General features: G+C 43.2%; 10 protein-coding genes, 3 long non-coding RNA genes, 1 pseudogene and 4 gene segments (V, D, J or C); 5 read left to right on the top strand and 13 right to left on the bottom strand.

The window, feature by feature from the left end:
* LOC135515067 (bridge-like lipid transfer protein family member 3B) overlaps positions 1 to 43,611 on the bottom strand; it is a 50,244-nt gene extending 6,633 nt beyond the window's left edge. Inside the window, exons 1-18 of one of the 5 annotated variants that reach the window (XM_064938887.1) lie at positions 43,556 to 43,611; positions 31,776 to 31,938; positions 29,164 to 29,202; positions 26,438 to 26,529; positions 26,058 to 26,247; positions 25,832 to 25,972; positions 22,732 to 22,899; positions 17,063 to 17,249; positions 16,274 to 16,357; positions 13,658 to 13,819; positions 12,822 to 12,931; positions 12,600 to 12,741; positions 10,107 to 10,303; positions 9,061 to 9,816; positions 7,805 to 8,463; positions 5,529 to 5,609; positions 4,928 to 5,082; positions 3,773 to 3,945 (exon numbers count right to left, since the gene is read on the bottom strand). In XM_064938887.1, the coding sequence (XP_064794959.1) occupies positions 3,773 to 3,945; positions 4,928 to 5,082; positions 5,529 to 5,609; positions 7,805 to 8,463; positions 9,061 to 9,816; positions 10,107 to 10,303; positions 12,600 to 12,741; positions 12,822 to 12,931; positions 13,658 to 13,819; positions 16,274 to 16,357; positions 17,063 to 17,249; positions 22,732 to 22,899; positions 25,832 to 25,972; positions 26,058 to 26,247; positions 26,438 to 26,529; positions 29,164 to 29,202; positions 31,776 to 31,938; positions 43,556 to 43,596 (3,540 nt within the window). In that variant the 5' untranslated portion in view covers positions 43,597 to 43,611. Of the gene's footprint in view, positions 1 to 3,772; positions 3,946 to 4,927; positions 5,083 to 5,528; positions 5,610 to 7,804; positions 8,464 to 9,060; positions 9,817 to 10,106; positions 10,304 to 12,599; positions 12,742 to 12,821; positions 12,932 to 13,657; positions 13,820 to 16,273; positions 16,358 to 17,062; positions 17,250 to 22,731; positions 22,900 to 25,671; positions 25,736 to 25,831; positions 25,973 to 26,057; positions 26,248 to 26,437; positions 26,530 to 29,163; positions 29,203 to 31,775; positions 31,939 to 43,068; positions 43,498 to 43,555 lie in introns of those variants that run through there. The other 4 variants (XM_064938886.1, XM_064938888.1, XM_064938889.1 and 1 more) reach the window with 4 other exon arrangements.
* On the top strand, positions 7,127 to 38,023 carry LOC135515070 (uncharacterized). Its single transcript, XR_010451761.1, has 3 exons — positions 7,127 to 7,344; positions 30,585 to 30,752; positions 37,860 to 38,023. It is a non-coding gene; the product is annotated as an uncharacterized LOC135515070 (long non-coding RNA).
* A 1,924-nt stretch (positions 43,612 to 45,535) lies between the features above and the next one.
* LOC135515068 (cytoskeleton-associated protein 4-like) lies at positions 45,536 to 49,527 on the top strand. The gene is made up of 2 exons (XM_064938891.1): positions 45,536 to 46,291; positions 48,013 to 49,527. The coding sequence occupies exons 1-2, from the start codon at positions 45,989 to 45,991 to the stop codon at positions 49,225 to 49,227; spliced, it is 1,518 nt and encodes a 505-aa protein (XP_064794963.1). The 5' UTR covers positions 45,536 to 45,988; the 3' UTR covers positions 49,228 to 49,527.
* Positions 49,528 to 50,570: 1,043 nt separating this feature from the next.
* Positions 50,571 to 56,832, bottom strand: LOC135515069 (inhibitor of nuclear factor kappa-B kinase-interacting protein-like). Of its 2 annotated transcripts, XM_064938892.1 has the most exons (4): positions 56,266 to 56,832; positions 55,978 to 56,095; positions 53,664 to 53,885; positions 50,571 to 53,248 (listed from the first exon to the last, which is right to left on the bottom strand). In XM_064938892.1, exons 1-4 carry the CDS (start codon positions 56,484 to 56,486, stop codon positions 52,628 to 52,630), a joined length of 1,182 nt encoding a protein of 393 aa, XP_064794964.1. In that variant the 5' UTR covers positions 56,487 to 56,832; the 3' UTR covers positions 50,571 to 52,627. The 2 variants fall into 2 exon arrangements, with proteins under 2 accessions (XP_064794964.1, XP_064794965.1); XM_064938893.1 differs by lacking the exons at positions 50,571 to 53,248; positions 53,664 to 53,885 and adding an exon at positions 54,198 to 55,558 and having other exon boundaries at positions 56,266 to 56,831.
* Positions 56,833 to 59,873: 3,041 nt separating this feature from the next.
* On the bottom strand, positions 59,874 to 81,235 carry LOC135515066 (ADP-ribosylation factor GTPase-activating protein 3-like). Its single transcript, XM_064938884.1, has 16 exons — positions 81,056 to 81,235; positions 80,037 to 80,155; positions 79,779 to 79,851; positions 79,354 to 79,485; positions 79,096 to 79,176; positions 78,871 to 78,988; positions 78,718 to 78,774; positions 78,524 to 78,570; positions 78,168 to 78,319; positions 77,911 to 78,042; positions 77,138 to 77,275; positions 69,373 to 69,537; positions 69,056 to 69,179; positions 66,992 to 67,079; positions 62,483 to 62,607; positions 59,874 to 62,097 (listed from the first exon to the last, which is right to left on the bottom strand). The coding sequence occupies exons 1-16, from the start codon at positions 81,122 to 81,124 to the stop codon at positions 62,080 to 62,082; spliced, it is 1,638 nt and encodes a 545-aa protein (XP_064794956.1). The 5' UTR covers positions 81,125 to 81,235; the 3' UTR covers positions 59,874 to 62,079.
* A 155-nt stretch (positions 81,236 to 81,390) lies between these two features.
* Positions 81,391 to 128,581, bottom strand: LOC135515065 (protein kinase C and casein kinase substrate in neurons protein 2-like). 5 transcript variants are annotated; one of them, XM_064938880.1, is made up of 12 exons: positions 128,561 to 128,581; positions 111,098 to 111,188; positions 110,797 to 110,953; positions 110,396 to 110,631; positions 97,291 to 97,446; positions 96,074 to 96,249; positions 95,612 to 95,732; positions 92,482 to 92,526; positions 90,055 to 90,179; positions 85,734 to 85,892; positions 84,145 to 84,335; positions 81,391 to 83,839 (listed from the first exon to the last, which is right to left on the bottom strand). In XM_064938880.1, exons 2-12 carry the CDS (start codon positions 111,152 to 111,154, stop codon positions 83,727 to 83,729), a joined length of 1,536 nt encoding a protein of 511 aa, XP_064794952.1. In that variant the 5' UTR covers positions 111,155 to 111,188; positions 128,561 to 128,581; the 3' UTR covers positions 81,391 to 83,726. The 5 variants fall into 5 exon arrangements, with proteins under 5 accessions (XP_064794952.1, XP_064794951.1, XP_064794954.1 ...); XM_064938879.1 differs by lacking the exon at positions 128,561 to 128,581 and adding an exon at positions 128,469 to 128,554; XM_064938882.1 differs by lacking the exons at positions 85,734 to 85,892; positions 128,561 to 128,581 and adding an exon at positions 128,469 to 128,554.
* A 281-nt stretch (positions 128,582 to 128,862) lies between these two features.
* LOC135515062 (polyglutamylase complex subunit TTLL1) lies at positions 128,863 to 139,882 on the bottom strand. Of its 3 annotated transcripts, XM_064938877.1 has the most exons (10): positions 139,394 to 139,882; positions 138,971 to 139,098; positions 138,314 to 138,522; positions 137,887 to 138,067; positions 135,705 to 135,842; positions 134,798 to 134,906; positions 134,506 to 134,649; positions 134,244 to 134,330; positions 132,228 to 132,391; positions 128,863 to 130,659 (listed from the first exon to the last, which is right to left on the bottom strand). In XM_064938877.1, exons 2-10 carry the CDS (start codon positions 139,081 to 139,083, stop codon positions 130,527 to 130,529), a joined length of 1,278 nt encoding a protein of 425 aa, XP_064794949.1. In that variant the 5' UTR covers positions 139,084 to 139,098; positions 139,394 to 139,882; the 3' UTR covers positions 128,863 to 130,526. The 3 variants fall into 3 exon arrangements, 2 of the variants coding, with proteins under 2 accessions (XP_064794949.1, XP_064794948.1); XM_064938876.1 differs by lacking the exon at positions 139,394 to 139,882 and having other exon boundaries at positions 138,971 to 139,387; XR_010451759.1 differs by lacking the exon at positions 139,394 to 139,882 and having other exon boundaries at positions 130,570 to 130,659; positions 131,172 to 132,391; positions 138,971 to 139,387.
* Positions 139,851 to 145,367, top strand: LOC135515064 (uncharacterized). The gene is made up of 7 exons (XR_010451760.1): positions 139,851 to 139,927; positions 140,021 to 140,049; positions 140,710 to 140,744; positions 143,981 to 144,083; positions 144,431 to 144,589; positions 144,724 to 144,829; positions 144,951 to 145,367. It is a non-coding gene; the product is annotated as an uncharacterized LOC135515064 (long non-coding RNA).
* A 44-nt stretch (positions 145,368 to 145,411) lies between these two features.
* LOC135515063 (malonyl-CoA-acyl carrier protein transacylase, mitochondrial-like) lies at positions 145,412 to 147,803 on the bottom strand (annotated as a pseudogene).
* A 1,207-nt stretch (positions 147,804 to 149,010) lies between these two features.
* On the bottom strand, positions 149,011 to 167,024 carry LOC135515060 (differentially expressed in FDCP 6-like). Of its 3 annotated transcripts, none has more exons than XM_064938874.1 (13): positions 166,942 to 167,024; positions 166,482 to 166,665; positions 164,810 to 164,950; positions 163,797 to 163,985; positions 162,887 to 163,117; positions 162,581 to 162,727; positions 152,175 to 152,283; positions 151,722 to 151,933; positions 151,500 to 151,607; positions 151,188 to 151,354; positions 150,743 to 150,944; positions 150,349 to 150,439; positions 149,011 to 150,194 (listed from the first exon to the last, which is right to left on the bottom strand). In XM_064938874.1, the coding sequence occupies exons 1-13, from the start codon at positions 167,004 to 167,006 to the stop codon at positions 149,995 to 149,997; spliced, it is 2,046 nt and encodes a 681-aa protein (XP_064794946.1). In that variant the 5' UTR covers positions 167,007 to 167,024; the 3' UTR covers positions 149,011 to 149,994. The 3 variants fall into 3 exon arrangements, with proteins under 3 accessions (XP_064794946.1, XP_064794945.1, XP_064794947.1); XM_064938873.1 differs by having other exon boundaries at positions 166,855 to 166,978; XM_064938875.1 differs by lacking the exon at positions 149,011 to 150,194 and having other exon boundaries at positions 150,354 to 150,439; positions 150,698 to 150,944; positions 166,855 to 166,980.
* Positions 165,785 to 168,839, top strand: LOC135515061 (uncharacterized). The gene is made up of 2 exons (XR_010451758.1): positions 165,785 to 165,961; positions 167,948 to 168,839. It is a non-coding gene; the product is annotated as an uncharacterized LOC135515061 (long non-coding RNA).
* A 7,844-nt stretch (positions 168,840 to 176,683) lies between these two features.
* On the bottom strand, positions 176,684 to 179,257 carry LOC135514572 (angiopoietin-4-like). The gene is made up of 7 exons (XM_064938004.1): positions 179,212 to 179,257; positions 178,717 to 178,796; positions 178,595 to 178,622; positions 178,380 to 178,471; positions 178,062 to 178,179; positions 177,648 to 177,836; positions 176,684 to 177,435 (listed from the first exon to the last, which is right to left on the bottom strand). Exons 2-7 carry the CDS (start codon positions 178,780 to 178,782, stop codon positions 177,113 to 177,115), a joined length of 816 nt encoding a protein of 271 aa, XP_064794076.1. The 5' UTR covers positions 178,783 to 178,796; positions 179,212 to 179,257; the 3' UTR covers positions 176,684 to 177,112.
* A 4,346-nt stretch (positions 179,258 to 183,603) lies between these two features.
* LOC135515059 (angiopoietin-4-like) lies at positions 183,604 to 189,547 on the bottom strand. The gene is made up of 7 exons (XM_064938872.1): positions 189,368 to 189,547; positions 188,660 to 188,738; positions 188,538 to 188,565; positions 188,358 to 188,449; positions 188,030 to 188,147; positions 187,642 to 187,830; positions 183,604 to 185,782 (listed from the first exon to the last, which is right to left on the bottom strand). The coding sequence occupies exons 2-7, from the start codon at positions 188,723 to 188,725 to the stop codon at positions 185,484 to 185,486; spliced, it is 792 nt and encodes a 263-aa protein (XP_064794944.1). The 5' UTR covers positions 188,726 to 188,738; positions 189,368 to 189,547; the 3' UTR covers positions 183,604 to 185,483.
* A 14,690-nt stretch (positions 189,548 to 204,237) lies between these two features.
* On the bottom strand, positions 204,238 to 205,314 carry LOC135515131 (tetraspanin-7-like). The gene has a single exon (XM_064938943.1). It carries the CDS (start codon positions 205,312 to 205,314, stop codon positions 204,238 to 204,240), a length of 1,077 nt encoding a protein of 358 aa, XP_064795015.1.
* A 25,067-nt stretch (positions 205,315 to 230,381) lies between these two features.
* Positions 230,382 to 231,966, bottom strand: LOC135515058 (Ig kappa-b4 chain C region-like). The segment is given in 2 exon segments: positions 230,382 to 230,970; positions 231,863 to 231,966. Coding segments are annotated over 2 exon segments (402 nt in total).
* Positions 231,967 to 262,261: 30,295 nt separating this feature from the next.
* On the bottom strand, positions 262,262 to 264,405 carry LOC135515130 (Ig kappa-b4 chain C region-like). The segment is given in 3 exon segments: positions 262,262 to 262,839; positions 263,878 to 263,994; positions 264,390 to 264,405. Coding segments are annotated over 3 exon segments (450 nt in total).
* A 10,246-nt stretch (positions 264,406 to 274,651) lies between these two features.
* Positions 274,652 to 275,957, bottom strand: LOC135515129 (Ig kappa-b4 chain C region-like; the record flags this gene model as incomplete). The annotated part of the segment is given in 2 exon segments: positions 274,652 to 275,231; positions 275,834 to 275,957. Coding segments are annotated over 2 exon segments (441 nt in total), but the record flags the coding sequence as incomplete, so codon positions are not given.
* Positions 275,958 to 277,153: 1,196 nt separating this feature from the next.
* On the top strand, positions 277,154 to 281,041 carry LOC135515057 (immunoglobulin kappa variable 3-15-like). The segment is given in 3 exon segments: positions 277,154 to 277,240; positions 277,362 to 277,481; positions 280,093 to 281,041. Coding segments are annotated over 3 exon segments (585 nt in total).
* The last annotated feature ends 7,317 nt before the right edge of the window (positions 281,042 to 288,358 follow it).

Below are 288,358 nucleotides of genomic sequence, written 5' to 3'. Positions count from 1 at the left end.
CAGAGAGAGAGAGAGAAACACAGAGAGAGAGAGACACAGAGAGACAGAGACACAGAGAGAGAGAGAGAGAGACACAGAGAGAGAGAGAGAGACACAGAGAGAGACAGAGAGACAGAGAGAGAGAGAGAGAGAGAGAGAGAGAGAGAGAGAGAGAGAGAGAGAGAGAGAGAGAGAGAGAGAGAGAGAGAGAGAGAGAGAGAGAGAGAGAGAGAGAGAGAGAGAGAGAGAGAGAGAGAGAGAGAGAGAGAGAGAGAGAGAGAGAGAGAGAGAGAGAGAGAGAGAGAGAGAGGCATTAAGTTGGATAGGAGAGTCAGCTAAAATGAATACAAATGTAAATTAATTTAATCAATTCAGAAAGTGGGGTAAAATTACAGTTCGGGAAATGAAAAAATGCTCAAGTACACTCATGCATGTGTGTGTGTACAGTGCATATGTATGTACAGTGCATTCAGAAAGTATTCAGACCCCTTGATTTTTTCCACATTAAGTTACACTACAGCCTTGTTCTAAAATTGATTAAATAAAACAATCTACACACAATACCTCATAATGACAAAGAGAAAAGGTTTTTAGAAATGTTTGCAAATGTATTAAACATAAAAAACATAAATACTTTATTTACATACAGTATTCATGCCTTTTGCTATGAGACTCGAAATTGAGTTCAGGTGCATCCTGTTTCCATTTATCATCCTTGATGTTTCTACAACTTGATTGGAGTAAATTCAATTGATTGAACATGATTTTGAAAGGCACACACCTGTCTATATATGGTACCACAGTTGACAGTGCATGTCAGAGCAAAAACCAAGCCATGAGATCGAAGGGATTGTTCGTAGAGCGCCGAGACAGGATTGTGTCGAGGCACAGATCTGGGGAAGGCTACCAAAACAGTTCTACAGCATTGAAGGTCCCCAAGAACACAGTGGCCTCCATCATTCTTAAATAGAAGTTTGGAACAAAAAAAAGGGGGAAGAAGGGCCTTGGTCAGGGAGGTGGCAAAGAACCCAGAGTTCCTCTGTGGAGATGGAAGAACCTTCCAGAAGGACAACCATCTCTGCAGCACTCCACCAATCAAGCCTTTTTGGTTGAGCGGCCAGACGGAAGCCACTCTTCAGTAAAATGCATATGACAGCCCGTTGGGAGTTTGCCAAAAGGCTCCTAAAGACTCTCAGACCATGAGAAACAAGCTTCTCTGGTCTGATGAAACCAAGATTTAACTATTTGACCTGACTGCCAAACGTCACATCTGGAGGAAATCTGGCACCATCCCTACGGTGAAGCATGTTTGTGGCAGCATCATGCTGTGTGGATGTTTTTCAGCGGCATGGACTGGGAGACTAGTCAAGATCGAGGCAAAGATGAACAGAGCAAAGTACAAGGAGATCCTTGATGAAAACCTGCTCCAGAGCGCTCAGGACCTCAGACTGGGGCGAAGGTTCACCTTCCAACAGGACAATGACCTTAAGCACACAGCCAAGAAAACACAGGAGTGGCTTCGGAACAAGTCTCAATGTCCTCGAATGGCCCTGCCAGAGCCCGGACTTGAATCAGATCGAACATCTCTGGAGTAGAGGTCGACCGATTATGATTTTTCAACGCTGATACAGATTATTGGACCAAAAAAAGCCGATACCGATTAAATTGGCCGAGTTTTATTTATTTATTTGTAATAATGACAATTACAACAATACTGAATTAACACTTACTTTAACTTAATATAATACATCAAAATCAATTTAGCCTCAGGTAAATAATGAAACATGTTCAATTTGGTTTAAATAATAAGTGTTGGAGAAGAAAGAAAAAGTGCAATGTGCACCATGTAAGAAAGCTAACGTTTAAGTTCCTTGCTCAGAACATGAGAAAGCTGGTGGTTCCTTTTTTTTCTTCTTCAATATTCCCAGGTAAGAAGCTTTAGGTTTTAGTTATTATTGGAATTATAGGACTATTTCGCTCTATACCATTTGTATTTCATATACCTTTGACTATTGGATGTTCTTATAGGCATTTTAGTATTGCCAGTGTAACAGTATAGCTTCCACCCCTCTCCTCGCCGCTACCTGGCCTTGAACCAGGAACACATCGACAACAGCCACCCTCGAAGCAGCGTTACCCACATGCAGAGCAAGGGGAACAACTAGAGCGAGTGACGTTTGAAACGCTATTAGCGCGCACCCCGCTAACTAGCTAGCTATTTCACATCGGTTACACCAGCCTAATCTTGGGAGTTGATAGGCTTGAAGTCATAAACAGCACAATGCTTGAAGCATTGTTAAGAGCTGCTGGCAAAACGCACGAAAGTGCTGTTTGAATGAATGCTTAAAAGCCTGCTGGTGCCTACATCGCTCAGTCAGACTGCTCTATCAAATCATAGGCTTAATTATAACATAATAACACACAGAAATACGAGCCTTAGGTCATTAATATGGTCAAATCCGGAAACTACAATTTCGAAAACAAAACGTTTATTCTTTCAGTGAAATACGGAACCGTCCCGTATTTTATCCAACGGGTGGCATCCCTAGGTCTAAATATTGCTGTTACATTGTACAACCTTCAATGTTATGTCATAATTACGCAAAATTCTGGGAAATTAGTTCGCAATGAGCCAGGCGGCCCAAACTGTTGCATATACCCTGACTCTGCGTGCAATGAACGCAAGAGAAATGACACAATTTCACCTGGTTAACATTGCCTGCTAACCTTTCTTTTAGCTAAATATGCAGGTTTAAAAATATATACTTCTAGGTATTGATTATAAGAAAGGCATTGATGTTTATGTTAGGTACATGTTTGAGCAACAACAGTCCTTTTTCGCGAATGCTCACTGCATCGATTATATGCATCGCAGGACACGCTAGATAAACTAGTAATATCATCAACCATGTGTAGTTAACTTGTGATTATGATTGATTGATTGTTTTTTTATCAGATAAGTTTAATGCTAGCTAGCAACTTACCTTGGTTTCTTACTGCATTCACGTAACAGGCAGGCTCCTCGTGAGGCAGGTGGTTAAACGTTGGACTAGTTAACTAACTGAGGTTGCAAGATTGAATCCCTGAGCTGACAAGTTATAAATATGTCATTCTGCCCCTGAACAAGACAGTAAACCCACCGTTCCTAGGCCGTCATTGAAAATAAGAATGTGTTCTTAACTGACTTGCCTCGTTAAATAAAAGTGTAAAGAAAAATAAATAAATAATAATAATATGCAAAAATCGGCATCCAAAAATACTGATTTCCGATTTTTATGAAAGCTTGGAATCGGCCCTAATTAATCGGCCATTCCGATTAATAGGTTGACCTCTACTCCGGAGACCTGGAAATAGCTGTGCAGTGACACTCCGTGTTCAACCTGACAGAGCTTGAGAGGATCTGCAGAGAATGGCAGAAACTCCACAAAGACAGGTGTGACAAGCTTGTAGCGTCATACCCAAGAAGACTCGAGGCTGTAATCGCGGCCAAAAGGTGCTTCAACTGGGTAAAGGGTCTGAATACTTATGTAAATGTGATATCAGTTTATTTTTAATACATTTGCAAAAATGTCAAACTTTTGGCTTTGTCATTATGGGGTATTGTGTGTAGATTGATGAGGGAAAAATCTATTTGATCAATTTTAGAATAAGGCTGGAACGTAACAAATTGTGAAAAAAGTCAAGGGGTCGGGATACTTCCCGAATGCACTGTATAGTGTGCGTACAGCAGTGTGTGTGTTCATGGATCCATGCCTGCATGTGAGCATACATTTCCTGTGCATGTGTGTATTACCATGTCTTTGGTAGGTTCGTCGATGCTCTGGGAGGTGGCACTGACAGTATCTGGTGAACCAGCACCGTCCTGCTCCCCTGTGCCCATGGCCGCTACTGCTGCTGCCTCCTTGGCAATTTCTGTGGCACTCTGCTCCCTCACCACATCCTTAAAGCCTGAGATGGACACGTCGTCTGTGGACACAGAATGAATTAAAACTGGTGGTCTGCTACCAATACACTGATAAATACCAGACAAAAACCTAAAAATTTTTTTTTTTTTTTTAATAAAATACAAATATCAGCAAGAACATTAACAGCCCTTTTTCAGGACCCTGTCTTTCAAAGATAATTCGTAAAAATCCAAATAACGTCACAGATCTTCATTGTAAAGGGTTTAAACACTGTTTCCCATGCTTGTTCAATGAACCATAAACAATTAATGAACATGAACATACTTAATGAACATAATCAATCACCCACGTGGGTATATGTGCCTAAAAACCAATGAGTAGATAGGAGAGGCTGGACTTGCAGCGAATCAAGCGTGTAAAATAGAGCCAAGTTATATTCCTGGTACGCAGACGCCCGTTGACACGTGCGAGCAGTGGATGAAACGACTTAACAACATGTATGTACATTTATTTTGCAACGCAGCTGGTTTGTTCAACATATTAGGGGCCAAGATTAATTTCTTCAGCATTCTGAGGTTGAAGAGGCTATGTTGTGCCATCTTCCCCACACTGTCAGTGTGCAGGAACCATTTCACATTCTCAGTGAGGAACTAGAAGCTGTTGACTATCCACTGCCTGTCGATGTGGAAGTCCACAATCAGCTCCTTCGTTTTGTTGACGTTGAAGGAGAGGTTATTTTCCTGGCACCACTCCACCAGGGCCCTCACCTCCTCCCTGTAGGCTGCCTCGTTGTTGTTCGTAAAATCAGGCCTACCACTGTTGTGTCATCAGCAAACCTGATGACTGAGTTGGAGACACGTGTGACCACGCAGTCATGGGTGAACAGGGAGTACAGGAGGCGGCTGACCACGCACCTGAGGGGCCCCTGTGTTGAGGGTCAGAGTGGTGGAGGTGATGTTGCCTTCCTTCACCACCTGGGGTCAGCCCGTCAGGAAGTCTAGGACCCTGGGCCCTGTGTGTGTGTGTGTGTGTGTGGCTCCTACCCCTCTCCAGCAGGCTGTATGTGTCTGTGTCTCCGTCCTCCATCAGGTAGCTGTCTATGGAGAGGTTGTCCAAGGACTGCAGAGACGGAGTCTTCTTCATGTTCTTATAGGACACTGAGAAACTGGACTGGGAACGCTCCCTCATCAGACGCCCACTGGAACACAAACAAACAAGACTGAGTGTGAGTGGGGGAGAAGGGTGAGGGGAAAGAAAAACAGGAGTATTGTGGACCTCAAGGCTTGGATTTGAATAGCCCTTCACCCCGTTTCCCAAAAGCATTTTAAGGCTGAGTTCATCATCAGAACCATTGAGCTGGTCTTAACAATGAGCTTAGCCTTAAGATGCTTTTGGGAAACCGGGCTCAGGTCTAGACCGTTGACCGAGCCAAGGCTATCTGCTACTAGTCACCAGATAAAGGCTACACACACTATTCACCGGGTACACACACCAACTTGCAGCGTGTAAATGTATACAGACCCACAGATATACACCCAACCACAGACAATTCTACATGCACACGTACAGATACAACACACACCACACCGTGAACAGATATTTAAAGGAATGCGGACACACACATAGACCCATAGCGTGTCTTACATGTTGGAAATAGAATAAAGGGAGGTGGACCGGGTGTTTGAGGAGCTGAGCCGGTCAGAAACCACTGACAGACTGCCTTTCCTTTGTAGAGAGAGAACACACACACACACACACACACACACACACACCCCCGCATGGGTCAGAGCAGAGGACACACTGAGCTAGAGTAGAGTAGCAGAGTGAGAAAAACACACACGCTCACACAAAAAGACAGATGCACACCTTGTATGGGAGCTGATTGGACAAGGCAGAAACACACACAAATGAACAAACACCTCTTAAGTGACAACATTGATATTGTGACGTATAGGGCAGGTACAGTGCGGTCACGGTATTTACACAGGCATGATGTAGAACCACCTACTGATGTGATGGGACTGACCAAGTAACAGTAAAGTAACATTAAATGATGGTTTACTAAGCTTACTCATGAATAAGTGAGTAACTGTAATGACATCTGCAGGAAGTATTTTTGTGACTGAGTATTGCAGTAATCGGAGTGACTGTTGATTTAAAGCTTGTCATAAGTCCTCTGAATGAGTGTTATTGGCCTGTCGATTGGCCTGCATTTCCCACTGCTGATCTGGGGACCGGGACATGCACCAAGTCACAGTAAAGATGTTCTCATTGTTTGCTTTGGAGTGAATCATCACTGTGAATGTTTTACAGACTGACCGTCTGAATCGCTGAACAATCTGTTATGGAAGTAACAGAATCAGTGTTCCTCTGGAGAAATGGGTAGCAGTAGAGGGGAAAGGTCAGGGGGATTCCCTCCCCCACGGTTTTGCCCCCCCCCCCCCAGAGAATTTTGATGCAGAAGGACTGAGAAGCTCACTTCTGGTAACTTTTTAAAAGGACATTCTATCAAAAATGTATGAACATAAAATTACGTTGACACCAACCAAAATATAATATCTACCTCCAAAAATGAGCCAAATAACATATTGGTAAAATGATTTGATTAAATTCTAACAGTGGACCATGCTTACAGCCTATGCATGGTTCATATGATCAGGTATGCTATTAGCAATAAGCATGATCACCTTTATCCCAACTGATGCAGCATAGTGGCTATAAATAAATAGGCTACACCATGCTTCAGCCTCTCTGCATTTACCCTGTTGGGCTAATCATTAGTAGAGTCCTGCATCGGGTCAGATAGGCATGGGTGAGACAAAAAATTAAAAAATCAGCAGGACGGTGGAATAAAAATAAAACTTTTCAACATCTGGGTCGGCTCGTGGTTCAGAAAAATTACATTGCGGGTCGGGAAATATTTTAAAATCAAGTTATTAATACACTTTCAAACCCCAGGCGCTTGTTGTGTTGTGAATTCCATTCTGTGAACGGCGAGACAAACATAAGGCTACCAGCCAAGCACACATTGAGAGTGTGTGGAGCCAAGAACTGTACGTTCTTCGTGAGGTGCTAAAATTGTCCACGTGCAGCGCTTATATTCCCTCTCCCCACCAGAGAAGTTTTATTTATTTAACTAGGCAAGTCAGTTAAGAACAAATTCTTATTTACAATGACGCCTACCCCGGTCAAACCCGGACGACGATGGGCCAATTGTGCGCCTTCCTATGGGACTCCTAATCACAGCCGGTTGTGATACAGCACATTACAAAGCGTGTTTTTCCTGGGTAGCCTCGGTTATGTGAAAATGGCTAACGTAGGCCTAACCGGAGAAATAAAAACTAAGGTTATGATAAAGGAATAGGTTACATCGCCGTGGAAATGTGCTGCGAGAGTGAAATCTCCAGTTTAGAAGACCAACACGGTAGACGAATACACAGCTGGCACAGAGTGCAAGCAGGTAGGCCAATTTTCGATCATTCATTTAATTCTAAGTTACTTATTCCATTCATTCAGCGTTCCTTCATTAGACCATAAGCAAGCCATATACAGAGTAAACCGGTGTGGCTGGTAAAAGTGTGAGCAGCCTATAAATGCAGCAGATTTTTGATTCTGGGAATTCCCTCCCTGTGACACTCGTAACTTGAACGCTCCTCGAGAGGAATATTTATCTGGCATAGAACACACAACAAGCCGATTATGTAAAAAAAAAAAAAATGTGGACTGTTCCAGCATCTTCAAAGTGCACCTCAGTATACATTTTTTAAAAGTCCCATATTTTTTTGCAGTGGCAGCAATTATTTTGCCGTGGCACCACAGCTAAATGACTGCAGTGGAAACACTTAGCTGGAAAAGGACTGTTACGGTAAGGACAGTCTAAATAACCAGACTGTATTATGATAATGACGGAAGGGAAATACCTGGACATAGACTCAGGCAATCTGGCCCCAGGGTTCTTCTCGTTCCAGTCTTTGGTGGAGAGGGGGTCTGAGAGAGTGGGGTCTGCCCCGGAGGACTCACCCTGCTGGGCTGTACAATCAACTCCGGTCCCCGGCTCCTCTCCCCCAGTCCGGGCCTCCAGGATAGCCTCTCCCAACTCCTCTGAACTCGATCTCCCTGTCCTTTCTTCAAAAGACGCCTTCAGGTTGGGGGCAGAGGCGGGGATGAGAGGGGCGGGGCCTTGCGTTATCCCACCCTCTACCCCACACATAAGCTGGTCCACTGTACAGCTTCCCTTCGTCCCAGCCCCCTCTACGTGGGTTCCTCTATCTCCCCCCTCCCCTCCGTCACTCCCAGTCTCCAAGGTGCATCTACTCTCCGAGGGGGACAACTCCGAACCTAGGGGGGAACCAGGACCCTCGGGCTGGGGGACCGGCTTCAAGAGGAGAGCTATCTCCGCACTTTTGAGCAGAATCCCCACACAGGCACTGAAGGGCTGGTGGTCTGGAGGGGGGTCCGATGTGGTCTTTGCCTTGTCTCGTTTGAAGCCCATCCCCTCCAGGTCCTGTTGCAGGGTGTGCTGCAAGGCTTTGATGCTGCGCTGGAGCCGCATCAGGAACATGTACTGCCTGTGGCTCACCTGGACACACACATTATACTCATAACTACACACACTTCAGCATTCTCAAATAAACACAGTGTAACGCATGTTGGTTCACATTATACACACACGTCATACATTAATACAGAGTGTACAAAACATTAGGAACACTTCCCTAATATTGAGTTGCACCACCATCCTTTTGCCCTCAGAACAGCCTCAATTCATCGAGGCATGGACCCTACAGGGTGTGGAAAGCGTTCCACAGGGATGCAGGCCCATGTTGACTACAATGCTTCCCGCAGTTGTGTCAAATTGGCTGGATGTCCTTTTGGTGGTGGACCATTCTTGACACACAGGAAACTGTTGTGTGAAACACCCAACAGCATTGCAGTTCTTGACACACAAACCAGTGCACCTGGCACCTACTGCCAAAACCCGTTCAAAGGCACTTAAATATTTTGTCTTGCTTATTCACCCTCTGAATGGCGCACACACACACATATAAGTGTCATTAATCAGGGATCATAGACTGACCAGGTGAAAGCTATGTTATGAAAAGAGAATGCTCCTAATGTTTTGTACACTTAGTGTATACACACACACACACACCAAAAGATATGAACCACCACTCACCTGTGCGCTCAAATGCTTCTGTACATGCACTAACATGTGCATGTCTGCCTCCTTACTGGAAGACGAGGATGGTGGGGGGATGTTGTTCAGGGACAGTGGCTTGTGAATCCCGTTGCTAGGTGGCAGTGAGGCCTCTGTTGCCGTGGCGTCCGTAACAGTACTATAGTACTCCTTCAAAAGCTTCTTCCTCTGCAGACGTCCAACGGTATCCACAGGCTCGCTCTTGGCCAGGCCTGCAGCAAGGGGCGTTCTCTGCCCTCTCAAAGCCCCGCCCATTAGCCACTCCTGGTGCTGGGCGTGTCTGACCGGCTGGCACGCCCACAGAGTGAGGGGGAAGGCGTCAACGAAGGGCTGGGGCCGCCCCTTCCCGCCGCGCGTCCCCTCGTAGTCCACCCAGAACTGGGCAAAGTGAACCGCCCACAAGTCTGTGGCAGCTGGCGTTTTGAGGGCATCCACGCCCAACGAGGGCGACACCAACCCTTTATACACATTGTGCAACATAGTGTCCTGCTCATGCGCGTGGCGCTGGAAAACGGGGTGGATCACCGGGAAGGAGGTGGAGGAGCGAGGGAAGGAGGAAAAGGAGGTGGAGAAGAACTGTTGTTCTTGAAAGGAGAGGAGGAGGGCTTCCAGGTGGGAGCGGGAGCAGTTGGGGTGGTGGCGGGTGTTGGTGGCCACCATCTCCGAGCATTGGACAGAGACGGAGCGGGGGAGGTCCTGGGGATAGGAGGGGTCCCTGTCCGTGGGCACTACCAACTGTGGTGGGGGAGAGAGGAAGAGAAACACATTATTAGAAAATATACAGGTCATCAATGTGTACAAGATGACTAATGGGAGTATTTTCCAATCTGTTGAAATGTAAAGACTATGCTCCTACAGAAATGGAGTGTGTTGACCTTTTCAAGGGCTTTTTTCACAGCTATGGTAGCGTTTGCATTTCTCAAATGACTGAATCAAAGTGTCCAAGTACTGAATGAGTGTGTGATTTGAACAGCGACATAACATCATGACAGAGCCTGTGGTTGTGTATCCTTTCTGCCCTCTACCTTCAGCATTAGTCCGTCCACCCTGATGTCGATGTGCTCGTCAGGCTTCTGTTCCTCGTCGTTGAGCTTGTAGAGCTCCATGAACTGTTCCAGGCTCTGCCTCAGGTCCAGCGTAAACAGGTTGCACCACACCAGGCTCCTGGGGTCCAGCACCAGCTGCAGCGCATTCAGCTGCACATACAGGTTGGGGCAAGGGACTGCAGGAGGTGGGGAAGAGAAGATATAATAATCAATGCAAGGGACTGCAGGAGGTGGGGAAGAGAAGATATAATAATCAATGCAAGGGACTACAGGAGGTGGGGAAGAGAAGATGATATAATAATCAATGCAAGGGACTGCAGGAGGTGGGGAAGAGAAGATATAATAATCAATGCAAGGGACTACAGGAGGTGGGGAAGAGAAGATGATATAATAATCAATGCAAGGGACTACAGGAGGTGGGGAAGAGAAGATGATATAATAATCAATGCAAGGGACTACAGGAGGTGGGGAAGAGAAGATGATATAATAATCAATGCAAGGGACTACAGGAGGTGGGGAAGAGAAGATGATATAATAATCAATGCAAGGGACTGCAGGAGGTGGGGAAGAGAAGATGATATAATAATCAATGCAAGGGACTGCAGGAGGTGGGGAAGAGAAGATGATATAATAATCAATGCAAGGGACTACAGGAGGTGGGGAAGAGAAGATGATCTGAATGAATGACATTCTTATTAAATACTTTTTTCTTTACATAGTTGAATGTGCTGACATTCAAAATCACACAAAAATGATCCATTGAAATCAAATTTATCAACCCATGGAGGTCTGGATTTGGAGTCACACTCAAAATTAAAGTGGAAAACCAACTACAGGCTGATCCAACTTTGATGTAATGTCCTTAAAACAAGTCAAAATGAGGCTCAGTAGTGTGTGTGGCCTCCACGTGCCTGTATGACCTCCCTACAACGCCAGGGCATGCTCCTGATGAGGTGGCGGATGGTCTCCTGAGGGATCTCCTCCCAGACCTGGACTAAAGCATCCGCCAACTCCTGGACAGTCTGTGGTGCAACGTGGCGTTGGCGGATGGAGCGAGACATGATGTCCCAGATGTGCTCAATTGGATTCAGGTCTGGGGAACGGGCGGGCCAGTCCATAGCATCAATGCCTTCCTCTTGCAGGAACTGCTGACACACTCCAGCCACATGAGGTCTAGCATTGTCTTGCATTAGGAGGAACCCAGGGCCAACCACACCAGCATATGGTCTCACAAGGGGTCTGAGGATCTCATCTCGGTACCTAATAGCAGTCAGGCTACCTCTGGCGAGCACATGGAGGCTGTGCGGCCCCCCAAAGAAATGCCACCCCACACCATGACTGACCCACTGCTAAACCGGTCATGCTGGAGGATGTTGCAGGCAGCAGAACGTTCTCCACGGCGTCTCCAGACTCTGTCACGTCTGTCACATGTGCTCAGTGTGAACCTGCTTTCATCTGTGAAGATCACAGGGCACCAGTGGCGAATTTGCCAATCTGTGTTCTCCGGCAAATGCCAAACGTCCTGCAAGGTGTTGGGCTGTAAGCACAACCCCCACCTGTGGACGTTGGGCCCTCATACCACCCTCATGGAGTCTGTTTCTGACCGTTTGAGCAGACACATGCACATTTGTGGCCTGCTGGAGGTAATTTTGCAGGACTCTGGCAGTGCTCCTCCTTGCACAAAGGCGGAGGTAGCGGTCCTGCTGCTGGGTTGTTGCCCTCCTACGGCCTCCTCCACGTCTCCTGATGTACTGGCCTGTCTCCTGGTAGTGCCTCCATGCTCTGGACACTACGCTGACAGACACAGCAAACCTTCTTGCCACAGCTTGCATTGATGTGCCATCCTGGATGAGCTGCACTACCTGAGCCACTTGTGTGGGTTGTAGACTCCGTCTCATGCTACCACTAGAGTGAAAGCACCGCCAGCATTCAAAAGTGACCAAAACATCAGCCAGGAAGCATAGGAACTGAGAAGTGGTCTGTGGTCCCCACCTGCAGAACCACTCCTTTATTGGGGGTGTCTTGCTAATTGCCTAGAATTTCCACTTGTTGTCTATTCCATTTGCACATCATCATGTGCAATTTATTGTCAATCAGTGTTGCTTCCTAAGTGGACAGTTTGATTTCACAGAAGTGCGATTGACTTGGAGTTACATTGTGTTGTTTAAGTGTTCCCTTTATTTTTTTGAGCAGTGTATAATAATCAATGCAAGGGACTGCAGGAGGTGGGAAAGAGAAGAGAGGATGGAAACTAGAAATGAGTGGAGGGGGAAGAGAAGAGAGGTAACGCACTAATGCATTCACCTTTCCCTCAGCACTAACACACCCGATTCACATAGACATCAAGTCAAGACTTCAAACAGTTCAATCAGATGAGTAGGCGCTAGGCTGTAGTAAAACCTGTATACCCTGTAGGATGAGGGTCTAGGAACCAAAAACTAGGAACTGAATGAGAGTAGGAACCAATCTTACTGGGGTAGTCTTTTCCGTCAGGGAAGTAGTATTCGGTGAACTCGACGTGGATGGCAGGCATCTCAGGAGGGAGGTACAGGGACTTCTTATTACAGGAGATCATGGCCTTAGGGCTGGAGCGACGCTGGTCTGCTGTGGACACCTGATACACACACACGGGATGAGGTCAGTATGAGAAGTGGGTGGATCAGATAAGCACGTCAACTGTGTGCGTGTGCTGACCTGGTAGATGCTGAAGTCAGCTATCCTGAGGACAATGGAGCTGGACAGGAGCTGCGCTCTGGGGGTCTGGGGAGAACTGAGGATACTGGTAGAACTAGTACTGATCTTACCTAGAAAGGAGAGGTGAAGAGAGGGGGAGGGGGAAAGGATGGTAGGGAGAATAAGGAGACAGAGTGGGGAGAGAAACAGGGAAAAGAAAAAGAGACCCAGTCAGACCACCTGCCACACTCTGACGTCGTCTCAAAAGGTGTGTATCACCGCACACCGGGTGCGCACACCATCGGTTCGGGGGGTACCTGGCTCTAGGCATGAGAAGCAGCACTGTGCCCGCCCCCGTGCCCTCGCCCTCTCCCTCGCTCGTACCATGGCTCGTGCCCGCACCCACCCTGGGGGTAGGTCGTCTGGCCCCCTAACCACCACTATTTTTCCTCTTCCTGTCTCGTCCTGCCCTACGGGACCATACACACTGTCCCTAACGCTGGAGACACTGGAGGGATACCTGGACACTGGAGAGGGGAGGGGACAGAACTCAGAGTGACTAGGCAGTGTGATGCTAGGGAAACCAACACTTCACTTAATTCCAATCTAAAAATGACCCACTAGATGACACCAAGTGTATTCTAGTTCAGTTGAATGTCAACTGTCTAACCATCCTCACTCTTCATGGGCTGCTGGGACAGATTCTTATAGTTGTTGAATACAAAGTGAATCAGGACAGATGCGCCAACACACACCTTTATTGGATTACTATGTTTCAATCAGATTGAGGGGAGGTGTGTGTGTGAGTGTTTACCGTACTCTGTGTGTGTGCGTGCCTGTGCTGCTCTTTTGTTTACCGTGCTGTGGTGAGGTGTGACAGTTGGCCGGGCCATCCCGGTCTCTCTTGGCGGTCTTCAACATCTCCACGTTAGACTTGAACTCCTCCAGCAGACTCCTGGCCCAGCCCTCCCTGGCCTTAGTGGCCTCACTGTACTGCATCCAGTGGAGACAACTCTCACCTGGAGACAGTTGAATGGGGGAGAGGACAGAAAGCAAAAGACGAGGGAGAAACCGTCGTCTAAGTACCTACTCTTGTCACTTATAGAGACGGTATACAGACAGAGAAAGACACGTTTTGTGCTGTTGAGAGATCAGAAAGATTAATATTACTCCCATCAGCTGTGGGGCAGTTGGAGGGAGGTTGTGTAGAGGTTGTGATGGTGTTCACCTGCTCTGTGGGAGGGGTAGTAGTGTTGTGGCGAAATCCTGCACCGAGCCTTCACAGTGCGCTGCCACTTTAAGAGCGCATCAGCAGTAGAGGTCAACCGATTAATCTGAATGGCCGATTTAATTAGGACCGATTTCAAGTTTTCATAACAATCGGAAATTGGTATTTCCAATTTGCAGATATTATTTTGATTGAATTTTTATTTGTATTTTTTATAGACTTTTATTTAACTAGGCAATGACGGCCTAGGAACGGTGGGTTGACTGCCTCGTTCAGGGGCAGAACGACAGATTTTCACCTTGTCAGCTCGGGGGATTCAATCTTGCAACCTTACAGTTAACTAGTCCAACGCAATAACGACCTGCCTCTCTCGTTGCACTCCACAAGGGGACTGCCTGTTACGCGAATGCAGTAAGCCAAGGTAAGTTTAATGCTAGCTAGCAACTTATCTTAAAAAAACAATCAATCATAACCACTAGTTAACTACAAATGGTTGATGATATTACTAGATATTATCTAGCGTGTCATGCTTTGCGTATAATCTGACTGAGCATACAAGTATCTAAGTATCTGACTGAGCGGTGGTAGGCAGAAGAAGGCTGGTAAACATTTATTCAAACAGCACTTTCGTGCGTTTTGCCAGCAGCTCTTCGTTGTGTGTCAAGCATTGCGCTGTTTATGACTTCAAGCCTATCAACTCCCGAGATGAGGCTGGTGTAACCGAAGTGAAATGGCTAGCTAGTTAGCGCGCGCTAATTGTCGTTGTGTTGCTAGTTTGAGCCCAGCGAGGAGAGGGACGGAAGCTATACTGTTACACTGGCAATACTAAAGTGCCTATAAGAACATCCAATAGTCAAAGGTTAATGAAATACAAATGGTATAGAGGGAAATAGTCCTATAATAACTACAACCTAAAACTTCTTACCTGGGAATATTGAAGACTCATGTTAAAAGGAACCACCAGCTTTCATATGTTCTCATGTTCCGAGCAAGGAACTGAAACATTAGCTTTCTTACATAGCGCATATTGCACTTTTACTTTCTTCTCCAACACTTTGTTTTTGCATTATTTAAACCAAAAAGAAAATTGTTCATTATTTACTTGAGGCTAAATTGATTTTATTGATGTATTATATTAAGTTAAAATAAGTGTTCATTCAGTATTGTTGTAATTGTCATTATTACAAATAAATAAATAAAACGGCCGATTAATCGGTATCGGCTTTTTTGGTCCTCCAATAATCGGTATCGGTGTTGAAAAATCCTAATCGGTCGACCTCCAATCAGCAGTAAGGAAGGAGGAAATAAAGACAGCTTTTTCAGCTCTTTGGGGAGGAGCTCTTGGTTGACGAGACAGTTTGATTGTGTGTGCTATGCTGCAGAAGTTTGGTTTATTTTCAGCATGTGTGGTTTATAAAGTATTTAACTCAATCATCGGTGCGACAGTTCTCGGTCGTGGTTGTTATCGTTTGGGACCGCGCCGGTTATGGATCGCATGGATTAGTAGCAACATTGTTGCAAAGCTTTGACATACAAACCAACAAACCATCGGACTGTCAGACAGTACACCGGCATGCCTGAAGACCACAGCTAAGATCTCTCTTGTTCTTCCCGCTATTGTTCCAGTGCTTTACCCTGCAACCAGACTTTATATTTTTCAAATGCACTTCCCATTGAAGTTCATTAGAGCTGGACTATCATTGCCCTGCCAGAAGTATTTGAGTGGACATTTTAGTTAAGTGAGGTTGCTTGTAAGTTATGAATTGTTATTTGAACTGTATTGAGGTGGGGTGTACTAATGACATGTGGCTGAGAAGATTGTGGACATTAAGGCCTTTGTGTCTATGAACACCCCCCCACATTCATACCCTCTGCACTCATCCACTGGAACATATTACTGCAAATCCTCTGTTGATGACTGGGTTCTTTCTTGTATGAAGTTCCTGTTCAATTGCTCTGCCATTATTAGTATTATTATTGTATGAGGTATTCTTGCTGGGGTTACCCCTGTGCTGTGATTTGGGTTTTATAGGGTGTATATTCTCTTTTCTCTCAAATGGCTATCTGGTAAACAGGCTACACTCTAGGCAGTCTCTTCTGCTGATGTGTGTGGGTCTGGTAGTGGTACCCTCTCTATTCTACTCTTTTCCTTTCGGCATGGTGAATACCTGCCTGGCGCCCGAACAAAATCTTTATCTTTAATAAATACCGCTACAATGTTATAGAGGTTGTGGCTGGTGTCTACCTGCTCTGTGGGAGGGGTAGTAGTCCAGGGTAATGTGACTGAAGGAGAGCTGCATGGCCCCACCAGTTATCCTCTTATTGATCACTGGAGAGAGGGTTGGAGGGGAGAGAGGGTTGGAAGGGAGAGAGGGTTGGAAGGGAGAGAGGGTTGGAAGGGAGAGAGGGTTGGAAGGGAGAGAGGGTTGGAAGGGAGAGAGGGAAGGAGGGAAGAAGGCAGAGGCAGAAGGTAAGGTCATGCGTGTCAGAGCCCAACATGATGTGTAGGTATCAGTCAAACATCTGTCTGAAGTTTGTGTGAAGCAGGTGTGTCTATGTACTGTGTGTGTGTGTACACGGGTCATACGTCTGTGTGTGTGTGTACACGGGTCATATGTGTGTGTGTGTGTGTGTGTGTACATGGGTCATACGTGTGTGTGTGTGTGTGTGTACACGGGTCATACGTGTGTGTGTGTGTGTGTACACGGGTCATATGTCTGTGTGTGTGTGTGTGTGTGTACACCGGTCATACGTCTGTGTGTGTGTGTGTGTGTACACCGGTCATACGTCTGTGTGTGTGTACACGGGTCATACGTCTGTGTGTGTGTGTACACGGGTCATACGTCTGTGTGTGTGTGTACACGGGTCATACGTCTGTGTGTGTGTGTGTGTGTGTACACGGGTCATACGTCTGTGTGTGTGTGTGTGTGTGTACACGGGTCATACCTCTGTGTGTGTGTGTGTGTGTACACGGGTCATACGTCTGTGTGTGTGTGTGTGTGTGTGTACACGGGTCATACGTCTGTGTGTGTACCTCGGTCCTTGGCGTGTATGTCGTCACAGATGTGCAGGTCGAGGTGTGTGATCTGCAGGTGGTGGGAGGTCTCACACACGTCGAAGGCAGCGAACAGATTAGCTATGGTGGCGCTCTGGTCAGCCGCTGTGCCTGACGACACCTGCTGGCTACGCACCTGCTGGGCTGAAGGGGGCGCCGACGACTCCTGGATACAGACCAGAGACCGTAAAAAATACAGACACTATGCAGACACCGGCACAGAGACATATGGAGAAGCAGACAGACACAAATAAAATTAAGTGAACATCAATTTTATTGGTGCATCCAACTAGTGTTGCTTGGGATAATGGCACCGTAGGGGATTTTTACGGGCTCCTAACCAACTGTTCTGTCTTGTGTGGGTTTTTTCACATCGTTTGTAACTTGTTTCGTACATAATGTTGCTGCTAACATCTCTTATGACCAAAAAGAGCTTCTGGATATCAGAACAGGGATCACTCACCTCGAAATGGACAACAACAAAAAGTATTTTCTGAGTCCGACACGAAGTATATACTGCTTCTCTGAAGCCAGGCCCAAATCCGTGTCATTCGCATGAAGAACAAATGGAAATACAGGGGTAATATATCTGTAATACCTACATGTTTCAAGCAGACCACCATAGTCCCTGTGCCCAAGAAAGTGAAGGTAACCAGCCCCAAATGACTACCGCCTTGAAGCACTCACGTCAGTAGCCATGAAGTGCTTTGAAAGGCTGTTCATGGCTCACATCAACAGCATCATCTTGGATACCCGAAACCCACTCCAATTTGCATACCGGCCCAACAGATTCACAGATGATGCAATCTCAATCACACTGCCCTTCCCCACCTGAACAAAAGAGACACATATGTGAGAATGATGTTCATTGACAACAGCTCAGTGTTCAACACCACAGTGCCCACGAAGCTCATCACTAAGCTAAGGACCCTGGGAATAAACACCTCTGGAACCTGGACTTTCTAACGGGCCACCCTCAGGTGTTAAGGGTAGGCAACAACACATGCTGATCCTCAACACGGTGGACCCTCAGGGGTGTGTGCTTAGTCCCCTCTTGTACTCCTTATTCACACACACACACACGACTGTGTGGTCAAGCACGACTCCAACACCATCAAGTTTGCTCATGACAAGAGTGGTAGATCTGATCACCGACAACGATGAGAAAACCTATAGGGAGGAGGTCAGAGACCTGGCAGTGTGGTGCCAGGACAACAACCCCTCCCTCAACATCAGCAAGACAAAGGAGATGATCATGGACTACAGGAAAAGGAGGGCCAAACTCGCCCCCATTCTCATCGATGGGGCTGTTGTGGAGCGGGTCGAGAGAACTTCCTTGGTGTCCACATCACCAACAAACTACCATGGTCCAAACACACCAAGACAGTCATGAAGAGGGTATTACAACACCTTTCCCCCCTCAGGAGACTGAAAAGATTTGACATGGGTCCTTAGATCCTCAAAAAGTTCTACAGCTGCACCCGAGAGCATCCTGCCCGGTTGCATCACCGCCTGGTATGGCAACTGCTTGACAGAGGGTAGTGCGTACGGTCAAATACATCACTGGGGCCAAGCTTCCTGCCATCCAAGACCTATATTTATTTATAAAAAAATACATTTTACCTTTATTTAACCAGATAGTCCCGTTGAGATCAAGTTCTCATTTACAACTGCGACCTGGCCAAGATAAAGCAAAGCAGTGCAACACAAACAACAGCCCCAAATGACTACCGCCTTGAAGCACTCACGTCACACCAACACATGGAATAAAAAAACATACAGTCAATAACACAATTGAAAAGTCTATATACAATGTGTGCAAATGAGGTAAGATAAGTGAGGTAAAGCAATAAATAGGCCCTAGTGGCAAAATAATTACAATAAACAATGGAGTGATAGATGTGCAGAAGATGAATGTGCAAGTGGAGATACTGGGGTGCAAAAAAAATCAAAATAACAGTATGGGGATGAGGTAGTTGGATGGGCTGTTTACAGATGGGCTGTGTACAGGTGCAGTGATTTGTGAGCTGCTCTGGCACCTGGTGCTTAAAAGTTAGTGAGGGAGATATGAGTCTCCAGCTTCAGTGATTTTTGCAATTCGTTCCAGTCATTGGCAGCAGAGAACTGGAAGGAAAGGCAGCCAAACGAGGAATTGGCTTTTGGGGTGACCAGTGAAATATACCTGCACGTGGAGCGCGTGATAGGAGTGGGTGCTGCTATGGTGACCATTGAGTTGAGATAAGGTGGGGCTTTACCTAGCAAAGACTTACAGATGACCTGGAGCCAGTGGGTTTGGTGACGAATATGAAGTGAGGGCCAGCCAACGAAAGCATACAGGTTGCAGTGGTAGGTAGCATATGGGGCTTTGGTGACTAAACGGATGGCACTGTGATAGACTGCATCCAATTGGTTGAGTAGAGTGTTGGAGGCTATTTTTAAAAGAAGTCAACGGTCGGTAGGATAGTCAGTTTTACGAGGGTGTTTGGCAGCATGAGCAAAGGATGCTTTGTTGAGAAATAGGAAGCTGATTCTAGATTTAATTTTGGACTGGAGATGCTTAATGTGAGTCTGGAAGGAGAGTTTGCAGTCTAACCAGACACTTAGAGTCTAAGTTAGAGTCTAACCACATATGTGGACAACTACAAGTACCTAAGTCAGAACCGTCTAGAGTAGTGATGCTGGACGGGTGGGCAGCGATCGGTTGAAGATCATGCCTTTAGTTTTACGTGCATTTAAGAGCAGTTGGAGGCGACGGAAGGAGTGTTGTATGGCATTGAAGTTTGTCTGGAGGTTAGTTAACACAGTGTCCAAAGAAGAGCCAGAAGTATACAGAATGGTGTCGTCTGCGTAGAGGTGGATCAGAGACTCAACAGCAGCAAGAGCAACATCATTGATGTACACAGAGAAGAGTCGGCCCGAGGATTGAACCCTGTGGTACCCCCATAGAGACTGCCAGAGGTCCGGACAACAGGCCCTATGATTTGACACACTGAACTCTGTCTGAGAAGTAGTTGGTGAACCAGGCGAGGCAGTCATTTGAGAAGCCAAGGCTGTTGAGTCTGCCGATTAAGAATGTGTTGATCGACAGAGTTGAAAGCCTTGGCCAGGTCGATGAATACGGCTGCACAGTATTTTCTCTTATCGATGGCGGTTATATCATTTAGGACCTTGAGCTTGGCTGAGGTGCACCCATGACCAACTCGGAAACCAGATTGCATAGCGGAGAAGGTACGGTGGGATTCGAAATGGTCGGTGATCTGTTCGTTAACTTGGCTTTCGAAGACCTTTGAAAGGCAGGGCAGGATAGATATAGGTCTGTAGCAGTTAGGGTCTAGAGTGTCTCCCCCTTTGAAGAGGGGGATGACCGCAGCAGTTTCCCAATCTTTGGGGATCTCAGACGATACGAAAGAGGTTTGAACAGGATAGTAATATGGGTTTGCGGCAGATAATTTTAGAAAGAGGGTCCAGATTTTCTAGCCCAGCTGATTTGTCGGAGTCCAGATTTTGCAGCTCTTTCAGAACATCAGCTATCTGGATTTGGATGAAGGAGAAATGGGGGAGGCTTGGGCAAGTTGCTGTGGGGGGGTGCAGGGCTGTTGATGACCGTGGTAGGGTAGCCAGGTGGAAAGCATGGCCAACTGTAGAAAAATGCTTACTGAAATTTTCAATTATCGTGGATTAATCAGTGGTGCCAGTGTTTCCTAGCCTCAGTGCAGTGGGCAGCTGGGAAGAGGTGCTCTTATTCTCCATGGACTTTACAGAGTCCCAAAACTTTTTGGAGTTTGTGCTACAGGATGCAAATATCTGTTTGAAAAAGCTAGCCTTTGCTTTCCTAACTGCCTGTGTATATTGGTTCCTAACTTCCCTGAAAAGTTGCATATCGCAGGGGCTATTCGATGCTAATGAAGTACGCCACTTGATGTGTCAGAGGAAGGTCCAAAAAAATGGTCAAAGACTCCAGTCATCCAAGTCATGGACTGTTCTCTGCTACACGCACAGCATGCGGTACAGGAATGCCAAGTCTATGTACAAAAGGCTCCTTCACATCTTCCAGATATAAGACTGCTAAACAATTAATCAAATGGCCACCTTAGTGTAAAAACAAACTCGACTAACCTGTACCCCCTCGGTATTGTTATTTTATTGTGTTACTAAATAAACAAAAGTAAAAATTAAAGTAAATATTTTCTTAACTATTTCTTGAACAGCATTGTTGGTTAAGGGCTTGTAAGTAAGCATTTCACAATAACCTGTTGTATTTGGCACAAACACAAATTGATAAGATTTTTAGGAGCGACGGGGGTGCAGTGCTCATTCTCACCAGCAGATGGCATAGTCTGCCACATGTTGGTCAGAATGCTAAAAGCCTAGTTTGAGTCAGTACATGAATAATGGAGCGTGAGAGCAGCGCAGCAGCGAGAGCAGCGCAGGGAGAGAGAGGTCATATGGCAGAGGGACCGCACAGAGAGAACCAAACATCCTTTCCTGGAACACAAGGACTAATTACCAGACCATAACAGAGAGAGCGAGAGAAATGGGGGTGTGGACAGAAGGGTACACGACTGGGGCGAATCATTTCTCCACTGTAGGTCTGTCTGACAGAGGAGTGACTGAGCACATAGCTAGCTGCTTCAGTTGTTAAGTGACCTGTACACTCTTGTTGGTTGGCCCTCGCTTCATACGAGTCGCCAAACCCACTGGCTACAGGTTATCTACAAGTCTCTGCTTGGTAAAGCCCCGCCTTATCTCAGCTCACTGGTCACCATAGCAGCACCCACTCATATACCTGCTGGAGCGCGTGCTACCTCACTGGTCACCCCCAAAGTCAATTCCTCCTTTGGTTGTCTTCCCTTCCAGTTCTCTGCTGCCCATGACTGGAACAAACTGCAAAAATCTCTGAAGCTGGAGACTCACATCTCCCTCACAAGCTTTAAGCACCGGCTGTCAGAGCAGTTTACAGATCACTGCACCTGTACGTAGCCTATCTGTAAACAAGCCCATCTATCTACCTACCTCATCCCCATACTGGTATTTATTTATTTTGCTCCTTTGCACCCCAGTATCTCTACCTGCACATTCATCTTCTGCCCATCTACCATTCCAGTGTTTAATTGCTATATTGTAATTACTTCGCCACCATGGCCTATTTATTTCCTTAACTCATTTGCACTCACTGTATATAGAATTTCTCTTTTCTTTTGTTCTACTGTATGTTTTGTTTATTCCATGTGTAACTCTGTGTTGTTGTATGTGTCGAATTGCTACGCTTTATCTTGGCCAGGTCGCAGTTGCAAATGAGAACTTGTTCTCAACTAGCCTACCTGGTTAAATAAATGTGAAATTTAAAAATAAATTTAAAAAAAGTAAGTGTCTGCCTATCTGTGTGTGTTTCCTGTGTGCGCACACGTGTCTACCTGCCTACGTGAGTGAGCGTGTGTGTCCCTGACTACGTGAGTGTGTGTGTGTGTCCCTGCCTACGTGAGTGTGTGTCCCTGCCTACGTGAGTGTGTGTGTGTGTGTCCCTGCCTACGTAAGTGTGTGTGTGTGTGTCCCTGCCTACGTGAGTGTGTGTGTGTGTGTCCCTGCCTACGTGAGTGTTTGTGTGTGTGCGCGTGTCCCTGCCTACGTGCGCCTGCATACGTGTGTACCTGGTCCTCGGTGGCCATGCTCTTCCTCTGCTGAGCAGACTTGTCCATGGCCTCGCTGAGTGACTTGGCGTACTGGACCATGGCTTTGAGCTGGGAGTCAGTCAGCACCCACAGCAGGTCATCTAGGATCAGGATCAGCTTAGAGGCCACCACGTTACAGTCCTTGGACTGGAGATAAACACATTCTACATAGATTATTACATACAAAATACACACATTAATACTCATTATATATAGACCACACACACACACACACAAATACATGCTTTATACATACAAGATACAGACACACACACCACGTTTCAGTCTTTCATCTCAAGACACACACATTACCTCCCGTGTTGAACCAAGGCAGTGTTATTCAAAAAAAGGTGCATTCATGAATGGGTGATGTAATAAAAGTCAGACCGACCGAAAACACACACTCCATATCCATGACCGACCGACCGACTGACCGAAAACACACACTCCATATCCGTGACCGACCGACCGACCGAAAACACACTCCATATCCGTGACCGACCGACCGACCGACCGAAAACACACACTCCATATCCGTGACCGACCGACCGACCGAAAACCCACACTCCATATCCGTGACCGACCGACCGACTGACTGAAAACACACACTCCATATCCGTGACCGACCGACCGACTGACTGAAAACACACACTCCATATCCGTGACCGACTGACTGAAAACACACTCCATATCCGTGACCGACCGACCGAAAACACACACTCCATATCCGTGACCGACCGACCGACCGAAAACACACACTCCATATCCGTGACCGACCGACCGACTGACCGAAAACACACACTCCATATCCGTGACCGACCGACCGAAAACACACACTCCATATCCGTGACCGACCGACCGACTGACTGAAAACACACACTCCATATCCGTGACCGACCGACCGACCGACCGAAAACACACACTCCATATCCGTGACCGACCGACCGACTGACCGAAAACACACACTCCATATCCGTGACCGACTGACTGAAAACACACACTCCATATCCGTGACCGACCGACCGACTGACCGAAAACACACACTCCATATCCGTGACCGACCGACCGACTGACCGAAAACACACTCCATATCCGTGACCGACCGACCGAAAACACACACTCCATATCCGTGACCGACTGACTGAAAACACACACTCCATATCCGTGACCGACTGACTGAAAACACACACTCCATATCCGTGACCGACTGACTGAAAACACACACTCCATATCCGTGACCGACTGACTGAAAACACACACTCCATATCCGTGACCGACTGACTGAAAACACACACTCCATATCCGTGACCGACTGACTGAAAACACACACTCCATATCCGTGACCGACTGACTGAAAACACACACTCCATATCCGTGACCGACCGACCGACTGACCGAAAACACACACTCCATATCCGTGACCGACCGACCGACTGACCGAAAACACACACTCCATATCCGTGACCGACTGACCGACTGACTGAAAACACACACTCCATATCCGTGACCGACCGACCGACAACACACACTCCATATCCGTGACCGACCGACCGACAAACACACACTCCATATCCGTGACCGACCGACTGACCGAAAACACACACTCCATATCCGTGACCGACTGACCGACTGACTGAAAACACACACTCCATATCCGTGACCGACCGACTGACCGAAAACACACACTCCATATCCGTGACCGACCGACCGACTGAAAACACACACTCCATATCCGTGACCGACCGACTGACTGACTGACTGAAAACACACACTCCATATCCATGACTGACTGACTGTCTGTAAACACACACTCCATATCCGTGACCGACCGACTGACTGAAAACACACACTCCATATCCGTGACCGACCGACCGACTGAAAACACACACTCCATATCCGTGACCGACCGACTGACTGACTGAAAACACACACTCCATATCCATGACTGACTGACTGTCTGTAAACACACACTCCATATCCGTGACCGACCGACTGACTGACTGACTGAAAACACACACTCCATATCCATGACTGACTGACTGTCTGTAAACACACACTCCATATCCGTGACCGACCGACTGACTGAAAACACACACTCCATATCCGTGACCGACCGACTGAAAACACACACTCCATATCCGTGACCGACCGACTGACTGAAAACACACTCCATATCCGTGACCGACCGACTGACTGAAAACACACACTCCATATCCGTGACCGACCGACCGAAAACACACACTCCATATCCGTGACCGACCGACCGACAACACACACTCCATATCCGTGACCGACCGACTGACTGAAAACACACACTCCATATCCGTGACCGACCGACTGACTGAAAACACACACTCCATATCCATGACTGACTGTCTGACTGGATAAAGTACATACTCAGCACACAGTAATCTGTGGTTGTTCAAAATCATATCTTTGTTTGTTTTCACACACACAGACGAAGGTGTATACAACCCACACACTTTTATCTGTTCAAACACAGTGGCGGCAGGGCTTGCTGGTGTGTGGGATAAAGATCTTTGTTTACTGAAGCTGATTCTGCAGGCTGTAGCCCACATAGTGTTCTCTATTCTATTAGACCAAGGACTGTTCTGAGTGCGTGTGTGACTGCGCTGTGTGTGTGTCGTACCCGTCTCTTGAGGGCAACTGATCTTGGACTGGTTGGTGATGAGGCGGATGTGTGTGCATGTGACTGTATAGTGTGTCATACCAGTCTCTTCAGAGTGGCACTGATTTTGGGTCAGTGTGTATCAGTGTGCTGTGTGTGTGCGCGCTTCCGTGAGTGTGCGTCCTGCTGGCCTCTTCAGAGTGACATTAATTTTGGACTGGTTGGTGATGAGGTGTGTGTGTGTTTGTGTTTCCTTGCCCACATGTCTGCATGTGTGTGGCGTATTGTACCCGTCTCTTCAGGGTGACTCTGATCTTGGACTGGTTGGTGATGAGGTGTGTGTGTGTTTACACCCAAGTGTGTGTTTGTGTTTCCTTGCCCACATGTCTGCATGTGTGTGGCGGGTGACTGATCTTGGACTGGTTGGTGATGAGGTGTGTGTGTGTTTACCCGTCTCTTCAGGGTGACTCTGATCTTGGACTGGTTGGTGATGAGGCGGATGGGGGCACTCAGCATCTCGTTCTGGGCACTCTGGATGGCGTCCGCCTCGATGCGGATCATCTGCCAGCTGATCTCCTTAAACGTCAGGATCTGAGGGGCGCACAGGTAGCCATGGTTACACACACAGGGTTACGGTGGTTACATACACTTCCATACGTGTATGCAGTGCACCCACCTCTCCTCTGTGTGGGTCCTGTATGCGTGTGAAGCGGAGGTCCGACAGGCTCCAGCTGGTGTTGACAGAGTAGACCTGCAGCTGGCTCAACTCAAAGGAGGCATTGAACGCCTTGGCACTGATCTTCACCACGATAGAGTTGATGGACAGAGAGATGCCCTCCACCACCTTCTCAGCAAAGCCATACTCACTGGGGGAGTGGGGGAAGAGGAGGTAGGCAATTGAAGGCTGGATTTGGATGAACTGAATGGAGGTGTTTTTTTTAATAAAGAATTTCAGCCCCATCGCACAAGGACAGGCAGACACCATACACTTACACACACACACACACACAACTACCCTCTGAAAGGGAGGGGGGGAGAAAGAGCACCAGCTCCCACCTTTGCCCCGAGGCTGTTGCTATGGGAGACGGGCCGTTGGGAGGGCGGGGCTCATCACAGGTACTCATCTCCATTACCACCTTGTCCAGGGTCTAGGAGACAGAGAGATGCAGACGATTACCACACACACACACCAGGACTCAACATTCACGGTTGTCTGTTTGTCCGTGCAAGTAATAAAAAAAATAGTCGGACATGATCATGGATTAAGTTGCAATGGACAAGAAAATAAAAAAAGATTGTGCAAAAATCAAACAATGAGTCTACTCCCATCAGAAGTGGATGAGTGGCATCCAGATTAGTGTATAGCACACTGGCCTCAATCTCTGCAGAGCACTTCAGAGGATAATTATTGTAGGCCTTTATTGACAGGCACGTGGGGCCTTTCAATCAGTCACGCGATGTGTTTTTGAGATCAAAGCGAACATACCCGCGTGCACACATTTGTTGATATTTACTGCTAATTAATGATTTATTTGCCCAGTTATAACTCATTTTTGGTCAGCAATGCAAATCCTGGAAAAGTCATGGTGTTCACATCACCTGCGTGTGACAGTGGGCTGTTGCCAGAGTTGGAAGAGAGACAGGTATTTGTGCAGCAGGTAAAATAAAAAGTGTTGTTTGTCTGGTTAACTATACTGAACAAAAATATAAAAAGGTAGCATGCAACAATAAGAACATTTGTACATTGAAATAAATTCATTAGGTCCTAATCTATGGATTTCACATGACTGGGCAGGTGCACAGCCATGGGTGGGCATTGGGGAGCCAGGCTCAGCCAATCAGAACGAGTTTTCCCCACAAAATGGCTTTATTACAGACAGAAATACACCCCCCCCCCCCAGACGATCCCGCAGGTGAAGAACCCGGATGTGGAGGTCCTGGGCTGGCGTGGTTACACGTGGTCTGAGGTTATGAGGCCGGTTGGAAGTACTGCCAAATTCTCTAAAACGACGTTGGAGGCAGCTTGTGGTTTGGAAATGAACAGTCAATTCTCTGCCAACAGCTCTGGTGGACATTCCTGCAGTCAACATGCCAATTGTACGCTCCCTCAAAACATCTGTGGCCTTTTATTGTCCCTAGAAAAAGGTGCACCTGTATAATGAGCATGCTGTTAATCAGCTTCTTGATATGCAAAGGAGAAATGCTCACTAACAGGGATGTAAAAATGTATATATTTTTTTCCAGCTCATGAAACATGGGATCAACACTTTACATGTTGTGTTTATATTTTTGTTAAGTGTAGATGGCCAATTCAAAACATATTATAGTTTGTCTGGTTATCTCGCTAGTTAGCATGTACCAATGTCATTGTCATGTTCGATGTACTAAAATAATTATCCACCGGCACTTGTGTATAACCGCAAATGGCCGACACACAGTTGATACAGGTGCATAGTTGATGAAACCAATGCTGCATACTCCAGGTGTAAAACAGTCAAATGCACACAATTGGCTTGGATTCTCCTCTATTCAATACTGGCCATGTAATTCTGACAATTTTAAATATATATTCTTAGAATAGCCTAATTGACAAGTAACTACTCTGTCAAGCTCTCCCCTCACTACGGAATATTTTTGCCTTACAAATAGATAAACATCTTAGTTAACTACCTCACCTATCTCAGCCATTTGATCCCTGGTTCACTGAATGAGGAAATTATTTTATAAAGACATAGAAAGTATTTGGTTATAATTGTAATGTTGCAGGGTGGGCCAACCATCCTCCAGGAGATTCCAAGAGAGCTACTGGGTGTGCAGGGCTTTGGTCCAGCAAAAATCTGCTGCTCAACGGGACCTTGATAAGCTGACTGGTGTGTTGCACAGGGTTGGATCAAAAGCCTGCACACCGGCCTCCCGAGTGGCACAGCGGTCTAAGGCACTGCATCGCAGTTCGTCACTAGAGACCCCGGTTCAATCCCAGGCTGTATTACAACCCGGCCGTGATCGAGAGTCCCATAGGGCAGGGCACAATTGGCCCAGCGTTGTTCGGGTTTAGCCGGGTCATGTTTCGGAGGGTTGACGGACCACGCGTCTTATACAGTGGCTCTCCAGACGGAGGGTTGACGGACGACGCGTCTTATACAGTAGCTCTCCAGACGGAGGGTTGACGGACCACGCGTCTTATACAGTAGCTCTCCAGACGGAGGGTTGACGGACCACGTGTCTTAGCTACGGAGGGTTGACGGAGCTTATACAGTAGCTCTCCAGACGGAGGGTTGACGGACCACGCGTCTTATACAGTAGCTCTCCAGACGGAGGGTTGACGGACCACGCGTCTTATACAGTAGCTCTCCAGACGGAGGGTTGACGGACCACGCGTCTTATACAGTAGCTCTCCAGACGGAGGGTTGACGGACCACGCCTCTTATACAGTAGCTCTCCAGACGGAGGGTTGACGGACCACGCGTCTTATACAGTAGCTCTCCAGACGGAGGGTTGACGGACCACGCGTCTTATACAGTAGCTCTCCAGACGGAGGGTTGACGGACCACGCGTCTTATACAGTGGCTCTCCAGACGGAGGGTTGACGGACCACGCGTCTTATACAGTAGCTCTCCAGACGGAGGGTTGACGGACCACGCCTCTTATACAGTAGGCTATCAGGGCAGTATTTTACTTTGTGGGGAGTTAAGTGCCTTGCTCAAGGCCACAAAGGCAGGAGATGGTGGGGGGCAATTGGCTAAAACTGTGTCAGCAATAGGGGGAAGGAGGGCGGGACTTACCAGAGAGATGGGGTGGGTCTTCAGCTTGGTCCATGGGATCTGTCAATGAAGACAAGAAATTAGAGTCAGCCAGTCAAGCTCAGATACGTGACAGTAATATTGGTTCAATATCATACACCTGCAATCTAGTCAGCCCAACAACATCGGCACAGCCAAAATATGATCATATTTTCTTGTATTGAACCTATATGCTAAATACAGTCACATATTCCTTACATATTTTTCTGAAATGCATACGAATGTGTCTATTCCTGAAATAAATGTAATCCCTGTGAATGTAAATCAGCTGAAATGAGAGAGCCAGGCTGAGAGAATGAATCAAGGAGACAGTCTCGAGAAGCAGTCAGTGCCAGCACATTCCACTCCTCCCCAAACTACATTAATCCCTCTGAGCAGACCCTCTTAATCATGCCTGTGTTAAATCAAATAGCTTTTACACCAAAGAGTGATCTGCAGATTTGGGCATGTTCATCTTCCCCCACAACAACTGACTCCCTGTTAAAAGACTATAAACACTGAAATAAACATTTGGATATGTGGCGCTAATTGAATTACTACACTAAAACTGTATTCTATTTCTTCAGTCAGTGAACAGAAATGGTTTAGCAAAGAGCCTGCACCTGTAGGTGATGTTGGAGCAGAGATTTAGACAAGGAAAGGAACAGGGTGCCTGAGTTGTGTGTCCGCTCCAATGAGGATGGGCATGTGTATTGTAACAGAAGAAGGTGTGTGCGACTGTATGCGTTGGCATCTAAATCAGACAGACAGTGATATCTTCTATAGCCTAAGTGTTACAGAAGTTAAACTGCAGCTGGGGGACCCAAACACCCTCTTTTTCTCTCTAGATCAGTGGGAGCTATTAGCTATAGGTTCTGCTTGACCCGGGCCCACTGGTCCTCCCGGCTAAACGGCCCGGGCCCACTGGTCCTCCCGGCTAAACGGCCCGGGCCCACTGGTCCTCCCGGCTAAACGGCCCGGGCCCACTGGTCCTCCCGGCTAAACGGCCCGGGCCCACTGGTCCTCCCGGCTAAACGGCCCGGGCCCACTGGTCCTCCCGGCTAAACGGCCCGGGCCCACTGGTCCTCCCGGCTAAACGGCCCGGGCCCACTGGTCCTCCCGGCTAAACGGCCCGGGCCCACTGGTCCTCCCGGCTAAACGGCCCGGGCCCACTGGTCCTCCCGGCTAAACGGCCCGGGCCCACTGGTCCTCCCGGCTAAATGGCCCAGGCCACTATTTCCCTGTTCCTAGTGGCTAGATGTGACGCACTGGCAAAACTCCAAGGACTGAAACGCGGTGTGTGTGTCTGTATCTTGTATGTATAAAGCATGTATTTGTGTGTGTGTGTGTGTGGTCTATATATAATGAGTATTAACGTGTGTATTTTGTATGTAATAATCTATGTAGAATGTGTTTATCTCCAGTCCAAGGACTGTAACGTGGTGGCCTTTAAGCTGATCCTGATCCTAGATGACCTGCTGTGGGTGCTGACTGACTCCCAGCTCAAAGCCATGGTCCAGTACGCCAAGTCACTCAGCGAGGCCATGGACAAGTCTGCTCAGCAGAGGAAGAGCATGGCCACCGAGGACCAGGTACACAGACACGCATGCAGCACGCATTACCTCAATGATAGGGCCATTGCGACTGTAGCCTTACACCAAGGACAATGCACAGCGAGTGTGACACTTCAATAAACCTAAGTTAGTGACACTCAATGGGCCTCGTCTAAGAAAACAAAGAGACATAACTTAAGACAATTTCAGAAGACAAAACGTTATCCTTTCACAGTTTCAACGCTGGGCGGCTCCCCACTCTACTTGTTAGAATATATTGCCTGCTATGTAAAAGGGAAGGTCATGAGACAGAGATAATATGAAGTCCTGAGACCGCAGAGATGAAATACAAGAGAGAGAATCATTTGGGCAAAGAAAACAGAGGGGGTTTCAGAAGAGGAAGGGGGAGAGGCTATCACTAGGAAATGGCTACAAAAAGACCCTCCCACAGTGACACAATGGATAGACATTGTAAAGAAATACATCACATGGAGCGTATGACCTTTGCTTTAAGAACACAAGGTGAGAGGTCCGGAATACTGGGAAAAATGGGTTTCGTACTTGAAAAGGGTCTAATTCAAAGATGTCAATGTAACTAATATGATGATATGATGATGAACATATGACATGCACTGTAACTGCCAGATATTTTTTGTTGTTCTTTTATTTTACTTTATTTGTACTTCCTTTGTGTTCCTACAATAAAAACAAAGTATTAAAATAAAGAGGAAGGAGAAGGCTGGTAGTAGAGAACTGAGTAACAGAGTTTGTTGTTATTCTGCTCCATTCACCATCTCCAGGGAGTGTCAGATGATGTGCGCATACAGACAGTTCATCTCAGTGCACTTCTATATCCACTGCTAACATTACGATGGAGACAAGGGAGAATGAAAGACTGGGAGAGTGAGAGAGGGGTGGGCAGGGGGAGAGAGAGATGAGAGGTAGCAGACAGTAAAATTGAAATATGGACTAAGATGGTGGGGTACATCTGAGGAGAGGGACAAAGGGCGAAAGCACCGCCCAGAGTGCAGGTGTGTGTGCGCATGTCTCCCCCTCTCTTACCCGGATGGCAGCCTTGTTGCAGCCCACTTTGTTGATGGCCAGCCAGGTGGGCAGGTCCAACATGCTCTGCAGTACCTCCTCATCCAGCTCCAGGTTGGTGAGCTGGCCCTCACCCTTCAGTGTGCTCAGGTTGATCTTGTCTGGGGACAGGTTCTTAGCAAACCTGCAGGGGGAGGAGGAAGGAGAGGAAGGGAGAGGAGAAAATGAGTATTGTTGTTATTCATTCAACATCAAGGAAAGAAGAAGTCATACATACATCATAAATACAAATACAAGACACCACTGCTTTTGGGAGGAGAGACTAAGCAAAAGACAGGAGAGAGAATTGCATTTAACCTGTCTTTATTGGCACAATTCATTAGAGTACAGTCCCCCTCTCTCCCTTACCACCAATGAGGAGAAAAATAAAGGCAGAGGGCAGACAAGAAAGATAATGGACAAGGAAAGAAAGACAGAAGAGAGAGAGACAAGGGAGCCAACCAAATCAGCCTGTTAAAAGTGGTGAGCAAACCTTTGGAAAATATTGATCAATGAAAGTTATTTTACAGAAAAGTAATTAACAACAGACTTTCTGCATGCTTATTGGGAAGGGCACTCAACATGCTCGGCACTGACAAATGACTGATGATTGGCTGAAAGAAATTGATATTAAGAAGATAGTGGGAGCTGTTTTGTTAGACTTCAGTGCAGCTTTTGCTGTCATTGATCATAACCTATTGCTGAAAAAGACTTAGGTGTTATGGATTTGCATCATCTGCCATATTATGGACTGAGAGTTACCCATTTAATACAACTCAGATGGTTTTCGTTAATGGAAGCCTATCTCATACAAATTCAGTTCAGTGTGGTGTACCATAAGGCAGCCTGCTAGGGCCATTGTTTTCTGATATTACAAATTACCTTCCACTGACCTTGAATAAGGCCTGTGTGTCTATGTACAATGACGACTCAACAGTATACACGTCGGCAACAACAGTAAAATAAATAACTGAAACACTTAACATTGATCTCCAGTCAGTTTTAGAATGGGTAACTACCAATAGGCTGGTGCTCAGTATCAAAACTAAAAGCATCATTTTTGGGAGAAATTACTCAACGCTAAACCTCGTTTAAATCTATTATTGAATAATGTGGCCATTGAGCAAGTTGAGGAGACTAAACCGCTGGGTGTAAACCTTGATAGCAGACTGTCATGGTCGAAACATATAGACTCAATGGTTGCAAAATGGGAAGAGGTCTGTCCAGACAGATCCTACAGGCCCTACTTTTGTTGCACCTTGACTACTGCCCAGCTGTGTGGTAATGTGTTACGTTCCCCAGTTTCTGTGTTGTGGTTTGTTAGGTGTGTGTTTCAGGATGGCTTCCTGAAATTCCACCCCCCCCCCCAGGGGGAAGGCACCGAGGGAGTGCTTTGGCCATAGGCCCGCGGGCATACATATACCCGTAGTATATTCACTGTCTGGGCACACTAGGTAAGACCTGAGCGGACCATCCCCTGTATTTTGGTTAGCGCACCAGGTGGTGTTAAGTTAAGTAAGTAGTGGGTAGGCAGGTAAGGTAGGAGGGGACTTTGATATTGATGTTCAGTCCAGCCCCTTTTCCCCAAAATTACTGTGTGACGGAATAAATTCCTTGTAAACGGTACAATTCTCTGCCTTTTGTCATCCTTACTCACACCTACAATCCATACCTCTTTCACTTCACGGAGAGTTGAGTTGAAGCAGGGTGTTTCGTTCCCTCTTCATAGAGGCGTGCGTAACGTGTGGCAAAGGACATGGGTAAATTGCAGTTGATTCAGACCAAAGTAGCACGTATCGCACTTAGATGTACATGGAGGATGAATGTCAGTAGCATGCATGTCAATCTCTCCTGCCTCAGAGTTGAGGATAGATTGACTGCACCACTATTGGTCCTTGTGCGATGTGTTGATGGTACCGAACTGTCTTTTCGTGCAGTTGGCACACAGTTCGGACACTCATCGGTACAAGACATGCAATCGGAGGTCTCTTCAGTCCCCAGGTCCAGAACAGAGGCTGGGAAACGCAGTGTTAAATAGTCATGACTACATGGAACTCTGCCACCCCAGGTAACTCAAGCTAGGATTAAAACCAGATAAAGAGAACACCTTACTGCACAAAGGGGAATGTGGAGAGAGACAACCATTTTATATACATCTCTTGTATTGTAATTTCCACTGTACTATGTATTAGACCTAGATATTCTGTATGTACTGATATGTATGATGTTTTAAATGTATATTTCAGTCCTTGACTAATAATGTTCTGTATTGTTTCATGTGGACCCCAGGAAGAGTAGCTGATGCTTTTGCAGAGGTTAATGGGGATCCTAATAAATACCAGTACCAAGGAGAAGCCAGATAGTAAAACAGAGTTCTGCTGAAAATCATATTACAGACTTGGAAAAGAGGGAGACAGTGACATGTCTGCTGCCTTTTAAAACCGTACTCAAGGGTGTGTGTGAACTTTAGTGTCACACTGTCTCAACTGTAAGGGTTTCCCAACTCGTATCTTTCATCAGGAGGTAGCACAGCCAATGGGTGTGTGTGTCCTGGGTGCGCATGGGTGGGTTCCATCGCTAGGCCCCGCTTAAAGATCTAACACTCACTGTGCCCATGACCTTGTGCCATAGTCCATCGACTCCCTAACACAGTTTGTGGTTAGTAGTTAGCCAAACACCCACATACCAGGCAAAAGGTCATTGTCCTAATTTCTGTTTACAGATAAAGAATTCCCAGTAACTCACAGCCGGATTTAATCAATCCACATTACACACAACAACCTGTGTGTGTGTCCATATACAGCCTGTTTGACTACGTTAACTCATTTTATCGATCTACATTACACCACAACCTAAGTACGACAACACACACACACAAATGTTAATGAAGCTGCCACGGTTTGACTGCTTTAATCTTGTTTTCTACCTGGTTGGCAGGCAGCTAATCTGACACAGATAGAAGTACTATGCTCTTAAATAGGACCAGATCAAAAGCTCCCAACTGTGCTGCAACATTGAGCCAACATTTAAATAACATCCTTTAACCAATATTTTAATAACCGCTAAACAGATTTACAACTCTGATACAACTGATGACCTGGTTACTTATATAGCATGATTCATTTGTCCAAATCACAACCCATAGGCTATACCATATTGAAGAATATAAGATGAAGTAACCCTTACATGCTGATCTAAGGTCAGTTTTCACTCATCATCCAACTGTTGAGGTTAGGATTGGGGAGAATAAGCTGATCCTAGATCTATGGTTTGGGGCAGCAACTCCCATTCTAGTAAATTATTCATCAAGTCAAGACTCTCAGCACTCTTAGCGTGAAGAGCAGAGGGGCAGTGTGAACAGGCCACACACAGAGAGAGCGAGCTCTGGTACAGTGAACTCATACTTCGGTCAGTTGTGTTGCCGACTGTGGCCATAAGGAAGTAGAAAGATCCGATCAGCTTCTCTGGCCTATCGCACTGACTCACACACAGAATGACTGGAAACAGCTCATTTAACTTCCCCTGTACCTACCTCATTCCTGATCAAGCTTTTGTTTAAGTAGTTCCCTTATATGGGCTAACCTTTCTAGAGCTTATATGGGCTAACCTTTCTAGGATATCTTTTTGAGCTTTTTAAAATGTGGGCTACCTTTCTGCCAACTGGGTTTTAGTAGAGTAACGTGACTAAATTGTGTGCTGATCTTTGTTGGCTGTTTTGCTCAGTCTCAAATGGGACAAAAAATGATTAGAAGACAGTAAAAATTAGAGGTCGACAGATTATGATTTTTCAACGCCTATACAAGATACCGATTATTGGAGGACAAAAAAAGCCGATACCGATTAATCGGACGATTTTTTTAAAATGTATTTGTAATAATGACAATTACAACAACTGAATGAACACTTATTTTAACTTAATAGATCAATAAAATAAATTTAGCCTCAAATAATGAAGCATGTTCAATTTGGTTTAAATAATGCAAAATCAAAGCGTTGCTCAGAACATGAGAACATATGAAAGCTGGTGGTTCCTTTTAACGTGAGTCTTCAATATTCCAAGGTAAGACGTTTTAGGTTGTAGTTATTATAGGAATTATAGGACTATTTCTCCCCTAACACCATTTGTATTTCATATACCTTTGACTATTGGATGTTCTTATAGGCACTTTAGTATTGCCAGTATACCTTCTGTCTCTCTCCTTGCTCCTACCTGGGCTCGAACCAGGAACACAACGACAACAGCCACCCTCGAAGCAGCGTTACCCATGCAGAGCAAGGGGAACAACTACTCCAAGTCTCAGAGCGAGTGACGTTTGAAACACTATTAGCTTGCACCCCGCTAACTAGCTAGCCATTTCACATCGTTACACCAGCCTAATCTCGGGAGTTGATAGGCTTGAAGTCATAAACAGCAGAGCTGCTGGCAAAACGCACTAAAGTGCTGTTTGAATGAATGCTTATGAGCCTGCTGGTGCCTACCATCGCTCAGTCAGACCGCTCTTTCAAATTATAGACTTAATTATAACATAATAACACACAGAAATGCGAGCCTTAGGTCATTAATATGGTAAAATCTGGAAACTATCATCTCGAAAACAAGACGTTTATTCTTTCAGTGAAATACGGAACCGTTCCGTATTTTATCCAACGGGTGGCATCCCTAGGTCTAAATATTGCTGTTACATTGTACAACCTTCAATGTTATGTCATAATTACGCAAAATTCTGGGAAATTAGTTCGCAATGAGCCAGGCGGCCCAAACTGTTGCATATACCCTGACTCTGCGTGCAATGAACGCAAGAGAAGTGACACAATTTCACCTGGATAATATTGCCTGCTAACCTGGATTTCTTTTAGCTAAATATGCAGGTTTAAAAATATATACTTCTGTGTATTGATTTTAAGAAAGGCATTGGTGTTTATGGTTAGGTACACGTTGGAGCAACGACAGTCCTTTTTCGCGAATACGCACTGCATCGATTATATGCAACGCAGGACACGCTAGATAAACTAGTAATATCATCAACCATGTGTAGTTATAACTAGTAATTATGATTGATTACGTTTAATGCTAGATAGCAACTTACCTTGGCTTCTTACTGCATTCGCGTAACAGGTGGGCTCCTCATGAGGCAAGTGGTTAGAGCGTTGGACTAGTTAACAGTAAGGTTGCAAGATTGAATCCCTGAGCTGACAAGGTAAAAATCTGTCATTCTGCCCCTGAACAAGGCAGTTAACCCACCGTTCCTAGGCCGTCATAAAAGATACAAATCGTCAAAATTGGGCATCCAAAATGACCAATTTCCGATTGTTATGAAAACGGCCCTAATTAAAATCGTCCATTCCGATTAATCCATCGACCTCTAGTAAAAATACCCTAAAACATTGTTAGAATCTGCCCTAGAGTAGAGGTATTAAATAAATGATTTCACAAAAGAAGTTGAAGGAGACTAACTGGCTTGAGGTGGATGATTGGGTGGCTGAGGTATTTGGCGAGGCCAGGTTAAATTAAGCCAAGGCACCAGGGTTAACACAGATACTCCTAATTTATATTAGCATGATTCACCCCCTCTTCACAGTCATAGCTGGTGTGTGTCTGTCTGTATTTCTATTACACACACAACTTTTGGCCATGGTCTCCACAGGTTTTGTAAATGGGGCTGTAAGGCTCACCTTCTCCCTGCCTCCATCAGAGCTATAAATATTACAATGCTCTGGGCCCCTGTGTGTGTGCCATTCGGATGGCCACACGATCCGTCGCTGATGTGTGTATTGTAGTCTGACCCACAGGAGATCCCCCAACCTTGACTGACTCAATCTAAACAAGGGACGACAAGGTCACTTGTCTGGAGCAACCTTCCTCAGGATACACAGACACACATTTGGGTTATTCTTTGAGGGATAAACCAGTCGCCTGGCAGAATGTATTCAATTTAGTAGCCTCTGCAAAGATAGAAAGTGTGTGCGCATGTACGTGTGCGTCCATTCTTCAGATTAAATTAGGGAATCAACTTGATTAGATGAACCTATAATCTAACTGCAGATGACCTGTTTCTGTTCTCACAGCTCACTGGAAACAGACCAATGAAACCTGCCCTGGTGCTGGAGTAATGGCCTTTATTTTATGAGGTCTAAGTACAACGCTTGTGTCCAATCTGACAACACGGTCTTCATTGAGTTGGTGTGTGAGCTCCAAACAGTGTGTTTCTCTATTAAACATGTGTCCATTATCACAACACTGCCTTCTGTTTGTGTCCATTTTGAAAACACTGTCTTTAAGTATTCTAGTTAATGTCCTTATCTTGTGTTCCAATTGGTTTCTTCTTCACTATCAAGTACATTAGCATCCATTTTGGATACACTATTTTCTATGAGTTAGTGTAGAAAATAGGCCTCATTTCTTTATTGCAAATGACGCCCAAGTATTTAAGCTAGTATATACCTAACTCCAAAAAGGATTTGTGTGAAACGGTTTCCCTTCGAGAAGCAACTAATTTCATTGGTTACTTTTGACTGAGCCAGCAAATATGGTTAGCACAAGCAGGTTTGAATGAATAAGGAAATAACTGAACTCCAAAACTTATCCCAAAGCATGTTCCTCACTGTCATTTTTGGAATGTTCTTAGATTTAAACTCTTCTTAGCCAGCCCCTTTCCCCTCTCAGTCTTCTCTCGCTGACCCTGTGGTTATTATTTTGTATTTAGCGGCTGTGTGTATCGGTATCCCTCCATCTATCATCCGCCCATCAGTCCAGTCACATTCCTGCACGCATCATCAAGCCGTGCCACAGAGACCACTAGTTGAATCAAATGTGTTAGTGCTGCGCTAGAACAAAAATGTTCACCAACAGTTAGGGTCCCCGAGGAATGAAATGTTGAGGAGTAAACTGACATAGCCTGCTAGACAGAGGAGAAGGTAAGATGTAGAGAGAAAGAGATGGGCAGATGCATAGAGAGAAAGACAGACAGGGGACTGGAGCTGAGCATGTGACTAAAACAATGTTGACACCTGATCACAGTGAGCCTCAGTAGAATGAATATTTAACACAGCACAGGGCTCCCAGACGCACTCAATAATGACTGGACCACACACACAGGCCCAACATCAGTGTGTGTGTGTGTGTGTGTGTTGTTTATGCGTGCACATTTAAGAGTCTCTGCGTGTGTGTGTGTGTGTTGTTTATGCGTGCACATTTAAGAGTCTCTGCGTGTGTGTGTGTGTGTGTGTGTGTAACCTCAGACCCTGCGGTGTCTGGCCCTGGTTCAGGGCCATGTCGGTACCTGATTCTCTTGGTTTAATGGGGAGAGGGACATCTTTATCAACTCACCCTTGGGACCACCTGAGAACAGCAGCACACTGTTGGTGGAAACACCTCACACCACCAGCCACACTCGCATTTGTGTGTGTGTCCCCAAAGGCCAATGTTTTGACATACAACAAGGCCTCGAAGGCAAGAGTCAGACTTTCTCTCCTGCCTTCAGGAGGTCGTTGCAGATAGAAACACTGCTAGTATATCACAGACATGATGTTATCCTACTCTACATGACAGAAGCATGGCTGTTCTACATTATATATTTCTATCTGAACGTTGATATGTTGCACCTCATTGAGTGGAACCCTGGTGAACATGCCCCAAGCATTGACATTGCTTGACATCACTATAATGAGCAGTGGGTTTGGCTTCTTCCAAGCAGGTCTGCTTCGAATGCACGACCAATCACGTAACGACCCTAGGAACTGATAATGACATAATTCCCCCGGTCCTGCTGACGCTAACAGTAATGTGCACACACACACACAGTCCAATGTTGTAGGACACTAAAGCTTTGTTCACATTGCCAGTTTGAAGTGATTCAAATCCTATCTTGTTGAATATCCGATCCAAATCTGTTCTGCTAAAAGCACATGAAATTGGTTATTTCAGGCCACCTTCATAGGCGGTTTGAAATCAGATGCAAATCTGATTCCTAGCCATGCGACTTGTGTCTGAATGGTCAAATCGATTTATTTGCCTTCAAGTGGTTTTCAGACTTAGTAGCCATCTAGGAACAAGATATGCCTAATATGTTGACAGTAAAAGAAAAAGTGGTAGCCAGCCAGCTAGCTGACTGCTGTGGCTAGCCAGCTAGCTAGCTGACTGCTGTGGCTAGCCAGCTAGCTAGCTGACTGCTGTGGCTAGCCAGCTAGCTAGCTGACTGCTGTGGCTAGCCAGCTAGCTAGCTGACTGCTGTGGCTAGCCAGCTAGCTAGCTGACTGCTGTGGCTAGCCAGCTAGCTAGCTGACTGCTGTGGCTAGCCAAAAATGACTCATTTTTCAAGTTGGATTATCTCATCTCGAGGCTTTAAAAAAAAAAGTGTTCTTCCACTATGATTTTAAACATTCAAATCAACTGGGACACATCCATGGCATTAGCTTGATACATAACTTCTAACTGATAGGAAGCATGTGCACCACCACCAGTCAGTCTACACCACTGCACAGACCCGTCTTTACTATGAATACTAGCTTAAGCACATGTCTTGTCTGAACACACACATCGGATTTGGTCATTTTTAACTTGCTGTTTGGACAGTCAGTATTCCAAAACGGATTTGAAAAACAAAACTAACTTGAGCATTAAGGCCTACAGTTGTGAACAATGCTTAAAAGGAAATGACAGTCATAGGCTGTGTATGTAATGTAAATGTACGTAAAACTTGGCTGTGGCCACTGATTGTGGGACCATGAAGGGCACAGCAACCACTAGCCATCAAAGCCTCTGCCTTGCCGCATAAATACCAAGGGCTCCACTGGCAATACTGAAAGTCAAGGGCTTTTGTTCACAATGCATTGCTGGCAGGAAGCAATGCATTAAAAAGCCCAATGCACTTTCCTCTTTCTAAAGCTACAACACTTGTTTAACTGCATTGTGTGTGACTATAACAAAGCTTACTGTTATAGGTCAATCCAAAACAGTTTGCAAGTCATCCCTTCTTATCCAGCCGGTAACATGGGAGATTCAACCTACATCTAAAAGTTAAGGTTTTATCTAAGCTTTTAGTTTTTATAGGCGTTATGTTGTTTAAAACCAGTTTTCTAGGAGCTACAGGTGTAAGGACGTGAATGCTCTTGGACCATTACCAGTCAGTTGAAGGTAGGTTCAACTGAATGTGATGGGGCAATTTATGTTATTACGGGGAAGTTCTCCATTTAGAAGATTATGGGTAAGGATTTCAATGAACTTCCCTCAGGGCACCAACCTGGAACAATAAATAATGCATGTGCCTAGCTGAAAGCTGTTGATAACAATGGGTAGGACAACTGATTACGGTGTTGCAAACATAGGGACTATATTGTGTAGACTCAGTCTCAGGTGTAGTCTTTTCTCTCCATCACCCATGAAAAATATTTTACACTTCACTAGCTGATTAAATGTGTCTATTAATCCTTTATCAAATACTTGTGAGAGGAAAAGGTGGCACAAAACCTTGCCTACAACAACAAGCAAGGCCTCTATCTTCCCTGCTCAGCCTCCATGGTACTGGCAAACAAACTGTGTATGATGTGTACAGGTGCCTAGTCATCTCTATGCTGTGGAAGGTGCATTATTATCCCAAGCTGCTAATGCAAGCAAGAGCGGACATACATACCGCCCCGGTGCAAGTAAATACCGTAGAGCAGGGGTGTCAAACTCATTCCATGGAGGGCCAAGTGACTGCTGATTTTTGATAAAGACCTAGACAACCAGATGAGGGGAGTTCCTTACTAATCAGTGACCTTAATTAAATCAATCAAGTACAAGAGAGGAGCAAAAACCTGCTGACACTCACCCCGCCGTTGAATGAGTTTGGCAAATGTGCAATAGAGCAGAGTTCCCCAATCTCGGTCCTGGGGCCTCTCCGGGTGCACATTTAGTTTTTTGCCCTAGCACTACACTGCTGATTCAAATAATCAACTCATCATCAAGCATTGAATAGTACCGAGTTTGGGAAACCCTGCAGTAGAGAGCAGTTGGTGTATTCCACTCAGAATGGCTCCCAATGGGCGTCATTAGACACCCTGGTTCGAATCTAGGCTGTATCACAACTGGCCGTGATTAGGAGTCCCATACGGCTGCGCACAATTGGCCCAGCGTCGTCCAGGTTTGGCTGGTGTAGGCTGTCATTGTAAATAAGAATTTATTCTTAACTGACTTGCCTTGTTAAACAAAGGTTAAATAAAAATTTAAAAAATGGCCCAAAATGACTCAACTTTCCCCGGTGTGGCAACCTGGTCTCAGAGCAGTTCGTATTATTCTGCACCGAAACCCGAGACACTACATTTAGTATGATATGTAACCATACCAAATGTAACATAAGACAGATGGTTACTTAAGGCAAAAACTAAAAAGTGGGGTGGTTGGTTGGTCTGGGTGGGCGTATAGCGACCCAAAAGGTTGTGAGTTTGAATATCATCATGAACATCTTTTGCATTTTACCAACTTTAACTACTTACTACTTTTTAACTACTTAGCTAACCCTTCTCCTGACCTTAACCCCTAGCCTAGTTAAAGTTAGCGAGCTAGATAATGTTAGCCACCTAGCTAGAATGTGTAACATATCATACGTTTTGCAAATTTGTAACATAGTGTTTTGGGAATACGTAACATATAATACGAATGGGTGAAGGACATCCAAAAAGTATTTACATACCATACGAAACGTAACAACGTTACTAAATGTAAAGAATAATATGAAATGTTCTGAGACCTGGTTGGGTGTCGTACTAGCTGTCAGTACGTGGCGTGTTTGTCTCTGCCAGAAGCATATGCTGCTAGCTAGCTAACCAGTATAGTTTACCTGGCTAACTAGCTAGCTGGCTAATGACAATCATTGATGTAACCTAGCAAATAGAAAACTTGCTATATCTGGCTAAAACAATGATTAACGGGACATAGCTAGCCAGCTAATGTTAACGTACTGGTGGAGCCTAGGCTAGGGAGATTAGTTGCGTTAACAACACGCAAGATTAGCCATAAGCAGTTATCAAACAAGCCAGTTAGCTAGCTAACTAAACACGACAGACACCGGTCTGTTTTTGGCAACCAACAACAACAAGCAAACTTGCTCGTAACTGGCTAGCTAGCTAGCTGCGCTAACCAAGTTCAGCTGCGCAAGCATAGTGAGTGCCCTGTCAGTGGCCTCCCGCGCGCAAAGGTACGACGCTGCTAACGCGCTAGCTTGGTTCCCAAATGAAACCCCTTTGGGAGTTAGTTGTATTTTGTCTCTCCGCCTGGTTCATATCGATTGACACTGACCTGGAGAGGTGTTTGAGGATCTGTTTCTTGATCAGCCCAGCCATTACCACATAAATGATTTATCCCAGCGATGCAGTTCAAATTCTCAATTCCGAGTCAGGGTGCATTTTTTGTGGTCTTTGTGAGGCAAGCCCAGTTCTCGCTCCCTTCCCGCGGAGATTTGACAGGGAAAAACAAACTCCGAGACAGCTAGCTAGCTTCAGAAGGCCAATAAGCCATTACAACTAGCGCTAAAGTCCATCTTCACTGCAACAGCACCTGGAAACACGGTTTGTGCTGTCACAACGTCTGATGGGCGGGCCAGCGCCGACCAAAGTCAAAAAGCATGGATGACTCAGGCATTACGTCAGCATTGTCCCATGTATTGTTTTATTTTAGAAGTGAAACCGTAATTGCCTGTTTTTACTGTGGCAGAGAACATCCGCACGGGGAGATATTTGGGGGTGGGGCTGCTGCGATTTTTTTCGCCGACGGGGGTACCATCTACCTGTGAGTTGCAGTTCCAGTCTCCTCTCGAAAGACTGCCATTCAGTGACCTCTGGTGGACAAAGGCAAGGGGATGGGCCCAGCTGCAGCTGTCATCTATCAGGCCCACCACCTCTCAGGCCCTTCTCCAATGTCAGAACCATCACTTCCGGGTCTGACACATTAAACAGAATATGTTTTTCTGTTTACCACAGAGAGGATAGCGTCCAAACGACCGACAATTCACTTTAGGTCGAAACTAATACACAATGAACGGTACGCAGTGTCCTTCGCCCCCACTTATATCTGCTATCCAACACATCAACAGATTACACACCAATTTTAAGATAAAACATTGCACAATGATTATACTACAATGATGGCATAGCCTAAATTAAAAACTCTGATAATACTTTTATTTCCCTTTTGACCCACATTTTTATTGCATCGACAGTCAGGGGAAATCCATTATATCAAAGTATCAGTTCAACACAAACATTAAGATCCCCGCAACAAAGTGTACAAGCTGTAATGATATGCTAACATTCATTCAGCCATTTTGGCAGTATAGTCATATCAGTGAGTACGTTTACATGCATGGCAATAATTAGATATTAAACTTACTGTTGCAGTAGGCAGATTATGAAATAGTAATGTAAACACCTTACTCTGCTTACGGTATCTTAATCAGCGTAAGGTCAAAATTGAAGTATGCATATACCGATTGAAATGGTTTTCGGAGCAATCTTTCAAATTGTTAGGACATGTAAACAACTTAATCGACGTTCCAGTAGTGTATTTGATCTGTGCATGTGCTAGCACCAGCCGAGCAAGGCTCTCTCTATGGCATGAGTGAAGTGAGTTCGGAACAACTGAATGTATGCGTCTTAGAAGTATTTTTCACATACAAACTTTATATGTCCGAACTAAGAATCATATACGCTTCTCAAAAATAGCATGTCTCTGTGATTGCTGATTTTCTGCATGTATCAGAGCTCCATCAGGTAGCCTGATTTCAGATGTGTCCATATACATAGGATTATTAGGGAAATTGTTACTCTTGCAAAGCATGTCAACGTTTTAATTTAACTATTATATTAATATGACTAGCCACAATAATCGCTTTATTATGTGCATGTAACCGTACTCACTGAGGGGTCCTGGCGTTGGTGGGGAGCCTGAGATATTATGTCCCACCGGTACTCGTCCCACCAGTAGGTGGCAGTATACAGCGGGGCCTGAGAGATGATGGGCCTGAGAGTCTGCAGTTAGACTCTATTGGACAACGGCCAAAGTGCTTGGAGTGTTCAAACATCAGATAACTAAATCATCCTGCAACTTTTATCAAACCTTTAAAAACACGCGTGAAAACAATTATTTTGTGGCCGATTAATACAAAACAGAGCGTTTTGTTATCCATTTTGTGTAAAATATGCATTTGTTTCTTAATTTGCATTGTGGTGCTTGCTAAATGTTATTGAAACTATTCAAATGTCCAAGTCTACAGGTTTGCAGTTTGCAATCGGTGACAGCAATCCTATCATGATTTGGAGGGAACATAGTTATATAGCATAGGCTAGTGATTAGGTTACGCTGATTAGGTAATAGTAGCCAATAGCCTAATGACTTCGGCACAATGGAAGAAATTGAAAATATGGCAATTTGTTAATATGCATTGTTAATGGTAAAACAATATCTATATTTATGTATATATATATTTTTTTAAATTTTATATATATATATATATATATATATATATATATATATATATATATATATATATATATATATATATGTGTGTGTGTACATTAATAGTTGTTCGAAACACTTCCTGATCTGGTCTGGTATAGCAACATGCCTTGGCTTGAGGGAACTCTAGGAAAGGATGTCGAGGCATACACGATAAGGCTACTCTAGTTGCCACGTATGAAGGGAGGAGCAAATGAGAGGGAAAAAACTATCCAACAATCCCTCCTCTTTACTGTTGGTACAGTATTGAAACAAATTACATCAGTTGATTTCTGAGATCATTATTTTTCTAGACATGTTAAGGCTATCCTATACCAGGATTTTGGCTTATATAAGCAGGGTTTGAAAGACATGAAACATCAATGGGCCTAATTATATTATTCCAAATAAAGAGGCCTATTTTTTTCCTCAACTTTATCAGAACTAGTTACTGTGTTTCTGAATAACACTAGTTACTGTGTTTTCTACATAATTCCATAGCCATTGGAGACATAAGGCAAGTACAGCGACCAATTTTGCAGTCAGAAAGTCAGGTCCCACAATAAGAAAGACGCCCCCATTTTTGCATACCTCGACGCGAACGGAGTTCTAGGAAAGCCACATCGCGCTCACTGATACGCTAAATGTACAGTGAAGACAGTACACAGCATCTGTAGAGACCAGCCTCACACTTCATCGGACCCCCTGGTAGAAAGCCACACCAGACATGACTGCGAGAAACAGAAACAAGAACAATTTAAGCGAAAAGACTGCTTCATCCACGCAAGATGACGTGGCGAAGAAAAGTCCGAAACCTGGTAGTAATGGTAGCCCCTCAATCCAGGGATCGGGGAGTTGGGTCAAAGTTCTAGCTGCTTTATGTTATATCGCATTAGTAGCCGCTGCGGGCTTTGCTGCTATTTATCTACAACAAGTGTTGAAAGAAGTCCATCAAATCAGCAGCAGACATGAAGAGACCGTGCGGGAAAATGCAGAGGTTGCGCACAAAGTAGAGAATGTTCTTCAACGGGTAAGTAATGCAAACGATATAGGACTAACCACTAGCCATTTAATGACAAGGTCACGAGATAAGGCAGGCCGTTGAAGACCGCACACCAAAAGTAGATAGGATTAACATAGACTACAGAGAAGAAATGGCTAGAAGAGGGCCATCTCCCCCTCCTCCAAAAGATTGATGAGCTGGCACAAGAAAAGTACAGATGTAATATATGCTATTCTTTCCTAGAGAGAGAGTACTGACATTGAAACAAAAACAAATCCAGGTTAATGGAAATACTACATCCTTTGTAATGAAAGGGAAGTTATATTTCTATAGAATTGAGGAATGCATTGATATAATGTATGAACATGCCACCCCATAAATGATCTTTCATTATTATCCAGCTTTCCAGTTCCTGCATCAATTAATTCGGTCAAACAGTTATTCCTTCATTCATTCACTTCTTTTCAAGCCTTCATGTAACTTCACTTAACTTGTCATGCATAAATTGAGAACTCCCAGACCAGTTTGAACGAAACCAGTTTGAACTGGAAGCTAACAGTTGTTTATTAAAGCTGCATATATAGATCTATCCCACAGGCTGAGAAATAGCTGAGTTATGTAATAAAGCAAAGTAACCTACTCATAAGTTACTGTTACTAGGTGTACGTGGTAAAGAAACCCCTCAGGGAAAAACATTTTCTAAGAACACACATTCAACAAGTAAATCCTGAAACATGCATTGCAGTCTCCTATATGTAAACTTCCTATGTGAGGCTGTGTCAACTATTGTTGTATAAAGCTACAGTATGGGATTAACTGTGTCTTCCACTGCAAGCTATAAAGTCTATTTCAATAACTACCAAGCCAAAAAACTATTTTGTCAGGCAAATGACTGGTCGGGGATAAGCTCTTCCACCCTCTTCCAACTTTCTTGGAATGTATCGTACCTGTGTTTCCAGTACATCCAGTACACAGGTGTGACTATACAGATGTACAGCTTTAAACCTGTGTTATACATTTTAATAGTAGTAATAGTGTTAGATAATATGGCTATTATATTATTTATGCATACATACAGTATTTATAGTAGGGATCTGACCGATTGTAAGGATTTGACAGATTAATAATAAAAGACTAATCAAATAATCATTAAGGCCCTAATCTGTATTGATGACCAAAGGTTGACCTACACTGAGTGTACAAAACAGAACAGCCTAAATTTGTCTGGAGATTTCGAAAGTGTTCCACAGGGATGCTGGCCCATGTTGACTCCAATGCTTCCCACAGTTGTGTCAAGTTGGCTGGATGTCCTTTGGGTGGTGAACCATTCTTGATACACACAGGAAACAGTTGAGCATGAATAACCCAGCAGCGTTGCAGTTCCTGTAACAAGCCAGTTTGCCTGGCACCTACTACCATACCCTGTTCAAAGGCACTTAAGTATTTGTCTTACCCATTCACCCTCTGAATGACACACATACACAATCCATGTCTCAGGGATTAAAAATCCTTCTTTAACCTGGCTCCTCCCCTTTATCTACACTAATTGAAGTGGATTTAACAAGTGATAAGTGCACAAAACATTAAAAACACCTGCTCTTTCCATGACATAGAGACTGACCAGGTGAATCCAGGTGAAAGCTATCTTTCACCTGGATTCACCTGGTCAGTCTCTATGTCATGGAAAGAGCAGGTGTTTTTAATGTTTTGTACACTCACTGTATGATTCGCTGTCTGTGGTTGTGTAGGTGGACAACGTGAGGCGTGCTGTAGACGGGTTGGAGTCGGCACTGGGCACCATGCGGGCAGAGCAGGAGGTGGGGAGCCGAGCGGTGAGGAAGGGTGAGGCGGAGACACGGCGGGTGGAGGAGGCTCTTCAGAGGCTCCAGAACGAACTGCTGGTCGACCTGTCAGAAGGCATCAAGGAGGTGAAGGAGGCCAGAGAGCGGGACTTCTCTTCCCTGGAGAAGACGGTGGAGGAGCGCCTGGCTGAGTTGAGTGCCTCCATCGCGGATAGCGTGACTGAGTTCACCGAGACCCAGGGTGAGACTCAAAGTCAGCTGGCTGACCTCAAAGCCCGTCTGGATGACATGGAGGACCCGGAGCTGATCAGGCAGGAACTGTCCTCCATTGTCGACACCGTCGCCGGGCTCAGCACCACGAAGCAGGCCACCGATGAGTCTGCCTATTCGCTGAGGGAGCAGATCGCCGCGGTGGGGTCGGAGCTCCAGACCCGTAACCAGGAAATAGCCTCGATGTCACAGGAAGTGGAGGCGGTGAGGTTGCTGGTGCAGGAGACGGCGGGGAGCCTGCGGCAGCAGGTGTCAGGGGCAGAGGCAGGCATCCAGGCGTTGACAGATCAGGACCAGAGCCTGGAGAGCAGCCTGGAGCTGGCCACCGAAGCTCTACACAGTCTGGAGAAAGAACTGCGGGGGGAATCGGCCAGGGCTGAGCAGAGGTCCGACGGTCTGGAGGTCAGACTAAAAGTGGTGGAGGAGGGCGGAGACTCCCTGGCCGCGTCGCTAACAGACCTGACTTCCAATGTTGAGGCTCTTCTTGCCAAGTACGATTCCCACGAGAGCACGCTCGCCGCCCAGGGCACGGCAGCCGAGAAGGCCCGGGCCACTCTACAGGGAGAGCTAGAGGAGCTGAAGGGCAGCCTAGGGGAGCTCCAGTCCAACGTGGTCGCACTGAGTGATGCTCAGACCAATCTGTCTTCCAGGGTCTCTAACCTGGGGCTGCAGATAGAGGGGCTGGAGCAGAAGCTGGAAGCCTTGGGGGAAGTCTCCAAGTCAACCAGCCATCCCCCACCAGAGCTGGAGAAGTTGAAGAGCACCGTGGATGGCCTGGTGGGGAAAGCTGCCAAGCTGGAGAGCCATGAGAAGGCCATTGAAGCCTTACAGGGGTCACTACAGAAGACCATTGGCTCATTGGAGGCCTTGACCAAAGCCCCAGCCGAATAGCAAGAAGGTGTAAGGGGAGCGTAGGAAGAAGAGAAGGAGGAGGAGGGGGTAGTGTTCAGGAGGGGTAGACTGGGTTGGGTCAATGAGAAATGGGGAACGTGGACTGCTGTGAATTTTAACACAACACTGCACTGTAGTTTTTTGTTTGTTTTTGTATTTTTTCTCATTTGAGTTTTTCATTTAGTCAGATTCTGTTACGGGTGGTTTCACAAACCCAACTTGCAATATAAGCTCTTGTTCAGGAGCGTGTTATGGTTTACTGATTGTGTTTTGTTACAAAAATTAAATTGGGCCACCACATTTCTGTGTAGAGAAGGCTTTGAATTGATTTACATGTATATTATAAAATATTCATCGTACATTGTATGGGGCTAACTCATTCCAACCGTCTTCGTGACAGATGCAAGGTAGCCATTTTGTACACCACCACACTTCATCAATCTCACTGGAGGTTACTGAGGTGAAAGATGAGAGTGAGTCGGTCTGTTTCTAGAAGATCATTGGATAAAGATCATAGAAAATCCTTCATAGGATACAGGCTACAATGTTAAAGCACTCCCAGTTCATTTAAAGGCTCACTCATGGATGTGCTCCAAATGGCTCCCTATCACCTATATAGTGCACTACTTTTGACCAGGGCCCATATGGCTCTAGTAAAAGTGGTGTATTACATTGAGCTCCAAAAGTTTTGGGACAGTGACACATTTTTTGTACTTGGCTTTGTACTCCTGCACTTTGGATTTGAAATGATATAATGACTATGAGGTTGAAGTGCAGACTGTCAACTTTCATTTTTTTTTTTAATCCATATTGAGTGAATAGTTTGGAAATTACAGTACTGTTTGTACATAGTACCTGGTTTTTGTAATGATGAGAGGTAGGGATTTTTGGGGAGTATGATATTTATGCCTCTAACTTTCTCACTCATTATTCACGATTCATTCAGGACTATCCGTAATCATGGTAGCATCCACAAAATAATCAAACAGAAAATGCATCCAACAAATTTGTAGTCACAAACTTGATCTTGTCCCCTAAAATGGGGGACTATGAACAAAAAGTGCTGTAATTTCTAAACGGTTCATACAATATGGATGAAAATACCCTCAAATTAAAGCTGACAGTCTGCACTTTATACCATTTCAAATCCAAAGTGCAGGAGTATAGTCAAAACAACAAAAATACCACTGTCCCAATACTAATGGAGCTCACCGTATGTAGGGAATGGGATGCCATTTGACATTTAACCTGGCGCTTCAGACTGAGTATATAAGTGGACTTAATACAGTCTGTGATGCTTCATAGAAAGCTTATTGGAGTATTTAATTAGGAAACACTGCTGGGACAGTCAAGTGAGAATTTATTGAAAGTAATTAATTTTCATCTGAAGAGAGGAGATTGCTTGAGGCTAATTCAATCATTTCCTGATAGGCCACTCATAACTTCATTTGTGTCCGCACACACACAAAACCTTCCATTCAACAGGTGCCATTGCATCAACATGTACAAGGAAATTCATAAACATGTATAGGGAATACAGAGTACACACAAACTTCAAATTGACATAATTTATTAAGCACAACCCTCTCACACGAAGAACAATATATCCAAGGCTTTAAAACACGATCTCTGCAGTGTCCTAACACCACTACAATGGGGTTGGCACAGTTTGAAGGAATGGTTACCGTAAATACATGTGGTGTCATCTGTACATGTAATTAGCTTTAGTTAAAACAGTGGTATGGTGTCCACACTCTTTACCCAAAGACCAGCTGCAATCTGCGCCCTAAGGTCTGCTTTTCGTTTGAGCGATTCCAGGTATGTGTAGATTCAACTCCATCTTTAGAGATGACATGCCAATGTGCATGTTAAACAAGTTGTGATTGGCTCTCGGGTTGGAGATTGGCCTTTGGTGATTGGCAGCTCATTGTTCAGCTCCGATACATACTTCCTCCTTCAGACGTATATTTCCTGTAAAACACCTGGAGGCTTACTCAGCAGAGTAGCCCTAGAAATCAATAGATTAGCATGCTTCCCTATCCTACATGACCGTGATGTCTGTTCTACACAATATATTTCTATCGGAACATATGGTAACCCACTGAATAAGTGAATAAGATTTTTTATCAGAGGAGTGCAACGTCAGCAATGTTGCAGATAAAATGTTAAACAGAACAGAAACAACTCTCAGACATGAATCACAGCTCTATGCCACACATTTCTATCTGCATTGCTCTGCAGTCAGCCCCATTGAATAAACTCCTGGCAACAGATCGTTTACACCAGCAGCGTTCAGTATTCTATTTTATGTCCCTATACCTTTAAACCACAGACTCATTTAGATTTGATTGATGGCAGAGAGATGCAAAAACGAGCAGAACTAGTTAGCCATGTGGAACCCCAGGGCATGTATTCAGCACAGTGAACTATTGAGAACATTGCAGGTAGAATGTATAGCGCTGACATCATCATTTCCTATTGTACAGAATCATATTGTAGCAAAACATTCCTCCTGAACAGGCCCCTTAGCCTGAGAATACATACCCGTGTGTGCAGGTCACACAGGGGTCAAGCAGTGTTGTTACAACCCGCCCACTGGCCAGACTGACAACTGATAAGGGGGAAACTGTTCAAGAGACTGCTCACATTCCAAAACTGTGGACCAGAAAGACCTCTCATTCGCCATGATTGATGCCATTTTTCTCAAAATAACATTCCAGTCTCCTAGGACACAGGTTGGCATTTACTGGGATGACTCATGTACTGGAGGCAGCTCTGCAGGGTAGTCACTAGCTGGCGCAGCCATAAAATCTGATTTTAAACCTAACCTAAACCACACTACTAACCTAATCCCTAACTCTAACCTTAAATTATGACCAACAAGCACATTTTTGTTTTCATGAATTTTGACTTTGCCACTGGCCCTTCTAGTGGAAATTGCTCAACTCTGCCTCCAGGACAAGATTCATTGCAATAAACGCCAACCTACTCATATGACAGGTTCATTCAAGGATACAATTTGTAAAGCAACATACGTCAGTCAGCATTCTTGACAAAAAGCCCAGTTAGTCTCAACCTAACCCCTAAGACTTACCTCTCGACCCCCGAAAGATCTGTATAGGTATACAGTCAATGGAAAGTATACTGGAATGTACATTATAGGGGGAGCAACATGTTCTTTTGTGGTTTCCATTATATTGCTTACATTAATCAAGATCTCTGGGGGGGGGGTCCAGAAGTACCTGCTGTAAGGGCTAGGTGGGGTCGACCATGGCTGTAGAGAGATCAGCAAACTCTGAGATTTACAAAAACGTGCAAGTTATTGTAAGGGAATGATTGGTGACAAGCTGAAAGTTTGCCATTTACTCTGTAGATCTATAGCATATAGAAAAGCACTCATTCACAGCTCTCCTTCCAGTGTCTGAGGGAGGGCTTCGCTCACGTTGATTTTCTGCAGAAGCATCTCTCCTCCCACTACGGGCATCTCAGGCTCAACTATCTGACTCAACTGCTGTGTCACAACTCCTAGGTCCTCCTCCACAGCGCTGAGGTTAGAGAACGTCTGCCGTAGCTCTGCGATGTCCTCCTCCCTCCTGGTCAGATCCTCGGCCAGACGGCCGATCCTCAGGGTCAGCTCATCCACCTGCGGAGCCAGCGCCCCGAAGTCCCGCTTGATGGCCGCCACCTTGGGCTTGAGGTCGCCGGCAAAAGTCACCGTGCGGACCAATCGGGCGCGGCCGCTTTCCAGCTCCCTCAGGCGCTCCGAGATCTGCCGGTCGTTGGCGAACAGTTCAGGTAGGCGGCGTTTCAGCTGCTCCAGGGCTTGGGCGTTGCGCTCCGTGGCACCCTTGAGGCCCTGGATGCGATCGATGCTGCCGGCCAGCAGGTCGCCAATACGTTTGACCATACTGTGTTCGGCCTGGGCGGCCCGCTCCTCCAGGTCCCGTACCTTCTCCAGAAGAGACTCCACCTCCGACTGGAGCCCATCCATCCGACGCACGTCTGTCCGCACCGACGCCACCTAGGAGATGGAGGAAAAGGAGAGGAGGAAGATGATTCATGGGCAAATCTTTACATGAACGGCTTTTCTATTCTAATGCCACGGTTCTGTTCAACAAGTTGCCTCTGGTTTTGAGACTTCAACCTTTACGTACTTGGAATATACATTTCTTGGTATTATTACATGTAACTACAAAGAAATGTATATTCCAAGTATGTAAAGGTTGAAGTCTCAAAACCAGAGGCAACTTGTTGAACAGAACCGTAGCATTAGAATAGAAAGGCAGTGTAACTACTTTAAAACATTTCCAGCTTATTACAATACAGTGATTGTTTCAGGAATCTTATCTGCAGTTCCTGTGTAATTGCCTGAGTTATTACATCCTGGTTACCAAAGTAGTAAGAGCATCTAGATGGCTTAAATCATCTTTTAAAACCTTAGTGTTGACATCCTTAGTGATAGCAGAGGTGCGTCCCTCGATTTGTCCCACAGCCTCGGTCAGTGCTGCCACGCTGTCCTGGAGCAGGCCGCGTTTCTCCGTTAGGCCGGACGCCCAGTCCTTCAGCTGGCTTACATCCCGCTCCAGGGCCTCCAATTGGGGCAGGACACCACCAGGCTGCCTCTCTAGATGCTCCAACAGGCTCTGGACACCCTCACACTGCGCCAGGAAACAGGTGGACAGACAGAACAGGGCGGCCATTTTAGAAAATAGCTTTACATAGGAAAAGACTGACCAGCTAGACCATGCAGTCATAGACCGGTAGATAGGATTAATTGAAAAACATGCAGGGAGACAGTCCATAAGTTACACAGAAAGCTGATGTTTGGTACAAATAAATAGAGCAAATAAATGGGTAACACTAAGATATTTGAGACGGGTTTTAATTTACTAGAGATGCAAGCTAGGAGAGAGAAGACATTTTTTACAATAGATTTAACCAAATTTGAACATTTAAAAGATTCAGAGAAACACTGATAACAAGGCACATTTATTAGAAATGCAATACTGGCATAACTGTCAAACTTATTTGAATATAAAATCTGAATAAAAAAAATGTATACAAACTCAACATTTGAGTACCTGATGATATTGGAGTACCGGTCACAATTGTTCTCCTTTCAGACACTGACAAGGCAACAATAATATCCTTTACAGATTACAGGAGCAGTGTTTGGGTGCAAACGCCACATTTAGTTGCTGACTTTCAGCAGCCAGTGCAGATAACATTGATTGGTTCCCATATGAGATAGTAGCATGTTTGTGAGACAAGAACTTAAAACCTATTGATGAAACGTATTGCTAAACTTATCAATAGCAAGTTAAAATGCACAAATCACACAATGTAGCAATGGTTTAACTATGTGAGGATTTAACAGCAGTTTTAAAACAAAACGAATGACAGGACCACTCCTTCCCATGGTTTAAAAATGACATCACACACTGAGGTCATCATTATGTACCAGCTGGGGTGGCTCATCCTGCTCTGGGTCCTTGACCTTTCACCCCTCCCTCTCCCCTTCCCTATCCAGCGTTCCAGTATTAGCCTGGTTGTCCTGTTGCTCCACCCCCCTGCTGAGCTGTCCCAGCGTCTCCTTGACAACAGCCAACTCATTCGTCATCTTGAGGATGCTGTTGTGGGCCTGGAGGGCGTCCAGAGCCTGCTTGATGTCCAGGATCTCCGTCAGGGCTTTAAGCATGCTGTCCTCTGTCCCAAACACCTGCAGGGTGAGCTCCTCCAGCCTTCGCTCTGCCGTCCCCAGGTCCCCCCCCAGCCTCAGAATGGATCGCACTGCCTCCTCCACAGCCGGGAGGTGAGCCTCGCACTGCTGGGCCCGGGGGATGTGCTCCTCTAGCTGGGCGACTAACTCGGTATCTACTCGGAGCAGGCTCCGGACTTGGTCCTCCAGTTTGTGGAGCTGCTTGGTGTTCCAGTCCAGCTGGTCCTGAGACCGCTTGGCATCCTCGTCCTCGGTGCGGCCAAGGGCGCGTGTGTTCCGCCGGGTGCTGTCCTCCAGCTCCTCCAGCCTCTTGTCCAGCGCCCGGGCCCTCTGCTCGGCCTCGTTCACGCGGTCTGTGGCGCCGGCGTGCGCCTCACGTGACTCCGTCTTCAGAGAGGCCAGGTCGGAGGTCACCGAGGCCAGGCCCGTCTGCCACGTCTCAGTCACATTCAGGAAGCGGGCGTTGACTGTCTGGAGATCGCGAGAGGCGGAGTTCTCGTCATCCTGCATAGCCAGGACGACTGCATGGAGCGAGGACAGGTCACGTTCGAGGCGCGTCGCCAGGGAGAAGGTGGAGAGAGCCCCCTGCAGGTCGTTCTCGGAGGCGGCGAGCTGCAGCCACAACACAAAACAGGGAGGGCTGTTTCTGAGGGCGGCTCTGGGATCCTCAGTATTCTCAGTACAAATCCATGCAATTACATGCACACATTCAGTCAAAAGATGTGTATAGCGAATCTAAGGAAGACAATGTGATTTGATCGCAGAATTTAATTCAACTGGATAGGCTATACAATCCAAGACGCAAGAATAACTGCTGAAATTAAGTACATGAATAATGCAGACATGTCTGCAGGGGTTAATAATAAGGGGGAGGGGCCTACATTATGTGACAAGCAAGACAATGACAGTATCAATAAACACAATAACATAAACACACATAACAATGCATAGAAGTCTCTGCATAATGTTTTTGTGTCTTGTTCTTCAACAGAGAGAGATGGATAGACAGTTCCAATAGAAACAAAACATACCTTCTTGGACACCTTGATGACTTCCTCCTCCATTTCAAGGAGACTTGCAGTCTTCCCAGACAGTAGTTTGTACTTTTCTTCCACGTCGAAGAATCTTGCATTCTGCTGCAATACCACCCTGTAATGTAAGGGGCGAAAATAGCGTCAAAACTCAAACATAAAATTATTAATTTCCTCTTGTTTGGCCGAGATGAAAGTAAATAGGAATTATCCATAAATACACGGGCCTTTATAAAGTAAATATTTGGCTTATGCCCTATGCAAATTAATAGGCTTACTTTTACTTACCATGTAAGCACTATGCAAACTATCAGTGACAATAGACAAGTCATCGTTTTCACATCCAGGGAGAACGGCGAGGAGCTTTTAGGTTCAGCCAAGCTATTTCCTTCGGTAGCTTTAGCTTTTTTTGCTTCATCTTCGGAAGTGTACTTTGACGTTTCTACCGGTTCGTCATTTTGTTTCTGAGCCGTGGTCTTCTTCCTTTGCTTCACTTCATTACTTGGCATTTTTGTAGCCTGCAGCAACGTTTCGGCTTGCAGCTTCCTTTGCCTACTAGGCCTACTTGAAAAGGAATTGATTCAAAGTAGCGGCTGCGACTGCAAGCGACAATGGCCCACAGCTCTAGCAGTTTCGTAGCAGACTAGCGCAAGAAACTCCATCCAAAATCAAGTTAAATGCATTAGTTAAAATGTGAATATAATTAAGAATATTTAGGTATTTCAGATAATCAAATAAACCTTAAATAAAAGTATTCTACTTGCCAACTCATAGAAACAAGTCTACATATCCCGTAAAAAAATCGACCACCTGATCGCTCATTGGAATTTGGGAAAAAGAACTAAATGCGTCAGCCAGCCACGTAGACGGCTGACGCCTGAAAATATTACAACGTGCCGCCCGTTATATGATGAGTAGGCCTAGACCCTCTGATTTCAACGTTCCCCAATAGACCGTTTGAGGAAACATGAAAAACGGTGATATTTCAAGTTTGTAAAGGCTAATTAGTATTAATAAGAATAAATGAGGATGACACAGAAAAAATCTCAAATAGAGTAGACCACAGTTATGAGCGCTCTTCCTTCATGCAAAGGAACAAAAAAATCTGTGGAGAAAAAAATACTAAATTGTCATACTTGAGTAAAAGTAAAGATACCATAATAGAAAATGACAAGTAAAAGTGAAAGTCACCCATTAAAATACGACTTGAGTAAAAGTCTAAAGGTATTTGGTTTTAAATATACGTAAGTATCGAAAGTAAATGAACTTGCTAAAATGTTAAAAGTAAAAGTATAAATAATTCTTATTCCTTTTGTCAAGCCAACCAGGCGGCATAATTCTCTTGTTTTTATTTATTTATGGATAGCCAGGGGCACACTCCAACACTCAGACATGTAAAAAATAAAGCATTTGTGTTTAGTGAGTCCGTCAGATCAGAGGCAATAGGGATGACCAGGTGTGTTACCATGATAAGTGTGTGAATTGGACCATTTTCCTGTGCTGCTAAGCATTGAAAATGTAACGAGCACTTTTGGGTGTCAGGGAAAATGTATGGAGTAAAAAGTTCACCGTTTTCTTTAGGAATGTAGTGAAGTAAAAGTGGTCAAAAATATAAATAGTAAAGTAAAGTACAGATATTCAAAAAAACAACTTAAGTAGTACTTTAAAGTATTTTTACTTAAGTACTTTACACCACTGCAAAAAATACACACAAAAAGGGAGGTAGCCTAACATTTAGTTTATTTGGCATTGAGCAAATTACATTTCACCAATTTACATACAGTGAATTCAGAAAGTATTCACACCCTTGACTTTCTCCACATTTTGTTGTGTTACAGCCTGAATTTAAAATTGATTGAACTAATATTTTTGTCACTGGCCTACACACAATATCCCATCATGTCAAATTGGAATTATGTTTTTCGAAATGTTTAAAATTAATAAAAAATGAAAAGCTGAAAAGTCGAGTGAATAAGTATTCAACCCCTTTGTTTTGGCAGAGTAAACATTTGCTTAACAAGTCACATAATAAGTTGCATTGACTCCCTCTGTGTGCAAAAATAGTGTTTAATATTATTTTTGAATGACTACCTCATCTCTGTACCCCACACATACAGTTATCTGTAAAGGTCCCTCAGTTGAGCAGTGAATGTCAAACACAGATTCAACCAAAGACCAGGGAAGTTTTCCAATGGCTCGCAAAGAAGGGCACCTATTGGTGGATGGGTAAACATTTTTAAAAAGCAGACATTGAATATCCCTTTGATCATGGCCGTCATTGTAAATAAGAATTTGTTCTCCACTGACTTGCCTAGTTAAATAAAGGTTTAAAAAAAACTTTTTATAAATGTTAGATTTTTTTCTTGCACTTTTACGGTAGAGTATTTTGTTTAGATCGTTGACATGTAAATACATTTTTAAAAATGTGAAAAAGTCAAGGGGTACGAATACTTTCTGAAGGCACTGTAGTTTTAAAGTGATCAATATCAATAATTGATTATCAATAGCATTTCTATATTTTCTGTACAATAATCCTGAATGGTGCACAAAGAAATAGTCTACCCTTATGCAAGGTAATGTGGGAATTTTCCACATAGCTAAGGGCCATGCAGGGGCGTTCTTAATGATGTGGAGGCCCCAGGAAGACACCAGTCTGAGGTCCCCTCCCATGTCTATTTAACACAATCATGCTGAAAGAAGAGTTGTTCGGAGCTGGCTCAATATTGACCAATACCAATATTTTTTTGTAATTGTATTGCCTTTTTAACATTCTAGTCATAATTTTCATGAAACGTTGCAGTTTTAAAGCTTATTTACTGCAAATTCTACACATTTCCCAATAGGACGGAGAGAACTATTTGCATTTTTTAAGTTAATTTCATGCAATTTTACAAATTTTGCTATGGGATGGAGGGAAAATGTTGACGTTTTAAAACTAATTTTCTGCAATTCTAAACATTTTGCCATGACTTATGACATGCTCATACGACATCTGGTAAGAGTGACCAACAAAATCAATGGGGGCACCCTGGTGGTCAGGGACCCTGAGCAGGTGATCCGTGTGCTCGGTCAGAAATTCGGCCATGATTAGGTTAATTAAGATAGCTGGCTAGAATAATTTACCCAGTGATTCTCAGGCTGCGTTTAGGCAGGCAGCCCAATTCTGATATTTTTTTCCCCACTAATTGGTCTTTTGACCAATCACATCAGATATTTTTCAGCTGAAGTAGTGTAAAGATCAGAATTGGGCAAAAGATCAGAATTGGGCTGCCTGTGTAAATCCAGACACGACTGACAAAACTGATGATGCACTGCCACATTTTGAAATTGCACCTTGTGTATTCTACTATTCTAACTCATAACAGTAAGCTGACACCCGACTGAGTAACTAAACTCTATATTTCTTGGGTGGGGGAGCTCCCTAACGGATGCAAGGCCATAAGCGGCCGCTTATTGGTAGGGCCAGTCCTATAGTAGAACAGAGAAAAATGCAACCAAGTTCATATGTTCATAAGGCTAAGAAAATGTCAAATTACTTGCATCTAATGTGAGTGAAATGCATCAGAAAGGTATTGGAAAGTTCCGTAAAACATCAGGGAAGATAATCAGGAAATAATTGTGTGTAGAATAAAATATCTGCATTGTTTTCAATTGCGGGTTTGTCACCGTACCTTCTAATGTGTCCTGCGCAGCTTGCGAACGTTGTAGAGCGAAACAGAAGACAGGTACACGTTCCTGAGAGTCTTGGCTTTCAGGCACCGGGTATAATAATAGCTTATAGCCCCAACTATTCAAAAGCTAGAGACAAATTCGCAGGATAAAAACTGAAAACGCTCAGTTTGTCACTACCGCTAAATTGCGCACATCGGAGGTTTCTCACGAGCAGAAAGGCAAGATAACAGAAATGATGTTTTATTAAACAGAATCATGACAAGTTTACAAGGCCCAGGCAACTGCCTGAGTTGCCTAATGGTAAGTCTGCCACTGAGGACATGCAAGTGCAGTATAATTTTTATTCTGAAGCAAAGTTTCTTATACACAGCAGCTAACAATGATACACACCTTGATTACACAAATTGAATGGATCTCTAAAGAGCTCATGTCCATAATGTATTTGAAACTATTATGAAACTAATGCAATGCTTCAGGTACTGTTCTATAGATGTACATTCAAGTAACATTTTTTTACTTGCAGGTTCTAATACAAATACACAAAAACTAGATCTTCCCATAATTGTCATTTTTAGGGCATGTGCACATATATCCTAATTCTTTGGATTACAGTAGAAAGAGAATTAACAAAAGCCCTGGTTGGTCACTGAATTACACACTATACAAAATCCAGATTCAAATGGGTAACGTTGCATCTTAAATATATTTCACTTCAGTGTTGAATCTCAACTCAAAAGTTCAAATTAGTAAGGATCAAAATGAGAAAAATATGCATTAAATGAGAGTTTGGTAGGTGATACTAGGTAGCCAGAAATACTTCTGGCAACATCCAGTTAAAGACTTCTAGCCAATCCCCTCAAAATAACAAAACCACACTACGCATAAACACCCAAAATATAACCCACATATACCCAGTGTGAAAATATACTCTAAACACCCTAAATAGTCTCTGCAAGGTACACAGTTCACAGAGGTAATTTACAATGAATCTGCTCAGCAAAGGGTTAGAGTTTACTCTTCACTAAACACACAGTACAACTTTTGTTGAAATGAGTCAGGCTCTAGGGAGGGCAGCCAATGGGTCCTTGATCACAGAGGGCCACGTCCCATTTCTTTTGCATGAGTTCCTTTCCTTCTCTTTTCCTTCATAGCCACAGAACAGTAAAATAATTGGATGGGTGTCCTGTGTTCCTCTCACAAACTAATGTGATCACGGAAAATAGAATCGGTTATTTGCCTGCGTTTAGACAGACAGCCCAATTCTGATTTTTTTTTTTATACACAGATCTTTTCACACCAGATCTTTTTAAAAAGCTGACTTGATTGGTCAAAAGACCTATTAGTGAGAAGAAAAAGATCAGTTGTGCTGCCTGTCTAAACTCAGCCTTTGAGAGTACTGGGACAGAACATTAAGATGCCATCAGTTCAGATGAATGAATGGAGTAGTCAATAGTAAGATGGGGAATATGTTTGGCTAATGAGAGGCAGACCAGATCATGCTACACTGTACAGGACCGTATCCGACCAGTGTGTCTACACACACACACAACACAAAATAAATCAGGTTGAGTATTTGGTCCTTCAGTCAAGTGACAAAAATGAGTGACAGACATAAGTACACTTCCAAGACTAAGGGCACTTTCAAACCAATGCAAACAATGCTTCAAAAGCACAGCAAACACCTTTTTTCAGAGAGCAGTGTACAGGTGGATAGAAGTGAATGAAATGGCAGAGCTACACGAATGTTCTCCACTTCACCATACCTCCAAACACACATTCAGTGAATCGGCACACGCACAATGCGTCGCAGGCATTTTGGTTTGAAGGCACCCTAACATTTAAGACATGTATCCTACATGGCAACATCTCTCTGCATTTGGCAGGTAATTAAAACAACGCCCATCAGATTAATTAACTCAATTATTTACATACCGCATGTAGAAAAATACATGTCTTCATTGCAAATAGCTACATAAAAACCAAGGTGACCAAGATGACATGATTCAATAACAATTGCACAGGGGAAAAGGAACCCAAAACCTAAGTCACCCTCAATTAGAACCACAATGGGATGATAACATTTTATTTTGAATACCATTGATGTAAATATCAAAACCAAAGGCCTGGACAGATTAAATAATAAGCTGCGTAAATAAGTGTTCTTCATACATCTACCTCATAGAGGATGTTGTTTCGACATCACTCCAATGTAGATAATTCATCCTTTATTCAAATAACTGCTATATACACACACATAGCTACAGCCCATGTTCTGGCCTACACAATGTTGCTAATTCGCTCTCTCCGTCCATCTCTCCCTCTCCTGCACGGCTTAGCTTGTCCATCGCACGTAAGGATGTTTACCGACTCCAATACCCAGGGGACCTAACAGGTTGTGTGTGTGTCATAACACAGGTACACACATTGGACTCACGCACTGTAGTGGTCCTGAAACAAATGAGATACACAACAACGTAAGAACCTACTGCTTACACCGTACCAGTTGTCGGAGTGTTGACGCTGCATAATTAGGTAACCTTAAAGTTGCCCTTATACACAATGTACTTTGGTAACTAGTATGTTGTATCTAGCATGCCCTTGACAAAATAGTCACTGATATTGTTGTTACTGTGCACTTACATAGTAATTAAAATCAAGAAAATGGATTTCCAATTGGAATAATGATGATATAAAGAAGGTCAAGTTCTTACTGTGTTGAAATTGCCTTACGGCTTAGTCCCCATAACACATTCACTTCAGTATGTGGCCCATGTGGGAGTCAATCTGCTGCTAGCACCAAGCTCCAACCAACAGGGCCATCTGAACCACAAACCTGAAGGGACGTGACTACTCCGCTGGCCATGACGGACAGCCTCCCGGCGGCAGAGCGGACCCCCAGCTTCAGCTGGGACATGTCTGGAGCACTGGGCAGCATGTTGGTCAGACGATATGAGCTGGCTACATGGGGACCAGAGAGAGAGAGGTGGTTAGTAACATCAGTGGCGGTGACAGTTGCTTTATAATGATCCTTCTTCTGAAATTGTGGAGGCGTACACATGCGATGCCTGGATTAATAAAGCCTCACTGACTAGGAGTGCTAATCTAGGATCAGATCCGTCTAATTCAATATGACCTGAAAGGCAAAACTGATCCTACTCAGATGTTTGTGAATATGGGCCCTGGTGTTCACTTGATTTAGTGATATAAAATGGTTAAATTGTACACTTGAAAGTGTGATATGCAGTGCACTCAAAGTATTCAGACACCTTGACATTTTCCACTGTTACGTTACAGCGTTATTCTAAAATTGATTTTTTAAAATCAATCTACAGGTTTTTCGAAATGTTTGCAAATGTATTAAAATAACAAATACCCGATTTAAATAACTATTCAGACTATGGAGACATGAAATTGAGCTCCGGTGCATCCTGTTGTTTTCAATGACCATCCTTGAGATGCTTCTTGGAGTCAATTCTATTGATTGGCCATGATCTGGAAAGGCACACCTGTCTACAGTCATGGCCAAAAATAGTCACCCTTGCACTTTTTTCCAAGTAACTCAAGAAATTGAACAAAGTATTTGGTCTCCACAATTCTTTATTTTACTGTTAATATTACAGAACATTTGTTTTTGATTCAGAACTTAATATCCATTTAAAATGTAAGAAATTACATTGACAAAATGATTGACACCCTAGACTTAATATTTGGTAGCACAGCCTTTGGTCAAATTGACTGCCTTCTCCTAACTGCTGTTTTCAGATCTCTCCACGAGTTAATAGGATTTAGATCTGGAATCATTGCCAATTAATCCACATAAAACGGCCAGAGTCGAGGACCTTGTGTATTTCAGGTAAAATAACTCAATCCCCAGGACAAATTAGACCAACAGCAAGCTAGCTAAATAAGACAAATTAGCTAGCAAGTGCAAGCTAACTACCCAGAAATGTTTAATGCTTTTTGACCTGTCCAAATGAATATAATTGGTTCAGTTTGTTTGATATTTTAACCTGTGTCGTGACCGCGTTTGGTGTGGGGGGGACAAAATACATTTATGCACGATGGCGTACAGTCGCAGCCGGTTTGGGTTCCGTGTCAGGTTGGAGTCATTAAAACTCGTTTTTCAACCACTCCACAAATTTCTTGTTAAAAAAAACTACAACTGTCATATCGCTCAGGAAGGAGACACGTGCTGTCTCGTAGAGATGAACGTACTTTGGTGCTAAAAGTACAAATCAATCCCAGAACAGCAGCAAAGGACCTTGTGAAGATGCTGGAGGAAACAGGTACAAAAGTCCTATATCGACATAACTTGAAAGGCCGCTCAGCAAGGAAGCCACTACTCCAAAACCGTCATAAAAAAGCCAGACTATGGTTTAGAACTGCACATGGAGACAAAGATCGTAATGTCCTCTGGTCTGATGAAACAAAAATATAACTGTTTGGCCATAATGACCGTTATGTTTGGAGGAAAAAAGGGGATGCTTGCAAGCCGAAAAACACCATCCCGACCGTGAAGCACAGGGGTGGCAGCATCATGTTGTGGGGGGTGCTTCACTGCAGGAGGTCGAGTGCACTTCACAAAAGATGGCATCATGAAGATGGAAAATTGTGGATATATTGAAGCAACATCTCAAGACATCAGTCAGGAATTTAAAGCTTGGTCACAAATGGGTCTTCCAAATGGATTATGACCCCTAGCAAACATCTAAAGTTGTGGCAAAATGGATTAAGGACAACAAAGTCAAGGTATTGGAGTGGCCATCACAAAGCCCTGACCTCAATCAAATATAACATTTGTGGGCAGACCTGAAAAAGTGTGTGCGAGCAAGGAGGCTTACAAACCTGACTCAGTTACAAAATTCACCCAAATTATTGTGGGAAGCTTGTGGAAGTCTACACAAAACATTTGACCCAAGTTAAACCATTTAAAAAGGCAATGCTACCAAATACTAATTGAGTGTATGTAAACTTCTGACCCATTGGAAACGTGATAAAAAATAAATAAAAGCTGAAATAAATCACTACTATTATTCTGATATTTCACATTCTTAAAATAAAGTTGTGATCCTAACTGACCTAAGACAGGGAATGTTTACTCTCATTAAATGTCAGGAATGGTGAAAAACTGAGTTTAAATGTATTTGGCGAAGGTGTATGTAAACTTCTGACTTCAACTGTATACACTACCGATCAAAAGTATGGGGTCACTTAAATTCCCTTGATTTTGAAAGAAAAGCAATTATGTCCATTAAAATATCAAATTTATCAGAAATACAGTGTAGACATTGTTAATTTTGTAAATGACTATTGTAGCGGGAATCGGCAGATTTGTTACGGAATATCTACGTAGGCGTACAGAGGCCCATTATCAGCAACCATCACTCCTGTGCTCCAATGGCACGTTGTGTTAGGAAATCCAATATTATTATTTTAAAAAGGATAATTGATAATTAGAAAACCCTTTTGCAATTATGTTAGCACAGCCGAACACGGTTGTTCTGATTAAAGAAGCAATAAAACTGGCCTTTTTAGACTAGTTGAGTATCTTGAGCATCAACATTTGTGGGTTCGATTACAGGCTCAAAATGGCTAGAATCAAAGAACTTTATTCTGAAACTCGTCAGTCTATTCTTGTTCTGAGAAATTAAGGATATTCCATGCGAGAAAATGCCAAGAAACATAAGATACCATACAACACTGTACTACTCCCTTCACAGAAGAGCGCAAACTGGCGCTAACCAGAATAGAAAGAGGAGTGGGAGGCACCGGTGCACAACTGAGCAAGAGGACAAGTACATTTGAGTGTCTAGTTTGAGAAACAGACGCCTCACAAGTCATCAACTGGCAGCTTCATTAAATAGTACCCGCAAAGACACTAGTCTCAATGTCAACAGTGAAGAGGTGACTTCGGGATGCTGGCCTTCTAGGCAGAGTTACAAAGAAAAAGCCATATCTCAGACTGGCCAATAAAAAGGAAACATTAAGATGGGCACAAGAACACGGACACTGGACAGAGGAACTCTGCCTAGAAGGCCAGCATCCCGGAGTTGCCTCTTCACTGTTGACATTGAGACTGGTGTTTTGTGGGTACTATTTAATCAAGCTGCCAATTGAGGACTTGGTTTTTGCTCTGACATGCACTGTCAATTGTGGGACCTTACAGATATCTTTCTATATCCATACACACGTATGTAAAGTCCCACAGTTGACAGTGCAAGTCAGAGTAAAAACCAAGTCATGAGGTCGAAGGAATTGCCGTAAAGCTCCAAGACAGGATTGTGTTGAGGCACAGATCTGGGAAAACACAGTGGCTTCCATCATTCTTAAAAACGTAAGAATTTTAGAACCACCAAGACTCTTCCGATGTTCACTCTAACAGAGTTCCTCTGTGGAGATGGGAGAACCTTCCAGAAAGACAACCATCTCTGCAGCACTCCACCAATCAGGACTTTATGGTAGTGGCCAGACGGAAGCCACCACTCAGTAAAAAAAAAAAGGTATATGACAGCCCGCTTGGAGTTTGACAACAGGCATCTACTCTCAGACAATGAGAAACAAGATTCTCTGGTCTGATGAAACCAATATTAAACTCTTTGGCCTGAATGCCAATCGTCACATCTGGATGAAACCTGGCACCATCCCTACAGTGAAGCATTGTGGTTGCTGCATCATGATGTTTTTCAGCAGTAGGGCCTGGGAGACTCGTCAGGATGAGGCAAAGCTGAATGGCGAAAAGTACAGATGAAAACCTGCTACAGAGTGCTCAGGACCTCAGACTGGGGTAAAGGTTCACCTTCCAACAGCACAATGACCCAAGACAACGCAGGAGTGGCTTTGGGACAAGTCTTTGAACGTCCTTGAGTGGCCCAGCCAGAGCCCAGACTTGAACCCAATCTAACATCTCTGGAGACACTTGAAAAAGCTGTGCAGTGACGCTCCTCGTCCAACCTGACAGAGCTTGAGAGGATCTGCAAAGAAGAATGGGAAATACTCCCCAAATACAGGTCTGCCAAGCTTGTAGTGTCATACCCAAGAAGACTTGAGGCTGTAATCACTGCCAAAGGTACTTCAACAAAGTACTGAATAAAGGGGTCTGAATACTTATGTAAATGTGATGTCAATATTTAGATTAATACAATTTACAAACATTTCTAAAAACCTTTTTTGCTTTGTCATTATGGGGTATTGTCCGTAGATTGACAAGGGGGAAAAAAACTATTGAATCCATTTTAGAATAAGGCTGTAACGTAACAGAATGTGGAAAAAGACAAGGGGTCTGAATACTTTCCCGAATGCGCTGTATGAAATGGTTAAGTATACACTAGTTGGCTTCCCTTACCCATCTGTTTCTTTGGGTCATCAAACAGGTCAGCTGAGCTGATGGAGTTGCTTCCAGAGAACCTCTCCAGGCGAGTCTTCGCCTCATACTGCATTGAAACAACCATATTAATACTTTATACTTCAAATGACATACTTGATACTGAACAATGAGCATACTACACATAGGGGTATTACTGTAATAGGGATTTTCAGGTGGATAAAAAAAAAAAAAAAACAGTTGTAGATAATAATAAAAAAAGCAATGTTGCAACAGGGAAACACAGCCAGAACAGAAGCAGATAAATGTCTAACAGCCTTCTCTGAGAAAGACATAAATTAATTCCATAGCACCAAATGAACTGTAAACACCAGCCTGAGAGGCTTGTAGGACATCACAGCCTAGTGTAAAACTTTAACCAGAACAGTCAACACTGGCAGACATTTGATACTGGCAGTCAATTAGATCAAAAAGGTAGGAACATCAGTACAACATAATTATAGACCCAAATAATTTGTCATTACGAATCCATTTTTTCAAATATTCACTACTGGTCAATAGTTTATGAACACCTACTCATTCAAGTTTTTGTTTCTAGTAATTTTCTAGATTGTAGAATAATAGACACAAAAACTTAGAAATAACACATACGGAATCATGTACTAACCAAAAAAGTGTTAAATCAAAAGATACTTATTTGAGATTCTTCAAAGACGCCACCCTTTGCCTTGACTGCTTTACACACGCTTGGCATTCTCTCAACCAGTTTCACCTGGAATGCTTTTCCAACAGTCTTGAAGGAGTTCCCACATATGCTGAGCACTTGTTGGCTGCATTTCCTTCACTGCGGTCCAACTCATCCCGAACCATCTCAGTTGGGTTGAGGTTGGGTGATTGTGGAGGCCAAGTAATCTGATGCAGCACTCCATCACTCTCCTTCTTGGTTAAATAGCCCTTACACAGCCTGGAGGTGTGCGGATTCATTGTCCTTAGAAAAACAAATGACAGTCCCACCAAGCGCAAACCAGATGGGATGGCGTATCGCTGCAGAATGCTGTGGTAGCCATGCTGATTAAGTGTACCTTGAATTCTAAATAAAATCACAGACCGTGTCACCAGCAAAGCACCCCCACTCTTCACGGTGGGAACCACACATGCGGAGATCATCCGTTCACCTACTTTGCGTCTCACAAAGACACGGTGGTTGGAACAAAAAATCTCAAATTTGGACTTAGACTAAAATGACAGAATGCCACTTGTCTATTGTCCATTGCTCGGGTTTCTTGACCCAAGCAAGTCTCTTCTTCTTATTGGTGTCCTTTAGTAGTGGTTTCTTTGCAACAATTTGACCATGAAGGCCTGAACAGTTGACTTTGAGATGTGTGTTACTTGAACTCTGAAGTATTTATTTGGGCTGCAATCTGAGGCTGTTAACTCTTATAAACCTATCCTCTGCAGCAGAGTTAACTGGGTATTCCTTTCCTATGGTGGTCCTCATGAGAGCCAGTTTCATCATAACGCTTGATGGTTTTTGAGACTGCACTTGAAGAAACTTTCAAAGTTCTTGAAATTTTCCACATTAAGAAATGAATGTCAGTCAAAGTAATGTATTGTAGTTTCTCTTCGCTCATTTGAGCTGTTCTTGTAATAATATGGACTTGGTCTTTTAACAAATAGGGCTATCTTCTGTATACCACCCTTACTTTGTCACAACAGAACTGATTGGCTCAAACGCATTAAGGAAAGAAATTACACAAATTACCTTTTAACAAGGCACACCTGTTAATTTAAATGCATTCCAGGTAACTAACTACCTCGAAGCTGGTTGAGAGAATGCCAAGCATGTGCGAAGCTGTCATCAAGGCAAAGGGTGGTTACCTTGAAGAACCTCAAATATAAAAATGTTTTTTTTTAACACTTGTGGTTACTACATGATTCCATATGTGTTATTTCATAGTTTTGAGGTCTTCACTATTATTCTACAATGTAGAAAATTGTAAAAATAAAGAAAAACCCTGGAATGAGTAGATATGTCCAAACTTTTGACTGGTACTGTATGTGTGTATGCCGTGACAGTGTGCCTACCTCAGAGTCATCCTGCTTGCCAAAGTACATGTCAGAGGAGATGGCCTTGACGTCCCCAAACTTCTTGCGGGCGTCGCCTGAGTCTGAGACAGGGACTGGGTCTGCTTTCCGCCGGGCTGCGGTCCTGTATGTGAGAGAGGGAGGGTGCATTCAGGAACAACTGCAGTGAGAAACTTAAAATAGAGAAGACATAATAAAAATTAAAAATAAAATAAAAATAAAGTGGCTCAGGGGACTTATACGGCCAAAATAAAATGTTACTTTTTCACATACATCTCTGTATTTTCATCCCTGGAAATCAAACAGTCATATAGTACCTGTCGTCCTGTGACGAACTCTTGGTGCTCAGGTAGAAGTCTGGCTCTGGCTTCCTGCTCTCTTTCCTCCAGCCAGACTCCCCTGTCTCGCTCCAATTGGAGAAGAACTTGTCAGAGGATTCTGTCGGGTCATCAAACTTGGTCATTGAACTGGTCATCGACATCCTGATGGGTTTCATATGGAAAAGAGAGCTCAATTGTTGATTTTTTACAATATATTGGCATTTCTTTTTACAATTTAACAATCAAAATGTGACAATTAATCCCCCGTTATTCCTTCCAGCTACACAAAACACCATGCTACATGGGGGCACATCATGCAAAACCCTTCCCAACACAGAAACACACAACCTCCCTCCCCCAGCATTAGCTTCACTGATTATCAACAAGAAAAAAATAAACAGAATGACCTTCACATTCCATGCTAGAATATAAATTATCCAACACAAAAACAATACATTAATGAAGAAAGCAGTAATGAGGCAGCTACGGTGATGTCTCTAGAAACTTCTGAAAGTCCCCCAGACATCAGTAAATTCAAAGGATTTATTACATAAATGTTATGTTATTTTTTCTGATGGAATATAGGAAGATGTGGCTGAAAGAACTATCCGCTTGCTTGGTGGAGTGTCACTCTTCCATATAATAGCTGTGCATTTATTGGCTGCAATGACTGCCAATTTAATGAATCTGGTTTTGCTACAAATATTAAACTGGTAGAAGAGAATCATCTCCAAAAAAGTATAAGGGAAGGCTCTAGTGGTACCGTCATATTATTGACCTGTGATGAGATCTGAATGTCTTTCCAATAATTTCTGAGTTCAGGGTAGAACAAAAACATGCATAAGTGCAACATTTGGAATACTTGGAATTGATCTTCTACAGTCTCTCTGGTGTAAAGTAGACCCTACGTAAAATATTGAATTGCATTAACTTGTGCCTTGTGTTAAATGAAAGATGCTGAGCATCTAAAAAGAGCTTTCCCCATTTCTCATCCTCAATGAGACCAAGGTCATCATGCCACTTCATGCAAGCTTTCAGAGGTTCATCGTTCCCCAACAGAGCTTGAAGACCAGAGTACATGTAGTAAATTAAACCTTTTACCCCTTTCCTCCCCAGCCACAGTTTCATTTGTAGTTTTACTCATGGGCTGAATCCTACCTCCCTGCTGAGTGGCAATGTAATGCCTAACCTGTAGGAACTTGAAGAAATGAGTTTGAGGTAACTGAAAATGAGATGCCAGTTGTTGAAAGGACAGTAGTTCACCTTCTATAGAGATTACCAAATGTATTCATTTCTTTGTTGATCCAAGAAAATGTAATACCATCTCAGGGCTTTGGGACAGATGGGGTTATTATAGAAAGGTGTATGTTCATATATAGATCTAAACCCTTCTGTTTATTTTCAGACTTCAATACATATATTTCAAGTGTTTTTAATGAAAGGGGTATTTATGAGACCTAGCAAAGCTTTAGGTGGGCAAATATAAAAAGGTATAGATGCCAATGTAGCAGGGGTCAGACACTCCTCTGTCTCCAAGAGGGTGAACTTGTATCTTTCCATACCCACACAGCCTTTAACTGACATGTCCAGTAATACAACTGGAAATCAGGTAGAGTTAGTCCTTCTGAGTATGGTTTGCATAAAGTTGTGAGTTTAACTCTGGGGAGGGTTTCCCTTTCCACAGAAATGAAGAAACCTTCATATTAAGTTGTTTGAAAAAAGCTTTGGGAATATGAAAGGGCAAGGTTTGAAAAAGGTACACAAATTGTGGTAATATATTAATGTTTACACAATTGACCTGCCCAATAAGAGAAATTGTTAAATCCCACCATCTATCCAATTCTTCCCCAACCTTTTTGAGAAGTGGAGTATAGTTCAGTTGATATGTCTTAATAATTTCAGAAGGAATTTGCAATCCAAGATGTCATTTTCGGTGGTTTCCAAGAAAACGGCTGGTCTAAGATTGGGTTCTGCATAACTGCCCTGTTAAAAGGAATACTCTTCGATAAGTTTATTTTTTATCCTGAAAAGGTCCGATATTCTTTCAGGATGTCAACTAATGCTCTGAGTAGAATTTCTGGTTTAGTGGGGTAAAGCAAAATGTCATCGGCATATAGCGAGACCAGATGTTCAGGCCCACCTATACAAACACACATGGATGGTTGGATGGATGAGATCTAAAAGCTTCTGCCAGTGGCTCTATAGCCAAAGACAAAAAGGAGAGGACTAGCGAGACAACCCTGTCTTGTGCCACGTGATAGAGAGAACTGTGAGGAAATGTTTCCATTAGTCAGGATCTGAGCTGCCGGATATTTGTACAGTAATCTAATCAGTAATCCAATCAGACCTACATACTTAGGTCCAATATTCATCCTCTGTAAAACTTCAAAACAGGTAGTTCCATTCTATGCTGTCAAAAAGCTTTTTCCGCATTTAATGAAGCCGCCACTACAGATTCTTGGCCATTCTCTACATAATGTATAATACTAAATAATCTTCTGATATCAGAAGATGAGCGGTTTCTTACAAAGCCTGTTTGGTCCATATCAACCAAGTCCAGAAGTACCTTATCCAGTCTAAGAGCTATGAATTTCGCAAGAATCTTATATGAAGTGTTCAATAGGGATATTGGTCTATACGACCCACAAAGCAGAGGATCTTTCCCAGGTTAACAAAACTGTGACCAGGGCCTGTTCAAGTGTGCCTGGGAGTGTTTGTCTCTATGGCATATTTAAACATACTGCAAAGAGGCTCAAATAGTTTGGGTAAAAAGGATCGATAGAATTCAACTGGGAATCCGTCTAACCCTGGTGATTTTCCCCCAGCAGTGTTGAAAATGGATTCCCTAATTTCCTCTGATGTAATCTCTTTCTCCAAGTGCTCTCTATCCTCATCAGTTAAAGTTTGTACATTGAGTTTGTTCAAAAACTCACGCTTTGTGGCAGGGGCATCCCCTTCAGACTTGTAGAATGTTTCATAAAACTCCTTAAAGACTAGATTCATTTCCTCAGGACTGTGAACAACTGTGTTATTGGGTAGCTTAATAGAGCTAATAACGCTACTTGCATCCTCTCATCCTCTCTGCCAAGCAAGCAAATTTCCTGCTTTATCTCCATGTTCGTAGTAGTTTTGTTCTCCAAAGAGCTTTTCCGTGTTATGGGTAGTCAGGGGTGTTATATTCCAATTGCTTTGAGTCTAATTTTTGCAGAGTTGAGTTGTCAAATGTTACACTACTTCATTCTCCAATGAATTTACTTGAGCCTTATACATCTAACGAGCACCTGAACTAAAGGATATGACTTGCCCCCTCAGATATGCAACGAGAGCTTCCCATAAAATTAGGAGTGAGGCAGTTGTTATTGGTGCTAAAAAATATGTCTATTTGAGTGTTCAGAAATTTTACAAATGTGGGATTATTTAGTAAGTATGTGCCAAACCTCTATCTTATTGAGGGTGGCTGTGCTCTACTGACAGGTACTGAAGCCAGCAGGGCAGAATTATCTGATATACATCTTTGTACAGTGGGGCAAAAAAGTATTTAGTCAGCCACCAATTGTGCAAGTTCTCCCACTTAAAAAGATGAGGCCTGTAATTGTCATCATAGGTACACTTCAACTATGACAAACAACAACAAAAATCCAGAAAATCACATTGTAGGATTTGTAATTTATTTGCAAATTATGGTGGAAAATAAGTATTTGGTCACCTACAAACAAGCAAGATTTCTGGCTCTCACAGACCTGTAACTTCCTCTTCAAGAGGCTTTTCTGTTCTCCACTCGTTACCTGTATTAATGGCACCTGTTTGAACTTGTTATCAGTATAAAAGACACCTGTCCACAACCTCAAACAGTCACACTCCAAACTCCACTATGGCCAAGACCAAAGAGCTGTCAAAGGACACCAGAAACAAAATTGTAGACCTGCACCAGGCTAGGAAGACTGAATCTGCAATAGGTAAGCAGCTTGGTTTGAAGAAATCAACTGTGGGAGCAATTATTAGGAAATAGTAGACATACAAGACCACTGATAATCTCCCTCGATCTGGGGCTCCACGCAAGATCTCACCCCGTGGGGTCAAAATGATCACAAGATCGGTGAGTAAAAAATCCCAGAACCACACAGGTGGACAGAGTGAATGACCTGCAGAGTGCTGGAACCAAAGTAACAAAGCCTACCTTCAGTAACACACTATGCAGCCAGGGACTCAAATCCTGCAGTGCCAGACGTGTCCCCCTGCTTAAGCCAGTACATGTCCAGGCCCGTCTGAAGTTTGCTAGAGAGCATTTGGACGATCAAGAAGATTGGGAGAATGTCATATGGTCAGATGAAACCAAAATATAACTTTTTGGTAAAAAAAAAAAAAAACTTGTCATGTTTGGAGGACAAAGAATGCTGAGTTGGATCCAAAGAACACCATACCTACTTCCATCAGCAATGGCATTGAAGATGAAACGTGGCTGGGTCTTTCAGCATGACAATGATCCCAAACACACTGCCCGGGCAACGAAGGAGTGACTTCGAAAGAAGCATTTCAAGGTCCTGGAGTGGCCTGGCCAGTCTCCAGATCTCAACCCCATAGAACATCTTTGGAGGGAGTTGAAAGTCCGTGTTGCCCAGCAACAGCCCCAAAACATCACTGCTCTAGAGGAGATCTGCATGGAGGAATGGGCCAAAATACCAGCAACAGTGTGTGAAAACCTTGAAGACTTACAGAAAACGTTTGACCTCTGTCATTGCCAACAAAGGGTATATAACAAAGTATTGAGATAAGTATTTGTTCAATAACACAAGTTTATTTTCCACCATAATTTGCAAATAAAATCATAAAATCCTACAATGTGATTTTCTGGATTTTTTTTTGTCTGTCATAGTTGAAGTGTACCTATGATGACAATTACAGGCCTCTCATCATTTTAAGTGGGAGAACATGCACAATTGGTGGCTGACTAAATACTTTTTTGCCCCACTTTAAGTACTTACACCCAGTAGTTAAACTTCCCTTGGCTGCAGGAATAAGAAATAAGTAAATTCTAGAGTAACTTATGGACAGGGGAGTAAAATGAGTATTCTTTAACCTTTGTTGTGAAATCCAAAGTCTTTTTCTGCGTTTAACATTTTAGCTGCCTGTGTGAAGCTGATACTATTAGAGGAATATCTATCACTGGAAGAGTCCAGTACCAAGTTATAATAATGGCAGGGATTCTCTCTGATGATGGGGACGTTAACCCATTAATGAGTTGAAAATGAGTTGACAATGCTCATTAATGAGTATGGCCACCCATCTTGCCCTAGAGGTGAAAGATGAATAGTACACTTGACCCACCCACTCTCTTCAGTTTATCATGCTCAGAGTCAGTCAGGTTTGTCTCCTGAAGGAGAGCTATATCAACCTTGCTGCTTGAGATAATTCAGAATGCGTTTGCGCTTGACTGGGCATTTAGTACCCCTAATGTTAAGTGACTGGGCATTTAGTACCCCTAATGTTAAGTGACTGGGCATTTAGTACCCCTAATGTTAAGTGTCATAAATGTATAGTTATTAGGTGCAGACATCTTTAAAGAAAAGAAATAGGGAAAAGGAAAGAAACAAACTTGCGTTGTGTATATACACAAAGTGTACAAAAGTATAAAGTAGTAAACATCCCGTGAGCTAATACCCTGACCCTACAAACCCACCCATCCCCCCTCCCCAACTGAGGGAGTTAAAGAACCCATATCCTTAGATGCTAGTCTTTAAGCTAGATGTACCTGCTATGCATAGCATTACTCGAATTAGGTTAATTCTAAATAATATGTATATGGAATTAGAAGTACATTCACTGTTCCTTGTAGCATGAAAATATTGTTAGTCAAGTAACAAAATACAATTCGATTACAACAATAATGACCAGACTATTTAGCCCCACTTGAGGATGTCAACAAAAATAAATAAAAATACAGCTCTGGTGCGTTCAGTCACCAACAGAGCCTACCCGCACTCGACAAATGTCAACCAATCGGCACTGTGCCGCGTGGCGACAAAAGCGATGACCACAAACGCACCCCAGCAGGTCAGGAAATAGAAATCAAGCTGTGACGTATAAATGAAAACCTTTAGACGATAACTATCATCTCTCAAATATAAAATAGGGACTAGTAGTTAAACAATCACCATCCTCCTGAGTTCACCCTCACACACCAACAAAAAGGTTTGTTTTGGGGGGTGAGGGTGAATGACTGGCTAAATATTACAGTCATTATTGTTGTAATCAAAGTGTGTGTGTGTGAGATATATACACAACACGTGAAGCTATCAGCCAGCCAGTGAGAAGCTTATCCCTGTCTTGGTATCACTAAAGCCAGCATACATCTCTAACAAGCCAGCAACTGTAATAGTAGCGCAAATCTCCTGAAGTAATAGAAAACATAGTTAGGCTTGAATCCCAGTCAAAAGCCACAACTATATAACCAAACTCGACTGGGTTTGGCATAGTGTGGATGTATAGTAGCTATAGCTACACCCTTGTAGACTTAGCGAGCTGGCTAAATAGCACAGCCAACATTAGCTATGATCCAAATTTACCTCGTCAGTCATTGTCACGCTAGCCAGCCAGTCGATCATTTGAGTAATTTCTTCATGTGCTAACAGTTCACTGTATCCAAGTTCAAAAGACAGTTCCTCGGGGTGTAAGAGACGTGAACAAGTCAGAAAGTTCTTTCCTCATGTATGTTTCAACCATCTTCGCTGAGTCAAATGTGAGCTCAACATTCTTGGTTTATGCCAAGCCAGCCTGACGCAGAAGTCTCTTCAGTGGGGAAAAGCCATCCTCCTCTTGTTTAGTGTGGGAGAAAGATCCGGAAAGATCATGATTCTGGCATCTCTGTACTTGAGCTCTCCCTTTGCTCGGGCAGCAGAGAGGATGCGAACAGTGTCCTGGTACCGTAGAAATTTAATGACAAATGCCCTGGGATGCAACCTGGCCAGGCAGCCACCTCCGTAGGGTGCGATGGGCCCTACAGGGAATCCATTCCTGTAGATAGGAGATCACGTCTCTTCAAGGCCTCCGGGAAACCTTGAAGTCTCAAATTCGAACACCTTTGGAAATTTCTGTAATAATCAGATTTCTCCTCGAGTTTAGAGATGGAGTCTTCCAACTTCTTGTATTTTTGGTTCACTTCCTCGCGGACGTCCAGGATGGGAGCCTGGTGGTCAGCATGGTCTTTTTCTAACTTTTTCCACTCATCCCTTTGTGACTTTCTGGTCTTCGTGGAGTTTATCGACCAGCACATCAATTTTGTTGAGGCGTTCAGAAAGTGTCTCTTGGAATTTTGTTATACCCTTGTCCATCTCCATTCTGAACCATGCTGGTGCTTCTTCCGAGCTAGCATCAGCCGAGGCCGAACAAGAGCTGTCAGAGGGACAATTTTCCATGCCTCGTTTGAGGCTTTGACATATTTATTTTGATTCGGCGATACAATATTTTAACTTCCAACTCACTATTAACAAAAAGGTAAACAGTGTCAAAATGCCTTAAAATTGTTTGAAAGTTTGAGGACACTATGCTGACGCGTATTGTTAAAGCTTCGCCATTGCCGGAAGTCAGAGAGCTCAATTTTAATGGATTTCTTTCCCAGATCTTTTTGTGATGTCTTTCCAACTCCCACTACAAGACAACACAAAGAGATCTGAGACCAGCCTAGCCATGTCAGTGATTACTTCCAAGAAGTAATGACCCATTGCTAAAGTATTGGAACGTTGGAGTGTGTAGGTAGTGTGGTGACCTGGATGTAAAGGAGCCTTCGTCAGTCTCCTCTTCCTCCTTCTCTGTGTACCTCCGGCTCTTAGTGGGCTGCTTGGACCCCACTGGGCTCTCCTGCTGGATAGTGTGCATGTCTGACAGTACAGAGTGAGACACGCCACTAGAGGGAGATAGAGAGGGGGGAGAGAATGGAGTCAAATAATCAAAGTATTTGTTACCACAATATCTCCAATGGTTACATGTTTCAGTCCCAACAATAATATAATTATTTTAGATCAGGGTTTCCCAAATTAGGAGTCATGACCAATGTGCAGGGGGGGGAGGGGACCGATTGGACAAGACCAGACACTAAATCAGACTGGGAGAAAAAGAACAATCAATTATGTTCTTTTCTACACAGAAGACCATACAACATTATTGCCTGATGATCTTCTTTACTTCCCAATACCTTTGATGCATTTCAATCACTTCAAACCATAGTCGTCAGATTGAAATACTGTCAAAATACTGTCTGACAGATTTCTAATAGACTGTCATAACCCAAATTAATTAAGTAAACAATGGCAGTTGATTACATGAAAAAAAATGTTTACATGGTGGAGTCGCCAAAATGTTTTAATATCAAAATGGGATCACACAGCAAAAAGTTAGCAAATCCCTGTTTTAGAAGATGAGTGACTTATCCTCTGCAATGTAAAGTACCCCTTTAAACTATTCTACATAGAACATCTGTAAAAAGTGTGTTAAGAAATAAACAAATCCTTTTATCACCACCATCAATTAAATCCCCCCCACCTCCTGCTGCCAAAGCCCATGCCCAGTCTCTCAGCCTGCTCCTTCTTCTTCTCCCCCATCCCCTTCATCTTCTCTGTATTACTCCTCTGCTGCGCCTCCAGATCCTTATAGGCCAGTCTCATGGAGGCACCACTAGAGAGGGGAAGAGGTGGAGAAAGAGAAATGGATAAGCAGGGTGAAGATTAGAGAATAATAGATCATGTGGATGAGAGAGCGAGAGGCCAATTAAAGCCCATTTAAATTGGAGTGAGACTCACATGGATTCCTCTGCTGGTTGGGGGCTGTTCTTGGTGGTGGGTGCTGTATCTTTCTCATTGAGTTTGTCTACCGCCTGTGCTTTCTTCTCCAGGTCACAGAAACTCTGTTTGCTCACCTTCTTACCCCCAAGACCACCTTTCTTAGCACCCAACTGAGACAAAACACAGGACACATGTGAATACGCGTCTACTAATCTACTGACCCACAAGATGCATGAGCAATGTACACAGTCCCTTCACACTAAATCCCCCACCCACACACACCACCACCAAATTCACTCTTATTCATAAGCACAACACTCATAGGTACAGGGGAGGAACATTACCTCCTTAATCCACTACCATAGAGTACATACTGTTTTCTTGGCCCCAGCTGGTTTCTTCTTGAGAAGAGAGGAGGATTCTAAGGGAGAAGTGACAGTGGGCATTAGAATACGGTTGATAGAAGCTGATAAGAGCTACTGTTCCAGGCTCAGATATTTAATGTACTCCTAATGCTGAAGGTTCAAGTTGAGTATCTTTAGTCTCTAGGTCCTCTTGGTCCTCTTACCTAAGGCTTCTTTAGGAGACATACTTAGCACGTCAACACTGGGACCCTCTGTATTACCTGAAGACAGAAAGAGCTGAGGGCATAGACGACATGGACAAACAAATGCAAGTGTATGTGTGTTTCTGAAGTGTAAATATTGAAATAGAGGTATACCGTTTTTGTCCCTCTCGGTTTCTTTTGTAGAGGGTTCCTCTACTGGGGTGGGGCTTAGATTCATCTGGGCGGAGCTTGTTATATTAGGCTGGGCGGAGCTACGATCATCAGGGAATGCCTACCAAAATATGCAAGGTATGTAAACAACATGACCATGTAAACAACATGCACATCCATACTCTTCTACAATTTCAAACAAATAAGTACTAAAAGTCACACACACACCTGCGCGTGCATACTGAAGAAATCCTCCTCCTTATTGACAGGAGATGTTGGAGAGAGGGGGGCCTGGCTGTCCAGCCACAACTGCAGGGAAACAAAACAGAGGATTCCTTGGCATCTATAAGGACCTAAGTATACACTCCTTTAAATCAGCCATGTTGATGCGACATGATTATGTTGTTAAAGACAGTATAACAAGTAACCAATGTTGACTAAATCCATTTTTGCCCAGTGGAATGTCTGGATGGATGTGTGTGGCACCTCAGTGCCGAAGCGCCTTGTGGCCTGCGTGGCCGAGGTCTTGATCTTCTCGCGGTAGAGCACAGCGGCTCGGCTGTTGTACTTGGTGTTTGCGGCATTGGACGTGCAGCCTTGCTGGGCAAAGAAGGCATTCTGAGACACACAGGGGGAAAACAATGGTTTGAATTACACATTGACTCTGTAATACAAAAAGGCATTGTTAATAGTTATCAGAATATTGCATTATAATATTGCATACACAATACAGGTATTATACAGGGCCCTATTGTGACATCATGACAACATACAGTACCCTATACATTCTAGAAATAATGCCCACTCATGCAGTCAGAAACATTACTAGTAGCACCCTCTCAGCGCTTAACACAGCAGGTTGGGACGTGGCTGCCCACCAGTCAGTGCCCACCATGGATGGCTTTACTCACCGCGCTGGCATTGCCGCCCACCTGCATGCATCGCAGCTGGTACCAGGACCAGTTAGAGTCCAGCTCAGTAGACCTGAAACAAACAATACACAGGTCTGATTCTGAACACTCCATCGGGTCATAACGTGTCAAACTGTGTGTTGTGTGAAGCCAATGGTCCTGTCCAGAAACAATCCCTTGCCCCTACCCACTAGTGTAAATCTGAAAGAACAGGATGGGGTAGGCAACAAATGAGTTTTTTCATTCATTGTTCCTTACCTGATGAATGACAAGTGCACTCCTAATGACCTGTGTGTTCCTGAGCAGTCTATACAGAGAAACACTCCATAGGTGATACTGGCCCAGCTAGGATTCTTAGCCGAACAGTCAAAGCACGCCTGTAATAGGAAAGAAGTTCAACAGCTTTGGAAAACATGAGACTTGAATACAGACAAGGTGTTCGCTGTCTCCTTCATGCAGTGATAAGTCTATGGGGACATTGATAAGCAAGTTAATATGAGCGCATGACAAATAGATAGCAAAACACTAACAAATAATGAAGCAATCCAGTTGCGTGGAGGTCTGAAGTACAAAACTTTGACCTCATACTGTATATTTTATTTATATTTTCCTATTTTTTCTAGTATAAACTTTATTTTATTGCCTCTACTTGTCCACACATTAATAAGAGAACGCCGAAATGTACCAAAATTAGATCTAAACCAGCTAGTTACAAATGTTGCAATATAGTGGACACAATGTTTCCAAAACTGCTTTTCGATGCTTGCGGTTGCAACATTGTCGCGTTCAATGTAGCCAGGCCTAAACAGCAGACGGAAACAGCTGGAATCGACAGTTTATGAGCCAAAAAGGTATTGTTTATGTCTGTGTGACGTCTTTCATATGTGGTGTCCATGAGTCAACATCTCCAGACATCTATAATTTACAATAAACACACTGACGCTAAAGAAGTGGACTGTCCAACCAGTTTCTTAAAGTACCATCTTTGACCCAACTGTCATCATGCCACATGACAGCTGGCTCGAACGTGACTGTCCAGGATGTTCTATCGTTCCATTTAAACAGCTCATGCCAATTCTTTCTTCAACACTGCAAAAACATATTTTGTCAGGAGGATGTGCAATGAGCATACGTGGTTCAAAGCTTTTCCATGTGCGTTTGTTACGACGCATCTACCCCTGCACAGCAAAACAGTGCGACGTGTCATTTTTTCCCCTCCGAAGCTAGCTAACATTAGCTACTTCCTCGTTAAAGACAGAAAGCGTATCAACTCTCACCTTATTCGTAGAAAGGGAACGTAGTCGTTTGAAAATGGCAGCAATATCTTGCTTGCTGGGCTCTGACATCTTTCCACCTGTTGTTAATTTCACCTGATAGGTAAAGCGCAGCGTTGAGCAAATTTGTTTCCCTGTGAATCAAAAATACTTCCGTGCTGGTCTTGGGTAAAGGCACCCGTCAGAACGATAACCTTTTGTGCCTGTACTGATTGGTCAGCAGTAACACATGGGCGTAATTGTAACATGGAGGTCTGGGTAATGAAGTTACATTTCTTTCTATTATCCTTGATACTGTATGTTTAATTGAAAAATATAAGAAAAGACAGTGAAACCTCTTTTCGTTCAATTCATTTATAATGTATGCTGTGCGACAACATTGGCAAACTGAGTTGTGCAAGTAAAGCTGCTGCGGTGTTCTGTTAATGGCATGACCTGAAACCAATGATATACATCTCATGACCTGAAACCAATGATATACATCTCATGACCTGAAACCAATGATATACATCTCATGACCTCTCACACTGACAGAAAACTAGTATCAAACCGATCTCTCGCTATGCGGTTGTAGGCATAACATGTAGGGGATATCATGAGCATAAACAGTGTTTGCTAAAGAATGTACTCACAACAACGTAAGAGCCAAAACGTCAACTCCCAATAGGGTAAACCTATACCAGAGATGGGAATTGGGATAGGTCCTAAATAACAGATATAGTTGGCCAATACTGGTAATGCACATGTGGTGGTGTTAAGCGTGTGTGTGTCAATTATGAACTTTTAAAAGAAAATGAGAAATATAATCTCAGATATTTGTCAATTACTAATCATAAGTAGGCTCTGGCCCCTCTGAAGATTTGACATTATATTTACAAATGCAACAAGACAGCAAACTCGCGAGACATTCGCCATCAAACATACAATTATTGTACAAACGGATTTGTTTCCGAATCACAGCATTTCATCTGACAGAGAACAAAAGCACTTAAGGCATCTCATACATTAACAGTCTTTGATTTCCAAATAGAAATTTAAATCACAACTCCTGAATCTATAACTGCTTAATTTGTTCATAGGTTCCTCGCTATTTACATGCAAACATACTTTTATTAAATCGGACCCTCTAGTTTGTGAAAAAGAGTAAACGCTGTGGTTTTTATTGCTGAACATGCAACATTGTTTTCGCTGGCACAAAAATAGTATATTCTCCCAAAGCTTTGAATGGGCATCCAGTGCAAGCTACAGCTAAAGCTCCTAGCTTCAAGTGACACACCTTATTGCCAAACATTCAGTGTGGAAAGACAAAACAACATCCACGATGTAAGAATCTACCAACAGAATGTGAAGTCAATTGTATGAATGGAGGCTGTCACAAATGGCACCCTATGCCCTATATAGTGTACTACGTTTGGCCAGAGTCCTATGTGTCCTGGTGAATGTCCCTGATACTAAAATGACCAGGAAACGTGTACAATCAATAGGTGAGCCGATACAATGAAACAATTAAAGAATATACAATCAATTAAAGTTGAGGGGTAAAGGTTACAGGAGAACTTCTGAGTGCGTCACTTATTGTTAAAATGTGGGTTGGCGCAACATGGTATCAGAGCATTTACAGAATAATATGAAATGCTCTGAAACCAGGCTGGTTGGTGATGGTGGAAGAACTGGATATAATTCATCATCTCGGTTTCTCTCATTCATCAACTATTCGCTGAGCAAAACATAAATCAGATTTAAAATACAAAAAAAGGCATAACAAGACAAATCTGAACTATAAGCATCAGATAAGAAAGATAATTGTTCTGAACCGGCACTGCCATGAATTCCAAGCCCTTTTCTCAAAACATTTGAAAAGTCAAATAAGAAAACGGGGATGTAGGTTCTGATATTTCAGACAAATGGCTTTCATGTGGAAAAAAAATAAAACCTTGATTACTGTCAAAAGGATGGGGTGAAGGACGCTCAAAACAGAGCAAGAAATAACATGCAATTAGGAATTCCCCTTATTTCAACATAAGACTACCAAATCAGATCCTGGACTGCAAATTGGTGTTACAATAGAATCAGATCTATAGAACTAAAAATATGTATCACCAATTGTCTACGGCAAAAATGAATTAAGATTAAACTAAGATGACTTTTAGGTCTCCAATCAGTTTCCAATCTAAAATGTGCTCGACCTCATGAATGGGACACATGTATATCCTCTCCCATGTCTGTTCGGATCATTTAAATCGGTTAATTCTTTCAACGTCTTCATAACTTCAAGCTTCAGTTGGAAGGTTACATGTTTCAAATAGCTTTTTATATATATTTTTTTGTAACAGTAATGGCTTTAAGTAACATTTGCTTTTGTAGCTGGCTTTAGACTCTGTACTGGGTGTCCCATCATAAAGGCTGACAATGAGGGCAGGCTGTAGTTGTAGGAAGATGTGCTTAACGACATGGGATCCAGGAAGATACAACAGAGAGCTACAACATCATCCTCTTCGATGGGCAAAACCCTTCCACTCACACACACTGCGGCCAGCCTCTACCACGTAGGGGGAAGAGGGTGAGGGGCGAATGCGAGGCCTACCATGCCCACCCTCCTATCCCATCTCCTCCACTTTCCTTTTCCTCTTCACCCCATCCTCTCTCGTTTTCCTCCTCGTCCCTGGCTCGGTCATTACTGGATGTCTTCTACGTAGTTGGCGGGGTAGAGGCCCACCACGCCGTCTTTCAGGCGCCCTCTGCACCAGCCCTGGTCGTCCTCGTTTCCTATCTTGGTGAACTCCTCACCTTCAGGACAAAAAGGAAAACAGGGAGGAATGGACAGATGATTATGTGGAAAGATGGTGGTAGATGAGCATGTCTTTCTGTTGAGCAGCTTCAAAATGGATTTGTGACTCAACTCAGCCTCACTCAATTTTCTCTGTGTTTTAATTGTCAAAGATAACTGATCTGACGACATGGCAAGTAAAAGAAGACATCCAGTCCTTTCACTTAGCGGTGGTCATACAGGACAGCAGACTAGAGAATAGGGGGACAGGGCAGGGGTCTCTTCACTCACAGTCTTTAGTGTATTCTCACACACACACACACACCTGCTTTGAAGCTGAGTTCATCCTGCTCCTGTCCTTCGTAGTCGTAGAGGGCACGCACGGCCACAGACACCCCCGAGGACGCCGGCTCCACGTCAAACGGGTTCCCATCGCCGTTGGCATCCTCAATGGAAAACGGGTTGACCCCAGTCTCCTCATCCGACCACTCTTGCGACTTCTCCACACTGCTGGCGCTGAACATACAGAGGCAGCAATCAACATAAGGGAAATTTGAAAATGTTACTTGTCAATCATGCCCTGCTCACACACCGATTGGACAATCCAGCATGCCAGGCGAGAGAAGCGGGAACAAAAAGAGTTAATAGGGCCCGGGGGAGGGGGGCATAAAAACAACAACACCAATGTAGAGTACAGCACAACATGTAGAAGGCCCAGCAAATGCATCTCCGAATCCGCCCGGATACATAGACTGGAAGACTATAGGTTCTCTCTCTTAAATCAGCCAATGGGGGGGAAAACATGCCTTTTTAGGAAACCAATGCTGTGAGGTTTTGTAAGTTTGCTTTGACACCACTTGGAATGGACACAGACAGAGTGCTGAGGTAAGGCAAGGCAACACAATGACACGAGTACAGTACAAAAGCATGGTTGGAGTTCACCCCATCCACCACTAGAGGGAGGTAGATGTACAGTACTCAGATGAACAAACACCCTTCTTCCCCAGTCAGAAAACCCATGAAAACACACACACACACACATCCTCACGCACACACCCCCTCTGAAGCCAGGTTACAGTCAGACTCTTGCAGTTGGTACACCCAGACACCTATTGCATCTCATAGTCTCTCTAGCATAAAGCAGGAACTGACACACACCATTGACTTTATGAGTGCTAGTTTCTCTGTCCTGCCTTGAGTCAATATCAGCCCTAATGTAAAACAGGACCCAATATAGGTTTCCTCACCAAGTTGTTGACAGGCTTTTGTTTAGTAGTCTAAATTCTATAGAAATTGTATTTTTAAGTTCCAACTTGCAACAGATCTGACTGTAAAGTAAACACAGACAGGAAAAATACACACAAACACACAGAAAGAATGCTCTGCAGGACTTGGCACTGTTAGGAGTGATGACTAATGTAGATTTGGTGTGATCGCTCATTGAGAGCCCATGCACCATAACACAGCCTGCCGCTAGCCAGGGAGAGGGAAGGAGAAAGGGGAGCAGTAGAAAGAGAGAGGAAAAAAAGAGAGGGGTGACAGAGAGGGAGAGAGGGAAAAGGGAGGAAAGGAATAAAAGAGAGAAGTAATGGAAAAGAGAGGAAGAATAACAGGAAAGAGTGAAGGGAAAAATAAAGATGTGGACAGAAAAGGTGTGCCTCAATAGTGTGTTATTGAAGTGTTTCTCAGGGGTGCACATTTTTGTCTTAGCCCAGCACTAGCTCACCTGGTTCCACTACTCAACTAATCAACAAGCCCTGTGTGCTCGTGCTTGGCTGGAACAAATACGTGCAACCCTGAGAAACACATGTGTGACACTAAAATACAAAATTCACCCAAAGACTGAGGGAGTGGAGAAAAAAAGAAGAGGGAGAGAGGGAAGAAAAGGAGGGAGAGGGTCTCTCTTTCACCAACGTTTTCACTTCCTCCACTTTTTTGACATTGAGCGGGCTGCTGTTGTTGTTGTTGTTGACGACAGCGGGCTGTTCCTTCATGGTCCCCTGGAGATCCTCGTCCTCGTCTTCCTCGAATGGGTTCGAACCCACCGGCTCTGTGCTCGTGGGCACAGTCAGGCTGACGACACGGAGACAGGCATTTGTGACACACACACACACGTACGTACACCCCAAAACACATACTCGTACACATACACACCTTGAATCCAGACAGCTTCGTGACATACCTAAAGCTGAATCGAAAACCTTTGGATGTGAGGGTTTAAGACATAATGGACACACAACAAGTGACACTTCCAACCATAACCAATCAAATAGACCATATGAGCAGTGTGAGAAAAAACACATGACCAGTCTGAGGACACTGACGAGGCAACGCTGGGTACATATGGTTTTTAGACATCATCATGACACTAGGACACAGTCACAAACACATGACCAGTCTGAGGACACTGACGAGGCAACGCTGGGTACATATGGTTTTTAGACATCATCATGACACTAGGACACAGTCACAAACAGTTGACCAGTCTGAGGACACTAGGACACAGTCAGTTGACCAGTCTGAGGACACCGCTGGGTACATATGGTTTTTAGACATCATCATGACACAAGGACACAGTGGTTTTTAGACATCATCATGACACTAGGACACAGTCACAAACACATGACCAGTCTGAGGACACCGACGAGTCAACGCTGGGTACATATGGTTTTTAGACATCATCATGACACTAGGACACAGTCACAAACACATGACCAGTCTGAGGACACTGACGAGGCAACGCTGGGTACATATGGTTTTTAGACATCATCATGACACTAGGACACAGTCACAAAATAAACATGTTCTTTAACAAATAAGAAATGGTCAGTTTTCCATTCACACAACATGTATACACCTTCACCAATTCCTCTTCTACAATCTCACTGATGCTTTTACTAGCATTTTATCATTTTCCCCAGCGGATACGCTCTGGGGTTGAGAAAACGGTCACACTCTGAATTCCAATTTGACCCATATAATAGCCCATTTCCCTAGACATTTCAGTTAGATCTGAGAGGGTCAGATTGGTTTAAGCAATATGGTAATAGCTCCATTTCCCCCTCTGATTGGCTAGGTCAAAGCATTATCATATTAGTGACACCTATCTTTAAAAAAGATATATTATCTAGAGAAGTACCTTGGGTTAGAGGCTGGGGGTAGATTTGGAATTCCACACTAGTCTGTTGTGAGAACGAATTATGATGAAGTCACCCTATTGATCTACGGTCAGTTTTGGATTCCCCCTTAACAGCTAAGGTTCGGATTTGGGGAAGGTAAGCTGATCCTAGACCTGTGCATAGAGACAACTTCAACCAGGAACCCACTGCAGTGGTGTATGTACATCGTATGTTTACAGTGCAGTTGGACCATGGCACGTAGTAGCCATCTGTCCAATCACAGCGTCACTGTACTGTGGACACCTTTATTGACAGTCACGGCGCCACGCTCTCTGAGATAACCAAATCTCTCTCAGAGGAGTTGAAACACCAAACAAACACTGAACAGTGGCAACAATGTAACTTTGGTTAGCAGAAGTCAGAAAAAAAGACATTGACACATTTTTAATGATGTTATATTAGGTCTCAGACCAATATCAGGCTGCTTTTTGGTGATGGCCACAAGTGTTCTTTGTAGAGATATATATCTCGATATAACGTAATACTGAATAGTTAGTTGGCCATAAACAACTTTTAAAGTGAGCAAATTATAAAATGCCCATATAGCAGTAAACTATCAATTTAAGGGGGATAGCTAGATAGATGTACTATCCCTTGAAGTGGTTGTATCTCTGATTTTGCTATAGCGCAGAAATGTGGACCAACTCTCAATGCGTGAACACGATAAGGAAGGAGTGAAGTTATACCTCGGTCCAGACCAGAATTTCACTCTGACCCCCTTTTCCTTATATGGCCATTGTTTGTTCAGTCTATTGTTTGTGTTTTCGTGAGCTGTGAAAATGAATTTCCACTGTAAGTACAACTAATCTTGATCGACACACACTCACCTTCACCCCTGTAGACACAGATATAGCCTACAGTACAGTAGAAGTGACGTGACAGAGTATGTGTCTTATGCTGGTAGGGCGAGGCAGACCCATGTTTGGCAATATGCACATCTGATGGATACCAAAGGGTCAAATGCTTTGCGTGCCTCACATTCCTCTCATTAACTCCCCTCACACTCCTCCAGCGCCCACTAACACACTCCCCCAGTACCCACCCTACACAAAACTCCCCCAGTACCCACCCTACACACACCATGGATCATGTTTGGCATAAATTCACCAGTGTGCAACCTTTACAGTCAGTGGGGAACTTCTGTTTTCTCAGGGCTTGTTACAGGAATGTTTGCTGTGACCATGGCAACAACTCAGTGGTGGCAGACATCATTCCATAGGCTTTTCTCCGGAATGCTTTACCAGCGTTCCCGATCAGCGGCAGAGAGCCTTGTTGTGGAGGAACAGTAACTATGATGTTTAGATGTGGAAGTGGTGTGTGGAACGTGTGCAGAGAGTCTTGTTGTGGAGGAACAGTAACTATGATGTTTAGATGTGGAAGTGGTGTGTGGAACGTGTGCAGAGAGTCTTGTTGTGGAGGAACAGTAACTATGATGTTTAGATGTGGAAGTGGTGTGTGGAACGTGTGCAGAGAGTCTTGTTGTGGAGGAACAGTAACTATGATGTTTAGATGTGGAAGTGGTGTGTGGAACGTGTGCAGAGAGTCTTGTTGTGGAGGAACAGTAACTATGATGTTTAGATGTGGAAGTGGTGTGTGGAACGTGTGCAGAGAGTCTTGTTGTGGAGGAACAGTAACTATGATGTTTAGATGTGGAAGTGGTGTGTGGAACGTGTGCAGAGAGTCTTGTTGTGGGGGAACAGTAACTATGATGTTTAGATGTGGAAGTGGTGTGTGGAACGTGTGTAGAGAGTCTTGTTGTGGAGGAACAGTAACTATGATGTTTAGATGTGGAAGTGGTGTGTGGAACGTGTGCAGAGAGTCTTGTTGTGGAGGAACAGTAACTATGATGTTTAGATGTGGAAGTGGTGTGTGGAACGTGTGCAGAGAGTCTTGTTGTGGGGGAACAGTAACTATGATGTTTAGATGTGGAAGTGGTGTGTGGAACGTGTGCAGAGAGTCTTGTTGTGGAGGAACAGTAACTATGATGTTTAGATGTGGAAGTGGTGTGTGGAACGTGTGCAGAGAGTCTTGTTGTGGGGGAACAGTAACTATGATGTTTAGATGTGGAAGTGGTGTGTGGAACGTGTGCAGTGAGTCTTGTTGTGGGGGAACAGTAACTATGATGTTTAGATGTGGAAGTGGTGTGATGGGGACGTGTGCAGAGAGTCTTGTTGTGGAGGAACAGTAACTATGATGTTTAGATGGGAAGTGGTGTGTGGAACGTGTGCAGAGAGTCTTGTTGTGGGGGAACAGTAACTATGATGTTTAGATGTGGAAGTGGTGTGTGGAACGTGTGTAGAGAGTCTTGTTGTGGGGGAACAGTAACTATGATGTTTAGATGGGGAAGCGGTGTGTGGAACGTGTGCAGAGAGTCTTGTTGTGGGGGAACAGTAACTATGATGTTTAGATGTGGAAGTGGTGTGTGGAACGTGTGCAGAGAGTCTTGTTGTGGGGGAACAGTAACTATGATGTTTAGATGTGGAAGTGGTGTGTGGAACGTGTGCAGAGAGTCTTGTTGTGGAGGAACAGTAACTATGATGTTTAGATGTGGAAGTGGTGTGTGGAACGTGTGCAGAGAGTCTTGTTGTGGAGGAACAGTAACTATGATGTTTAGATGTGGAAGTGGTGTGTGGAACGTGTGCAGAGAGTCTTGTTGTGGGGGAACAGTAACTATGATGTTTAGATGTGGAAGTGGTGTGTGGAACGTGTGCAGAGAGTGTTGTTGTGGAGGAACAGAGAGTCTTGTTGTGGGGGAACAGTAACTATGATGTTTAGATGTGGAAGTGGTGTGTGGAACGTGTGCAGAGAGTGTTGTTGTGGGGGAACAGTGACTATGATGTTTAGATGTGGAAGTGGTGTGTGGAACGTGTGCAGAGAGTCTTGTTGTGGGGGAACAGTAACTATGATGTTTAGATGGGGAAGCGGTGTGTGGAACGTGTGCAGCAGTGGTAAGAGAGGATTGGAAGCTACATTCTTTCACTGGCCTTCCGACACATTTATCTACTGCACCTTGAGAAATGTCCTCCCACTTCCTGACAGTGTGTGTGTGTGGTTACCTGCTGCTGCTCTTGGCTGCCTGCTGCTCTTCCATTTGGCTGATGCCCGTCAGGGTGACTCCATCGGAGGGCTTCTTCTTAGTCTCTCGCCGACTCAGTGTACGGTTCAAGTCTATGGACCAGTCCTGAAAAACACACACACACAAAATTAGAGTCACGCACCCTTGGACACTGATGAACATGAGTCACATGCTCAGCTCAACAAATTCAGCATCAATGTTCAAACGTTAGTAACTAAAACTGGTCGTCTTAGCAACAATACTACACTAAGGACAAGCATTGATATAATGCACACACTTACACCCAAGTGCACACTCATTGGAAGATCCGATGCTCTAACTAGCACAATCACTAGGTAACATTAGGCAAACGTTTCTCAGGCTGTGACTAAACACTGAAGACCAGGGCTGTGGAGTACTGAAACAGTGTGTGTGTGTGTGTAAATAAAAACACATCCATCACCATAAAGACAGACATAGCACTGAGCCATCACAAACCTCCACCAGAAGCTAAGAAGTGGGCTTGAATCAAAACATCATCCCAACCAACGCCAACAGAACCTCATCCCAACATTAGGAGAACCTTGTCCCAATGCAGGCCCATAGAGAGACACACACACTTTAACATAGTCCAATACTGCGACTCTATCCACAGAAGGACAGGGGCTGTGTTCAGGAGGGCCCTAGACTTACTACAGCTCTATGGAGGTTACATAGGGGCTGTGTTCAGGAGGGCCCTAGACTTACTACAGCTCTATAGAGGTTACATAGGGGCTGTGTTCAGGAGGGCCCTAGACTTACTACAGCTCTATGGAGGTTACATAGGGGCTGTGTTCAGGAGGGCCCTAGACTTACCACAGCTCTATAGAGGTTACATAGGGGCTGTGTTCAGGAGGGCCCTAGACTTACTACAGCTCTATGGAGGTTACATAGGGGCTGTGTTCAGGAGGGCCCTAGACTTACTACAGTTCTAGAGGTTACATAGGGGCTGTGTTCAGGAGGGCCCTAGACTTACTACAGTTCTAGAGGTTACATAGGGGCTGTGTTCAGGAGGGCCCTAGACTTACTACAGCTCTATGGAGGTTACATAGGGGCTGTGTTCAGGAGGGCCCTAGACTTACTACAGCTCTATGGAGGTTACATAGGGGCTGTGTTCAGGAGGGCCCTAGACTTACTACAGTTCTAGAGGTTACATAGGGGCTGTGTTCAGGAGGGCCCTAGACTTACTACAGTTCTAGAGGTTACATAGGGGCTGTGTTCAGGAGGGCCCTAGACTTACTACAGTTCTAGAGGTTACATAGGGGCTGTGTTCAGGAGGGCCCTAGACTTACTACAGCTCTATGGAGGTTACATAGGGGCTGTGTTCAGGAGGGCCCTAGACTTACTACAGCTTTATGGAGGTTACATAGGGGCTGTGTTCAGGAGGGCCCTAGACTTACTACAGCTCTATGGAGGTTACATAGGGGCTGTGTTCAGGAGGGCCCGAGACTTACTACAGCTCTATGGAGGTTACATAGGGGCTGTGTTCAGGAGGGCCCTAGACTTACTACAGCTCTATGGAGGTTACATAGGGGATGTGTTCAGGAGGGCCCTAGACTTACTACAGCTCTATGGAGGTTACATAGGGGATGTGTTCAGGAGGGCCCTAGACTTACTACAGCTCTATGGAGGTTACATATGGGCGGTGTTCAGGAGGGCCCTAGACTTACTACAGCTCTATGGAGGTTACATAGGGGCTGTGTTCAGGAGGGCCCTAGACTTACTACAGCTCTATGGAGGTTACATAGGGGCTGTGTTCAAGAGGGCCCTAGACTTACTACAGCTCTAGATGTTACATTTCACTTATAGTTCTACGTTTTCCCAAGTCACTCCCTGTTCCCACAGATATAACAAGTGGCTTGTTCTCGAAGTTCAAAGGTCAGTCTGAGGGCCTGACTTGTGAACCCTTAAGGTCAAATTACGTCACACGGCCTGGCAGGCATCATGTGAACCCCTGCAGGGTTCACAGGAGCTGACACGAGGTCAGAGGTCACCACAGGGTGAAAGGTTAAAGAGAGGAACTCTGAATGAGAGAAAGATGAGAGAAGGAGTCTTCTGGAATACAGACATCCAGGAAGACAAACATCCATAGGATGAGGCAGTGGGAGGAAGGGAGGGGTAGTCACGCACATCCCCACACGGGTCATACACAACAGACGTGGTGACGAGGCCATTCATCAGACAGACGTGCGTGTGTGTGTGCACGCACACTTCCTTGTGTGTTTTCACGTGCTACTCGTAACGCATTAGGAGGGCCAGAATAGGCACATAAACCAAACACACACAGGCACACAGAGAGAAAATGCAAACAGAGGAAGGAGAGTGAGTTAAATGACCATCCCCCCCAGGAACCACGGTGATAGAATAGTCCTTCCCAGGCAGAACTCACTACAATGGACCTTCTGGACCTAGAGGAGCGGGACCAGTCCACATTCTGTCAAACGGAGAGGGGCAGGGAGGGGTGTGGACAAGACAGGAGCATTATTTCCAAGTAAAGAACAGCCATTTAAACAACAATGCTTTAACATCTAAGCACAGTATCAGTTAGTCTGTGATCATGAAGAGGTGTCTTGTGATAAACGTTGCTCTTTATTTAGTGTTATGTTGATGTGGAGTTTGTGTTATGGTCCTTTTAAATGCTCTTCTTCTAGCACTATGGACATCGATTTTGGAGGAGATTCTACCTCACTCAAATGCTTGTTTTTAATTACTGAATGAACCTATGTAAAGTAACTCTGGATAAGAGCGTGTGCAAAATCAGTGTTCCTTAATCCATACCAGGAGGCACATATTTGCTCTAGCCCAGCACTAACACACCTGACTCAACACTTGAACTTCCCATTGGCGATAAATTAACAGAGTGTAGCACGGTACAGAGTAATATAGAAAGAGAATTGTGTCCGTTCCATATCTTGCTTTTCTATCTTCTGTTTTGTAACATGGTTTGACACCAACAGAATAAAACTCCATGCCCTTATGTTGTGACAGCACCATCAGTTCCTCTTGGATAGAGCTTGGTAAAGATCTGCGCATTGAAGACAAGTCAGTATTCAGTACAACCTGACAGACAGGTTTGGTATCTGTCTGTGTGTGTGTCCTATCAAATGACAGAAAAACGCTGGGAAGATTGCACTCTGTCACAATGGGCTTGTGTGTGGTACGACACGTCACAGTGTGTCCTTACTATAGCTTTAAGTACATTTACATTTAATTTAAGTCATTTGGCAGACGCTCTTATCAAGTACAACTCGACGAATGGCTTGACGAACTCAATGCACTTTAAAATGACTAAAACCAAATTGAAACAGTGTAGAAAATATAATGGATCTATATTCATCGTTTCTTGACGGGCCAGCTCGCTAATAATCACTACAGAGTCAATGGACCTACATTCATATAGCTTCTTGACCTTCCAGCTCGCTAATAATCACTAGACATTCAGGGAGCATAAAAACAATTAAAAACGTATAGGGGATAGATGTAGATGTGGCTGTCATGAAATTTAATCAGCCGGTGATAGTCAAGCAAATAACTATCAGTCTCACGGTAATTGACTGTTAATTAACATAAACATGTTTAGCATCTCCAGGCTTCCACAAACAGCCTCCAAGCCACTGATGCAGACCTTCAGAACATATACATTTAAACAAGTCTAATAAACCCATGTAATATAGCCCTACACCATCACAATTAAAGCATTATTTATTTTAGACAGGTCTGAAGAAGCATGATATGAAGAACATTTAACAGAATAGCATAATCTGAGTTGTCCGTAAGTTAGGTCCTGATCTAGCTATGCCAAATGGCTGTTGGCTACACTAGTTCATATAGCAGACAAGAATTGCTTCGAATTCCATGGCATTATTTTATAGTATGAAGAATACAATTGAACAAAGCTGAATAAAATAGGAAGGATATTTTCTCCAAGCGATGAGGGAGTGCGCACATGTGGTTATTCTGTGTTGAGCTGTTAACAAAGAACCAGGTATTCCTATATGCTTCATTTAGAGTTATTATTCATGTAACTCCAGTTGTTATACAAACGTTGGGCTATACGTTTTGATTTATAAATATATTGTAAGGTCGCATGACGCGACTCATGAGTATTTGAAAATAAGTCGCTCGAAAGGCATGAGTGCTGCTTCATTTTTTGCGCAGGCTGGACACACTACATTAGCCACTCATTCACAATTTGACAAGCACTTGATAATGCATAGAATTTCATGGTGGCATCCCCTTTGTGTGGCCGTAATGCACCCCAAAAAAATCCATGCCTTTTGCGTTGTGCCTTTCTTCCGGAGGGCTGCGCGCTCCGTCATGTGATCAGTTCTTTCTCAGAGGCTACAAGTGAAGAAAGACACATGGGGGACGCAAACACTGTCATCCTTATCCAGTTCCGAGGTGCATATCCAAGACATTGGAACTGTCCACATTTCCTTTTCGTCAGCCAACAAGATGAGTAGGCCTAACAAACAGCAAGAGCACTAGCCTATGTCAATCTACTATCCCCCATAGTACAAAAGTTGACCTATTCTGTGCGAGAAATGAATATTCCAAACATAGTCTGGGACAGTTGTGGGATGCGATAGTTCACAAATTAATACAACCACTGGCATTAAAAAAAATGTGGCTGACAACAGATTAGAACGTTTAGCTTAAACTGTTGATAAACTATTAGCCATTTCTTCACATTATAAGTGCAAAAGATTTGCACATGGTAGTAAACTATAAGCGCAAATGTTCCATTAGCAATGTGCTTAATGTTAGGAAAGTTTAAAAATAAATATAGTAAGCCTAGCCTATAGAAAGGTAAGTCTCCTCTTTTTAGTAGAGGCCATCACTGTTTTCTTGCAATTGCATAGCCTATTGAAATGTGGCGCAACATGAGCTCATGGGCTCTCAAGTGTTTGATTCGATTTGTTATTACATTTGCATTGATGTCAGAGTGATTAGAGGGAAAATAGAGTGCTGAATACCAGGCAGTTAGCAGGTTTGGTAGGCTACAAATGCCATCCGCAGCATCAGAGCTTGGAGAAACCTATTACCGTGACTAAACGATCACGTGGAATTTGACTGCCTTCATGACTTGTGACCACTGGCGTGGCAGTAATAGAGTCACCGCAACAGATCTAATTGGGGACTTTTTTTTTTTTTTTTAATTCTGACGACATGGAAATAGCATTTTCAGCACGACCCTTCGGACCCCGAAGACAGAATGCAGCCCCCGAGGCAAAATGACTTAGACACCCCTGACCTAGAGGGAGAAATGGCAGAGTGGGAAGAGTAGTTCCAATGGAATCTTTCCACAGAGCCATAAATCTTGTTGAGTTATTAATACCAATGTAATAACTTCTCTGCCTCACCATGTACCTCAAACTCAGAACCGTTCACTGACACTGAGCCACTCTCTCCCATCTCTCATTTCCTCAAAACTCTCCCAATACGTTTACCTCAAACTAGGGCCCGTTCATTGGAGCTAAACCTCTCTCTCTCTCCCATCCTTCTCACTCATCCCGTACCTCAAACTGGGGCCAGTTCATGGGCATCCCAGGACCGTGGTTGGAGCGGAACCACTTGAGGTCCTCCACAGCGTCAGCAGCAGAGATCGTGTCCTCCAACGTGTGGTAGACTGTCTGGAATCTAGAGAAAGAGAAGAGGAAGACAGGAGAGCGAGAGAAAGAAAGAAACAGAGCGAGAGGGTACATCAGCATTTCCCTAATGATGGATGGTGAACCATGTCCAATCCCAAATTCCCCCCTCTAGGTAGATCTGGGTTGTAGAGCCTCAAATCCAAATGGACCCTTATCACCTACTCCCTAACCACTCCTGTAGATATAAGAGGATTGAATAGCAGCCAATCAGAAGGAAAATAAAGCTATGAAGCTTAGGATGCAGAGGCTAGGGGTCCATTTGGAATTGATATGCAGAGGTGGAGGGGTCTTACTCATCATTGGTGGAGAGGTGGAGGTGTCATAGCCTACTTGTGATTGGTGGAGAGGTCGAGGTGATGCTTGACATCCAGCAGAAGTGCTTTGAAGAAGGTAATGCGTTTGTCCTCAAACTGCTGCCATTGTTCAAACACCTGCTCCATGTTCTCCATGTACTGGGGAGTCACCTTGTCCAGCTCCTCCAGAGACTTCTCATAGCGCTCCTTAGTCTGGGACCCAGAGGATCATACAGGGAAGCACACACACACACGTAAGGAAACATACACACAGGTAAGCACACACACACACGTAAGGAGACATACACATAGGCAAGCGCACACACACGTAAGGAGACATACACATAGGTAAGCACACACACACGTAAGGAGACATACACATAGTTAAGCACACACACACGTAAGGAGACATACACATAGTAAGGAGACATACACATAAGCACACACACACACGTAAGGAGACATACACATAGTTAAGCACACACACACGTAAGGAGACATACACATAGTTAAGCACACACACACACGTAAGGAGACATACACATAGTTAAGCACACACACACGTAAGGAGACATACACATAGTTAAGCACACACACACACGTAAGGAGACATACACACAGGTAAGCACACACACACACGTAAGGAGACATACACACACAGTTAAGACACACACACGTAAGGACACACACACACGACATACACATAGTTAAGCACACACACACACGTAAGGAGACATACACATAGTTAAGCACACACACACGTAAGGAGACATACACATAGTTAAGCACACACACACGTAAGGAGACATACACACAGGTAAGCACACACACACACGTAAGGAGACATACACATAGTTAAGCACACACACACACGTAAGGAGACATACACACAGCATACACATAGTTAAGCACACACACACGTAAGGAGACATAAGTTAAGCACACACACACACGACATACACATAGTTAAGGAGACATACACATAGTTAACACACACACGTAAGGAGACACACACACACACACACGTAAGGAGACATACACATAGGTAAGCACACACACACACGTAAGGAGACATACACATAGTTAAGCACACACACACACGGACAGACATACGGAGCTGAAACATTTGCTCCATATTGTCAGGATACTCAAATGGTCAGTCACATTCCAGCCATGACACACAACATAGACATAAAACACATGTCCACACAGAGATGATTTTACACCAGTGTAACCCCCCTCCCCCATCCCTACCTTCTCCATCTCCTGCTGGCACTTCTCCACCTTGTCCTGCATTTTCTTCTGGGCTTCAGGGTTGCTGTTGTTCTCCAGCTTGCTGTTGTTCTCCCGGCTGGTGGCCAGCTTCTCTTCCTTACAGGCCCCGTGGTACGCCTTCTTCATCATCTCCATCTGCCATATGGCACAGAGAAGGTAAGGTACAGAGGTTAACATCATGCTTATGTAGCCAATGGATAACCAAGTTAGCATGGCGCAGTAGCTAAGTGACTATTCAATATGATTCCACCATTACAGTGGCAGACACAAGCTTTGGAATAAGACCAGCTCAAGCCTTTTGGGGGCCATAAGCAAGATTTGCCTGGGGACCCCCTCCCACGTCGCAGGCAAAACATTTAGTGGCCCACCTATTGGCGGTGGAAAGAAATGTGCAGTTTTTTTGCCACTGAACACGCCGATTTGCTCGTGTTTTTCTGTTGCTCATTACAAAAACAAGATTTCAGTCTCGGAGGCATGTTTCCTGACCCATTCTGCAATTGGTTAATGATGTTTGTCCCCCATGAGACACTGTAGACACGGAAGCCTATTTCACTTCCTTAAAATCCCCAGAATTAATCTAAGACAACTCAAGAAATCTGTAATTAATTTGGACGATTTTGCAGAGGATGTTTAAGATGCACAATTTTACATTAAGGTGTTTGGATAAGTATTTGTCAAGTAAAAGAAATGTGCAACGTGTTGCCTCATGTAAACAAAATCAGAGCTGCTGGGCACTGTATGCTATCACCGCAGCTGTTCACCCCATGTTAGTGGCCAAATCGTCAAATCAAAATCCAACCTTCATTTACCCATGTGACATACAGATCTTTCAAACTTTGTTTTAGATGATACTATTATCATATTTACACTTTGTAGTATTTACACTTTTTGACACTAGAATAACTGTTTGACTCATATCGATGCCATATTGAGACAGTTTTCAAAGGGATGTGTTGACATTCTACACATTTTGCCATGGGGCGGGGATAAAACCCCTCAAAAAGCATCTGCTTATGTCGCTTATTGGCTGGGCTGACACTGCTAAGGAACAATGCTTTTTCAAAAGAATAAAGGTGAGAGGAATGGTGGCGGGGGTCTTTGAAAGGCAGAGAATACCTTGATTAAGTCAAGGTAACACGGTGGTCTTTGAAAGGCAAGAGAATACCTTGATTAAGTCAAGGTAACGCGGTGGTCTTTGAAAGGCAAGAGAATACCTTGATTAAGACAAGGTAACGCGGTGGTCTTTGAAAGGCAAGAGAATACCTTGATTAAGTCAAGGTAACGCGGGGGAAAGGCAAGAGAATCTTTGAAAGGCAAGAGAATACCTTGATTAAGTCAAGGTAACGCGGTGGTCTTTGAAAGGCAAGAGAATACCTTGATTAAGTCAAGGTAACGCGGTGGTCTTTGAAAGGCAAGAGAATACCTTGATTAAGTCAAGGTAACGCGGGGGTCTTTGAAAGGCAAGAGAATACCTCGATGAGGTCGAGGTAACAAAATAATACGATAATGAAAGTCTTAAAGACTAAGCACCCAATTCAGACTCTGGTAGACAAAGAGGTGGAAACGAAAATAGACTTAGGGAAAACTCTGGCGATTGGCAAAACCCGTCCACCTAACAGCTGGGGTTTGATTCAATCTACATCAAATGGAAAGCGGAAGCCTCTTCCTCCATTTTTAGGGAATGAGAAAAGTGGACAAGGCCATTAGTTCCTGTTGTTTGGGACAGGGCCATAGTGGCAGCAATGTTCTTCTCCCACTCTCTGAAAAAGGCAACAGAGGGAACAGCCTGTCTGCCATTGGCTCTGATTATATCATAGAACAGAAGCGCTGTCTGTCTGTCTGTCTGTGAGTGAGTGAAAGAGAGAGTGAGGTAGATTGTGAGATTAAATATGGAATGTGTTCTATCAGTGTTATTGTTTGCATGCATATGTGACAAGAATGAAACATGAGAGCTAGTGTGTGTGTGTGTGTGTGTACACAAGGCCATTCCACCCTCTCCTTTTAAGACAGTTAGCCCATTTCCATCTCATCTCTCTCGATTGGCTCACTGTCTGGCCCTCAAGTACATGAATTACCTCCTTGACACAACTCACACATACTGCACTAATCTGTCACCACCTAATGACAACAGGAAGAGGCTTATTGTGACATATCTCACACACCAGCCAGGAAGACTCAGATTGTGAAACTGGTACACTACAAACTCTGCGACCAAAAAGGTTGCCTACAGCCCGGTAAACAGCTTACTACAATGACGACAGAAAAAAAAAACAGGACTGTTCCAGAACTCCCAGGTCAGAGAAGTGACATCAGACATCATTTGAGGGTGAGTGTGTGTGTGTGTGTGTGTGTAGGTTTGTGCATGTAGGAGTATGTGTGAGTCTGTATTAGCAGCACATTAGCTGCAGTTAATCTGCACTACTACTAGCCAAAAGCACAGCAGAGCAGCCCAGTATATTTCCCACACCATAACGAATCAAGGCGCCACAGAGAAACTGTGAGCCGGTTCGACACACAATGGCCTTCCCTTTCGTAGCAGCTGCCTGTGTGGCCAGTGTAAAGTTACACGCCTCTGCTTCCTATGAATGGCCAACACTAATGAAATAGCCAGTTTATATAGAAAATAAAATGTTAGTCTCAAAGAAAATGTACGATAATGTCTAATGCTTTTTAAAGTGGAGATCTAGTTGATAAATTGCCTGACTATGAGACAGTGGATTGCGCAGTCAGATGGAACATAGTAAACAGGCATTCTAACATCATAGATTAGCCCGTGGTAATTTGTGGATTATAAACTGGGTGGTTCGAGCCCTGAATGCTGATTGGCTGAAAACCATGGTATATCAGACCGTATACCATGTGTATGACAAAACATGTATTTTTACTGCTCTAATTACGTTGGTAATCAGTTTATAATAGCGATAAGGCTCCTCGGGGTTTGTGATATATGGCCAATATGCCATGGCTAAGGGTGGTGTCCATGCACTCCGTGTTGCTTTGTGTCAAAGAACAGCCCTTAGCCATGGTATATTGGCCATATACCACACCTCTTCGGGCCTTATTGCTTAAATAGACACCGGCTGGAATGTGGTTTAAACGAATCAGCATTCAGGATTAGACCCACCGTTGTATAAATAGCACTAATGGCCTGTTTGTTGTACAGCATAGCAGCTAGTACAGGTGAGAAGGAGCTGCAAACAGCCAAAGCAGTGATTCAATGATATGTGTCCAAGTGAACTGAGGGGTGATGGGAATAATTGTGGTGGCTATTGCAGAAATCAACAGACTGATAAATGCAGGGTAAAGCTGGTGTGTGTGTTTCTTTACATCTGAACTGGTTGATTCTGTGTTCGTGCATGTGTGTTTCTTTACTGCTCGCGCCCTCGGATTGTCTGCCCGTGCGCATTGTCTGCGCATTGTCTGCGTATTGTCTGCGCGTGCGTGTGCGCATTGTCTGCGTATTGTCTGCGCGTGCGTGTTGTCTGCGCGTGCGTGTGCGCATTGTCTGCGCATTGTCTGCGCGTTGTGTGCGCATTGTCTGCGCGTGCGTGTGCGCATTGTCTGCGCGTGCGTGTGCGCATTGTCTGCGCGTGCGTATTGTCTGCGCGTGCGCATTGTCTGCGTATTGTCTGCGCGTGCGTGTGCGCATTGTCTGCGTATTGTCTGCGCGTGCGTGTTGTCTGCGCGTGCGTGTGCGCATTGTCTGCGCATTGTCTGCGCGTGCGTGTGCGCATTGTCTGCGCATTGTCTGCGCGTGCGTGTGCGCATTGTCTGCGCATTGTCTGCGTGTGCGCATTGTCTGCGCATTGTCTGCGCGTGCGCATTGTCTGGCGTGCGCGCATTGTCTGTCGCTGCGTGCGCATTGTCTGCGCTGCGTGCGCATTGTCTCAGGCGCTGCGCGCATTGTCTGGCGCTGCGTGCGCATTTTCTGCGCGTGCGTGTGCGCATTGTCTGCGCATTGTCTGCGTGTGCGTATTGTCTGCGCGTGCGTATTGTCTGCGCGTGCGCATTGTCTGCGCGTGCGCATTGTCTGCGCGTGCGTATTGTCTGCGCGTGCGTGTGCGCATTGTCTGCGCATTGTCTGCTGCGGCGCATTGTCTGTGCATTGTCTGCGCTGTTGTCTGCATTGTCTGCGCTGCGCATTGTCTGCGCATTGTCTGCGCGCGGCGCATTGTCTGGCGCTGCGGCGCATTGTCTGCGCTGCGCGCATTGTCTGGCGCTGCGGCGCATTGTCTGCGCTGCGGCGCATTGTCGCGCTGCGGCGCATTGTCTGCGCTGCGTGCAGCGCATTGTCTGGCGCTGGCGTGCGCATTTTCTGCGCTGCGCATTGTCTGCGCTGCGGCGCATTGTCTGCGCTGCGGCGCATTGTCTGGCGCTGCGCGTGCGCGATTTTCTGCGCTGCGCGTGCGCGATTTTCTGCGCTGCGCGCATTGTCTGCGCGCTGCGCGCATTGTCTGCGCTGCGCGTGCGCATTGTCTGGCGCTGCGGCGCTGCGGCGCATTGTCTGCGCTGCGCTGCGCATTGTCTGCGCGCGCATTGTCTGCGCGCGGCGCGCGTGCGCGCATTGTCTGCGCTGCGCGCATTGTCTGGCGCTGCGTGCGTATTGTCTGGCGCTGGCGCATTGTCTGCGCGCTGGCGTATTGTCTGGCGCGCTGCGCATTGTCTGGCGCGCATTGTCTGTTCGCGTGGCGTATTGTCTGCGCTGGGCATTGTCTGCGCTGGCGCGTCTGCGCGTGGCGTATTGTCTGCGCTGTTCATGCGGCGTATTGTCATTGTCTGCGCATTGTCTGCGCGCGCTGCGGCGCATTGTCTGCGCTGCGGCGCATTGTCTGCGCGCGCGCGCATTGTCTGCGCGGCGCTGCGCGCATTGTCTGCGCGCGCGGCGCATTGTCTGCGCGCGCGCTGCGCATTGTCTGGCGCTGCGGCGCATTGTCTGCGCGCGGCGCATTGTCTGCGCTGCGGCGCATTGTCTGCGCGTGGCGTATTGTCTGCGCGGCGCATTGTCTGCGCGTGCGTATTGTCTGCGCTGCGTGCGCATTGTCTGCGCGTGCGCATTGTCTGCGCATTGTCTGCGCGCGGCGCATTGTCTGCGCATTGTCTGCGTGCGCGCATTGTCTGCGCGTGCGCATTGTCTGCGCGTGCGCATTGTCTGCGCTGCGCGTGCGCATTGTCTGCGCGTGCGCGTGCGCATTGTCTGCGCGTGCGCGTGCGCATTGTCTGCGCGTGCGCGTGCGCATTGTCTGCGCGTGCGCATTGTCTGCGCGTGCGCGTGCGCATTGTCTGCGCTGCGCGTGCGCATTGTCTGCGCGTTGCGCGTGCGCATTGTCTGCGCGCGCGCATTGTCTGGCGCTGCGGCGCATTGTTCTGCGCTGCGGCGCATTGTCTGCGCGCTGCGTCGCATGTCTGCGCGCGGCGCGCTGCGCGCATTGTCTGCGCTGCGGCGCATTGTCTGCGCTGCGGCGCTGCGGCGCATTGTCTGCGCTGCGGCGCTGGTGCGCATTGTCTGCGCGCGGCGCATTGTCTGCGCTGCGGCGCATTGTCTGCGCGCGCGCATTGTCTGCGCTGCGCGTGCGCATTGTCTGCGCTGCGGCGCTGCGTGCGCGCATTGTCTGCGCTGCGGCGCTGTATTGTCTGCGCGTGCGGCGCATTGTCTGCGCGCTGCGCGCATTGTCTGCGCGGCGTCTTGTCTGCGCTGCGCGCATTGTCTGCGCGCTGCGCGCATTGTCTGCGCTGCGCGCGCGCATTGTCTGCGCGCGCGGCGTATTGTCTGCGCGCTGGCGCATTGTCTGGCGTGCGCTGCGCGTTGTCTGCGCGTGGCGCGTATTGTCTGCGCGCATGTCGTATTGTCTGCGCGCTGCGTATTGTCTGCGCGGGCGTATTGTCTGCGCTGGGCGTATTGTCTGCGCTGGCGTATTGTCTGCGCGTATTGTCTGCGCTGGCGCATTGTCTGGCGCTGGCGTATTGTCTGGCGCTGGCGTATTGTCTGCGCTGGCGCGGTCGGCTGCGCTGGCGTGTATTGTCTGCGCTGCGTATTGTCTGCGCGCATTGTCTGCGCGCTGCGCGTGCGCATTGTCTGCGCGCGCAGGCGTATTGTCTGCGCCGCTGCGCATTGTCTGCGCTGCGTGTTGTCGCGCGCATTGTCTGCGCTGCGGCATTGTCTGCGCTGTGCGCATTGTCTGCGCGCGCGCGCATTGTCTGCGCTGCGGCGCATTGTCTGCGCGTGCGTTGTCGGCGCATTGTCTGCGCGCTGCGCGCGCATTGTCGCGCGCGTGCGCATTGTCGCGTCTGCAGCGCATTGTCTGCGCGCTGCGCGCATTGTCTGCGCGTGCGGCAGCGCATTGTCTGGCGCTGCGGCGTGTCTGCGCATTGTCCGCGCGTTGTCTGCGCGTGCGTGCGTATTGTCTGTCGCGCGTGCGTGCGCAGGCGCATTGTCTGCGCATTGTCTGCGCGTGCGTGCGCATTGTCGCATTGTCTGCGCATTGTCTGGCGCTGTCGCGCATTGTCTGCGCTGTCGGCGTGCGTGCTGCGCATTGTCTGCGCGCGCGCGTGTTGTCTGCGCGCATTGTTCATTGTCTGCGCGTGCGTATTGTCTGCGCGTATTGTCTGCGCTGCGGCGCAGCGCATTGTCTGCATTGTCTGCGCGCATTGTCTGCGCATTGTCTGCGCGCGCGTGTCGCATTGTCTGCGCGTCTGCGTGCGCATTGTCTGCGCTGCGGCGCGCGATAGTCTGCGCTGCTGCGCGCTGCGGCGCATTGTCTGCGCTTGCTGCGCGCATTGTCTGCGCATTGTCTGCGCGTGCGTGCGCATTGTCTGCGTATTGTCTGCGCTGCGCGCGCGTGTGCGCATTGTCTGCGCGTGTTGTCTCGCGTCCGCGGCGCATTGTCTGCGTCTGCATTGTCTGCGCTTGTCTGCGCATTGTCTGCGCTGCGTGCGCGCATGTCTGCGCGTTGTCTGCGCTGCGGCGCATTGTCTGCGCTTGTCTGCGCTGCGCTTGTCTGCGCATTGTCTGCGCATTGTCTGCCCGCGTGCGCATTGTCTGCGTCTTGTCTGCGCATTGTCTGCGCATTGTCTGCGTATTGTCTGCTGCGGCGCGTGCGCATTGTCTGCGTATTGTCTGCGCTGCGCATTGTCTGCGCATTGTCTGCGTCTGCGCGCAGCGCATTGTCTGCGTATTGTCTGCGCGCGCGTGTCTGCGCATTGTCTGCGCGTGCAGTGTATGCGCGCATTGTCTGCGTATTGTCTGGGAACCTGCGTTACGTATTGTCTGACCCTAGTTACATTGTTATAGGGAACCTAGTTACAGTATTATATAGACCCTAGTTGTATTATAGGAACCCTAGTTACAGTATTATATAGACCCTAGTTACAGTATTATATAGACCCTAGTTACAGTATTATAGGAACCCTAGTTACAGTATTATATAGACCCTAGTTACAGTATTATAGGAACCCTAGTTACAGTATTATAGGGAACCTAGTTACAGTATTATAGCGCCCTAGTTACAGTATTATAGGGACCTAGTTACAGTATTATAGGGACCCTAGTTACAGTATTATAGGGAACCAGTTACAGTATTATAGGCATTAGTTACAGTATTATAGGGAACCTAGTTACAGTATTATAGGGAGCCTAGTTACAGTATTATATAGACTGGAACTAGTTGCAGTGTATAGCATAGTTACAGTATTATCTGAACGTTACGTGTATATAGGGATTAGTTACAGTATTATATAGACCTAGTTACGTGCGTTATAGAGCCTATTGTCTGCGTATTATCTGCCTAGTTACAGTATTATAGGCCTATTACAGTATTATAGCGAACCTAGTTACAGTATTGTCTAGTTACAGTATTATAGGGAACCTAGTTACAGTATTGTCTGGGAACCTAGTTACAGTATTATAGAGACCCTAGTTACAGTATTATAGGGAACCTAGTTACAGTAGTATAGAGACCCTAGTTACAGTATTATAGGGAGCCTAGTTACAGTATTATATAGACCCTAGTTACAGTATTATAGGGAGCCTAGTTACAGTATTATAGGGAACCTAGTTACAGTACTATAGAGACCCTGGTTACAGTATTATAGGGAGCCTAGTTACAGTATTATATAGACCCTAGTTACAGTATTATAGGGAACCTAGTTACAGTATTATAGGGAGCCTAGTTACAGTATTATAGGGAACCTAGTTACAGTAGTATAGAGACCCTACAGTTACAGTATTATAGGGAACCTAGTTACAGTATTATAGGGAACCTAGTTACAGTATTATAGGGAACCTAGTTACAGTAGTATAGAGACCCTAGTTACAGTATTATAGGGAACCTAGCTACAGTAGTATGGAGACCCTAGTTACAGTATTATAGGGAGCCTAGTTACAGTATTATATAGACCCTAGTTACAGTATTATAGGGAGCCTAGTTACAGTAGTATAGAGACCCTACAGTTACAGTATTATAGGGAACCTAGTTACAGTATTATAGGGAACCTAGTTACAGTATTATAGGGAACCTAGTTACAGTATTATAGGGAACCTAGTTACAGTATTATAGAGACCCTAGTTACAGTATTATAGGGAGCCTAGTTACAGTATTATAGGGAGCCTAGTTACAGTAGTATAGAGACCCTACAGTTACAGTATTATAGGGAACCTAGTTACAGTATTATAGGGAACCTAGTTACAGTATTATAGGAACCCTAGTTACAGTATTATAGGGAACCTAGTTACAGTATTATAGGGAACCTAGTTACAGTATTATAGGGAACCTAGTTACAGTATTATAGGGAGCCTAGTTACAGTATTATAGGGAGCCTAGTTACAGTATTATAGGGAGCCTAGTTACAGTATTATAGGGAGTCTATTATAGGGAACAACAGTTTGATTTGTCTAATCTTAGCAATTTCTTCTTAGCTAGCTACATAGCCGTCTTTGTATCAAAGATAATTGCGTAATTATCGTATTTCGTCGTCCTAACGTAGTCTACACTGCTATCTGCCCAGCAGCTAGCTAACGTCTACCGTCTACTAGCACTGTAGAAACTATTACACTCAACTCTACGACTCGATTAGTGTAGTGTTAGCTAGCTACATAGTTGTCTTTGCTGTCTTCGTATCCAAGATAATTGTGTAGTTTAGAGTGTGTAGACTTAGAGTGATTATCTTAATTTACCGAGGTTAGCTAGCCAGCTATTTGTCGTCCTTAACGTAGGAGATACTGCTAGCTAGCTAGCCAACAGCTAGCCAACGTCTACCGAATAGAACTTCAACTACCCGGTCAACATTCCGCTTCGCTCCACAGGTAGTATCACATTTTCATTTCACTTCATTACAGTACAACGATTTGATTTGTTTGATCGTAGCTAGCTAGCTACATAGCCGTCTTTGTATCTAAGACAATTGTGTAGTCTAGAGCGATTTTCTAGGTTAGCTAGCCAGCTATTGTCGTTCTTTTAACGTAACGAATAGCAGCACTGTAGCACTGTAGAAACTATTACACTCGACGGAACGACTTGATTAGTGTAGTGTCAACAACGCAGCCACTGCCAGCTAGCCTACAAAGTCAACAATGCAGCCACTGCCAGCTAGCCTACTCCAGCAGTACTGTATCATTTCAATCATTTTAGTCAATATGATTCTTGCTACGTAAGCTTAACTTTCTGAACATTCGAGACGTGTAGTCCACTTGTCATTCCAATCTCCTTTGCATTAGCGTAGCCTCTTCTGTAGCCTGTCAACTATGTGTCTATCTATCCCTGTTCTCTCCTCTCTGCACAGACCATACAAACGCTCCACACCGCGTGGCCGCGGCCACCCTAATCTGGTGGTCCCAGCGCGCACGACCCACGTGGAGTTCCAGGTCTCCGGTAGCCTCTGGAACTGCCGATCTGCGGCCAACAAGGCAGAGTTCATCTCAGCCTATGCCTCCCTCCAGTCCCTCGACTTCTTGGCACTGACGGAAACATGGATCACCACAGATAACACTGCTACTCCTACTGCTCTCTCTTCGTCCGCCCACGTGTTCTCGCACACCCCGAGAGCTTCTGGTCAGCGGGGTGGTGGCACCGGGATCCTCATCTCTCCCAAGTGGTCATTCTCTCTTTCTCCCCTTACCCATCTGTCTATCGCCTCCTTTGAATTCCATGCTGTCACAGTTACCAGCCCTTTCAAGCTTAACATCCTTATCATTTATCGCCCTCCAGGTTCCCTCGGAGAGTTCATCAATGAGCTTGATGCCTTGATAAGCTCCTTTCCTGAGGACGGCTCACCTCTCACAGTCCTGGGCGACTTTAACCTCCCCACGTCTACCTTTGACTCATTCCTCTCTGCCTCCTTCTTTCCACTCCTCTCCTCTTTTGACCTCACCCTCTCACCTTCCCCCTACTCACAAGGCAGGCAATACGCTCGACCTCATCTTTACTAGATGCTGTTCTTCCACTAACCTCATTGCAACTCCCCTCCAAGTCTCCGACCACTACCTTGTATCCTTTTCCCTCTCGCTCTCATCCAACACTTCCCACACTGCCCCTACTCGGATGGTATCGCGCCGTCCCAACCTTCGCTCTCTCTCCCCGCTACTCTCTCCTCTTCCATCCTATCATCTCTTCCCTCTGCTCAAACCTTCTCCAACCTATCTCCTGATTCTGCCTCCTCAACCCTCCTCTCTTCCCTTTCTGCATCCTTTGACTCTCTATGTCCCCTATCCTCCAGGCCGGCTCGGTCCTCCCCTCCCGCTCCGTGGCTCGACGACTCATTGCGAGCTCACAGAACAGGGCTCCGGGCAGCCGAGCGGAAATGGAGGAAAACTCGCCTCCCTGCGGACCTGGCATCCTTTCACTCCCTCCTCTCTACATTTTCCTCCTCTGTCTCTGCTGCTAAAGCCACTTTCTACCACTCTAAATTCCAAGCATCTGCCTCTAACCCTAGGAAGCTCTTTGCCACCTTCTCCTCCCTCTTGAAACCTCCTCCCCCTCCCCCCCCACCTCCCTCTCTGCAGATGACTTCGTCAACCATTTTGAAAAGAAGGTCGACGACATCCGATCCTCGTTTGCTAAGTCAAACGACACCGCTGGTTCTGCTCACACTGCCCTACCCTGTGCTCTGACCTCTTTCTCCCCTCTCTCTCCAGATGAAATCTCGCTTCTTGTGACGGCCGGCCGCCCAACAACCTGCCCGCTTGACCCTATCCCCTCCTCTCTTCTCCAGACCATTTCCGGAGACCTTCTCCCTTACCTCACCCCGCTCATCAACTCATCCCTGACCGCTGGCTACGTCCCTTCCGTCTTCAAGAGAGCGAGAGTTGCACCCCTTCTGAAAAAACCTACACTCGATCCCTCCGATGTCAACAACTACAGACCAGTATCCCTTCTTTCTTTTCTCTCCAAAACTCTTGAACGTGCCGTCCTTGGCCAGCTCTCCCGCTATCTCTCTCAGAATGACCTTCTTGATCCAAATCAGTCAGGTTTCAAGACTAGTCATTCAACTGAGACTGCTCTTCTCTGTATCGCAGAGGCGCTCCGCACTGCTAAAGCTAACTCTCTCTCCTCTGCTCTCATCCTTCTAGACCTATCGGCTGCCTTCGATACTGTGAACCATCAGATCCTCCTCTCCACCCTCTCCGAGTTGGGCATCTCCGGCGCGGCCCACGCTTGGATTGCGTCCTACCTGACAGGTCGCTCCTACCAGGTGGCGTGGCGAGAATCTGTCTCCTCGCCACGCGCTCTCACCACTGGTGTCCCCCAGGGCTCTGTTCTAGGCCCTCTCCTATTCTCGCTATACACCAAGTCACTTGGCTCTGTCATAACCTCACATGGTCTCTCCTATCATTGCTATGCAGACGACACACAATTAATCTTCTCCTTTCCCCCTTCTGATGACCAGGTGGCGAATCGCATCTCTGCATGTCTGGCAGACATATCAGTGTGGATGACGGATCACCACCTCAAGCTGAACCTCGGCAAGACGGAGCTGCTCTTCCTCCCGGGGAAGGACTGCCCGTTCCATGATCTCGCCATCACGGTTGACAACTCCATTGTGTCTTCCTCCCAGAGCGCTAAGAACCTTGGCGTGATCCTGGACAACACCCTGTCGTTCTCAACTAACATCAAGGCGGTGGCCCGTTCCTGTAGGTTCATGCTCTACAACATCCGCAGAGTACGACCCTGCCTCACACAGGAAGCGGCGCAGGTCCTAATCCAGGCACTTGTCATCTCCCGTCTGGATTACTGCAACTCGCTGTTGGCTGGGCTCCCTGCCTGTGCCATTAAACCCCTACAACTCATCCAGAACGCCGCAGCCCGTCTGGTGTTCAACCTTCCCAAGTTCTCTCACGTCACCCCGCTCCTCCGCTCTCTCCACTGGCTTCCAGTTGAAGCTCGCATCCGCTACAAGACCATGGTGCTTGCCTACGGAGCTGTGAGGGGAACGGCACCACAGTACCTCCAGGCTCTGATCAGGCCCTACGCCCAAACAAGGGCACTGCGTTCATCCACCTCTGGCCTGCTCGCCTCCCTACCACTGAGGATGTACAGTTCCCGCTCAGCCCAGTCAAAACTGTTCGCTGCTCTGGCCCCCCAATGGTGGAACAAACTCCCTCACGACGCCAGGACAGCGGAGTCAATCACCACCTTCCGGAGACACCTGAAACCCCACCTCTTTAAGGAATACCTAGGATAGGATAAAGTAATCCTTCTCACCCCCCCCCCCAAATGATTTAGATGCACTATTGTAAAGTTGCTGTTCCACTGGATGTCATAAGGTGAATTCACCAATTTGTAAGTCGCTCTGGATAAGAGCGTCTGCCAAATGACTTAAATGTCTGCGCGTGCGTATTGTCTGCGCGTGCGTATTGTCTGCGCGTGCGCATTGTCGCGTGCGTATTGTCTGCGCGTGCGTATTGTCTGCGCGTGCGCATTGTCTGCGCGTGCGCATTGTCTGCGCGTGCGCATTGTCTGCGCGTGCGCATTGTCTGCGCGTGCGTATTGTCTGCGCGTGCGTATTGTCTGCGCGTGCGTATTGTCTGCGCGTGCGTATTGTCTGCGCGTGCGTATTGTCTGCGCGTGCGTGCGTGTCTGTAGGACTCCCCAACCTCTTTCAGTTTCTTGGCCCAGGGTTTCTGGGCCTTGCGGAAGCCGTCGTCAGCCTCCTTGGTCTGCTTGAAGCCTCCGATCATCTGTTTGTGGTAGTAGTCCCTCTGCCACACCTTGAGCTTCTCACAGTCCTCCCCCATCAGCGCCGCCTTCACCTCCATGTGGAGCTCGCTCACCTTCTCCGCCTCCGTGCACAGGGCACCCCACGCCCGCTCCAGGGTCCCATACTGAGGGCCTGGGGGTGCACATGATGAGATAATAACACACATGCTTAAGGTGATGGACAGTGCGGAACTGAAAGTCCAGAGGGGTGACGGGAACAGAGGGGTGAAGGAGTGGACCACAAACACACCTGTCTTCAGTGTTTGGACCACTGAAGTGTGTGTGTGTTTGCGCCTACCTTTCTCTATAAGCTGTCTCCAGCGTTTGGACCACTCTGTGAGCTGCTGTGCGTAGGACTTCTCGATGCGCGCCCGCTCATGGAGACAGTTCATCAGGTCGTTACACAAGCGACTGCCATCGTCCACCCGCCTCACTGCCCGCTTGTAGTTCCCCACCTGGGAGAGAGAGAGGAAGGGAGAGAGAGAGGAAGAGGGAGATACTTGGAGTTATGGGGGCAGGTGAGAGGGTGTGTGCGTATCAAACAATGACGTATGTTTGTTAATTGTATGTGTTATACTGTATGTTGTCTACTGTCTGACCTCCCAGAAGCTGTCACTGGAGATGTCGACCATGGAGTCATCATAGGAGCCGGACATGGCTGCTGCCCTCGGTACCCACAGTCCTCAGGGGCTGAAACACAGCCAACAACACCATAACACACAGCAGACTGGCTGTTCTACAGACTGGCTGCAGGAGACAGGACAGTACTCAGTCTTCAAAAAAGTGCTATTTTATTGCATAATAAAAATTTTAAAAAAGGTTTTACTTTCTACTCTAGCTGGGTCTTTCCTTAGGTCCTGTCTGTCTGTCCATTCTTTCCAAGGGCACTGGGATGTGCTGACAGCATCTGGTGTTCTACCACGTGTAAAGAGCCCTGTGTGGGACAGACTTAATACTCTGACCCCCTGGCTTCAGCATGGCCTAGTGGGGCTACTAGCCTACATACCATATGAACGAACACACACAAGAGACACACAACTAGGCAACTCCTTTCTCTCCATGAGTAGGAAAATGAAGCGTATGACAGTGAGAGACAAAAACCGAAGACAGAAAGAGATTTCACAGGCTGACTTTAAATCAGTCCGTCAAACACACACACTTTAGTTTCACTACAATCATATGACACGAAGTGACAGCTGGGAGCAGAGCATCATTCTGTTGTTGTGTGTTCTCAGACAACTAGTAAAAGCCCGTTATCATAAAAGGCTCCAAACAACACCCAGGCAACGTAATTATCACGCCGTCACTGTGACACTCCTGAGAAATGCTGAGCTGGGGCCACGGCCAAAGATGTGATCCGAGAGAGAAAGAAATAACAGAGACAGATAGGAGTGTGTGCAATCTGTATCTGGTGTGAATCTAAACAGCAGGTGAGTGTGTTCACCCATTTCAAAAACCTTACAGCCTGAAAAACAACAACACACAGCTCTGTGCAGAGTGGCACAGAGGGCCTAGTGTGTGTGTGTGAGACTTATCTGTCGTTTTAGCATACACTGTGGGGAGCTTCCATTTGCTGAGTGACAAGGGAGCGGAACTCCACTGACAGAAAGACCTCTGTTCCTCTCCTCCTTCATCCTCCTCCCCCAGTTTGCTTTCTCTCTCTCCATCCTCCTCTCCTCCCCTCTGTCTGCTTTCTCCCTAAATCGCTGCTCTATCTTCAGCTTCCATGTAGGCCCCTGATCCTCTCAACCATCTCTTCATGATTGTGTGTAAGATAGTGTGTGTTTCCTGGTGGTCAGTGGCCCATGTCCTCCAAACCACAGCTAGGGCAGGGGGACAGAGAGAGGGTTGTTGTGGCTGGAGGGAGGAGGGGGACCACAGACAAGAGTGGCTTTCACAACACTTGACCAACACATGCACTCTGTTGTGCTTTTCTAGCGCGCGCACACACACACACACACAGACACACACGAGTGCTGCTCATATTCAAGTGCTGTCAGGGTAATGATTGCGTGAGGTGAAGAGTTTCATCGACAGAGAGGTTGATGATCAACCGTTTTTATTGTAGATTTGACCAACATGACTTTGCAATGGAAAGGAAGGAGATGATCTGACCTATCTAACATGTCCCACACTGTAACAAATGCTGAACTGCAAATCAGATGTGGAATCTGTATTTAGTGGAGCAGCGGTCGAAGGCACTACATCTCAGTGCAAGAGGCGTCACCGTAGTCCCTGGTTCGAATCCAGGTTGCATCACATCCGGACGTGATTGGGAGTGCCATAGGGCCGTGCACGAATGGCCCAGCGTCATCCGGGTTCGGCCGTCATTGTAAATAGGAATTTGTTCTTAATTGACTTGCCTAGTTAAATAAAGGTTTAAAAAAAGGACCAATGAAAAGAAATCCCCTGGGCCAGACAACATTAGTGGTCTCCTACTAAAGGGTTACCATAGTCCCTGGGCCAGACAACATTAGTGGTCTCCTACTAAAGGGTTACCATAAACCCCTGGGCCAGACAACATTAGTAGTCTCCTGCTAAAGGGTTACCATAAGTCCCTGGGCCAGACAGCATTAGTGGTCTCCTACGAAAGGGTTACCATAAACCCCTGGGCCAGACAACATTAGTGGTCTCCTACTAAAGGGTTACCATAAGCCCCTGGGCCAGACAACATTAGTGGTCTCCTACTAAAGGGTTACCATAAGTCCCTGGGCCAGACAACATTAGTGTTCTCCTACTAAAGGGTTACCATAGCCCCTGGGCCAGACAACATTAGTGGTCTCCTACTAAAGGGTTACCATAGTCCCTGGGCCAGACAACATTAGTGGTCTCCTACTAAAGGGTTACCATAAACCCCTGGGCCAGACAACATTAGTGGTCTCCTACTAAAGGGTTACCATAAGCCCCTGGGCCAGACAACATTAGTGGTCTCCTACTAAAGGGTTACCATAAGTCCCTGGGCCAGACAACATTAGTGTTCTCCTACTAAAGGGTTACCATAGCCCCTGGGCCAGACAACATTAGTGGTCTCCTACTAAAGGGTTACCATAGTCCCTGGGCCAGACAACATTAGTGGTCTCCTACTAAAGGGTTACCATAGTCCCTGGGCCAGACAACATTAGTGGTCTCCTACTAAAGGGTTACCATAAGTCCCTGGGCCAGACAACATTAGTGGTCTCCTACTAAAGGGTTACCATAAGTCCCTGGGCCAGACAACATTAGTGGTCTCCTACTAAAGGGTTACCATAAGCCCCTGGGCCAGACAACATTAGTAGTCTCCTGCTAAAGGGTTACCATAAGCCCCTGGGCCAGACAGCATTAGTGGTCTCCTACGAAAGGGTTACCATAAACCCCTGGGCCAGACAACATTAGTGGTCTCCTACTAAAGGGTTACCATAAGTCCCTGGGCCAGACAACATTAGTGGTCTCCTACTAAAGGGTTACCATATCAACTGTCAAGTGTTTTCTGTGAGCTTTTCCTCGCTCTCTGGCAGAAGACTCCATCTCAGCAATATGGAAATCGTCCACCATATGCCCAGTAACTAAAAAGAGCAACCTCTCCTGCAACAATGACTACAGCCCTGTAGCTTCAACATCTAGTGATGAAGAAGGATGATGAAAGGCTGATTCTACAAAAGGAGGTATGCTGTTATACGACCCTCTCCAGTTTGCTTACAAGCGGCACAGGGGTGTTGATGATGCAGTTCTGTCCCTACTGCACCGTGCCCACAACCACCTGGAGAAGCCCAAGACATACATCAGGATGGTACCATCCTGATTTATCTAGTGCCTTTGATACAGTCCAGCCTCACTTAATGGTTCAAAAGTTCCAGAACATGAATGTCATTCCACATTTGATTTTCTGGGTCGTCTCCTTCCTGACAAATAGAGAACGGCTGGTCAGATTCAATGGTCACTGCAGCTCTTCCAGAACCACCTGTACAGGATCACCGCAAGGCTGTGTCATCTGGCCTGTTTTATTCACCCTGTACACAGAGGGCTGTAGGAGCTCAGACCCAGAGATGATGTTCATTAAGTACTCAGATGACACAGTAATTATGGGACCCAGCAGGCAACTCATATAGAGCTCTCCCATTCAAATCCATCAAACTCCTTAAATCTAAAGTTTTGATGTGCCCGCAGACACACACACACACACTGCACAGAATGCTGCTTATCCTTTATACTGTACCCTACATATTTGTGTTATGTATTTTGTATGTGCCATTCATTACCACATATGAAACACACTCCCAGAAAATAAAAGTTGTTTGAATTGAACACACACAAACACACCAGAAAAAGGGCCACCAGGGGAATCATAGATCTTCCTGTGCTCTCTCTCCCTCCTGCCCTCGCTCAGCTGCTTCTGTCCATCACTCACCAAACCGCTGCCATGACAACCATGGAACACAGCAGTGCATGGAATGGACCACAACATTCTACAGCCAAGCTAATCCCGTTTGTAACTTTATAAAAAATAAACAGAGCACCGTTTGTGGACCTGGTGGATCCATTCACACAATGTCTGATCAGTGCCTGTTCAGTGGCTTCTATAAAGCATATTATTGTATCGATTCGACACCTTTCATGGAGCATACAAATGGACCAAACCCTTTCATTGAGTAAACAGCCTACATTTCTATACTGCTACTATACAGCTAACTAAACTAACAGAAACTAAGAGCTGGCTAGTGGCTACAACAGACTTCCTAACGGAAGAGAACTCTGTATAGGGTGCCAGGTAGCCTAGTGGTTAAGAGTGCTGGGCCAGTAACTGAAAGGTCGCTGGTCCAAATCCCAGAGTGGTCCTTGAGCAAGGCACTTCACCCTAATTGCTTCTGTAAGTCGCTCTGGATAAGAGTGTCTGCTAAATGACGTAACGTAAAGGTATAGAGAAGATTGCAAGACGAACCCACAGCCAACTAGTACAAACTAAATAGAATGGACCCCTAAGGAAACTAGTTGGTGACCGCAGTGAACTTTGAACACAGTTCAGAACCACTAAACATCTCTAGACTGAGGAGGTTTAGACACAGAGGCCTAATTCAGTCTTTCCCCCATTCTCTCCAAAGGCTGCACTTGGTGGCTATATGTTTAACCAAACCCTAAAAGGAGTGTGTTCACAGCTAAAGTAATTCCACTGCATAAAAATAGTAAAGCACCCTTTGCTGGCTCTAACTACCACCCAATCAGTTAACAGCCTGTTCTTAGTAAACTGATGGAGATAATTGTGTTTGAACAAGTTAACTACTGATTCAGCATGCATATAGAGAAGGGCACTGAACTTGTACTGCACTGACTCAGATGACTGATGTTATTGATCATAATTTGTAAAAAGTAACTTGTTATGGCTTTACATCACCTGCGTTCACATGGTTGGAAAGTTACTTATTTAATTGAACTTGGAAGCTTCTCTAACGTCAGTGTGGTGTCCCGCAGGGCAGTTGCCTTGGGCCATTGCAAATTATTTGTAAAAAAATAAAGAGTAACTTGCCTTACAAGAAGCTAGAATTACTATGTATGCTGATGATTCCACACTCTACATGTCAACACCCAAAGCCAGTGAGCTCACAGACTCTTATTACAAGGAGTTTGTCTGTATCAGAATGGGTAATTAACAAACTGGTCTTAAGTACATCTAAACATATTGTATTTCGTTCATAACATTCTCCAAGACCTAAACCTCAACTGGAGTGGTGTATAAAGGGTGTGACAATTGAGCAAGTTGAGGAAGCTGAACTATAGGAGTAATATTGGATGTGTTCATGGCATCCACATCACTAAGTTCTTAACATGGTCCACACACACCCCACAGTCTTGAAGAGGTCACAACAGCACCTCTTCCACCTCAGGAGGCTGAAAAGATTTGACATGGGCCCTCGGATGTTCTACAGCTGCACCATAGAGAGCATCTTGACTGGCTGCATCACCCTCGACCGCAAAGCGCTAGAGTGGTGTGGACTAGAGGTCGCCCGATTAATCGGAATGGCCAATTAATTTGGGCCGATTTCAAGTTTCATAACAATCGGAAATCGGTATTTTTGGGCGCCGATTTGCAGATTTTTTTGAATACCTTTATTTAACAAGGCAAGTCAGTTAAGAACACATTCTTATTTTCAATGACTGCCTAGGAACGGTGGGTTAATAACTGTCTTGTTCAGGGGAAGAACGACAGATTTTCACCTTGTCCGCTCGGGGGATCCAATCTTGCAAACTTACAGTTTACTAGTCCAACGCAATAACGACCTGCCTCTCTCTTGTTGCACTCCACAAGGAGACATCCTGTTACGCGAATGCAGTAAGCCAAGGTAAGTTGCTAGCTAGCATTAAACTTATCTTATAAAAAACAATCAATCATAACCACTAGTTATCGTCAACCATGTGTAGTTATTACTAGATATCATCTAGCGTGTCCTGCTTTGCATATAATCTGACTGAGCATACAAACATACAAGTATCCAAGTATCTGACTGAGCAGTGGTAGGCAGAAGCAGGCGCGTAAACATTCATTCAAACAGCACTTTCGTGCGCTTTGCCAGCAGCTCTTCGTTGTGCGTCAAGCATTGCGCTGTTTGGGACTTCAAGCCTATCAACTCCCGAGATGAGGCTGGTGTAACCGAAGTGAAATGGCTAGCTAGTTAGCGCGCGCTAATAGCGTTTCAAACGTCACTCGCTCTGATCCTTCTAGTAGTTGTTCCCCTTGCTCTTCATGGTTAACGCTGCTTCGATGGTGGCTGTTGTCGTTGTGTTGCTGGTTCGAGCGAGGAGAGGGACGGAATCTATACTGTTACACTTGCAATACTAAAGTGCCTATAAGAACATCCAATATTCAAAGGTTAATGAAATACAAATGGTATAGAGGGAAATAGTCCTATAATAACTACAACCTAAAACTTCTTACCTGGGAATATTGAAGACTCATGAAAGCTGGTGGTTCCTTTTAACATGTTCTCATGTTCTGAGCAAAGAACTGAAACGTTAGCTTTCTTACATAGCACATATTGCACTTTTACTTTCTTCTCCAACACTTTGTTTTTGCATTATTTAAACCAAATTGAACATGTTTCATTATTTGAGGCTACATGTATTGATGTATTATATTAAGTTAAAATAAGTGTTCATTCAGTATTGTTGTAATTGTCATTATTTACAACAAAAAAATACAAAAAAAATTGTCCGATTAAGTTAACTACTGATATCGGCTTTTTTGGTCCTCCAATAATCAGTATCGGCGATGAAAAATCATAATCGGTCGACCTCCAGGGTGGACAGCCCAGTAAATCACTGAGGCGGAGCTCTCTGCCATCCTGGACCTCTATATTAGGCAGTGTCAGAGGAAGGCACGAAAAATGGACAAAGATATCAGCCACCCAAGCCAGACTGTTCACTCTCCTACCGTCCAGCAAACAGTACCAGAGAATCGGTTCTCGGACAGACAAACAAGCTCCGAGACAGCTTCTACCCACCAAACCATAAGGACGGCTAAATAATCAATGGTTACCCTGACTATCTGCACTGACTCTATACACACACTCACAAGACACACACACACACAGCCCTTTCCACTCACAGCCATTCATCCCTAATTATGGGTTTAAAATTGGCAGATGTTTTCATTAAGCACCTACATTGGAACCCAGTGACTGTTACAGTAACATGATGTCAGAGCTCAGGTTCACAGCGTTGGATGGGTGTTTGACTGATAGCCGCTACAAACTTGAGCACTCCCTGCGACAAGAATATGACCCCGTCCCTCCTGCTAATTGGGCTACATTTGCACATTTGTTATTGTCTGAGTGAAGGGAAATGCTGCAAAACGAGGAGTCGACGTGTTCTGAAAGATGAGACGTTGAGGATTATAATAAAAAACAGTCCAAATGTGCACAAACTCATGGAATTTACAGTGTCAACGTTTATGATCGCTATGTTTGATCCACAGTTACGGGATGACATGCGTTATACCCTGGGTTGTCCTGAACACAACGAGCCTGTGTTTGTTCCACAGTTACAGGGTGACATGCGTTATACCCTGGGTTGTCCTGAACACAACGAGCCTGTGTTTGTTCCACAGTTACAGGGTGACATGCGTTATACCCTGGGTTGTCCTGAACACAACGAGCCTGTGTTTGTTCCACAGTTACAGGGTGACATGCGTTATACCCTGGGTTGTCCTGAACACAACGAGCCTGCCACAGTTACAGGGTGACATGCGTTATACCCTGGGTTGTCCTGAACACAACGAGCCTGTGTTTGTTCCACAGTTACAGGGTGACATGCGTTATACCCTGGGTTGTCCTGAACACAACGAGCCTGTGTTTGTTCCACAGTTACAGGGTGACATGCGTTATACCCTGGGTTGTCCTGAACACAACAAGCCCGTTTGTCGTATTGTGGAAGAAAATTAGGTGTGGAGCACACACATGAATGCACTCATGACTCCAAAATTACAATCTGTTTGTCTTTAGTGCCTTTTGAAAGCCTAACACTGGAAGATCATATTTTATAAAACTTAATGAACCATGTTGGCAACAGAATAAGCTTTCAAATGATGCCAACCTGACCCAGATTGCAATTTTTAATGGACCTTTTTGGATTGTGTAAAACATTGATTGTGTGACGGTGGGGACGCATGGCTGTGTTCCAAACAAACAACTGCAAGAGATCTTGCTTCAGTTCCTCAATCTCAAAGCTGGGAGAGCTCAAAAAAAAGCACCTTATAGTTGAAGGCTCTTTCAGTTAAAGTGCATTGAAATTACATAGGAACTGTGCATAGCTTGGAGAGATGCGTGGAAACTTAGCGAGACCAGTTAAACCTCTAACTCAACCCTTAATAGTTTATTATCTTGCACCTACTCCAAAATGTCAATGAATATTCTTATGTTACTGAATGTATCCAGATCATTTTCAGATTTTGTTAACAAATACTGTGAGAAGTAGCATAGAATTTAAATGTGCTTTGGAGAGATGTATTATTTTGACATTTCTTTTTGCCTGAGCAACCTCCTGGTGGCAGAGCATTCCGTGATGATATTGCGCTATAACTGATCGAAGCATTTAATCCGTTTTCTTTGGTTTGAGTCCCATGAAGAAACCCATAGACATATCCCCCGACTCTAACCCATAGACATATCCCACTATCTGAAGTGTATGCAAATAGATCATACAAGTGGTTAGGACTTTTCTAAACAAATATTTATTTTTAAAAAACACTAGGAGAGAAGTCATCAATCGCTCTTCAACCAGAAAAAAACAAATATCAACAACATATGCATGTTTAAAGCCAGCTGCAACCTTGCTTGGTCTGTTCTTTGCTGCAACCTGACCATATCACCGGACAGTAATCAAGACAGACAAGACCAGAGCTTGAACAAAAATATAAAACGCAAAGTGTTGATCCCATGTTTCACGAGTTGAAATAAAAGACCCTAGAAATGTTGCATATGCACAAAAAGCTTATTTCTCAAAAATGTTGGTACCGTGACAATATCCAGAGGCCCATTGTCGTGCCATTCATCTGCCGCCATCACCTCATGTTTCAGCATGATAATGCATGGGCCCATGTCACAAGGATCTGTACACAATCCTGGAAGCTGAAAATGTCCCTGTTCTTCCATGGCCTGCATACTCAAACATACCCACCCATTGAGCATGGTTGAGATGTTGGGTCGTCATACCAGATGCTAAATCTTTGAAAATTGTTGCGCTTATGGGGAACATCGCTGCACAGGTATTTTCAGGTCTCTTCAGAGATGTTTGATCGGGTTCAAGTCCAGGCTTTGGCTGGGCCACTCATAGACATTCAGAGACTTGTCCCAAAGCCACTCCTGCGGTGTCTTGGCTATGTGCTTAGGGTCATTGTCTTGTTGGAAGGTGAACCTATGGCCTAGTCTGGAACAGGTTTTCAAGGATCTCTCTGTACTTTGCTCCATTCATCTTTCCCTCGATGCTGACTAGCCTCCCAGTCCCTGCCCCTGAAAAACTTTCTCACAGCATGATGCCGCCACCACCATGCCTCACCGTTGGGACGGTATTGGCCAGGTGATGAGCAGTGTCTGGTTGCTCCAGATGTGACACTTGACATTCAGGCCAAAGAGTTCCATCTTGGTTTCTTCAGACCAGAGAATCTTGTTTGTCATGGTCTGAGAGTCCTTCAGGACTAAAGGCCTGATTGGTTGCGTGCTGCAGAGATGGTTGTCCTTCTGGAAGGTTCTCCCATCTCCACAGAGGAACTCCGAAGCTCTGTCTGAGTGACCATCGGGTTCTTGGTCACCTCCCTGACCAAGGCCCTTCTCCCCCGATTGCTCAGTTTGTCCAGGCAACCAGATCTAAGTAGAGTCTTGGTGGTTCCAAACTTCTTCAATTTATGGAGGCCACTATGTTCTTGGGGACCTTCAATGCTGCAGACATTTTTTAGTACCCGGCGCCAGATCTGTGCCGACACAATCCTGTCTCAGAGCTCTACGGACAATTCCTTCCACCTCATGGCTTGGTTTTTGCTCTGACAATGCACTGTCAACTGTGGGACCTTATATAGACAGGTGTGTGCATATCAATAGAACTTACCAATCAATAGAATTTATCCCATGTGGACTTCAATCAAGTTGTAGAAACATCAAGTATGATCAAAGGAAACAGGATGCACCTGAGCTCAATTCCGAGTCTCATAGCAAAATGCTGGAATACTTATGTAAATAAGGCATGTTTTTTTTTACTTTGAATAAATTAGCACACAAAAAAATCTAAACTGTTTTCACTAAACTGTCATTTTGGAGTATTGTGCGTAAAAAGAATTTAATCAAAAATGTTTTTAAAGTCTATCGTAAAACAAAATGTGGAAAAGGGGAAGGGGTCTGAATACTTTCCAAATGCACTGTAGTATGAAGCTGTAGTATATTCTCCTTCTGCCTTGACAATATTACTTATGTTGTTCTTGTCTATAACTGTTCTTTCTGTACTCTGTCATGCATATTTTATGTGGACCCCAGAAATAGTAGCTGCTGCATGTGCAACAGTTAATGGGGATCCTAATAATGTACAAGTTCACACTCCCTGTTACTTTTACAGACCGAAGGATTGAAAAACAATTAATTGGTTCAAGTGTGGGCTAGAGGACATCTTCGCTTTCAAACTTTATTAAGAGCTCTCATTTTATTGTGAGGAACTGCAGTGTTATCAAACATTTTTTTATGTTTTGTCCTCTGTTATGAATGACCCCTTACACTCATGGAAATTGGCCTACATGGAAGCAATTCATTCCTTTGAATCCTTCAGGGGAGAGAGGAGGAGCAAAAATGGAATTAGGCCCCTAGTGTTGTTCCTGGCAGACTGCGGAGTCTGAAGTCCACTCAGCTTCTCTAGGCAACTTGTCATACACACACCGGCCACAAAACAGAGGGAGCGAAAACGAGAAAGAGGAACAGAAAGAAGAAGCCATCTAGTACACCTTTCAAATCAAGACGTTTTCCCGCCAACTTTTTTTTATATATGAAAGGAATTACCGGCAAGCCTCTCTACTTTTATTTCTGCCAACCGACCAAGTCATGATTAAGGTAAAGGTCTGCCTACGGCTTAGTATGAAATGTAGCCGTAATGCTGAGGCAGCACTGGCACGCACTACGCTCCTAAGCTCTTGATGGTTGCTAGGCAGCGGCCGTTACTGCTATCCTCCTGCCAGTTCTAAACTTTGAGGCATGTCACTCCACCCATCTCGTCCCATAGCCCACTGCATGCACTGTTTTCTTAACCACAACCGGATGGATCCATAAAGAACTACTGTGGGAATAAATATCACTGAATGACAAAAACATTGGAATAAAATAGGCTAGTGCAATTAAAGGAATCAAATTGTTGCTTACTGATACTCCCAAAGTCATCCAATTGTTACAATACATTTGAAGCAATAGCCTACCCGTATGTTCAACTATTTCAGTACTGTTTTACCCTGCTTTGAGACAAGCATGAGGACCTGTGTTGATAACATCCATCAGTCTGATTTTCTTTTCACTGAATCTCTGTTTGGATATTGGTTAGGCTACAATTAGGCTGGTGAAATGCTAAATTGAGGTGAGTGCTACTCATGATCATCTTGTCAAGTTGCCTCATTTACTATCGCTGATCAGAACATTTTGCCAGGATGTTATGTAGCTTAACAAGCAGATTGTTTTGCTCTTCCTTTTCAGTTGCTTAGTAACCTAGGCCAACTCCAGACCTAAAGCCTGTGACTTGTCTTAATCAATGTGATTTTGTATCATTGAATCTCCCCCTGTATGCTATATATGGTTTATTCTCCGCCTGGGAAAATAATTGGAGGTGGTGTAGCTCATCTATTTGTTTACTCATCTACCACTGATCAGAAACAGTTACCACGCAATAATGTATCCTAAATCCAGTGTAGGCTTTGTAATGGTGTATATTCAAGGGATTTATTCAAATAGACGTCCACCCATATCGGCCCATGTCTACTGCCACTCCTAAACTTGCCGGCATGTGCACAGAAGATAGAAATGGTTTATCCCGGCAATAATGTATTATCCTCTAAAAAAACATTTGTGTGTATGTGTATGTGTATATATATATATATTTTTTTTATAGGCAACATACTGTAAAGTCTGTCTGTAAAGGGTATAGGATTTTGTGTGTCTCTCTCTGTGTGTGTATCCTCCTAAGAATAGAATTAGGAGTGGTGGTCTTCAAAACACCTGCAAAACGAGGCCACAGATAAGATGTCGCGCCAAACGAACAACTGCTCAAGTTTCAATTATTGATGAAGGAAATAGGGAACTAGGCTTACATGTGATCAAACAGTCATTTCACGTTCAGATATTACTACAATTATAGTCCAGGTGTACCAAGCATGGTGCAATTCTGCAAATGCCAGCAGCAGAGACATCAAGTTCCAACATTGTCCAATAGCCTCTGATAAACTGAACAAATCTAGGTCTGCGTACAGCATAGGAATACACTGCATACTGTCTACAGTGGGCAATGCTTTGGGCTACGTGGTGTATAGGCAGCAATGCATTGGGCTACGTGGGGTATAGGCAGCAATGCATTGGGCTACGTGGGGTATAGGCAGCAATGCATTGGGCTACGTGGGGTATAGGCAGCAATGCTTTGGGCTACGTGGTGTATAGGCAGCAATGCATTGGGCTACGTGGGGTATAGGCAGCAATGCATTGGGCTACGTGGGGTATAGGCAGCAATGCATTAGTCTACGTGGGGTATAGGCAGCAATGCATTAGTCTACGTGGGGTATAGGCAGCAATGCATTAGTCTACGTGGGGTATAGGCAGCAATGCATTAGTCTACGTGGGGTATAGGCAGCAATGCATTAGTCTATGTGGGGCATAGGCATAGTATGCTGTGTGTGTGTCTCCTGGCATGTTGAGAAAACACAGACACCCACTAGCTCCAGAACTAGACCCGCTGGGGTTATATGAACCAACATCAAGGGATACAGGGCCCCCTCGGATTGGACAGCTGTCAGCTGCACATAGAAATACAGGTTCGCAAAGTCAGTGAGACAGAGAGACAGAGATGGGTCACCCAGGGAGTAATTGAATGCACATGACCAGTGAACAGCAGCACTGAGGAGCCTGCGACCGGCAGGGCCTGAGTCATGACACACTACAGCCCTGCTGCACCCAGAACAGACATGAGACTCCACTGACCTTTACCACAGAGGCAGTGAGATAGAGAGGCAGTGAGATAGAGAGGCAGTGAGATAGAGAGGCAGTGAGATAGAGAGGCAGTGAGATAGAGAGGCAGTGAGATAGAGAGGCAGTGAGATAGAGAGGCAGTGAGATAGAGAGAGAATGTGGGAAATAGAGTGAAACTGAATGAGAATAAAAATAGAAAGAACGTGGAAAAAAATAACAAAAAAATAACAAGAGAATAAGATGAGCGAAAGCGAGCGAGAGAGTCCGTAACATGGTGATGTGGGAGATGACTGGTAGGCTAAGTCTAAATAGAGAGGATCCGCAGTGTTGGCTAAATGACGTGGGTGGACGGCTAAACATAGCCTACCGTCTATGAGTGGGCATCAATTCTTTTCTATTCTATTTCTGAAGTTGACTACTCTCTACAGATAGCAGTGTGTGGTAGACGGACAGTGCTGGAATGCTCTTAGGCAACTCTGGGCTCAGGGCATTGTACTACTGGTTACAGGTCTGAACTCAGCCACACAATCCTGGCAAACAGACCCTGTCCATTCCACTATTCATAGCTTCAGGTCTGTACTCTTTAGCAGCCCCAGAGAGACAGACAGTGCTCTAATAGAAATCTATAAAAGAGACAGGAGACAGGGACAGTGGGGTACACATGTTAGGATGGTGATCTGTTCATAACACCACTGCAGGGCAATAAAGCGAAGCTCACAAGCATGTCATCCCCAAGCATATCTGCTGACAGGCACAAACATGTATGTCCTCGAGCAAGGTGTGTGTGTGTGTGAGAGAGTTCTCAAACACAGCCCCAGATAGATCTCACAATCATGCCCTTATAAATAAGCACCTCTCACACAAAGACAGTGGTGTATATTTAGAGACGGGAGTGTGTGTTCACCACTCTGTTCTCTGCTCCTGTCCCTGAAACTGAGTTCACACACATCAGGCAGCAACAACACATCGCAGGGCATTGCTTATGATAAGATTTTGACATCATCACAAATCTCCCTGCCCATTCTGCCATTAAACTCTGATTTCTGATCAGCCACCCTAGTTTTGCACTAACCTAATACATTATAAGATGAATAACGAACACTGATCAAGGGCCAGGACGATACCAGTATGGAGATACTCGTTACTATTGTGGCAAGGAAACAAAACACAAAGCAGAGTTGACTTCTTTAGGGAAACATCCCTAATGTTGGAAACAAACATCATTATGTTGTCATCCAGAGTCCCATTTATTTATTTTCCAAGTTATAGAACACAATATGTTACACCAAGTTAACAGACCAAAGAGTTCGGTCTGCTTTGTGGTTTCCATGGAAACAATACAGATATACAGATATCGTCACAGCCCTACACTGATCCAGAGTAGTCTACCTCAACACACAATGGCAACAAGTTACCTTGGAGGGGTGTCGTGTCTGATTAGTCTCCCTGTTACAAAAGGAGACACTTCCTTGTTGTCTGCCAGTGACTCACTGACTATGTGAGCAGGGGAGGCCCCAATCACAGATGTTAAACAGTTTGGCCTGACCAGGAAAATAACACTTCCTCTCTTTTGGGTGTAAAGTTAAAAGAGAAGGAAGAAGAACGCAGGCGCCAGAGTGAGGTCCAGGTCCGAGTGCTGCTGATCTAGGATCAGGTTCCCCCTGTCCATTTATGATGTATTATTAAGAATTAAACTGATCCTTAAATCAGCGCTCCCCAACCAACTTAGAGGCCTTGTGGTAAGTGTCCACCCTGAGATTGGAAGGTTGGAAGTTGGATTGAGTTCTACCAAAAAGACTAAAATTTGACCCAATGCATCTATGCTTGGCTCCTCAGCATTAAGGAGATAGATTGCAGGTAAGGCCCTGCGATAGACTAGCATCCTGTCCAGGGGTGTACCTCTACATCAAGCTGCTTCACGCTACAGAAACAGGAGATATCTGCCAAGGCTCGTGCAAGGCTACCTACAAAAATCAGCACTCCTACTCTGAGAGCCTTGTTACATATAGCCTCAGGGCTATAGTAGTAGGAGATATCACAAATGTGGAATGGAGCCAAGACCAGCCATATATTGTACAAGTAGGCCTACATGTATACACTAAACATCAAATGAACCCTGATTAGAAGCCCCTGACTGAGTCCCAATTCTCCACCCTTCTCCCAAAGTGAGCACTTGAACACAATTCATGGATTAAACAGTGGAACCTCCCTCCAGCCAATGCTTTGACCCTTCCAATGCTTTTAAATCCATGACGGGAAGTGTGCTAGTAAGTGCACACTTTTGGAAAAGTGTGGAGAATTGGGATGCAACACTGAATGTCCTGTTGCTGCCTCTGATGATCGGTTCTTGAGGAGTATTCAGATGTAGGGGTTTAGTGGATCATTGTGACAATTCTGGATTATCTTATGCTTTCTTCCAGGGGGTGATAACATGGCTGCCATGGAATTATCTGTCATTTTGCTGAAATGGAAATGGCCAAACTTGTAATCTCTATGGTTCTACTCTCTGGCCTTAGTATAGACATAGGCCTGCATAGGGTGAATGTTAGCACTGTTTCTTCAGAGTCTTATCATGGCAATGGAATGTAAAGACTAGGGTACAATTTTGCTACTAGGTCATCAACCTATTAGCAAATGCCCTTCTACTGTAGTCCTGAGGTAGTTTTTTTCATAAGAAAAATATATCCGTTTCCATTTCCTTCTTTTGTTTCCTAAAATAATAATGTGTTGAGATGTATTTTGCAATGATTGCTGCCATCCCTACCATCGTATGTTAGTTCACAGTAGGACACCATATTTATAATCCCTATGGGGGTGTTTTAAAAGATTGTGTGCAAGTCGAAGTTTACCCAATAGACTTTAGAGGAGTGAAGTGTTTACATAGCAACCATAGTTTGTAAACTTGGATTGTTTTTTCGCTGTGTCAGTCAGTCAACCTTGTCCTCCTTGGTGATGAAGCTGTGCATTGCTGCTGTTGATCTCACAATGGCAGAATGGGGCCTATAGTGGGCCCTCTCTGTATGGCAAACACCGTCCCCAGTGGGTTAGAGTCAAGAACTCAATGTTGAGAGATTCTCTCTACTTGGATAACAAAGTCACTGACACCACCAGCAGTCAACCCTACCCAAAAACCTTGGACCAAGGGTCAGGCTTAAACAATGGTATTTGTTCCACTCTTACAGGTATTTTCCATGTTAAAGTGCCAACCGAGGGAGACACATAATGGGGGGAAATACTGGATTAAGTGACATCACAGATGCGAGCAGTCTTCTAGTCACTTTCCTGTGGAAGCCCATGTGCTGTGCTGGCATGATGTTAAGGGCCCGGTCACCATAGAAATAAAATGGGTACAATGCCACTCCAACTTCCAGGTGAGGAATGATAAAAATGATGATGGATGGTACTTTAAATCCTATAGTTTGACAACCCTGTTTTTTAAGTTTTCAAATGAGATCAAAATGGGTCCAGTCAACTTTGAGAATCTCCATCTCCTGAATGTTTTGGCATTCTGGTCCAAAAAGTCACTTCCATTCCACTTCTCTCAAGGGAAGGTTTTGGGTCATTGTGAACCAATGATTTATATTAGGTGCGAACTAAGGTTTTGTTAAAGTAAAAAAAAAGTGATTGAATTCATAAGTCAGTTTTAAAGTGAAAACTTGCTTTTTAAACTTTTACCCTGTGACAGAAGATCGCTAGACACAGAATATTTGTGGTGATTAGTTGACTCTGAATTTAGACTACATGAGATGACAGCGGGGTTATCGTTACTTCTGAAACCTGCCCCGCCCTTCTTTCAGTCACCGATGCAAGGGCTGTAGTCAGACAGACAGATCTTGAGCCAACTAAAAATATACCCTAACAAAATACTCCCGATCCAATTTTAGTTCCCTAGTTAGGGAGCTAGCTAGTAAGTAAGCAATTGGCTATTATGCCAGTAATAGTTCACTAGGACTAGGTAGCGGGCTATCTTAAACATTGTTAGTTAACTAAATCATTAGCTGACGTTAACGTTAGTTAGCTACCAAACTAACTAGGTAGCCATCTACCAGGACCCATAACAAGTAACGTTAACTAGCTACCGACTGTACTGCTATGTCAACCATAGTTCGTTAGCTAGCTAACGTTAACTTAGCTGTTTCATACCCCACCTTCCAGCTGGTTGGATAGTAGTGGCTAACGTTAGCTAAATAGCTTGCTTCTGGTAATGTTACATAGAAAAACTTTCGTACAGTTGCTGTAAAGTTAAAAAACTAAAGTTACAAATGAACAAAATAGGTATTAGATATAGCTAGACATGCTATCACTTTACCTCGAAGAGTTCCGCTCCTCTTGAGAGACGCGAATCAATGAATAAATTAGCTGTATTTAGCTGGCTAACCTTTTACCAGTTTTTTTTCTTACCAGCAACAGGAGCCGCAGCATCAACGCACCATCCATCTCTTCCGGTATGCAAAATAGAAAACCTTCAAAATAGTAGTTCTCATTTCAAGAAATGTCAAGAACTACAAACACAATGAATATATGGCCACTGATATTGTTTAGCAAAACGCCAGCCCTGCCACTTGTTTTGGTATACAGCTGAGGGATGGGGAAATGTGACCCCTCTCAAATTCAGAGAGTGCTCTGACACAGTCTGTGTTAGGTGTGGGAATCTGTCTAATGCACACAGGTGACCCCTAAAAAACTAGAGATTTACACAAATCCCCCATTGTTTAATTGGATTTATTACATGCAGACATTTGAGGCACCAGGAATTATTAATACATTTAAAAACCAAAAACATTGCATGTTATAATTCCTATATTCAGTACATGTATATAAAAAATATAATTGCAGCTACCTGTATTTAACAAAGAATGAGGGTAAAAGGATGACATGAAATGCATAACCAAAGTGTCAAAAGTACATAAAAATACGTTATTTTAATGTAACAGTATATTTCATTGTGTACTAAAACCATCTGTAAGACAAAGGCAGCAGCACCATATTAGTATATATAAAACATGGTACAGTCTTCTATACAAAAAAGTCCAAATCATTAAAGGCAAAACCTAACGGTGCCTGTTAAAGTGATAATTCACCCAAATTACAAAATTACATATTGGTTTCCTTTGGGTGAACTATCCCTTTAACAACTCTGGGGACCACAGTGAGGTGGGGTGGGATGTATGGTACTGTATATAAGAAATGAATAAAGATACTCTATGGGTTATTACATCATGTTCACTTTCACACAATCCGAATGGTTCATTCTGTTGTAGCTCAGTAGCCACTTCAGCTTTAGTCTCTTGTATGCCAACCGCTCGAGGTGACCACACACTGTGACCAGAATGGGATTATCTTAAACACACAGGCAGACCAAGGGTGTGCTGGTCAGTGTCTCAAATGGCACCCTATTCCCTATATAGTGCACTACTTTTAACCAGGGCCCATAGGAAATAGGGTGCCCTTTGGGACGAAACCCTGGTTTCAAGGTCACCCCTCCAAGGTCACACCACAGGAAAATATTTGTTGGCATGGCAATGTCATCCACAACACAAAATTAAAGGTACTTCAACGTTTGAAGAGCTGACCTCATCACTTTATATCCAGATATTTAAATGTGAAAGCATTTCTTTATCCCAAAGTTGAACTTATGAGTAACAACTAAAAAGTCAAGTTGTATAACCAAACATTGAACAAGTCTCTCAGTTTTGTAAAAGTAATTATGCATACTGTAGCCTTGTACACTTTATAGCCGACTCCAGTGGCTTGAAAAGCAAACGCTTCAAAGCTCACTTTCCAGTCTTACTTTTGTTTGTTGTTAGCATTGTCCATTACACTATGTTTTATGCAGTCAACAAAAAGCAAATGCTTTTCTGGTCATACATTTCAAAATGAAGAGGTGTATCCTGTCGGTTTTCAGACATTAACAGAATAATTACACACGCCGATGTGTCTTAACCTAGCAAATATTCTGCTTGAAAACATAAAAAACATTAAAGTAAAACAATTCCACAACAATATATGAAAACATTATTCAAACACGTGCATTGATTGAAATCCTCTAACAGCCATCTGAGAACATCCCCTTCCCATTGTTATATAAAAGGTTGATAAATGCTATAATTTGGTGTATTATACTGAGCTTCTGCTAAACGTGAGTGTGTGTGATCCTTTCTTTACTAACACACACGTGTCCTTGCTTGTGATGCATGGTAGGGTCCTCAGAGCTTACTGTGTCCTCTCCCTCCCTGTCATCCTTCCATCCCTCTGTCTGGGTCGTCCCTTGCCCCCGACCCCCTTTCCCCCATGAATGACACAGGAAGAGCGACGAGAGGTCAGTGAAGGGACAGTGAGGCACAGTGAGGCGTTGGACATTACCACCTCACTTCCAGGTGGCGGCAGCTGGGCGAGGCCCTGTGCCCCCCTTCGCCATTCCCTTAGACCCCAGCGACTGGCCTGAGCGACTCCGTAGGTCACGTTCTACATTCTCGCTCAGCGCCTGCTCCTCGTCGTACCTGACGAAGGGAGGGAAAGATAGAGGGAGGGAGGTAGGGAGAGAGAGAGACAGGCAGGGACGGAGGGGAAGACGGAGAGAGGCAGGGAGGGAGAGAGTGGTGAGTGAGAGAGAGACGGAGGAAGGAAGGGAGGGGAAGAGACAGAGGATAGAGAGAGAGTACACTCTTAGAAAAGGCTTCCAAAAGGGTTCTTCGGCTGCCCCCATAGGATAACACTTTTTGATTCCAGGTAGAACCTTTTTTGGTTCCAGGTAGAACTCTTGTGTTCCAAGGGCTCTTCAAAGGGTTCTCTTATGTGGACAGCCGAAGAACAGTTTTAGGTCCTAGATATCACCTTTTTTTTCTAAGAGTGTATGTGTAAGACAGAGTATTGGTAAGAGCTACAGTGGGGTTCAAAATTATTGACACCTTTGATAAAGATGAGCAAAAATAGAGATCTTTGGCCACGCACACTAGTGGTGGGTTTGGCGTCGAAATGAGAATGCATGAGCAGAAAAGAACCCAGTACCTACTGTAAAGTTTGGTGGTGTATCTTATGGGGCTATTTTGCTTCCACTGGTCGTGGGGTCCTTGTTAATGTCAACGGCATCATGAACTTTACCCAGTATCAGGATATTATTAACAAAACCCTGGTTGCCTCTGCCAGGAGGCTGAAACTTGGCCACAAGTGAATCTTCCAGCAAGACAATAACCCCAAGCACACATCAAAATCCACAAAGAAATGGTTAATTGGCCCAAAAATCAAAAGTAGAAACCTATTGAAAAGCTGTGGTTTGAATTGAAGAGGGCAGTCTATAAGCGCAGACGAAGCATATCAAGGATCTGGAAGGATTCTGTCAGTGGAGGCTGCTGAGGGGAGGACGGCTCATAATAACACCTGGAACAGAATAAATAGAAACCATGTGTTTGATGGTTTTGATACCATTTCACTCATTCTGCTCCAGCCATTACCAAGAGCCTGTTCTCCCCAATTATAGTGCCACCAACCTCCTGTGGATTCTGTATGTAGGAATGGTCTAAGATCCCTCCCAAAGTGTTCTCCAACTCATAAAATAAGTAAAGATGCCAGATATAGAAAGTATAAAGACAATATAGTAATAACATCACAACACAAATGTAACTGAGGTAAAAGGCTGTGTGTTGTCATTCTGATTGGTCAGATTGCTAACATCAATGACTAGAAGCTGCTATGCGGTGAATCGTAGATGGCTTGTTTCAGTTCATTTGATCCTAAATCAGTTCACGGTTAGAGGTATTTTCTCTAACTGTTAATCCTGGCTTGACGGACCAATAGTTCCAAAACATCAAACCCTGCCCATCTGGCACTCCACTATTTGATTTTTTAAAAACAAATAGTGTGTTTCTTTTTACTCTGGGCCACGTTCCGTAGTCAAATGCTGCAGATAGAAATTCCATGATTAGATCCGACTTGATTCCTAATTCTACATGTCAGAGAAGCATAGCATATTTCTATCTAAATAATCCCGAAACGCTGCGTCCTGCTGAACACGCCTCAGGCCTGTTTTCTCCCTTGAGCGCTGTGATAGGAGGAGGGGGCTGTCACTCACAGGACTTGGTAGTTGCCCAGGGCCTCTCGGGGTGGGCTGCGGTTCCAGCGGCAGTCGGGAATATCCCCGTTGGGTGTGACGATGTTGAGAGTGTCATTGATCAGATTGTACTTCAGGATCCGGTCGTTGGCTGTGCTGGAGGTGAGCGACGGAGAAGCGTTAACCTGGAGGACAGACGCGGAATAGCAGAGAGCACAGGTCAGGATAAGCATTAGTCATTATGTACACACTGGGCAGCATGGAAAGTTCTGTCCTGAGTATGAGTAGAGTACAAAGTACTGGAGACTAGTAACAGGCAGGAATGACCTCACTATTTCACTGTTTTCATTTCCTATCGGTCCCCATAGGAACTGGGAGCTGCTTATCAGGCAGGAAATGTACCACCCGGACAATGTATTAGCAGCAACAGTGGGTGTGGGTTGTAAACATACTGGCACACAGAAACCCTCACGGACAATGTATTAGCAGCAAAACATACTGGCACACAGAAACCCTCACCCGGACAATGTATTAGCAGCAACAGTGGGTGTGGGTTGTAAACATACTGGCAACAGGACAATGTATTAGCAGCAACGGTGGGTGTGGGTTGTAAACCCTCACGGACAATGTATTAGCAGCAACAGTGGGTGTGGGTTGTAAACATACTGGCACACAGAAACCCTCACGGACAATGTATTAGCAGCAACAGTGGGTGTGGGTGTAAACATACTGGCACACAGATTAGCACCCATACTGGCACATGGACAATGTATTAGCAGCAACGGTGGGTGTGGGTTGTAAACATACTGGCACACAGAAACCCTCACGGACAATGTATTAGCAGCAACAGTGGGTGTGGGTTGTAAACATACTGGCACACAGAAACCCTCACGGACAATGTATTAGCAGCAACCATACTGGCACACAGAAACCCTCACGGACAATGTATTAGCAGCAACAGTGGGTGTGGGTTGTAAACATACTGGCACACAGAAACCCTCACGGACAATGTATTAGCAGCAACAGTGGGTGTGGGTTGTAAACATACTGGCACACAGAAACCCTCACGGACAATGTATTAGCAGCAACGGTGGGTGTGGGTTGTAAATATACTGGCACACAGACACCCACATGGACAACTAAGAGAGAGAAAAATAGAGATCAATCCCAGAAAGAAATGAGCACACACACACACACACACACACACACACACACACACACACACACAAAGCTTGGTTGGAATCGCTCCCTTGTTTCCCAGCCCTTGCAGACTGAGAGACTGCTGCAGGTTGGTTCCTCAGCTGTTATTCTACAATACACATGAATGAGGGCTTGGCATAGGCATGCCGGCTATTCTGCCCCGGGTGGCTGTACCTAAGGATCTCACAGCGGATCAGCACTCAACACACAGAGACGCTTAGTGAATACGGGACCAGGGAAACTTAAACGATCTACCAAAATAGACCTGTTTTTATTCCTGTTCAAGTCAAAAGTTGAATTCCTCTAGTACCCTCCGAGAATGTTCGACTTCATGTACTCAGCCAGACATTCACAGTGAGAAACCAATAGAAAGTAAACAACTCAGTATGCAAACAATGGCAGATAGAGAAGATTGAAGGAGTTTACAAAGTCATAACAACAGACAATTGTTTCATTGTGACATTCCTAAATCCTAATAACATACATAACTGCTGGTGAACCAGAGTACTTTTTGTTTTCTGTACATTGCCTTGAGCAGGTTTTAGTCAAACACCTCAGACACAAACACACACACATATACAAACACTCGCACAGAGAGAGAGAGAAAAGTCAACCCTAAGGACATTAAACTTGCTAGACAGAGAAAGGAACGCAGCACTGGTTTCACTTCACAAGCAATGCAGAACAAAGAAAACATTTTGACACAAGGTCATCTTAGTAGGAATTAGACTTAGTGAGTAAATCTATAGCATGTTCACAATAAGAGAGACATTTTTACTTCAAGTAATTTTTGCCAATGTCATGTAATTACACTGTGTGTGTGTGTGGGCGCCTCACCTCAATGAGCCATGGCTTCAGCTTGTCATCGATGATGATGTCATATCCATAACACTCAAAGCAATGTTTATCATTGTTCATGACGGGCTGTGAAGAGAGAGAGAGAGGAAGAGGAAGAGAGAGCGTGAGTGTTTAGAGGGGAAAGGGAAGTTAGTGCGTTGAGTGTGTGGGTCAGGAGTGAAAAAGGGAAGAGCAGCTGCAACACAGCAGGGATAAAATTGGGAACACGTTTTTGTTTCAGTATGTGTGTGTGACCACTCACTGCGACGGCCTTTAGGGACTGCACCATGATCCAGTGGATCTGGTCAAACAGTCGGCTGGTCACCTCCTTCCCCCTGGTGCTCTCCAGGTACAGACGCAGGTTACTGACCGTCCACTTCCCACCGTGGACATGGTTATAGTCATCCTGCAACGGGTATAGATGTATTGTACACACATAGAAATATATACGCATAGAAACTCACATCTTTATGTAGGAGACATTTCTGCCTGTTTTAGGCCCATTTAGTGTGTTGTGTATATGTTATCTGTCTTGACAACACACACACACTTACCCCATGTCTCTGAATGGCAACATTGGTCAGGTGCACAAACATGTTGTCCAGTTCACTAGTGCTGGGGGTGTACTTCACTGTGCAAAACCGGCAGAAACCCAGTTTATACCTGGAAGCAACAAAAGGTCCAAATGGACCAAATTGTCAAATACTGATCTGATCAAATGCTGAAGTTATCATTTATCCTAGTGGCAATATCCTTTATTAATGTTTTACAGGATTTGGAAGACTCATTTGCGACCAAGCTTTAACATCCTGACTGAAGTCTTGAGATGTTGCTTCAATATATCCACATACTTTTCCTTGCGCATGATGCCAACTATTTTGTGAAGTGCACCAGTCCCTCCTGTAGCAAAGCACCCCACAACATGATGCTGCAACCCCCGTGCTTCACGGTTGGGATGGTGTTCTTCTGCTTGCAATCCTCACCTTTTTCCTCCAAACATAACGATGGTCATTATGGCCAAACAGTTCTATTTTTGTTTCATCAGACCAGAGGACTTTTCTCCATGTGCAGTTGCAAACTGCTTTTTATGGTGGTTTTGGAGCACTAGCTTCTTCCTTGCTGAGCGGCCTTTCAGGAAAATGTTTTTTTTTTCTTGGCTGGTTTCTTTTGATTTTGCCATGATGTCAAGCAAAGAGGCACTGAGTTTGAAGGTAGGCCTTGAAATACATCCACAGGTACACCTTTTTCATAATTACAGAATTATGAAAAAGTATATGCATACTGCACTGTTTATAATGATGTATTTGCATTTCATGTAACAGAATGTCTATGTTTCTATTAGTATAGGGACAATTAAGTTATGATCTATCTATTACCTATCACCTATCCAGTCATTTCAGAGCGGTAGGACTTGAGGGAAATGAACCCGGGCTGTAGGCTTTAGGTTAATCATAAACCTACATGTAACACTTGAGAGGTCGATAGGTGGTAACCAACACATAGAGACGCAGGTCAAACTTCTTGCCTCCGATCAGCAGTGGGTTGTCGATGTACAGAGAGATGACATAGGCCTCCTTGCCACTTGAGGCCGCTACAAACCTATCAAAAACAAAGGAAAAAGAGCATCAGTCATTTATCTATGGACATCTCATCTACGGACAACGGTGTTGAGAAAAGCAGATTCAAGAGTAGTGGGATAATACTACCTGTATGACATAAGACTGACTATGAACAATGCAAATGCAAGCAAAGACTCACCTTTGGCAGCCACACACAGGACATGTTTATCAGTAGTTAGTAGAGGTGTGTGTGTGTGTGTGTGTGTATACAGTTCAGGTCGGAAGTTTACATACAATTAGGTTGGAGTCATTAAAACTCGTTTTTCAACCACTCCACAAATTTCTTGTTAACAAACTATAGTTTTGGCAAGTCGGTTAGGACATCTACTTTGTGAATGACAAGTAATTTTTCCAACAATTGTTTACAGACAGATTATTTCACTTATAATTCACTGTATCACAATTCCAGTGGGTCAGAAGTTTACATACACTAAGTTGACTGTGCCTTTAAACAGCTTGGAAAATTCCAGAAAATTATGTCATGGTTTAGAAGCTTCTGATAGGCTAATTGACATAATTTGAGTCAATTGGAGGTGTACCTGTGGATGTATTTCAAGGCCTACCTTCAAACTTAGTGCTTCTTTGCTTGACATCATGGGAAAATAAAAGGAAACCAGCCAAGACCTCAGGAAAAAAATTGTAGACATCCACAAGTCTGGTTCATCCTTGGTCGCAATTACAAAATGCCTGAATGTACCATGATCATCTGTACAAACAATAGTACGCAAGTATAAACACTATGAGACCACACAGCCATCATACCGCTCAGGAAGGAGACGCGTTCTGTCTCCTAGAGATGAACGAACTTAGGTGCGAAAAGTGCAAATCAATCCCAGAACAACAGCAAAGGACCTTGTGAAGATGCTGGAGGAAACAGGTACAAAAGTATCTATATCCACAGTAAAACAAGTCCTATATCGACATAACCTGAAAGGCCGCTCAGCAAGGAAGAAGCTACTGCTCCAAAACCACCATAAAAAAGCCAGACTACGGTTTGCAACTGCACATGGAGAAATGTCCTCTGGTCTGATGAAACAAAAATAGAACTGTTTGGCCATAATGACCATCGTGGGGCGGCAGGGTAGCCTAGTGGTTAGAGCGTTGGGCTAGTAACCGGAAGGTTGCATGTTCAAATCCCGAGCTGACAAGGCCGTCATTGAAAATAAGAATTTGTTCTTAACTGACTTAAATAAAGGTTAAAATAAATAAAATCATTATGTTTGGAGGGAAAACGTAGGCTTGCAAGCCAAAGAATACCATCCCAACCGTGAAGCACGGGGCTGGCAGCATCATGTTGTGGGGGTGCTTTGCTGCATGAGGGACTGGTGCACTTCACAAAATAGATGGCATCATGAGGTTGGAAAATTATGTGGATATATTGAAGCAACATGTCAAGACATCAGTCAGGAAGTTAAAGCTTGGTCGCAAATGAGTCTTCCAAATGGAGAACGACCCCAAGCATACTTCCAAAGTTGTGGCAAAATGGCTTAAGGACAACAAAGTCAAGGTATTGGAGTGGCCATCACAAAGCCCTGACCTCAATCCCATAGAAAATTTGTGGCCTGAACTGAAAAAGCATGTGCGAGCATGGAGGCCTACAAACATGACTCAGTTACACCAGCTCTGGTAGGAGGAATGGGTCAAAATTCACCCAACTTATTGAGGGAAGCTTGTGGAAGGCTACATTTGACCCAAGTTAAACAATTTAAAGGCAATGCTACCAAATACTAATTGAGTGTAAGTAAACTTCTGACCCACTGGGAATGTGATGAAAGAAATAAAAGCTGGAAAAAATAATTCTCTCTACTATTATTATAATTATAATGCAGGGCATTATTACAAGGATTAAATTATAGGAGTTTTGAAAAGCTGAGTTTAAATGTATTTGGCTATGGGGTATGTAAACTTCCGACTTCAACTGTATGTATGTGTGTGTGTGTGTGTGTGTGTGTGTGTGTGTGTGTGTGTGTGTGTGTGTGTGTGTGTGTGTGTGTGTGTGTGTGTGTGTGTGTGTCAGCACTCACGTGGAGGTACGGCTGTCTCGAGACCACTTCTTGATCTGGGAAAGTTTGTTGATGAGGAAAATGCCTTTTCCCTGAGCCTTCCCACACGGCTTCATTATCCAAGTGCTGGAAGGACTCTTACGGAACTCCTCCACAAACAGATTATAATCCGCCGGAAGCATGAACGTCACCGGCACAAAGTCTGGGTCACAACCAGACAGGGAGAGAGGGAGTATAAAAACGCAGAGAAATATGAAAGGACAGTATTGATGACATTTGTTTAACAGCACAAAATAATTAGTGAGTTTAGCTGTTATAGCCCAAGACCCCGAAAAAGGGACACTTCTAGTCAGGTGCAACTGAAATTGAAATGCATCTTACATCCACATTTATTTACATATACTGTAAGTAAGCAGTGTGCGTGTATGGGAAAGCTCATAACTGCCACCTAAATAAAGGTATTTCCCATTTTCGTCTTTCTCGGCCAGCGGGCTTCCCTCCTTCTCCATATCTTTGCGGTAGCGTTTGATGTTCTTGATCATCAGGTCCTTCCTGGTCAGCTCGTAGTGGTTGGGGAAGTGGTTGACCATCTGCTCGTCCGAGAGACGGTAACCCGTGTCCACACTGAACACGTTCCGGATGGTCTGGACGCTCATCCTATAGGGAGGCATAGACGGATCATAAACAGGGTTTCCCCAAGGCTGATGGAGATTCGCAGGGGGTAGTTAGTCAGGGATGGAATTTTTGTGATTAATCAGGAATTTCTGTTTTTCTGAATGACATTATCTGTTATTTACAGTTACACATCATTGCAGTTTGTCTAATTTACCCCTGAAGCAATATCTTTATGTATTAAAAAAAAAAGTTTTTTATGTTGTCCTGGGCTGTGTTCAGTAGGCACAAATAAAATAAAATGTTTAAAAAAGAAGGTGAGTGTTTTTATTGGACAAGACCAAGTAGTAACGCCTGTTTCAAAGCATTCTTCTCTCCTGTTTTGTGCACACTGAACACGACCCTGATCTCTGTATGTGCTACACTGGCATTCATAAGCACCCACTGTGTATTGTCACTCAGAGAAAGCTCCATAGCTCCAATGACAGCCTACCAGTAGAAGTTCCAGTCCTCGTTCTCTGTGACCTGAGTCCATCCTCTCTTCTCAAAGTTGTTGATGAGTACGGATTTCTCAATGTCGGTCACCCATTTCACCTTATTAGCCATGGTTCCTCCTTGAGTCTCTCTCACACACACACGGAAACACACACCAATGCAAGCACAAACACACATGCACAGATGAGCTTAGCACGTGTAATAAACACAGGTATAACTAACGTTAATAGTCTATTGTTTTGCCCATGATGAGCCACTGCTGTTAGCTATCTCGCAAAAACACTGAATTCATGTGCTATATTCACAACTATCCTTTGGTAGCATTTTGGTGTACTGTAAAGCATTGAACACAATCGCGTTATGTCAGCTAGCTAAGTATCTATGTATCCTTCCACACCAAATAACAGTTTTAGCTAGCTACCTGGAAATCAATCTTCTAATCTTCTTGTCAGACAACTGGTCATCAGTCCCAGATAGCTGGATCCACCCTGCCTGAGACACCTGCAAAGGAGAATGATTTTTCATCCAATCGTGATGTCTGGTTCAATCGCCTTCAAGGGGAATTTAATGCAAATTATAAAGGAGAAATCCTCAATTTATTGACTTCATCATGTAATCTGCTAAAAGGGTGGATGCTAGTTATCTCTTATCTTGATTTATCGATCCATCCCAGTCAGCTGGCAGATGAATACCGTGCTCTTCCGGGTGAATAACCTAGCAACCGACGACGCCTCGAACTGTCAAATATTCCCTGCTCGTTCCACCACAGGGTGGCGCTAAATGCACATGGTCCAATTTTTAGCATGCAGAGACATTTTGCCCCTCGTGACTCCCTCTAGTGGTTGTTGAGAGAAACACTCCTCAACAATCTTCCTGGTGTAACTGCCATAGGCGTGGCTGTTGAAATGATGATTGTGGCAGTTACCTGAAAACAACAAGATTAAAGGACGCTGCTGTAAGTAGGAACATTTTAAACAACTGTGAAATGTTCAAAACATTTTTATATTCAGAATATTGTTCTATAATGCCCATATTATTTGCGTTACAGGGCGGCGTCAACTTTAATCTACAAAATAGGTAAATTTGACATTTTTGTTATTCTACAATGCACCTGTTCCTTTGTCGTAAGACAAGGAACGTTGTGTAGACAGATATTGACTGCAGTACTGCTCTTCCATAGATGTGAAACTCGATGGCAAAATATGAATAATGATAGGATCATTATCATTGTTTAAATATTTTACATTGAAATGGGGCAAATTATACTGTCTTTGCTTGTGTGATCTTCAAATCGACCTTAGGTTTGTTTGGTGAAGAGGATGACATCACCTTGTTTTGACAAACCCCTATCAAAACATTACTATCCACAAATAATATTTTCCCCCAATTGTTATGATTTGATCATGCTGTAGAGCTAAGGAATATATGATGTTATTAGCAATAATACTATTATTAATGTAATAGTTAAATAATTCATAGTATCTTTACTACATATATTTTACATTATTGTATTTATTTTTATTTGCTAATTATTTTAAAGCAAGACTAATGGCAAATCCATCCTTTCATTGGATTGGTTTGAGACATTACATTTGTAAAGACATTATGTAATATTACAAAATCAAATGTATATTTTAAGATGACTAAACAAGGAAGCAATTGTTTTGCAATGGTATCCGTTTGGTTGATTTGAGTAATGTAAATCCACCATTTGCATTGTTACTATCTCTCCAACAGGACGTGAGCAGAGGGACAGAACAGCTTAGGGACAGGTGAGCAGAGCCAGGGGTGTGTTCAACACTAAACTCTCTTGTGTTTCACATTGAGATACCTAGTAAAAACTGACGTGACATGCACTAATGTAGGTCACACACACACACACACGTGTGTTTATTTATGTATCGCACGCGCGCGTACACACTGTATTTTGAAACCTCACTGAGCCCATCCTGTGCAGTGAATCCTGAAGATGAAATCTTTTCAGGATGAGGAAAGTTTGTGTGCACTGACCTGAATAATCTCCCCGGCAACACACTTCTGGTCACATGACTCAATATTTACACAGGTAGATAATTATGGGCGTTAAAGTTATTATGACCATGGTCACACATACGGCTAGGTGCAATAACTCACCTGTTAACACACACACACAGCTAGGTGCACTGACTCACCTGTTAACACACACACACACGGCTAGGTGCAATAACTCACCTGTTAACACACACACACAGCTAGGTGCACTGACTCACCTGTTAACACACACACACGGCTAGGTGCAATAACTCACCTGTTAACACACACACACGGCTAGGTGCACTGACTCACCTGTTAACACACACACACGGCTAGGTGCAATAACTCACCTGTTAACACACACACAGCTAGGTGCACTGACTCACCTGTTAACACACACACACGGCTAGGTGCAATAACTCACCTGTTAACACACACACACGGCTAGGTGCACTGACTCACCTGTTAACACACACACACGGCTAGGTGCAATAACTCACCTGTTAGCACACACACACGGCTAGGTGCAATAACTCACCTGTTAACACACACACACGGCTAGGTGCAATAACTCACCTGTTAACACACACACACAGCTAGGTGCAATAACTCACCTGTTAACACACACACACAGCTAGGTGCAATAACTCACCTGTTAACACACACACACACAGCTAGGTGCAATAACTCACCTGTTAACACACACACACGGCTAGGTGCAATAACTAGGTGCAATAACTCACCTGTTAACACACACACACAGCTAGGTGCAATAACTCACCTGTTAACACACACACACAGCTAGGTGCAATAACTCACCTGTTAACACACACACACAGCTAGGTGCAATAACTCACCTGTTAACACACACACACAGCTAGGTGCAATAACTCCCCTGTTAACACACACACACAGCTAGGTGCACTGACTCACCTGTTAACACACACACACAGCTAGGTGCAATAACTCACCTGTTAGCACACACACACGGCTAGGTGCACTGACTCACCTGTTAACACACACACACGGCTAGGTGCAATAACTCACCTGTTAACACACACACAGCTAGGTGCACTGACTCACCTGTTAACACACACACACGGCTAGGTGCAATAACTCACCTGTTAACACACACACACGGCTAGGTGCACTGACTCACCTGTTAACACACACACACGGCTAGGTGCAATAACTCACCTGTTAGCACACACACACGGCTAGGTGCAATAACTCACCTGTTAACACACACACACGGCTAGGTGCAATAACTCACCTGTTAACACACACACACAGCTAGGTGCAATAACTCACCTGTTAACACACACACACAGCTAGGTGCAATAACTCACCTGTTAACACACACACACACAGCTAGGTGCAATAACTCACCTGTTAACACACACACACAGCTAGGTGCAATAACTCACCTGTTAACACACACACACAGCTAGGTGCAATAACTCACCTGTTAACACACACACACAGCTAGGTGCAATAACTCACCTGTTAACACACACACACAGCTAGGTGCAATAACTCACCTGTTAACACACACACACAGCTAGGTGCAATAACTCCCCTGTTAACACACACACACAGCTAGGTGCACTGACTCACCTGTTAACACACACACACAGCTAGGTGCAATAACTCACCTGTTAGCACACACACACAGATAGGTGCAATAACTCACCTGTTAACACACACACAAGGCTAGGTGCAATAACTCACCTGTTAGCACACACACACGGCTAGGTGCAATAACTCACCTGTTAACACACACACACGGCTAGGTGCAATAACTCACCTGTTAACACACACACACACGGCTAGGTGCAATAACTCACCTGTTAACACACACACACAGCTAGGTGCAATAACTCACCTGTTAACACACACACACAGCTAGGTGCAATAACTCACCTGTTAACACACACACACAGCTAGGTGCAATAACTCACCTGTTAACACACACACACAGCTAGGTGCAATAACTCACCTGTTAACACACACACACGGCTAGGTGCAATAACTCACCTGTTAACACACACACACGGCTAGGTGCAATAACTCACCTGTTAACACACACACACGGCTAGGTGCAATAACTCACCTGTTAACACACACACACGGCTAGGTGCAATAACTCACCTGTTAACACACACACACGGCTAGGTGCAATAACTCACCTGTTAACACACACACACAGCTAGGTGCAATAACTCACCTGTTAACACCTGTTAACACACACACACAGCTAGGTGCAATAACTCACCTGTTAACACACACACACAGCTAGGTGCAATAACTCACCTGTTAACACACACACACAGCTAGGTGCAATAACTCACCTATTAACACACACACACAGCTAGGTGCAATAACTCACCTGTTAACACACACACACAGCTAGGTGCAATAACTCACCTGTTAACACACACACACAGCTAGGTGCAATAACTCACCTGTTAACACACACACACAGCTAGGTGCAATAACTCACCTGTTAACACACACACACAGCTAGGTGCAATAACTCACCTGTTAACACACACACACAGCTAGGTGCAATAACTCACCTGTTAACACACACACACAGCTAGGTGCAATAACTCACCTGTTAACACACACACACACAGCTAGGTGCAATAACTCACCTGTTAACACACACACACAGCTAGGTGCAATAACTCACCTGTTAACACACACACACAGCTAGGTGCACTGACTCACCTGTTAACACACACACACAGCTAGGTGCACTGACTCACCTGTTAACACACACACACAGCTAGGTGCACTGACTCACCTGTTAACACACACACACAGCTAGGTGCACTGACTCACCTGTTAACACACACACACAGCTAGGTGCACTGACTCACCTGTTAACACACACAAAGGAAACTGTTGTCCTGACATGGCTTCCACATAATTTAGGAGTGACACACTGAAACTCATGACATGCGTGTGGCATAACTCTTTTCTTTATCAGAAAACAAAATGGTGGAGCACAGAAGAGAGCGACACCGTGCCATTTCCCTCAGGGCTGGACCTAGTGAGGTGGACAACGTCACCCTGTCTGATGTGAATCTCAGGTAGAGGCTACGTCACCCCAGTCCTGACCTCTTGATCAGTTTACACAGACAATACGAGATAAGAAATTGTTACATTTTACTCAAACTCTGTCATAAATCGAATTGTACTGGTCACATATGGCATTTGGCTGACGTTATCTTTTATAATGATATAAGAGACATTCAAAGGTGGTATTTGAACCCTAATTTCTTCCTCCATTGATGTAGTCACTAATCTGACATTATGGGTGAAAGCAAAATGGTTGGAAGTGAACACTTTGTTGCTACCCAATCACTGATTACCTCAAGGAATAAAGAACACATTTCTAATGTTTCGTGAACATCATTTCTGTCCGTCACTCCTTTAGAATCCATGCCTGGGCTGCCCGGACAACAGGTCATCAGCTGGCAGAGATGGGTGACAGACTGGACCGTGAATGGGCAGAGAGACACCCTAATCAGTGGCCTGTGCCACAAACTCTCCATGTGACAAATCCTGCCCATGCCCTGACTAGAAGCATCTATAGGTGAGAAGGCTTAAAGACCAGGATGTATTGTGCCAAACAACTAGTTAATCAGTGCTTATTTTGCACATAAGAAATATTTAACACGCGATATATGACAATATGGTTAACAAAGATTTAATGTAACTCATTATCAGGGGGATACAAAGACAGCTTTGGGGAGTGAAGAGTTTGCCTGGCGTGGCCAAAGCCTGTTTGGCTTCCGCTCTCCACAGGCAGGCTACACAGAGAGCAGAGGCTTGGGTAAGAGCCAACAACATATTACATATACCTACAGTATCTACTTCCCTCACATCTCATTTGCATTGGGATTGGGGATACGTCTCTTACTACTACTCATGTGTTGTCCCTTGCCCCTACACAGGTTTCCAGTATTCAACCTGCTAACTGCCCTGGTTGGGCCAAAGCAATGCTTGCCACTGTGGCACTGGTGGCCATGGCAACCATTTGCACTGCATTGTGGAAGGAGTAGAAAGGCTAACCATTGCACTGAGGGGGGCCTTGGCTGGACTTCTGGCTACAATGTTCTATGTTGGACCATTTCCTAATTGAGTGATATTTTTAAACAATTTTTACTATAGACTTTAGGAAAAAAGAAATACCGTGTGTGTTATTGAATTGATTGTGCTGGATCACAGTTTTTATAGTCTTATCAACTGATGCATGTTTTAAAGACTGTTGCTGGTCTGCAGTCTTTTCTATGAAGATTGAGCCTGTTACTGGTTAGACATTTAATTGCCACAACTATCTTATGTAGCTTATTACACCATTAAATGGACACTGGAAAATGATTTTTTAATGACTTGAGAAAAAATCAAACTTGAGAGAAACCAAATTGACTTGACTCTCATAAATACCGGGTATTTATTTATTGGTGCAAAGTCACTTGAATGAGTTCATATGCACAGTCATTTCTGTCACATTGAAGGAAGTATACTGTAGGTAATGTATGTGTCAATGTCTTTAGTACTGTTTTACTCATTTTGGGTGATTGTCAATGGGTGTAGACTGTACAGTATGTAGACTGTACTGTATTGATACGAGTCTCTTCACAAATCCATGAGTCCCGTCTTACTCCTCAGACCATAATCCTCTGTCATCGTGGGTGGTGACGTCCACGTGTGTGTAGCTCTTGTAGGCCTTCATGTTGCACTTCTGCAGCGTGGCCCCCAGCTGCTTGCCGGGGCCCACCTCATAGGTGTGGGGGAAGCTCTGACCCTGGGTCCTCTCAAACACCTCGTGGAGGGTCTACTCCCACTTCACTGGCAACACCAGCTGCTTGGCCAGCTGCCTGCGCACATGGCCCTCATGCATGTAGCGCTTGGCGTCCACGTTGGAGTACACGTTGATCTCGAGCCGACGTACCAAAGTTGGGATGGGTAGAGAGACGGGTTTGGTAAAGGATTTTTCCACTCCTTTAAATGTACTTTGGCATTTATGGAGGGAAACTGTAAATGTTTTTAACCAGACTTATACAATTGACAATCTGTCTGTGGTCCATGTTAGGAATCGAATCTTGTAAACTCCACCATACTTCAACCAACACGACTGGAGATATTCTATACTTCACATATTCTGTATATTGTAACGTCCTGGCTGCACAGTACATTGACCAACTGGAAATTGAAAATATATTATTGACTGATTGATGAAGTTCCGTACCTCCACCTGTCTGAGGACATCTCTCAGGGGCACGGTGGCAGACTCCATCAGTGCTGTGTGGAAGGCCCCATTCACCGGGAGCGGCCGCGCACGCAGGAAGTGAAGTTTCCTCAAGTTCTGTTGTAGGAAGTCCAGTGCCTGAGGGAGGACCGGAGGAAGTGTCTGACTCATTCCCAATGTCAATTCCACCCCTAGCCCCTTCCCCTAAATCATTTAGATATCTGAGAAGTAGGCCTGTAGCCTGCTTGACTCTGATCTCAAATAAATGTGAGGTACGTAAAGCCAGGATGTTGTGGCCCAAGAGTGACCCAACTTCAAAGAATAATGACTCCCCATCCATCCACTACCTCTTTGTGGCCAGCGATGACTCTCCCGTCGGGGAAAAGGTAGTTGGCCACGCTGCAGACGGGCTCCTTGATGCCCAGGCTAAGGCAGTGCTCCCTGGCCTGCAAACAGGCATGTTTGTACTTAGCCTGGGGCCGTCCCATTACCGACAGCATGCCACTAGGGATCAGCTCTGACGCGTTCTGCATGGCCTCTGCTCGCACCTTCACCGCATACAGGGCTGTAGGATGAAAGAGAAAACTAGGGCGACTTAGAATTGTTTACCGTCCGTTCATAATTAAGTATAGCACAACGTTGGATAGACTATTGAGGTTCACCTTCTGCGAAATCCATGGCACCAGAAAACACCAGGGCTGCAAACTCTCCCACACTAAATCCTGCAGCAGCCACACAATTCTCAATGGCCTTGAGATGGATGAGATCGCATATGACGACAAGATGTTTGTAGAGAAATACAATAATATTATTGGTATAAAACATCAGGGTGTTTTAGGCTGTATAGTTAAACATATGTAATGTATACTTTGCCATTAAATGCACACTTGTAACTTTAAATAACATGCAACTCACACAGCATCGACGCATAAGCGGCTACAGACATGGCAACTACTATGTGGCTTACCGCTGGATTTTCGTGGTTCAGCCTCTCCACAGCTGCCAGTGATGTGACAAACACTGCGGGCTGACAGTGGACTGTCTTCATCAATTCCTCCTCTGGTCCATCTCGGCACAGAGGCAGAAAGTCGTAGCCCAGTATCTTCTGCGCGACGCCAAACATGTCCTTGACATTTCTGTATTTCAGAATCCCGCGACCCATACCCAACACTCGCGCGGTTTCTTTTTGGGTCTCCGTTGCTCTTCCTCCGTGGGCTCATTCTCCAGGAGTTTGGTCTCGGGTGATGCTTGTGTCCCGTTCTGGGAGCCATGCTGATGGGGGTTGTTTGACACTTTCCTGCACAAGGAGGGAAATGACCTAAGCTCCGTCATTGAGGGTATCCTCATCATGTTGTGTAGGGTAGCGCCACTCATGTTGACTGATACCTTTTCGCAGGACCACGACATTAATGTGCATATTATTGCCACATGCAATCTCTAAATTTGGTGTCCACCAAAGTGGTTCGCAGGTTTATATAAGTTCAAGGAACAAATATTATATACTCCATGAGACGATCAATTGGCGCTGGGCGCAGCCATATTGCTTGGGAGGGAAAGTCGCGCTCAATTGACGTAGAACGAAGGTCAGTGTTTGGGTGTGTTGCAGATTCACAAGAAATCACACAAAAACATCACAAGACGTCAAAAATACTCATTGAAATAGCAATCTTTAGTTAGAAATATTGCAAGTGATTGTTTGAATATTTTCTCCATTGCTTGGTAGACCTATTTACCTACACAAACAAATATGTTCAACTTCTGTTGGCTATCGAAAGAATCGAGGTAAAGACAGTTACAGGTTGGATATTCGCCTGTTGGACCGTCAACATAGTGGCAAATCAAGTTTTTCAAATTTCAATAGCTATTTAACCATTACTCCTAAATTTTTCAAAACTGGTTCTAGCTAACCCGATGGCATAGACACACATTGCACACATTTATTTTTTGTCAATTTGTATCTCGCATATTTTTAATTATTTATTTACATATTTGAATTTCAATAGCTCATTGGTAATATTACCTACTGGACTCAAACAAGGTTCATAATGTCCACTGACTAACCTCCATAATATATTGCACACCCTTTAGTTTGTCCATTTTCATCTCACAAGATTTTACATTAATTTTTCAAAATGTAAAATTTCAATAGCTCCTTGGTCATGTGACCTAGTGACTTTCACCAAGGTTCAGAATGTCCAGTCAGTGGACCTAAACCTTGCACACCCTTTAGTTTGTCCATTGTCATCTCACATGATTTTTACATGAATTTTTCAAAATGTAAAATTTCAATGGCTCCTTGGTCATGTGACCTAGTGACTTCAAACATGGTGCAGAATGTACCCTTCTATATTGCATGCTCTTGTTTGTGTACTGTAAAATCACGCGGTGTAAAATTGACTAACTAAAGGGTGTGCAATGTGTAGGCTCACTGAGTGGACATTCTGAACCTTGTTTGAGTCAGGTAGATCACAATACCAATGAGCTATTGAAATTTATATGTAAAAACCTTTGTACTTTGTTTACGCTCTAACTAATTCAACTAGGAATACAAAATGCTGCTCACATTTCCACATGTTTATTAGCTTAGAAAAGCAAATTAATATCCAAATCGTGAAAATAAGACCTGTGCAATGGTGTGTGCAATTTTTTCAACAAAAGGACACTTATTTGTGGTTTGAAAGCTTTACCTCGGTATCGAAAAAACATCAACCACACTATATTCTGTATGATACTCATGTACATATGTCACATATAGTAAGACATGTATTTAGATATTTTTATTTAAAATATTAGTACATATGTTACATATATATTAGGCATCGGTATATGTAAGCCACAGACGTATTTTTCAAAAGGATTTAAGACATTATTTCAAAGAGATTGAATTTCAAGAATAAAAGTTTTGCTGAATATTAGGCCTAATTCAAAAGGGGACTGTACATATTTACGTGTTCCGATTTTTCATGACATGACACTTTTCCTTTCCTGACAAAAAAATGGCATACATGGGTTTATTAGACAGCCTTGTATCAAATGGAGAAGAGAGCAATCACGTTGTTCACACACTACATACTAGTACGCACACTTCTTTTGTACAGAAATTCAAACCTGTCGTTTATGCTTGGTATTCTATCATTTACAATGACTGTTGTCCCCTAGCAAGATGGAAATCTGAACAGTCAGTTGGTTGATGAGGTGTTTCTCAGTTCTTGAAGTAGTCTATAGGCTACTGGGTCTACCTGCCAAGAATCATAGCCCTCATCATTGGTCATGTTCATATGGAACAGAATATTTTTTGTGAAGGAGGATACTAAAATTAGCATTCTTATTGCACAGGTAGTATCTCATCGATCAGTTTATTTCTTAGAGATCCTACTAATCTCCTAGTCAGCACTACCATTGGTAGAGGTCAGGTTCCTCCCCGACTACATTCCAGATCTTACAAAGCCTGGATTGGTATTTAACAGATCAGCTTAGCACCTCATATGATGTAGAAATCTGATGCCCGACTGCACAGTCGATGATGTAGCACGCAACCATTGATTGATGCAATGCAACACCTGCACATCTAGTCGGGCAGGAACTCAGCCAGACTGTTGACATGTAAAACAACTGGGAATGTTCAACATTGCAGCCAACAGTACAGACTGCCGAATGACTGATCTGCAAAGATCCTTGCATCATAGATAACTACAATATTATTTGTTGATCAGTCAGTGAGTCAGTCACAATTTACCCATGACACATCATGATCCCCCAGGCTCTGACAGGGTGATCGCCTCCACCTGTTCCTTTAGCCCTTTCTCTTCTGTAGCCGATTGTCTCTCAAGTATTTGTTGAGTTTCTTGATTGGCTCTTGGTTGGAGTTTAGCGATAAACTCACTGCTGGCTAACGCACCCTCCTGTTTCGGGCAGGTGATTTTCGCTGGCAACGATGATAACTTGTCTAGCAAAAGATATGGCATACCATATTTAGTATATTTTATTGACTGTCCATCAAATATTATTTCTTATTGTAGTATTTTTTTTATTGCAACACACACAGACAGAGACAGAGATAGAGACAGAGAGAGAGAGAGAGAGAGATGGCAGAGCATTACCCCCAGGTGCGATGGGTTTCATTAGGCGGTTGAGCTGAACGTTCCAGTGTCGGACATGGTTGCTGGCTTTACGAAGCTTCTCCTGAACTTCCTACAGACCCAGAGAGAAGGAAACGAGGACATGAGAACATACTGCTAGTTACAAAGTTGATGTCAGTTGCACTTTGTTTTACCATCTATCATTTACTAGCTGTTATTGACTTACAGGTGCCCTATGCAACAATTCCACCTGCAAATAATCCTATAAAGCATTTTCAATGTGGAAATTATGGCTGCCTAAAGTCCACTGTAGCTAGATTCCCACCTAAAAAGATCCTGAACATGGATCTTTATCCAGCTCTCCCCTCACCTCCTGCCACCTCTTCTCCTCCACCTCTCATCTCCTCGCTCTCACCTCCAGGTGCTGGTGACTCCTCTCTCGGGTCTCTCGGAGGCTCTGGAGCTCCTGGGAGGCATAGTGGAGGGCAGAGGGGGCCGGCCGTTTTTCCTTAGCTCCGTTTGGGGCCTCCTCCGTGGGGCTGAAGTGGCGGGATGCCTCCTGCTGCTCCTGGAGGAGCAGACACTGCCTGCTCTTCTCCTCCTCTGCCTGCAGTACCCTGGGAGACGAGAGGAAGGAGGACAATGGTAGAGACAGTAGAAAGGGAGAAAATGATAGATAGGAGAGAGGTTGAGGGATATAAGGACACAGAAGACCATTCTAATGCAATAGACAGGGACGTTTGGTGAACCGATCTGTGACTTTAGTCTTGCGGCCGTGAGTGTGTGTGTGTGCCTGACTCTATCCTCCTCCATGTGGGCCAGTTTCTCTGTGTTGAGATAAGTTTGCGTAGGTGTGTTACCCTTCTAGCTCCAGCCTGACTCTCTCCTCCTCTACGTGGGCCTGTATCTCTGTGTTGAGAGCAGCCTCCAGTTTCTGCTGGGTCAGCTCCAGCTCCTGGATCCTCTTCCTCTGCTGCTCGGCCTCCTTCTCCTTCTCTGCCATCTCAGCCTGCATGCTCTCCCGCAACTGGGGAACACACGCAGACAGGCAATCAGGCACGAATACATGTACACCGAATGCATTCACACACACACACACACACACACACACACACACACACACACACACACACACACACAAATTAACCTCATTCTTCAGTACATGATCTCACCTTCTCTGCCTCCTCTAGCTGTCTCTCCAACTCTCTCTGGACCTCCTTCTGTTGCTCCCTCTTTTTCTCCTCCTCATCCCTGCGCCGTGCCTCCACCTCTCGCTGGTGCTGTGGGACACAAATACATCCTACATGTCATGTTAGGTACTGTATACTATGTATGCATTACCCCCTCTTTCCCCCCACTCATCATTTCTCTCACTCTCTCTCCCTCCTGCTCACCTGAATAATACTCTCTATCTCCTGTCCTTGCCGTTCCTTTTCCCTCTCCAGATCTTGAATGGTAAGCTCTTCTGATTGGCTGCCGCGGCTGCTGCTGGCACTCAGGCTACGCTCCTGTTGACTGTGCTTGCGCTGGACCCGCCTCTTCAGCTTTAGTTCCTGGTGCAGGGAGGACTTGCGCTCACCCTGGAGATGGACGGCAGTCTGCAAGGCTGGGGAGAAAGAGGACACACACACACACACACACACACACACACACACACACACACACACACACACACAGGAGAATCAGAAAAAAATGATGTTCTTTCCCTAATGCTTTTCAACCGAGGGGTCTCCCGCGTGCCAACCAAATGTTTTAACCATTAGGTTAACAGGATATCCTCTTGGTCCGGGGACGACAATTAGGCTTGTGTCTCAGGCAGGGCGTTACACTTGTTCACATCTTCTCACCTTGGGTCCATTCCACCCTCTGTCTCTGGTCGGCAGCACTCATCTCATAGGTCTTGCTGGTGGTCTTCACACAAAAGAGACAACGCTTCCCATCCCTGTCTGGAATAGCCTAAGACAAAGAGAGGACAACTGGTGGTTGACTACCAGGGTGACATTGACTTATCAAGACCCCAAGTTCCGCTCAGCTAATCCCAACCATAAATGATCAGTATTTTGCATCAGGCTCGCAACAGGTAACCCTCATTAAATCTTGTTGTAATCCACATCCTAGTTCAAAATATAGGCCCAATGGTACAGATCTAGATCTTGTATCTATACCAATTCAAGCTAACTCTTATTATTTTGTATTTTCAAATAAGGGGTTACCAACTGAGCATAGTGTGCTGATATTAGACTGATATGAAATCCTGCAGCTGTGGTATTGGACTGATTCATGTAAATGCCAGAAGTTTGATCTTGAACTCTGACCTCTCACACCAATGTGGACACTCTGGTAATATCTGAAACCACAAAAATGGAAGAGGGAAACAGTAAGGAACTTGTCTGTCGGCCCTGCATTAAAGACCAAAAGTGATTAAATAAAATTCTGATAAATAAAAAAGTATACCAGTTTCATTTAAGGACCAAAAATGGACACCTGTAACATATAGATTGCAAAATAGTTGGGAAGTGATTTTCGATATATACCAATCCAATGGCACATGGTTTATGAACTGATACACAAAATGACGCCACATTCAAAACTTAAAATTGTTCCATTTAAATTATTATACAGAATTCTTGCAACCAATTACATTTTATATGTACACTGCTCAAAAAAATAAAGGGAACACTAAAATAACACATCCTAGATCTGAATGAATGAAATATTCTTATTAACTACTTTTTTCTTTACATAGTTGAATGTGCTGACAACAAAATTAAAAATGATCAATGGAAATCAAATGTATCAACCCATGGAGGTCTGGATTTGGAGTCACACACAAAATTAAAGTGGAAAACCACACTACAGGCTGATCCAACTTTGATGTAATGTCCTTAAAACAAGTCAAAATGAGGCTCAGCAGTGTGTGTGGCCTCCACGTGCCTGTATGACCTCCCTACAATGCCTGGGCATGCTCCTGATGAGGTGGCGGATGGTCTCCTGAGGGATCTCCTCCCAGACCTGGACTAAAGCATCCGCCAACTCCTGGACAGTCTGTGGTGCAACGTGGCGTTGGTGGATGGAGCGAGACATGATGTCCCAGATGTGCTCAATTGGATTCAGGTCTGGGGAACGGGCGGGCCAGTCCATAGCACCAATGCTTTCCTCTTGCAGGAACTGCCGACACACTCCAGCCACATGAGGTCTAGCATTGTCTTGCATTAGGAGGAACCCAGGGCCAACCGCACCAGCATAACGTTCTCCACTGCGTCTCCAGACTCTGTCACATCTGTGCTCAGTGTGAACCTGCTTTCATCTGTGAAGAGCACAAGGCGCCAGTGGCAAATTTGCCAATCTTGGTGTTCTCTGTCAAATGCCAAACGTCTTGCACGGTGTTGGGCTGTAAGCACAACCCCCACCTGTGGATGTCGGGCCCTCATACCACCCTCATGGAGTCTGTTTCTGACCGTTTGAGCAGACACATGCACATTTCTGGCCTGCTGGAGGTCATTTTGCAGGGCTCTGGCAGTGCTCCTCCTGCTCCTCCTTGCACAAAGGCGGAGGTAGCGGTCCTGCTGCTGGGTTGTTGCCCTCTTACGGCCTCCTCCACGTCTCCTGATGTACTGGCCTGTCTCCTGGTAGCGTCTCCATGCTCTGGACACTACGCTGACAGACACAGCAAACCTTCTTACCACAGCTCGCATTGATGTGTCATCCTGGATGAGCTGCACTACCTGAGCCACTTGTGTGGGTTGTAGACTCCGTCTCATGCTACCACTAGAGTGAAAGCACCGCCAGCATTCAAAAGTGACAAAAACATCAGCCAGGAAGCATAGGAACTGAGAAGTGGTATGTGGTAACCACATGCAGAACCACTCCTTTATTGGGGGTGTCTTGCTAATTTTCTATAATTTCCACCTGTTGTCTATTCCAATTGCACAACAGCATGTGAAAGCTATTGTCAATCAGTGTTGCTTCCTAAGTGGACAGTTTGATTTCACAGAAGTGTGATTGACTTGGAGTTACATTGTGTTGTTTAAGTGTTCCCTTTATTTTTTTGAGCAGTGTATATATGGGGGATAAAACCATCCCAGCTCTGCAGACTTTGCTGCAAAAAGACAGAATCATTAGATCATTTGTTTTGGTACTGTCCATATGTAGCTTGTTTTTGGTCACAGGTCCAGGAAAGGTTAAAGAATTGCAACATTTACCTGGAGCTAACTCTGCAAATAGCACTGCTGAGTGACTTGAAAAGTCATAGACAATCAATAATATAATAATACTTTTAGCAAAAATATATATATTTAATTTACAATCTGTAGAAACTATGAAAATAGAAAGGTTCAGAACTTTCGTGAAACATCTTAGCACAGTTGAAAAATGTATGGCAAAAACAACAAGATAACTAATGCAAAAATAAACCTTGTCCGTAAAATGTATATAGGTTCAGAACTTTAGTGAAACAGCACAATTAAAAATATTTGGCAAAAGAATACTCACTAACCAATCATTGTCGCCCCGATTTAACCTTAACAGGGGGACAAGGCAGGGTTGTGCGCTGTCGCCGATGCTCTTCGCCCTAATTATCGAACCCCTCGCTCAGACGATTAGATCTCATGCAGCAATACACGGCTATGATACTAAAGATACTCTAAATAAGATTTCCCTATACGCAGATGACATCCTCCTCTATGTTTGGTACCTTCTCGGGATACAGAATAAATTGGAACAAGAGTGAATTAATGCCCATAAGGTTGCAAAACACCTCCTGGCTAGAACATCTCCCATTTAAATTATCTTCAGAAAAATTTACCTACCTAGGAATTGTAGTTACCAAACAATACTCCTTACTATTTAAAGAGAATTTCCCCTCTCTGATACAAAAACTCAAAGCAAACATACTATTTTGGAGAACTCTCCCAATTTCTCTCCTCGGAAGAATTAATGCCATTAAAATGGTCTTCCTCCCACAACTGCTCTACCTATATCAGAACGTCCCAGTATTCATACCTAAATCTTTTCATAAACAACTGGACTCAATTATCAATCCTTTCATCTGGGATTATAAAACAAACAGGATAGGTAAAAAACACCTCTGTAAATCCAAGATGGAAGGAGGACTGTCTCTCCCAAATTTTATATTTTATTACTGGGAGCCGCTAACCTCCGCGTTGTTCTGTTTCTGCTGGATGACGCACTACCGTCATCCAGCTGGCTTAGTATGGAGCGTGAGGAGTGTCACCCCTTCTCTATTGGCGCTGTGATTTTGTCGCCTGTCAATCTGGAGATGTCACTTTATTGTAACAATCCTATTATACATAGCACAGTCCAAATCTGGAAGCAAATTAAAGTTCACCTTGTGCTTAGACCAATGTCATTCATGCTCCCTGTCGCCAAGAATCCCTCCTTTGCCCCTTCTAACCTTGATAACACCTTTGAGCGATGGGGAGAGCTGGGGATAAGTACCATAGGGGATTTATACATAGAAGGGACCTTTGCTTCCTTTGAGTTGCTGAGGGAAACTTATAATCTTCCCAGAAGTAATTTTTTAAGATACCTACAAATTAGAAACTACGTTAGAAAACACCTCCCAACATTTGGGAATGCTGAACCTTCCATGTTTGACGGATGCATAAAATTATGCCCCACCTCAGATAAATTGATATCGCGTCTATATGATGCTTTTCAATCTGTTAGCACACCTTCTACAGATGCCATCAAGGAAAAATAGGAGGAAGAACTAGGGACTGACATTTCTGTGGCAGACTGGGAAGAGAGCTTGGAGTATATCCACACATGCTCCATTAATTCCAGACATCGTCTCATACAATTCAAGGTTTTACACAGATTACACTATTCCAAAACTAAACTGCATAGGATATTTCCTGATACATCCCCTACATGTGATAAATGTCAGGCTGCGCAGGGTACACTACTCCACTGCTTTGCCCTATGCTCTAGCTTGCATGGTTATTGGTGTGGAATTTTTGGGATCCTCTCTGAAGTTTTGGAGACTTCAATAGATCCAGACCCGCTTCTGATAATCCTGGAAGTATCGGAGTCCCTAAACGGATTAACCAACCCCCAAAAACAACTAATCTCATACAGTCTCATTTCGGCAAAACAACTCATCTTGTTGTTTTGGAAAAGGAGGGAAGCGCCCTCTACCAAATTATGGCTCAGTGAATTGGCAAACACTGTACACTTAGAAAGAATTAGATATATTCTGAACAATAAATTATCAACATTTGATCAAATCTGGCAGCCTTTCCTCTCCTAATTGGACGAGTCGGCGCTGTGAATTTGTACTTATTAACGCACTCTCAACTGTAATATTTTAATCTACCTTTGGGCAGCATGTGCTGGCCCTGCCACCCGAGCAGTTGGGGGATAAGTGGGGGACAGGGGGGACATCTTCCCTCTTTCTTTCTACATGTCCTTGTTTTGTATGTCGTGTTTTGCACCCAGGGCTCTGGGTCTTGTTGTTCCTAAATGCTCTTTTATGTTTGTATACCTGTCTTGTATACCTATACACCATTCTTGTGTGTGTTGAATAAAAATATTTGAAACAGGAAAAAAAATGGGAAGAGAGCAAATTATATATATATATAATTTATATATATATATATATATATGGCAAATAGAAATCAAAACTGGATGGTATTCAGAGATAGATGGGAGGGTTTGAGGGAAACTTGGCTAAATAAGACTGGATACTGATGTGTCTCTGGCTGGTTATAACGTTTTGGATCTGACAGAGGTGTCGCCATATTTACAAAGGACACCTTAAATGTTTCTGTATCTCTCACTACCTCTGTCCCTAAGCAATTTGAATGTCTAGTCCAAAATGTGGCCCTTGGTAATAATGCCAAATTTACGCTAGTTAGAATTTATAGTCCTAAATCAAAATAGAAAGGAGTGGGAGGCCCTGGTGCACAACTGAGCAAGAAGACAAGTACAGTAGAGTGTCTAGTTTGAGAAACAGACGCCTCACAAGTCTGCAACTGGCAGCTTCAGCAAACAGTACCCGCAAAACACCAGTCTCAACATCAACAGTGAATAGGCGACTCCGGGATGCTGGCCTTCTAGGCACAGAAGTTGGTTTCAATGCTGAACTGCAGTCAGGTCATGACCCTGGTAAGGATAACAGGCATACAGATGAGCATCCCAGAGACAGTTTGTGCAGAAAATCTTCAGTTGTGCAATCCCACAGTTTCAGCAAGTGTCTGGGTGGCTGGTCTCAGACGATCCCGCAGGTCAAGGTCCCCGGATGTGGAGGTCCTGGGCTGGCGTGGTTACATGTGGTCTGCGGTTGTGAGGCCGATTGGACGTATTGCCAAATTCTCTAAAACGTTGGAGGCGGCTTATGGTAGATACATAAACATATTATCTGGCAACAGCTCTAGTGGACATTCCTGCTGTCAGCATGCCAATTGCATGCTCCCTTAACTTGAGATATCTGTGGCATTGTGCGGTGTGACAAAACTGCACATTTCAGAGTGGCCTTTTATTGTCCTCAGCACAAGGTACACCTGTGTAATAATCATGCTGTTTAATCAGCTTCTTGATATGCCACACCGGTCAGGTGGATATTTTTTGTTAAATATAGTATATCTTTTTTTCAAGGTGAGTGATGACAAGAGAATCATCCAGCCCTTTGGGTATCTCACTACATCCCCATATGCCATGTCTTGAAATATGCAGACAGATTAACAGACATAGTGCTGTATCAGCAGCTACACTTGTCTAGATGATGTGCTATATTGTTTACACCATAAAAAATCATTGTGATGCCTTATTTATTGACCTGTCAATAGTATTTGATACTGCTGACAATGTCTTACTTGTACAAAGGTTGTGTGAAATATGCTAGGTCAGGCATCTTGCAGTTGGTTCAATAACTATCTAATGGACAGGACACAACTTGTACTGACGGTATCAAATCTAGCTTCCTCAATATTATGAAAGGTTTACGGCAGGGGTCGATTTTTGGCCCTGTTCTCTTCAATATTTCTATAAATAATATTGGTCTCTGTTAAAACCTGTAACATTCATCTCTATGCGGATGATACAGTTATTTACTCCTGTTCCCCATCTTAACAGCAGGCCATTCATAACCTTCAGCATGGTTTTGACTCCATTCAAAAATTGCTTACAGATCTTAAACTAGTGCTAAATGCTAATAAAACCAAGTTTATGTTGTTGTCCAGGTCTCGTAATATTAACTTTGAGGACCTACATATTTGCACATTGAAGGGAGCCCAAACTGAACAAGTCCTCCATTATAAATACTTGGGTGTTTGGATTGATGATAAGCAGCCTGTTAAAACACACATTGTGTCAACAAGAAAGTTGAAAATTAAGATGATTTCTATAAAATAAACCAATCCTGCCTGACTTTGGAAAGTAGAAGGAAGATTGTTCAAGCAATGCTTCTTCCAGTACTTGATTATGGTGATGTACTCTACAGTCGTTGCCAAAAGTTGAGAATGACACAAATATTAATTTTCACAAAGTTTTGCTGCCTCAGTTTGTATGATGGCAATTTGCATATACTCCAGAATGTTATGAAGAGTGATCAGATTAATTGCAATTAATTGCAAAGTCCCTCTTTGCCATGCAAATGAACTGAATCCCCCAAAAACAATTCCACTGCATTTCAGCCCTGCCACAAAAGGACCAGCTGACATCATGTCAGTGAATCTCTCGTTAACACAAGTGTGAGTGTTGACGAGGACAAGGCTGGAGATCACTCTGTCATGCTGATTGAGTTCAAATAACAGACTGGAAGCTTCAAAAGGAGGGTGGTGTTTGTAATCATTGTTCTTCCTCTGTCATCCATGATTACCTGCAAGGAAACATGTGCCGTCATCATTGCTTTGCACAAAAAGGGCTTCACATGCAAGGATATTGCTGCCAGTAAGATTGCACCTAAATCAACCATTTATCGGATCATCAAGAACTTCAAGGAGAGCGGTTCAATTGTTGTAAAGAAGGCTTCAGGGTGCCCAAGAAAGTCCATTAAGCGCCAGGACCGTCTCCTAAAATTGATTCAGCTGCGGGATCGGGGCACCACCAGTACAGAGCTTGCTCAGAAATGGCAGCAGGCAGGTGTGAGTGCATCTGCATGCACAGTGAGGCGAAGACTTTTGGAGGATGGCCTGTGGTGTCAAGAAGGAGCAGCACAGGAGCCACTTCTCTCCAGGAAAAACATCAGGGACAGACTGATATTCTGCAAAAGGTACAGGGATTGGACTGCTGAGGACTGGGGTAAAGTCATTTTCTCTGATCAATCCCCTTTCCGATTGTTTGGGGCATCCGGAAAAAAGCTTGTCCAGAGAAGACAAGGTGAGCGCTACCATCAGTCCTGTGTTATGCCATCAGTAAAGCATCCTGAGACCATTCATGTGTGGGGTTGCTTCTCAGCCAAGGGAATGGTCTCACTCACAATTTTACCTAAGAACACAGCCATGAATAAAGAATGGTACCAACACATCCTCCAAGAGCAACTTCTCCCAACCATCCAGGAACAGTTTGGTGTCGAACAATGCCTTTTCCAGCATGATGGAGCACCTTGTCATAAGGCAAAAGTGATACACAAACTCCCCAGACCTTAATCCCACAAACAAAAACCCACAAATTCGGACAAACTCCAAGCATTGATTGTGCAAGAATGGGCTGCCATCAGTCAGGATGAGGCCCAGAAGTTAATTGACAACATGTCAGGGCGGATTGCAGAGGTCTTGAAAAAGAAGGGTCAACACTGCAAATATTGACTCTTTGCATCAACTACATGTAATTGTCAATAAAAGCCTTTGCCACTTATGAAATGCTTGTAATTATTCCATAGTAATAGTAATACTAATAATATCTAAACACACTGAAGCAGCAAAATGTGGAAATTAATATTTGTGTTATTATCAAAACATTTGGCCAAGAATGTACTTGCATGTGGCAGCCTCTGCTTTAAAACTTTAAAACTGAAGATCCAGCCATTTTCAGATCCGCTCTCTGGACTGACTGCTTCTGGAGGTCGAGCTCATGGAATAGCCTTCAGGTCACCTTGAAATTACACTCACTGCTCTCCACTGGACAGCTTAGATAGAGTTTAAGGGAGGTGATGTGAGAGTTGTGTTTGTTTGGATTAATCCTGCTTTATTTATTGTATTGATATTATTCATTGTATGTTCATGTTCACAGAGATCTAGAAGAAAAGGAAACGCACACCTATTTAGGCGAGGTGCTATGTTCACAGGGATCCCTTGCATATTAGACCCTGGTCTCAATGGTGACCCACCCTGTAGAAATAAAAGTTGAATTAAAAAAAATCCAAACATGACCAAAAGTATGTGGACACCTGCTCGTCGAACATCTCATTGCAAAACCACAGGCATTACTATGGATTTGGTCCCCCCTTTGCTGCTATAACAGCCTCCACTCTTCTAAGGAAGGCTTTCCACTAGAAGTTGGAACATTACTGCAGGGACTTGCTTCCATTCAGCCAGAAGAGCATTAGTGAGGTCGGGCACTGATGTTGGGCGAATAGGCCTGGCTCGTAGTTGGTGTTCCAATTCATCACAAAGGTGCGATGGGCTTGAGGTCAGGGCTTTGTTTATATCCTTCCTGTTTGGCCCTGCCCGGGGGTGTCCTCGGATGGGGCCACAGTGTCTCCTGACCCCTCCTGTCTCAGCCTCCAGTATTTATGCTGCAGTAGTTTATGTGTCGGGGGGCTGGGGTCAGTTTGTTATATCTGGAGTACTTCTCCTGTCCAATTTGGTGTCCTGTGTGAATCTAAGTGTGCGTTCTCTAATTCTCTCCTTCTCTCTCTCTTTCTCTCTCTCGGAGGACCTGAGCCCTAGGACCATGCCCCAGGACTACCTGACATGATGACTCCTTGCTGTCCCCAGTCCACCTGGCCGTGCTGCTGCTCCAGTTTCAACTGTTCTGCCTTATTATTATTCGACCATGCTGGTCATTTATGAACATTTGAACATCTTGGCCATGTTCTGTTATAATCTTTACCCAGCACAGCCAGAAGAGGACTGGCCACCCCACAAAGCCTGGTTCCTCTAGGTTTCTTCCTAGGTTTTGGCCTTTCTAGGGAGTTTTTCCTAACCACCGTGCTTCTACACCTGCATTGCTTGCTGTTTGGGGTTTTAGGCTGGGTTTCTGTACAGCACATTGAGATATCAGCTGATGTACAAAGGGCTATATAAATAAATTTGATTTGATTTGTGCAGGCAAGTCAAGTTATTCCACATCGATTTTGACAAACCATTTCTGTATGGACCTGGCTTTGTGCACAGCGGCATCGTCATGCTGAAACATGAAAAGGGCCTTCCCCAAACTCTTGCCACAAAGTTCAAAGCACAGAATCGTCTAGAATGTCATTGTATGCTGCAGTGTTAAGATTTCCCTTCACTGGAACAAAGGGGCCTAGCCCGAACCGTGAAAAATAACCCCACACCATTATTCCCCCTCCACCTAACTTTACAGTTGGCACTATGCATTTGGGTATGTAGCGTTCTCCTGGCATCTGCCAAACCCAGATGTCTGTCAGACTGGCAGATGGTGAAGTATAATTAATCAGAGAGAATGCGTTTCCACTGTTCCAGAGTCCAGTGGCGGCGAGGTTTCACCACTCCAGCTGACCCCTGGCATTGCGCGTGGTGATCTTAGGCTTGTGTGTGGCTGCCCGGCCATGGAAACCCATTTCATGAAGCTCCAGACAAACAGTTATTGTGCTGACGTTGCTTCCAGAGGCAGTTTAGAACTCGGTAGTGAGTGTTGCAACTGAGGACAGACGATTTTTTGCACCTGGCGGTCCCGTTCTGTGAACTTGTGTGGTCTACCACTTTGCGGCTGAGCTGTTGTTGCTGCTCCTAGACGTTTCCACTTCACAATAACAGCACTTACAGTTGACCGGGGCAGCTCTAGCAGGGCAGAAATTTGACAAACTGACTTGTGCCAAGTTGAATGTCACTGAGCACTTCAGTAAGGCCATTCCACTGCCAACGTTTGTGTATGGAGGTTGAATGGCGGTGTGCTCGATTTTATACACCGGTCAGCAACGGGTGTGGCTGAAATAGCTGAATCCACTCATTTGAAGGGTGTCCACATACTTTTGTATATATAGTGTACCTGTCAGTCTCAGGTACACAGTAGATTCACTCAGCCATTAGCAAAAAAATGAAATTATCCTAGCCAAGATTTTTTCTACCGGTTTTGTGGATTGAAAGATGAACCAGAATAACAAGATTACCTCCACAACACAATTCTGGTCCAATATAATCTCTCCCTTCTTGTCTTTCAGGTCCTCGCTGGCGTAGTAGGCCATGAAGGATGGCCGGAGTACAAACCAACGCTCCATCCAGTTCCTGCGCACATGTCCCTTTTTCCACATGTAACCCTGCGAGAGAGAGAGAGACAGACAGAGAGACAGACCGAGAGAGAGAGGGATCGATCATTGTCCCTGTAATGTGAATTTCATTCAACACAAGCACACATAAAAACAGCCCACACACACAGCCCCACCCGGAGCCACATCCATACAGTCCCACCAACTCACCCTCTTGAGGACGTTGTGGTACATCTCCAAGAAGACCTGGTCCAGAGCCAGACTGAAGGCACCCGCATTGCTGACCCTCAGCAGCCTCCCGGCGCCCATGTGATCCAGGAACACCCACACCGACATGCCCTCCTCCTGGACAGAGGCATCCTGGGATAGCAGGTCCTCCAGGGGCTTGCCGTCCCACTCCTGGTTCATCGCAGTGGAGATTTTCTTCATCAGGTACTCCACCTGCGTGTGTGTGTGTGCGTTACAAGTCAGAAAATATCTTTATCCTTTTATGGCTCAATTTGCTGGGACCCATATTCAGAAAGTGATCTAGTAAAGGGATAATGCTGTGGTCAGCAAGTTGCAACACATCTTCATAAAGCCTGCAGATGTTATCAACAGGAAACCAAACCTCCCTCATATTGGTTTATTCTAATCTGACTTCCTGCTTAGTGGGAGGAGGACAGGAAGTAAGGACCAAGAGTAGAGATATTTTAGCAAATGCACAGGAGGATGGTGGTACCATAATTAGGGAGGACAGGCTCGTTTCAGCCATTATTATGAGCCATCTTCCCCTCAGCAGCCTCCACTGAGCAAGTGGCTAATCGATAAACATACAGTTTGTATATACTGCAAGCATCAAAGCACACTATGTAGTCAAAATGGCCACTGGACTGCATAACTACAACTATTTTCCATCTGTTTATATACAGTACTGTATGTGTGTCTATTAACCCTCTATTCTCCCTCCCTCTTCAGCGCTCCTCCTTTCCCACCGCTCTCTCCCTCTTTTTCAGATGAACTACTTCCTCCCTACCTGTACATCTCTTTTCTCTCTGAAAGATACTATCTGGCTTTATATTTAAATGTGCCAATGGAGGTCAGTCTCTCCCTGGTCCCCTCATCCCGCCACCCCCCTCACCTCCTGTGGAATCATGATGAGTGGGTAGTGGTCCTCCGACAGCAGGTTGAAGAGACAGAAAAGTTTGAAGCAGTCATTCAGGGAGCACAGCAGCCCCCCCTGGCCACTAGTAGGTCTGTAGTTTTTCTTCATGGTCATCATCCAGCACAGGTCGTCAAACGTCTCCTTGTCATATGCACCCTCTTTGACCTGGGTGCAGCACACCAGGGGTTAATTTGTTCATTAGTACTGGTAAAGAGTTTTAGATGTTAAATGAATAGTTCACCCAAATGACTAAATTACATATTGGTTTCAATACCCTGTAAGCAGTCTATGGACAAGGTAAGACAGCAATGCATGCTTCGGTTTTGCTCAAAGGTTAAGGAAACCAATATGTAATTTTGGGTGAACTAAGATCAAGATCAAGTGCAATTCATCTCCTGAATGGACTGGAATTCACTCATCTCAATGTGAAAATCCTCAATTGAGTATGATGGGATGGTTACTTTGGCCAGTATGTATTTGTTGAGGTAGTTTACCTTGGCCAGTATGTATTTGTTGAGGTAGTTTACCTTGGCCAGTATGTATTTGTTGAGGTAGTTTACCTTGGCCAGTATGTATTTGTTGAGGTAGTTTACCTTGGCCAGTATGTATTTGTTGAGGTAGTTTACCTTGGCCAGTATGTATTTGTTGAGGTAGTTTACCTTGGCCAGTATGTATTTGTTGAGGTAGTTTACCTTGGCCAGTATGTATTTGTTGAGCTAGTTTACCTTGGCCAGTATGTATTTGTTGAGCTAGTTTACCTTGGCCAGTATGTATTTGTTGAGGTAGTTTACCTTGGCCAGTATGTATTTGTTATGTAGTTTTACCTTGGCCAGTATGTATTTGTTGAGGTAGTTTACCTTGGCCAGTATGTATTTGTTGAGCTAGTTTACCTTGGCCAGTATGTATTTGTTGAGCTAGTTTACCTTGGCCAGTATGTATTTGTTGAGGTAGTTTACCTTGGCCAGTATGTATTTGTTGAGGTAGTTTACCTTGGCCAGTATGTATTTGTTGAGGTAGGGCATGTAGCCATGTTTTGACACCGGTCCATCGTCATCGTCTTGGAAGTGTTCCTCCAGTGCCACAGGGTCGTGAGGGATGTTCAACACCGTGTACAGGTTGTGGGAGAGAACCTGCGACATGCACGCGCACACACACACACACACACACACACAAATGAAGAATATGCCTGTCAAAGGGATATTCTCAATTGGTTCGCTCAACTGCTCTGTCCTCGGTTTTCCTCACCTAGGCCTCCTTTTGAAAAAGCTCAACGGTAACCGAAGAGAAGAAATGTGGAAACAATACGTTTGAATTAAATTAGACTCTCCTTCTTCACTCGCTCGTCATCATGTAAATGCCATTTCCAGGGATGGAATCCCAAATGAAATGTGTAAACTATTTTTTTTAACACGTAGCTAGTTGTGCTAGACATTTTATAGATAATATGTAGCATATAGTTTTTAAATGTGCATACTTATCTCCAAGTAAACAACAGCTGATTTAAAAGGGGGTGTGGTGGATTTCAAAACTCTTCTGCGAAGGATACTCGCGCTTCTTCGGTGGGAGGACGATATCGAGGATGCGAGGACACTCCTCCATTTGAAACTAATTGACACTATCCTCGACCACTCTACAACTTTGCAGTTTCCGGGTCACCAAGGACAGAGGATCCGAGGAGAGGATGGTCTTTTGGCCAAATGATAATCTCCCAAAAATGACCCTTTAAATGTATTATGTTACTGTCAATATTACATCTACTATTCCTATATGTATATAGAGTATGTAAATGGTTACTGAAATAGTTCACAACTTCTAATCATCTCAAATCATAAGAAAAACCAAAGCAAGCAGTGTAAACAACATTGCAGGCCTCTGTTGACTGACACACACACACACACACACACACACCCCTCGGTGTGAGCATGTCTGGACACCTTCCTGCTATTTCCTGGGATTCTCACCAAGGGGAGAACACAACTTGTTTGAACTCGACAGGCCAGAGACTGAGTGAAGGGGAAGATGACTGAACACACAGCACCGTCTGTTTCTGTTGTACAGTAAACTGTGATATGTTGTCAGGTGTACAAGTTGGCTGCAGCAAAGGGAGAGGGCCAGTCCTGGACTTTGAAACGAGGGCATAGGTGACTATCGACTGACTTTAATGCTCCCATTTCTGTGTGTCGGCTGCCGCTGTTGTGACTACTCACTGAGAGGGTTTCATGAATACACACTCATGGAAGGTGTATCCATGTATTAAAGTCACCAATGTATCCAAACTGTGTGCCAGTGAGAATGTATTCATCTGCATGTTTCTCATACTGAGCAGTATTCCTGCATGATCCATGCAAATTATTATTTTCACTGGTGGACTGTTAACTTTATAAATGGTATACATCCCTAGATTAACGCTGAATAATGTATTATAGCCAATATATAACAACTTGTAAGAGGCTAACAATGTGTTTTAAGGCTATCTTGATCAGATCTTCAAAACCTTATAAACAAACGTTTTGAGTTATCTAAACAAACGATTATGTGGATATTATTATGTGAATTGTAGACTATGAGTAACATGCTGGCGCCAGAGGCAGAGAAGCAATTCAACACCCATTTCCTGATTATAAAGCTCAGCACTTGGAAATATTACACTTCAAATCTAACCTTCAGCTGGGATTTCGACACTTTGCCACACTTCTCCATGTCCAGCGATGTGAACGCGTACCAGATGGACTTGAGTAGTTCCGATTGCAGTTCCATTGTGGAGACAGACGTCTTTGCGTCTACATTCCGAAGCGAGCGGAGTGGCGCACAGCAGTGATCAGTATTGCAAACTGAAGTGGAAGCACTTAACGAGAAGGCGAACAGGACACGTTAAGAAAAGGGGTGGAGAAGAGAGGAACAATTATGTAACGAAAGTAAAATACTATATGCATATAATATTATATTTATAATCAAAATAAATACTTAATAAAAATGTATAAACCACAATATAATATCAATATTTCACTTTTCATATAGGGTACTAATAGCCTACCTTATAAACCTATAATTATGTTTTAGGTCACTCAAAGTTAAAACTTTGAATGACTTTGGAAAACTGGCATCCTTGTAAATGACTGACCTCTCTCTTTCAAGTGGGTGGTGGTAAATTAACCCCAGGTCTTGGTTGATGTCACTGATATACATACGCGATATGAGTCTTTCTTTTTCCCAACGCAGTTAAGACAAAACCACGCCCCGTTATTCAGAGGCGTTCTACTACGCCCCCAGCAGAGACAGTGACCTTCCAAGGTAAGGATGGAAAGTGTAATTTAACAATTGCCTGCCTACCGTAATGCAGGCCTATTATTATCATATTTGGTAACATTTGCCCATGTATTTATTTTCAGAGTTTCAATGAGTTGTAAAAATGTCTCAGAGAACTCTGCTGAATTCCCTCAATTGAAGGTCAGCTAAGTTAACCTAGGCTACTTAACGTTACTAGTTCGGTCTATTATCAGGTCAAATCATATGCTTATTATTAATAATTTCTCAAATATGAATTAGCAAATCATTCAGCCGATTAAGCAATGCCACAGCCATTGAATCTGTCTTAGAGCGTCAAGGGACGTTAATGGCTAGTTTGGTCCACCACATTATGTTATTATATTTTTCAATCTTGAAATACAAGGGCAAATGTTATTAATCAGTGACTGAAATTTCACGCTTCGTGATATTAATGTCCGGACTTGGAGAGCGCTCAAGTCTTTGCAGAATGCCCCGTTATTCAGAAAAACGGTGCGTGGTTTTGGCTTAACTGCGTTGGGGAAAAGAAAGATACAGTTGGCGTTATCACCCACCACGCTTACATCCCCCAGCAGCCACTCAGGGTTTGAGTTACACTCTCACACATCCACAAACTCACAAGTCGTTTCCTTAAAAGTAAGCGAGTGACTCTGTAGAGAGGGCTGGGTGTATGAGCGGGCCTTAGGAGAGTAGACGGTCTGTCCCAACCACTTTTCTCTCTCCTATTTGAGTAACATTAACATATTGATAATAACAATTGAGTTCAAGTACGAAAATCTGAGTTAGTGGATTTCAAATTGCTGACCTAAGTTCTACTCTCCTTGATTTTGTTGTATTTCTAGAACCTTATAAAGAGGTCTTCCACCGACCGCCAAAACATCTATTCTAAGAACAATGGAAACCTGACGTATCCATTTACAACCGAAGTTATCAGGAGCCGCCGATAGAGCTACAACCATGAAAGACATTGTGACTTCTGGGGAAGTAACCAGAGATTCTCTGATGAACTGACTCTCCAGCAGACGGACCGACAATTCCAACAGAGAAGACAACAATGATGTCACGACTCCTACCGAAGGTGGCTCCCCTTCCTGTTCGGGTGGCGGTCGTCGTCACCGGCCTACTAGCTGCCTCTAACCTTTTTCCCCCTTGTCTGTTTATTAGTTACACCTTTGTTTAGTTAGGTTGATTGGTTGGGCTTTATTATCCAGCCGGCCCGCCTGCTGAGTGTGCAGGATTGTTTGCAATGTACTGTTGTGCACGACTGTATGTCACGGTTGTCCGTGTATGTGTGTTTTGCTCTACTGTTTAGTTCCCCGTGTTTTGAGGCATTTGTTTGGGTTGGCGTCGTTTTCACCGGTGTGGTGGAATAAAAGTATCGCTACCCTGAACTTTCTGTTTCCTGCGCCTGACTCTTTCCTCCACTACACCCCGGGCATTACAAACGACATATGGGCGTAAATATGTTGATTGCAATTATTCCCGAATGATTGAAAGTTCATGTGCAAAAGATTGGCATTTCAATGAATATAATTATCTACCATGTGTGTAGTGATCCATTTTGCCTTTCCCGCTCCTTTATCGGTCCACACCCCCTTTTCTTTGTAGACCAAGCAGTCATATCGGTTTAGTCCACTAGGGGATCTTCACAATCATTGTTAGTAACCAATATCTACTGTCTGTTTGGTATGCATTTCTTTGATTATTTAGTTAGGAAATAAATGATTAAGCCAATTGGTGTATGGATGATTCATAGTTTAGGGTGGGTTTGGTCAGATAACTAAGAATTTACGACATTTGGAAAGAATAATTCATTAATAGAAGACTAATTTAGTTATATTTGGAAAATTATAACTTTGTAATCTGAAGATTTTCCGTGATGCCCCAACTTCCTAGTTAATTAAATTGACATGATTAGTTTAATCACGTAACAATTAGAGAATTGATTTGATAAAATAAGTCTGCACATTTAATGATAGCCAGAGAAACGACACCAGTAGGCCAAGTAAATGTACCGTTAATCCTTTGTCATTTACATTAATTTATGTTAATGCATGTATTAACTATAGTCATTTACCGTTCTCATTATGTTGTTTACGGTGTTGAGTTCACAACCTCCTACACTATTGATTTTTTTGTGTTAATTTCATAACAATTACAAGTTTTGTAAAATATTTGTTCATTTTCGTAGCAGATTAGGATAATTTATGCAGCAGTTTAGGATAATTAACGTAGCAGGTTATGATAATTAAGTTAAGGTTAGGAATGGGTTAGAGTTTTAGCTAAAATGCACAACAAAACTAGTTTTGACATAAATAGGATTAATTCGAGCCGTGTTTTGTTGATGGTGGTGGAAAACGCAGTTTTAGGTGGCGCTCCACAATCTCCTGTAAGTGTTCAATCGGGTTGACATCTGGTGACTGACACACAGAACTATGGAACTGAGTTACAGTGGGGCAAAAAAGTATTTAGTCAGCCACCAATTGTGCAAGTTCTCCCACTTAAAAAGATTAGAGAGGCCTGTAATTTTCATCATAGGTACATTTCAACTATGACAGAGAAAATGATGGGGAAAAAATCCAGAAAATCACATTGTAGGATTTTTAATGAATTTATTGGCAAATTATGGTGGAAAATAAGTATTTGGTCAATAACAAAAGTTTATCTCAATACTTTGTTATATACCCTTTGTTGGCAATGACAGAGGTCAAACGTTTTCTGTAAGTCTTCACAGGGTTTTCACACACTGTTGCTAGTATTTTGAGGGAAAAAACAATTTAGTCAATTTTAGAATAAGGCTGTAACCTAACAAAATGTGGAAAATATCAAGGGGTCTGAATACTCTCCGAAGCCACTGCATAGCATAAAGAGATATAGAGTACAAAGGCAAGAGTAAAGGTATGCCAGCCTTATTGGTAACCTCCTGCTAGTGCCATCCTCCTCTAGTTACTGTCTTAAAGATCAATTAAACACTCAACCTCCATGGACGTACTGCGCCAGTCGATGCCTGTGAATAATACACTAATACACACACATCTTTATCAATGTCTCTGTGTGATGTGCATATTTCAATATGTTAATTAATAATTCAACTGTATTCTTTTTCCATCTTCCTATAAGTGGGTGTAAAAACAAACAAGTATGTGGTTCGAGCAACATATCTAAGTATGGGCTTTGCGGGTGGTGGGTGTGTTTTGTGCTGATCAGCAGCATATAAACTCCGCCTTGTCTCAGCTCACTGGTCACCATAACAACACATACCCGTAGCACGCGCTCCAGCAGGTATATCTCACTGGTCATCCCCAAAGCCAACACCTCATTTGGCCGCTGTTTCTTCGGCGATCTCTGCTGTCAGTGACTGAAAGTAATTGCGATAATCGCTGAAGTTGGAGACTCATACCGTATCTCCCACACTAACTTTAAGCATCAGCTATCGGAGCAGCTTACCAATCGTTGCAGCTGTAACACAGCCCATCTGTAAATAGCCTATCCAACTACCTACCTCATCCCCATATTGTTTTTGTTTACTTATTTTGCTTTTTTGCACACCAGTATTTCTACTTGCACATCATCATCATCTGCACATTTATTACTCCAGTGTTAATTTGCTAAATTGTAATTACTTCGCTACTATGGCCTATTTATTGCCTTACCTCCTTACGCCATTTGCACACATGGAATATAGACTTTTTCTATTGTTATTGACTCTACGTTTGTTTATTCCATGTGTGTTGTTATTTGTGTCGAACTGCTTTGCTTTATCTTGGCCAGGTCGCAGTTGTAAATGGGAACTTGTTCTCAACTGGCCTACCTGGTTAAATAAAGGTGAAATATATATATTTTTAAATAAAATAAAATAAAAAAGGGACGATTGAGCACTAATAAACGCAAACTCTCACTGTAGACAGCCACCTGGTCATACCGGTCTGCCTCTATAGGGGGGCCAAATTGAGCGTTGGAGGTTGAGCTTACAGGGGAAGTGTGGTATTATATATTTTAAATACTCTTATATTATTTTAGAATGGACTTTAGAATGCAGCTTGAAATATTTTTCCTTTTTTTTCGCAATGTACTGTATATGCATATTTGTAAATACAGTTTATGGAATCCACCTTGAAAAGGTGTTCCATTGTTAATGGTTTTTAGCTGACTTTCAAGGGGATGTTCAGGATTTTATATCTTAGTGTTAGATGGTTCCTCATCCTGAAAGTAGTCTATGGGCCAAGAGAAACTACAATCCTTTGTTCAGTTTTTGTTAAACAGTAACTACAAGAAGCTAACTTTAGCCACCGCTAGCTAAAAATCAGTGGGAGTGATAGGGTTAATTGTGCAATTAAAAAATGTCATTGCCAAATTAACTGAAATCAACTCATTATTTGGTTTAAGTTTACTTGGCGTGATTTAGCCATGTAGCCCTTTCCTGCAGTCAATTAAAGAAAGCATCCTCTTTGGCCTCATGGATTTCATTCATATTTTTTCATAATTTAATAATTAATAAAGATTATTTCAAAATATGTGTTATAAGGAAATGAATGTCCAGTTATAAGCTGTACAGTTACGTATGCCATGCCTGTTTTATAGTTTCTGTCTTTATGACCTAGGAAATATGGAGTTATATCAGAACGTTTAGCAATTCACATGACTGACTCCTTGTTTCTACCAAATTCCCCTGGTTTCTTGTTCATGATACTGAACTGACTTGGCCTACTTCCTGACTCACAGCCAGCATGTTTCAGTTCATGCTGTTCACTACTCTTCTGCTGGGTAAGTTAAGTCTAAGAATCTTGCTGCATCGCAGGAAATGCAGAGATTCACTGAAAACCCACAATAACACATGATTATATTAACAGTATTGCACTTTTCATGTAGCTAAAAGTGTATAACCACCATTCAAGCAACATTATGGACTAAATGTTCAAATCCTGTTGCTGCAGGATTATTTTGCTGTGACAATATGGGTGAAATTAAGATCCTACATCTGTATGGTGATTTGTGGATGTTTGGTGGTCTTATGGTTTGAATTTCTCTGTGGATCCTCTTCCCACAGATTTCTCCTCAGTGTCCAACACCAATGGGATGGATCCTCTGTGACTCTGCTCTGCAAAAACTCTGACATGGGTAATGCTTGCTGGAGCAGAAAATGTAGTAATGGGTTTCGGTGCGTTGAACCAATAGTGGAGGTATCCAGACCTGACATCATTTTTGGCCCGACACACCCTGACAAATACAGTCTCAGAGGAGACCTGAGCATTGGAGAGGTAGACCTCGCCCTTTCAAATGTGAAGCCAGCAGACAACGGGACCTACTGCTGCACGACCAGTGCTTCACCAAACCCAATGGCCTAATGGTCCCCAATGGCCTAATGGTCCCAATGGTCCTTAAATTCTGGTCCAGGGAAAGTACTCCCTTTCTAAGTATGTGTTTGCCTTTATTGTTGCTTGTGTCACTGACAGTTGTCACAAACAGTAAATTTACTATCAACTCACTGCCATACTAGACTTTTGTCCAACAGCCGCAAATGTCAGATTTTGGAATGTCGAATCATCACTAGAATTTACTTGCCTGGTCAAAATAATGACAATAGCTCATCACATTGATGACTTCAATGACGCAATAACCCAGATTTGGTGAAGTTTAGGCAAGGACTCAACTTGGTCAGGGTCAGGGCTATTGTTAAGGGAGAAGTTACACCATTAGACCTGATCACGTGCTAACACCTGCTCAGCAGCCCTCTGGTGGACGAACTGTCATACTGCCTCCTGACGTATAACTACTTTGGTCAGACGTCCAATAGTGCAGTCTGAGGCATGCGGTCTGGCTGACTTGCCTGAACTGTTTTACAGTTTTTAAAACTGTTACTGGTTCATTGTTTTATACAATATTTTACCATATTTGATCTGTTTCTAGAATTAAAACTTTTTTTACCAATATGGATGATTCTGTTAGAATCTCATTGTGCATTCTAATAATTCTGTAGGTAATTTTATGCTGCTACCAGAACCACTGATCATAGTAGTTCGTAAACCATGAAAAGGAATCTCCAGCTGCACATAGCTTCATAACCTCTACAGTGAATTTACCACGTGACTGAGTTCGCAATTACACAAACTTTCATATCAACAGATATCAACATAATCAAAAGATGAAGTCTAACTAAATGTTGATCTTCTCACCAAGTCGACAGGAGTGCTATCTGAAGGGCTGAGCTGGTGGCAGGGCAATGAATGTGAAGACAGAGTTTCAGGCTACACCCTTAAAGATTGTGAGGAAAAAGGTAAGCACCCCCACCTCTTTTAATATGAAGATCGGTATAAAGACACATTCCGCAGCTTTTCCTTCTCTTTTGGACGACAATCATGGGTCGTATTCACTAGAACAAGAAGGAAGCAAACGGGCCAAAACAGAGCTGACTGAATTTGTCCAACATGCTATGCAAGTGATGCGTTGTTTACGATGAAGTAGCCTTGTCGTTTGTTTTGAATGGTCTTCAGGGCTAAAACTTTATAACAGACATCTGGCCATCCACCAACACAAATATAATTATATATACAGTACCACTCAAACATTTGGACACACCTACTCATTCAGGGGTTTTTCTTTATTTGCACTATTTTCTACATTGTAAAATGATAATGAAGACATGAAAACTATAAAATAACACATATGGACTCATGTAGTAATCAAAAAAGTGTTGAGTTAAATAAATCTAAATATATTTTATATGTTAGATTCTTCAAAGTAGCCACCCTTTGCCTTGATGGCAGCTTTGCACAATCTTGGCATTCTCTCAACCAGCTTGACCTGGAATGCTTTTCAAACAGTCTTGAAGGAGTTCCCACATAGGCTGAGCACATGTTGGCTGCTTTTCCTTCACTCTGCAGTCCAACTAATCCAAAACCATCTCAATTTGGTTGAGGTTGGGTGATTGTGGAGACCAGGCCATCTTATGCAGCACTCCATTACTCTCCTTCTTGGTCAAATAGCCCTTACACAGCCTGGAGGTGCTGGGTCATTGTCCCGTTGAAAAACAAAATATAATCCCACTAAGCGCAAACCAGATGGGATGGCGTATCACTGCAGAATGCTGTTATAGCCATTCTGGTTAAATGTGTATTGAATTCTAAATAAATCACAGACAGTGTCACCAGCAAAGCACCCTCACACCTCCTCCATGCTTCACGTTGGGAACCACACATGCAGAGATGATCCGTTCACCTATTCTGCGTCTCACAACGATATGGCGGTTGGAACCAAAAATTTCAAATTTGGACTCATCACACCAAAGGACAGATTTGTAACTGTCTATTGTCTATTTCTTGTGTTTCTTGGCCCAAGCAAGTCTCTTGGTTTCTTGGCAGCAAAAAAGAACAAATTCGTATTTACAATGATGGCCTACCAAAAAGTAAAAGGCCTGGGATTAAAAATATATATTTGTAATAACATATAAATGTAGGACAAAAGACATCACGACAAGAGAGACAACACAACACTACATAAATAGAGACCTAAGACAACAACATAGCAAGGCAGCAACACATGACAACACAGCATGGTAGCAACACAACATGACAACAACATGGTAGCAACACAACGTGGTAGAAGCACAAAACATGGTACAAAAAATATTGGGCACAGACAACAGCACAAATGGCAAGAAGATAGAGACAACTTTTGCAACTGCATTTGAAGAAACTTTAAAGGTTCTTGACATTTTCCGGATGAACTGATCTTCATGTCTTAAAGTAATGATGGACTGTCGTTTCTCTTTGCTTATTTGAGCTGTTCTTGCCATAAAATGGACTTGGTCTTTTACCAAATAGGGCTATCTTCTGTATACCAACCATACCTTGTCACAACACACTGATTGGCTCAAACGCATTAAGAAGGTTAAGAAATTCCACAAATGTACTTTTAACAAGTCACACCTGTTAATTAAAATGCATTCCAGGTAACTACCTCATGAAACTAGTTGAGTGAATGCCAAGAGTATGCAAAGCTGTCATCAAGGCAAACGGTGGCTACTTTAAAGAATCTCAAATATAAAATATATTTTTTATTTGTTTAACACTTTTTTTGCTTACTACATGATTCCATATGTGTTATTTCATAATTTTGATGTCTTCAGTATAATTCTACAATGTAGAAAATAAAAAATATAAAGAAAGCCCTGAAATGAGTAGGCGTGTCCAACCTTTTGACTGGTACTGTATATATCTTAAATTACTGCATTTTCACAAATGTTATGATATAATCGTCAATCCCATTGAAAAGATTACGGACATGATACGGAATAAGAGGCAGTTATGAGGCAATTACTCTCTAGGTTTCTTTCTAGGTTTTGGCCTTTCTCGGGAGTTTTTCCTAGCCACCGTGCTTCTACACCTGCACTGCTTGCTGTTTGGGGTTTTAGGCTGGGTTTCTGTACAGCACTTTGAGATATCAGCTGATGTAAGAAGGACTATATAAATAAATTTGACTTGAAAATTTGATTTGAGTTACTTTCAAAGGGTATAAGAAACGTTTGATTTACTTTTCTGTTGCAAAACATTTTGCTACGGTGTGCACTAATGAATAAGAGCCTGATGTCAAGATGTTTCTCTTCACAGGAAAGAAAACTGTAAGCATGGTGAAGATGTTTCTGAAAGTACCTCCAGGAGTTGACCTTAATGACCCTCTGGTGAAAGAGCAAATTCTCATACAGGTGGGAGGAGAGGTTTCAGGGAGGAAATTTTGATCATTGCTATAGATTTGCTATGGCTCTTTGACAGCGTTGCACTGTAGCCTAATCAATGAAGTGAAAGAATAACTCTCAGACATGTGACTACACCTATACAAATGAGTAAATGGCCATCAGATCATTTTCTGTGGATCACATCTTTATACAGCGTTTGTCGTCCATGTTGTTTTTAGAGGCAGAGATTGCCAAGAGAGATGGAGGTGCATCTGTGCGATGGAGGGAGCAGCCAGATGGCAAAGTCTTCCAGAAGAGAGAGAAAGAAGGAAGGTAAGTCAAAAGACATGACCAATTGAGAATGTTCGAAGTCCGTTACTCCATTTAGTCCTCAATCTGGGTTATTCTGGGTTAATACCTCAATATAATACGTCACAATAAAAATAGTTGTTACATGTTACAATACCTCTTTGTGTATGCGTGTGTGTGCGCGTGCATAATGATCTCTTCAGGACACTGTGTAAAGAAATCACATGTATGCTGAGTGAGACCCCTACAGGTGACAAAGTGGGTTGCATTTATTTGAAACAGAAATTAAATTGTTGATGAAGACTTTCTTCTAATTGTTCTGCTTTATCTGAAATGTCACGTCATGTTCAAAGAGTTGTAGTAGGCACAACAGGGTATGCTGATTTGTTAATCATAATCTGTTCATCTAAGTTGAAGTCTTCATTCTTTTTATGCTTTATTTAACCATGATCAGTCACATTGAGATCTCTTTTTCAAGTGAGCCCCGGGATTAATGTAGCAATGTGTAACAAAGCTAAATATCCCGATTCAATCAAAGCTAGAAACCAGGCTTCTAGGGTATGAATGATTTAAAATGCAATGAGTACAACTTTTTATTTCACTTTAAACACAAAGCTTTGAATGTGTGAATTCAATCATGTTTACAGGGCAAAATAATGGTGTCTGAACTTGGGCAAAGTATGTACGGGCTAAGTGTGTGCTAAACAAATATTCTAAAGATAATTATATTTGAAAACGCATACAATATCAACATTCTAGTCTATAAGTTATGTCAAACTATTTAAACTGTTCACATTAAATATGCAGATTTGTCGCAGTGCAACAAATAAAACTTCTCTTCACTGAAAACATGGTGACTGTGACCATGTTGTGCTTATAGACCTTTAAACTGGTCAAGTGTTTTAATTTTATTTTAGTAAGTTAAAGATAATAGTTTCAGTATAGTTTTCTTTGTCAAACCTTGCCTTGTTAATAGTTTTATTTCAGTTTATTAAAAAGTTTATTTTTTTAATGATTTGTTTTTGTATTAGTTTGCTGTAATAATCTTCTTCCACACAGACTTGATCATCATGCGGCTGGCTTGGGCCGAGTATGGAGAAGGCCCTTTCCAGGTCTCCCAGTGGAGGCCGGAGGCCCAGCCAATGTGTTCGCCGGCAGGGTGCCAGTCTCCGTTCAGGCTGGCAGAGCCACAGCGACTGTACCACCACCCTCCTCCCTCCGAGAAGCTGCACTTGTCCACGGCGATGTCTCCAAAGATGCAGGGTGAGCAGCCGTCGTTGTCCTTGTCGGTTGTGCTGAAGCCAAAGCCATTCTGGTCAATGCCGGCGTATTTCCCACGGATGGCATCACCTACGGAGAGACAGGGAGGGATGAAGAGAGAATACTGCAGTTCTACTTCACTCTTGATTGTATTGACTTCCAAAGCATACACCATATCAACCCAGAATACATATCATATGACATATGTGTGATGTGTAGCTGCCACCAAATGTGAAATAACTAGAACACTGAAGTAAATAATATGACCCCTGTCACCTTGTGCTGTTGAAATTAACCGTTACCTGCGCTGCCCCTGTAGGCTCCAACGTTCAGCTTGTAGCTCTCCTCCTCTGTGCCCAGACGGAAGTCACTGTACTCAGCGAAGGCAGTGCCCCCTTCAAAGTCCCACAGGTTGACCCGCATAGTCGAACTCCGCCCCCTGCCCCCCTTGGTTAGAGCAAACACCTTACTCAGACCCAGCCAGTGGTCCTCTAGGAAACCACAGGGAAGAGAACTGAATTGAGAAGTGAAAAACATACTTAAAGTAAATGCACTGCATTATGGGGAACCCTCTATGATAATTTGACTTAGAAGTAAACATGAGCATTATCGACAAAAATGTATTTCAATTAGTCTAACAATGGCTCAGCAAACTACACAGTTCTCAGTATCCGTTGCTGGTGGAATATGTGGTGTTTAGAGGGACCCTTCCTTACTCTGTAAATTCCCAAAGCCTTGTTCGTATTCAGCCCACGTCTTGTTGAAAAGAACCTCTGCCCCGGTGCGCATTTGAAAGACTGTCCAGCCTCCGTCCGCCAGCATCTCACAATACACCTGTATACAATGTAAATACTTGTAATACTTTTGAATCAACAAATTGTTTAGTTGGAACCCTGTGGAATTCCAGTAACTCTGGCAAGCCTGGCGACACCTTCAACATTCCATAGCTAAGCTTTACTTCCCCTGTGTGGCTGTGTAACCAAATGACAACTGTAGATATAGTACCTGGCCCATATATTTAGATGTTTCCATACCATAAAGGGGGATGTGACTTCTGCAGGCTGAATGACATACACTCCACTGGTGGCTCGAGGGGAGAGAGTTTTGATCTGTGTGCAATCTGTCCCTGAAATTAGCAAACACACATGCACATACACAATAACATATTGAAAAGGGCAGTGGTCAGAGGTTAAGAATGGTTGTCTCTTGTGTTTACAATGTAAGTTAAACAAAGAAAAAAAACACTTACCTTGAACAACTAAAGGTGTTTTCTGTTCCTGTACAAAACCAGCAGATAAGTAATGGTTACTCCCATGTTTAAAGGAATAACATGTCTCTCTGTTTTTCAGTGCTGACTGACTGTATATTTACCTGAGTCTGGTCAGTGAGGCAGATGAGACAGACCACCAGTCCACAAAAATATATCCTATTCCACATTTTGTCACAATTTTCTGAGAGAGAGATAAAGCGATTAACATTGTCAGCTTTTTTATTTTTATGGGTGGCATTGATATTACATATTGCAATTCTTTAAAATTTTAATCCCACCAAAATTATTTTATTTTTTAAACTGAAAAGGAAATGTCTAATTCATCTCTAATCTGAGCAAACTAGTGGAAAATATCACAACATTATCACAGAGAACATGAAACCTCACCATTCCCTCTCCATTCACAACACAGTGGTCACCATACATGTAAAGTTGAAATTCAGTTTAACCAAATAAGGGAAAATGGAACAGTTATAGTATATGCTTTTTGTTATGCTGCCATCATTAGACATTTTACACAGGATAAATATTATGTAAGTTATTAAAGTCACAATTTTGAAACATGCATGCGTGTGATTTGTGAAGAGAAAACCTACCTTGTCCCGTGTATTCCTTTACAGTCTATGGTCTACTCCCAGTCAGTTTAAAGGTTATTCAGAGAGGGTTTCCTGTAAGCCTATTTATTTAGGCCAAGAGGGTGGATCTGTAGGTAACCATCCATACAGCCCTCGTTCCGCCCCTCTTGATCTACTGATCTCTATCATGTATTACGCACATGTTTCTTTACCTTTACTTTACACACAAATTGTTGTGGTCACCCTCCCTTCACATTTCTCATTGTAATTCGTGAATTATAATTCTTCAAGTTTAACCAGTGAAATGTCCATGCAGCATCTGCATGCCAAACATTTGATCTCAATCAGATTCATGGGAATACGCATTTATGTATTTTTTGTTATGTACAGCATGCAAATGTAGAGAAGATGGTGTTAAGAAACTGTAGAATACTCGTGTTCTGCTTCAATCAAAGCACATATTTTTCCTAGTGGCACGTGTTGTTGAGTTGTTGCTGTATGAGACAAAAATTGGACCATTCATACAATCATCCTAAAATGTAAAAAAACGTATGTGTTTTTTGTCTTACAGTAACGTTATACTATGCCTTATTTGATTATGTTATGTAATATACTATCATTATGTGATCTTGCAGACACTGATTCAGTATGATAGATAGATAGTTAATGTTGTTGCAAAAAACACTCCACCACCATGTGCTTGTGCTAATGATATTGTGGGCTCTGTGAGCCCTGTTGCTATGCTACTCACTCCAATATTGGAGTTTAGAGGAAATTACAAACCACCAGGAATACATCCAGCACAGTCCAATGAACAAGGAATAAAATACAGTTTGTGTTTATCTCTCAAATGTCTGTAGATGTCTCCTTTTCACCTCAAATACAATTGCAGTGTTTCAAATGGTATTATTTATGCATCAGGGTTGGGTGGATTTCTTGAAAAATTGAATCAGTTACTGATTACAGATTACAAGAAAAATAATTAGTAGCATAATCCATTGGATTACGCAAAATGAGTAATGTTCTTTTGATAATCTGATGACTTTTGGACACTCCTCAGTTTATGCTCTAGACCGATCAGTTCTTTCTCTAACACTGTTCTGTGGATGCTCTTCCCTCAGATTTATCCTCAGTGTCCAACACCAATGTTCTAGAATGGGATGGATCCTCTGTAAAAACTCCTGAGTATGAGTAATGCTTGCTGGAGCAGAAAGATGTCATTGGTTTTGATGCATTGAACCCATAGTGGAGGTATCAGGACTCAAAAAATGTTTTGTCCTGACACACCCTGCCAAACACAGGCTCAGAGGTGATCAGTTGGGTAACCCTACGAAGCAGGTTTGAGGTGTTAGCGAGGTAACTCAGCAACTCGGAATAACTGGTCTTACAAAAGTGGCTCACCTTTTAGCCAGGTCAATTTCTATTGCAACAAATCCTTCAGAAGTAGCCTGCTCTGGGGCAGGCTAACTCACGGCTAACTCCTCTTAAATATATCACATTACACATTTAGTAATGAAAGAATGCAATTTAAACTTTACGCACAGTAACACTTTTGTATGACTTAATACAATTATTTAATAGCTAGGAGAAAGGTGCTTGTGGTTGTGCAGTGATAAACTCACCAAAATCAACCATTAACAATAAGTAATACAATAAAGACAGCACTTCTAAAATACTATTTCATACCATAGCTTGCAGAATTTGCAAGATAACTTTTTCTTTAATTTAGATTTCAGTACAAATTAAAATGTGGCACTGACTTGCCCATGGATTTATGTTTTAACATTGTCTCAATGAAGAGTTTGGTGTCTGACCAGCCATGTGCGACATGCAAGCGGAGTTACAAGCCTGCTAGAGGTCGTAGTACAGATTAAGCCTGACCTGGAACATGGAGCTAACTGAAGCTGGTTAGCGTCAGAAAACCCTGAGTAGATGTACAGTATCTTGCTTCATAGAATACCATTCTGAGCACTGGAGAGGTACACCTCGCCTACTGCTGCATGGCCAGACTTTCTCCAGACCAGCTGACTTACCATCTAAAGATAGTTAATGGCAAGTGGTTTTAAGACCAACGTCCTTCAATTGTGGTCCAGGGAAAGTACTCCCTTTCTGAGTATGTGTTTGCCTCCATTGTTGCTTGTGTCACTGACAGTTGTCACAAAAAGTATTTAATATCAACTCACTGCGATACTAGACGTTTCTCCAACAGTCACAAATGTCAGATTTTGGAATGTTGATTTATGACAAGAATTCACTTGCTTTGTCAAAATAATGACATTAGCTTATCAAAATGATGATTCAATTTCACAATAACCCAGTTTAGCCAATGCTTCAACATGGTTAAAGTGCGATTGGCACATGTATTTTTCTGTTGCTCGTTAGAAAAACTCAATTTCAGTTTTGGAGGTTTCCTGACTGATTCTGCATTTGGTTAATGATTTTTGTCTACCATGAGACACAGTGTTAGAGAAGGAACTGATCAGTCTAGAGCATAAACTGAGGAGTGTCCAAAAGTAATCAAATTATCAAAAGAACATTACTCATTTTGTCTAATCCAATGGATTATGCTACTTCACTTCCTCAAAATCCCCAGAATGAATCTAAGATAACTCAATAAATCTGTAATTATTTTTTGCATTATATCTAAGGTGTTTGGGACAGTTTTTCTCAAGTAAAAAATGTGCAATGTGTTGTTTTATGTAAACAGAGTCGTAGATGCTGGGCAGTCTCACTGTCTATGCTATTGAGTAGAGAGCAATCACCACAACTGTTCACCCCATGTTAGTTGGCAAATGGACATTTTTAAATTGAAACCCAACGTTAATTTACCTGTTATGACGCACTGATGTTTCAAACTCCGACTTGACCAAAATTAGAAGTCAATTTTGACACTAGAATAACTGTTTCTGACTCATATTGATGCCACGTAGGCCACTTTTAAAGGGATTTGTGTCTTTTTAAAGGGAGTCACTCTTTAAGGTTAGGGCTATGGTTAAGGGAGAAGTGCATGCGTGTAGCCAGCTAACGTCGCCATGATATCGCCTTCATGTGTAATCAGGGATTTATGTTCGCTGTGAAGGTGACAGCTGCTTATGCTTTACTTCAGTATCCTTTCCCATGCTGTTTTGAATGGGCTTCAAGATTATATAATCAAATGCATTAAAAACACTGTCATTTAAGATATTGTATCGAACAGCAGGTCAGGGACGTGAGCCAGGGATTGACATTAAGAGTTGCCCTATTGTCTGCGGGAAGTGTACTTAGCAGTCGTACTAGTTGAGCCTACTCTGAGGTTGCCCCATTGGGCAGGTGATTTTTTTAAACAAACAAACTGCAAATAATTCTAGCCTAAAGCTGAACTCTCTCATTCCTCCCCATTATTTTAGTCAAGCAAGTTGAGCCTGCTCTGCAAAACATTTTTTACTGACAACTAAAATACAAAGAATTCCACAACTGATCTTTCTGGTTCATCCCCTATGTGTAGGTGAAAGGCTTGCAATACTGTATATAACATTTCTGCATGTAAATAGCTAACTTATATTTTCGGGCAAGTGATCATAATCTTTGAGCAACCAAAAAAGATTCCTGACTTGTCCGACAGCCAACGTCCTTTCAAAACTTCTCATCAATCTCTGCAAACACCTGACACATTACGCCAATAGGGTTAACCCACATGGTGGGAATTATAACATGGCTCATATAGAGAGGATTGCTACAATATGCACTGAGCATCAAAACATTAGGAACACATGCTTTTTCCTTGACCAAGACCGACCACGTGAATCCAGTTGAAAGCTATGATGCCTTTTTGATGGCACCTGTTAAATCCACTATAATCAGTGTAGATGAAGGGGAGGAGACACGTTTTGAAGGGGAGGAAACAGGTTAAATAAGGATCTTTAAGCCTTGAGACATGGATTGTGCACAGTGTGTGTGCAATTCAGAGGGTGAATGTGCAAGACAAAATATTTAAGGGCCTTTGAACGTGGTATGGTAGTACGTGCGAGGCGCACCAGTTTCAGTGTGGCAGTATCTGTAACGCTGCTGGGTTTTTCACACTCAACAGTTTCCCGTGAATATCAACAATGGTCCACCACTCAAAGGACATCCAGCCAACTTCACACAACTGTGAGAAGCATTGGAGTCAACATGGGCCAGAATCCCTGTGGAACGCTTTCGACACTTTGTAGAGTCCATGCCCTGACGAATGGAGGCTGTTCTGAGGGCAAAATTGGGGTGCAACTCAATATTAGAAAGGTGTTCTCGATATTTTGTACACTCAGTATATATACAGTGCCTTGCGAAAGTATTCGGCCCTCTTGAACTTTGCGACCTTTTGCCACATTTCAGGCTTTAAACATAAAGATATAAAACTGTATTTTTTGTGAAGAATCAACAACAAGTGGGACACAATCATGAAGCGGAACGACATTTATTGAATATTTCAAACTTTTTTAACAAATCAAACTCTGAAAAATTGGGCGTGCAAAATTATTAGGGAGGAACTTTGGATCTTTGCTATAGATTTGCTATGGCTCTTTGACAGTGATGTCCTGTAGCCTAATCAATGAAGTGAAAGAATAACTCTCAGACATGTGACACCTATACAAATGAGTAAATGGCCATCAGATCATTTCCTGTGATCACATCTTTGTACAGCATTTGTCATCCATGTTGTTTTTATTTTTATTTTTATTTTTTAAATGTAATTTAAAAAAATATATATATTATTTTTTTACCCCTTTTTCTCCCCAATTTTGTGGTATCCAATTGTTTAGTAGCTACTATCTTGGCTCATCGCTACAACTCCCGTACGGGCTCGGGAGAGACGAAGGTTGAAAGTCATGCGACCTCCAATACACAACCCAACCAGCCGTACTGCTTCTTAACACAGCGCCATCCAACCCGGAAGGCAGCCGCACCAATGTGTCGGAGGAAACACTGTGCACCTGGCAACCTTGGTTAGCGTGCACTGTGCCCGGCCCGCCACAGGAGTCGCTGGTGCGCGATGAGACAAGGATTTCCCTACCGGCCAAACCCTCCCTAACCCGGACGAAGCTAGGCCAATTGTGCGTCGCCCCACGGAACTCCCGGTCGCGGACGGTTACGACAGAGCCTGGTCACGAACCCAGAGTCTCTGGTGGATCCATGTTGTTTTTAGATACAGGCAGAGATCACCAAGAGTTGGTACAGCATTGGTGCTTTCAACGCCAGGGTTGTGTGTTATCGATTTCCACGGAGAACCAGTATAGAGAAATAATACGTAACAACATGTATACTCACTAAACCTGTCTCTCCTTTCTGGGGAGGTTCCCATTGCTTGGAAGACAGCCAGAGTTTGTCCTTTATTTAAAGGGGGAGATCAAGCTGATCCTAACTGTTATAGGCCTATTTCTATTTTGCCCTATTAATCAAAAGTGTTGGAAAAACTTGTCAATAATCAACTGACTGACTTTCTTGATGTCTATAGTATTCTCTCCGGTATGCTATCTGCTTTCTGCTCAGGTTATGGATGTGTCACTGCAACCTTAAAGGTCCTAAATGATGTCACCATCATTTTTTTGTTAAAGATCCATAATCAATCAAAGCCAGAAACCAGGCTTCTAGGCTAGGAGAACAACAAACCTATTTACTGTCTGATGAGAAACCATGAATGATTTAATATGCAATAAGTACAACTTCTATTTCTCTATAAACACAGAGCTTTCACTGTGTGAATTCAAGCAAAATGAATGGTTTCTCAACATTATTGAATATGTTCATGCTAAACAAATGTTCAAAAATGTATTTTATTTAAAAATGCATGCAATATCAACATTCTAGAATTTAAATTATGTCAAACTATGTGATGAAACTGTTCAGAAGTTAAATGTAGAATTGTTGCAGTGTAACAAATAAAACTTCCACAAGGTATTCTCTCTTCACTGAAAACATAACTCATGGTAGACTTGAGTTTAAAAAAGTGTAGAAAATTGATATTTTCTATATCTGTCACTGACATGTTGGCTCTGATTAATGCATCATGATATAAAACAACAAAGCGAATGGGACAAACAAAAAAACAAACAAATACAGTGTGTTGATTGCACAACAGACCCAAATAAACAGACCATTCAAGCTAAGCACTATGGCACGATATGCAGGCATCACTCCATGGAACACATAGCTGTGTGTGTTCCAGTTATTTCAATGGTTTCCTCTACTCATGTCCACTAATGTGGCTCAGACCGGTGGTCATAAAGCAAAGGAGACATAGGCCTAGGAAACCATTTCAGATGTATTGAGACGTGGCCTCACACAGACTTGATCATCATGCGGCTGGCTCGGGCCGAGTATGGAGCAGGCCCTTTCCAGGTCGCCCAGTGGAGGCCGGAGGCCCAGCCGATGTGTTCGCCGGCGGGGTGCCAGTCTCCGTTCAGGCTGGCAGAGCCACAGCGACTGTACCACCACCCTCCTCCCTCCGAGAAGCTGCACTCGTCCTCGGCGATGTCGCCAAAGATGCAGGGTGAGCAGCCGTCGTTGTCCTTGTCGGTTGTGCTGAAGCCAAAGCCATTCTGGTCAATGCCGGCGTATTTCCCACGGATGGCATCACCTACAGAGAGACAGGGAGGAATGAAGAGAGAATACTGCAGTTCTACTTCACTCTTGGTTGTATTGACTTCCAAAGCATACACCATTTAAGAATATCAACCCAGCATACAGTGCCTTGCGAAAGTATTCGGCCCCCTTGAACTTTGCGACCTTTTGCCACATTTCAGGCTTCAAACATAAAGATATAAAACTGTATGTTTTGTGAAGAATCAACAACAAGTGGGACACAATCATGAAGTGGAACGACATTTATTGGATATTTCAAACTTTTTTAACAAATCAAAAACATGAAAAATTGGGCGTGCAAAATTATTTAGCCCCCTTAATTAATACTTTGTAGCGCCACCTTTTGCTGCGATTACTGCTGTAAGTCGCTTGGGGTATGTCTCTATCAGTTTTGCACATCGAGAGACTGAAATTTTTTCCCATTCCTCCTTGCAAAACAGCTCGAGCTCAGTGAGGTTGGATGGAGAGCATTTGTGAACAGCAGTTTTCTGTTCTTTCCACAAATTCTCGATTGGATTCAGGTCTCGACTTTGACTTGGCCATTCTAACACCTGGATATTTTTTATTTTTGAACCATTCCATTGTAGATTTTGCTTTATGTTTTGGATCATTGTCTTGTTGGAAGACAAATCTCCGTCCCAGTCTCAGGTCTTTTGCAGACTCCATCAGGTTTTCTTCCAGAATGGTCCTGTATTTGGCTCCATCCATCTTCCCATCAATTTTAACCATCTTCCCTGTCCCTGCTGAAGAAAAGCAGGCCCAAACCATGATGCTGCCACCACCATGTTTGACAGTGGGGATGGTGTGTACAGGGTGATGAGCTGTGTTGCTTTTACGCCAAACATAATGTTTTGCATTGTTGCCAAAAAGTTCCATTTTGGTTTCATCTGACCAGAGCACCTTCTTCCACATGTTTGGTGTGTCTCCCAGGCGGCTTGTGGCAAACTTTAAACGACACTTTTTATGGATATCTTTAAGAAATGGCTTTCTTCTTGCCACTCTTCCATAAAGGCCAGATTTGTGCAATATACGACTGATTGTTGTCCTATGGACAGAGTCTCCCATCTCAGCTGTAGATTTCTGCAGTTCATCCAGAGTGATCATGGGCCTCTTGGCTGCATCTCTGATCAGTCTTCTCCTTGTATGAGCTGAAAGTTTAGAGGGACGGCCAGGTCTTGGTAGATTTGCAGTGGTCTGATACTCCTTCCATTTCAATATTATCGCTTGCACAGTGCTCCTTGGGATGTTTAAAGCTTGGGAAATCTTTTTGTATCCAAATCCGGCTTTAAACTTCTTCACAACAGTATCTCGGACCTGCCTGGTGTGTTCCTTGTTCTTCATGATGCTCTCTGCGCTTTTAACGGACCTCTGAGACTATCACAGTGCAGGTGCATTTATACGGAGACTTGATTACACACAGGTGGATTGTATTTATCATCATTAGTCATTCAGGTCAACATTGGATCATTCAGAGATCCTCACTGAACTTCTGGAGAGAGTTTGCTGCACTGAAAGTAAAGGGGCTGAATAATTTTGCACGCCCAATTTTTCAGTTTTTGATTTGTTAAAAAAGTTTGAAATATCCAATAAATGTCGTTCCACTTCATGATTGTGTCCCACTTGTTGTTGATTCTTCACAAAAAATACAGTTTATATCTTTATGTTTGAAGCCTGAAATGTGGCAAAAGGTCGCAAAGTTCAAGAGGGCCGAATACTTTCGCAAGGCATTGTACATATCATATGACATATATGTGATGTGTAATGGTCCCATGCTGCCACCAAATGTGAAATAACTAGAACACTGAAGTAAATAATATGACCACTGTCCCCCTGTGCTGTTGAAATCACAGTTACCTGCGCTGCCCCTGTAGGCTCCAACGTTCAGCTTGTAGCTCTCCTCCTCTGTGCCCAGACGGAAGTCACTGTACTCAGCGAAGGCAGTGCCCCCTTCAAAGTCCCACAGGTTGACCCGCATAGTCGAACTCCGCCCCCTGCCCCCCTTGGTTAGAGCAAACACCTTACTCAGACCCAGCCAGTGGTCCTCTAGGAAACAACAGGGTAGAGAACTGAATTGAGAAGTGAAAAACAGACAGTTTAGGGAACCCTCTATAAGTTGCCTTTGAGGTAATATATTATAGACAAAAATTCATTTAAATTTGGCCAACATTGGCTCAGCAAATTACAGAGTTTACAGTATTAGTTGCCGGTGAAATGTGAGGTGCTCAGAGGGACCCTTCATTACTCTGTAGATTCCCAAAGCCTTGTTTGTACACAGCCCACTTCCTGTTGAAATGAACCTCTGCCCCGGTGCGCCTTTGAAAGACTGTCCAGCCTCCGTCTGCCAGCATCTCACAATACACCTGTATACAACATCAATGTACTTTTGAATCAACAAATTGTTTTTCTTGTGAACAAAAAGGGTCCAAGAATGGAACTGTGTAGAACTTCAGTAACCCTGGCAAGCCTGGTGACACCTTCAACATTCCAGTTTTACTGCCTCTGTGTGGCTGTGCAACCAAATGACAACTGTAGATATAGTACCTGGCCTATATATTTAGATGTTTCCATACCTTAAAGGGGGATCTGACTCCTGCAGGCTGAATGACATATACTCCACTGGTGGCTTGAGGGGAGAGAGTTTTGATCTGTGTGCAATCTGTCCCTGAAACAAGCAAACACACATGTACATACAGTACACGAACTCTTGTCTTTCCTATGTAAGTGATTTAAAAAAAATAGCTAACACTTACCTTGAACAACTAAAGGTGTTTTCTGTTCCTGTACAAAACCAGCAGATAAGTAATGGTTACTCCCATGTTTAAAGGAATAACATGTTTCTCTGTTTTTCAGTGCTGACTGACTGTATATTTACCTGAGTCTGGTCAGTGAGGCAGATGAGACAGACCACCAGTCCACAAAAAAATATCCTATTCCACATTTTATCCAATTTTCTGAGAGACAGAGGGAGAGATGAAAATGTCATTTTAGTTACTTTTTCTTCTGCTGTTTCCTTATTATCCCTGTTTGACGCAACATTGTAAAAATGCAATGTTTCCTAAATTGCATCCTGTACAGGTTCCTAAACAGAAAAGTCATGTCAAACATAGTGAATATCCCTAGACTCAGATCTATCTCTTAGTAGTATTCGGTGTGTGTTAGTATGATTATTGTGGCGTCAGTAACCTGTCCACATCTGAAACCACACTGGTCCCCTACACAAGCAAACATTTGTTGTAGGCCATTCATGCAAGTAAATGACTTTTTCTGTCTCCTCTAAATGTGATTATGTACAAAACCAAAAATTGAGAAACAGTCAGAGCTACTGTACTTTTGTTTCAAAACTCAAACATTTGGAGAGAACTTGAAACATCACCATATCCACTCCATTAACAAAACAGTAACACCATACATATACCCAAATAAGGGAAAAGGACAAATTCTAGATCATTTTTTGTTATGCTGCCATCATTAGACATTTCACACAGGATAAATATTATGCATAATATATCACATAATATAATATTAGAATCGCAAATTTGAAATTGTCATCGTGTGATTCACATATGTAGAGAAAACCTACCTCCTCCCCTGTTTTCCTTTGTAGTGTATCGTCAAGACCAGTCAGTTTAAAGTTCATTCAGAGAGGATTTATTGTAAGCCTATTGATTTATTGACTCAAGCACCGCCTTCTGCACACACCCTGACTCCACGTTTCCAGTTTCGTGTCAGATGCCTCAAAGTATCACAGACAGTGCTCACAGACAGGGAGATTTCACTTAAGGACCAATGGAAGGTTTTAAATGTGAAAACTCCTCCCAACCGGGGCACCGGGCCATGCAAAATTACCTTGCCCATAGTGTTGTTGAGGAAAAACACTCCCCCACACCCTTGTGCTAATGTTATTTTGGGCGATCCCTGTTACTCAGAGCCCCAGCTCCAAAGCAAAACACTCTTGACATTCCAATACTGGACTTTACTGGAAATTACAAACAGCCAGGAATACACACAGCACAGTCCAATGAACAATGAATCAAGTAAAAGAACGGACACTTTTGATACCAACTCCATATGTGTTTATCTCTCAAATGTCTTTAGATATATCCTATTCAAAAACAATTGCAGTGTTTCAAAAGGAATTATTTATGTTTTCTAACTACTAGCGCCACCCTCTGGTCCAGGTAAGAACAACCATTGGATAGGAGAACTACAGGATTAAAATGAATAAAACCAGGAAACACCTGTCGTACTGTGCCTGATTTATGTAACAAGGCTATGGCCATAGCTCTAGGTTCACTCTACCACAGTACATGTATTAGTTAGACTGTCTCTTGTGGTTTGGTTGTATTAATCAGGACAGTCAAATCAAGCCCTCTTATGATAACACTCCAAGTGAGGATAATAAAATGTGGCACATCGGCTGCGTTCTGAGCACTGTTCTGTATGTACTATCAATATGAAACAAACGTACAGCAATATCTACATTCTGAAAAGAAATGTGAATCAAATCCAGAAGAATTTAAAGATACAGCTGAATATAAAGTAATGATAGGTTTATTTAAATGTTTGCTGTTTTCACAGAGTAAGTTATCTATAAGCAATTCAAAACCTGCTGTACATAAATATTTGCATAAACATTTTTTAAATATACATCGAAGTTCAGGAAAAAAATATTTTAAAGCATTTTTTTTCCCACTTTCAACACATCACATAATATAAATTAACATAACATTGTGTGAAACCTTGTCTTTTGTAAAAATATTTATTATTAAGATATACACTATTTTATTTATGGATTCAAGATATTGTGTGTAGATACGTTCTAAGATGAAGACCATTTGCGGGTGTTGGTAAGATGATCAATGATTATGTTTCTGAATGTATGAGTTTATTTGATTATATCTCTTCATTCATGCATACACTACATGGTGTGTGTGAAATAATCTAAATACATGCAAAGGTCAAGTGTGTGTGTGTGTGTGTGTGTGTGTGTGTGTGTGTGTGTGTGTGTGTGAATAGACACACAGTCAGGGTGCTCCTGGTCTCTCCAACACAGACAGGTCACTGACTGATTACCTGAGTCTTCATTCACCATCAGTTTATTATACTGATTGACATCTAGGAGCATTCTGAAGTATACAAACTACCTCCCTTGACATTAACCCAACTGAATCAGAACAAAGAGGAGGGTTACATCATTGAAAAGCGGAATGGACCTAGAACAGTGCCCTGAGGAACACCATCTACATCTTTCTCCGCTGTCAGTTGAGTTTTGGGGTCAGGGAGGCACTATGATGATCAGGTGACACAGATCACTCTTGCTCATACAGGAGGCTTGCTGTCATATGGGACACAATTTTGGTTTCCATCTGTCCTCCCCTCTTCCTTCCTTCCTTCCCTCTTTGTCTTTCTCCATCCCTTTCTGGTCCCTCTCTCCAAATGTTTTAGGCCCACCAGGTAGTTCTGACTCAGATTGGGCAGAGTAGGGGTTCACTAGAACATTTAGAACTCTGCAGACCTGAGAGAATGAACAAGAGTTGATTTAACATAATGAGCAATCATATACAGGGTTGGGTAACGGATTACATGTAAAAGGGACGACTTAATTAGGCCAGAAAAATAAAGCAACTAATCAACCCAGGTTACAAAAAAATTCAATAATAATGGGATTACAGTTCGTCTTAAAATCAGCTGATTACATTTCGGATTACTTCAACTAATATCAACAAATGAGCTGCATGTGTTTGACTCAAGCACACTGAAGTAGCAGGTTTTTACATTTTAAGCAGACGCTCTTATCCTGAGTGACTTACATAATAGAGTCAAGTGCCTTGCTCAAGGGCACATGAGATTTTCAGTTGGCACGTGGATTTGAACCATCGACCTTCCGGTTTCTAGCACAACGTTCTTAACTGCTAGGCTACCTGCCGTTAAACAACCCAGAAGTCACCATTCAGTGGGAATGGAAGCTTTTCCCAGCTGTTCCAATCTATTTTAAATCTCCAAAACGGCCAAGTTCTATCCTTTTTTAAAACTAAAAACATCAGACACCCACTTCCTGAAAACTGAATCATCCCAAATTTCATCAGGATTGTTGGGTCAAAATGATTTTTTGGGTTAGTTAACACGGCCTCATTCTGTTCATTTCCCAAGTACTGGGATGACACACATGACAAATAAGCTGCTTACTAAGCTAAACCTCTAGTTTCAGTAGAACTGAGTACACTAAAATCTACCTGTCTGCTTTTCAGATAGATCTACGTGTTTTGCAAATTTAGAATAGTCCACGTTCAAAGAATTTGCAAAATTGGTCATCCAACTCATGAAATAATCTGATTACTCCTGGATCTGTTACATCTGTCTATTGACGTCTTTATCATAATAGACTGTTATGGGTCAGACATTCAGATGAACATTTCCTCTTTTACTGGCCATGATCTGCTTGGTGGCTGGGTGGAGGAGGCCCATTGCACAACCAGAGAATGAGTGTTGGGAATGCTATGCTTGGAACCTGTCAGTGCAGCTGACTTGTTAGCAGGGATGCCATTTCATCAAGAAGAGGCATAAGGCAGCTGAGCCAGCACTTGCTTAAAGACATCTGCAGCATAAACTGAGGATGCTGGCTAACCAAAGAAGTGGTGTAATGGATTACATTACTAATGATTCATTGTTACGTAATTTGTAATCAGTTACTGATTACATTTTTCAAGTAATCAGCCCAACCATGGATATGCAGTACAGTGAGCTCCAAAGGTGTTGGGACAGTGACACTTTTGTTTATTTTTGGATCTGTACTCCAGCACTTTGGATTTTGCTATGAGATTAAAGTGCAGACTGTCAGCTTTAATTTGAGGGTATTCTCATCCATATTGGGTGATTGTTTAGAAATTCCAGCACTTTTGTACATGGTCCCTCCATTTTAGGGGGGCAAAAGTATTGGAACAAATTCACTTAAGTGTATTAAAGTAGTCAAAAGTTGAATATTTGGTCCCATATTCCTAGCACAGAATATTCCTAGCAATGTGTCACTGTCCCAATACTTTTGGAGCTCACTGTATACTATAATATAACTACAAACAGAAAGTGCAACAACAAAAATATTCACCATGTGTTGATAGCTACAGTGTATTAAGGTAGATACAACATGTCAATTCTATACCTCTGAGAAGTCTCCATTTTCGGCAGCCTGTATTGCATTCTGGGCAATGTAGTTGCGGAGCACCACGGGTTGGTGCTGTGCATCACACGGATCCTCTCTTCCTCTATGGTACACACCTCAATTGCTTCCTCACACTACTTTACCAACCACTTCCTGGGTAATCGAACACACAGGGGGAATGATGTAAACCATGATTACAGCGTGAAACAGAGGAGGTTGGTGAGGGGAGGACAGCTCATAATAATTAACCGAATGGAGTGAATGGAATGGTATAAAACACATAGAAAACAGGTGTTTGATGTGTTTGAGACCATTCCATTTATTCTGTTCCAGCCATTAAAATGAGCCCGTCCTCCCAATTTAAAATGCCACCAGCCATCACTGGCGTGAAACAATACCAAGAAAGTATGGATCACTTCATATATGCTTTGGTAAGCAGGAATCATGCTATTTCTTTCATCATTAACCAAGCAGGGGGTTTTGATTGAGTAGGATCCTCAATCCAGCATCACCTAACTACTATAGCCCAGTCATTTGGGGTTAACCTACTGTATAGCCCAGTCATTTGGGGTTAACCTACTGTATAGCCCAGTCATTTGGGGTTTGCCTACTGTATAGCCCAGTCATTTGGGGTTTGCCTACTGTATAGCCCAGTCATTTGGGGTTAACCTACTGTATAGCCCAGTCATTTGGGGTTTGCCTCCTGTATAGCCCAGTCATTTGGGGTTTGCCTACTGTATAGCCCAGTCATTTGGGGTTTGCCTACTGTATAGCCCAGTCATTTGGGGTTTGCCTCCTGTATAGCCCAGTCATTTGGGGTTTGCCTACTGTATAGCCCAGTCATTTGGGGTTAACCTACTGTATAGCCCAGTCATTTGGGGTTAACCTACTGTATAGCCCAGTCATTTGGGGTTTATCTACTGTATAGCCCAGTCATTTGGGGTTTGCCTACTGTATAGCCCAGTCATTTGGGGTTTGCCTCCTGTATAGCCCAGTCATTTGGGGTTTGCCTACTGTATAGTCCAGTCATTTGGGGTTTGCCTCCTGTATAGCCCAGTCATTTGGGGTTTGCCTACTGTATAGCCCAGTCATTTGGGGTTAACCTACTGTATAGCCCAGTCATTTGGGGTTAACCTACTGTATAGCCCAGTCATTTGGGGTTTGCCTCCTGTATAGCCCAGTCATTTGGGGTTTGCCTCCTGTATAGCCCAGTCATTTGGGGTTTGCCTACTGTATAGCCCAGTCATTTGGGGTTTGCCTACTGTATAGCCCAGTCATTTGGGGTTTGCCTACTGTATAGCCCAGTCATTTGGGGTTTGCCTACTGTATAGCCCAGTCATTTGGGGTTAACCTACTGTATAGCCCAGTCATTTGGGGTTTGCCTCCTGTATAGCCCAGTCATTTGGGGTTTGCCTACTGTATAGCCCAGTCATTTGGGGTTTGCCTCCTGTATAGCCCAGTCATTTGGGGTTTGCCTACTGTATAGCCCAGTCATTTGGGGTTTGCCTACTGTATAGCCCAGTCATTTGGGGTTTACCTACTGTATAGCCCAGTCATTTGGGGTTAACCTACTGTATAGCCCAGTCATTTGGGGTTTGCCTACTGTATAGCCCAGTCATTTGGGGTTTGCCTACTGTATAGCCCAGTCATTTGGGGTTTACCTACTGTATAGCCCAGTCATTTGGGGTTAACCTACTGTATAGCCCAGTCATTTGGGGTTAACCTACTGTATAGCCCAGTCATTTGGGGTTTGCCTACTGTATAGCCCAGTCATTTGGGGTTAACCTACTGTATAGCCCAGTCATTTGGGGTTTGCCTACTGTATAGCCCAGTCATTTGGGGTTTGCCTACTGTATAGCCCAGTCATTTGGGGTTAACCTACTGTATAGCCCAGTCATTTGGGGTTTGCCTACTGTATAGCCCAGTCATTTGGGGTTTGCCTACTGTATAGCCCAGTCATTTGGGGTTAACCTACTGTATAGCCCAGTCATTTGGGGTTAACCTACTGTATAGCCCAGTCATTTGGGGCAAACTGACTGATCCATCATAGCCAATCCTGTCTCTGCTTTGCCTTCAGCTCGTCCTAATTGGTGCTTAGCAGCTCCTTCAGCCTGCCCATCTTCTCCAGCTGATGGGCCACCTCTGGTCGGTCTACCACCAGGCCAAACATGGCTGGGTTGGTCTGGGCCATAGAGAGGACCATGTCCAGCTGACTGTGTGCATAGAGGGAGTCAAGAGAGAGGTACAAACTGAGACTAAGGGGCTAGATTAGGCTAACTATATGAATACATACACTCAGGTACTATATCTATATCTATACTATATCTATATCTGACATACTTACATTAGCATGTCTAGCTAATATTGCTAGCTACCTATGTAACCAGACAAATAATAAAAATGTATAACAACCTTAAACAAGTCCTTCTGCACTAAAACAGCTTTCATTTACAGATTATCCTCGTATGATTTTTCTCCAAATCGCTGACTGCACATCAAGAGAACACAAGGAAGGATGATATTAGGAACCACAACATCTTGCAAACGTGATTAGGAACATCCTGACAAGCAAACATTTCTGAGAACATTTGTTAGGTTAACCTACTGTACAGCCCAGTCATTTGGGGTCAACCTACTGTACAGCCCAGTCATTTGGGGTCAACCTACTGTATAGCCCAGTCATTTGGGGTTAACCTACTGTATAGCCCAGTCATTTGGGGTTAACCTACTGTATAGCCCAGTCATTTGGGGTTAACCTACTGTATAGCCCAGTCATTTGGGGTTTGCCTACTGTATAGCCCAGTCATTTGGGGTTTACCTACTGTATAGCCCAGTCATTTGGGGTTTACCTACTGTATAGCCCAGTCATTTGGGGTTAACCTACTGTATAGCCCAGTCATTTGGGGTTAACCTACTGTATAGCCCAGTCATTTGGGGTTAACCTACTGTATAGCCCAGTCATTTGGGGTTTACCTACTGTATAGCCCAGTCATTTGGGGTTAACCTACTGTATAGCCCAGTCATTTGGGGTTAACCTACTGTATAGCCCAGTCATTTGGGGTTAACCTACTGTATAGCCCAGTCATTTGGGGTTAACCTACTGTATAGCCCAGTCATTTGGGGTTTACCTACTGTATAGCCCAGTCATTTGGGGTTAACCTACTGTATAGCCCAGTCATTTGGGGTTAACCTACTGTATAGCCCAGTCATTTGGGGTTAACCTACTGTATAGCCCAGTCATTTGGGGTTAACCTACTGTATAGCCCAGTCATTTGGGGTTTGCCTACTGTACAGCCCAGGTATTTGGGGTTTGCCTACTGTATAGCCCAGTCATTTGGGGTTTGCCTACTGTATAGCCCAGTCATTTGGGGTTAACCTACTGTATAGCCCAGTCATTTGGGGTTAACCTACTGTATAGCCCAGTCATTTGGGGTTAACCTACTGTATAGCCCAGTCATTTGGGGTTAACCTACTGTATAGCCCAGTCATTTGGGGTTAACCTACTGTATAGCCCAGTCATTTGGGGTTAACCTACTGTATAGCCCAGTCATTTGGGGTTAACCTACTGTATAGCCAGTCATTTGGGGTTAACCTACTGTATAGCCCAGTCATTTGGGGTTAACCTACTGTATAGCCCAGTCATTTGGGGTTAACCTACTGTATAGCCCAGTCATTTGGGGTTAACCTACTGTATAGCCCAGTCATTTGGGGTTAACCTACTGTATAGCCCAGTCATTTGGGGTTAACCTACTGTATAGCCCAGTCATTTGGGGTTTGCCTACTGTATAGCCCAGTCATTTGGGGTTTACCTACTGTATAGCCCAGTCATTTGGGGCAAACTGACTGATCCATCATAGCCAATCCTGTCTCTGCTTTGCCTTCAGCTCGTCCTGATTGGTGCTTAGCAGCTCCTTCAGCCTGCCCATCTTCTCCAGCTGATGGGCCACCTCTGGTCGGTCTACCACCAGGCCAAACATGGCTGGGTTGGTCTGGGCCATAGAGAGGACCATGTCCAGCTGACTGTGTGCATAGAGGGAGTCAAGAGAGAGGTACAAACTGAGACTAAGGGGCTAGATTAGGCTAACTATATGAATACATACACTGAGGTACTATATCTATATCTATACTATATCTATATCTGACATACTTACATTAGCATGTCTAGCTAATATTGCTAGCTACCTATGTAACCAGACAAATAATAAAAATGTATAAAACCTTAAACAAGTTACAAGTCCTTCTGCACTAAAACAGCTTTCATTTACAGATTATCCTTGTATGATTTTTCTTCAAATCGCTGACTGCACATCAAGAGAACACAAGGAAGGATGATATTAGGAACCACAACATCTTGCAAACGTGATTAGGAACATCCTGACAAGCAAACATTTCTGAGAACATTTGTTAGGTTAACCTAAGCCCAGTCATTTGGGGTCTGTATAGGGGTCCCAGTACATTTTGGGGTTAACCCAGTCATTTGGGGTTTACCTACTGTATAGCCCAGTCATTTGGGGTTTTGGGGTTTACCTACTGTATAGCCCAGTCCCAGTCATTTTGGGGTTAACCCCAGTACTGTATAGCCCAGTCATTTGGGGTTTACCTACTGTATAGCCCAGTCATTTGGGGTTAACCTACTGTATAGCCCAGTCATTTGGGGTTAACCTATTTGGGGTCTGTATAGCCCAGTCATTTGGGGTTAACCCAGTCATTTGGGGTTTACTGTATAGCCCAGTCATTTGGGGTTAACCTACTGTATAGTCCAGTCATTTGGGGTTAACCTACTGTATAGCCCAGTCATTTGGGGTTAACCTACATTTGGGGTTAACCTACTGTATAGCCCAGTCATTTGGGGTTAACCTACTGTATAGCCCAGTCATTTGGGGTTAACCTACTGTATAGCCCAGTCATTTGGGGTTAACCTACTGTATAGCCCAGTCATTTGGGGTTAACCTCATTTGGGGTTAACTACTGTATAGCCCAGTCATTTGGGTTAACCTACTGGGGTTAACCTAGTACAGCCCAGTCATTTGGGGTTAACCTACTGTACAGCCCAGTCATTTGGGGTTAACCTACTGTATAGCCCAGTCATTTGGGGTTAACCTACTGTATAGCCCAGTCATTTGGGGTTAACCTACTGTATAGCCCAGTCATTTGGGGTTAACCTACTGTATAGCCCAGTCATTTGGGGTTAACCTACTGTATAGCCCAGTCATTTGGGGTTAACCTACTGTATAGCTAGTCATTTGGGGTTAACCTACTGTATAGCCCAGTCATTTGGGGTTAACCTACTGTATAGCCCAGTCATTTGGGGTTAACCTACTGTATAGCCCAGTCATTTGGGGTTAACCTACTGTATAGCCCAGTCATTTGGGGTTAACCTACTGTATAGCCCAGTCATTTGGGGTTAACCTACTGTATAGCCCAGTCATTTGGGGTTTGCAAACTGACTGATCCATCATTTGCCAATCCTGTCATTTGGGGTTAACTGCTCATTTGCCTACTGTATAGCCCAGTCATTTGGGGTTAACCCACTGTATAGCCCAGTCATTTGGGGTTAACCTTGGTGTCATTTGGGGTTAACCTACTGTACAGCCCAGTCATTTGGGGTTAACTTCTGTATAGCCTGCCCATCTTCTCCAGCTCATTTGATGGGTCCACCTCTTTGGGGTTAACCTACTGTCTACCACCAGGGGGTTTGCCAAACATGTATAGCCCAGTGGGGTTTGGTCTGTCATTTGGGGTTAACCATATAGCCCAGTCAGGGGTTAACCATGTCCAGTCATTTGGGGTTTGCCTACTGTATAGCCCAGTCATTTGGGGTTAACCTACTGTATAGAGTCATTTGGGGTTTGCCTACTGTATAGCCCAGTCATTTGGGGTTAACCTACTGATAGCCCAGTCATTTGGGGTTACAATAGCCCAGTCATTTGGGGCAAACTGACTATCCATCATAGGTCTCTGCTTTGCCTTCAGATTGGTGCTTAGGCTAGCCTGCCCATCTTCTCCAGCTGATGGGCCAATACATACACTGATAGAGTACTATATGTGTGCATATATCTATACTATATATGAATACATACACTATCTGACATACTTACATTAGCATGTCTAGCTAATATTGCTAGCTACCTATGTAACCAGACAAGTAATAAAAATGTATAACAACCTTAAACAAGTCCTTCTGCACTAAAACAGCTTTCATTTACAGATTATCCTTGTATGATTTTTCTTCAAATGGCTGACTGCACATCAAGAGAACACAACGAAGGATGATATTAGGAACCACAACATCTTGCAAACGTGATTAGGAACATCCTGACAAGCAAACATTTCTGAGAACATTTGTTAGGTTAACCTACTGTATAGCCCAGTCATTTGGGGTTAACCTACTGTATAGCCCAGTCATTTGGGGTTTGCCTACTGTACAGCCCAGTCATTTGGGGTTAACCTACTGTACAGCCCAGTCATTTGGGGTTTGCCTAACAGCCCAGTCATTTGGTAACCTAGCCCCAGTCATTTGGGGTCAACCTACTGTACAGCCCAGTCATTTGGGGTTAACCTACTGTATAGCCCAGTCATTTGGGGTCAACCTACTGTATAGCCCAGTCATTTGGGGTTAACCTACTGTATAGCCCAGTCATTTGGGGTTAACCTAGCCCAGTCATTTGGGGTTAACCTACTGTACAGCCCAGTCATTTGGGGTTAACCTACTGTATAGCCCAGTCATTTGGGGTTAACCTACTGTATAGCCCAGTCATTTGGGGTTAACCTACTGTATAGCCCAGTCATTTGGGGTTAACCTACTGTACAGCCCAGTCATTTGGGGTTAACCTACTGTATAGCCCAGTCATTTGGGGTTAACCTACTGTATAGCCCAGTCATTTGGGGTTAACCTACTGTATAGCCCAGTCATTTGGGGTTAACCTACTGTATAGCCCAGTCATTTGGGGTTAACCTACTGTACAGCCCAGTCATTTGGGGTTAACCTACTGTATAGCCCAGTCATTTGGGGTTAACCTACTGTACAGCCCAGTCATTTGGGGTTAACCTACTGTACAGCCCAGTCATTTGGGGTTAACCTACTGTACAGCCCAGTCATTTGGGGTTAACCTACTGTATAGCCCAGTCATTTGGGGTTAACCTACTGTATAGCCCAGTCATTTGGGGTTAACCTACTGTATAGCCCAGTCATTTGGGGTTAACCTACTGTACAGCCCAGTCATTTGGGGTTAACCTACTGTACAGCCCAGTCATTTGGGGTTAACCTACTGTATAGCCCAGTCATTTGGGGTTTACCTACTGTATAGCCCAGTCATTTGGGGTTAACCTACTGTATAGCCCAGTCATTTGGGGTTAACCTACTGTATAGCCCAGTCATTTGGGGTTAACCTACTGTATAGCCCAGTCATTTGGGGTTAACCTACTGTACAGCCCAGTCATTTGGGGTTAACCTACTGTATAGCCCAGTCATTTGGGGTTTACCTACTGTATAGCCCAGTCATTTGGGGTTAACCTACTGTATAGCCCAGTCATTTGGGGTTTACCTACTGTATAGCCCAGTCATTTGGGGTTTACCTACTGCATAGCTCAGTCATTTGGGGTTTACCTACCGTATAGCCCAGTCGCCGGCCATTGTTGAGGGGGTCTCTGTTGACATAGAGGTCCGATGTAACCAGAGATGTGGTACGGGTAGTGGGGAAGCCCAGAGCGGCCATTGTTGAGGGGGTCTCTGTTGACATAGAGGTCCGATGTAACCAGAGATGTGGTACGGGTGGTGGGGAAGCCCAGAGCGGCCATTGTTGAGGGGGTCTCTGTTGACATAGAGGTCCGATGTAACCAGAGACGTGGCACGGGTGGTGGCATGGCCTCACTGCACAGGAACTCCCGGATACTGGAATGAAGGAAGGTTTTTTCAGCGCGACATTGTTGAAAGGTAGGCGCTTGAGAGATGAGGATGCAGAGCCTTCTGAGTCCATGCCGACAGTCAACAGAGGTCGGGTAGGGTCGGCCAGTTTGTCGTTCCCGGCACAAAACAAGTGCTCTATTATCCACCCGTAGATTTAGCCTATGGCAACTCTCTCGCACTGACTGGATCATGGTGCAAAACAGTGAGTGGAGTTTATTAGTGCGCTATTCAAAACCAGCCTACATAGAAAGTCTTTAAAGTCTCAATTTGACTCACTTGAAGGTTGTCATTATGGTCATGTGACATCCCTCTAGTCTATTTTGCCTTGGTTAAACCAGATTGGGAATGTTCTTTGCCCGATGGAGTGGGCTACAATGCTCTAAGAGAGTATTATTCTACAGCGAGCTTTCAAAGTGTGTGTGTGTGCATGTGCACATGTGTAAGTAAGATATGTGTGTGTAGCTCAGTGTGTGTTGCGTTGTGTATGTCTGTGTAGCTATGTGTGTGGGTGTGTAGCTATGTGTTTGTAGTTTGTAATGTAACCTTTTTAATTGCCAATTATATAGACCAGGGCACATTATTGCTTCTTTGTGCAGGAGATCTCTCACCCCTGTCTCGGGTTGAAATGAGATGTCATACAGGTACCCATAATTCAACACTGTGACTGTGTCTGGCCAGAGAGTTCCAGGCAGAATCGACCATTCCCGATGCAGAAGATTTAACACTCAGGTCCACTTCCAGCACAGATCCTGGTCATAAAATAAACCCAGCTAGCATCCAAGGCTTTTAAAATGCAGATGGAAGTGCTGTGCCTGCCTATCTGTGAAGCTGGAGATAAAATTGGCAGTTAATATCTTTAAAGAGGAAGCACTGGGGCAGGACTCCCTGGATTCATTTTGGGCAAAATGGTGGGATATGATTATGGACTTTTAATCATAAAGGCCTAGTTTGAAAAATACAGTATAGACATTTGACACAATTGGCCACTATCATGCATATTCCCATAGATTAAATGTGTACAACAGCAAGTCATATACTGTATACCGTCACAAAATACATAAAGGATATACACTACAGATGGTTTATAAAGAGTTGCAGAAACATCAACACACACAATCTGTTTTCAAACATTCACTCACCAGATAATGTTGTCTTTGGAGTGTAGTTCATTACAGTAAAGAACTCACCCTCGTCCTTTCCTTTGACTATTTGAGTGAAATTGACTTTCTGGTGAATGTATTTTTATATACATGAGTTGTGTTTATCCGATTATGGCCACATCAACATACAGTAGTACAGTGGTGTCATGTGTTTGTGTCAAGGACAACCAACCGACTGTGTCGTACACCCATTCTCTGTCACAAGGTATGACACAAATGTTTTTTTCATCAGTCATGAGGTAATGTCTGTGTGTCGGGTTCACCATCACCGATAAGCATTAGAATAGATGTTACACATTATAAACTGGGTGGTTTGAGTCCTGAATGCTGATTGGCTGACAGCCGTGGTATATCAGACCGTATACCACAGGTATGACAAAACATTTATTTTTACTGCCCTTATTACGGAACCAGTTTATAATAGCAATAAGGCATCTCATGGGTTTGTGATATATGGCCAATATACCATGGCTAAGGGTGGTACCCATGCACTCCGCATTGCGTTGTGCATTAAGAACAGGCCTTAGCCGGTATATTGGCCATATACCACACCCCCTTGGGCATTACTACTTAATTATAATACCTGGAACTCAACACACACACACACACACAACACAATTACAAGAGGAAGAGAATCAAAATGCACAGTGAGTATTGGAGGGTAGAGGATAAATGGTGATCGTGAGATCACATTAGCGAATGTATTGATCCATTGGGCTGTGCACAAGACATAAATTAGGAGGCGGGTTGTTGAAACAACCTATAATGGGGATAGATGTCTATTACAAATGATTAGGGGAAACAAGACATTTTGAAGACAGTTCCCCCGCCTACAAAATCCCTTTTTAATTCCTGGTTGTTATTTTTTGTATGATAGACTTCCATAGGTCTGAGTTACTTGACCGTGAAATGATCCTCACGTTGATTTATTTCAATGCCATTGATTATAAATAGCAATCATATTAAATATAAAATCAATGTCAATTGCCATTCTTATTACAGTTTGATGAACAACAATGCACATTGTGAGGAATTGCGATAGTTGTGCAACAGGAATTACTGAGGTAATGATGATTTTTCAGGCTGTCCAGTACTGCTTCATGCATATGTGACAGCCCAACCAATGCACTATATCCATGTCATGCCAAAGCTTTGGGACCATTACAGAATTGGTGTGTAGTTGAATTGGTGTATGCGCTATATATAACAAAGTATTATTGTCCCAGTAACTTAGCAAACTGAGACCAGAAAAGGATGATACATTCCCATCAAAATACACTGAATGGAGGTATAGACATGTATCCGGTCTTTTCAAAAGCCAACCTGACTATTTATGTTGGGGGTGTATCATCATAAGATGAGTATGTATCTAAATAGATAACTGCACAAAAATGTATACATTGAACTAGACCTAGGGTGTGTCTGCTGTAGCAATTTGGACTTTAGACATCTTCCATAATGGTCAACTGACTATCAAATATTGATATACAAGACAAATATCACCAAACTGAAAATGGTATAGTCAGTACACTCACAAAAAAAGGTGCTGCGGCTGTCCCTATAGGAGAACACTTGGAAGAACCCTTTTTTGGTTCCATGTAGAACCCTGTTCGACAGAGGGTTCTACATTGAACCCAAAAAGGTTCTGCCTTGAACCAAAAGGATGTTCCTATGGGGACAGTCGAAGAACCCTTTTGGAACCCCTTTTGTCTAAGAGTGTATGGTCTGATCATAACAATCATACGGTTCAAATATAACAGTAAATGTGCAATTTCTCTGACAGATTATTAACAAGAAACAACCAAATTAGTGGGTATAACTTGCCAAATTAGCACAGAATAACACTTTGTTTCACTGCACATCTTCACACATGTAAATGTTCAGTCTTCACAGTTCTTAAAGGGTCAAGTTCGATAGCAGCAAGCAGTATATTTACAGTCATGTCAATGGTCGCTCTTCACAGATGTCCGTGTATATACAGTAAATATCTCAGGATTGTTGGTCGGAGAAAGAGATGGTGAGTGGATATGAAAAGGAGCAGCTAACCTCATTCTTGGGTTAAAGTAGTGACACTACACTGTCAGAGACAGAGTAAAATTATATTTCCTATATTTTCCTCTTCCACACACAATCAGAAATTTGAAGTTAGAGGCATTGTACAGTCCAAATGGTATTACTCTCCGATGGGTTGATCCCTAGTCAAGGTCCAGTATTGCCCACTCTCTCTATTAGTGTGTGACTGGTCGGTGTGGTCTTGGTTGCAGGCGGTTAGCTAGTAGAAAGGCCAGGGCGATGCCGCCTATCTGGGTGAAGGCTAGACCCAGCACGGTGGCAGCAATGTGGAAGACGTTGTCATTGACGAAACTGAACACCTTCCGGAAACATCCGTGGGGATGGATCCCAGCAGCCGCCACCCCTTCGCCCCCCACTGCTGGCAGGGGTCGGTTCCGGCAGCCCTTGCGTCGGACGCAGCAGCTCTCGGGTAGCGACACAGAGGAGCTGTTGGCCATGGGCGAGAATGCTGCATCCTGATTGGCCCAGTCCGAGGTCAGCCAATCGCGCCAGCCCTCGGCCCCGCAGCACTCTAGCCCCCTCTGCAGGCTATCCAGAGCATTGGAGCGGCCCTCGTCTTCGCCATAGCCCGCCACTGCCTTCTGCAGTCCACTACGGAACCCTCCGGCAATGTCCTCGCGGTAAAACAGGCCCGAGAGGCCGGCGGCTAGCCCTGCCATCAGTGCCGCCAACTGTATGAAGCCATATGCCCGCAGCACGACGGGTAGGTTGGCGGCCACTCCCAGACAGCCCAGGAAGCCCCAGGCCGTGACGGTGGCCCCAGTGGCCAGAAGGATGAGCGGGGTGTTGGGGTAGTGGTTGGCCGACAGCAGCATGTAGTCGGCCAGCGATACCTGGGCCCACACGCCCAGGGTGAAGATGGCCAGACCGGATGCCCAAAAGAGGCAGCTGAAGGCCAGCAGGGCCAGGCGCAGCAGGGGCATGATACCCACTGGCTGGCAGCAGGGCAGGGGTCCACCCATGAGGGGAGCTGGTGGCGCCATGGAGGCCTCGGAGCACAGGGATATTGAGAGATGCTGTTGCAGCTGCTCCTGGTGTTGCTTCTCCTGGAAGGGCGAGAGCGTGTACCCGGGGAGTGCCGAGTGCCGCCGAAGCCCAGTAGAAGGGTTGAGGAGGCTCAGCTTTCTGGGAGAGGAGAGCCTCCGCGCCGCTAGCTGCTCACGTTCCCAGTCCACCTCTCGCCTGGGGCTCAGCAGAGCGGGCAAGGAGTCGTAGGGCAGTGGACAGCTCATGATGCTGGTTCAGGCTTTATCTACGTTTCTTGCTCTCTCTCTTCCTCTCTTCCCCTCTCTTTCTCTCTCTTTTTCTTTCTCTCCTCCTGTTCTCCCTTGTTTCTCCCTATGAGGCAACCCCTCCCCCAGTTCTTTACAACTGGCTGTTAACCCACCTTCCCAACACACCCCCCTCCGTAGCCCCACTTCACAGTAAATCTTTGACGGAGGCGTCGTGTCGTGGTGTTATCTGCATCCGTATGCCCCCCTCGTTCTGTCTTATTTATCTGTTTATTTCGGGGATTCCTTCCACCTGCGTGGTCACCAGAGCTCCATGTCACTATAGTGAGTGCCGCATCCTCTCGCTCTATGGTCAGGGGCAGAGGTGTTTATGATGGGTAGGACTCAGAAATCAACCACGCACCCCCTCTCTCGGTGTGGAGGAGTCACTTGTCAGGATTTTAGTACCTACTCTGGTCGATTTGTAGCATCAACGAGCCGGAAAGAAAGTCCCCTATTCTGGTATGTCCTGTATTTTGTGAATATCATCCGAATAAAGACACATGTACTCACATGTTCTATTGATTTTCTATTGAGATAAGGCAAGTGGTCGACAAGCATTTTGTGGCCCTATATCAGTCCAGTACCTGTATGGACTACTGTACTTTATGGCACTTGGAATGGGATTGGATGGCGATAGAAACTAACACAACTGGAAATACAGTATACTAACTGCCTGCTCTGAATCTGATAAACTGTATTCGATATCGAAACACAACTGGTTACACATCCTTACATAGGCTATATAATTGTTTTGTTGACTATAGCCCGACCAATCCCATAATATCCTGCAAAATCCATGCAAATCAGAGGTTGCAGCAGAAATTCTGCTACAAATGATAAGTCGTCAAAGGACTGGCATGTCCCCTAGCCTTCCCATAGATATTAGCGATTATTACCAAAGTCAGCTTTTGAATGTAAATTGAGCTGATTGCTGTAATTTTCAAAACAAACATACAAAGTGAGATACTTTCGTCATGCAGTGGAGGCTGCTGAGGGGAGGACGGCTCATAATGATGTCTGGAATGGAGTAGAATGGAGTGAATGGAACGGTATCAAACATATGAAAACCATGTTTTTGATACCATTCCATTTTCTCCATTCCAGCCATTATGATGAGCTGTTCTCCCCTCAACAGCCTCCACTTTCATCATGAGACCAAAATAAAATTGACAATGTAATTGGTTAGCTGGTGTGTTCTAGACACAGTTTGTCATGCTAGCTTCCATTTTTGGTAACATCTGAGTAATTTACATCGAGATTACAACAGTACCTTTTGGATCCCCTCTACTCCTGTGATACGCTTCAGCCAGTTTGTGAACAAGTGCATGAAAAGGGCAATGTTTTAATTGGAATTAGAGCAGAGGTGATTTTGATAGTCAATAGGAAACCAAATACAGCTAAAGAGTTTGTTGGAGGTAACGGGCTTATTGGCCTGACCGCCATTAACACCATGGAGCCATTAGCCAAGGTGAAGGTCTCAGTTTGATGTCATAGCCCCACCACTATATCATGGTATATACTCCATCTTAGGCTTCCTGGACACAATCATATACTTTCCCCTTTGAGTTTGCTGAAAATGGCACTGACCCCAATGTTTTATATATATATTTCCCAGAAATAGCATTGGTTTACAGTGTTTAGCCGTGGAAGAGAGGAAACAGGCTATGGTATCTGCACCAAATAGATTTTGCATGCTAAATATAGACTCCCAATTCATGGACCGAAGATATCTCCTTCTCTCAGGTGCTGTTAAATGGCAACATGTTGTTCCCTGCTGGAATGAGTGCATTCCTCTCAGACATTGGTCACCCCCATCCTCCTTCTGCGTCACACCCACACACAGATACAGACACAGATACACACACACACACACAGACACACTCACACAGACAGACACAAACACACCAATCAGGGTTCATTAAATCCCCTTCCGGAAATTAAACACATTTGCGCAATGAAAGCGTCATTTGAAAAGGACACCCATCCATCAGGGGGGAGGTGCAGGGAAAAGGGGGGTTCCAGGGGAGAGGAGCAGGGCTGAGGGCCAAACCTTGGAGGGCCTTTTAACAAGTGTCTTCCACTAGTGAGGTGGGGGCGAGAAAGGTTCTGTGCAAACCAAGCCTGGAATATTGTCCACAGGTATAGTGGTGGGGCTATAACATCCATGCCATGAGATTCTTCCTATTCCATCGTCCATCGTCTTGAAGAGGGTATCACACACCTCACACCCATTGTGCCAGCTCGTGTTTGTCACATTTAACTTGTCTGAATAGACATCCCGGGTTTATGATAAATATTATTGAAAAAACAAGACAAAGGCCAAAGAAAACCACAGTAGAGGGCAGCATTAGCAAAGGAATCAAAATGCCAGCAGAAGTACTCACCTCTTGTTAAATGAGGGAAAAGAGATTAGATCGATAAATGTTGATTCCTGGCTATTTGTAGCAGTGCTGAGTATAGTTTCTATAATAGTCACCACAATGTGACTGAAATTGTTTAACAGTTTTAATCATCCATTCATTTCATTGAGTCATCTCCACCCCTTCTCTCCGGGGTATTACAGGTGGTGAAACTGTTCAACTGCAAGACTGGTAGCTGTGAGAGTGAAACTGAGATTTACATAGACAGGGCTGGGTGGTTCTGCTTGTCCCAGAATAGAGCAGCACTGTCACCAGATGTTCACTCTGTTCCCAGGGGGTTGTTAAATACAGGTGTGATCACATTGGTGAGTGTTCAAATGTTCAATAGCAATCTTAATTTGAGACAATTTGCGATAGCAGGAAAACAATCCAGCAGTAACAAAAATGTGAATTATAATGTGGATTATAAATAATTAACATTTTTGTAGTGATGATGCATTTTTGATCAGGGAAAATCAAGTCTGAAATTTGGTGGAAATTACAAACTTCAGAAGCCATACACTAAACGTTTTATGTTTCTTGCATTGCAGGACAGTTCTCCTGCAACAGGGTGATCAAATTAAGATCCTACATCTGTAGATTACAGCCTTTATAAATCTATAAATCAAGCAGGTCAAAAACTGTTCAAAGTTGAATAAATAGTACCATCTCCTACATGTGGCTAGACCTCTCCTGTTAACCTGTTAACATTGTAGTATCTAGACCTCTCCTGTTAATCTGTTAACATTGTAGTATCTAGACCTCTCTTGTTAATCTGTTAACATTGTAGTATCTAGACCTCTCTTGTTAACCTGTTAACATTGTAGTATCTAGACCTCTCCTGTTAATCTGTTAACATTGTAGTATCTAGACCTCTCCTGTTAACCTGTTAACATTGTAGTATCTAGACCTCTCCTGTTAATCTGTTAACATTGTAGTATCTAGACCTCTCCTGTTAACCTGTTAACATTGTAGTATCTAGACCTCTCCTGTTAACCTGTTAACATTGTAGTATCTAGACCTCTCCTGTTAACCTGTTAACATTGTAGTATCTAGACCTCTCTTGTTAACCTGTTAACATTGTAGTATCTAGACCTCTCTTGTTAATCTGTTAACATTGTAGTATCTAGACCTCTCTTGTTAACCTGTTAACATTGTAGTATCTAGACCTCTCCTGCTAACCTGTTAACATTGTAGTATCTAGACCTCTCCTGTTAACCTGTTAACATTGTAGTATCTAGACCTCTCCTGTGAACATTGTAGTATCTAGACCTCTCCTGTTAATCTGTGAACATTGTAGTATCTAGACCTCTCTGGTTAACCTGTTAACATTGTAGTATCTAGACCTCTCCTGTTAATCTGTTAACATTGTAGTATCTAGACCTCTCCTGTTAACCTGTTAACATTGTAGTATCTAGACCTCTCCTGTTAACCTGTTAACATTGTAGTATCTAGACCTCTCCTGTTAATCTGTTAACATTGTAGTATCTAGACCTCTCCTGTTAATCTGTTAACATTGTAGTATCTAGACCTCTCCTGTTAAACTGTTAACATTGTAGTATCTAGACCTCTCCTGTTAATCTGTTAACATTGTAGTATCTAGACCTCTCCTGTGAACATTGTAGTATCTAGACCTCTCCTGTTAATCTGTGAACATTGTAGTATCTAGACCTCTCCTGTTAATCTGTTAACATTGTAGTATCTAGACCTCTCCTGTTAATCTGTTAACATTGTAGTATCTAGACCTCTCCTGTTAAACTGTTAACATTGTAGTATCTAGACCTCTCCTGTTAATCTGTTAACATTGTAGTATCTAGACCTCTCCTGTTAACCTGTTAACATTGTAGTATCTAGACCTCTCCTGTTAAACTGTTAACATTGTAGTATCTAGACCTCTCCTGTTAATCTGTTAACATTGTAGTATCTAGACCTCTCCTGTTAACCTGTTAACATTGTAGTATCTAGACCTCTCCTGTTAACCTGTTAACATTGTAGTATCTAGACCTCTCCTGTTAATCTGTTAACATTGTAGTATCTAGACCTCTCCTGTTAACCTGTTAACATTGTAGTATCTAGACCTCTCCTGTTAACCTGTTAACATTGTAGTATCTAGACCTCTCCTGTTAACCTGTTAACATTGTAGTATCTAGACCTCTCCTGTTAACATTGTAGTATCTAGACCTCTCCTGTTAATCTGTTAACATTGTAGTATCTAGACCTCCCCTGTTAATCTGTTAACATTGTAGTATCTAGACCTCTCCTGTTAACCTGTTAACATTGTAGTATCTAGACCTCTCCTGTTAATCTGTTAACATTGTAGTATCTAGACCTCTCCTGTTAATCTGTTAACATTGTAGTATCTAGACCTCTCCTGTTAACCTGTTAACATTGTAGTATCTAGACCTCTCCTGTTAGTCTGTTAACATTGTAGTATCTAGACCTCTCCTGTTAACATTGTAGTATCTAGACCTCTCCTGTTAATCTGTTAACATTGTAGTATCTAGACCTCTCCTGTTAGTCTGTTAACAATGTAGTATCTAGACCTCTCCTGTTAATCTGTTAACATTGTAGTATCTAGACCTCTCCTGTTAATCTGTTAACATTGTAGTATCTAGACCTCTCCTGTTAGTCTGTTAACATTGTAGTATCTAGACCTCTCCTGTTAACATTGTAGTATCTAGACCTCTCCTGTTAGTCTGTTAACATTGTAGTATCTAGACCTCTCCTGTTAACCTGTTAACATTGTAGTATCTAGACCTCTCCTGTTAATCTGTTAACATTGTAGTATCTAGACCTCTCCTGTTAATCTTTTAACATTGTAGTATCTAGACCTCTCCTGTTAACCTGTTAACATTGTAGTATCTAGACCTCTCCTGTTAATCTGTTAACATTGTAGTATCTAGACCTCTCCTGTTAACCTGTTAACATTGTAGTATCTAGACCTCTCCTGTTAACATTGTAGTATCTAGACCTCTCCTGTTAGTCTGTTAACATTGTAGTATCTAGACCTCTCCTGTTAACCTGTTAACATTGTAGTATCTAGACCTCTCCTGTTAATCTGTTAACATTGTCGTATCTAGACCTCTCTTGTTAATCTGTTAACATTGTAGTATCTAGACCTCTCCTGTTAACCTGTTAACATTGTAGTATCTAGACCTCTCCTGTTAATCTGTTAACATTGTAGTATCTAGACCTCTCCTGTTAATCTGTTAACATTGTAGTATCTAGACCTCTCCTGTTAATCTGTTAACATTGTCGTATCTAGACCTCTCCTGTTAATCTGTTAATACTGTAGCATCTTGTGTTAATATGAACTACTGATTGATGACAATGCAGTGAGAACATAAATAACTAAGCAATGACCTTTAGGTTTGATAGTTTTAAAGAAACTGTCCACCAGGCATTATGAATATATTTCTATATCATTCAACATTTAACATTGAAACAACATTTTTAAAAGCAAATGTTCCTACACTATCTAATAGTAATTAAGCAGAGCACATCTAACACTGATACAACCTCAGTCTATAGACAGGATTGTGTAATGCAGCCTAGTTTGATTTACAACATCTCAGCAGCTATCTTAGAAATATAACTTTGCTCTGTGCTTCTCTGAGCATGCACTTTGTAGCCTATAGCCTCTAGGCTATGGATCATTTGATTGAGACCACACTAAATAGCCTCTAGGCTATGGATCATTTGATTGAGACCACACTAAATAGCCTCTAGGCTATGGATCATTTGATTGAGACCACACTAAATAGCCTCTAGGCTATGGATCATTTGATTGAGACCACACTAAATAGCCTCTAGGCTATGGATCATTTGATTGAGACCACACTAAATAGCCTATAGGCTATGGATCATTTGATTGAGACCACACTAAATAGCCTCTAGGCTATGGATCATTTGATTGAGACCACACTAAATAGCCTCTAGGCTATGGATCATTTGATTGAGACCACACTAAATAGCCTATAGGCTATGGATCATTTGATTGAGACCACACTAAATAGCCTCTAGGCTATGGATCATTTGATTGAGACCACTAAATATCTAAATGGATCATTTGCCTATGGATCATTTGATTGAGACCACACTAAATAGCCTATAGGCTATGGATCTAAATAGCCTCTAGGCTATGGATCATTTGATTGAGACCACACTAAATAGCCTATTGGCACACTTGATTATGAGGGGCGGCATCCTGACACACATCGATATACTGTGTAGCCTAATAAGAAACTCATTCTAAAACACTGAGAAATACACACATTCCATAAAATGCAAATTACATGACCCTCCCCTGGACTACATTGAAAAAAAAACCTCTCCCCTTGACATAAATTGAAAAGGCATGAACCCATTTTCCTCCAGGTGCCATTTCTGTACATTTCGATCCATCCCTTACAATGAACTATTGGTTGATGACACTGCAGTGAGAACATAAAGAACTAAGCAATGACCTTTAGGTCTGATAGTTTTAAAATAAACAATCAATCAGGATTTATTCATATATTTCTATATCATTCAACATTTAAGACGAAAGTCAAATTATTGGGAGACAACGAAAATATGTATTCCTAAGGGAAATCTTTATTTTCATCAATTCATCAAATCATCAAAGCAAAATTTCCTATAGTATCTAATAATAATGAAACAGATCGACACATGAACTCAAGCAAAGCCCTCTGTTAGTCTACATGTCAGAGATCAATAAGACAGAGAACATCTGATCTCAGAACAGAGTCAAAGCAGAGGAACCAGCAGCCTCTCTCCACAGGGGGGTGTGACTGAGGGGTCCTACCCAGAACAGTCAGCCTTCCTCAGGGTCTTGGTGACTGGAGTCTGGGATTTCTGCTGGGCTTCACAGGTCACCTCTCCTGCCTTAGTCAGAGTGCTGTTCCAGCTGTACAGGCCGTGCTTCTCCAGGACCCCGGTGTGGCTGGAGGGGGCAGGACAGTGAGGGTGGACAAAGAGGACTGACAACAAAGGACAGAATACAAAGGACTGGCAACACTACTAGAGGAATCCTATCAATTTTAGTTTAGAGAAGTGTTCACTAACTGATTAGAGGAACTTACATGAGAGACCAACCATGAGTGAACAGACAGTTCATTATATCTGATCATCATCAGAATAACAATACAATGGTGGTGTGTCAATAAAACGTCATACATTAATGATATGAGTAAAAATGTGTGGTTTGATGTTATGCAGGATAAATAAAATAAAATGTATTTATATAGCCCTTCTTACATCAGCTGATATCTCAAAGTGCTGTACAGAAACCCAGCCTAAAACCCCAAACATCAAGCAATGCAGGTGTAGAAGCACGGTGGCTAGGAAAAACGTTATAGAAAGGCCAAAACCTAGGAAGAAACCTAGAGAGGAACCAGGCTATGAGGGGTGGCCAGTCCTCTTCTGGCTGTGCCGGGTGGAGATTATAACAGAACATGTTCAAATGTTCATAAATGACCAGCATGGTCAAATAATAATAATCACAGTAGAGGGTGTCGAGGGTGTTGCAAGTCAGCACCTCAGGAGTAAATGTCAGTTGGCTTTTCATAGCTGATCATTAAGAGTATCTCTACCGCTCCTGATGTCTCTAGAGAGTTGAAAACAGCAGGTCTGGGACAGGTAGCACGTCCGGTGAACAGGTCAGGGTTCCATAGCCGCAGGCAAAACAGTTGAAACTGGAGCAGCAGCACGGCCAGGTGGACTGGGGACAGCAAGGAGTCATCATGCCAGGTAGTCCTGAGGCATGGTCCTAGGGCTCAGGTCCTCCAAGAGAGAGAGAGAAAGAAAGAAAGAAAGAAAGAAAGAAAGAAAGAAAGAAAGAAAGAAAGAAAGAAAGAGAGAATTAGAGAGAGCATACTTAAATTCACACAGAACACCAGATAAGACAGGAGAAGTACTCCAGATATAACAGACTGACCCAAGCCCCCCGACACATAAACTACTGCAGCATAAAAACTGCAGGATAAAATACATTCTAAAGATGTGAGCCTTCTTGGAAATGGAAATAGATTTGAAACATCATTTGCATAATGCATCTCCCTGCTGCTCTAAGAGCATTTATCTCCCTGTGAGTTGAACACTTCATCACTGAGAGCCGTCCTTCATGACAACAGAACCCACAACAACCATGACTTTTATCACCATCTTCATCTGGACACTTGTCTTCTACATCAAGGGTAAAACAAACAAAGAAGAGTTATGTGTTTGTATAATGAAAAGTAATACATTTGAGTAAACCTAATGATTGTTTCATTAATTCCTGGTGATGTACAATTATTAGTGTTTTCTATGTTTCAGAATCAAGAGGACAGATCACTGTGACTCAGACTCCTACAATGAAAGCTGTTCTCTCAGGACAGCCAGTCTCTCTGAACTGCAGAATCAGTAGTAATGTGTATGGTAATTGTCACAATGGTCAGTCATGGGGCCATCAGTGTCTATCCTGGTACCAACAGAAACAAGGAGAAAAACCCAAACTAATGATGCTCCCGGGGAACACACTCCATTCTGGGACTCCATCTAGATTCAGTGGCGGTGGATCAGGGAGTGACTTCACTCTGACCATCAGTGGAGTCCAGGCTGAAGATGCAGGAGATTACTACTGTCAGAGTTTACACTACACCAACAGTGTCTGGGTGTTCACACAGTGATACAGAGCCGTACAAAAACCTCCCTCAGTCAGACTGCACAGTGACTGTACTGGTACAGCTGGGACCTACTGCAGGTGCTGAGGGGAGGAGAGGATCCAGTATAATGAGACAGGGTGTAGTAGAGCTGAACAACAATAGAGTCAAACTAGAGCTATTGTATGTCTAGAAGACCTTAAATCATAACTGATCACTAAATGTTTCTCCTGACCATTAACTACATGTTGACTCTGCTGAGTAACTCAAGGAAAACCATCAACCAAACTCAAATCAAACTAGAGATGATGTGCAATGATCCAAACCCCCAAAGATGACCTGTGTTTTGAATAGCTAGAATTTATTCAACATGATTCAAACACATACAATAAAGCCTCCAAACACTCCTGGACAGTGAGAGTCAAGATGCTGCTCGAGCTGCAGGATGGTCGGGGTAGGGGAACTGTTACCTGGAAGAAACACATCAACTAAATCAAACAAAGCACTTTGGAAATTACTTCTTTAACTGTAAATTAATATAAAAGTTAGATTGCTAAAAGATGTGAAGAAAACTCAAACAGTAATATGATATAAAGCAGATTACAAGTATAAAGTACACAAGCAAGAAGGATACAAGTATGACGTGTTTAACTTTAGCATTACTTTGTCAAACAGATATATTTTTAGGAACGTATTGGATCAGAATACTCATATTTATAGTATTAGCAGAATCCAAGTGGTTTGATACAAACATAACGGAAACCCTTTATTTTCACATTAACAATGTGGCTATCATAAACTCAATGCAATGATGACTACAATAACAGATACCATAGTTATCTCGTTAAATAAAGATGTGGAACTCTACACACGCTGCGCCTTGGTCCGACCTTCATCAGCAACGTGACATGTTGGGTGATTGTGGAGGCCAGGTCATCTGATGAAACAACACTCCAGGTTACCTGGGCTGCAATTTCTGAGGCTTGTAATTCTAATGAACTATCCTCTGCAGCAGAGGTGACTCTGGGTCTTCCTTTCCTGTGCCGGTCCTCATGAGAGCCAGTTACATCATAGAGCTTGATGGTTTTTGCGACTGCACTTGAAGAAACTTCAGATGTCAAAGCTCTTGACATTTTCAAAGTTCTTGAAGATCCCTCTTACAGAATCACATGCAATACAAATACAATTTAACACCTTCCAGGTAGAAGAAACACTTCATATGAGCTGTTTATACAATTAATTAAAAATATAAATTGCATCTGAAATCCAGATGTTTGTATTTTGTCTTCCTTCTGTGTATCAGATATCCTGTTAGGAACAGAACAGTCTATGTGTTTAAATCCAGCATTTGCGTTACCCAATTTTGTCCATGTTGAAAGAGATGCGCAACTTAAGCATTGTGTATGGGTGCCATTCAGAGGGGGAATGGGCAAGACAAACATTTGAAAGGGGTATGGTAGTAGATGCCAGGCGCACCGGTTTGTGTCAAGAACTGCAATGCTGCTGGGTTTTTCAAGCTCAACATTTTTCCCTTATGTATCAAGAATAGTCCACCACCCAAAGGAGATCCAGCAAACTTGACACAATTGTGAGACGCTTTGAAGTGAAACGCTTTCGACACCTTGTAGCGTCCATCTCCTAACAAATTGAGGCTGTTCTGAGGACTGCAACTCAATATTAGGAAGGTGTTCTTAATGTTATGTACACTCAGTGTAGAACTGTACCAAAACCTCCCTCAGATTTCACAGTGACTGCACTATTTGGGGATAACAGCAGGTGCTGAGGGGGAAGACACAATGAGATGGAACAATGACTGAACTAAAATAAACTGAGCTAATACATCAGTAATACTGACAATGTGTCAACTCATCCACCATCATGTTAAAACATTCTAGCTAATACATCAGCAATGCTGACAATGTGTCAACTCATCCACTATCATGTTAAAACATTCTAGCTAATACATCAGCAATGCTGACAATGTGTCAACTCATCCACCATCATGTTAAAACATTCTAGCTAATACATCAACAATGCTGACAATGTGTCAACTCATCCACCATCATGTTAAAACATTCTAGCTAATACATCAGCAATGCTGACAATGTGTGCTGACAATGTGTCAACTCATCCACCATCATGTTAAAACATTCCTGAAGTGATAACACCCATAAGTCTCTAGATTGCATGATTCTTCCTACCCTTCGCTATGGTAAACCTGAATTACTTCAAATGTGACTCGTTTGAGGAAACTAGGCATATGTCACACGTCACTACTTCACAGGAGAGGCATTTGAACGTAAACATATTATTTTTAATCTAAATTCATTTTTGGGCAGAAATGCCTTCTGGAACATGTGAACTTTCATGTGCCTTAAACCAAACTTGTATTCCAGCCACAAGTACATTTTGGATGGCAGGTAGCCTAGTGGTTAGAGAGTTGGGCCAGTAACCGAAAGGTTGCTAGATTGAATCCCTGAGCTGGCAAGGTGACAATCGGTCGTTCTGCCCCTGAACAATGCAGTTAACCCACTGTTCCTAGGCCAAAACTGTTTGAACGATGTCTGTGAGTATAACAGAACTCATATTGCAGGCAAAAACCTGAGAAAAAATCCAACCAGGAAGTGGGAAATCTGAGGTTTGTAGTTTTTCTCCTCTTATCCAAGATACAGCCTATCCAAGATACAATGGAAATTGGGTCATATTGCACTTCCTAAGGCTTCCACTAGCTGTCAACAGTCTTTAGAACCTTGTTTGATGCTTCTACTGTGAAGGAGGGGGGAATGGGAGCTGAATGAATCAGAGTTCTGCCAGAGTGGCATGAGCTGGTCATTCGCGTTCACGTGAGAGGTAGCTTGGTTTCCATTGCAATTCTACAGACAAAGGAATTCTCCGGTTGGAACATTATTGAAGATTTATGATAAACCGTCCTAAAGATTGATTCTATACTTTGTTTAACCTGTTTCTACGAACTGTAATATGACTTTTCGTCTGAACTTTCGCCTCGACCTGCCCACCTATCGTGAGTTTGGATTGTGTACTAAACTCTCGAACAAAAAGGAGGTATTTGGACATAAATGATGGACTTTATCGAACAAATCAAACATTTATTGTGGAACTGGGATTCCTGGGAGTGCATTCTGATGAAGATCATCAAAGTTAAGTGAATATTTATAGTGCTATTTCTGGCTTTGTGGACTCCACAACATGGCGGATATCTGTATGGCTTGTTTGGGTTCTGAGCGCTGTACTCAGATTATTCCATGGTGTGCTTTTTCGGTGAAGCTTTTTTGAAATCTGACACACAGGTTGCATTAACCTTTCTAGCGCTAGCGGAACCCCTCGACAACATTCCACTGAAAAGGCAGCGTGCGAAATTCAAAAATATTTTTTTGAAATATGCAACTTTCACACATTAACAAGTCCAATACAGCAAATGAAAGATAAACATCTTGTTAATCTACCCATCGTGTCCGATTTAAAAAATACTTTACAGCTGAAGCACAACATATGATTATGTTATATCACCGCCAAGTCGAAAAAACACACAGCCATTTCAGTTGCACAAAATCAAATCAAAATGTATCGGTCACATACACATACTTAGCAGAAGTTATTGCAGGTGTAGCAAAATGCTTGTATTCCTAGCTCCAACAATGCAGGAATATTTAACAATGCACACAAATCTAAAAGTAAACGAGTGGAATTAAGAAATATTGAAATATTAGGACGGGCAATGTATATACACTACCGGTCAAAAGTTTTAGAACACCTACTTATCCAAGGGTTTTTCTTTATTTTGACTATTTTCTACGTTGTAGAATCATAGTGAAGACATCACAACTATTTTATATTTGAGATTCGTCAAATAGCCACCCTTTGCCTTGATGTCAGATTTTAACCACACTTGGCATTCTCTCAACCAGCTTCACCTGGAATATTTTTCTAACAGGCTTGAAGGAGTTCCCACATATGCTGAGCTCTGATTTTCCTTCATTCTGTGGTCCGACTCATCCCAAACCATCTCAATTTGGTTGAGGTCGAGGGATTGTGGAGGCCAGGTCATCTGATACAGCACTTCATCACTCTCCTTTTTGGTAAAATAGCCCTTACACAGCCTGGAGGTGTGCTGGGTCATTGTCCTGTTGAAAAACAAATGATAGTCCCACTAAGCCCAAACCAGATGGGATGGCGTATCGCTGCAAAATGCTGTGGTAGCCATGCTGGTTAAGTGTGCCTTGAATTCTAAATAAATCACAGACAGTGTCATCAGCAAAGCACCCCCACACCATAACACCTCCTCCATGCTTTACGGTGAGAAATACACATGCGAAGATCATCCGTTCACCCGAACCGCTTTCACAAAGACACAGCGGTTGGAACCAAAAGTCTCCAATTTGGACTCAAGACCAAAGGACAAATTTCCATCAGTCTAGTGTCCATTGCTTCTACACCTGCATTGCTTGCTGTTTGGGGTTTTAGGCTGGGTTTCCGTACAGCACTTTGAGATATCAGCTGATGTACGAGAGCGTCTGCTAAATGACTTAAATGTAAATGTAAATGTAATAAATAAATTTGATTTGATTGCTCGTGATTCCTGATCCAATCAAGTCTCTTCTTGTTATTGGTGTCCTTTAGTAGTGGTTTATGTGCAGCAATTTGACCATGAAGGCCGGATTCACACAGTCTTCTCTGAACATGTCACATTCGTCGTAACGAGGAGACCAAGGCACAGCGTGGTGGGCAAACATAACTCTTTAATAAAAAAGAGACCACTGAACAGAACTAAACAAAACGTGAAGCAATATGGCTAGTGCAGAACAGGCAACTAAACATAGAATAATAAACCACAAAACCAAAATGGAAAATGGCAACCTAAATAGGATACCCAATCAGAGACAACAATAAACAGCTGTCTCTGATTGGGAACCAATTCAGGCCACCATACACCTATATATACCAAAACCCCATAGAATTACAAAAGAAAACTGGACAAGACAAACACACATACCACCCTTCTCACACCCTGACCTAAACAAAATAATAAAGTGTCACGTTCTGACCTTTATTTCCTTTGTTTTGTATTTATTTAGTATGGTCAGGGCGTGAGTTGGGTGGGCAGTCTATGTTTGATTTTCTATGATTTGGGATTTCTATGTTTCGGCCTAGTATGGTTCTCAATCAGAGGCAGGTGTCATTAGTTGTCTCTGATTGAGAATCATACTTAGGTAGCCTGGGTTGCACTTTGTGTTTGTGGCACCAGATAGAACGGTTTGGGGTTTTCACAGGTCTTGTTTTTGTAAGTTTGTTCATGTTAAGTGATTTGTTAAAACATGAATCAAAGTAACCACGCTGCGCTTTGGTCCGCCTCTCCGTCAATGGAAGAAATCCCTTACATAAAGAAAACAAAGTTATAACTAAGGTCAGGGCGCGACAGAACAGTTGATGTTGAGATGTGTCTGTAATTTGCACTCTGTGAAGCATTTATTTTGGCTGCAATTTCTGAGGCTGGTAACTCTAATGAACTTATCCTCTGCAGCAGAGGTAACTCTGGGTCTTCCATTCCTGTAGCGGTCCTCATGAGAATCAGTGTCATCATAGCGCTTGATGATTTTTGCACTTGAAGAAACACTTAAAGAAACCTTACATTTTCCGTATTGACTGACCTTCATGTCTTAAAGTAATGATGGACTGTTTCTCTCTGCTTATTTGAGCTGTTCTTGCCATAATATGGACTTGGTCTTTTAACAAATAGGGCTATCTTCTGTATATCCCCCTACATTGTCACAACACAACTGATTGATTCAAACGCATTAAGAAATAAATAAATTCCACAAATGAACTATCAACAAGGCATACTTGTTCATTGAAATGCGTTCCAGGTGACTGCCACATGAAGCTGGATGAGAGAATGCCAAGAGTGTGCAAAGCTGTTGTCAAGGCAAAGGGTGGCTATTTGAATAATCTCAAATATAAAATATATTTTGATTTATTTAACACTCTTTTGGTTACTACATGGTTCCATATCTATTATTTCATAGTTGTGACGTCTTCACTGTTATTCTACAATGTAGAAAATAAGTGAAACAAATAAAGAAAAACCCTTGAATGAGTAGGTGTTCTAAACCTTTTGTGTATATATACAGTACCAGTCAAAAGATTGGACACACCTACTCATTCAATGTTTTTTTTCTTCTTTTCGACATTGTAGAATAATAGTGAAGACATCAAAACTATGATATAACACATATGGAATCATGTAGTTACCAAAAAAGTGTGGCATTCAGATGGTTATCCACCTGGGGGAGACTCATTGAGGCCTGGTGACAGGTGAATGTGCCGACGGGCTCTCTCGCCAGGACTAATTGGGTCTGATTGTGGTTTGTGAGCAATCAATGGGCTGATTGCTCACCAGCTGGACTAGTCCCATAAAGCTGCCAGAAGGGTAGCACACAAGAGAGGGGACTGGGGGAAGGGAGGTTACTCCCTTTATAGTCGTGCTCAGTCCCAGGGATATAACGGAGGGAGCTCAGTTTTGTTCCCCCCAGAATACAGCAAGACCCGGGACCCAGAAGACGGTGTCCCGGAGAAAGTCTCCTGGGGGAGACCTATTATGCTGATTCAATTACAGATTATTATCCCTATATTGTCATGACACCTAAGTGCAAATATAAAAAGTAAGTCAAAACATTACCAAATTATAATTAGAAACATTTCAGCCCCCACTTCCCCTGTATGAAAATAAAAATATGTGGGGCTCAGACATTAGACACATCAGTAACTGTCAATGGCTCTTTAGTAATACCCATCTTAAATATCACCTATTACATGGTGGTTTATTCATTGTAAGAAAGACCCCCTCCTTGAACCCACCATAGAGGTTACAGTAAAACTAGCCTACCCACTCACATCTGGCCCAGACCAGGCAGTGAAACTGTGACACTAGACTTGTAGCAGTGGAGTGAAATAGATTTGCATAGACATGACAGGATGTTTCTGCTTGTCCCAGAATAGAGCAGTACCATCACCATATGTATACCCTGTCACAGGGGGTTGAAGGTAGAGAAGACCAGGGTAAATGTAATGAAGAAGTGGAGACTACACATAGTTGAAAACCATTACTAAAACATCTCATTTAATAACATCATATTAGGAATGAAACATTATAAATATATATGTTATGGGAAGTAACTGTTTAGCAGTGTGAGATCTGAGAGCAGCTTTTAGAGGTTTATTATCAAATATCATGAATTATTATCACTGGTATTGATGCTACAGTATAACAGGATCATACAGTTGTAGAAATGATTACAGAGTATTTGTTGGATCAGATGCCCTTTTAATTATGTTTGAAAACATGAGATTAGCGATAAGCTACAATGCTAAATAATGAAAGAAGCTGATTGATACAAATTATTAGGAAATGTTCTGCCTATTCATGTGATAGTGATCACTGGAATCATGATTAAATCAGCTTCGCAACATGACCAAAATATGTGGACATCTGCTCGTCAAACGTCTTATTCCAAAATCATAGGCATTAATATGGAGTTGGTTCCCCTTTTGCTAATATTACAGCCTCCACTCTTCTGGGAAGGCTTTCCACTAGATGTTGGAACATTGCTGTGGGGACTTGCTTCCATTCAGCCACAGAGCATTAGTGAGGTCGGCACAGATGTTTGGCGGTTAGGACTGGCTCACAGTCATTATTCCAATGAATCCCAAAGCTGTTCGATAGGGTTGAGGTGAGGGCTCTGTGCAGGCCAGTCAAGTTCTTCCACACTGATCTTGACAAGCCATTTCTGTATGGACCTCATGTCACACCCTGATCTGTTTCACCTGTCTTTGTGATTGTCTCCACCCACCTCCAGGTGTCACCCGTTTTCCCCATTAGTCCCCAGGTATTTTTTCCGGTGTTCCCTCTTTGTCTGTTGCCAGTTCATCTTGTCAAGTCAACCAGCATGTTTTCTAGTTCGCCTGCTTTTTCTTATCTCTCTTTTGCTAGTCCCCCTGGTTTTGACCATTGCCTGCCTTGACTCTGTACCCGACTGCCTGACTCCCTTTTTAATGTTCTGTTAGTTTAGTCTTATCAGTTGCACCTGTTCCTTTTGTGTTTCTTGATTTTTGGTCTATTTAAGCCTTTTAGGTCCGCTTAGGTTTGTGCGGGATTATTTGTGTTCTCTGTCGGTTGTGGATGTGTTTTCATTGTTCTCCAGATCGTTTGGGCTGGTCAGTGTTTATGCGCCCTGTATTTGGCGTGACCGTTTTGTGCCGGAGAAATAAATCTACAAATCACTGAACACTCTGCTCGCTGCGCCTGTCTCCTACCCACCACTCCAAGTAACCTGTGACACTACAATGCTAAATTATGAAAGAAGCTGATTGATATAAATTATTATGAAATGATCTGCCTATTCATGAGACGGTGGTCACTGGAATCAATATTAAATTAACTCTAATGGTTATTTTCTCATCAAAACAAGATGCATTTCAACTCAGGGGCAAGAAGACATGGACGACTTAATCTCAAAATAGTTAATTTAGCACACAGGACTACTGATTTTATAGACTACTATACTGTAACATTCAGCTGTAAAACAGTAATGTTTCCAGAACTAGCACCATGTAGAGACTCTCTAGACCCCTGCAATGGCTTCTCCTGTCTCGAGATGCTACACTGACTTTTCCAAAGGTGGCCGAATCACCTGTCTTGTCGTGAGTGACCCTGCAGGTGTACACCTCTCCCTCTTCCCAGCGTGCCTTGCTCAGGGTCAGGGTGCTGCTGCGGCTGTAGCGGCCGTCTTTCTCTTCTTCTGTGGTGGTCAGGACCCCCTCCTTCTCCTCCTCCCCGTCTACCTCCCCGCTCACCATCGCCCCCTGAGGGGAGTAGCAGCTCAGCAGGCAGGCCAGTCTGGCCGAGCCCCCAGAGAGCAGCTCAGAGGACGGGGGGAGCAGAGACACTGTGGGCCTTACAGAGAGACCAGCTGGAGAGGAGGGTCAGCTGCCACTACTCTATAATGGTATATATTAGGAGAGGGTCAGCTACTACTACTACTACTACAACTACTACTACTACTACTACTACTACTACTACTACTCTATATTTTTAGGAGAGGGTCAGCTAATCTACTACTACTACTAATCTATAACATTAGGAGAGGAGAGGGTCAGTTACTACTACTCTAACATGAGGAGAGGGGAGAAAAACTGCCCAGAGGAGCAGGGAGAAAAGACACTGGCCATGTTTGAATACCCATACTACCTCACTAAATAGTATGCAAAAAATAGTGTTTTATAGTTTATGAAATGTCATACACTGTACTTTGAATGCTCCATCTAATGCACAATTGTGTTGACGCCAGACATTTGGTACAGCCTCTCAATCTATCTGATTATCAGCTGTTGTCAAACACGTGAGTCAGAAACGATTAATGAAATCTACTACATCGAAGGCCAAAATGATTATGCAGTTTAAGCATATAGTAGGCTAATATGAGTATTCGGACACGGCCGCTATGTTATCAGTGAACAAAAATATATCAGATCAACAGTACACAGTATAAACAACTAGCTACAGTACAGAGAACAACCAAGAACACCTATATCTATATCTATCTACATCTATAAATAAATAGGCAAATGAAAAAAGTCTAGACAGGTTTTTTTTTAATGTAAGGTACAATCATGCTGTACAGTTTCGCCCATGAAGAACAACAAAACTGTGAGGGGTGGTTTCGCGGACACGTTAAGCCTAGTCCTAGACTCAAAAGCACTTTCAATAGAGATTCTCCATTGACTTTACATGACATAAATGGTGCCGTTTTTTTACATTCTCCCAATCAATTGTGCTATTTTGTTAGTTTTTTTGTGTAACTTATTTTTTAACTTATTGTGTACGGAATGTTGCTGCTATCATCTCTTATGACTGAAAATAATTTTTGGTCATCAGAAAAGCGATTACTCACTGTGGACTGGAAGAAACGTTTTACTTTAACCTCTTGAAGCTTGGGGGCACTATTTTTATGTTTGGAAAAATAACGTTCCCAAAGTAAATGGCCTATTTCTCAGGACCAGATGCTAGAATATGCATATAATTGACAGATTAGGATAGAAACACTCTAAAGTTTCAAAAACTGTCAACATTTTGTATGTGAGTTAAACAGAACTGATATTGCAGGCTAAAACCTGAGGAAAATCCAATCAGGAAGTGCCCCTGTTTTTGAAAGCTCTCTGTTCTTATGCATCCCTATTGCCCATTTAAAGGGATATCAACCAGATTCATTTTTTCTGTGGCTTCCTAAGGTGTCAACAGTCTTTAGACATAGTTTCAGGCTTTTATTTTGAAAAATGAGAGTGAAGGATCACATTGTGTAAGTGGATAGGTGGGGGCTCTCAGAGTGAGTTGGTGCGCAATTGAGTAAAATGGCCATTGTTCCTCCCGCTGTTATGGAAAAAGCTACACACTCGGTTGATATATTATCGAATATATATTTTAAAAACTACCTGAGGAATGATTATAAAAAACGTTTGACATGTTTCTGTGGACATTATGTAGACTATTTGGAATTTCCGTCTGCGTTGTCGTGACTGCTCTTTCCTGTGGATTTCTGAACATAATGAGACAAACAAACGTTGGTATTTTGGGTATACAAATATTCTTTATGGAACAAAAGGAACATTTGCTGTGTAACTGGGAGTCTTGTGAGTGAAAACATCTGAAGATCATCAAAGGTAAACGGTTAATTTGATTGCTTTTCTGATTTTCGTGACGAAGCTTCCTCATGCTAAGTGTACATAATGCTATGCTAGGCTATCGATAAACTTACACAAGCGCTTGGATTGCTTTCGCTGTAAAGCATCATTTCAGAATCTGAGACAACAGGGTGATTAACAAAAGGCTAAGCTGTGTTACAAAATATTGCACTTGTGATTTCATGAATATGAATATTTTCTAGTAATATTATTTGACTGTTGCGCTATGCTATTCAGCGTTGCTGATGACAATTATCCTGGATCCGGGATGGGTGGTTCAGAAGTTAAGAACAAATTCTTACTTTCAATGACAGCCTAGGAACAGTCAGTTAACTGCCTTGTTCAGGGAAAGAACATCAGATTTATACCTTGTCAGCTCAGGGATTGGAACTTGAAACCATTCGGTTACTTGCCCAACGCTCTAACCACAAGGCTACCCTACCCCGCCTCTTACTTTCTTACTGTTATTATACTTAATCTCACTTACTTTTGACTATCTATGCGTGTGTTCTCACATTTACTATACTTACTGACATTAGTCCTAGACTAACGTAACTTACTTTACTTTATTTCACCTTCTATATTACGTTTTCCGGCTACTGTATATCAACCAGTTTTACTTTTAGGTCTTACTGTTAGATAGTTTACATTGGTAGTGGCCACAGATACCTTAGGTCATTACAGACGCAAACTTACTTACTTCGAAATGTCTTACTGCGATCTGTGACCCAGTGCCGCCAACACTAACATAGATATTTTTGTCTTAAACTTTCTCTACATTAGATTATATGGACGGTAGACCCGATACAAATCTTACTTACTGTTAGTTTTACAGTTGAAATCCTTCCTCACATTTATCTTGACCAATGCTTTATAGGAATTTAATCCAGTCCATTCTAAGTACATTTTTATTAAATTTAGAATTTATCCCCAAACTAATGAATACAGATTCCTGGCCTTACCTTGTAGCTGATAATTCAATGTAGGTTGGATCTCGTCACCGTTTCTGTCACGTACCAGTTCGCCACCGGCCTGTAAAGAACCCTCAGAATGGGGCCAGGTCTTTAATCTACTGATATTTCATCAGCCCGTGCACAGTTTCGTTGTCCCATGGCACGACAGAAAAAGGTATTGAGATCCGGCTCAAAAGGACCAAGCTGTCACGAGAATTTTCAATCCCAATGATGATAACAGTCACTATAGCTTTGACCAATTCACCCTAGGTTGTAAAGCTAGGGTTAATAAGATTTAGGCAAAGACTCAGATTCTGCAAAAGGTCCATTGTAGTTTATTCATGAGAGCTCTAAAGTCCAAAATGCAAACACAGACATTTTATAACTCTCACTCTCACTCCCACCTACGCACACACCCACGCACACACACACACAGTAGGTGGGCTGTATCTTTCCCCACGGTCCACATTCCTCGTTTATCAATATTCGACCAAGCTGGCAGTTCCCTGCCGTTCCCTGCCTCCCTAGATTAGAGGGACCTTGACAGGCCCTTCTTCCTGTCGTACGTTTTTCAGAGTTCCAACCAGGTCAGGTCATGTATAGTTCAATTGTTCTCTGTGTTTTCTCAGTTCTCACACCACTACACAGCAACACAATGATTTCAGGCTACTAACACATTTCATCCAATTATATGATTTCAGGGTGGAATCCTTCAGTCATTACTTTAAACATATAAATTCCCTTATCACTTACCTTTGATGATCTTCATATTGGTGCACTCACAAGTCTCCCATTTATAAAGTCCCTGTTTATATCCAAAAACATCCGTTTTGTTCAGTAATCCACAGGCTCAAACGCAGTCACAACAGGCAGACGAAAAATCCAAATAGTATCCAAAAAGTTAATAGAAACATGTCAAACAATATTTATAATCAATCATATGGTTGATTTTAGCCTAAATAATCGATAATATTTCAACCGGACAATAACGTTGTCAATATAGAAGGCAAACAAGAAAGGCATGCTCTCGGTCTCACACATGAAAAATCTCTAGGCCACTTCGGTGTCCACTCATTCAGAGTGCTCTTACTACCTCATTTTTCAGAATACAAGCCTGAAACAATTTCTAAAGACTGTTGACATCTAGTGGAAGGCATACGATGTGCAATTTGAGTCCTAAGTCAATGGATACTGTAGAGGCATTGAATAGAAAACTACAACAACAACACAAATCCTACTTCCTGGATTTCACCTTCCAAATCAGTTCTCTTATACTCACAGACATTATTGTAACGGTTTTGGAAACCGAGTGTTTTCTATCCAAATCTATCAATTATATGCATATCCTAGCTTCTGGGCCTGAGTAGCAGGCAGTTTACTTTGGGCATGCTTTTCATCAGGAGGTGAAAATAGTGCCCCCCTAACCTAGAGAAGTTAAAGGTTTTGTTCCCATCTCCTACCGAGAGCGGTATCACACAGTCGTTCCGAGCAGCTGAAGGCATTTAACTCGTCTGGTAGGCTCGCGTCACTGGGCAGTTCACATCTGGGTTTCCCTTTGTACTCCGTAATAGATTTCAAGCCCTGCCACAACCGACGAGTGTCAGAGCCAGTGTAGTAGGATTCAATCTTAATCATGTATTAACGCTTTGCTTGTTTGAGGGTTTGTCTGAGGACATAGCGGGATTTCTTATAAGTGTCCGGATTAGACAGCTCTAGCCTTTAGCTCGATGCGGATGTTGCCTGTAATCCATGGCTTCTGGTTGGGATATGTACGTAGAGTCACTGTGGGGACGATGTTGTCAATGAACTTATTGATGATGCCGATGACTGACATGGTGTACTCCTCAATGCCATTGTATGAATCCCGGAACATATTCCAGTCTGTGCTAGCAAAACAATCCTTTAGTGTAGCATCCGAGTCATTGGTACTTCCTGCTTTAGTTTTTGCTTGAAAGCAGGAATCAGGAGGATAGACTTATGGTCAGATTTGCCAAATGGAGGGTGGGGGAGAGCTTTGTATGCATCTCTGTCTGTGGAGTAAAGGTGGTCTAGGATTTGTGAAAGGCTGGTAAACATTTGGTAAAACTGATTTAAGTTTGCCTGCATTAAAGTCCCAGGCCACTAGGAGCGCCGCTTCTGGGTGAGCATTTTCTTCTTTGCTTATGGCCTTACAGAGTTGGTTGAGAGCGGTCTTAGTGCCAGCTTCGTTCTGTGGTGGTAAATAGACGGCTATAAAGAATATAGACGAGAACTCTTGGTTCACCTTCCAGCAGGACAATGACCCATACTGCTAAAGCAACACTCAAGTGGTTTAACAGGAACATTTACATGTCTTGGAATGGCCTTGTCAAAGACCAGACCTCAATCCAATTGAAAATCTGTGGTATGACTTAAAGATTGCTGTACATCAGCGGAACCCATCCAACTTGAAGGAGCTGGAGCACGTTTTGTCTTGAAGAATGGGCAAAAATCCCAGTGGATAGATGTGCCAAGCTTATAGAGACATTCACCAAGAGACTTGCAGCTGTAATTGCTGCAAAAGGTGGCTCTACAAAGTATTGACTTTGGGGTGGTGAATAGTTACACATGCTCAAGTTTTCAGTTTTTTGTCTTATTTCTTGTTTGTTTCACCCCCCAAAATATTTTGCATCTTCAAAGTGGTAGGAATGTCTTGTAAATCAAATGATACAAAACCCACCCAAAAATCTATTTTCATTTCAGGTTGTAAGGCCCCAACAGATCCACAGATGATGCAATCTCTATTGCACTCCACACTGCCCTTTTCCACCTGGACAAAAGGAACACCTATGTGAGAATGCTATTCATTGACTACAGCTAAGATTTCTACACCATAGTATCCTCAAAGCTCATCAATAATGTAAGGACCCTGGGACTAAACACCTCCCTTTGCAACTGGATCCTGGACTTCCTGACGGGCAGCCCCAGGTGGTAAGGGTAGGTAACAACACGTCTGCCACGCTGATCCTCAACACGGGGGCCCTTCAGGGGTGCGTGCTAAGTCCCCTCCTGTACTCCCTGTTCACCCATGACTGCATGGCCAAGCATGACTCCAACACCATAAATTAAGTTTGTCGACGACACAACAGTGGCAGGCCTGATCACCGACAACGACGAGAGAGCCTATAGGGAGGAGGTCAGAGACCTGGCCATGTGTTGCCAGCAACAACCTCTCCCTCAATGTGATCAAGACAAAGGAGATGATTGTGGACTACAGGAAAAAGAGGACCGAGCACGCCCCCATTCTCATCAACGGGGCTGCAGTAGAGCAGGTTGAGAGCTTCAAGTTCCTTGATGTCCCCATCACCAACAAACTAACATGGTCCAAGCACACCAAGACAGTCGTGAAGAGGGCATGACAAAACCTATTCCCCCTCAGGAGACTGAAAAGATTTGGCTTGGGTCCTCAGATCCTCAAAAGGTTCTATAGCTGCACCATCGAGAGCATCCTGACTGGTTGCTTCACTGTCTGGTATGGCAACTGCTCGGCCTCCAACCGCAAGGCACTATAGATGGTAGTGCGAATGGCCCAGTACATCACTGGGGCAAGCTTCATGCCATCCAGGACCTCTATACCAGGCGGTGTCAGAGGAAGGCCCTAAAAATGGTCAAAGACTCCAGCCACCCTAGTCATAGACGGTTCTCTCTGCTCCCGCACGGCAAGCGGTACCAGAGGGCCATGTCCAGTTCCAAGAGGCTGCTAATCAGCTTCCTTCCCCAAGCCATAAGACTCCTGAACATCTAATCAAATGGCTACCCAGACTATTTGCATTGCCCCCCTCCCCTCTTTACACCACTGCTACTCTCTGTTGTCATCTATGCATAGTCACTTTAATAACACTACCTACATGTACATACTACGTCAACTAACTGGTGGCCCCGCACATTGACTTTGTATCAGTACCCCCCTGTATATTGTCTTGCTACTGTTATTTTACTGCTGCTCATTAATTACTTGTCACTTTAATCTCTTCTTCTTATCCATATTTTTTTTAACTGCGTTGTTGGTTAGGGGCTCGTAAGTAAGCATTTCTCAGTAAGGTCTACATCTGATGTATTCAGCACATGTGACTAGTAACATTTGATTTGATTGTTGAAGATGATGTGGTTTGTGAGAACATACATAACTGAGCAATGACATTTAGGTCTGATAGTTTTCAAAGAAACTGTGAACCAGGCTTTTTTGATATACTGTATGTCTATACCATTCAACAACATTTAAGACTACAGTCTAATTATTAAAAGAGTCAACAAAAATGTGTGTTCCAAAGGAAAATCTTTATTTTCATCTATTCATTAAAGCATCAAAGCAAACATTTCTACAGTATCTAGTAGTAATAAAACAGAACACATCACATCTAACAATGATACAACCTCAGTCTACAGAGATGGTTGACACATGAACTCAAGCAAAGCCCTCTGTTAGTCTACATGTCAGTGATCAATAAGACAGAGAACATCTGATCTCAGAACAGAGTCTAAGCAGAGGAACCAGCAGCCTCTCTCCACAGGGGTGTGTGACTGAGCGGTCCTACCCAGAACAGTCAGCCTTCCTCAGGGTCTTGGTGACTGGAGTCTGGGATTTCTGCTGGGCTTCACAGGTCACCTCTCCTGCCTTGGTCCACTCCTGGGCAGTGAGAGTCAGGGTGCTGCTCCAGCTGTACAGACCATCCTTCTCCAGGACCCTAGAACTGGTCTCCTGGTTCTTGTTGGTCCCGTCCACTTTCCAGCTCATGGTCCAGTCTGAGGGGAAGCCCTTGTTGGCCAGACACGTCAGTGTGGCTGTTGTTGTACTGGACAGCTCCTCACTAGAGGGGGGCAGGACGGTGAGGGTGGGGGCACTGTTACCTGGATCAAACAGAACACATCAACTAAGTAACAACATCAAGTACAGCTACAGTAAGATATTATCTTCAGCAAAGGACACAACAAAATAAAGTGAATTGGAAATGCCCTCTAAATATGAATGTAGGAGTCAGATTGATTAGAAGATGTGGAGAAAACACTAAAGTAACATGATACAAAGCAGATTTATGAACCAAACAAGTATAAAGTGGTTAAATAACTAGAGTTGCTAGTCATATGGTGTCAGTTATACATGTTCTACAGATGTTGTTTAGTATTGGATCTGATCAGAACAGCAGACTCATATTCATAGTATTTTCATCACATATCATCCATGTTGGATTATGAAGTCAGTTACAACCATAACTGAGACCCTTTGTCTTCTCACTAACTGTGAAGTCTACCATAAACACAATGCAACAATGATGAAAACTATATACAATACTATTAGTTATTATACCAGATTTAGGAATAATATACTGCAATTATACGAATCAGACATACAAATAAACCTACAATTTATCATTTTGATTTAATAAATATTTACTTGAAAGAAGGCTCAGTCAAAAGCTACATTTAACCAAAATATTTGAGATAAAGATTTTTTTTAATCGCACAAAGCGTAATACACAATGCAACAGCTATATTCCATATTATTAAATAGCTATCATACTAGAACTATCCTTTGCAATCCATCAAACCACACATTTAAATAAACACCGAATAAACACCTACATTTGAACATGTTGGTTGTTAGTCAAAATAAATATAAAAAAGTTATTTTTTTAGAAAGTAAAGTATGTAGAATCACAATATTTTCATGGAGACAGAGTTTCACAGAGTAAAATACCCCAAAAAATAATCAGAAAGAAATATCAAAGAGCGTGTTACTTACTTCCAACATCTAGTCTGGTGCCGCTACCAAAAGTGTACCACAGTGATACAATCACTATTACTGCTGGTACAACAACCTCCTGCATGTTTGGCAAGCTTAATTTATTTAGACTGTGGTTCAAATAATTAACTCTGCTATAGTATGAATACTTTTCAGAAATTATTTAATCTACTCAATTAGAAATAAAATGTTTTTGATTTTGATTTCCTTAACATTGACCAAAACTGACTTTTTCTTGTACATTTCCTACTAGGTGCAGTATGTTTATTCATACAACTAATCTAAAATGTAGGATAATCACTTCATAGTTTAAAAGCAGGTCAGATTTGATTAGACGTAATAACATTCATATTCAAATTGGCCATAATATGTGTTTTTTTTAATTATCTAAAAATGTTATTTTGAAAAATCCTCAATATCAAGGCAAAATGTAAAGTGAAATTGAAACAGGACATCAAAAGGTGAATAAAACAGTTAATTTGGTGTTTACTTACTTCCAACATCAAGTCTGGTGCCGCTACCAAAAGTCCACCACAGTGATACAATCACTATTACTGCTGGTACAAAAACCTCTCTGTGTTGTGATACTGCAGCTGTTACAGTGAAGATCACTCATACAGAATCATAATCAACACTAATACACTTTAACATCTTCCAGGAAAAACAAACACTTCATATTAGCTGTTTCTAGATAATATAAATATGAATTGTATCTTAAATCCAGATAATAGTATTTGTTCCTTTCTCTGTGTATCAGGTGTTCTCCTAGTCTGTAGATACAGTCCAGCATCAGATCAGTGTTGCTAGTATTCCTCCATATTGTCCATATGAAAGACAACAGCAGCAGCAGTAGTGATAGTGATCCATGTTGTATATTCCTGTATTAAACATGTTGATCTCAGATTTAACAGTGGTGGTAAAGTCACAGAGGACAGACAACACTACCAGAGGAATCCTACCAGCTTTAGTTTAGAGAAGTGTTCACTAACTGATTAGAGGAACTTACATGAGAGACCAAGCATGAGTGAACAGACAGCTCATTATATCTGATCATCATCAGAATAACAATACAATGGTGGTGTGACATAAAAGTTACCATATATTAGTGATCTGAGTAAACAGTTGCTGTTTGATGTTGTAAAAGGCTAGTGGTTAGAGTGTTGTGCTAGTAAATGAAAGGTCATGATTTCAAATATCCGGGTCGACAAGGTGAGAAATATGTTGCTGTACCTTTGAGCAAGGCCCGGCAGACCCTGGTCTTGACCCTACTCTACAAGGATGACTCAAGGGGAGTTGAGAACTGAAAAAAAAAAACTTTTACAATTCACACATGGGCATAAAACACACATGTACATGCGTGAAATAGGACACATTTAAGCACCCACCTAATTATTATAAAAGAAGGCTCAACCAGGACAAAATATATTCTGATGGGAGTCTACTTGGAAACTGAAATAGATTTGAAACATTCATTTGCATAATGCATCTGCTCCACTGCTCTTAGAGCATTTATAGCCTTATGAGTTGAACACTTCATGACTGAGAGCTGTCCTTCATGACAACAGAACTACAACTATGACTTTTATCGTGAGCTTTTTGTGGATATTGATATCCTTAATTCAGAGTAAGATTGTACAATTTATTGCTCCTAAAATACTTCCTTACAAGTAATATGTAATATAAATATGTAATATTTCATTGAAATATGTGAACTGAATAATCTGCCTAAAATTAGACAAAACAAACACAGATCAATTAAAAGTTATTGAATGTCTCTGTTTCAGAATCCAGAGGACAGGTCACTGTGACTCAGACTCCTGCAGTGAAAACTGTTCTCCCAGAACAGACAGTTGTTATAAACTGTAAAACCAGTGCAGATGTAGCAGATGCTTGTTTTGGGGATTATACCTGTATGGCCTGGTACCAACAGAAACCCGGAGGAGCTCCTAAACTACTTATTTACTCTGCTGAAGAACTTGAGTCTGGGACTCCATCTAGATTCAGTGGCAGTGGGTCTCATAGTGACTTCACTCTGACCATCAGTGGAGTCCAGGCTGAAGATGCAGGAGATTACTACTGTCAGAGTTTACACAGTGGTGATGTGTTCACACAGTGATACAGAGTCGTACAAAAACCTCTCAGTCAGACTGCACAGTGATTGTACTGCTACAGCTGGGACCTACTGCAGGTGCTGAGGGGGAAGATACAGTGACATGGAACACTGAGTGAACTAAAATACACTGAGATAAATATATCAGTGGTGGTGACTATAATGTAAACTTATCCACCTTCATGTTAAATCATTCCTGAACTGACAACACCCGTAGGTCCAGACTACATAAATATGCCTTCCCTTTTGCTGTGGCTAACAAACCTTTTATTTAACATTTCAGACAATAAGTTGAATGGACTCTATCTATGTGAAATAATAATGTCTCCCATGAGTTCAGAATAAATATCCCCGTCTCTGTTATGTCCCTCTATTGGGTAATGGGTTTCAAGCTAAGATTGAACCATATTTACTCAGATCATATAACATGATTTATAACCCACTTAAACAACCTGAGGTACTCTCATGCTAGAGACAGTGACATGGAACACTGGTTTGTGAAGTCAACTTTGAATATGTTTAGAACGCATCATTCAGATCATATGTTGCCCATCATCATCATCATCATCATTGTCCTGGCCTGGTTCTGAAATAGCCACAATACCAGTCCTACATGTAAAATAAGATGTAGAGAAGTAAAGAAAAAGAAGGTGGTGTTACATCAGCATCAGCCCCCCTAGATACAATTCCCATATGAACCTCACAACCAGATATTGATCATCTAGCATTATATTAACTATTTTGATGAGCAGGTTACTGACTGTTACGTCTGTGAAGGAGACTTGATGCTGGGATCAAACATTAGACACATTCGTGTGGAGACCTACACTATCTACATAAAGTATAATAGAAATGTCATTTGTCATTATTTATATGATGATATATGTGTTATGTCTCCTTCACTGAATCTACCATAAAGGTTCAAACCAGTCCACTACCTCACATCTGGCCCAGTCCAGGGTATTTCAGGCAGTGAAACTGTTCAACTGCTAGACTGGTAGCTGTGGGAGTGAAACTGAGATTTACATAGACAGGGCTGCGTGGTTCTGCTTGTCCCAGAATAGAGCACCACTGTCACCAGATGTTCACTCTGTTCCCAGAGTGTTGGAGGTAGAGAAGACCTGTGGAAATATAATGAAGTGTAGACTACACTTTTGAAGAAAACCATTGCTAAAACATCTCATTTAATAAAATCATATGTCATGGAAAGTTTAGCAGTGTGATTTCTGAGAGCAAACCCTCAATGTTTATTATCAAATTAGCAGTTGTAAAAATTATTGCAGAGTATTTGTTGGATCAGATGCCCTTTTAATTATGTTTGAAAACATGAGAGTAAATTTACAGTTGAAGTCGGAAGTTTACATACACTTAGGTTGGAGTCATTAAAACTCGTTTTTCAACCACTCCACACATTTCTTGTTAACAAACTATAGTTTTGGAAAGTCGGTTAGGACATCTACTTTGTGCATGACACAAGTAATTTTTCCAACAATTGTTTACAGCCAGATTATTTCACTTATAATTCACTGTGTCACAATTCCAGTGGGTCAGAAGTTTACATACACTAAGTTGACTGTGACATTAAACAGCTTGGAAAATTCCAGAAAACGATGTCATAGCTTTAAAAGAATATGAAAGGCTAATTGACAAGAATTGAGTCAATTGGAGGTGCACTTGTGGATGTATTTCAAGGCCTTCTACCAAACTCAGTGCCTTTTTGCTTGACATCATGGGAAAATCAAAAGAAATCAGCCAAAACCTCAGAAAAAAATTGTAGACCTCCACAAGTCTGGTTCATCTTTGGGAGCAATTTCCAAACGCCTGAAGGTTCCACGTTCATGTACAAACAATAGTATGCAAGGATAAACACCATGGGACCACGCAGCCGTCAAACTGCCCAGAAAGGAGACGTGTTCTGTCTCCTAGAGATGAGCGCTCTTTGGTGCGAAAAGTGCATATCAATCCCAGAACAACAGAAAAGGACCTTGTGAAGATGCTGGAGGAAACAAGTACAAAAGTATCTATATATACAGTAAAACGAGTCCTATATTGACATAACCTGAAAAGAAGAGATTTTGGAGAAGCCTGCTCCAAAAAAAACGCCATAAAAAACGCCACTACGGTTTGCAACTGCACAATGGGACAAAGATCATACTTTTTGGAGAAATGTCCTCTGGTCTGATGAAACAAAAATAGAACTGCGTCCAGAGCCAGAGCCGGAGCCGCCACCGAGGGTAGATGCCCACCCGGACCCTCCCTTTATAGGTTCAGGTTTGCAGCTGGGGGGGACACCTTGCATAAGCAACAGGTCCCTCCCTGACCTGAGATCTCTGTTTTCTTTATATTTTGGTTAGGTCAGGGTGTGACTAGGGTGGGTATGCTAGTTTTGTATTGTCTAGGTTTTTTTGTATGTCTAGAGTTTTTGTATGTCTAGGTGATTTGTATGTCTGGTGGCCTGATATGGTTCCCAATCAGAGGCAGCTGTTTATCATTGTCTCTGATTGGGGATCATATTTAGGTAGCCATTTTCCCTTTGGTGTTTGTGGGATCTTGTCTATGTGTAGTTGCCTGTCAGCACTCGTTTGTATAGCTACACATTTTGTTATTTTATTAGTTTGTTCAGTGTTCATTCTTTAAATAAAAATTAATGTACACATACCAAGCTGTGCCTTGGTCCTACCCTTATAATGAACGTGACAAACCACAACTAATCTTTTTTACAATCTCAAGATTCAAGTGGTATGTATTCATAATGCATTTAATAAATACGAACACTTGAACAAAAACAACAAATGAACAGTTCTGCAAGGTGCAATACACAAAACAGAAAACAACTACCCACAAACACAGGTGGCAACAGGCTACCTAAGTATGGTTCTCAATCAGAGACAACGATAGACAGCTGCACTGATTGGGAACCATACCAGGCCAAACACAGAAATACAAAACATAGAACAAAACATAGAATGCCCATCCCAACTCACGCCCTGACAAAACCAAAATAGAGACATAAAAAAGGAACTAAGGTCAGGACGTGACACTTACCTTTGAAGATCTTCTTCTGGTTGTAGTCACAAGAGTCCCAGCTACACAATAAATGTTAGTTTTGTTAATAAGTCCCTCTTTATATTCATAAAACTCTGTTGTGTTGGCGCGTTTTGTTCAGTAATCCACTGGCTCAAAGGCGGTCAAAACATGCAGACAGAATACATCCTAATAGTACCGGTAAAGTTCGTCGAAACATGTCAAACGATGTTTATAATTAATCCTCAGGTTGTCTATTGTCTAAATAATCAATATTTCAACCGGACAATAGTGGCTTCATTAGAAAGGAAAAACAATGAAGGGTGCGCAATCAGTCACGCGTATAAACCAGCTTTGCTTGATTCTACAGTCCACTTACAATATGGTCTCATTCTTCTTCATTTTTCAGAAAACAAGCCTGAAACCATGTCTAAATACTGTTGACATCTGGTGGATGCCATAGGAACTGCATTCTGGGTCCTAACCATTTAGATACTCTATAGGCATTCAATTGAAAACTACCAACATTAAAAAATCCTACTTCCTGGATGGATTTTCCTCAGGTTTTCGCCTGCCATATCAGTTATGTTATACTCACAGACATTAGTTTAACAGTTTTTAAAAAACTGTAGAGTGTTTTCTATTCAATACTACCATGCATATGCATATCCTAGCTTCTGGGCCTGAGTAACATACAGTTTCCTTTGAGAACGTTTGTCATCCAAACTTCAAAATACTGCCCCTACCCAAGAGAGGTTAAGTTACATCTATCCAAACGAGTATCCATGTCTTCTACCTAACTTTGTAACACGGTCCCAAAAATCCAATCTTACTTCATATTTTCTAAGTACCAGGAATATCAAAACACCGTATCAAAACCCCGTTCCGCTAGCGGAAGCCCTTGCCAACAGCCAATGAAATTGCAGGGAGCCAAATAGAAATCACCAGAAATATCATAAATCAAATTTCTCAAACATACAAGTATTAGGCACCATTTTAAAGATAAAATTCTTGTTAATCCAGCCACCATGTCTGATTTCAAAAAATGCTTTACAGCGAAAGCTCCACAAGCGATTATGTTAGGTCACCACCAACTCACAGAAAAACCCAGCCATTTTTCCAGCCAAAGGGAGGAGTCACAAAAAGCACAAATAGAGATAACATTAATCACTAACCATTGATGATCTTCATCAGATGACACTCATAGAACTTCATGTTACACAATACATGTATGTTTTATTTGGTAAAGTTCATATTTATATCCAAAAATCTTATTTTAGATTGGCGTGTTATGTTCAGTAGTTCCAAAACATGCAGTGATATTGCTGAGAGCCACATGAATTTACAGAAATACTCATTATAAATGTTGATGAAAATACATGTGTTATACATGGAAGTATAGAAACACTTCTCCTTAATGCAACCGCTTTGTCAGATTTTAAAAAACATGGAAAAAGCATCATCTGAGTACGGCGCTCAGAGCCCAAAACAGCCAAAAGAAATATCTGCCATGTTGTGCAGTCAATATTTGTCAAATAGAATTATAAATATTCACTTATCTTTGATGATCTTCATCAGAATGCACTCCCAGGAATCCCAGTTCTACAATAAATGTTTGATTTGTTGGATAATGTCCATCATTTATGTCCAAATAGCTTCTTTTGTTAGGGCGTTACGTAAACAAATCCAAACGCGCGTTCAGGTCCAGTCAGACGAAAAGTTCAAAAGGTTGTATTACAGGTCAAAGAAACTTGTCAAAATAAGTATATAATCAATCTTTAGGATGTTTTTATCATAAATGTTCAATAATGTTCCAACTGGAGAATTCCAATGTCTGTAGAAAAGCAATGAAACGAGAGATACCTCTCATGTGATTGCGCGTGACTGAGAAAGAGGCTGCTGCCAGAACCCTTAGTCAAACAGCTCTCATTCACTCCCAATTCACAGTAAAAGCCTGAAACAACGTTCTAAAGATGGTTTACATCTAGTGGAAGCCTTAGGAAGTGCAAAATAACCCATATCCCACTGTGAATTCAAAAACTACACACCTCAGATTTCCTACAGGTTTTTGCATGCCATATGAGTTCTGTTATACTCACAGACATCATTCAAACAGTTTTAGAAACTTCAGAGTGTTTTCTATCCAATACCAATAATATTATGCATATATTAGCATCTGGGTCTAAGTAGGAGGCAGTTTACTCTGGGCACGCTATTCATCCAAAAGTGAAAATGCTGCCCCCTATCCCAAAGAAGTTCAAGGAAGACCTCGCTCTGAGTGTACCCTTAACAGAGGCTTTTATTTTTTGTCCTTCATAATTTCATACACGTATTGATAGATTGTCCAAGCCTACCTCTCTCAGTACTATGTCCGAGCTCTGGTATTCACTCATGCCCGCACCTCTCAGATCAAAGGAGGGTCCAGCTGCTCAATAATGAGTGTGTTTTTTCCCTTAGACCCCAATTCCTGATCCCCTGTGCACAGTTTACCCAGATCTTCAGGAGTGGTCAACAGGTGATGTTGCAGAGATCCCCCTCGTTATCAAAAATGTTGTGGAAATTCAGTACTGAGAGAGACTTGGTTATTTCTTCAAACAATCTTCTTAATTCAATATTGATTCATTATTGCAACAGTGAAACCGTCGACCCAACAGTCTTGACTGTTGGTCCGAGTGCCTAACTGATAATGATAAAAGAGACCTTATATAGGACTTAAAAATGCTAAGTCAGACTGGGTCCAACTCCCATAAGCCACCTTGTTTATCTACACAGGATGGTATTTTACCCCCAACTCAGCTTAGTTTCCCAGATGCCAGGAAGATGAGACAATGAGGCATTGTTCTAAACTCTTCCAGGCTATCTCTATCTTGGGTCACACACACCACATCTTGTCTATATAATGACAGCTTTAGGTAATTATCACCAAGCCATTGTCAGCCCAAGCTATCTAGCAAAACCCATTTCCCTGACCCTACGCCCAGACTAACTGCAGGAAGCTAGAGTGGAAACCATCTCTTTACAGAAACACAGAATTGAACAGAACAGAAATGTCCTCCTTTTTGTTAATTATTAATTTCTAACTATTAAAAACAAACAAACCAGGTAAATATGTAATTTTTCTATCACATGACTCTGTTGAGTAACTCAAGGAAAACCATCAACCAATCTGAATAGAGATGATGTGCAATGATCAAAACCCCTAAAGTTGACCTCAATCAATCAATCAATCAATCAATCAATCAAATATATTTATAAAGCCCTTCTTACATCAGCCAATGTCACAGAGTGCTATACAGAAACATAGCCTAAAATCCCAAACAGCAAGCAATGCAGATGTAAAAGCACGGTGGCTAGGGATAACTCCCTAGATATGCTGGAACCTAGAAAGAAACCTAGAGAAGCACCAGGCTCTGAGGGGTGGCCAGTCATCTACCGGCTGTGCCGGGTGGATATTATAACAGTACATGGCCAAGATGTTCAAACGTTAATAAATGACCAGCAAATAATAATAATCACAGTGGTTGTAGAGGGTGCAGCAGGTCAGCACCTCAGGAGTAAATGTCAGTTGGCTTTTCATAGCCAAGCATTCAGAGTTAGAGGCAGCAGGTGCAGTTAAGAGAGAGAGTCGAAAACAGAAGGTCTGGGACAAGGTAGTACGTCCGGTGAACAGGTCAGAGTTCCATAGCCGCAGGCAGAACAGTTGAAACTGGAGCAGTAGCACGACCAGGGGACAGGATAGAGTTATCAGGCCAGGTAATCCTGAGGCATGGACCCAGGGCTCCGGGAGGGGAGGGAGAGGGAGAGAGAGAGAATTAGAGGGAGCATTCACACAGGACACCGGATAAGACCGGAGAAATACTCAAGATATAACAGACCAACACAAACTATTGCAGCATAAATACTAGAGGCTGAGACAGGAGAGGTCTGGAGACACAATGGCCCTGTCTGATGATACCCTTGGACAGGCCCAACCAGGCAGGACATAACCCCACCCACTTTGACAAAGCACAGCCCCAACACCACTAGAGGGATAGCTTCAAACCACCAACTTACTATCTTGAGACAATGCTGAGTATAGCCCACGAAGATCTCCCCCATGACACAAACCTGAGGGGGGCGCCAAACCGGACAGGAAGATCACATCTGTTTTTTTTGTGTTTTGTGCACATTGATCAACGTTTCAGTAAAAGTGCCGGTTTTAGCCAGCCGGCTAATTTTCAACCGCAGTCCCTGGGCAGGTTATTAAAAACAATTACAATATAGACAATAGCAACATAGAACAAGCAAGACATAGCAACATAGGACAAGCAAGACATATCATACAGACAGAGTAACATAGGACAAGCAAGACGTAGCATACAGACAGAGCAACATAGAACAAAAAGCAGCAAGACAAATTTCATAAAAGCAACAAAGTGTTTCCACACCTCACAAGCTACAGACATCAGACAACATGGAAAGCGGCAACACACAGCTAGGGACCATGTTCACAAATCTGATTGACCTTTAGCCATGTCTTCAAGCATTTTGTGAAAGTGTGATATGTGGTGCAGTTATGTGTGTCTGATGGCAGTGTATTCCAGACATGGGAAGCTCTCACAGAGAATGCAGATTTATTAAAGGTGCTTTTCCTTAGGGGAACTATACAGTCACCTCTCATGGCAGACCTTGTGAATTTGCTGCCATATGTCTGGGTTTTCTGTTTAACAAAAATATTGAGTGGAGGGGGAGCTAGGCCATTAAGGATCTTGAATACAAGACATGCGTCGGTGTATTGCACAAGATTTTCCCAACTCAAGAGCTCATGCTTTCTAAGGATGTGACAATGATGATGGCTATTGGGCTTCCTATCAAGCACTTTGAGAGCCTGTTTGTAGACAGACTGAATAGGTTTTAATGTTGTACAGCAAGCTTGGGCCCAACTAGTCAAGCAGTATGTTAAGTGGGCGAGTATCATAGAGTTGAAGTACAGTTTTGCTACCTCTGTAGTCAAACAATTTCGTATAAATCAGAAATTAGCTAGGTTGAATTTAGTTATTAGAATTACCCTTTTCACATGCTTTTTAAAAGAGAGGTTGGAATCAAGTATGATGCCAAGGTACTTAAAATCGGATACCACCTGGAGCTTCTCCCCTGACACATAGACATCTGACTCAGTAGCATCTGTTGCCCTCTTTGTGAAGAACATGCAAACAGTTTTTTTCACATTGAGATGCAAACACGAGTCACTGAGCCACTTTGTAACCTGGACCATTACAGTAGTGAGTTCTTGTGCAGCTTGTTGTTTGCTCTTTGCATGCACATATATCACTGTATCATCTGCATACATTTGAACTTCAGACCCAGTACAGACAGAAAGCAGATCATTAATGTACAGGCTGAACAGGAGGGGCCCCAGTATTGACCCTTGGGGCACGCCCACATCATTGCTATGAGTGGGCGACAGCTCATTGCTCACTCTGACACACTGAGTTCTGCCTTCAAGGTATGATTTCATCCATCTCAAGGCATCAGGGGAAAAGTTGAACTTGGACAATTTTGTGATGAGAATCTCATGGTTAACAGTATCAAAAGCCTTCCTTAGGTCCAGAAACACAGCCCCAACAGCACCCCCTTTGTCCATCTTGGACTTCACATTTTCCAGAAGAAAGCAGTTGGCCGTTTCTGTGGAGTGTAGTTGGCCGTTTCTGTGGAGTGTTTCGCTCTGAAGCCAAACTGCATGGAGTGTAATGTGAAAGGGCTGTTGTTGAGGTGGGCAATCAGTTGTTCTGCTACACACTTTTCAACAACCTTTGACACCACAGGTAGTATACTAACCATGCTAGGGACTTCATGGAAGAGCACCAGTAAGCCAGTGACTCAACCCCCGTAATAAGTTTAGAGGCAGAGAATCCCAGTGGAGAGAGGGGAACCGGACAGAGAGAGACAGCAAGGGCGGTTCGTCTCTCCGTTGTCTTTCCGTTCACCTTCACTCCCCTGACCAGACTACACTCAATCATAGGACCTACTGAAGAGATGAGTCTTCAATAACGATATAAAGGTCGAGAACCGAGTCTGCGTCTCTCACATGGATAAAATGGAGTACTATATGAGAAAGCCCCGCCTCCAGCTGTTTGCTTAGAAAATCGAGGGACAATAAGTCTTGTGACCGTAGCGTACTTGTAGGTATGTAGGCAGGACCAAATCGGAGAGATAGGTAGGAGCAAGCCCATGCAATGCTTTGTAGGTTAGCAGTAAAACCTTGAAATTAGCCCTAGCCTTAACAGGAAGCCAGTGTAGAGGCTAGCATTGTTTGGTTCTAGTTACGATTCTAGCAGCCATGTTTAGCACTAACTGAAGTTTGTTTAGTGCTTTATCCGGGTAGCCAGGAAGTAGAGCATTGCAGTATTCTAATCTAGAAGTGACAAAGCTGGATGAACTTTTCTGCATCATTTTTGGACAGAAAGTTCTTGATTTTTGCAATGTTACGTAGATAGAAAAAACTTGTCCTTGAAATAGTCTTGATATGTTCGTCAAAGGAGAGATCAGCGTCCAGCGTAACGCCGAGGTCCTTCAGAGTTTTATTTGAGACGACTGTACAACCATCACGAATAATTGTCAGATCCAACAGAAGATCTCTTTGTTTCTTGGTACCTAGAACTTGCATCTCTGTTTTGTCCGAGTTTAAAAGTAAAAATATTTGCCGCCATCCTCTTAAATTAGAAACACAGGCTTCCTGGGAGGGAAATTTTGGGGCTTTGCTTTGTATCTCATACCAGGCCAAGGAGAAAGAGATGAGGTATCGGGGACGGAGGTCTGGGTGTCATGTCAGGATCCGTCGCCGAAAAGGTAATCTACCTTTACCATTGGTCCTATTAGCCAACGTACAATCAATCAAAAATAGAATAGACAAACCACGATCACGTATGTATCTTATGTTTCACTGAGTCGTGGCTGAACGACAACATGAATAACATACAGCTGGTGGGTTTTAAGCTTTTTCGGCAGGATAGAACAGTGGTCTCTGGTGGTACAAGGGGTGGCGGTCTATGTATATTTGTAAACAACAGCTGGTGCACAAAATCTAAGGAAGTCTCAAGGTTTTGCTCGCCTGAGGTAGAGTGTCTCATAATAAGCTGTAGACCACATTATTTACCAAGATTATTTTAATCTGTATTTTTCATAGCTGTCTATATATCACCACAAACCAATGCTGGCAACAAGACCGCACTCAATGAGCTGTATACGGCCATAAGCAAACAGGAAAACGCTCATCCATAGGTGGTGCTCCTAGTGGACGGTGACTTCAATGCAGGGATACTTATTTCCATTTTACCTCATTTCTACCAGCATGTTAAATGTGCAACCAGTGGGGAAAAACACTCTGGACCACCTTTTCTCCAAACACAGAGACGCATACAAAGCTCTCACCTGACCTCCATTTGGTTTACAAGCAAAAACTTGAGGAAGCACCAGTGAACTGTTTTGCTAGCACAGACTGGAATATGTTCCAGGATTCTTCCGATGACATTGAGGAGCACACCACATCAGTCACTGGAGTCAGATGTGAGGGAGTTGGTTGATCGCCACAGTAGTGGCCCTCTAGGATTATTGCTGGGCTGGTGTTAACCCTTCCAGCTTGCTCATGGGGGAGTGTCAATTGTCTTTCCCCTGTCATCCCTCCAAAAATATACCTTCTGCGCTTTGTAGTCCATTGTATCACGCTCAAACTTTTTCCACTTGTTTGTCTTTGTCTCCTCCGCAAGTTTATCACAAATGTTTTCCACATTGGTCAGAATGTTCTCTCTTTTGTCCTTATCAGTGATCTTGGTTTTTAGATCAACATTTAACTGTGTCACTTGATCTCTGGTTGCTCCCAATTGTTCTGTCACTTATTGTATGGTAAGCACCGTTAACTCAAAAGAGAATTTATTAAGAATCTCGCACCATCGGTCACAAAAAGAGGGATTGTTTGAACTAAGAGCAGGTGCTTTCTGTATCTGTAATCCTCGTGGGATTATTTTATTCCTTAGATAATCACTTAAGGTGACTGCATGATCATATTGTTTTGTCTCACGGATCCGTAGATTCTTGAGAGACGTGATAACTAAGTCTGCATTGTAGTCTGTCATTGGGCCAGTTTCATCAAAAAGTGAGTCTTTCATTATGATCCGGAAATAATCATCCTCTGAGAACTCAAATGACCTACTTTGGCCTGCCATTTGAGTGTCTGCTATTTCAGCCATAACGTCAAAAGACAGCTAGACTTGTGAAAAGAGAGTCTCAAAAAGGAGTGCTGTATGGTAGAGAGTTCATGTTCAAAAGCTGAAGAACATACGCACATCCAGCTACTTTCCGCAGGTGCTGGATTGGTGGCAAACTCATGGAAATCAGAAAGGAAAACGCTGCACACTGCTGCTCATGCTCCCAGCTGATATTTATTTACAACAAAGTTTCGACCCTTAGGTATCCATATCCCAGGTGGAGGTGGAAGGTCCTATATAGGGACAGTACTCAGTGACATCACTTCCTGAAAAAGGTAAAAATGTATAACATAGTTTCACAATATTATCATTCAATGTATCAAAATATATGATCATACACAGAGAATGTGTTCAATATTTACAGTAATACACATAAAATATTCAATTAGGATTTTTGTTTTGTTTGTTTTTTTAAACAATTTATAATTTATAAAAACAGTTTCATGTCAAACTCCTCGTTAAGGCCAAGATGACGCAGTGTGTTGAGCCTGTGGATCCAGAAAGATTCCCTTTGAAGAATAATGAGTTGGCTGGACATGCTGAGAGATGAGTTTCAGATTGGTCTGGGGTGTAGCATTTTGTGACTATAAAATGAGCTGCTCGTTATGCGTAGATGTTGGGAAAATTATGATTAAATGACTGAACAAATAATTTTAAATGGAACTGTAACGAAGTAAAACTTATACTCTGTATTATATTTGATTAACAATATGAGTTCATAAGAAGGGATTGTGAGACACGGACAAGGAGTAATTAAAGTTAATTGAACACCATTCCAACTAGGAAGAAACTAATGGGTTGTGGACTCTGTAAACACATAAGGTCGTTAACCTATGGTTGAACCTACAGAACAGGGCTCTGGGGGTTTTAGATAAGACAGTGAGTGTATTCTTAGGTTTTCTGTTCATTAGAACTGTCAGCTCAGTGTTGATCGATAATGTTTAGGAGTCAAACGTTACCTGGGAGTGTGTTAGAATTAACTTTTCACCTCACTTTGTCCTGGTCGAGAGAAGGGGATTCTTTAAAGCAATGAAATGACATCATGATTTCTATATAAACTGTTGCTCGTGGTGAAATGGGAGCGCGCTCCGAGAATAAATTCTGTTACCTATTATTAAAAAGACTGGTCTCCGTCTATTTTATGCAAACAAGAATGCTTACAAATTCTTATAATTAAATTACACTAACAGTAGATGTTAAAGGAATTTAACAAATTCTCATAAAAAAGATTAAGGGTTTTCAATTAGTTTATTCTCGAGAGCGCTGGTCATAATACCATGTACATTGGCTTATATACCTCACATTTCGTCATAGCGTTTTAGATGTCCCTCCTCTTCTCCTACAAAGACAAAGCAGAATAAAAAAAAAGTCCATTCCAACCCACTAACGCACATACATTACACACTATATCTGGATTATCTCCTGAAGTCTCACCACAGTTTATTACCACTGAGCTGACAGTTCCAGTCCCCCCCCCCAGATACGGAAAACCTGGAGGGGCTCTCGCTGTCTTATAATATGTCCACAGTTATAGCCGGGTCGGTTCAAACATAGGTTAAGGATCCTCTTTGTTTTCGTTAAGCACACACATGCATTCCTCTCTTCCCCCCTCCAACCTAGTTGGAGCTGTGTTTATTATTTTGAATTACTCCTTGTTCATGCTACATAACCTCCAATTCTAATGGTTAAGTTTCTGGGTAGAATTATTTAATAATTTATCTTAAACCTTGATAAAATATCTTAACAGTAGATAATCCTTTCTACTGCAGTTTTTTTCTGAAAGATATAACGTTAGCCACAGATAACTACAAATATGTTCCTACTGCTCTCAATAACATTGCTGCCCTGAATTTAACAGGAGCTATTGACAAATGGCCAGTGGTAAAATGTTGTGATGGACTACTGATAGGTGAGAATTGTCTGTTAATTGAATGATTAGAATATTCCGTCCTGAAACATATAATTGTATGGAATTGATTAGAATGTATAAAATCATAATCAATAAATGTGTCAGAATTAAAACATTATGTCTTTATGGTATTGTAAACACAGACTGTCTGAGCACGGTGCCGACCTGACTAGAGATTTGGGAGAGAACGGGAGTACGTCTCAAGGACAAGTTCACTATCTCTGTCGCCTGGATAGTGAGAAAGACAGTGTGTGTGTAGCAGGACGTGTGTGTGTGTGTGTGTGTGTGTGTGTGTGTGTGTGTGTGTGTGTGTGTGTGTGTGTGTGTGTGTGTGTGTGTGTGTGTGTGTGTGTGTGTGTGTGTGTGTGTGTGTGTGTGTGTGTGTGTGTGTGTGTGTGTGTGTGTGTGTGTGTGTGTGTGTGCATATGGCTGTGTATGTGTGGACGTGAGAAGTCAGTATAAAATGAATTGATTTGTATTCTTGACTTCAGAACGTACCCGTGAATAAACATTTAACTGTGGTAGACTCGGCCTCTGTCTGTTTTCATTCGACCGGGATCTTACAAATTCTGGTTTGCAGGCTGAGAGTAATATAATTAAATTGGGTGATGTACCTGGAGAACATAATTCTCTTCTCAACTACTTCCTGGAGGACATTCGTGCCATGCTGACTCTCTCTAACTCTGAAAATGAATCAGACGATGAGGAAATCCCTGATTTAGGTAAAAACATTTTCATTGAAGACATTGTAGATTCATTTACATGTATGAAGTGTGTGTAACGTTAGTGATGTTTTCTCAGAATGTCATTTCGCATTGCTAGTTATTACATTATTACGTGTATGAACTGTGTGTAATGATACCTCAGAATGCCATTTTGCATCTATTGTATAATAATGCTTAAATATTTGTATCTGGAACTTGTCGTTCAGCATCAGTAGAACATGCCTGACTCTCCTCCACCAGTCATACAAGGAGAATGGTGTAATGCCTCCCATCAAAAAGAGAGCTGGCCCAAGCAAACACAGGTTACACCTGAAGCATGAGGACTTGCAGCGAGTGGTGAACTTCATCAACAACAACGCAGAGGATAATGCAATAGTGTTACCAGGACGCCACCCAGGACACAAACACTTTAGTGGAAAGCTGCTGCCATCCCATGTGACAAAAGCAGCAGTGTGGCATCTCTACAAGGAATCGATGGCAACACTTGGTATGTAAAACCTAAACACGTGTTGATTATTTAATTGACCTCCAACATGATTGGTACTACTTTTATTGATCTCACATCACACAGCTGGTTTGACTGGAGGATGGTACGGTGCTGGTGGAAAGCTATGGTTGGCAGCAACACCCTACTCAGTACTGCAGGTCATTGTCACAGATCAAGCAGTACAATCACTTCAGGTGAATATCATTTTTATTGCATGATATTATTTTTTATCTAAACTTAGTGGAATGGGGTTTGTCATTATGGGGTATTGTGTGTATATTGATGAAGAAAAAATAATTTAATCAATTTTAGAATAAGACTGTAACCTAACAAAAGGTCAAAGGGACTGAATACTTTCCGAAGGCATTGTATTTACCACTATTTCATAAAATAAAAATCACCACCCTATTAACTTGTCTGCAGTAAAATCTAGTACTCCCAGGTACTTCTCTTCAGCTACCACCTACACATTAAAACCCACTACCCAGGACTCACTGCCACTAATTGTGAAAGGAGACGAAACTGGCTTCATTAAGGGCCGTAAGTCATGCAACAATGTTTCTTCTTAATGTAATTCAAGCCTACCAACAAAGTGCTATGGATGGTCTTGTGCTCTCCCTAGATGCTGAGAAAGCATTTGATCGTGTGGAGTGGTCTTACCTATTATTTGCTCTAAATGATCCTCAGGCTGCTGTCCTTACTAATGGACTAAGGTCAAATAGCTTCTCTATACACAGAGGTACCAGACAGGGCTGTCCTTTTTCCCCTCTCCTCTTTGCACTTGTTATGGAACCACTGACCGAGGCTATCAGGGTAACGCCTGCTATACAGGGGCTGCTCATTGGTGTTGTTCACCATCAAATAAGCTTGTATGCTGATGATGTCCTGATATTCATCTCTAGTCCCGAGACTTCAATTACATCTCTTATTAATATTATTGAATTATTCAGCAAATTCTCAGGCTACAAGATTAACCTAACTAAGTCAGAGGCTATGCCACTTGGTAGCCTACACTCTGTACCTAATACTTCTCCCCCCTTCCCTTTTAAATTGTCTCCCTCAGGTTTCATGTATCTGGGTATATTTGTAACTCCTAAATTCCAGCAAATGTACAAAGCCAATTTTGTTCCCTTGTTTGATACAATAAGACAGGATATGGAGCGCTCGAACTCTCTCCCGATTTCTTGGTTGGGTAGAATATCCCTCTTGAAATGAACATTTTACCTAGACTACTTTACCCAATCCAAATGATCTCAGTATTACTCTCCAATAAGGTAATAAAGGATGTAAATGGATGGCTGTTCCTTTATATGGAGTAAACGCAAGCCAAGACTTAAGATGGCAATATTGCAGCTGCCAAGTTCTATGGGCGGCTTGGACCTGCCCAATATCAGGTTCTATCAATGGTGTGCCCACCTTTGTTATATTTCTGACTGGATCACAAATGATGACTCCTCTATTTGGTTAGACGTTGAGACTTCTCTTTCAAAATACCCCTTACAGGATCTTTTATTTTTCAGAAGTTTCAAGTCTGTAGAAGATCACTGCAATAATCCCGTTACACTTTCTGCAAGAAATTGAAAAGATCCTAGGGGTTGATCTAGAATTGGACCCAGTTTCTTTACTGTTAGGTCTCCCTAGTAGGCATGTTACTTCTGTGGGTAAAAGGAGGCTTTACAACATCCTTACCTTCGCAGCGAGGAAAAACATCCTCTTACATTGGATTAGTGATAAGGTTCCTTCTATTAAAGATTGGCATAAGATACTATTTGAATGGGTGCCTCTGGAATATCTGACATGTACATTGCATTCTAAAACAGACCAGTTCTACAAAGTATGGGAACCTTATCTAAATTACCTAGAACCTGAGGTATCAGCTATTATGCTGCAAGGATTCTCTTAGAATGGCGGGGATCTATGTATTTCAGAACTACACTGTACGTTCCATGTCTGGAACCTAACCTCTTGGTTTAAACTGAGCTTTTTTGTTTAATTTCTGTTTGTAAGTTTGTTTAAAATGTATGTATTGAGAGACGCAATGATGGGGATGGGGTGAGAGAAGCACCGAGCGGGAAGAGGAAAATGGTGTACGTATGTATGGGTGTGTATGTAGGTATGTATGTATGTGTGTGTATGTATGTATGTATGTATGTATGTATGTGTGTATATATATATATGTATATATGTATATGCATGTATATATGTATATATATATATATACGTAGGTATGTGTAAGCGAGTGCTGTTTTTGTGTTGTTGCTTTGTCTCCGTTGTTGTATCTCTTAATATGGGTGAAAATTGTGAAATTCCAATAAAACATACTGTTACAAAAAAAACACTCCCCCATTCCACTACTTTGACCCTATCTGCTCCTGCACCATGCCAACGACCTGGGAGGACGGGACACCTCCCCTAAACACACCCTGTAACTCTTCTGAAGTCAAATCTCGTTTACTTAAATACTTCCCTGCAGCTGCCACCACAACAGCCATTCTCTGTAGTTTATATTCCATTTCTGTGGTACAGTTGATAACCATTGCTATGAACGCTAAGAAGACAACCTTACTGAAGCATAACTCACTCGCTGGCCTATCCCTCTGTGCTGGCACAAATCTACTACTCACTGGGATCCTCTCAGTATCACTCACCCTTCACCCATCCTCCTCCTCTTTCTTCGCTGCCGCAGCATGTGACAGACTCCCTCTGCGCTACTCTGACCACTTCAACCTGCCTCTCTCACACGGACACCTCTGATCTCCAGCAATAAGAGAACCCCTACTGTTTACATAATTTATCCAGCCAAACTACACAATCCTCTGTCCCATGCCCTCCTGCACACTTTCCACATCTTGCAATTTCCCTCCTACACACTGCTACAACTTGACCATGAACGTTGCACCTGAAACAGAGCAGTGGATTCTGCACAAAACCTCTAACAGGATAACTAATACATCATAACATGACTTTGTCAGGCTCAAAACTCAAAAGGACTGACAATGACTCCTCTGTTTCACTGCTGGGTGGAAGAGGAGTTGTGGGTAGCTGAATCAGTGTGTAGTAGAGCTGAACAACAAGAGTCAAACTAGAGCTATGTCTAGAAGACCATAGATCATAACTGATCACCTAATGTTTCTCCTGACCATTAACTACATGTTGACTCTGTTGGTTAACTCAAGGAAAACCATCAACCAATCTGAATTAGAGATATACAATGATCAAAACCCTAAAGATCACTTGTGTTTTGAATAGTTAGAATTTAATCAAGATGATTAAAACATATACAATAAAGCCCCTAAACATGACCAATATATCCTCCCTCACACCACTGTGGTAGTTCCAGAGAGCAGCAGGTGAAGCAGGAGACTGGAGACGTCAGAGCTCTGGAGATCTCCCCTTTAGTTCAGTCAGTCAGCAGCATCAGTCCACACACAGACTGCAGTTATTAACCCTGACCACTGGAGAGACACAGAAAGATACTATCTGTTATAATAACACAGTAATAACAATATGCTCCATTTGTAGATGTCTATAATTAATATATCAGTCCCCATTCAGCACTTATATCAGAAACCAGTAACATAGTTATCATGTGTCTATATCACACAACAGGTATTAATAAAATTGGACTGTCCCGGAAGACAATTTACATATAAGATACTTTGCATTGGCAGCACATGCTTCAGTGGTCTGGGAGTGTTTATAGCTCTGTGAGTTTAACACTTCATGACTGAGAGCTGTCCTTCATGACAACAGAACTTCAACAATGACTTTGATTATGAGATTCTTGTGGATATTGATGTTCTTAGTTCAGGGTAAGACTATTGAATATCATTATCTGCAAATGATTTTTCTTATCGAAATATTAAATGTAAATTGCCTCTGTCTCAAAAAAGATTGAGATTCTTGAACATGTAGACAAAACAAACACAGTTTAATGAACAATTCTTAAATGTCTCTGTTTCAGAATCCAGAGGACAGTACGTTGTGACACAGACTCCTACAGTGGAAACTGTTCTCTCAGGACAGAAAGTCTCTATGATCTGTAAAGCCAGCAGTAATGTGTATAGTAATTGTTACAATGGTCAGTCATTGGGCCATCAGTGTCTTTCCTGGTACCAACAGAAACCAGGAGAAAAACCCAAACTAATGATGCTCCCGGGGAACACACTCCATTCTGGGACTCCATCTAGATTCAGTGGCGGTGGATCAGGGAGTGACTTCACTCTGACCATCAGTGGAGTCCAGGCTGAAGATGCAGGAGATTACTACTGTCAGAGTTTCCACAGTGGTAATGTGTTCACACAGTGATACAGAGCCGTACAAAAACCTCCCTCAGTCAGACTGCACAGTGACTGTACTGCTACAGCTGGGACCTACTGCAGGTGCTGAGGGGGAAGAGACAGTGACATGGAACACTGATCAGTAGAGGAGGTCATTTCTGAATATGTGTAGAAAGTATCATTCAGATCACATGTTCCCCATCATCATCATCATGATCTTTGTTATCAAGGTTGAGACTAGTTATATTTGTCATGGCCTGAAAGTTCACTTATAAAAGTTAGACGTTTTGAAAAGCATTTTTTATTTTTTAATAATTTGACTATTTTCCCAGATTAGTCTCATTGAGATGAAACTTCTATTTTACAAGAGATACCTGGTCAAAACAGCAGCACACAAAGTTGTACACACAATTACAACATAAAACACAACGCTTTACACACAATTACAACATAAAACACAACTTCACTACAGTTTAAAAACAGAAATTTACACATTGAGAAGGCAAGCATTCTTTTTAGAGGTGTCGTGCATCTGGGGGTCAAAACATTGACAGACCCCACACTTCGTTGTCCACCATAGTTTTTACCCTAGCTAGAGTAGTCAGTCTACAGTCTACCCTAGCTACAGTAGTCAGTCTAGAGTCTACCCTAGCTACAGTAGTCATTCTACAGTCTACCCTAGCTACTCATTCAAAGAGAGGACCTCCTAGAAAGTTTTTTTAACACAGCTCTGTAAGGGCCTTAGGTACAGTCAACAAGATAGAGTCATGTGAGTGTAGATGATATTTGTAATTTGTCTGGTTGACAATGACGGTACACAGGCCAAATGGGAGCTATTACCAGTCCAAATGCGAGTAAGAAGCAAAACAATTAGGCTAAGCAATAATGCATGAGGCCATGTGTTATGACATTTTTATCATTGCTGTGATATCGTCATAGCCACGAGGCGAAGAACATGATCTGTGTCAAAACATATGTCCTCGAGTATATTATTACCTTTATACAAATGCTTACCAGCATAAAAATATATATATATATTATTTCCCAAACCATGCATTTCTCAACAAAACGTGATGCTACATTCACTAACACTGTTTGTCAAGTGACGTTTTAATCACATTTTCAATGTACCACATCAAAATAAATAAAAATAATAAACCCCGATGCACAACCAATGTCCAAAAATGGCAATTTTTCTTAAACCATTGGCGCACATTGGAGCTAAAACAATGACAACATGCATACATAAAGTTCCAAAGTACTCCCATTTGTGGTAACTCACTACTCGTAGATATTGCCTCCGCAAAGTATAGTAGTTCTGTGCAGGTGTCCTCAATCGACAAGTGGATCTTGTGAGGACAAGATCCACAGCAAACACAGCTACCAAAACTCCGTAGCAGCAAGAGACATCCCTGTGAAACCCAAACTCGTCAATCGTCCACAAGCAGTTCTCTCCAGGTCTCACACGATGTTAGGCTAACCTCGAGGATGTTGAATGTCTCCATAATGCAAAGGCAACTTCAGTCTCCAATAAGTCTTCATTTTATTTGACCTTTATTTAACGAGGCAAGTCAGTCAAGAACAAATTCTTATTTTCAATGATGACCTAGGAACAGTGGGTTAACCTCCTTGTTCAGGGGCAGAACGACAGAGGTTTACCTTGTCAGCTCTGGAATTCCATCTTGCAACCTTTCGGTTACTAGTCCAACGCTCTGACCACTAGGCTACCTGTCGCCCCATTAACAAAATAATAATACTCTTTTATAAAAAAATTAAATCATGATTTCCCTTCAAAACTCTGGAGGTGTGTTTTTGTTCTCTCTTTATCGTCTCCTTTAGTTGTTTTTCTTCACCAACGCCGATCACGTTTCTCCTCTACATCTTCCACTACCTTTTTCCCAGGCCTCCTGTTAACCAGGTCCACTATCCCATTGGCCACAACTTAACAAGCTACCTCATTGGCCAATACTTAACAAGATAAGCAAGAAACACATTTAAAAGTTAACCAACCTATTCACTTGTACATTAATAAAGAAACATTGCTTTAAAAAATGCATTAACAACATTACAAATCAAATAAACTCTATACTCTATACTTCCTTTTTACATGGGTATTACAGATGTTTATCCCCTTTTCTGACAGCCATTCCAGAATGCACTTCACTGCCCAATTGGTCGGTCTTGATGTGGCTCGCTTCCTAATTCACTATTCTATGTCGTCTATAGCAGCGCTAACGTTACTGATTTCTGCATGACTAACATTAATGCTAGCCCCAGGTTGCTGGTCCACTTGCTCTTCTTCTTGTTTCATTTATTTAATATCCTGCTCCTCCTCTTCTTGTTGGCATCATTCTTCAAACATTAGTGGATGAAACACTACATTTAAAATCATCCATGACAGGTTACAGGTGCTAAGACTAGTAGTTGTAACAGTAATAGTGGTGGCGCGCTGATCGATTTGAGTAATCCACCCATTTTATCTTTTTCTTCTGTTTCTATGGAGGCGACCCAGTTGTTCGTTATACACCGAACAAAAATATGAACGCAACATGTAAAGTGTTTCATGAGCTGAAATGAAAGATTCCAGAATTGTTCCATACGCACAAAAAGCTTATATTTCAACAACAACAAATAATGACACAAATGTGTTTACATCCCTGTTCATGAGCATTTCTCTTTTGCCAAGATTATCCATCCACCTGACAGGTGTGGCATATCAAGAAGCTGATTAAACAGCATGATCATTTTACAGTTGCACCTTGTGCTGGGGACAATACAAGGCCACTCTAAAATGTGTCAAGATATGTTTCTGTAAAAGCAAAAGCCCACTTTAAATCTTAGCTTCATATCAAGCTCATTCATATGTTTTCAAACGTTAAATCCTTGTCAACCTGAATTACAAAAGGTATTTGTATGCAGGTGTAACGGTTCTCGTCTGTCGAAGGAGAAGCGGACCAAAATGCAGCATGGTATTTTTGAGACATGTTTAATGACGAATGAAAAAAAGAACTATACAAAAACAACAAATGGAACGAAAACCTATACAGCCTATCTGGTGACAACAAACACAGAGACAGGAACAATCATCCACAAAATACTCAAAGAATATGGCTGCCTAAATATGGTTCCCAATCAGAGACAACGATAATCACCTGACTCTGATTGAGAACCGCCTCAGGCAGCCATAGACTATGCTAGACACCCCCAAGACAAAACACACCACAAAAACCCATGTCACACCCTGGCCTAACCAAATAAATGCAGACAAACACAATATACTTCGACCAGGGCGTGACAGCAGGGATTATAAAACCATCTAATGAGTGAAGATGTAATCAATCTGAGACAATCTTACGAGAACATGAAAACTATATGTATTTGGTTTTGCCCGCGTTAAGTATGAGTTTTAAATCAGTAAGGGCTTTCTGCACAGCTGCAAAATCCCACTGTCACAGCTAGGTCAGCAGTCAGGGCTGTTACATAATAGTATCATCCGCACATAGATGAATTATTTTTCTTTTTACAAATTGACCAATAACATTTACAGTGGGGGAAAAAAAGTATTTAGTCAGCCACCAATTGTGCACATTCTCCCACTTAAAAATATGAGAGAGGCCTGTAATTTTCATCATAGGTACATTTCAACTATGACAGACAAAATGAGAAAAAAAATCCTGAAAATCACATTGTAGGATTTTTAATGAATTTATTTGCAAATGATGGTGGAAAATAAGTATTTTTTAAGTGGGAGAACTTGCACAATTGGTGGCTGACTAAATACTTTTTTGCCCCACTGTAAATTATTGTATGTTTTTAAACACAATTCCTATCCATATGCAAAGCAATATCTACAGAAGTTAAACAACAGGTGTTATGACCTCAACATTACTTCATAGTTACAATCACTTCAGCCCCCCAAAGCAAGTCCTCATATGGACCTCAACCAAATGTCTGATTTAAATGGATGTGATCTTCTAACATTATATTAACTATTTTGATGAGCAGGTTACTGACTATTACATCTGTTATTAATGAGAAATCATGCTGGGCTCAATCATCAGACACATGTACTCTACAGATGGGAGGAGCTATTGGACGGACAGGCTCATCATAATGGCTGAAATGGAATGCATGTGTGTTGAATTGATTAATTGGGAATGGGACGCAAGCGTAGGATTAATCACCCTGTCGCTGGCCGCCTTTGGGGAGGGTGTATAGTGTGAAAGGCCGAAACACCCTAGGAACAAAAGGTACACTACTGACGATGCACTCCCCAAATTTTACCAGGCTCACTGTTCATTAACTCTTGGAAGTGCTTGCACAAAGGATAGCAACATCTCAACCTGTGTTCGTGGAATCTGAATATCTGGACTTGTCCAGTGACTGCTGAGAAAGATCAGCTGACAACAGGGGAAAGTCCTTGTGGCGGCATGGAGAGACGGCTGACAGGAGGGAATAGACCCCACTCGGACAGTCATGGGGTAGCTTCCCATTTCTGTAGTTTCCCATGCTTCGCAGTATGTTGGAAACACCCGCTTTAGCTACAGAAAGTCAACATACGAGAATACCCCTAGAGTCTGCGAGTGCGGGGGCGGAAGATGACTCATCGGCTGACAACATGGTAACGACTGGACCGGAAATGACTACGAGTAATGAGAGCACAGCACAAGAGAACACCACAGCAACTGTCACAAGTTCTGCTGAAACAGCGGGACACAAACAGATGCAGGTATGTGTCTGTGGTTGGAGGAAAGTTACATCACACCATGGGTTGAGGATCCACCAGGGGAAGAAGGGGTGTTTGGGTAAAGAGAGACAGAGGCTCGCATTGATTACTTTCTGCGAAAGCAATCAAATCAGTCGAATGAAGCACAGCAACTGGACGCAAACCATAGTTTGCAGTGCATCAGCACCACTGTCATGGAGGACGTAAACTCAAGCACCGAAGTAACAACTGAGGTGGAACCAACAACAGGAGTGGAACTCACCCAGCCTCCCAGACCTGCAGTCGAGAGGAGACTACCAGGGCACAGACCGTATGTGAAGTGGCCTGGTGCCATTGACAAGAAGTTGTGGGAAACAGTGAAAGCTGACGTTACCTTGACCCTCGAGAAACTTCGAGGCACAGTGGAGAAGAAGTTGTAGAGGATGGGGGACATCATCTATGAGTACGGGACAGAAAGATTTGGAGTGGAAGAGGCAAAAAACACAGTTCGACGGGCAAGAACAGCATCAGCCCCGGGGCCAAATGGAGTCCCGTACAAAGTGTATAAGAACGCACCAGACGTCCTGAGGTTCCTCTGGAGGCTTATGAGAACAGTTTGGCAAAAGAAGATAATACCCAACGTGTGGCGTAGGGCAGGCAGGGTCCTAATCCCTAAGGAGAAGGATGCAGTGAAAATCAGCCAATTCCGCCCAATGTCCTTACTGAATGTCGAGGGTAAAATCTTCTTTAGTGTCATTGCCCAGAGGATGGCAGAGTACCTGCAAAGGAATGCGTATGGAATGCGTATGTACAGAAGGCAGGAATATCAGGGTTCTCTGGCTGCTTGGAACATTCCAGCATGATCTGGCACCAGATCCAAATGGCCAAGGTGGAGAAAAGGGACCTCCATGTAGTCTTTCTCGACCTCGCCAATGCATTTGGCTCTGTGCCCCATGAACTCCTGTGGTCTGCCTTCAGATTTTTCCACATACCCGGACACCATCACAACCTTGGTGAAGTCGTACTTCCAGGATCTGCAGTTCTGCTTCACCAACTCAGAGTTCACCACCTCATGGCAGTGCCTGAATGGAGGTATAATGGTGGGATGTACCATTTCTCCGTTGGCATTCATAATGGCAATGGAGGTTATCATCAGATCCTCAAAATGGGTTGCTGGTGGACAGCGAGTCGACTCTGGTTTCCGCCTCCCTCCACTCAGAGCCTACATGGACGACATTACAACATTGACCACCACTGTCCCATGCACCAGGAGACTGCTCAGAAAACTCGAGGAGAACATCAGCTGGGCCTGTATGAAGATTAAACCATCCAAGTCACGCAGCATCTCGATTGTGAAGGGAGTACTCTCTGACCTGAAATTCTTCATCGGAGATGACCAAATCCCAACAGTGTCTGAGCAGCCAGTAAAAAGCCTTGGAAGGTGGTATGATGCAAGCCTGAAGGACAAAGACCAGGTGCAACAGCTGCGCAAAGACATCAGTAGTAGCCTACAGTCCATCGACAACACCCAGCTACCTGGAAAGTTAACTGGGCGCAAATGGAGGCCAGGAAAAGCAGTCCAGGAGGCAACAGCCACCCTCAGACATGCTGACATTGTGGGTCATGTTCAGCAAGGGAGAGGAGGCCTTGGGCTAACTAGCCGTGCTGCTTGGCGTAAGGCCACTGCACCAGAGCGGCGGAAGATGGTAGTGCAGGAAGTACGCCATCAGGAAGAGGCTGCAAGGTGGGCCAAGGTAGTCTCTCTTTCCAAACAGGGACAGTGGACTCGATGGGACAGTGTGGAGAAGATGAAGATCAGCTGGAAGGATCTGTGGGCCATGGAAGCGAGGCGGTTGAGCTTTTCCATCAGAGCAACATATGACGTCCTTCCAACTCCAGTTAATCTTCACCAATGGTATGGTGAAGATCTGGATTCTGCCCTCTGTTCCATGCAAGCCAACCTCAGGCACATTCTCACAGGGTGTAAAACAAGCATCACCCAAGGACGCTACACTTGGCGTCACAACCAAGTCCTTAAAAACCTTGCGTCCACCCTGGAGGACAAGCGAGCTGCCACCAACTCCCTACCACCCCCAGCAGCGTCACACCCCTTACGGACAAACTTTGCCGTGAAGGGGCTAAACCACCGAAGAGCGGCTCGACACCATTAGAGCGAGAACAGCTGCGCTTGGCCCGCGACTGGAAAATGCTAGCTGACATTGGCCGGCAACTTGTGTTTCCTCCGGAGATCGCAACCACCACCCTAAGACCTGACATGGTGCTCTGGTCCCGTTCGCTCAAGAAGGTCTTCATCATTGAGCTCACAGTACCCTGGGAGGACTCAGTAGATGAGGCTTATGAGCGAAAACATCTGCGCTATGCCGATCTAGCTGCTGAAGCACGGCATCATGGCTGGAACACAGAAGTCCGACCAGTGGAGGTGGGCTGCAGAGGTTTTGTGGCAACATCTACAACCAGACTGCTTAGAGACCTTGGAATTAAGGGCCAGAGCCAGCGATGGGCAATCAAAGCTGTATCGGAGGCGGCAGAAGGCAGCAGTCAGTGGCTCTGGATGAAGAGAAAAGACCCCAGCTGGGCCCCGAAGTGAGAGGGCCAGGAGGTATGCGGTCAACAATGCTTGACTCAGGGAGGAGGACGCCCCTGCCATGCATAGTCCCATGGGATGTTGGCTATCAACAACAAGGCAACTCCTATGATTAATTGGGAATGGGACGCAAGCGTAGAATTGATCCGCCTTTGGGGAAGGTACACTACTGACGATGCACTCCCCAAATTTCACCAGGCTCACTGTTCATTAACTCTTGGAAGTGCTTGCACAAAGGATAGTAACATCTCATCCTGTGTTCTTGGAATCCATTCCAGCCATTACACTTATGCCATGCTCCTATTGCTCCTCCCACCAGCCTCCTCTGCACTACATACACTATCTACATGAAGTATAATACCCATTTTATCTGTAATTAATTCCATGGTGCCATATCATTTATGTCCCTCTCCCTGATTCCACCATAGAGGTTAAAACCAATCCACTCCCTCACATCTGACCTAGTACAGGGTATTTCAGGTAGTGAAACTGTTCAACTGCTGGACTGGTAGCTGTGGGAGTGAAACTGAGATTTACATAGACAGGGCTGGGTGGTTTTGCTTGTCCCAGAATAGAGCAGCAATGTCACCAGATGTTCACTCTGTTCCCAGGGGGTTGGAGGTAGAGAATACTCTATCTTGAAGATGTGATACTTTTAATATTAAGTGGACAAATGTATTGCATTTAAGCAAAATACATGAATGATCATATGGGTGAGAGCCAGACATATCGATCAAATGTTCAAATGCATTAGACTAAGTCTATATATCAAGCATGTTAAAAACTGCTCCAAGAAAGATTAATAAGGAGTTCCATCCATACACTACTATGTGGTGTGACCTCTTGTTAATCTGTTAACATTGTAGTATCTAGACCTCTCCTGTTAATATGTTAACATTGTAGTATCTAGACCTCTCTTGTTAATCTGTTAACATTGTAGTATCTAGACCTCTCCTGTTAACCTGTTAACATTGTAGTATCTAGACTTCTCCTGTTAACCTGTTAACATTGTAGTATCTAGACCTCTCATGTTAATCTGTTAACATTGTAGTATCTAGACCTCTCCTGTTAATCTGTTAACATTGTAGTATCTAGAGCTCTCCTGTTAAACTGTTAACATTGTAGTATCTAGACCTTTAACCTGTTAACATTGTAGTATCTAGACCTCTCCTGTTAATCTGTTAACATTGTAGTATCTAGACCTCTCCTGTTAATCTGTTAACATTGTAGTATCTAGACCTTCCTGTTAACATTGTAGTATCTAGACCTCTCCTGTTAATCTGTTAACATTGTAGTATCTAGACCTCTCCTGTTAACCTGTTAACATTGTAGTATCTAGACCTCTCCTGTTAATCTGTTAACATTGTAGTAAGACCTCTCCTGTTAATCTGTTAACATTGTAGTATCTAGACCTCTCCTGTTAACCTGTTAACATTGTAGTATCTAGACCTCTCCTGTTAATCTGTGAACATTGTAGTATCTAGACCTCTCCTGTTAATCTGTTAACATTGTAGTATCTAGACCTCTCCTGTTAATCTGTTAACATTGTAGTATCTAGACCTCTCTGGTTAATCTGTTAACATTGTAGTATCTAGACCTCCCCTGTTAATCTGTTAACATTGTAGTATCTAGACCTCTCCTGTTAATCTGTTAACATTGTAGTATCTAGACCTCTCCTGTTAATCTGTTAACATTGTAGTATCTAGACCTCTCCTGTTAATCTGTTAACATTGTAGTATCTAGACCTCTCCTGTTAATCTGTTAACATTGTAGTATCTAGACCTCTCCTGTTAATCTGTTAACATTGTAGTATCTAGACAATCTGTTAACATTGTAGTATCTAGACCTCTCCTGTTAATCTGTTAACATTGTAGTATCTAGACCTCTCTGGTTAATCTGTTAACATTGTAGTATCTAGACCTCTCCTGTTAATCTGTTAACATTGTAGTATCTAGACCTCTCCTGTTAATCTGTTAACATTGTAGTATCTAGACCTCTCCTGTTAATCTGTTAACATTGTAGTATCTAGACCTCTCCTGTTAACCTGTTAACATTGTAGTATCTAGACCTCTCCTGTTAATCTGTTAACATTGTCGTATCTAGACCTCTCCTGTGAAAATAGTAGTATATTGTGTTAGTATGAACAACTGGTTGATGACGATTTGCTTAGAACATAAATAACTAAACAATGAGGTTTAGATCTGATAGTTTCAAAGAAATTGTGAATCCGGCTTGATTAATATGTTGCTGTATCATTCAACAACATTTAAGATTAACGTCTATTTGGGTTTATTTAAAGAGACAATGAAAATACTTGTTCCAAAGGGAAATCTTTATTTTCATGTATTCATCAAAGCAAACATTCCTACAGCATCTAATTGTAATAAAACAGAACACATCACATCTAACACTGATACAACCTCAGTCTACAGAGAGGATTGACACATGAACTCAAGCAAAGCCCTCTGTTAGTTTACAGTGATCAATAAGACAAAGAACATCTGATCTCAGAACAGAGTCAAAGCAGAGGAACCAGCAGCCTCTCTCCACAGGGGTGTGTGACTGAGGGGTCCTACCCAGAACAGTCAGCCTTCCTCAGGGTCTTGGTGACTGGAGTCTGGGATTTCTGCTGGGCTTCACAGGTCACCTCTCCTGCCTTGGTCCACTCCTGGGCAGTGAGAGTCAGGGTGCTGCTCCAGCTGTACAGACCATCCTTCTCCAGGACCCTAGAACTGGTCTCCTGGTTCTTGTTGGTCCCGTCCACTTTCCAGCTCATGGTCCAGTCTGAGGGGAAGCCCTTGTTGGCCAGACACGTCAGTGTGGCTGTTGTTGTACTGGACAGCTCCTCACTAGAGGGGGGCAGGACGGTGAGGGTGGGGGCCCTGTTACCTGGATCAAACAGAACATATCATCAACTGCAACTACTATGTCTAAAAGATTTATAAAAGCAATAGACATACAAATACATTGATTTGGAAATGCCTTTTAAATATAATGTAGTTAGATTGGTATAGGTTTGAAGAAAACACAAAACATAATCTGATAGATATATAAAGCAGAATTATGAACAATATGAGTCAAGTGTAAGTGGTTAACTTTAGCGTTACTATTATGTCAGATATTTTAGGATTGTTTCTGATCAGAATACTCAGAACATCTACAGTATATTAAGATAATCCAGAGGTTGTACACAAACATAAGACACTTTCACAAAGCAACAATAACCACAATAACCAACACTTTAAGAGTTATAAATCTGCTCTCAAACAAATCAGACATACAAAAAAACTACTATTTAACATTTTGATTGAATAAAATATTATTTGAAAGAATGCTCAGTGTAAAGCAATAGAAAATAAAATGTATTTAAAATAAAGATTTATAAAATCATAATATATATAAGGAAGTTTTAAAAAATTTATCAGAAAGAAATATGAAGAGAGATTGTTACTTACTTCCTACATCAAGTCTGGTTCCGCTACCAAAAGTGTACCACAGTGATACAATCCCTATTACTGCTGGTACAAAAACCTTCTGACTATTGGGGAAACTGAATTTCTTTAGACTGTGGTTGAAATATCTAACTCTAATATGGTATGAATACTTGATAAATATTGTTTTTAAGTGTTTATTGTTTATTTTTTTAAACCTACTGTTTATTTTATAGTTTCGACTCGGTGCCATGTGTTTATTCATACAACTAGTCTAAGATGTAGGCTAATCTCTTCCATCTTTCAAAAATGCAAGTCAAATTTGATTCGATGTAATAATATTTATATTCTAATTGACCATAGTCTGTGAAGGCCTTGTACTGCTGACCTTGTGTATTTTTTTAATTTAAATCGTCAATATTGAGGTTAAATATTTAGAGAAATTGAAACACGACGTAAAAACATAAATAAAACAGTTAATTTGGTGTTTACTTACTTCCAACATCAAGTCTGGTGCCGCTACCAAAAGTCCACCACAGTGATACAATCACTATTACTGCTGGTACAAAAACCTCTCTGTGTTGTGATACTGCAGCTGTTACAGTGAAGATCACTTATACAGAATCATAATCAACACTAATACACTTTAACATCTTCCAGGTAAAACAAACACTTCATATTAGCTGTTTCTAGATAATATAAATCTGAATTGTATCTTAAATCCAGATAATAGTATTTGTTCCTTCCTCTGTGTATCAGGTGTCCTCCTCGTCTGTAGGTACAGTCCAGCATTAGATCAGTGTTGCTAGTATTCCTCCATATTGTCCATATGAAAGACAACAGCAGCAGCAGTAGTGATAGTGATCCATGTTGTATATTCCTTTATTAAACATGTTGATCTCAGATTTAACAGTGGAGGTAAAGTCACAGAGGACAGACAACACTACCAGAGGAATCCTACCAGCTTTAGTTTAGAGAAGTGTTCACTAACTGATTAGAGGAACTTACATGAGAGACCAACCATGAGTGAACAGACAGTTCATTATATCTTATGTGGCAGGGTCTACAGACAATCACAATCACGGATTACAAAAAGAAAACCAGCCGTGTTGCGAACATCGACGCCTTGCTCCCAGACAAATTAAACAATCTCTTTCCTCACTTTGAGGACAATACAGTGCAACTGACACGGCCTGCTACCAAAGCCTGTGGGCTCTCCTTCTCCGTGGCCAATGTGAGTAAAACATTTACACGTGTTAACCCTCGCAAGGATGCCGGCCCATCCTTAGCTGTCTCCTCAAAGCATGCGCAGACCAACTGGCTGGTGTGTTTACAGACATATTCAATCAATCCCTATCCCACATGCTTCAAGATGGCCACCATTTGTCCTGTTCCCAAGAAAGCTAAGGTAACTGAACTAAATGACTATCGCCCCATTGTCATGAAGTGCTTTGAGAGACTAGTCAAGGATCATATCACCTCCACCCTACCTGACACCCTAGACCCTCTCCAATTTGCTTACCGCCCCAATAGGCCCACAGATGATGCCATCACACTGCATACTGCCCTATCCCATTTGGACAAGAGGAATACCTATGCAAGAATGCTGTTCATTGACTACACCTCAGCATTCAACTCTATAGTACACTCCAAACTCATCATTAAGCTTGAGACTCTGGGTCTCGACCCCGCCCTGTGCAACTGGGTCCTGGACTTTCTGACGGGCCACCCCCCAGGTGGTGAAGGTAGGAAACAACATCTCCACCCCACTGATCCTCCACACTGGGACCCCACAAGGGTGTGTTCTCAGCCCTCTCCTGTACTCCCTGTTCACCCATGACTGCTTATCCATGCATGCCTCCAACTCAATCATCAAGTTTGCAGACGACACTAGAGTGATAGGCTTGGTTACCAACAACGACAAGACAGCCTACAGGGAGGAGGTGAGGGGCCTCAGAGTGTGGTGTCAGGAAAATGACCTCTCACTCTACATCAACAAAACAAAGGAGATGATCGTGGACTTCAGGAAACAGCAGAGTGAGCACCTCCCCCCATCCACATCGACAGGACAGTAGTGGAGAAGGTGGAAAGTTTTAAGTTCCTCTGTGTACACATCACGGACAAACTAAAATGGTCCACCCACACAGACAGCGTGGTGAAGAAGGCGCAACAGCGCCTCTTCAACCTCAAGAGGCTGAAGAAATATGGCTTGTCACCAAAAACACTCACAAACTTTTACAGATGCACAATCAAGAGCATCCTGTTCGAGCTGTATCACCGCCTGGTACAGCAACTATGGAGGGTAGTACGGTCTGCACAATGCATCACCAGGGGCAAACTACCTGCCCTCCAGGACACCTACACCATCTGATGTCACAGGAAGGCCAAAAAGATCATCAAGGACAACAACCACCCGAGCCACTGCCTGTTCACCCTGCTATCATCCAGAAGGTGAGGTCAGTACAGGTGCATCAAAGCTGAGACCGAGAGACTGAAAAATAGCTTCTATCTCAAGGCCATCAGTCTGTTAAACAGCCGTCACTAACATAGAGAGGCTGTTGCCAACATACAGACTCAATCTCTGGCCACTATAATAAATGGATCACTAGTCACTTTAAATAACGCCACTTTAATAATGTTTACATGTCCTACATTACTCATCTCATATGTATATACTGTATTCTATACCATCTACTGCATCTTGCCTACGCCGCACAACCATTGCTCATCCATATATTTATACATCCATATTCTTATTCATTCCTTCATATTTCTATGTATAAGGTAGTCGTTGGGATTTTGTTAGATTACTTGTTAGATATTTCTGCACTGTCGGAACTAGAAACACAAGCATTTTGCTACACTCGCATTAACATCTGCTAACCATGTGTACCTGATGAATAAAATGTGATTTCATTTGATCATCATCATAATCAAAATATAATGGTGTTGTGACATAAAAGTTACCATACATTACTGATCTGAGTAAACAGTTGCTGTTTGATGTTATGAAGGATACGATACTTTAATCATTGAAGCCTACTTGGAAACTGAAATACATTTGAAACATAATTTGCATAATGCATCTCCCTGCTGCTCTAAGAGCATTTATCTCCCTGTGAGTTGAACACTTCATGACTGAGAGCTGTACTTCATGACAACATAACCCACAACAACCATGACTTTTATCACCATCTTCATCTGGACACTTGTCTTCTGGTTTCAAGGTTACAATTTTCAGAATCCATCGTTGAAGATTATTTTAATCTACAGTGTATATATGCACAGTATATCAATGTAACTATTTCTATTCAGAACGATTCATTACAACATGTAATATTTAATTTGTATAAATGTTTATTTTTTATTTTTCAGAAGCCAGAGGACAGTACGTTGTGACACAGACTCCTGCAGTGAAAGCTGTTCTCCCAGGACAGCCAGTCTCTCTGAACTGTAAAACCAGCAGTAATGTGTATGGTAATAACTACCTAGCCTGGTACCAGCAGAAACCTGGAGGAGCTCCTAAACTCCTTATTTACGATGCTACAACACTTCAGTCTGGGACTCCATCTAGATTCAGTGGCAGTGGATCTGGGAGTGACTTCACTCTGACCATCAGTGGTGTCCAGGTTGAAGATGCAGGAGATTACTACTGTCAGAGTTTCCACTATCCAGGTAGCACTCGGTGGTTCACACAGTGATACAGAGCCGTACAAAAACCTCCCTCAGTCAGACTGCACAGTGACTGTACTGCTACAGCTGGGACCTACTGCAGGTGCTGAGGGGGAAGAGACAGTGACAGAGAGTGAAACAGAAGTCATTGTCAGTCCTTTTGAGTTTTGAGTCTATATTAGTTATCCTTTTAGAGCTTTTGTGCAGAATCCACTGTACTGTTTCAGGTGCAACATTCATGATCATGTTGCAGCAGTGTGTGGGAGGGAGATTCCAAGATGTGGGAAGTGTACATGAGGGCATGGGATAGAGGATTGTGCAGTTTTGGGGATAAAGTTGTGTCAACTGTAGGGGTGCTGATGTTGCTAGAGATCGTGTCAGGTGCGAGAGAGGCAGGTTGACGTGACCAGAGTCAGAGTAGTGCAGAGGGTGTCATATGCTGAGGCAATGAAGTTATTTTGAAAAGTTGAATTATATTTAGTTGTATTAATACTATTTAATCTCTCCTCAGACTAATATTATTCTGTTGGTCCTGTGGGTATCTTTGCCACTGTTCCACCCCTTGTGTGTTGCGCTGTCATGGTGTATTTGTTGGGAGGATGGGTCAAGGGTGAGGGATCCCAGTGAGTGGTAGATTTGTGCCAGCACAGAGGGATAGGGCAGCGAGTGAGTTATGCTTCAGTAAGGTTGTCGTCTTAGCGTTCATAACAATGGTTATCAACTGTACCATAGAAATGAAACATAAATGACAGAGAATGGCTGTAGTGGCGGCAGCTGCAGAGAAGTATTTAAGTAAACGAGATTTAACTTCAGACGAGTTGTAGGGTGTGTTTAGGGGAGGTGTCCCGTCCTCCCAGGTCGTTGGCATGGTGCAGGAGCAGATAGGGTCAAAGTAGTGGAATGGGGTGGTGAGTTTTCATGTGTAGGTGGTAGCTGAAGAGAAGTACCTGGTGTACAAGGTTTTATTCTAGAAGAGTTAATGGGGAGGTGATTTTGTTTTTATGAAGTAGTGGTATGTGGGTGTAGGGTCAGTTGGTGGGGCAAGTTTTTGGAACAGGAATAATAAAGATAATTTAATGTACATAGACCGTGACTGGCCTCACAATTTAGTACAGTAGTTGGCGGTATATTCACCTTTAAATTGGATGTGATCCGCCAACCCAATCCCAAAGAAGAGCTCTGCAACTTCAGTTCCCTGGGGGATCAATACAGTCTGTTTGCATAGAGAGGATACTTTGCATCGACAGCACATGCTTCAGTGGTCTGGGAGTGTTTATATCCCTGTGAGTTGAACACTTCATCACTGAGAGCTGTCCTTCATGACAACAGAACCCACAACAACCATGACTTTTATCACCATCTTCATCTGGACACTTGTCTTCTGGTTTCAAGGTCACAGTTTTTGGAATTTATTGTTGAAAATTAATTAAATCTACAGTGTATACATGTCCGGTATATCAATGTAACTATTTATATTGAGAACTATTCATTACTATATGTAATGTTTCATTCATATAAAACAATGTATTATATTTTTCAGAATCCAGAGGACAGTACGTTGTGACACAGACTCCTGCAGTGAAAGCTGTTGTCCCAGGACAGTCAGTCTCTCTGAACTGTAAAACCAGCAGTAATGTGTATTTCAATAACCATCTAGCCTGGTACCAGCAGAAACCTGGAGGAGCTCCTAAACTCCTTATTTACTCTGCTAAAACATTTCAGTCTAGTGTCTGTACTGCTACAGATGGGACTTACTGCAGGTGATGAGGGGAGGAGACAGTGACATGGAACACTGATCAGTAGAGGTCAACTTTGAATATGTTTACAAAGCATCATTCAGATCACATGTTCCCCATCATCATACTTGTGAATAATTATTGTCATGGTTGTAAAGTTCACTTATAAAAGTTACATGAAGTTTTAAAACACACATTACCTGTTCATAATCAGAGTCAAATCCACAGATGTAAAAAATAATAATAATAATTGTGATGTTACATCAGCATCAGCCACATAAATCGCATCCCAATATGAACCTCACAAACAATTATTGATGTGATCATCTAGCATTATATTAACTATCTTGATAAGCCGGTTACTGACTGTTACATCTGTGAATGAGACATGATGCTGGATCTGTGAATGAGACATGATGCTGTGCTCAAATATGAAACATGTTTGAAGAATATGTTTTATCTGTCATTAATTATATGATGGAATATCTGTTATTGTAACTGCCCTGAATCCACCAAAGAGGTTAGAACCAGTCACTCCCTCACATCTGTCCCAGTCCAGGTTATTTCAGGCAGTGAAACTGTTCAACTTCTAGACTGGTAGCTGTGGGAGTGAAACTGTGATTTACATAGACAGGGCTGGGTGGTTCTGCTTGTACCCGAATAGAGCAGTACTGTCACCAGATGTTCACTCTGTCCCCAGAGGGTTGGAGGAAGAGAGGACTCTATGACTATCATGAAGCTGTGATACTGGTTATATTATGAGGATCATGTAAAACAAATGTAGTTTAATGTAGGTGTGATCACATTGGTGAGAATCCATCATATCGATCAAATTTTCAATAACATTAGTTTACTGTCTTTATGAGTCTATAAATCAAGCAGGTAAAAAACTGTCCAAGAAAGATGAATAAAGAGTACCATCTACTACATGTGGCGTGACCTCTCCTGTTAACCTGTTAACATTGTAGTATCTAGAACTCTCCTGTTAATCTGTTAACATTGTAGTATCTAGACCTCTCCTGTTAATCTGTTAACATTGTAGTATCTAGACCTCTCCTGTTAACCTGTTAACATTGTAGTATCTAGACCTCTCCTGTTAACCTGTTAACATTGTAGTATCTAGACCTCTCCATTGTTAATCTGTTAATCTGTTAACATTGTAGTATCTAGACCTCTCCTGTTAATCTGTTAACATTGTAGTATCTAGACCTCTCCTGTTAATCTGTTAACATTGTAGTATCTAGACCTCTCTGGTTAATCTGTTAACATTGTAGTATCTAGACCTCCCTGTTAACCTGTTAATCTGTTAACATTGTAGTATCTAGACCTCTCCTGTTAACCTGTTAACATTGTTAACATTGTATCTAGACCTCTCCTGTTAATCTGTTAACATTGTAGTATCTAGACCTCTCCTGTTAACCTGTGAACATTGTTAATATGTATCTAGACCTCTCCTGTTAATCTGTTAACATTGTAGTATCTAGACCTCTCCTGTTTATATGTTAACATTGTAGTATCTAGACCTCTCCTGTTAATCTGTTAACATTGTAGTATCTAGACCTCTCCTGTTAATCTGTTAACATTGTAGTATCTAGACCTCTCCTGTTAATCTGTTAACATTGTAGTATCTAGACCTCTCCTGTTAATCTGTTAATATTGTAGCATCTTGTGTTAATATGAACTACTGAAATCTGAGCAAGGGTAGCATTCCAGAGGGACATCAGGGACTGTAATCAAATTTGATTTGTCACATACACATGGTTAGCAGATGTTAATGCGAGTGTAGCGAAATGCTTGTGCTTCCAGTTCCGACAATGCAGTAATAACCAACAAGTAATCTAACTAACAATTCCAAAACTAATTTCTTATACACAGTGTAAGGGGATAAAGAATATGTACATAAAGATATGAATGAGTGATGGTGCAGAGCAGCATAGGCAAGATGCAGTAGATGGTATCGAGTACAGTATATACATATGAGATGAGTATGTAAACAAAGTGGCATAGTTAAAGTGGCTAGTGATACATGTATTACATAAGGATGCAGTAGATGATAGAGTACAGTATATACGTATACATATGAGATGAATAATGTAGGGTATGTAAACATTATATTAGGTAGCATAGTTTAAAGTGGCTGGTGATATATTTTACATCCTTTTCCATCAATTCCCATTATTGAAGTGGCTGGAGTTGAGTCAGTGTATTGGCAGCAGCCACTCAATGTTAGTGGTTGCTGTTTAACAGTCTGATGGCCTTGAGATAGAAGCTGTTTTTCAGTCTCTTGGTCCCAGCTTTGATGCACCTGTACTGACCTCGCCTTCTGGATGATAGCGGGGTGAACAGGCAGTGGCTCGGGTGGGTGTTGTCCTTGATGATCTTTGTGGCCTTCCTGTAACATCGGGTGGTGTAGATGTCCTGGAGGGCAGGTAGTTTGCCCCCGGTGATGCGTTGTGCAGACCTCACTACCCTCTGCAGAGCCTTACGGTTGTGGGCGGAGCAGTTGCCGTACCAGGCGGTGATACAGCCCGCCAGGATCCTCTCGATTGTGCATCTGTAGAAGTTTGTGAGTGCTTTTGGTGACAAGCCGAATTTCTTCAGCCTCCTGAGGTTGAAGAGGTGCTGCTGCACCTTCTTCACGATGCTGTCTGTGTGAGTGGACCAATTCAGTTTGTCTGTGATGTGTATGCAGAGGAATTTAAAACTTACTACCCTCTCCACTACAGTTCCATCGATGTGGATAGGGGGGTGTTCCCTCTGCTGTTTCCTGAAGTCCACAATCATCTCCTTAGTTTTGTTGACGTTGAGTGTGAGGTTATTGTCCTGACACCACACTCCGCGGGCCCTCACCTCCTCCCTGTAGGCCGTCTCGTCGTTGTTGGTAATCAAGCCTACCACTGTTGTGTCGTCCGCAAACTTGATGATTGAGTTGGAGGCCTGCGTTGCCGCGCAGTCGTGGGTGAACAGGGAGTACAGGAGAGGGCTCAGAACGCACCCTTGTGGGGCCCCAGTGTTGAGGATCAGCGGGGTGGAGATGTTGTTGCCTACCCTCACCACCTGGGGGCGGCCCGTCAGGAAGTCCAGTACCCAGTTGCACAGGGCGGGGTCGAGACCCAGGGTCTCGAGCTTGATGACGAGCTTGGAGGGTACTATGGTGTTAAATGCCGAGCTGTAGTCGATGAACAGCATTCTCACATAGGTATTCCTCTTGTCCAGATGGGTTAGGGCAGTGTGCAGTGTGGTTGAGATTGCGTCGTCTGTGGACCTATTTGGGCGGTAAGCAAATTGGAGTGGGTCTAGGGTGTCAGGTAGGGTGGAGGTGATATGGTCCTTGACTAGTCTCTCAAAGCACTTCATGATGACGGAAGTGAGTGCTACGGGGCGGTAGTCGTTTAGCTCAGTTACCTTAGCTTTCTTGGGAACAGGAACAATGGTGGCCCTCTTGAAGCATGTGGGAACAGCAGACTGGTATATGTATTGATTGAATATGTCCGTAAACACACCAGCCAGCTGGTCTGCGCATGCTCTGAGGGCGCGGCTGAGGATGCCGTCTGGGCCTGCAGCCTTGCGAGGGTTAACACGTTTAAATGTTTTACTCACCTCGGCTGCAGTGAAGGAGAGACCGCATGTTTCCGTTGCAGGCCGTGTCAGTGGCACTGTATTGTCCTCAAAGCGGGCAAAAAAGTTATTTAGTCTGCCTGGGAGCAAGACATCCTGGTCCGTGACTGAGCTGGATTTATTTTTATAGTCCGTGATTGACTGTAGACCCTGCCACATACCTCTTGTGTCTGAGCCGTTGAATTGAGATTCTACTTTGTCTCTATACTGACGCTTAGCTTGGTTGATAGCCTTACGGAGGGAATAGCTGCACTGTTTGTATTCAGTCATATTACCAGTCACCTTGCCCTGATTAAAAGCAGTGGTTCGCGCTTTCAGTTTCACGTGAATGCTGCCATCAATCCACGGATTCTGGTTAGGGAATGTTATAATCGTTGCTATGGGAACGACATCTTCAACGCACGTTCTAATGAACTCGCACACCGAATAAGCGTATTCGTCAATGTTGTTGCCTGACGCAATACGAAACATGTCCCAGTCCACGTGATGGAAGCAGTCTTGGAGTGTGGAATCAGCTTGGTCGGACCAGCGTTGGACAGACCTCAGCGTGGGAGCTTCTTGTTTCAGTTTCTGTCTGTAGGCAGGGATCAGCAAAATGGAGTCGTGGTCAGCTTTTCCGAAAGGGGGGCGGGGCAGGGCCTTATATGCGTCGCGGAAGTTAGAATAACAGTGATCCAAGGTTTTGCCAGCCCTGGTGGCGCAATCGATATGCTGATACATTTTAGGGAGTCTTGTTTTCAGATTAGCCTTGTTAAAATCCCCAGCTACAATGAATGCAGCCTCAGGATGTATGGATTCCAGCTTGCAAAGAGTCAAATAAAGTTTGTTCAGAGCCATCGATGTGTCTGCTTGGGGGGGGAATATATACGGCTGTGATTATAATCGAAGAGAATTCTCTTGGTAGATAATGCAGTCTGCATTTGATTGTGAGGAATTCTAAATCAGGTGAACAGAAGGATTTGAGTTCCTGTATGTTTCTGTGATCACACCACGTCTCGTTAGCCATAAGGCATACGCCCCCGCCCCTCTTCTTACAAGAAAGGTGTTTGTTTCTGTCGGCGCGATGCGTGGAGGAACCCGCTGGCTGCACCGCCACCGAGAGCGTCTCTCCAGTGAGCCATGTTTCCGTGAAGCAAAGAACGTTACAGTCTCTGATGTCCCTCTGGAATGCTACCCTTGCTCGGATTTCATCAACCTTGTTGTCAAGAGACTGGACATTGGCGAGAAGAATGCTAGGAAGTGGGGCACGATGTGCCCGTCTACGTAGTCTGACCAGAAGACCGCCTCGTTTCCCTCTTTTACGAAGTCGTTTTTTTGGGTCGCCGGCTGGGATCCATTCCATTGTCCTGGTTGAAAGGCAGAACACAGGATCCTCTTAGCGAAAGTCATATTCTTGGTCGTACTGATGGTGAGTTGACGCTGATCTTATATTCAGTAGTTCTTCTCGACTGTATGTAATGAAACCTAAGATGACCTGGGGTACGAATGTAAGAAATAACACGTAGAAAAACAAAAAACTGCATAGTTTCCTAGGAACGCGAAGCGAGGCGGCCATCTCTGTCGGCGCCACATGTTAAACAGCCACCACTAACATTGAGTGGCTGCTGCCAACACACTGACTCAACTCCAGCCACTTTAATAATGGGAATTGATGGGAATTGATGTAAAATATATCACTAGCCACTTTAAACAATGCTACTTAATATAATGTTGACATACCCTACATTATTTATCTCATATGTATACGTATATACTGTACTCTATATCATCTACTGCATCTTTATGTAATACATGTATCACTAGCCACTTTAAACTATGCCACTTTGTTTACATACTCATCTCATATGTATATACTGTACTCGATACCATCTACTGCATCTTGCCTATGCCGCTCTGTACCATCGCTCATTCATATATCTTTATGTACATATCCTTTATCCCTTTACACTTGTGTGTATAAGGTAGTAGTTTTGGAATTGTTAGCTAGATTACTCGTTGGTTATTACTGCATTGTCGGAACTAGAAGCACAAGCATTTCGCTACACTCGCATTAACATCTGCTAACCATGTGTATGTGACAAATACAACTTGATTTGATATGATTTACTGGTTGATGACAATGCAGTGAGAACATAAATAACTAAGCAATGACCTTGAGGTCTGATAGTTTTAAAAGAAACTGTCCACCAGGCATTATCAATATATGACTACACCATTCAACAACATTGAAAGAGAAAATAAAAATATTTGTTCCAAAGGGAAATCTTTATTTTCATATATTTATCATCAAAGCAAACATTCCTACAGCATCTAATAGTAATAAACAGTACACATCACATCTAACAATGATACAACCTCAGTCTACAGAGAGGATTGACACATGAACTCAAGCAAAGCCCTCTGTTAGTTTACAGTGATCAATGAGACAAAGAACATCTGATCTCAGAACAGAGTCTAAGCAGAGGAACCTGCAGCCTCTCTCCACAGGGGTGTGTGACTGAGGGGTCCTACCCAGAACAGTCAGCCTTCCTCAGGGTCTTGGTGACTGGAGTCTGGGATTTCTGCTGGGCTTCACAGGTCACCTCTCCTGCCTTGGTCCACTCCTGGGTAGTGAGAGTCAGGGTGCTGCTCCAGCTGTACAGACCATCCTTCTCCAGGACCCTAGAACTGGTCTCCTGGTTCTTGTTGGTCCCGTCCACTTTCCAGCTCATGGTCCAGTCTGAGGGGAAGCCCTTGTTGGCCAGACACGTCAGTGTGGCTGTTGTTGTACTGGACAGCTCCTCACTAGAGGGGGGCAGGACAGTGAGGGTGGGGGCACTGTTACCTGGAACAAATAGAACACATCAACTAAGTAACTACATCAAGTACAGCTACACTTAAAGATGATCTTCAATCAAGTACACATACAAATAAAGTGAATTGGAAATGCCCTCTAAATACGAATGTAACAGTTAGATTGTTTAAAAGCTGTAGAGAAAACACTAAAGTAATTATACAAAGCAGATTTATGAACCAAACAAGTATAAAGTGGTTAAATAACTAGAGTTACTAGTTATATGGTGTCAGTTATACATGTTCTACAGATGTTGTTTAGTATTGGATCTGATCAGAACAGCAGACTCATATTCATAGTATTTTCATCACATATCATCCATGTTGGATTATGAAGTCAGTTACAACCATAACTGAGACCCTTTGTCTTCACACTAACTGTGAAGTCTACCAGGAACACAATGCAACAATGATGAATATTATATACAATACTATTAAATAGTTATTTTCCAGATTTACGTTATAGTCCGCAATCATACAAACCAGACATAAATAAACTTACAATTCATCATTATAATTCAATAAAATGTTATTTGAAAGTGAAATACAAATCAAATTTAATCAGAAAGAAATATCAAGATTGTTGTTACTTACTTCCAACATCTAGTCTGGTGCCGCTACCAAAAGTGTACCACAGTGATACAATCACTATTACTGCTGGTACAACAACCTTCTGACCATTGGGGAAGCTGAATTTCTTTAGACTGTGGTTCAATAATTAACTATGCTATGTTATGAATACTTGCCAAAGATTATTTTATCTTGTTCATTTGAAATCAAGTGTGTTCTGTTTAGTTTTCCCAAAGTTTTTGCAAAACGTGCTGTTTACTGTACATTTCCTACAAGGTGCAGTATGCTTTTTTCATACACCTAATATAAAATGTAGATCATTCACTCTCATAGTTGAAAGGCAGGTCAAATTTGATACGATGTAATAACATACTTATTAAAAATATGAATATTCTAACTGGCCATAATTTGTGTCGGCCTTGTGTATTTATTCCCAAAATCATGTAAAAAGTTGTTGTTTTTTATTTACAAAATCCTCAGTATCGAGGCTAAATTTATAGGGAAAGACATCAAAGGGTGAATAAAACAGTTAATTTAGTTGTTTACTTACTTCCAACATCAAGTCTGGTGCCACTACCAAAAGTCCACCACAGTGATACAATCACTATTACTGCTGGTACAAAAACCTCTCTGTGTTGTGATGCTGCAGCTGCTACAGTGAATATCACTCATACAGAATCATAATCAACACTAATACACTTTAACATCTTCCAGGTAGAACAAACACTTCATATTAGCTGTTTCTAGATAGTATAAATATGAATTGTATCTTACAACCAGATAATAGTATTTGTTCTTTCCTCTGTGTATCAGGTGTTCTCCTAGTCTGTAGATACAGTCCAGCATCAGATCAGTGTTGCTACTATTCCTCCATATTGTCCATATGAAAGACAACAGCAGCAGCAGTAGTGATAGTGATCCATGTTGTATATTCCTGTATTAAACATGTTGATCTCACATTTAACAGTGGTGGTAAAGTCACAGAGGACAGACAACACTACCAGAGGAATCCTACCAGCTTTAGTTTAGAGAAGTGTTCACTAACTGATTAGAGGAACTTACATGAGAGACCAAGCATGAGTGAACAGACAGCTCATTATATCTGATCATCATCAGAATAACAATACAATGGTGGTGTGAAAAAGTTACCATACATTAGTGATCTGAGTAAACAGTTGCTGTTTGATGTTATTAAAGATAGCACAATCAGTATAAAATACATTCTAATTAATTGAGCCTACTTGGAAACTGAAAAAAATAGATTTGAAACATTAATTTGCATAATGCTTCCGCCCCGCTACTCTAAGAGCATTTATCTCCCTGTGAGTTGAACATTTCATGACTGAGAGCTGTCCTTCATGACAACAGAACCCACAACAACCATGACTTTTATCACCATCTTCATCTGGACACTTGTCTTCTACATTGAAGGTACAAAATATATAGGAGTTTTACATTTGAATAATGAAAAGCAAACAATTTGAGTGAACTGAAATATTTTCAAGATTGTTATATTAATTCCTGGTACAATTATCCATTTTCTCTGTTTCAGAATCCAGAGGACAGATCACAGTGACTCAGACTCCTACTGTGAAAACTGTTCTCCCAGGAGAGATAGTCTCTCTGAACTGTAAAGCCAGCATTGATGTGCAAACTAACTGCTGGAGTTCAGGTAAACCATGTTTAGCCTGGTATCAACAGAAACCTGGAGGAGCCCCTAAACTCCTTATTTATTATGCTACAACACTTCAGTCTGGGATTCCATCTAGATTCAGTGGCAGTGGATCTGGGAGTGACTTCACTCTGACCATCAGTGGAGTCCAGGCTGAAGATGCAGGAGATTACTACTGTCAGAGTTATAAACATATCAATAGTAAACATTTGTTCACACTGTGATACAGAGCCGTACAAAAACCTTCCTCATTCAGACTGCTCAGTGATTGTGTTGCTACAGCTGGGACCTGCTGCAGGTGCTGAGGGGGAGAGAGTGAAATGGAACACTGGTAACTAGATGAGGTCAACTGTGATGTGACAATATGGTTTGAAATCATTCAGATCACATGACCATCATCATCTTCATAATCATCATGGTTGGTAACATAGAATGAACAAAAATATCAATGTAACATATGAAGTGAAAAAAAGATCCCAGAAATGTTCCGTACGCTCAACAAGCATAATTCTCTCAATTGTTGTGCACAGATTAGTAACATCCCTGTTAGTGAGCATTTATCTTTTGCCAATATAATCCATCCACGTGACAAGTGTGACAAATCAAGAAGCTGATTAAACAGCATGATCATTACATAGATGTACCTTGTGTTGGGGATAATAAAAGGCCACTCTAAAATGTGCAGTTTTGTCAGACAAAGCCACAGATATCTCAAATTTTGAGGGAGTGTGCAATTTGTCCAGAATCAGCTCCTTTGTTTTCCTGAGGGAGAGGTTGTTGGCACCACACCGTCAGTGTCTTCCTTCTCCCTGTAGGCTGTCTCTTTGTTGTTGTTAATCAGGGTTACTACTGTTGTGCCGTTAGTGAACTTGATGATGGAGTTGGAACTATGTGAGGCCACGTAGTCCTGGGTATACAGGGAGTACCGGAGGGGACTGACTACGCACCCTTGTGGGGCCCCCGTTTTGAGAAACAGTGTCGAGAAGGAAGTGTTATCTACCTTCACCACCTGGGGACAGCACATCAGGAAGTCCAGCACGCAGTTGCATAGGGAGGAGTTCAGACCCAGGGCTGTGAGGTTTGTGGTGAGATTATAGGACACTGTGGAATTGAAGGCAGTAGTCAATGAACAGAGTCCTCACATGTTCATTCCTCTTGTCCAGGTGGGTGAGGAAGTGTGCAGTGCAATAGTGATTGCGTCGTCCGTGGATCTGTCAGGGCGGCAGGGAAATTGGAGGGGATTGAGTGTGCCAGGGAGGAAGGAGGTGATGTGGTCTTTAACTAGCGTCTCAAAGCACTTCATGATGACAGAAGTGAGTGCTACGGGTAGGAAGTTCTTCAGTTCAGATACTTTCCCTGGTGTTGTGTCTCATGTGTACAGTATACTGTATGGATGCTACTCTCTTGCCAGGGCTCACTTGAAATCTCAATGTGACTTCTCTCGTTAAATAGAGGGTAAATAAATCAAATGAAATCTTAAGATGTTGAGGAGATGCTGTTTCATGTAATTGTAATGATGGTCTACAGAGTCTCAGTGTGTCTGATCAGAGACAGAGGAGAGGAGAGGAGGCAGGGAGCTGAACTCAGACAGGAACAGAGTAGCAGTCCTGCACAGCGGAGCCCCTCTTCTCTCAGTGGCAGTCCAATAGTCCAGCAGTCCAGTATTCAATCCACACAGCTCACTGCACTAACAGGAATCTCCCAGCAGGGGGAGTAATATGACCAATGATCACTGGACGGTGGAGCATGACTGGTATTCCTCTTTTCCATAGACATCATTATGTTACCATACCATATTACCATAACACAAATGAACAGACAAAGTGATGTGTGTTACATGATACAATGATGTATTATTTGTATTTTATTCTCTCCAGCATTCACTATGGTTTAGTCTTGCTGTACAATATTGATAGTGATCATATGTGATAGCCCTTAAACCAATTATAGCATTGTATTTATACCCTTTTTATTCCATTTATTTATTTACATATTATTATCGAATTCTATGATTATTAGGCGACAAGATCATCAGATTATAATGGACTCTCAATTCTAATCTGATGGAATTAGTTCTAATCCGATTGATGGAATCAGTTCTAATCCGACTGATGGAATCTGTCATTCTGTCCATGAACAAGGCTGTTAACCCACTGTTCCTAGGCTGTCATTGAAAATATGAATTTGTTCTTAACTGTTCTAAACTGACTTGCCAAGTTAAATAAAGGTTAAAAAAAAATAATAATAATGAATCCTTAGTGTTCTAAGTATACTGAATAATGGTGTATGGAGAGAAGACCAGAAGATTATTTACATTTTGATGATGCTCTGCACAGACAGCACATGCTTCAGTGGTCTGGGAGTGTTTATATCCCTGTGAGTTTAACACTTCATGACTGAGAGCTGTCCTTCATGACAACAGAACCCACAACAACCATGACTTTTATCACAGTCTTCTTCTGGACACTTGCTTTCTACATACAAGGTACAACATATATAGGAGTTTTATGTTGGTATACTGAATAGTAAACAGCTTGAGTTAACTGAAAGATTGTTTAAATTGTTTTATTCATCCCTGGAGATACATTTATTAGCTTTCTCTCTGTTTCAGAATCCAGAGGACAGATCACTGAGACTCAGACACCTACAGTGAAAACTGTTCTCCCCAGACAGCCAGTCTCTATGAACTGTAAAGCCAGCAGTGATGTGTATCCTGACTGTAATAGGTCAGGTAAACCATGTTTAGCCTGGTATCAACAGAAACCTGGAGAAACTCCTAAACTACTGGTCTACTATGGAAGCACCCTCTTCTCTGGGACTCCATCTAGATTCAGTGGCAGTGGATCTGGGAGTGACTTCACTCTGACCATCAGTGGAGTCCAGGCTGAAGATGCAGGAGATTACTACTGTCAGAGTGGACACACAAACTGGCTTGGTAGCACCTTTTGGTCCACAGTGATACAGAGTCGTACAAAAACCTCCCTCAGTCAGACTGTACAGTGACTGTACTGGTACAGCTGGGACCTACTGCAGGTGCTGAGGGGAGGAGATGATCCAGTATAATGACACAGGGTGTAGTAGAGCTGAACAACAATAGAATCAAACAAGAGCTATGTCTAGAAGACTTTAGATCATAACTGATCACTAAATGTTTCTCCTAACTATTAACTACATGTTGACTCTATTGAGTAACTCAAGGAAAACCATCAACCAATCTGACTATAGATGATGTGCAATGATGACTTGTGTTTTGAATAGCTAGAATTGAATCAACATGATTCAAACACATACAATAAAGCCTCTAAACATTACCCAGACATCCTCCCTCACACCACTGTCGTAGTTCCAGAGAGCATCAGGTTAAGCAGAAGACTGGAGATGTCAGAGCTCTGGAGATCTCCCCTTTCTATCAGAGTCATTCAGCAGCATCACAGTCCCCACACAGACTGCAGTCACTGACCCTGACCATTGGAGGGAGACAGAACACAGATTCAATCTGGTCTAATAACACAGTAATAACAATATGCGTCATTTGTAGATGTCTGTAATAAAGCACTTAGAGCACTTAAATCAAACCCATGTAAATTATTACATAGCTACCATGTTTCTACATCACACAATATTTAGTAATAAAGTCTGACTGTCCAGGAAGACTATTTACATACAGTATAAGACAATTTGCATAGACAGCACATGCTTCAGTGGTCTGGGAGGGTTTATAGCCCTGTGAGTTTAACACTTCATGACTGAAAGCTGTCCTTCATGACAACAGAACTTCAATGATGACTTTCATCATGAGCTTTGTGTGGATACTGACTTTCTTAATTCAGGGTAAGATTTTTTAATTTAATGCTCCAAAATTAACTTTGTTATCGAAGTATGTAATCTAAATATCAACTCTGCCTTAAAATTCAGACAAAAACATGCTTGAAATACAATATTCTTAAATGTGTCTGTTTCAGAATCCAGAGGACAGGTCACTGTGACTCAGACTCCTGCAGTGAAAACTGTTCTCCCAGAACAGACGGTTATTATAAACTGTAAAACCAGTTCAAATGTAGCAGATAGATGTCCTGGTGATTACACCTGTATGGCCTGGTACCAACAGAAACCTGGAGGAGCTCCTAAACTACTTATTTATTATGCTACAAGACTTCAGTCTGGGACTCCATCTAGATTCAGTGGTAGTGGATCTCATAGTGACTTCACTCTGACCATCAGTGGAGTCCAGGCTGAAGATGCAGGAGATTACTACTGTCAGAGTTTACACAGTGGTAATGTGTTCACACAGTGATACAGAGTCGTACAAAAACCTCCCTCAGTCAGACTGCACAGTGACTGTACTGCTACAGATGTGGCCTACTGCAGGTGATGAGGGGGAAGAGACAGTGACATGGAACACTGATCAGTAGAGGAGGTCATTTTTGAATATGTGTAGAAAGTATCATTCAGATCACATGTTCCCCATCATCATCGTTATCAAGGTTGAGACTAGTTATGTTTGTCATGACCTGAAAGTCCACTTATAAAAGTTAGATGTTTTGAAACCCATGTTTTATTTAATTGTACCTTTATTCAGGTTAGTCTCTGAGATTAAACATCTATTTTACGAGAGACCTGGTCAAAATAGCAGCACACAAAGTTAACACACAATTACAACATAAAACACAAAGTACTACAGACTAAAACCATTAATGTACACATTGAGAAGGCAATAATTATTTTGGGAGTTGTGGTGCATTTAGGGGTTAAAACATTGACAACCCACCACTTCATTGTCCACCATATTTTTACCCTAGCTACAGTAGTCAGTCTACAGTCTACCCTAGCTAGAGTAGTGAGTCTACAGTCTACACTATGTAGAGTAGTCAGTCTACAGTCTACACTATGTAGAGTAGTCAGTCTACAGTCTACCCTAGCTACAGTAGTCAGTCTACAGTCTACCCTAGCTAGAGTAGTCAGTCTACAGTCTACACTATGTAGAGTAGTCAGTCTACAGTCTACCCTAGCTACAGTAGTCCGTCTACAGTCTACCCTAGCTAGAGTAGTCAGTCTACAGTCTACCCTAGCTAGAGTAGTCAGTCTACAGTCTACACTATGTAGTCAGTCTACAGTCTACACTATGTAGAGTAGTCAGTCTACAGTCCACCCTAGCTACAGTAGTCAGTCTACAGTCTACCCTAGCTAGAGTAGTCAGTCTACAGTCTACACTATGTAGAGTAGTCAGTCTACAATCTAACCTAGCTACAGTAGTCAGTCTACAGTCTACCCTAGCTACAGTAGTCAGTATACAGTCTACACTATGTAGAGTAGTCAGTCTACAGTCTACACTATGTATAGTAGTCAGTCTACAGTCTACCCTAGCTACAGTAGTCAGTCTACAGTCTACCCTAGCTACAGTAGTCAGTCTACAGTCTACCCTAGCTACAGTAGTCAGTCTACAGTCTACCCTAGCTAGAGTAGTCAGTCAAAGAGACAAGCTCCTGCAATTTCATGCCCTTTGAAGCTCCTTCCAAGTGAAAGAGCCAGAGAACTGGAACACTTTTCCCCCCAGCTCTGTACAGGCCTTTGGTACAGTCAACAAGATACAGTCATGTGTAGACGATAGTTGTCATTTGTCTGCTGGTCAATGTAGCTACATCGGTCAAATGTGAGCCATTACCAGTCCACATGAGAAGCCAAACCAAAGGTGTTATGACCTCAACATGAATTCAAAGTTATAACCACTTCAGCCCCCCAGAACAAGTTCCCATATCAAATGTGGAAGTATTAGTCTACAGCAAAGTATTAACTATTTGTCCTGAGTAGGTTACTGACTGCTAGACCTGATGTTGGACTAACCATGACACACATGTACACTACACTATCTGCAATATCTACACTACACACACTATCTACATAAAGTATAATACTCATTTTATCTGTCATTAATTACATTATGGCATATATGTTGTTTCACTTCCTGCATCCACCATAGAGGTTATGAAAACCAGCCAATCCCTCAAATCTGGCCCAGTCCAAGCTATTTCAATCAGTGAAACTGTTCAACTGCTTGTGTGGTAGCCGTGGAAGTGAAACTGAGATTTACATAGACAGGGCTGGGTGGTTCTGCTTGTTCCAGAATAGAGCAACACTACATCACCAGATGTTCACCCTGTCCCCAGAGGGTTGGAGGTAGAGAAGACCAGGGGAAATATAATGAAGTGTAGAATATTGTTAATATATATACATATTGTTGAAAACCACTGCTAAAACATCTCATTTAATAAACATTGCAAATATACATATGTTATGAAAAGTAACTATTTAGAAGTGAGAGTTCTGAGAGCAGATCTTAGAGGTTTATTATCAAATATCCCTAATCATTATCCTCACTGGTATTGATGCTACAGTATAACTGGATCATTCAGTTGTAGAAATGAATGCAGAGTATTTGTTGGATCAGATACACTTTTAATTCTGTTTGACAGCATGAGCTATATGCAACAATGCTAAATTATGAAGCTGTTTGATATAAATTAGTATGAAATGTGCTGCCTATTCATGAGATAGAGATCATTGGAATCATGATAAAAAAATTACCGCAAGCGTTTCTTTAATCAAAACAAGCTTTATTTGAACTTGAAGTCAAGACGACATGTACAACTAAATCTCAAAATAGTTTAGCACACTGCACTACTGAAATGATTCACTATTATACTATTATACTAGAACATTCAGCTCTAAAACACTAATGTTTCCTTCACTTGCACCATGTGGGGAATCTCTAGCCCCCTACAATGGCTTCTAGACACTACAGTGACTTTTCCGGAAGGCGGCTGAGTCACTGGTGTCGTCGTGGGCGACCCTGCAGGTGTAGACCTCTCCCTCTTCCCAGCGTGCCTTGCTCAGGGTCAGGGTGCTGCTGCAACTGTAGCGGCCGTCTTTCTCTTCTTCTGTGGTGGTCAGGACCCCCTCCTTCACCTCTGCCCCGTCTACCTCCCAGCTCACCATCGCCCCCTGGGGGGAGTAGTCACTCAGCAGGCAGGCCAGTGTGGCCGAGCCCCCGGAGAGCTGCTCAGAGGACGGGGGGAGCAGAGACACTTTGGGCCTGACAGAGGGACCAGCTGGAAAAGAGGAGAGGGTCAGCTACCACTACTACTCTATAACATTAGGAGAGGGTCAGTTACTACTACTCCATAACATTATCAGAGGAGAAACTTTTATCAGTTTACAAAACCATTTCAGAGCAACAATACACACAGGATGAACAACAAGCTACAGTACAGAGAATAACCGACAACACTGAAACACTGAATCTATGAAGATAATGGCAAAAGAACTCTGGATGGATTTTTAGATAAACAATCCATCAGATAAATGCTCTACAGTTTAGCACACCAAGAGCAACTGAACACTAGGATGGGGTTTCCTGGATACAGATGAAGCCTAGTCCTAGACTAAAAATCACTTTAATATAGTCTGGATACAGATGAAGCCTAGTCCTAGACTAAAAATCACTTTAATATAGTCTGGATACAGATGAAGCCTAGTCCTAGACTAAAAATCACTTTAATATTGTCTGGATACAGTATCATTTAATATTCACAATTTTAAATGAGACATGAAATATCAATAAATGTCAAATCTACTGAGATACATGCCCCAAATGACCTCAAAATACTATTCAAAACTATTCCCCTTGAAACTATGTCAGTGTTAACATCTACTATGAATACTATACAAATTACTTGCTTATATTATAGAAATAGTAGTTGCCACATCTTGACAGAACATTGAGCTGACATGCAATACTGTATATCAAAATGTGCCCTTTTTAAATTAAATCGCACGTTAGAATACTTATGGTTTTATTACCAAGTAATAATTCTCACTTCGGTGACTCTGCCCTCTAAAAATCATCAAATCTGTCCACAGAAATCTCTAAAAATATATAGCCTAGAAGTCTTTCCTCTGGAGAAGATGATAACATATCTGAATGTTGTTCAATAGCATGATTACATTTAGTTTTATGAGAGAAAGACAAACATGGACTTACTTTTCACCACCAGTTTTGTGCTGCTTCCAAAAGTGCACCACAGTGATTCAATGTGGTGAAGTCGCTGTACAAAAACCTCCTTCACACAAGAGGGAGCACCTTCACACAGTGCACTCTCAGTACCACCCTATTAGTGCTGAAGTGCAAGTATAATACAATAGGTACTGAAGCACTAGAATAATAAAATAGTACCCATGTACTAGTATAATACAATAGGGAGTGATAGTACTGAAGCACTAGTATAATACAATAGAGAGTGATAGTACTGAAGTACTAGTTGTCAGGACCCGGTTTCGAACCTGGGTCTCCGGAGTGAGAAACAGTCACTTAACCAACTGAGCCACGAATAGTCAGCAGAACCCAGAAGATGAGGCAGACACAGCAGTACTTAAGACGATGTATTTAATAAAGAAAAATCCTTAAATACAAAAAAAATGGCAAATCCAAAAGGTGGTAGGAAAAGCACAAAAAGGCCTCAAAAGAAACTCACAAAAAATAAACAAAAACAAAAAACAGAATACCACAAGAGCGTCACCCGGAATTGACAAGAGTACACAGAACACTAGGGCAGGGTGCTAACATACAAACACAGAGCACAGAACTGAGGGAAACTAAGGGTTTAAATACAATTAGAGGAAACGAGGCACAGGTGCAAATAATTAATGGGGATCAAGGGAAAAACATAAGGACAAAAAGCACAATGGGGGCATCTACTGACCAAAACCCGGAACAACCCTGGCCAAATCCTGACAGAATCCCCCCCCCCTAGGAACGGCTCCTGACGTTCCTACCAGCTCTCTCAGGGTGGAGGACCCTGAACTGACGAATGAGGTCAGGGTCCAGGATGTCTTTGGCAGGAACCCAGGAGCGCTCCTCAGGACCGTAGCCTTCCCAGTCCACCAGATACTGCCAGGACCGCTGCACCCGGCGGGAATCCAGTATCCGGTGGACGGTATAAGCCGGCTGGCCTCCAATGACACGAGGCGGAGGGGGAGGTCTGTCTGCCGGGACAAGGGGAGAAAAAACAACAGGTTTTAACAATGAAACATGAAATGTGGGATTAATCTTAAGGGATCTGGGTAAGTGTAGGCGATAAGAAACTGGGTTAACTCTCCTGGCAACCTTGAAGGGACCGATGTATTTTGGGACAGCTTGCGAGACTCCACCCGTAGAGGTAAGTCTCTTGTGGAGAGCCAGACTCTCTGGCCGGGGCGCAGGGTAGGCCCGGGACGGCGACGTCTGTTGGCTTGTTGTTGATACCTCTGTGAGGAACGCATAAGATTAAGACGGGTCTTCCTCCACATAAGCCGACAGCGTCTGACGAACTTCAAGGCTGAAGGCACTCTGACTTCTGCCTCCTGGTCCGGGAACAATGGAGGAGCATAGCCAAACTGACACTCGTGTGGGGACATACCAGTGGAGGAGGAGCGCAAGGTGTTGTGCGCGTATTCGGTCCAAACAATAAAGGATGACCATGTGGACGGGTTGTCACGAGTCATACATCGGAGGGTGGTTTCCAGCTCTTGATTCATCCTCTCTGTTTGGCCGTTGGACTCCGGATGGTACCCTGAAGATAAACTGGCAGAAGCCCCCATGAGTTGGCAGAAGGCCTTCCAAAACCTTGAGGCGAACTGGGGACCTCTGTCAGAAACCACATCTTGAGGAATGCCGAAGACTCGGAACACATGATTAATTACCAACTCAGCCGTTTCCTTGGCAGAAGGTAACTTAGTCAGAGGGACGAACCTGGCCGCCTTTGAAAACCTGTCGATTATGACTAGGATAGTAGTATTGCCATGGGATGGAGGAAGTCCAGTAATAAAGTCCAATGAGATATGGGACCAGGGTCTGTGGGGAACAGGTAAAGGGTGAAGGAGTCCTTGAGGGCGGAGGTGAGAAGATTTGCCCTGGCAGCACACGGGGCAGGCATTGACGAAAGTGGCAACGTCTTCTCTTATGGTAGGCCACCAGAACTTACGCTGGATGAACTCCAAGGTGCGACCTACGCCCGGATGACAGGTGAGGCGAGAGGAGTGCCCCCACAGAAGGACCTGAGTCCTCACTGCCTTGGGGACAAACAACCGATTGGCAGGGCCTCCTTTAGGGTCCGGTTCGCTAGCTTGAGCACGTCTCACGGTATCCTCAACTTGCCACGAGATCGGAGCCACAATCTTAGCAGCAGGAAGGACAGGCATGTCCGTGTCATCTCGAATGGCAGGAGCGTAGACTCGGGACAGGGCATCTGGTTTGAGATTCTTCGACCCGGGCCGATAGGTGAGGATAAACTGGAATCGATTGAAGAAAAGAGACCATCTAGCTTGTCTAGAGTTCAATCGCTTCGCCTGCTGGATATACTCCAGATTTTTGTGGTCCGTAAGCATTTGAAACGGGTGAGAAGCCCCCTCGAGCCAGTGTCTCCATTCCTTCAATGCCATCTTAACCGCTAGGAGTTCACGATCCCCCACATCGTAGTTCCTCTCAGTCGGGGTAAGCCGGTGTGAGAAGAAAGCGCACGGATGAAGCTTCTTGTCTTCACCCCTCTGAGACAGGACAGCTCCAACACCAACCTCTGATGTCTACCTCCACCACAAATGGTTCATCCGTAGTCGGTAGTATCAGGATGGGAGCAGAGAGGACGCGCTGCTTGAGTCCTTGGAAGGCCGTCTCAGCTTCTCTTCCCCACAAAAACCTTGCATTGCCACCTTTGGTTAAAGCTGAGAGAGGAGCTGCCACCAAACTGAAGTTCTTGATGAACTTGCGGTAAAAGTTTGTGAAGCCCAGGAAACGCTGAACATCCTTAACGGATTTGGGGGTGGGCCAATCCGCTACCGCCCTACCT

Source organism: Oncorhynchus masou, chromosome 26 (genome assembly GCF_036934945.1).
Source record: "Oncorhynchus masou masou isolate Uvic2021 chromosome 26, UVic_Omas_1.1, whole genome shotgun sequence".
Lineage (NCBI taxonomy): Eukaryota > Metazoa > Chordata > Actinopteri > Salmoniformes > Salmonidae > Oncorhynchus > Oncorhynchus masou.
Note: the sequence above shows the minus strand (reverse complement) of the source record. Positions and strands in the feature narration are given on the sequence as shown.

What these genes read in the sequence shown, in the direction of transcription:
- LOC135515060 (XM_064938874.1), bottom strand. Translation starts at nt 167,006, where the DNA reads ATGTATATCAGTGACATCAACCAAGACCTGGGGTTAATTTACCACCAC. An exon ending in TGTCGAAATCCCAGCTGAAG is followed by an intron (nt 164,951 to 166,481) that starts GTTAGATTTGAA and finishes TGCATGTCGCAG; the next exon opens with GTTCTCTCCCACAACCTGTA. An exon ending in AGCTAGAGGAGGCAGAGAAG is followed by an intron (nt 151,355 to 151,499) that starts GTGAGATCATGT and finishes TGTGTTCCCCAG; the next exon opens with TTGCGGGAGAGCATGCAGGC.
- LOC135515069 (XM_064938892.1), bottom strand. Translation starts at nt 56,486, where the DNA reads ATGCCAAGTAATGAAGTGAAGCAAAGGAAGAAGACCACGGCTCAGAAA. An exon ending in GTTTGCATAGTGCTTACATG is followed by an intron (nt 56,096 to 56,265) that starts GTAAGTAAAAGT and finishes CTTACATTACAG; the next exon opens with GGTGGTATTGCAGCAGAATG. An exon ending in CTAAGGATGTCAACACTAAG is followed by an intron (nt 53,249 to 53,663) that starts GTTTTAAAAGAT and finishes TCCATCTCCTAG; the next exon opens with GTGGCGTCGGTGCGGACAGA.
- LOC135515065 (XM_064938880.1), bottom strand. Translation starts at nt 111,154, where the DNA reads ATGTCCGGCTCCTATGATGACTCCATGGTCGACATCTCCAGTGACAGC. An exon ending in CCAGTGACAGCTTCTGGGAG is followed by an intron (nt 110,954 to 111,097) that starts GTCAGACAGTAG and finishes TCTCTCTCCCAG; the next exon opens with GTGGGGAACTACAAGCGGGC. An exon ending in GGTCCAGAAGGTCCATTGTA is followed by an intron (nt 90,180 to 92,481) that starts GTGAGTTCTGCC and finishes TGTGTTTTTCAG; the next exon opens with GACTGGTCCATAGACTTGAA.
- LOC135515062 (XM_064938876.1), bottom strand. Translation starts at nt 139,149, where the DNA reads ATGTGTGTTTGTGCTTGCATTGGTGTGTGTTTCCGTGTGTGTGTGAGA. An exon ending in CGACCTCTCAAGTGTTACAT is followed by an intron (nt 134,907 to 135,704) that starts GTAGGTTTATGA and finishes TGTTGCTTCCAG; the next exon opens with GTATAAACTGGGTTTCTGCC. An exon ending in TTGCCATTCAGAGACATGGG is followed by an intron (nt 134,650 to 134,797) that starts GTAAGTGTGTGT and finishes TACCCGTTGCAG; the next exon opens with GATGACTATAACCATGTCCA.
- LOC135515066 (XM_064938884.1), bottom strand. Translation starts at nt 81,124, where the DNA reads ATGTCAGAGCCCAGCAAGCAAGATATTGCTGCCATTTTCAAACGACTA. An exon ending in TGGGCGGCAATGCCAGCGCG is followed by an intron (nt 79,486 to 79,778) that starts GTGAGTAAAGCC and finishes TGTGTGTCTCAG; the next exon opens with AATGCCTTCTTTGCCCAGCA. An exon ending in GTCTCCTAAAGAAGCCTTAG is followed by an intron (nt 78,571 to 78,717) that starts GTAAGAGGACCA and finishes CTTCTCCCTTAG; the next exon opens with AATCCTCCTCTCTTCTCAAG.
- LOC135515068 (XM_064938891.1), top strand. Translation starts at nt 45,989, where the DNA reads ATGACTGCGAGAAACAGAAACAAGAACAATTTAAGCGAAAAGACTGCT. An exon ending in TAGAGAATGTTCTTCAACGG is followed by an intron (nt 46,292 to 48,012) that starts GTAAGTAATGCA and finishes GTGGTTGTGTAG; the next exon opens with GTGGACAACGTGAGGCGTGC.
- LOC135515059 (XM_064938872.1), bottom strand. Translation starts at nt 188,725, where the DNA reads ATGTGGAATAGGATATTTTTTTGTGGACTGGTGGTCTGTCTCATCTGC. An exon ending in GAGTCAGATCCCCCTTTAAG is followed by an intron (nt 188,148 to 188,357) that starts GTATGGAAACAT and finishes TGTTGTATACAG; the next exon opens with GTGTATTGTGAGATGCTGGC. An exon ending in AGCCTACAGGGGCAGCGCAG is followed by an intron (nt 185,783 to 187,641) that starts GTAACTGTGATT and finishes GTCTCTCTGTAG; the next exon opens with GTGATGCCATCCGTGGGAAA.
- LOC135515131 (XM_064938943.1), bottom strand. Translation starts at nt 205,314, where the DNA reads ATGAGCTGTCCACTGCCCTACGACTCCTTGCCCGCTCTGCTGAGCCCC.
- LOC135514572 (XM_064938004.1), bottom strand. Translation starts at nt 178,782, where the DNA reads ATGTGGAATAGGATATATTTTTGTGGACTGGTGGTCTGTCTCATCTGC. An exon ending in AAGTCACATCCCCCTTTATG is followed by an intron (nt 178,180 to 178,379) that starts GTATGGAAACAT and finishes CATTGTATACAG; the next exon opens with GTGTATTGTGAGATGCTGGC. An exon ending in AGCCTACAGGGGCAGCGCAG is followed by an intron (nt 177,436 to 177,647) that starts GTAACGGTTAAT and finishes GTCTCTCCGTAG; the next exon opens with GTGATGCCATCCGTGGGAAA.